General features: G+C 42.7%; 2 protein-coding genes and 1 long non-coding RNA gene across 11 annotated transcripts; 1 reads left to right on the top strand and 2 right to left on the bottom strand.

Annotated features, from left to right (window-relative positions):
* Nucleotides 1-115871: 115871 nt before the first annotated feature.
* DLL1 (delta like canonical Notch ligand 1) lies at nt 115872-124811 on the bottom strand. The gene is made up of 11 exons (XM_039532793.1): nt 124659-124811; nt 124032-124346; nt 123204-123264; nt 122654-122911; nt 119984-120044; nt 119380-119510; nt 119071-119240; nt 118743-118959; nt 117147-117939; nt 116915-117029; nt 115872-116489 (listed from the first exon to the last, which is right to left on the bottom strand). The coding sequence occupies exons 1-11, from the start codon at nt 124716-124718 to the stop codon at nt 116484-116486; spliced, it is 2187 nt and encodes a 728-aa protein (XP_039388727.1). The 5' UTR covers nt 124719-124811; the 3' UTR covers nt 115872-116483.
* A 9714-nt stretch (nt 124812-134525) lies between these two features.
* On the top strand, nt 134526-236433 carry FAM120B (family with sequence similarity 120B). 9 transcript variants are annotated; one of them, XM_039532218.1, is made up of 11 exons: nt 134526-134612; nt 139857-140904; nt 144179-144359; nt 152804-152905; nt 160496-160668; nt 171878-171970; nt 209489-209695; nt 212430-212538; nt 213900-214040; nt 223214-223277; nt 232900-236433. In XM_039532218.1, the coding sequence occupies exons 2-11, from the start codon at nt 139891-139893 to the stop codon at nt 232913-232915; spliced, it is 2100 nt and encodes a 699-aa protein (XP_039388152.1). In that variant the 5' UTR covers nt 134526-134612; nt 139857-139890; the 3' UTR covers nt 232916-236433. The 9 variants fall into 9 exon arrangements, with proteins under 9 accessions (XP_039388152.1, XP_039388153.1, XP_039388148.1 ...); XM_039532219.1 differs by having other exon boundaries at nt 232916-236408; XM_039532214.1 differs by lacking the exon at nt 232900-236433 and adding an exon at nt 223600-223644.
* Nucleotides 236434-249060: 12627 nt separating this feature from the next.
* LOC120402423 lies at nt 249061-279939 on the bottom strand. The gene is made up of 4 exons (XR_005597233.1): nt 279888-279939; nt 256622-256696; nt 249797-249887; nt 249061-249639 (listed from the first exon to the last, which is right to left on the bottom strand). It is a non-coding gene; the product is annotated as an uncharacterized LOC120402423 (long non-coding RNA).
* Nucleotides 279940-288358: the final 8419 nt, after the last annotated feature.

The following is a 288358-nucleotide window of genomic DNA, read 5'->3' as shown; positions in this document are numbered from 1 at the left end:
GCTTTTGGGAAGCTTCCAGCGAATGTCTCAGACACAAGGTTCCAATATTACAGATAAGCACCTACGTTTTGGATGCTTATCTGAACTGAACATCGGCACTTTTTGAATGCCTCATTAAAATCAGCTGGCTAGCTTGAGTATTACAGTTTTTGCAGCACCATTTCCTTTCTTCAGTTCATTTGGGGCCAGCTAGAGGAGATTTTACCTGGAAAGTTGGCTTCAAAGGGACTATTCCCATGAGTAAATGCTCACCAGCATGGACGCTACAATCTGACCCTTGATGTTTCCTGGGTGTTTCTTTAGGACTTGTTAAATCACAGTAGAAACACTAAGTTTGTCAATATTCTAATTTCTGAAAACCAGACACCCCCCCGCCCCGCCTCTTCCTCTAAGGCACCGCCCCTGCCCCTCCTTCCTGAGGCCCTGCCCCTCCTCTTTCCCCAAGGCCCATCCCCCAAAGCCCCACCCCTGCTCTGCCTCTTCCATGGAGGTCACACCCCCTGCTCACTCCTCTTCCCCACTCCTCCCATTGCTCCCTGCTCTCCCCACTTCTTCATCACTCAATCCTTTCCATCTCCCTCCCTGCCAGCTGGGCTCCCTCTGCTCTGGGGCTCGGATGCGAACTGCAGCCTGATGCACAGCCTGCTGCCAGCCTGCCCATAAGATGCAGGTCGTAGGTTGCCCTGGCTGAGCACGGGCTGGCACAGGTTGATGACCCGGCACCTCGCCTCCCCCTCCCCCTGCCTGTGGTAACCAGATTTTTTGTGTCCAGTCAGATGTACTGACCGGACACTGTACAGGTTCCCTTTCTACCAGACTTTCTAGTCGAAAACCAGACCCCTGGCTAAGGGCTAGTCTACACTTACCAGCCGGTTCGACGCGGTGAGTTCGACTTCTCGGAGTTCGAACTATCGCATCTAATGTGGACGCAATAGTTCGAACTCCGGAAGCGCCGCGGTCGACTCCGGAACTCCACCACTGCAAACGGCGGTGGCGGAGTCGACCTTGGAGCCGCGGACTTCGATTCCGCGGCCTCTGGACGGGTGAGTAGTTCGAACTAGGGTACTTCGAATTCAGCTACGCTATTCACGTAGCTGAATTTGCGTACCCTAGTTCGACCCCGCTTCTTAGTGTGGACCAGCCCTTAGAAACACTCAGGGCAAAACAATGTTGGACTAGTCACATACTGTATTTTTTATGAAGAACATTTCCCAGTAAGGGAGACCAAGGATATTCATAACAGTGAGACCCTTAACCTTCTCGTAAGCCTTTAATTTCAGTAGTAGCTTTAAATGTCTTTTCTTGCAACTCCTTACCAATGCTTTGTGGAGCAATAGGAAACTAACAAGCCATAAGGAATGCGCAAGGCCAGTCTTTGGCCCATCCTGTACCCTAAAAATACAGCCTGATTCCTGCAGGGGTTATTTTCGTACCAGACGATGAACTACTTCCTCAAGATGAAAAGACTCAAATACCGGTACCCTCATAAACAGGATCTTGGTATATGGAGAATAATCAGAAAATTTAGACTGCATGAGGCTCATGCAGACACAGACAAAAACTCACACAAACACGTTGGCTAGTGAGATAAACAACACGGTTCTTAAGAGAAATTACCCAATTGAGATTTTTTTTTTCATGAAAAAAAAATGGTGACAATTTCCTCTGGGTTTCTTGCTCTGTATTGTCACCAGCTTTACCAGTTTGAACATGTCCTACCAACCTTCCTAACCTGCTGAGTAAGGGTATATCTACACTGCAATTAAAAACCCATGTCTGGCCCGTGCCAGCTGACTCAGGCTTGTGGGGCTCCAGCTAATGGGCTGTTTAATTGCAATCTGGTGCCAGAACCAAAAATCATCGATGCTGCTTTGAGAGCATGCAAACGGTTAAATGACTTTGCTACTTCGGTCCGCATCCTAGAAGTTGTAAAGGACAAGGCAGGCCCTCACAAGGAAATCTACCCTTATGTTATCCAGGAATTTAGACCAACTTTGAATGAATTGAGAATCTCTGCTCCAGAGAAACTGGGCCTGGACAAAGCATAAACGTAATTGATGGGCTGCACATGCATTTTATTAATGCTCCCTGATTGTATACAGTCGCCTGGAGACCCAGATGTTAAAATATTACCTTATTTGAAATAATTATTATTTATTTGCTCGGGCTGGAGCCCAGGCTCTAGGACTCTGCAAGGTGGGGAGGTCTCAGAGCTCAGGCTGTAGCCCGAGCTGGAACATCTCCACTGCAATTAAACAGCCCCTTAACCTGAGCCTTGCAAGCCCTAGTCAGCGGGCATGGGCCAGCCTTGCAATGTAGACACATCCTAAGAGTGCAAATAAACATGGCAAGAGATTATGTAGCTTCTGACTTCAGCACCTGATGCTTTGCTTGCTTTGTACCTTGAAGGTCGGTCTGCCTTATATAATAAGGAGGGAGGGGAGGACAGAGAGAAGGAGTGTGAGTCACAACAAACAATGTGTATCTCTGACTAACAAGGCCTAAAAAAGTGCAATGATGCATGTTTGAAAAGTGAAAAGGATAAAACGAGTACTTTTTAGGAATCTAGATATTACTTCTTAAACATTCCCTTTGCTGCTGCCTAGAGTCAGTGCTCAACTCTCTTTATTATACCCAGTGATTACTAGAAATATTTGTAGGTATATAGGTCCAGCTCCTCAAAAGTATTTAGTTGCCTAACTGCCACAATAAAAGTTATAAGAGTGCGTCCCAGCTCCCTACATATATTTAGTCTGGATTTTGAATGCAACAGGGACCCAAGCAAATTTGAAATTGGTGGCAAATCACCATCTGAGAGCTCGTTTCACTGATCAGGGTGTCCTGATCCAACAGTAATATCACTGACACCCACTCTTTCAGCAGGCCCTGTGCCTGGCCCTTCAAAACTGACTGCCTCCAGATCTCTGTTAGACGTGCCGCAGTGCCAAAACTGCTTACTAACAGGGCTACTTAAACAGAGATTTGCAAATGACACTTTGGCCATCCCTAGTTCTTGTGGCATGATGTACTCTGCTAGGTTCAACTTTTGAGAACCTAGAAATGACATCAGAAAACATTGAGAATCTTAAATTATACATAAAGATGAGGGAAAATACAGAACTATAGGACTGCACTCTCTGGAGAAGAGACTGTTAAGAGACCTGGTGTTTTTCAAGATACAAAAGGGGACAGTGAGAGTTCCCACATGAACACTCTCTTTTAGCCATTTAAGTTACGCCACCACTCGGGGCCCCCTAGGAAGAAGTCCCAGTTAATAAGAGACTTTGGCAGAGCAGAACCTGCAGTTGTTTTTATTCATAACTAAGGGCAGCAGTAGAGGCAAATAGCAAAGCCGTATTACAAGCAGAAAATGGGGCCAAATCCATCTGTGGTTTAACATCACTGGAGTCATTTGAGATACTTCGAGAATGAATTTGGCCCAAGATTTGTGTCAGAAAGGGAAATTATTACTGATGAGTATAGACATGACTTTGGTGTTGGGTTGCATAATGCTCTTCTCATTAGTTGTGGACAAAGCTCAAAAGCTTTGGAGATTTGGATCAATTTGGATAAGCACCCAAAACCTAGGAACTAGCCACACCACTTCAGTCTGCAGAAGTGGGTTGGAAATCTCCCAGGACCATTCCTTCTTGTGTTTATTTAGATATTTTAGCCTTTCTGCTTCTAGGGCAGAGAAACAATCATGAAAATAACAAAAAAAAAAAAACCAACCAACAAAAGAAGTTTTCAGTGCTTTCTCAAGCCTCAGGAAAGGGTCAGGTCAAGTTTATTTTGTGCTTTGGCTGAAGGTTTGAGTTGGGCAGGGATGGGGACTTATTTCTTATTTTATCCAAACAATTTTTTTCCAGACTTCGTTTTCATGTGCCTGTTGTCTTTAGAATGCTATAATTCCATCCTGGTGTATTGCTCATTGACCAAGGGGTCATCACACCAGACTTCCTCCAAGTTACAATTGCCATTCATGCTACAACCTATCCTCAATGAGAGCTAGCTCGATCAATTATCAGTAATCAACCATTCTTTGAAGCCCTTTTCCCTCCCTCCCAGATCCAAACTAACATGTATGCGAAGCTGGAAAACTAATGGATGTGGTCTAGCTATCGCACTTCTTGGTTGTGTTTTTCCCATAAATGCAAAGCAAAAATTTCATTCTTACGCTATGGAACTTTTTTCAGAAGAAAGCAAGAAAGCAAAAAAGAAAGCAAGAAAGCAAGCAAGAAAGAAAGAAAATTGCATGTCCACATGACACAGAACGGAGACTTACTGTAACAGTCTGCATGTGAATTAAAACATGGAAGGGCAGCTGCCCCTGTAGCAGGCAGAAAGGGCCAGATTCATTGTCGCCCTGTGTTCCTGGCATCCTCCCTCCTATGAACGACACCTGCACAGGGTGCCTTTGTACCACCCCTACAGAAACCCCTAGCACAGCAGGCAATCCATGGTGAGCCAGGAGCATGCAGAGATGTGACTGGAGTGGTCCTGGGCTTTGGCAATTCCCCACTGCCACAGAGGCACATGGGGGCTATAATAGTGGAAGTTGGGGCACAACTAGCCTGCAATGGAGACTGAACTGGCCCATAACAGTCCTGGAACTTAGAGGCACAAGCCATCTCCCCACAGTCCCGGCACCAGCCCTAGCATTGGTTCAGGGAAGAATTCCCATGAGAGACTCTGCATTTAAAGGTTCAGTGCATGCAAAACAAAATGGCATTTCTTTCAGTTACATAACTGCATACACCACAACTATAGGAAATAACTGGGATCTAGTGCCACCCTGGTATCCCAGCAAAAGCTTAGATGCCTTTATCCAGAGACAACCCATACCTGCTGATAGTGGGTGGGCAGAGTAAGGGCAGAGGTTTCAGCAAATGCTACTGATCATGCTCAGTACAAGCAAAGCAGCAAACTGGGGAGGGCATGTGACCCCCGCATTCCCTCTCCCCTCCACATTGCCTCTGCCTTTATCATTCTCCTGAGCTTTATTTCTCACCATGTTGACTAGAAAATGCCTACCATGTTCTAAAGAGTTCATTTGATCCGAATATAGCCTGGCATTGCCAGCGGTATTTGTATGCAAGCTGCTAGCCTACCATATGCAACTTCACTCTGTCATCAATGACGACAGGGGCCCTGTGGATAAAATAGTATGTGATCATGTAATTAAGGACTATATCATAATGCATCACACAAAGGGCCTAAATTAATGTTGCACAGGCAATGTCAATTCTGGCATTTTCTAACTTCTGAGTGCTTGATTTTGCAACCTTAATAGTGTTTGTTACTGTAGCATGTTGTGTATATTATATATAATTTATTATGTCAGAGGAAGCTTCTAACTAGGTTGGTAAAAAATACATTCTTGCATATGCAGTGTCATTTTGTAAGAGCAAGACAGTCAGCTCCCATTCTGCAGAATGTCCTGCAAGCCTCCCGCTGTCTTGTGTTTGTTTGAGCTGGATAGCTTGCCCTTGCCCTTCCCTGCCAGCAAACACTCTGTTCTCCTGCTCCTGTGTTCTCTCACTCTCTGCATCTTCCTGAGTCCTAGCAAATAATTAACAAAGAAAATCAATAAAAACATCGAGAGTGCTTTTCTGATTCTTCCAACAGCCCCTGGCAGCCACACTCCCAGCTTACACACTAGACTCTCCCTACAGTGCCACCCAAACCACTCATCTTGGCTTCCCCAGCTGCTCCCCCACCCACTCTCCATGCACACCTCTGATGAAACAAAGCTAAAGGAAGGAGCACATGCAACTTTCCTCTCCGGCGATATGTGTGGAGCTTACAAAACTGGGTAGTGCTGCATTTCCCTCTTGGCAGAGACAGGAAGTCTGCAAACCGTCCATGGTGTCACGGTGTCTCACAACATAGAATCCTGCCTAGCAGGATTTATGACTTTGTTTGCCCTTTCCAGAAGAGTTGCAAGTCACTGAAGACTGGAAATGTTAATCAATTTATGTTTTCTTCTTTGTGGGTTGTTAGGCAGGGCTTGATGGGGGATTTTGCAGTAAATTTAGTGCTTGTGAATGAAGCAAGTTTAACAACCCTGAAGGTTGAAGGACTTTGGCCACAGAACAGATATGACATGGGCAGTGGCAGTGTAAGCTTCTTCACTGCCCCACTCGTGACCTGGAAGGTCCACTTCTAAAGTTAAGAAGGTAGCTCATTCTCTATCTTCTCTCAGTCCTTTGCCTCTCTGGTGAGACTGACTACAAAGGTGTCAATGGGTGCAATTATAAAGGTGGCTACAAAGATCCTGTCCAAGAAGAACCAGTTGAGACATCAATTCACTGTACATATATTACCAAGCAACAATCAGCTGGTAATGACTTTTGGTTAGTTCTCAACTAAGCCAGATATAAACCAGTGCTCCCAGTTGCCCTATAGAGAAAGGCTCCATACACTATTACCAACCTGCTGAACACTGAGCCCTCTGATTGGCTGGCTTTACTGATGTAATATGCCTCTTGTGTATAATGCCCCATGACATCAGAAGGCAAATATGTGTAAAGCATAAGAAGTCATGATAGGAAAACATATCTAGACATCAAGCCTGCCATCTCATGAGGACAGGATTTCTGGAATCTCCTGGTTATGGACAGGTTAGGAATAATGTGACCACAAGAATAGCTTTTATTAATAATTATTATTATTATTATTATTTTATTATTTGTATTACTGTACAGCCTAGGAGCCCTAGTCATGGACAAGGACCCCATTGTGCTAGGTGCTGTACAAGCTTAGCAGCATTTTATTTCAGCTTCTGGTCCTGGCCAGGGTTTGTGGAGGCATGTGAGCATTGACAGCTCTGTATGGGGGAGGGAAATAGTTATCAAAACTTCCTGGAACTCCAGAAAGATTCAGCTACAGTTTTGCAAGAAGGTTTGGGCCATTCCTTATGTTATCTAAACTGCTTTGCCATCCCCAATGTACAATATAGCATACCTTCACCAAGCTGCTACTCATTTCTCTCATGTTACTGCCATGTCCTTATCAGATTAGCAAGATCAAACTTGCTTGAGAGTTGCATTGCAATTCAGCTACTCTCACCATGAACACTGGTAATATTAACCCCTCAAATGCCATCCACTTGATTCTTCACTTCATTGTTTTGCTTCCATTTGGGGGGAGGCAGGGATAGACCCCTGCTTTGAAATACAGTTTTAAATGATTTGTTCTTTCCTACTTCTTATTTCTGAAACAGAACATTTATCAGTAATAAATGGAAGAATCTGTCCAAGCTATCAGGAAGCTCAGTGTCTCCTGCTAGTTGTTTTTAGGATTTTAAAAACACTCATCTCTATAATCCTTATAATGGTTGTTGCACAATATAACCAAGTATGAACTGAATCCCTAACAAACTAAGGGACAAACCCACATGCCCGTGCTCAACCTGAATACCTGGGTTGGGTAATGGGGGAGGAACTCTTCCCATGCTGCAGAATAGCTGAAGATTGCTTTGGCCTGCTAGCTGACCTAACTCTCTGTGCCCCCATGACATCATGGAAGACAGGAATATCCATGCAGTGATGGATCCTCTGGCATCATGCTCATTCATTCTATTGACTTCTTAAGCACTGCTACAAAGGGAGGCAATGCGGAGTAAGGCTCTGTATTATGCAAGGAGCACGTGTCCCTCCAGCCCACCCTTGGCCACTGAAACCAAACTAGCTCTGCTGCCAGCCAACCCTTCACAGCTCTTTCAGCAGGGACAGAATTTGCCTGGATATGAAGTTTCAAAGACAACTGCCCAGGGACAATGGCTCTCAGACTGTGGGCCGTAGGCCAGTAGGAGTTCACATGGCCTTTTCTAGTAATCGCCAAAACCATGAGAATAAGCACAGACCACCACATGGAAGGTGGAGGACTGGCAGATGGAAGGTGAGCTGTGCAACTAGAGAATCTCTTTCCAATAAATGATCCAGTAAATGCAGTGTCTGAGGACCAGTGACCTGGTCATCATCTGGTGCAAATCAACAAAGCACCAGTGAAGCTACACTGATTTACACCAACTCAAGATTTGGCCTTCAGGTTTACATTCAAATTTTGGACTGTATTACAACTACAGAGGGGAGAATAAACCAGCAGCCATAAGTACCCAGAGGGGGAACAAAGATTTGATAATGGGCTCTTCATTCTAGCAGACAAAGGTATAACAAGATCCAATGGTTAGAAACAAATTCAGACTGGAAATAAGGCACACATTTTTAACAGGGAGGTAATTAACCACTGGAACAATTTGCCAAGGGTAATGGTGGATTGTCTATCACTGGCAATTTTTAAATCAAGATTGAATGTTTTTCTAAAAGTCATGCTGTAGTTCAAACAGGAATGATTGTTGGGAAGTTCTCTGGCCTGTGCTATGCAGGAGATAAGACTGGATGATCACAATGGTCCCTCCTGGCCTTGGAATCTATGAATCTATTAACTGCCTTCCACAAATACACCCCCAGAGGCATCAGTAGGAGTTCAATGCTTGAAGTAGGGAACCTGAACTCAAACTGATACTTTTCTGTGGTCCAAAAACATTCCTTTATTATTTCATTTCAGTATTTTTGTCTTCTCCTGCACTTCCTAGTTTCAATAGGGGCAGGAAATGAAGTATCGAAACATCACAACAGAGGCTATTCTCATGCTCCTGTATTTCCAATCTGGCCAGAACCAGGGACTATTGGCATTCCTGTCCTCACGTGATTTCTGACCTGGTTTCAAGCAGATTCACCTAATACGCTTCAGATGGTTTATTTAAACCCTCCTGAGGTTTGCTCATCACTAGCTGTAAGCTCTAAAGCACCTCAAAGCCAGAAAGGTCGTATTTGCGGTGTACTGTTTAATACAGTCCTGCTTGCTTTCTCATGAGTGTATTCTAAATTGCCAGAATGAAAGAAATCTGGAGTGAAATGAAAGGACATTTTTTTTTTTTTATATTTATGACAGCAATAAATTCCCCTAAGGCGATGCCCTTTGCATTTAATATAGAGAGTACCAAGCGTGGCCGGGTAATGGATATTTTATGAATGCAGCTTGCCTTGAACGATTGATTGCTTAATTATGACGTAAAAGATTGACGCGTATAAAAGAGTCATGGTAAGAAAGTACAGAAATCATTAAGGGTCATGAGTGGTGTATGATTATATATCCGTTTCAATACACTAGTAGCTAAACGATAATGGCTTGCATCTTCTGTGCACAGCCTCTTGCTTAAAAGTACAGTTTTATAAAATTTCTTATTGTATTACATTTTCTGCTTATCCAGGACAAAAGGAGCCCTGTGCTCTACTTTGTAGTTTATCTTTAGGCTGTGGTGGGGGGGGGTGTCTTTGTATATTTCTGTTTCCGTGGATAATATTTTTCTTACTGGAAGAAGGTAAAGGGTGTATGCAGGGAACTGTTTCCTCTAGGTCCTAGTGCACTTCCGATGTTAACCTCCTGTCGGCCTTTAAGCCATGAGAAAAAGTCAGTCGAGCTGCAATTTCACAATGGAAAAGTGCAAACACTGTGTTTTCTTTCTACTGCTATTTTCCAGCCCTGCCTGGCTTTGTCTGATTCAGTGTGGCCATATAGCTTAAATGAAATGAATAAATAAACAAGAAGCAAAAAGAAAAATGAAATAAGATGGGTCAGTTACTATTTAGTGATGTTTCCCTGGGTGTTCATATTTAGCTACTCAGTCCACTGTTATAAATAATAAATGTATACAGCATATCAGTGCTTTAAGGAGAATGTTCTCACACTGGCCTGCTATGTGCCTGATCCTTAAACAGCCAAAACTCCCATGGAGAACTGGGACTAAAAGGCTAAATTCATCCTTGGTGTAAACTGTACTGAAATCAATGAAGTCACATTAGGGATGAATCTGAGCGTAGGAATGAGATCCTCAACTGGTGTAAATAGACATAGCTCCATTTAATTTCTGGGCCTGCATGGTTTTCTCCATGAAGGATACCATGGTTAGCCTCTTCAATCAAGGAAACTAATAATTTACTCATAGATACTATGGGCCTCATTCTCATTTACTTTGAGGCTATTTTACACCCCTCTGGCAATGATAGGAGGCCTCTAAGTGGGTGTAACTGTCATTTGTACCTGCCTTAGGGCCACTTTACACAGCCAAAGAGACATAAAGTGGCCTTAGTGAAAATGAGAATCAGGCTCCATGTGACAGGAAATAATAGTCGGGGGAAATTGTATCCTTGTATTCTTTATATTATAGGGAAATTATCTACCCTTTTGCCCGTACATGCCATGCTTCCGACATGCTTTGCATGGATGGTAGTCGCTAGTATTTGCAGCTTGATTTTAAGATGGCGCTGTTGATACTTAAAGCCCTTATCATAGAGGGACATGATAGTATTGGGGCTGGTTCTCTACTGCCTTGCCCTTTTGTAGCCATTTAAACTAGCATATAGTGGGCATATAATGCCGCCATGATCTGGTAGTATTTTACCCCTACTTTGCACTCCCTTTGCACAGTTGCAAATGACTACACAAGTTCCAGGGTCACAGAATCATAAAATCATAGGACAGGAAGGGACCCCGTTCCGTTTCAACCTGGCAGACATCTACTCGCCAATGCCAGCGAGGGCATCTACTGGGCAGGACTGGGTCATGGACAGATGGGACCAGGAGCGGCAGAAGCTCCCTAAAAGTGTGGGGGGGGGTCACTGGCACCTGGACCGTGGCCCCGCCTCCACACTGCTCCTTCCCCCCAAGGCTCCTCCCTCACGCCACCTCTTCTCCCCAAGGCCTCGCCCTCATGCCACACATTCCCACCAAGGCCCCAGCCCCAGTCACTCCTCTCCACCTCCTCCCCCCATTTCTTGCCCTTACGGCAAGTAAAAAGTGATGGGGCCATGGCCCCCCCATTCCAGTGCACCTGGGCCTGGAGGTGACAGAATGGTCACACTTGAGGGGAATGGTCAGAAGAGTCTGTGACCCCTACAGCACATTCCCCTCCTGAGCCTGGACTGGAACCCAATATTACTGGGTCTCACCATTCTTCTGCTGTCAGCAGATATCACACTAGCAACATGTGTCTCATCCCCCTCTAGTGCTAGTCTACCACTACTGATATGAATTACTCCATTAGGTCAAGTCACAGAGGTCTGTGTGTGGATCTAAAGGTTGACCCCTGTGGGTCTCAGCATGATGCCACATGAGGGAATTTCTGTTTATCTGTTTGCTTTTTAAACCCTTAGGAAATTACATACCAATAAAACTACATGGAAAGAAAATTATTAATGTTGCAAAGTCAAGCCAATAGAAGTAAGGAAATGCCAGAATTAAGGTTGCCTGTGCAACCTTTATCCAGCCCGTTTGTGCTCCTTTAATTACATGATCACATCTTATTTATCTTATTAATTGTTCAGCTCTGCTGCATCATGGCAAATATGATTGTGACAGAGTCCAGAAGATCACCTTGTTTTCCAGCCAGCAAGGAGTCAATTCCCTGCTTAGACCTATGTGGTGGAGTAACAAGTCAGGGCAGAGGATTGATGGCTAGTTGGACTCTCAGAAGAAACTATAATAATCACTCTCTAGCAAGGAAGAAGGGCCTTGAGAAAGGTTTGCTCTGCACGCAGTTAGCACAGGGCTGATCTATATACCAAGCTGGGAATTTCTGTCTGCTTTCTACCTACTCTGTAGAACCATTTTGATTTTCTTACAATCAATGCACTCTACAATCTCAAAAATCCAACCTAGAAGAGGGCAGCTTGCTGAATGGAAAGCTCTTCCTTCGCTATTGAACCAGCTGATCCACTACACCCACTTACACTGTTTGTTTTTATTTTTATATCCCCCTAGTATTTATTTTTCATGAGGCAAGATTTTGGTGGGGCTTTGTTTCATTACACTCCCATTGTAGCAAAGTCACAGTCAACCTCATACCTTTATGGCAGCTAATATTATATTATCAGGTGGTCGGAAATAGATGATACATGTCTCTGTTGACGTTACTGGTGTCCACTCCATTAAGTTGTCTCTTTTCTGCCTAGCTTTTTGCATGACCATACAAGGGAGTAGATGGCAGTGAGTATTCCCCTTTTTGTGGCTATGTCTCATCTTATGGTCTCTTAATACGCAAGGGGGTAGGTGAGTGATGCATGCAGAGACATTGGAAAGTGTAAATGTATGCCTCATCCAGAACCCCTTATCTGGACTAGCACCTCCCAAGAAGATTCATGTTTCCAATCATTTCATTGGCCTCACTGAGATGAGACGAGCATTCATTCAACATAACATAAGAACATAAGCATGGCCATACTGGGTCAGACTAAAGGTCCATCTAGCCCAGTATCCTGACTTCTGAGGGCATGTCTACACTTACCTCTGGCGCGATAGATCTAGCGGGGGTCGATTTATCGCTGTGGAGATTAATGGAAGGCGGAGGCACACATCAGAGCCCTAGGAGGGCTCCTGTTAGGGCCTTAGTGGGGCTCTGGGTGATCGCTACTTCCCACCACCCAACACAGATGTAATGAGGTTGAGTAGTGTCCACAAAAGCGAAACTAACAACTAATTATTCCTCAAGAAAGGCTTTTAATGACTTATAACTATAAAGGCAATACAGACAGAATAAGAAAAACAGAATTAAAGACCAGCACTGAGTGAGGATTGATATAAATGGCAAGTTATACTGGAGGCAAGCACAAGTACAAGTAATATTATGCATTAACTACCTATTCCTATAAGTACATATATAAAAGGCAAATAATATTGAAAACAGTTACAAGAACATGTAACGTTGTTAATTTTGATTGCCCAACAATCCTACATGTACTGTAACCAATTCCAACAAAATACAATTCTACATGTAATACTAATACATTGATTAACTATATTCTACTAACCTTAACCTATCTATAACTTTATATAATCAATCTATAAATTCTTATTGACTTTTATGATAACTTGATGGTAACTTATATTGAAGACAGACACAGTAACTTACAAAACTACTATGATTTATAAAACTTTACCAATGCTGTACCTGTTTCCAGCAAGGCATAAAACATATACTGTTACTATATAATGATTAACTATTGACTACTACTATTTTTAAACAACTTAAAGAATTTACTAATAAACTTAACCTATAGTATTAATACAGATTTAAGATTAACCAGCTCGAGCATAACCAGACCTTTTTAGTTCAAATCTCACCCTGCATTCGTCCAAAGATACGTTACCTTCCGTTGACAATTTCCTACACTGGCCAGGCACAGATAGTCAGTGAAGCACAAGTCCCTTTGGTTCAGGGGGCGTATGAGCCTGACAAAGAGCGATTTCTTTTAGGTCCACACACACACACACACACACACACATGCGCCTTTGCATCTTATTTATACAGTATTTGCTGGCCATGCTTCAAAACAAGTCAACCAATCAAGGTGGCCAAATATTCCAGGGTGGCATTTGCGGTTGTTTTGAACTAATGAACTGTGCACCTGTGCCCAGCTCATCTCTTCTCTATGCGGTTAATTGTGGTCAATTTGCTAGACTCAAAAATGCTCGAATCAGCTCAAAGAGGTGTCTGGTTGCAGAGCATAGTAACCACAAGCCTGTATCAACCTTTACAGAGTTTCCTTCTTAGTCTATAAAGCTTCCTAGATAGATTATGCTTATGCTTGCAGGATTCTACTGTACTCACTTCTTACAACTTCCGGAAGTTTGAGGCCTATCAGCACTTAGCCTGACACTACTTGACAAGGCTTATGCACATTAATCACAATCGCGTCTAGTGAGGACATAATAAATCAACCGCCGAGTGCTCTCCTGTCGACTCCGGTACTCCACCAGAGCAAGAAGCGTAGGCGGAGTCAAACACCATGGTAAGTAGCTCTAAGTAGGTCAACTTCAGCTACACTATTTTCATAGCTGAATTTGCATAACACCTCCCCTTCCCCAAAGTAGACCAGGCCTGACAGTGGCCAGTGCCAGGTGCTTCAGAGGGAATGAACCAAACAGGTGATCATCAAATGATCCATCCTCTGTCAATGCTTCAGCTAGGTCATTCCATGGATGACCTAGATGAAGCTGGAGGACTAAAATCTTTCCAAATATTGCTAGATATATCACACAGACTTCTTTAGGCAACATTTGCCAGAGGTGTTTATATTTGTGACACTGTATTAGATGAGTCTTATGTCTAGGAGGGAGTTCTCCCTGTCCCACTGAATTGCAGTCTGCTCAAGATGTCTAGGATCCCAGGTGCAGCAACATTTCACTAAAGTTGTGACAACTGGACCAAATTTTATTCAGCTAAAGAAGAGACAAAAGCATGCTGTTCCGAGACAAGGGACAGGAGAAATATGGTACTACTGTACTAAGGAATAAATGGTCAGAGGCAGCAATGCGTACATGATTTGTTTTAAAATAATACACAGGACTTACTTGACCTTGTGTCAATTTCTAAAAATGGGTCTGGCTGATGCTGCAGATTTCCGGAGTGGATGTGGAAATAAAGGAACTGTCCTATACACATCATCGGGGTTTCCAAAGGCTCAGGACTGATTTATTTATTTTGGGATAAGCGTTCAATTTTGTAAATCTAGTGGTAATGAAAAAGATCACAGAAATTCCAGTGTTTGCTCCCTGGGTGTAGACAGAGGAGCTGTCAGTTCTGCAGAGGGGAAAAAATAGCTAGACTTTGCAACTTTATCTGAATCCTGTTGCGAGACACTGAGAGGTTAGTTAGATGGGCGGCTATTTAAGGAATGGAAGAGCTTATGGCCACAAATGTTGTATCTAAGGCTAATTTACAGGGACAAGAGACAGGCTGACGGGTCCAGTGAAATATGGGATCCATTTCTAAGAAAGAGGAAGGGTACATAGTATAAAACCATTTAGGAGGACAGAACAGTTTATTTAGGGAAAGTAATCATATGTTAGTAAGAAACAGGCACCATCAAAGACTCAGTCACATTAACTGTGGCCAGCCAAGTTGCGTATAGAAGTAAACCGAATACTGACTTGTTACAAACTTATAACTTGCATTGTGAACAGATCTGAATATAGGGAGCCAATTTCTATTCTTAAGGTACATCTACACTGCAATGTAAGACCAGGGTTAGTGGGTCTTGAGTCAGCTGACCTGTGTTAGAGACCCTGGGGCTTGAGCATCTACACGGATATAACATGGCTGGGCCCTAAAGCTTAGGAGGGCTGAAATATGTGATGGTTTGAAAGCAGGACTGGAGGAAGTGTTGGCAGTTCAAGATATTACTCTACAAGACTCACACGATCCACTTCAGCTACCTTACCACTGTGCTTCAGTACAGAAAGAACTCTCCCGCATGAAGCAGGAGTTGAGGACTGCAGTGTGCCCAAGGACAGCAGATGGAATCTCCAACAGACTACAGAGAATGCTTGGCTCACCAGCAGAGCTCTGCTGATGTTGTGTGCTGATGAATCGCAAGCACCCATGTGAATTTCCTTAACAAACATACGCCCTTTTTTATCAAATGTAGAAGAGATTTCACAGCGATCCAAACAGCAGCCAACACGCTTCTCAGTATCTGCCCAAAGACTGCTCTGCTAAATAGCACTAAATCTAGCTGATTTGACTGAACTCAGGTGCAGGCTGGAATATTAGTTGCCACAAATGTATCATCTTTTACTCATCCCAGATACGGCCAGCCAGTCAGAACACAGCCACTCACCTGGACTGCAGTTTAGCCCATAAACTATGATGTGATTAACCCTTTAATTGCTGCAGCACACACATCTAACAACTTATGTAAGGATTCCCCAATCAGGATTGCACCAAGAAGTTTTAAAAGCTCTCCATTTAGGATACAAAACAGCCTAAACATCAACGATTATATTCTCTCCAGAAGGACATTCTGGCTATTTCTGAATGGCTGCCTTAGCAGCATGAGGTGAAACCATAGTAGAAATGTGGGCACAACTGCCTGATGTTATTGATTCCAGTCAACAAACGGAGCAGTGTAATCTGTCTGCTTTTGTTCCGTTCACTTTGGTGGTGTGTTCTCATTAGCCCCCCATGGATAGTCAACCTGTCAGGAGGTCTGCACTCCAACTGCCTGACCTCTGACTTCAACTCATTCTTCCACAAATTAATTTCCCAAATTGACAAATTAAAGTGCACAGAATGCCCAAGGTCACTAAATCACACTGGGTTCTGGTAAATGTCAACCAGCATTGGAAGAAAAAGAGGAGGGTCCAGGGGAGGAGGGGAGAAAGAAAAACAAAATGCATTAATTGGAAAGAAATGAAAGAAAAATCGACATCTGTATCTCTGATTTGAAGGCATAACTCTTGGTTTGTCTCATTAAAAATAGATTTTGACAAATCAAAGCAAATGGACCAGGACCAAGCTAATTCCTGCTTGGGAAGGATGTCTTGTGAAGGGTGCACGACTGTGTGGTTTAACTTGTCCTTGGAGAATGATGGGCCCTATGCGTAGGGCTGAAGCACTAGGGAAGAAATGCTTCTCCTAGGGCCCCTGCTTCTATGTGGTTGGTTAGGGTTTATAGACTGGAAGAGTTAAGTTAGCCAATTTGGACTAGATTCTTGTACAGTTCCTCACACTGCCTAGTATCTTACTTCTGTGAATACACCATTTGAGATCAATGGGACTACTCATAGAGTGAGGTACTACACAGCCAGAGTGTCAGGTTCTAGTCCAGAAGTCCCACAGCACGCAGCCCACACTATAGGGAGGCATATAGCTGTATCACCCCAGGAGCAACCCAAGGAAGGCATGGTGGCTCTGTGAACCACAGTTCTCTCTCTGCTTCCCCCTTGCTAAACTTAATTGCAGTAGCTGTTCATGATTTCTTTAAAATAAGAGTTTCTATGGAAATAATGAAAAGTGTTTAAATGTAAGTCTGTCATTGAAGCAGCTGTAATCTAAACATTAGTGTAAGAGAATCACAACCTGACATTGACTGAAGGCATTTATCATTTACTTCTGGCCTAGACCAGCAGTAAATTGGTAACTGTGCTCTGGCCAGTGACTGGGGGGAGGTAGATCCAAGGCTCTGCCCATTCTCCAGCTCTCTCCAGTCACCAGCTCTAGGGAAGGTGCTAGCAAATGAGCAGCTCCATGTATTCCTTCAGAGCCAAATGTAGTAGGAAAAGAGCCTGGTACGTATAGCCTTGTATCAGAGGCCTGGTCTGAGGTAGGACCTGTTCACAGAATCTGGCAAGAACGGGGCTGATATTGCAGAAATACACATTCCTAAGAGTACTCTCACAAACACATCCTGATATTAAGTGGTACCAGAACATCCCAATATCACGGATGGTACAAAAACATTCCCCAAGGATAACAGGAACACACTGACCCCTCCTGATAGATAAGGTTAGGATGTCAGTACACAGTACAGATGTTTTGATCTAACCAACATGTACAAGCCACATCAGGGGGCAGTAACTAACTATGTCAGAGGCAGTACATAACTTGTTTGTATCAGGGTATAAAGATGTATCTCAGAGGGAGTATTTTTGTCCAGCCGAGCGGGGAATGGAAAGTCCCGCCATTCACTGAGCATTCCATTGTCATGGGCATATATGTCTTAGCATCCTTGTAGAGTCTTCCAGATGCTATTATCGTGCTTTGTCGACAATAAATCTGGCCTGACGCCTTCGTACCTTAACAGATCTTGTGGTCTTTGGGCAGTTCACTCGAGGTCTGCTGTGCCAGCTGTCGGCACAAAGCTGGGAGCACACAGGGAGAATACACACACACAACCAAACATCTGACCACACCAAGGTGGCACATGTAGGAGCATTAGGAAGTGGGGTTCGTGCTTCCCAGACAGATTTATAATCCAAGTAACAGTGTAGCCCAGGGGACCAAATTCCGCCACCCTTATGCATGTACTCAGCATGAGTAAGGGTCACAGAATCTGGCTCAGAAGTGATGAAAAAAACACAAGCAATTTCCATGCAATTGATTAGTTTTACATAGTGTTAGCTGGCACTATGGGGCCAGACTGGGTTCAATATAATAACAAATATCATTTACCCACTGGCACTTACTGATGTCACAAAATACTCCCACAGGAAATCATGTATCCTGAGTTGCCTGATGTCACAGAAAGTGCAAGGACCTGATTCTGACCTCTGTTATGCTCATATAAATCAGAAGTAAATAGTGTAAGACACAAGTGTACTTCCAGTGCAAGTAAGATCAGATTCAGGTCCCAAAATTCAGAGATGCATAGGTTTTAGGGCCAGAAGAAACAGTTACGATCATCTCCTGAATAACGCAGGCCACGGAATTTCACCCAGTGATTCCTGCATCAAGCCCATAACTTATGGCTCAACAAGTGTGGATGGTGGGCTCGGTATATGGACTAATTCAATAAAAATGACTTATCGAGGTTGGACAGCATGGGTGATGCTCATCCTTCATTTACTCCCATTGGCTTGAACTGAATTGCACCAAGGATTAATTTTGCCCTACATAGCTTATCAATACTCTGCATCAGTAACACTGCGTAAAAGCAAAGCACATCTGGGATATCAGAAAGATGAAGATGAACAAGAGCAATGGGAATTTAAAAATGTACTGAGACAGAACTTGGTTTTATATTGTAATGATGATACACAGGGTATCACAAGGGTATTTTATACAGCACTGAATCATGATGGAAGTGCAGTGACTGCTGACACAAATGTAAGTGCAGTGTTATCTGCTAAGCAGTACCTTTTGCCTGGGCAGCCCCCACAGAGGGAAAATCTTAGTTTATGCCTCTTTGCAGGAGTAGCATAGTACAGTATCACCAGTCTTCCCACACTCCTGCCCCCCAGCCCTCGTGCAATTCTGAAGTGACAGCATTTGACACAATATGGGCCCAAGAATAGTACCTGGTCTTCAACTGACAGGGCTAATAACTACTGGTGTCTACTATTTCTTAATTAAGGGCTAGAATGTGGTGTTGCCACGTGCTCTATGTATGTAGCAATGCCACCCCAGAAGACACACAGGGAAAGTATCTAAGAGGCACAGTTCCCTCTCTGCTTCCCTTTTGCTCCAGGAAAGTAGTAATCTGCAGCTAATCTATATCAACAGCACCTCTGTACGTGCTTAGATGCACTGGCTGGTGCCTAGTGGATGAACCCAAGGGATGATGCCCACATACCTTGTCCAGTGCAGAGCAGCCCATGTACAATGCCCACTTACTCCTGTGCACCCAGATCCAAGGATACAGTGGCCTCCACATTATCATAAATGGGATTCTTCCTGACAGGAGATTGGGTCGTAGGCAGTCAGGCCCAGTGGTTGGAGTGGGAATCATGCCTAGTAGTCGGAATCCAAATGCCAGAGCCAAGAGTTGAGGCAGAGTCTGAGCCAGGAGTCAGAGCTGAAGGTTGGAACCAAAATATGGGGTGGATCTTCAGGGACTTGCGTAATTGCAAGGTTACCATGTTGATCCATTTCTCAGTCTTGAAAGGGCCCAGATATTGGTGGTCCAGTATGGCTCAGGGGTGAGTAGATTTCAGATTACGGGTGGACAGCCAGACTTTGTCTGCTATGGCAAGGTCGAGGGCAGCCTGGCAGTCCTGGTCAGAATGATGTTTATACACTTCCTTGGCTGCTTGTAATGCTCTTTGAGTTCCTGGTGTGGCATTATTGTAAACACATGGGAGCAGACAACCAATTGTCCTGGCAATAGTTCAAGAATCAGTGCAAATATTGTTCAGGAATCTGGTTGACCTGCTCTGCCAGTCTGTTAGTGTGTGGCTGATAGGCAGCTGAGAGGAGGGGCTCAATCTTCAGAAGTTTTACAAATGCCTGCCAGAACCGAGAAATGAACTGAGACCATGGTCCGACATGATGCCTGATGGCAATCCCTGGAGCTGAAAAATGTTTTCCAAGAAGAGACAAGCCATTTCCTGAGCAGTAGAGATGGTACGGCAGGGGGCAAAGTGTGCCATGGTTAAGAGGTCAACCACAACTGGGATTGTTGTATATCCCTGGGAAAGCAGCAGCTCCACAGTAAAGTCAACAGAAATAGAAGCACGTGGTTGAGGTGGAATGGGCATGGGCTGGAGAAGGCTGAACAGTTTTGAGCAGGGACACTTGGTTCAGGCACACAGGTCACAGGATCTTATGTAGCTCTTGACTGAGGTGTGCAAGCCTGACCACCAGAAACTTCTTGTGATTAGACTCCAGGTCTTGAGATGACCAAAGTTCAGCCTTGGTTGCCCTTTTGGGATGTAGATACGGTTCTTATGGTAGAGGACCCCTCTTGGAACCTACATCTGGGGGCATCAGGGTTCTCAAGAATCTGGTGGATCTGAGTAGCGAAGGGGTCATTGGGTAACAAGGTACAAATTGACTCCATTAGGCTGTTGTCTACTGTCCCTGTAGGGGAGTGACCTGTACCTCCAGTGTAATGACCCATATCTCTGGCAGGGGAATATTGGCAGGGGAGGAATCCATACTAACCACTGATCTGGACCCCTTGTTAGCCTAGTTCCCCTTGGTTTACTTTGGGCTGCTCAAACTGTCAGTGGACTGGGTCATAGGCAGTCATGCCTAGTGGCTGGAGCAGGAGTCAGCCTAGTGGCTGGAGCAGGAGTGTAGTGGGGTGGTCACCTGCTCCTGACCTAAAGGGCTTGAAATCAGCCCTGAAGGAGGGCTGCAGCTCTGAAAGCTGGGCTGATTGGGAAGCAGCCACAGCTGTAGCTGGCTTAATAAGGGCCCAGTTGACCCTTATAAGAGGGAAGTGGGCCAGAAGCCCACACAGTCTCTCTTTGCCTTCAGAAAGAGAGGGGCCTGGCTGCTGGGAAGCTCAGGGTGCCTAGAGTGAGGCAGGGCTGGGGAAAGGCCAGAGGGGCTGGGGAGCTCCAGGCTGGCAACTCCCCAGGCTGCAGGGCCTTGTCCAAGGCCCCATAGAGGCACTGGGTTCCAGAGAGGGGAAGCAGGTCCAGACCCAACCTTGCCTATGATGAGTGGCTTATATTGCAGTCTGCCCCAGGGAGCAGGGGCTAATTGGGGACTGGCAGTAGCCTACGACTGAGGTGAGGTGGGGGTGGGGGTTCCCTGGGGAGAGGAGACCCTGAGATTGAGAGGTGTATGGCCAGGGGGAAGCAACAAGGCACTGGGTCCAGGAGGAACATGGGGGCTGAACGGAAGTGGGACACCGGCCTGCAGAGGGTGCTCCGATGGCTGGAGAAGAGCTAATTCCTGATGACAAGCAGGAGATGCCACAGGGGTGAGTCCCACACCTTTACAGGGAGTCACGCCAAGTGGCTGGAGCAGGAGACAGGCCTAGGGGCTGGAGTCCAAGGTTGAGTTAGAGTCAGGAGCCAGAGCCAAGGTTTGGAACTGGATTACTAGGAGTGAGGAAAGACAGAAGTAGGACTGGTTTGGAGGCAGGAGCAAGGCTGGAACAGGATGGGAACAAGGCTGGGTGCAGGGCAGAATCTGGGCTTGGAGCAGGGGAAGAACAGAGCAGGAGCAGGGCTTGGAGAGATGAGCACAGGGAGGTGGAGTCCATGGGCATGTGTATTGAGCAGCCAGCAAGCTATTGCTGCTGTTAGGTTTAAAAACCGGCCTGCTGGTTTCTTCCACCAGTCAGGCAGGGTGGTCCATCAGGCAGCCTCGCTGGCTGCTTAGGGCATCAGAAGTACTGAGCAGGCACAGCTGAAGGCCTTACTCCTGACCAGGGCCAGCTCCAGGCACCAGCATTCCAAGCTGGTGCTTGGGGCGGCATTCTGCAAGGGGCGGCAGAATGCTGTTGTTTTGCCCCCGCAAGTAGCGCATCGAATTGCCGCCCTGGGCGGCAGGGCCAGTCCGTGCGCCTTTAGGGCGGCAGGCGCGTTTTCGCAGCGGCGGCAATTCGGCAGCAGCTTCTATATTTAGCTGTCCTCGGCGGCTTCAGCTAAACATAGAAGCTGCCGCCAAATTGCCTCCGCCGCGAAAATGCGCCTGCCGCCCTAAGGGCACACGGACTGCCTCCCCGCCTGCCAGCGGCGGCAATTCGGCACGCTGCTTGGGGCAGCAAAAACTGTAGAGCCGGCCCTGCTCCTGACACTTCCTTCCCTTTATTCCCTCCTCGCACATAGAGCTCAAGTCAGAATCTAATCCTTGTCTGGGAAGGAGAGAGGTGAGGACTGTGCCATTAGCTTTAATAGGGTATGGCCAGATTCTGTCACTTTTACTCACACTGAGTAGTACCTTACTCTCCCAATACCTCCATTGAAAAGAATGGCATTATTCATGGAGTGAGGTGCAACTCCTGGTTAAAGTGGCAGAATTGGGTTTAGAGTTTGCAATCTGTAGTTGCATTACAGGTCTGAGCTTGTTGTTTTATCAATGTAACATTTCATCACCGTGTAACTCATACATGACAGAGGCCAACAAATAGGAAAAGTTAATCCACCTTTGTTACTTATAAGAACATCCTTCCAGTGAGTTATGTCTTCACTGGATTGCAGTGTAGTGCTATTCTCTAGTCATTGGCAAGCAGGGAATTGAAGGTTAACTCCTTCCTGCATTAAGACAAAAACATACCTTTGTGTAATGTGGGTTTGTATTCCCACTAATCTTCTCAGTCCTGCTGTATCACAGAAAGCTAGGAGAGGTACTTACTGGCTAAGGGGACTAGAAATGGGAGAGAGAGTCTTGTATCTTTAGGTCCCTGGTTTATATTTAACCCAGGTTGGTAGTTACCCAAAAGTTACCATCTGATGGCTGTGATGTGACATTTGTTTGGTGGTCCAGCTCAGCCTGAAGCGAACAAGTGTCTACATCAAGAAAAAGCATAGCACGCTTGGCACCGTTGTCAGCCTCAGCAGGAAGGCCGAAGAGAGTGACTGAGCTGCTTCTCTCTCTCCTCAAGATGCTCTTCACGGGTCAGGGTTCAGGTAGCACACTGGAGAAATTAGCATTGTCCCTCTGCATGCTATACCTCTTTTGTGGCTAAATGCAGGCCTTAGGCCTCCAAGATAGCACCATTCACCAGTGTTAAAATCACTTTGGGCCACCCTCTGTAGCTTTATTCATGCAACTCATGCAGACTAGTACCTTACTCCCCAAATAGCCCCATTGAAGTCAATGGGAGCATTCAAGGAGTGTAGTGCTAAGAAACTGCAGTAAGGGTGTCAGAATGTGGGCCTTTAAATCATAACTGACTAGATTGTCTCATTAAGCCCAGCCCTGAGCAAGAGGTGTGCATCAGCTGTGCCAACCCAAGGGTGGCCAAATGAGTGTCTGTGACCCACAGACACACCTCTGGGTCACCATTCCTCCTTGGCTACCTTCTTGCTCACAGAGGAGTAGTTATTTATTGCTGCCCTGTACCAATAGTAAATTATTACACCCCCCACACCTCCTGTACTGACTCAACTACTCCGGCCAGCGAGTAAAGGGATGGAGCCAAGATGTCACCCATACCCTGCCCATCCCCCCACTCCTGGAAAGTAGTAAAACAGTGAAATAGTCCCTCTTATATGCCTGGACCTAAGCTCTGGGTAGCTCATGTACTCACACAAAGGGAATTCTTACTCCCTTGCACAGGCATGTAGCCAGAGTCACAATCTAGCCCAAAGTAAATATCTAGGTAACCCTTCATGGTAGGATAATTTAGATATGAAATGGTGCGTTTCTCCTTTAAACCATTTGCTTTATTTTCCCTTCCTGTTCCCAATAGGTAGAATACAGCACTACAGCAAAGAATCATTCTGAGTGTTTTCTTATTTTTTTTCCACCTAACATTTCATGTTATACCCTGCATTAATTATCCAGCACCTCCAACATCCAGCATTTCAGCTCACAAAATTTGCTCCTCCAAAATGATCATGTCAACAAAAATGTCTTAATGTTACTTGTAAGACCACTAATTGATTCTGCTGCCCTGATATCTACTTGCAAGGCATTCCAGAGCCTAAGAACATTAACAAGCAAATGCTCTGGCACCAGCTGTCTTAAGCTTAACTCTAGTCTCCACCAAAAGGCTGGCATTAGATGTCTTCTCATTTTACATGTTTTCATTTTTACAGCATTCCATAGTTTTGAAGCTACTATGAGTAAGAAGTGGATCTGGTGACCTAAAAATTGAATCTTACTTCAGTCTCTTCTTTTTGCGAGAGGGAGGAAGGTGACTATGATGGAGAAAAATTCTTTAATATGAAATTATATGCATAAGCTTCTGTAGAGAACAATGGGTACCTGACATGGATTCATCTCACAAGACATATATATGAATCGCTGGGGTAACAAGATTTATTTCCCTCCCCCCAGGACCCCATCTAAACTAGGAAAAAGAGGTATGTTTAGCAAACATGTTCGCTAAAATATATTAATTAACATTTATAAGCACTACTTAGCACCTAATATAGACAAAGACAGAGCTGTTTAAAAACCATGATAGCTAAAGTTGATTAGACCAGCTAACGTTTTTAAGCACCACTCTCTTTGATCATAAATGTTAATCAGTGTCTAAATCATATTAGCTAGCACATTTGCTAAACTCATCTAATTTTCCCAAGCTAGAAGCGCCCAAGAGGGCCTAGAATAGTAGTGCAATTTTTAAAGCATTGCACTGACCATTTTGAAACATGCATACAAAATACTAACCCTTCATTTTAACATGCCTGCGCGCTACCCCATCCGTAGGCACCTCCCCTGCAGCTCCCATTGGAGTTTCCTTGCTGTGCTAGGTTGTAGCGGTATTTTTATGCGTGTACCTGATAGATTTTGGTAAGGATTTCAGATGAGTATTCTGCACCAAATATTTGGTATGTTACCAAAGTTGTTAAACACAACTGAAACTCCCAGTGCCACTACCTAGCACTCCCATTTAATTCCTCATTACATTCAATGACTTCAGATAGAAATTCGGCCCTGCTCTACAACCCTGTTTCTTTCTGTAAAGCATGTAGTTTGCACATTAAGGTAAATACTACAAACCACGAAGAGAAATAAGAAAAATCCACTAGTTCACATTATCGGCTAGATCCCAGATACTGTAATTTATACTGATATAAATCTGGCGTAACCCCATTAGCTTCTGGGGTGCTACTCCAGATTTTATATTGGTGTAAATGAGATCAGAATCACTTTAGAGCAGACTGCTACTCACAATCTCTAATGTATGTTACACATGGGAGATATTGTTTTCAGGGCCATAAACTAAACCCTAAAAATCAAATAAAAAAACAAACACCAGAAAGTTAGAAAAGAAGGAACAATCATTTATAATAATCAAAGATTTGTACTTCAAGTAACCCAGCAAACTTGTCAGTCTTACATGCATAGCCAAGAAAGTCAACCCTAGACCCCAGAAATTATGCTACATATCATATAACTCACTGGCATGTTAATACCCTTTCCTTTTTAAATCTTTGGTCTCCCTTTGGAGTCTACCCTTTAAGTGAGGATCAGACTGACATGTTGCAGGCTCAGCTTTCTTTTTGAGCTGGCAAGTCATCCAGGAAGGAATGGGTAGGATGTCAATCTTAGGGGGATATGCAGAAAATCCCAAACTGGAATCTGCACATCATCACTTTACAGTGAGATATAATAAATGAATATCTCACACTCACAGGGCAAGATCCTCATTGATTTCAGTGGAGATATGCTAAAGAGCTATGTTGATTTATACGAGGGGAGGTTCTGGTCCATAATACTGAAGAATTAGGCCCTGACTAACTCTGGACCAGTTTCTTCTTTCTTCCTCCTTCCACTATCATCATAGTACCTAAGTGCCAAAGTCAATAGTAACAAGGAGTCTGGTGGCACCTTAAAGACTAACAAATTTATTTGGGCATAAGCTTTCGCGATTAAAAAAACCCGCTTCTTCAGATGCACTCCATGCATCCTCATTGTGGATACAGATTAACACAGCCACCCCTCTGATATTTAAAGTCAATAATATTACTCTGGGTTTACACCAGAATAATTGAGATCAGAATCTGCCCTATATGCACAGCAATTAGTACTGAACAACCTCTTCATACTCTTTGCAAAAATGCAAACACAGAGACACTTGCTAAAGGGACAGTCACTTCCAGGCATGACTATTTCTCTGTCCCCTGAGTCCATTGTGTATCTGTTTGTAAATTGTAAGTACGTGAATTTCTTCACATGAATCCTGTAACGGCAAATAGCTTCTTAAAAGAATCTCTACAAAAACCTCACTGTAAAATTCAGTGGAGAAAAATAATCAGAAATCAACAGAACATGGGAAAGGAGGTGGCAGCTTCAATCCCATTGCTGGTAGACAGACATTGACCCAATGAAAACTGCCTCTGAAATTAGCACAGGTTGGCTACTTTCTCTTACTGGAAGTGTTAGGGCTGGTCTACACAGGGAAATTTACCAGCATAATTATACCAGTATAATTATACAACTGTAGTTATAGAGGTATAATTCCCCCTGGGGACACTTATGGGCTTTGGAAATGATATAAGCTAAACTGGAAAAAGGCATTCTTAGTCCAGAATCAGAGTGTCCACACAGGACGCTCTCCCATCTTGAAGTCGTCGGTCTAGCTGAGCTGAGACATACTGGAAGTGCAGTATGGAGAACCTTGCACCATCACTTGACCATGCTGTTGTTGTTCTATAATAAATACAGAGCTTTGATCTTCGGTCCTGTATCACTGACATGCACTAAATTCATTCAAGAAAAATAAGTTAACAGGGTCTGATTCAACTGAATTAGGCTATTAGGAGTTGACCCTGCAGTCCTTCATTACCCAAAACCTCTATCATAACATATCAATTACATTGAGTTTGCCATTAGTCCTAAGCTTAAGCCACTATCATGGCCTGAATAGTCACAGCAGTACTAAAGAGATGTGAAGTGCACAGCAAGAAGGGCAGCGGCTGGAGGCGTTCTGCCTGTGGAAGGAGACAGAATGTCTCCTGCCATGAAGGGGAACATCTTTTGCACCTCTGGAGTTTGAGGTGCAGCATACGCTGCAATCTGGATTGACTGCTTTTCATAAAGTGGTGCAGAAAGGGATGGGGGCATGGCTGTGTCATGCTCCAGAGCCCTCTGGATTTCTTGTCCCACTGATAACACAAGCATGTTAACACCCCTTGTCCTTAACGGCAGCTGCCTCCTGTACAGATGTGGAAGATAGGGGATATTTGAGCTCTCTTCCCACCCTCACACTTCCCCATAAAGCCTGCCACAATATGGATCTTAGTGACTTACACAGCAATGATGTAATTGCAATGGCAAATGCCAGTTTTGCAAGGGGTGGACCTTATAAGGTTTAAAAAAAGTGGAGAATTTGGGAAACTACCTACCTCCTGAGTTTGTCATGATTTGTGTATACGTGCATCCAAGCTCTTTTCACTGTAAACTGGCAGGAAAAGTAGTCTATCGCTGACACTTTGCTGGAAAGGAACACAAGCACTACGAACTGTGGTTAGCTTTAAATTAACAAGGCAGACAAGGGGGTCTGGAAAATTGTGTGGGAGGGGCTCTTCTCCCTTCCCCAAACCTTGGCTCACAAAAATAATATATCTTAAAGAACTGTCTGCATCACTTATTCTAGTTGGCTGTTTTACTAGGACACTGAGGGCCTCGTCCCATTTGGGGAGCAATGCAAATGTGTTCATCACAGTACAAGGGTGCACCCAGCCTTTATGAACAAGGCAGTGGTGGAAGAAAAGGTGTGAAGATCCAGGAGGGGAGTTGTTGACTTTTTTACTCCACAGAAGAAATGGATGACCAAAGACTAACCCCTTCCTCAGTATCCTCCCCTCCAGAAAACAAAGAGCGAGCAGGTTATAACTCTGATAGGTGACTTTAACTTGTACCTTTTCCACTCTAAGCATTGGACCATCCGGTATTTTTCAACAAGCCCAGTCTCTTGCTAAATGATGGCGAGCTCTGCTGCTTCCAATCAACAAGTCCCAAAAGCCCCGTCAACATTAGGTCTAAAAGTGTATTTGCTGAAGAGGGTTGAAACACTTTGTCACATCTATCCTGGCCACCTTGCCAGAGTTGGACCTGTGTTAGCCTGAACCATTTTAAAGCCACATATAAAACCACTTCAGTAACCATAGCGCACAGCTACCATAGTGATTAAAAACATAGATACATAGATAGATTGATTCAAGCAAATGTTGAAATGTCTTCTTCCATTCACTAGAAGTGGGGGAAATTCCTGTCTCTTCATCAAACACACACAACCCCCCTGTACTTGAAATCTCATTAAAGCAGAGGTGGGCAAACTATGGCCCGCAGGCTACATCTGTCCCATGGGACCATCCTGCCCTGTGCTTGAGCTCCTGGCCGGGAAGGCTAGGCCCCAGCCCCTCCCCCACAGCCTCAGGTGTCTGTGCTGCCAGCGCCCTGGGTGGCAGGGGTGTGAGCTCCTGCCAGGCAGCGTGGCGGCGAGAGCCACCAGGTGTAGTGTATTAAATTGCTCCCTGTAGGAATGTGCTACTTATGGAGCACCAGGACTGGCAGCGGTAAGTAGTACCCGTAAGTAGCACATTCCTAGGGGGAGCAATTTAATACACTACACCTGCCCTCCATACAGTTACAGAACCCCAATGTGGCCCTCAGGCCAAAAAGTTTGCCCACTCCTGCAGTAAAGGATTATGTTTACCCAAATAACACATAAATGAATCCTAAAAATGTTTACCTACACCATAATAAACCTCTTCTACTAGTGACTTGGGCTCACATTATCCTTTCCCCTTATAGACACAGAGGGATGCTGACCAGGCAGATTTAACTAGGGGGCACAAAAGGTTGTGAGGAATCCCCACAGCCATAGCATTGTTTCCCCACTCCATCGATCCCATGGAAGATCTTCTGAGGCCTTGTCTACACTACAAGACTATTTCGAATCAACTTAGTTCGAATTTGTGGATTCGACCTTATGAAGTCAAATTTGTGTATCCATACTAAATACACTAATTCGAATTTCTGAGTCCACATTCACGGGGCCAGCGTCGACTTTGGAAGCGGTGCACTGTGGGAAGCTATCCCACAGTTCCCGCAGTCCCCGCTGCCCATTGGAATGCTGGGTAGAGCCTGCTGGGGGGAGAAATGTGTCGAGGGTGGTTTTGGGTAAGTGTCGTCATTGAACCGTCAATCACAACCTCCCTCCCTCCCTCCTTGAAAGCGCCTGCGGGCAATCTGTTCGTGCACTTTTCTGGTCAGTGACAGCGCGGACGCCACAGCACTGCAAGCATGGAGCCCGCTGCGATCATTGCCGTTTTCTCCTCCTCGCACTTTATCGTCCACCTCTTCCACAGTCAGCTGCTGAGAAATTGGGCTACTTTTCAATGGTGCTGCAAGCACTGGGGGACCATAGGGGACGTTTTACAAACATCAGCATTGGGTGGCCGGGCAAGGTTCATGATGCGTGTGTTTTCAGGAACTGTGGGCTGCTCAGACGCCTGCAGGAAGGTAGTTTCTTCCCGGATCACGAAATAACTGTTGTGGATGTGCAGATGCCTATAGTCATCCTCGGGGACCCAGCCTGCCCGCTAATGCACTTGCTCATGAAGCCCTATACAGGCGCCTGGGACAGCAACAAGGAACTCTTCAAATACCAGCGAGCAGCGAGCAGCGTGACCTGTGACTGTTCAGTTTCTTTACAGAGAAGCTGAACCTGCCCCTGTTTCTTTACCCAGTTACTGTTGACTCTCCTCTTCGGTTACATACCCCGTTCACCCCGTTACCCCCACTTCCAGCACATGTGTAAAAATAAAATACATGTCCCATTATTACTTAACAAAGGTTTCTTTATTCATGACTTTTGGTGAAAGGGTTGAAACTGGGACGCAGGCTGTGCTGGGTAGGGTGTGCGGTGATGTAAAGACCGCCTCTAAACTCAAGGAATGACAGGCTCCTGCTCCTAGAGCGGTCCGCAGTGCCGGAATGCTTCTTTCAACGGAGCCTGCCATCCCTCTTTATGGAATTCTGTGTGCGGGCGGATATGTGACCTTGTGGTGGAGGAGGACGGATACAGATTCCTCAGCTGCGTGACTCAGCAGTCCAGGACAAGGACCGCTGTATAAGATCCGTAACCGCCTCCCCGCTGCAAAGTCACATCTCCCCGCCCACACAGATCCTGGAAACCACCTCCAACAACCGACCACCGTCCCAACCGACTGCACCGGGTGTGTGACCCGCCGCGGCTCCTGCCCCCGTGACCGTACCCTCGGAACGGTGACTGTCCTATGCAATTAACCACCCCCTTCCCCACGCCCCCCATTCAAACACAGTCTTCTTTGAAAAAACATAATGGAAACAGTAATTAACAGCAAAGCATTTTTATTAATTAAGTAGACATGTAGGGGATGGGACTGGGATTGGGACTACTGTGAGTCTGGAAGTGAAGGACTTCGCAAATGTAGGGTATGAGAGCTTTGGGTACTTGAGCACTGTGCTGTGGTGCAGTGACAGTATTCATGTCCCCGGCCACCCCTCCTCCTGATTATTTTCGGTGAGGGGGGTATGGGACTTTGTGGCAGGGGAGTGCGGTTGCAGATACACTGCAGGGTGTCTCTGTCCTCCTGCGGTCCTGCAGAACATCCACAAGGCGCCTGAGCGTGTCCGTTTGCTCCCTCACTAGTCCAAGCAGCGTTTCAGTCGCCTGCTTGTCTTCCTCACGCCACCTCTCCTCCCGTTCGCTGTGTGAGCGCTGGCACAGAGAGACGGTCTCCCTCCACTGGCTCTGCTGGTCCGCCTCTGCTAGGTAGCAGCCCATACGTTCCTCGAACATCTTGTCCCTTGTCTTTTTCTTTCGCCGCCTAATCTTTGCCAGCCTCTGCGAGGGGGATGCTGTGGCAGGTCTGGAGACAGTGGAAGCTGTGAGATGGGAAACAGGGAGTGAATTCCTTGCAAAGATACATTTTGGTGAACAATTAACTGAGTCTGTGAATTCTGGGTTGAGACCCCTGTGCCTGCTGGGGCACAAATCATTTTCGCGGTGGATTCAGGGTAAATGTCGCCAGTCATTCCTTCCTCCGGGAAAGCAACGGCAGACAATCATTTCAAGCCCGTTTTCCCTGAATTGCCCTGGCATACACCATAGCGTGGCAACCATGGACACTGTTTTGCCTTTTGTGTATGTCACCGTATGTGTACTAGATGCCGCTGACAGAGGCGGGCCAGCAGCGCTACACAGCAGCATGCTTTTGCTTTTGCATGACAGCAGAGATGGTTACCAGCCATATTGTACCATCAACCATACCATAAATTGGTAATAAGATGGTAATAAGATGGGCATGGCTACCAGTCCTTTTGCACTGCACCATTTGCTGCTGTCATAAGTGCCCCTGGCCGAGCAGCCAGGGGCGCAAAAGCAAAAACTGGGAATGACTCCTGAGTCAATCCTCCTTTTGGTATCTAAAAATAGAATCAGTCCTGCCTAGATTATGGGCAAGTGTACTAGAGAACCACTGTATCATAGAACCAGAGAGCACAGCTGCTCTGTGTCCGATCCTGCATAAATTATGAGCTGTATGCTATTCACAGGGAGTGCTCCTGCAACAACCCCACCTGTTCATTCTGTTCTTACCCCAGCCTTCCTGGGCTACCATACCATTGTCCCCCCACTTGTGTGATGAAGTAATAAAGAATGCAGGAATAAGACACAGTGACTTGTTTGTGAGAAATGACTGGAAGGAAGACTCCAGCTGCAATGATAGTCCAGGCAGGACATTAAGGAGTGTGGATGAAGGAGCCCATCATCCCTCTGCTAGTCCAGGGGCAATTGAATCTTTTATTTACAATGAAGGGTGGTGGCTGATGGAGCTCAGCCCCCTGTTGCAATGATGAGGACGGTTACCATCCATATTGTACCATCAGCCATCAAAAATTAGGGACAGGCGCCCTTGATCGACCTTACTGATACTAGTCGGCATGGTTACCAGCCCTTTTGCACTGCCCCATGTGCCAAGAGGCTGATGATGAGGACGGATTTCCATCTTTTTGTACCATCAGCCATCCATAGCGTGGGGGGAGCAAGGATGTTGGTGTTGAGTGCTGCACCATCGCGTCTATCTGCAGCATTCAGTAAAGATAGGGTGACATGTAAAAGAGTCAACAGAGGATTGTTTTCACTTCTGGTGGTGGGTGGGGTGTGTGCGCAAATTGCCGAACTATGCCCTGACCCAACGCAGACACTGTGTTTGACCCTAGAAGCATTTGGAGCTCATCCAAGAATGCAAATACTTTTCAGAGACAGCAGGAACTGTGGGATACCTTGCGTCCTCATTCCCCCCTCCCTCCATGAGCGTCCATTATATTCTTTGGCTTTCCGTTACGCTCGTCACGCAGCTGCGTGCTGAGTCTGTGCTATGCCGTCTGTCCGTAGATTTTTAAAAATACTTTGGACCAGGCGAAAATTACAGTAATGACCCTAATGAGATGCAGGAGTCTCCGAGCGAGATCACCCTGAGGAGGGTCACTGAAGGAGATAGAGAGCGCATGCTGCGTGAAAGCTAGCACGAACCAGGGCCCGATGCAGCCGTGCTCGGGGAGGCAGTGCTCCCTGAGTTCCTCATGAAAGCCTTGCGCGGAAAACTATGCTACCACGGAGCACCCAATAAGGCAGCTCTCCCCAGGAACCTCCTGCTGATGCTTTTCGATTAACGCAAGGAGAGCTTCGTGGAGATCTCCAAGGATGATTTCTGTTCTATCCCCATATCTAGAGAGACCTCCTTTTCACACAGTTAAGATTCCTGTTATATTAAGAATAAAAGTTAACATGGTTACAGCACTTACCGACTGCTCCTTCCCCTGATTCAGGGTCCGGGTTAATGGCCGGGGAGGGTTGTTGGGGGATCTCCGTGACGGTGATGAATAGATCCTGGCTGTCGGGGAAACCAGCGTTGTAAGCGCTCTCGCCTGCCTCGTCCTCCACAAACTCTTCCTCATCTTCCCCGTCCGTGAACATCGCCGAGGAACCGGCCGTCGACACTGTCCCATTGTCAGAGTCCACGGTCACTGGTGGGGCAGTGGTGGCAGGCTCCGTAGCGTCCGTTTGCCGCTTTGATTTTTTGGTAGCCTTGTCTGGGGTCCTTGATTTTCTCGCGGCGCTGCGTTGCATCCCGCCTGTATCCTCTGTCTCTCATGGCTTTGGAGACCTTCTCGTAGGTCTTCGCATTCCCTGTTTTGGAGCGCAGCTCCGAAAGCACAGACTCCTCGCCCCACACACCGATCAGATCCAAGAGTTCCCAGTCAGTCTATGCTGGGTCCCTCTTTCTATTCACAGATAACATGAACTCCTCTGCTGGAGAGCTCTGCATCGTTGCAGGTGCTGCGGAGCTCGCCCCTATGTGCCTCCAGGACGTCAGATTCAAAGTGCCCAGTCAGGAAAATGAATTCAAATTTTCCCGGGTCATTTCCTCTGTGGCTGGTCAGAGAATCCAAGCTCGGACTGCTGTCCAGAGCGTCAACAGAGTGGTGCACTGTGGGATAGCTCCCGGAGCTACTAAGTTCGATTTGCATCCACACCTAGCCTAATTCGAGCTAGCCATGTCGAATTTAGCGTTACTCCACCTGCCGGGGTGGAGTACCAAATTCGAACTAAAGAGCCCTCCAGTTCGAATTAAATGGCTTCCTGGTGTGGACGGTTGAGCGGTTAGTTCGAATTAACGCTGCTAAATTCGAATTAAAGTCCTAGTGTAGACCAGGCCTGAGGGAGGAAGCTTGTGGGCTTCACTTGTAAAGTGTCAAGTATCAGAGGGGTAGCCGTGTTAGTCTGGATCTGTAAAAGCAGCAAAGAGACTTGTGGCACCTTATAGACTAACGTCTGTTAGTCTATAAGGTGCCACAAGACTCTTTGCTGCTTGTAAAGTGGGGTATCACTTCAGTCCCAGCTTAGATGGCATGGAGCTAGGACTCGCAAGTGGAGCAACAATTGGGTCAGGAGGTGATAAGCCTCTGAAGCAATAGCTCTTGGAACAGCAGCTGCTGTTGTATTTTCTAAGACAGCTGAAACAGCTGGTAAGCTGTGAACTAGGCTTGTTGCTATTAAAGCAGCCGTATCAAGAAGACCCCTATCTTCTCTCTCTTGTACAGAAGGTGGCCACCAGTGATTTCAAATTTTAGCAGAACCAGGGAGGAATGGTAAGAGAGAAAAAGCTTTGAGAAATTGCACCTCTATGGGTTTCAGGGTGGATGGACCAAGAGTGGAGCCATTTTCTGAGGTATACTCTCCCTGAGAAGCATGCTTCAGTTACTGTTGACTGAAAAGCTCTCAAGAGCCATTTTGCCATTGATAAGTCACCCCATGCCTGCAGAAAATCTGCCTGTTTGAAAGGCACACTGTATATATAGTTCTTGCTGGGAAGGCGCTCCTGATGTGAGGGTGTACAGAGAAGTTGCATTGAGGGCTAATCCTGCCATGGATCAGGGGATTCCCTCACAGCAAATTTCACCCTGCTTCTTCCATCCCTCTCCAAATTCCTTCCCCTTGAGACAATTGGCAGGAAACATGAGATCCGCCGGTACTTTTCTGGGCTCCGTGAACCCTTTTTTGGGGTGTTTTCATTGGGGGACAATCTGGTCCATGGTACTTTTTTGTGCTGTGAGACCAATCAATGTTGATTTGTGTTTGGGGAGAGGTTCAGATTTCAGTCAGGAAATCTTTAACCACTAACCAAACATTTTCAGAGTTTACTAGGGATGGCTCTGGTACACATGAATCATCCTAAAAAGAAAAGAAAAGCTTGGTGTGGGATGGAAATGATCCCCCCAGTGCTTTGAAATCTGCACTGTTTTGATTTTTAAAACTCATGTTTAACAAACATAACTGTGATAATTAGGAACATGTCAAATGCTCGTGCTTCCTGTTCAAATTTCCGTTTTTATTTCTGAAGTTCAAGTACATCTTGATCGCAGTAGATAAAAGTGAGAAGTACAAAAGAGGTGTAGGGAGGAGAGATGGGGAGAACACAGAACAGAACTGAAAACTGGCATCACTGCAAAATGTAGTGGGGCTCTGTTAAATAATGGGGCTGATTCGACAGCTTCCCCCTTCCGCAGGAGAAACTGATTACGGTTAAGAACCTGGTTCCCATTTATACTATCAGGCCATTTTCCACTGCTCTGGCAGACCCAGGTTGCAGTCACTTTTTAATGGATTAATTTCTGATTGCTAGGAGGAGGAGGAGTATTTTCATGGCCCTGACTCAACTCTCCACTTTCCTCCCCCTCCCCGGTTGTATTTAACAATGATATTATTTTTATTCACACATTAAATAATACAAAAACTAGAGCTTGCTGTAAGTCACAGCTTGCCAATGTCTGCTCTGCCCCCTGGCCTGGAGGTCTCTGCAGCCACACTCAGCTATGACAACTGCTCCACACAGGGGCTGTGAGAGGCAGTTAATCTGTCCTGCCACTCCCCCATCTTCTATGCACAAAGGAAGAAATTTGTGTTCGGAAGTGAGCTACCCGCATCCAAAGCAGTGTGTGTACAACACCCTAGCACACCAACTTCACCACCACTCACACCAACATAATTACACGTGTAGGAGGATGTCATTCTAACCCCTTCGCACTCTGTCAGAAATGGCACGGCTACAATACAGTTAGTTGCAGCTTGTCAATCCAGGTTTTGTTCAGCTGTTCCCCTGTGTAGCTGAGAGTAACCAGCCGTATGGAATGAAAGGAACATACTGACTAGTTAATCTAATGTTATTGTATTCCCTGGAAAGCAATTGGAGCTTGTGAGTTGGTTCAAAATAACCCAACCTGACTATCCAGGTTTTTTGTGGGTTTTGTGTGGGTTTTTTGTGAGCATGTTTACCCTGAGAGAGACCATCTTTGTGAAATGTAAGTACAGAAATGATGAGACACACAAAAATGCCCCAAAGGAGAAGATAATTATCTAGTGTTACAAGATACCACTTTAGAGGGTTCAGAAATGTGTCTACCTTTCTTTCTGTGATGACTGGTATGTGTGTTGCCTTCCGGCTTATTGCTTCCTGCTCCCTGTTCCTGTTTGGTTCCTGTTCCCTGAACTCAGTGGTCTAGTTCCTGCGTGTATGTGTACACAGTGTTGTGTGTTTGTAGTTACGCAGGGTCTGCTGCTGCATACCTGACTTTGGACTGTTTTGTTCAGTCTGTTGCTGACTTAACCGGTTCATGGTTATTACACATTTTGATTGACCATCTACCTGAATTTCTACCTTTCAATTTCCTTGTGTTTTGGGATTGCTGTTCTGGGGTGCATTGGAGTGTAATGTTATAGCAATGAGTGCTTCTATTCTGTACCCCATGCTGACTGCATACCCTTCAGCTGTTGACTGACGATATTTTATTCAGAATGTTCAGAAACATGTACAGATCATGCAACTCTTTGATGTTGCTAGGTTATCCTTGCTGCTGAACTGCTTGGGCTGTGATGGCATTGATATTTGTGATGGACTTCAGTTGTGCAAGTCCTTCTTTGACGGAGCTGTGCAGCACCTCATCAAGTATTTTGAGACTGAAGTTTCTCTTCTGCTAAAGAGGAAAACATTTTTTCAAGCTCGCCAGCAGCCCAACAAAACCTTCCATGAGTTTGCATGTCATTTTCTGCAGTTGGCCCAAGACTGTGAATTTGGGGATGTTATGATGATCGTGCTCAGGGATATTTTTGTGATTGGCGTAGCCAATGACACCTGGGCGAATGGTTACTGGCTGAAGTTGCTAGAACTCTAACTTTGGATGCCGCGGTTGCTAAGAGTGAGGAGAGGGCTCGGGCTGAAGGGGGTTCTGTGTCTCAGATTGCTGCTACCTTTGTATCTACACTTAAACTGTCAGTTGCTGCTCCTGCTTCCATCACCGAGAGTCATACAACGCTGCATACCCCTGCTCCACAGCCTCAGCAGTAAAAGTTGCCAGCTCCTGTTTCCACTGTGGTAGTATGGTAGTCACTTGGCCAATTTCCCTGCCTGCCCAGCTAGAACTGCAAGGTACCGAGCTTGTGGGAAGGAAGGACACTTGAAATTAGTGGGCCACGGTACACTGGTTCACAATGAGAGGCCTGAATGTTGAGCCTCTAAATGTGGAGCCGCATGAGACTGAGACTACCTTTAGACTCTCATGTTTCCTTTAGTACAATATTCTCATGTGGCAAGGTGCTGGAACTGGTATCTTGTATCATAGACACTAATGGTACACTACTGAAGTGCAGGGTAGATACAGGTGCTGAGGGTAACGTTCTCCCTTCTGGGTTAGTTCATAATTTGGATATTTGCCCAGCTGCAGTGATTATACAAGATTGGAATGTGTAAGCTTTGCAGACAGTGGGTGAAGCTGTATGCTCTTTGTTCTACAAAGGCATAGCCTTGACTACAAAGTTTGACATTGTAAAAGGTGTCACTGCAAATGCTGTTCCTTTATTGTCCTACAATTTGTGCTTACAGTTTGATATTATACATGAATTCACACCAGACACCTCAAGTGTGGTTATGTCAACAGATCATTCAGAGAACCCATTATTTATTTAATGGTGATGGTGTCTTCACATGAAATATGTGTACTCTCTGCAGTTGGATTCAAACACCAAACTCTTTGCACTGCCTGCCCGTTGTGTACCTCCTGCATCAGTGAATAAGATCCAAGCGGAACTGATATCATTTGGGTGTAGGAGGGCCTACATATCGGAGCTCTCCCCCCACCCACTGATCATACACAAGGATGGTGACATTTGACTGTGAACAGATTTTAGGGCACTTAATAAATATGTGAAACATAAACAGTTTCAGTTGCCAACCTTCAAAGAGGTGACATGCCAGGTAAGTGGATCCCAGATTTTCTTTGTGTTGGATTATCGATCTGGTTATTGGCAAATATCTGTGGCTGAAAGTTCTCAGTTTTTACTGACTTTTGGCTAGCCATTTGGGAGGTACTGCTATCAACGACTCCCCTTTGGGTTAGTTTCTTCTTCTGAGGTATTTCAGAAGGTGATCTCTCAGCTCCTTGATAATATCCAGGGTGCATTTCCTTATTGGGTGACATTCTGATCTTTGCAAGGACCCTTCCTGAGCATAATGCTATTCTGGACCAGATGCCAACCCGACTCTAACAAGTTGGCATAAAGTTGAATGCAGTCAAGTGCCATTTTGCAAAAGATGCTGTAGCATTTCTAGGGCATTCTCTGTTGGTTGATGGCAGGGGCGGCTCTACAAATCACGCTGCCCCCCCGGCGCGGCGAGCGCGCGCGCCTTCCCCGGTCCCGCGGTCCCGGTCTCCGCGGCTCCGGTTTCGCCGGCCTGCGGCATGCCTGCGGCGGAGCCCACGGAGAGCCGGCGAACCGAGCGCAGCCGCGCGCGCCGGCGGCGCGAACCGGGGGAAGAAGACGAGAGGGACCTGCGCCGCAGCGGCCCGGGCGGTCCGCCGCCCCGGCTCCTGGACCCGCTCGCAGGCGCATGCCGGCCAGTGCTCCACGAGAGCCAATGCCCCCCAGGAAAAGCGCGCGCCCGCCTGCCTGGCGCCTGGCCCCCCCCCCCTGGTTGATGGTATGAAACTGAAACCTGAATTGCCATGGCCCCTCCATCCTCCACACAGCGATTGGCACACATAGCTCAGAGGGGTTCTATGGTGAACATAGGAACGGGCCTAATGGATCAGACTAATGGTTCCTTTAGCCTTGATTTCACTGGGGCTCTGTGTGCTCTGCACCTCTGAAAATCAGCCCACTTGTATATGTCTAAATATGGATTTAGATACCTAACCCAAGTTTGGAAATTTTCTCCCTTTTCTCTACACTATGAAGAAAGACTCATGGTGCCAAGTCTTGGAGCCCAGGTCAATTGACTCGGGTTCATGGGGCTCAGGCTGTAGGGCTAAAAATAGCAGCGTACACATTCAGGCTCAGGTGGGAGCCTGGGCTCTGAAACTGGGCAAGCGGGGAGGGTCTCGGAGCCCAGGCTTCAGCCCATGCAGGAACATCTACACTGCTATTTAAAGCCCCGCAGCCCAAAACCCAGGAGTCTGACTCTGAGATTCAGTGCTTTGGGTTTGTCAGTGCTGTGTAGACATACGCTAAGATGCAAACATTTAAGCTGTCTAAAAAAACCCCAACAACTTCAGAATAATCTTGTCCCACAAGGCACTACAAACCACGACAAAACATTTTCTCCAGGATATCCTAATGCTATATGGTAAATAACTAAAGTGACCATGCAGGTGTTCCCCAGAGAAGGACTTGAAAAACTAACTCCATATAGAGCTAGAAGAAGGACTAAAGAAAACTGCTAAATCTCAACAATGGGCCATTAAACCTGAAACCAAATTTCATGACTTGAGCCCATCACCATTAAAAATGGATTTTTCCTTGTCAATTCTTTTAAATCTATGATATTACTACTACTGATAACTGATTCATGTATTAATGAAAAGTTTAATAATCTAGCAATTTTTTTCTGAAGGAAAAAAAATGTGTAGGTAGAAAAATATCAGAAAATATCAATTTCCAAGAGTGAGAATAATGCAGATTTGTTATTTATTTTATTCTAGAAAGCTCAATTCAGATGCTGCAGCATTTGGTTTTCAGTGGAGGTGCCTGTTGCTTTTTGCCTAAAATTGAGCTGACAAGAGATCAAATGTCTCGCCCAAGATCACCCAGCAAGCCAATGGCTCAGATGGGATTACAGCAATTCATGATACTTTGTGGCTTATAGTCCATTCTTGTAAGCACCAGACCACATGGCTTCCCATCAAAATATGAGCCGGTGGGATAAAAATATCCACTATTATTTAATTTTAGACCAACTGGAATATGGTCTACTAATAACTAAGGCTGTTTTTGCCATATCCACTTCAATGGGTCATACAGGCCTTCTGTCATGCCAATGATAAATTTCTACACCCTGATTCTAGATAAGATTGGAGCTGTTGCTATACAAAATAGTTAAAGATCAAAACTTGCAGGGTCAGCAAACACTTACATAACCCTGCATCACCATGCAATCAGCACATTCAATAATGTGAAACAGACCAATCATTCCAGCTCTGATCATACAACTAATCTTCTGCTCTACAAACATTATGAGCAAATGTACACAACTCTAACAAGCTTGATGTATTCTGAGATTATATTCCTTAAAAAAAAATTATACAAGTTTAACAAACAATACATGAAATCAACAGTGTGCATTCAGCCGTGTTTTTATTGCAGAACAAAGAAAGTGAGCAAAGTTAAAGTTTGGATAGATGACATAAACTGAGTGAGACTGAAGGAGGATTTTAAGGCATTTGCAAACCAATCAGTTCCTTTAATTCCTTTAGAATTTTTAAATGTGTGTGCACGGGGTGGTCTTTTGTTTTGCCTTTTTTTTCTTAATGGATAGAACTTTAGTAAAGGGATTGTCTTTGCTGTTGTTGAAATAGACTCCACTGACACATACTTTTAGACTGAACTCTTCCATAAAGTCTTTTGTCTGGGACTAAAATATTAAATGCCATGAAGGACTATTCATTAACTTTACAATGCAGTTACTGCAGCTTCAACAAGCATTCTTCATTGTTGATGGGCCATCATTTAATGTCCAGGGTTCAGTATCATTCAGATTTAAAAGAATGCAAAAAAGTCTAGGGACAGACACTGAACTTTGGTGCACCGTAAGTACTGTGTCCTCAAGAGATACTGCATACAGGTCTGTCTCATCTTACGCGGGGGTTCTATTCCGCGGTTAGCGCATAAAGCGAAAACCACGTATAGTCAAAATTACATTGAGCTGAATGGCGGGCAGAATCACCCGCACTACAGAAACAGTATTTAAATTGTTATTTTTCTCTTCTTTTTTTTTGTTTTTGCCAACCGCGTAAAGCTGAAATCACGCATGTTAAATGCGCATAAGATGCAACAGACCTGTATTGACCACAGAAACAATTGATGTCATGATGTTTATAAATATTTCATGAAGATCTTTAAAATGTTCATTGATCATGACTATAATGCGCCCCACACAGCATGGCAGTGACTTTCTGGAAATCAGGGATAGTCATGTCAACAAGAAGGTTAAAAAAATTAAAAAGTATCATCCTGCCCAGAGGGATTTTACAGGAAGTGTGTATTATGGAAGCAGGAATGAGTGAACCTCCTTCACTGGAGCGGAGGATGCTCATGATCTCTGAAAATCAAGCCACTTACTTAGCGGCTCGAATATAGATTTAGGGATGGAATTTTCAAAGATGCCTAAGGGAATTAGGAGCAAACAGCCACTTGACTTTCAGCTTTCTTGCTACCCTAGAAGCCCAACTTTAGGTGTCCCCTTTTCTCTCTGTGCCTCAATTTCCTTGTCCAAAGAGGAATGACAATACTTGCATGCCTCACCGGGGTTGTTGGGAGGGTAGCTTCAAGTTCATAATGCAATTTGAGACCCTCAGATGGAAGGTGATATAGAAGCACAAAGCATTATTATTATTACAAGATGCTGTTTCCTGTGGTGAGGGTATTGTCCATCACATGAATAAAACCCTGCACTTTTCAGGTGTCGCTGCTTGAACATATGCAATTTGGGATTGTCAGTTCTTTCAGATTTAAGTTAAGGTATTATTGATGAGGTTTTCAAAGGCATTCTCATAATGGAAGAGTTACATACAACACCTACACACATTAACAGAAGCTGTGATTGCATATAATGCCCTGCACACCAGTAAGAAAATTTACCTTATTATGTCATCACCTTAGACGTGAAATTAAAGTAGTTTGGTGTTCAAACATGGAAGCAATGGATTTCTTTCTCCCCATTAGAGTTCCACACACTCCAGTGACAGGGAAGGTATGTGATGTGCAAAATGTCATAACTGGGCCTTCATTAGCTTCATTTTGCTGACAGCACTTCCTGGGCTTTCGTGTTCAATGCAGTTTGGAAGTTGCTGTTGCTAACATAACAAAGTGGTATAGGCATATAAACAAAATATATGCACAAACTAAATGTGCACAGAAACAGTGGGGCACATGTACACATAAAGAGAGGACATTGAATGATTCAGACACTAGGGCATTCAAGATAGCGAAATGTAGTGTGTTGGGTGGAGGACACTACTGGGAGCGTTGTTACACAACAATTTCATGTACAGTTACTACCCTTACAGTACCTTTAAACTTTATGATGTTATTCATAGGTGATCTAGCAAAGTTCTTGGTTCCTGGTCCCTGCATGCCTGAAAACATATTGGGGTGCAGTATTGCTAACAGTATGCAGATAGCAATATCTGTTAAAGTGTTGGTGTCTTGGCATTTAGCCACCAATGCTATGAGGTGGTGTGCCTCAGTGTCCCCTTCCACACAGCAGTGTAGGCCTGTTATGCTTTGCTGCTGTGCCAAGCTCTAAGCCTGTTTACAGATATTAACTGAGAAGTACCAGGTTTGTGGTACTGTCTTGTTACCACCCCTAGCATGTACAGAAGTTTTTTTCACAAATCAGAATGTCACACATCTTCAAAGGGTTTGTTATTAACATCAACTCCTTTGTCTTGACCCATAAATGAAGTAGCAAAAGACACCAGATTAACAGCCAATTTAACAGACTTTGTTCACACAGCCTGGCTTGCCCAGTGTCCACTGCATTTCCCAATCCCTTTGTGTACCACGGTAGGTGCTCAGATACAGATTCTTCTGCCTTTTTGGAGAAGGCTCTCAATTCAGGCATGTGTTTGAGGATTTGGCAAGGAAAGGGTGCACTACAACTATGCCTGCCCTCGTCCCCTCCCTCTGGAATCTCTTTGTGTTGGGCCCCACCCACTTGTGAAGCTTCCCAAATAGGAAGTTTTTCTTCCTCCTGCCATAAAGAGACAGTTTTATCTCTTACAAGCATAGCAGGAACAACATCTTTTAATGGAGTCCTTTGGATTGGTAAAATTCCCCTCGTTCACCCTACTCTCTGTTTCCAAAAGGTCAGCTGGGTGGACTCTCCCTTCCAGGAGATCTGATCCCCAGTCTTCCCTTAAAACCTGATCCACAGGTGAGCGTTCTGGCATTTCAGATGCAGATCCTTCACCCTCCTCCTGGGGAAAAGCCTTCCTACAAAAGGTGGGCAGACCCTCCTGTCCCCCCTCACCTTCTGTCTGGACTTCCCTCTCTGGGCTTCCCTCTGAGGCAGACACTCCTGTGTCCCCCAAAAGGGAATGTGACCCTGACCTAGTTCTGGGCTCACAGCTACCAGCTACGACAGACCCTTCACTGGCCAGCAAAATCTCCCTGCTTTCACTCAGGTTGGGCTTGCTTCAAGCTACAGAGTCCTTCGGGTCTGTTCCCATAGCAGCATTACCAGGACCCCAACTTCCACCTTCAAGATAAATGTCTCTGTGCACCTCTTCCACTCCCTTACAGCCAGTTCATGCTTTTGGATCTCAATCTCTGCTTGTCCCTGGGCCTCAATTTCTTTGTCTTTTAAGTCCAGGGTTTGCTGGTTGGCAGCCTTTTTTTTTTTTCCACGGCAGCTTTTTTTTGTGCTTCAATTTGAGCCTGTTTCTGGGCTTCAAGTTCTTTGTTTTTTTAAGTGCAGGGCTTGCTGGCTCCCTCTTCCCTTCTTAGCAATTTGCAGCCTGTGCAGTTCTAGCTTCTTCTGAGCTTCACTCTCACCTATTTTGCTCATTTTCTGCCTCTATTTCCCTTACCCCAAATAAGCAAACAGAAAAATAACAAACCAGTAACCACTTTGTCTGTTCTCCAGCCTCCACACTCAAAACTCACTTAAAATCATTATCAGTGTTTCAAAGCAATCAGCTGTGCACAGATCCCGCTGACTATGCCACTGTGACGGGTTCGGTCACAGATACCCCCTTGGGACTGTTACCTGATGTGTTGGAATTACCTCCGAGCCCATTTTCCCTGCCAGCTTGGGACTCCAGAACCCTGCCTTGTTGAGACAGACATGCTAGCCTGCTGCAATACAGACCCAGGTCTGGTCCACACCCCCAAAGCTGAAGACTTTAACCAAAAACTGCTCAGCAAGTTTCTTATTTCCAGCACCCAGACACCCAACTCCCAATGGGATCCAAACCCCAAATAAATCCGCTTTACTCTTTATAAAGCTTATACAGGGTAAACTCATAAATTGTCCACCCTCTATAACACTGATAGAGAGATTATGCACAGCTGTTTGCTCCCCAGGTGTTAATCACTTACTCTGGGTTTGTTAATAAACAAAAGTAATTTTATTAAGTATAAAAAGTAGGATTTAAGTGGTTTCAAGTGATAACAGACAGAACAAAATAAGTTATCAAGCAAAACAAAACAATCAAGTCTAAGCCTAATACATTTAAGAAACTGAATACAGGTAAATCTCACCCTCAGAGATGTTCCAATAAGCTTCTTTCACAGACTAGACTCCTTCTTTGTCTGGGCCCAATCCTTTCCCCTGGTACAGTCCTTGTTAGTTCCAGCTCAGGTGGTAGCTAGGGGATTTCTTATGACTGGCAGCCCCCTTTGTTCTGTTCCACCCTCTTTTATATCTTTGGCACAAGGCGGGAATCCTTTGTCTCTCTCTGGGTTCCCACCCTTCCTTCTAAATGGAAAAGCACCAGGTTTAAGATGGATTCCAGCATCATATGACATGTTCACATGTCCTGTGAGATTTTATTACTCATTGGCTGGCACCCACGTACACAGGAAGGCTTACAATTAAACAGAACCATTTACAACTAATTGTCCTAGTTAATGGAAGCCATCATTCCAAGCCACCATTAATGGCCCACACTTTGCATAGTTAGAATAGGACTTCAGAATAATACTTAATATTTCTAGTTTCAGATACAATAATGATACATTCATACAAATAGCATGAACACACTCAGTAGATTATAAGCTTTGTAATGATACCTTACAAGAGACCTTTTGCATAAAGCATATTCCAGTTACATTATATTTACACTCATAAGCATATTTCCATAAACATATGGAGTGCAATGTCACAACAGTATTGTTGTATTAAAGCAATTTCCATTAAAGAAAAATCTGGCTCAAAGACTTTAGTGGCAATGAGAACCACCTTAATTCCTAGAGTAGGGCTTGGGAAAGTTGGCACCAGGTATCTTGGCCAGATCCTCAGCTGCTGGAAATCAGTGTCCCTCTCTGGAAGTCAGCTGATTTACACCAGCCAAGGATGCCACCAGGATTTCAAACCATCCTCCTCACTTCAACCACAAAGGGTCAGAATCGGCAGGACCACAGAGAGCCTCCCTCCAGCCCCCATTCTTTCCCTGATGATAAAGTCATCTTTTTTTTTAATGTATTTCAGGAACACGATTAAGTAATTATAGACACGCTCTGATGTTAAACTAAACAAATGGCCATTAACTGCCTTTTCTGAATACCAAGAAAAATAAGGGTTGGGGAACAATTGACGGAAGTGCACCAAACAGAAACTCTTGCATTAATTATCATCATTCATTCTGGGGTAGATGGCGAGAGGGGGCGCAACCTACACTTTAAAAATGGATCCTCCCCCCTGCCCACACACACACACTTTAAGGTCTTATCCTACTGCCATTGTTCTCATTGGGAGCTTTGCCATCGACTTCAGTTGAGCAGGATCGGGCCTTTAATTCCCATTTCCCCTTGGCCGAATGAACTGCAGCGTATGCCGATGACAGCTAAATGAAGGACTGCTGTTTCCAAAGCCCTGGCAGCAGCTCTTAACTCATAAACTTGAGGTAATTGACATTACAACAGGCTTTGCCCACGCGGACACTGAAGTGGTCAATGATTGTGCTTTAATGGGTAGGAAGAGAGAAAAAATCCTTCAAAACTGTTGTAGAACAGTCTAAGAAAAGCTCTTTCCCTTTTCCAGGCAGGCAGTGATTAAAGTCTATGCACGAAAAACAGCAAGGAAGGATGTCTTGCTGAAAATGCTTTTCTTCCTGACTTTGCAGTCAAAAAGATAAGCAGAAAGAAAAACAAAAATGGTAATTGACACCTGCAAAGGATGGCACCAGCCCAATTACCAATTTCCCAATAAAAAGGGAAGCCACTCTTCGATGAAATAGGTTAATTTGTTACGTGTTTATGTACACAAAGAACACATGTATGTGCCAACTGGGGACCTGAGGTCTAGCATTTAATGCAATCGATTGGCAAGGACTGCAGTAAATGTTCTAGCATTAATGTTATATAAGAGAAGATTGATGAGGTTGGGGGTTCATTTGACATATAGTCGCACCCCCCCTACTCCTTCTCCCAGCATACATGAGAGAAGAAATGCAGATTTCCAAAGGGATTCTGATTGGGCAGGTCCTTCTTTTGAAAACTAAATAGAGGGTTGCAGACCCTGAAATCAGTTGGATTTGTGCACATGCATTGGATGGGGAAATGAAGCTCTTAGCCATATATTGCGAGGGGAATAGAGCCATTTAAAAATAAGCTTGTGTTCATTTTTATAAAGAGCTACTTTATTTATTTATGTATTTGTATTGCTGTAGCCTAGAAGCTCCAGGCTTGGACCAGGACCCCATTGTGCGAGGTGCAGTACAAGCACAATAAAAAGACAGTCTCTGTCCCAAAGAGTTTACATTATGAGACAGGAGACAACGGGTGGCTACAGACAGTCAGTCCGTATTGGTCAGGCTGATAAGCTGTGGTCTCAGCACACCTGCAATCTAACTGTTATCACGTTTGTCTATTTAGATCATAAACTCTTTGGTTGGAGACTCTCTTGGTATGTGTTGGTACAGCACCTAACACAATGGGGCCCTGATCTTGTCTGAGACATATGGGTGCTATAATAATAATAAATAATACCACCGAAGAATCATGTGACAGAAGGAGAAGATGAATGGGAGCCTGGAATAAAGCTAGAAAAGGAATGTGTGAGTGTGTGTGTGAGTGAGTGAAAGAGAGAGAAGCAGTGCAATGAATCTCATGTCATAGTTGTAAAGTGCAACACTGCAATGGTATGATATAATGCTACATAGCTATTCATAGCCATTTTATCTTGAATAATCCCTGCCATGTCTCAGTGCATCTCATTCATGGAGAAGGTGACACTGGCTGGGAGAAATACACTTGTATGTGCCTCAGGCACTCTCATAACTGATGCCTGTCTAATGGTGGCTCCTGCTCAATAGCATGCAGGAAGTCAGTGAGGCCAGGATTACATCTAATCTAGCTTTCCTGTCTGGTGGGGTGTAGTGGGGTGCTTACCCGCTCCTGCCCTTCGGGGCTTAAAACAGCCCAGGAGAGGGCTGGGGCTGGGGCAAAAAGCCTGGGCTGATTGGGAGAAAGTAGGCTCAGCTGTGGCCAGGTCCCAATCAGGCCCAGCTGGCCCCTATAAGAGGCAGTGAGCCAGCAGCCCAGACAGTCTCCCTCTGCCTGCAGAGGGAGAAGGGCCTGGTTGCATGGTGCTAGACATAGGTTACCTGGGTGGAGCAGGGCTGGGGAAAGGCAGAGAAGCTGGAGAGCTCCTGCCTGGAAAGCCCCAGGCTGTGGCCTAGCATAAGGCCCAGAGGTACTGGGGGTTGCAGGGGCAGCCCAGGGGTAGGCAAAGGCAGCAGGTCCAGACCCCTTTGCTATGATGAGTGGCTGATACTGCAGTCTGCCCCAGTGAATGGGGGGTAGATGGAGACTAGGTAGTAGCCAAAACTGAGGCATAGTGGGTTGGGGGTTCCCTAGGGAGGGGAGACCCAGATTGGTGGGGGACTGCCAGGGGGCAGCACCCCAGTTAAAAGGGCACTGGGGTCCAGGGTGGGACATGGGGGCTAGTAGCTGGAAGGTGGATCACTGGCCTGAAGAGGGTGATCTGAGCTGGATTGAGCTAATTCCCAGGATAACCAGCAGGAGGTGCCACCTGGGTGAAACTGGCGTGTCTACATGGGGTTTAACAGTTCTTATCACTGAGGGCAAGCCCTGTGGCCAAATCAGGCCAGAGCCAGAAGTCACATCATCAATTTGCATCTCTAATGCTACATAACCTGGCCACACTGGGGGCATGAGAACATTAAAGCATTGTGTCCTAGTGTTCCAAGGTATTGCACAAACTGCCCTGGGATTCACACTGTACGCTGTTCATGGTGAAACAGTGAAAAACATTTAAGCACATGGGGCCCTATCCTGCACTCATTGAAATTAATAGCAAAATTCACATTGACTTCAATAGGAAGAGAATCAGCCCCATCTCCTTTTTAGGGTAGTCGTTGAGCTTGTGAAGTATAGCTATTCTGCAGCATTGGAAACAAAAGGCCTCTATTGTACACACAAGACAGTCACTGAGTGTAGTCAGTCATAGTGCCAACTCTAGACTTCATGGCAGAACTGCCCTGTTAATTTGAGGTAACAGAGACCAATTTAACATCATGTCCTTGGTAGCATTGTTCAGATTCACATGCTGGCATCAGAGTTGCGCTAGTGATCAAGCCACAGACAGAGTTAGAAGCCAAACCAAGAGCTAAACCAAGTCAGAGCCAGAAGCCCCGCCAGAGTCAGAGTTATGCCAAAGGTAAAGCTAGAGTCAATAACTGGAGTTAGGGCATGGGAGCAGGAGCAAGGTATCATAGCAGGAACGAGGAGCAGGCACCTGCTGAGGAGGCAGGAGCTTGGTCTCAAAGGTCTGGCCAGCAACAGGTCTAGTTACTCAGACAGGGAGTGTGGCAAGAACCAAAAGTTTTGTGCTAAAAGGCATCCAATCAACAGTCTGCTGCTAGTCAGCTGATCCCACTGAGTCAGTGGGTGTAGCCCTTGTTTTAGGGATCTCAATAGGTGCAGTTTCCTCGCCTGATTTGGCAGCACAGAAGGTAATGCTCTTGGTTGGCAACTCTGTGGGCCTGAGTTTGGGAGCAGTGGCCTTTGAGGGGTCATACAGTTCTTTCTCTGGAGATTTGTGCATTACCAAAAGGTTACATCAGCAAATTTTTAATAATGAAATGAGCCACCCAGTGAGAAGGAAGGAGGCCACCAGCAGTAGGTAGAAAGGTACAGAACGGTCCAGGGAATGTTGTAAATATCTAGCTAGATAACATGAGAGAAAGAGACTAGTTCAGATCGCGGAGAGTACTATAGTGCTGTTGTGTTTGCATATAATAAATTAGTTTTATATTTATATAGTGCCATTCATCCCAGAGTGCTTGAAAGTTATACACAGTACATCTGGAAATGCAGCTGCCTCCTGCCTCCACACACACACACACCACACAAGGTGGAGAGCTCAGCCAAATTGTGCACACCACACCACACAAGTTCATGGAAAGGGAAATCTGACCAGGAACAAACATCTATTTTTATAAGAAGTGCCATGGGATCTTTTACATCCATGCACTGCAGATAGCATCTGTAGGGTCTCTTCTGAAAAACCTGCAACATTCTCAGAATAATAAATGGCAGCGTCAACTTTGACAGAGTTTGAACCTGTTGCACCATGATACACCAATCTTCCCACAAGAGCCTGAGGCCAAGTCTGAGCCCTAACCAAGCCCCATTTTTTAACCATTACGCACAAATGCTTATAGGAAGACTGAGGGCACTAACTGAAAGGATAGAAAAGTAATCTTTTAGAGACCGTTAAAAGGCAAAACCATTAAGTGGTTAGTGTCATTACTCTAATATTTATAGGTTATGTGAAAATGTAAAGGTCACAAATCTAGGCTAGAATTTCTAAACATGGGAAGCTAAAGTTAGGCACCAAAAGCCATATTTAGTCACCTAAAGAATAGTCTGATTTTTTAGAGCTACTGTGTGTCCTCAGCCCCAGCTGAAGTCAATGGGAGATGTATGGGCTCAACACCTCTGAAAATCAGGCCATTTATTTAGTATGGTTTTAGGCCTGAGTATGGTTTTAGGTGCCTAGCTTTCGACATCCGAGTTTGGAAATGTTAGTTTTCCCCTGGTATTCAGAGAACTAATGGAGGGGCAAATAAAAAGTAAGAGGGAGTTTGAGCGGTTTGGCCCTTGGTGTCTGGCCTGGAGATGGTTTATCAGTAATACAGAGTGTATAAAATTGATACAGACATTAGAGAAAAAGAGCAGTTTAAACAAAGCACCTTGCCAATGTGACCACATTATCCAGCCGTTACATCAGCCAGGACATGCATGTACTGCCTGCTAATAACTACTGTTCTGACAGATGAAATGAATAATTCCTTTGTCCATAACAAAAGGCCAAGTGTCTTTTTTTTTTTTTACACAAAGTGACCTGTTGAGAGTTTAGGATTCACCTCTGAATGCTCCAGTGGGAAGGGACTTGAACTTAACCAAACCAGCTACAGAATAGAATTATCCCTCCCCCAAGGGTTTAGGCTTGTTTTGTCAGACACAGTGGTTTGAATGATCTTTCTTCTTGGCATAAGGACATTGGCAGCTTGGAGAGCACTGGTGTAACCCACGTACCTCCTGCGTGTGTGGTGTTCTGTCCCCTCTAGTAGCACTGAGACCACTTTCAGATTAATGAATCTGCTATTGCCTTAGCTAAGAGTCGGGTGTTTTTTTAGCTCATGCAGTAGAGGCGTGCATTTAGCTCCAGAGGTTCCCAGGTTCAATCCTGCCCGCCGCCAACCAGTGTCTGGTATAACACCAGCTTTTCATTGGTACTACACAAAGTAAACAATACAAATTGTGTTTCAGGAACTTGACAGTATCAAGTTGCTATTTTACACTGGGATCAAACTTTGGTTAGTTAATTAATTACTCATATTTATTTGCAATGTCCAAGGTGGTGCAGGAGACAGACATACATGTACAAGCAATCCTATATCTGAGAGCATTGTTCACTTTCTAATTTTCACTCTGTGCCTCACTAAACACAATCTGTATGAAACATGCTATACAAAAAAGGGGGCCAGTCTTGCAGCTCTTACACATGGGAGCAGATTATGTGTAATAGTTAGGGCTACAGGAACTATATATTTATATCTAAGGATACTTTATTAGTTTGTTGTTATCTACTTGTATTATGGTAGCACCTAGATCAGCGGTGGGTAAACTTTTTGGCCCGAGGGCCACACTGGGGTTGCAAAATTGTATGGAGGGTCAGATAGGGAAAGCTGTGCCTCCCCAAACAGCCTGGCCCCCACCCCCATCTGACCCCTCGCACTTCCCGCCCCCTTAGAACCCCCACCCATCCAACCCCCCCTGCTCCTTGTCCCCTAATTACCCCCTCCCAGGACTCCCCACCCCAACCAGCCCTGCGACCCCACCCCCTATCCAACCCCACTGCTCCCAGTCCCCTGACCCCTATTCACACCCCTGCCCCCTGACAGGCCCCCCTAGGACTCCCACACTTATCTCACCCCTCTGACCACTCCCCAGAACCTCCCCCACATCCAACCACCCCCTGATCCCTGTCCCCTGACTGCCCCCCAGAACTCCAGCCCCCGGCCCCCTTGCCATGCCGCTCAGAGCAGCATGTCTGGCAGCCACACCGTCCGGCTGGAGCCAAACACACTGCCGTGCTGCTCGGCAGGAGCACACAACCCTGCCGTCCACAGCGCTGCCTGCGTGGCGGCATGGCTGCAGGGGAGGGAGACAGCGGGGGAGGGGCTGGGGCAGGCCTCCCCAGCCAGGAGCTCAAGGGCCAGGCAGGACGGTCCCGTGGGCTGGATGTGGCCCACGGGCCATAGTTTGCCCACCTCTGACTTAGAGACTTCAAGCAAGTTCAAAGTCCCATTGTGCTAGACACTGTACAAACATAGTAAGAGACCATCCTAACCCCAGAGCACAAGCTAAGCAGATGAAGTAAGCATTACTATCATTTTACAGATAGAGACCTGATGCCCAGGGCTAGTATGTGACTTACCCAAGGTTGCATAGGAAGTCTGTGGCAGAGCCAGGAAGTGATCCAGGATATCTTGACTCCCAGTCCAGTGCCTTAATTACAAGACCATCCTTCCTTTTACGAGGACTCTTCTAATGTTGCCCAGACAATATTGTGCTGAGTGCCTTCCACTCCTGTGACTTCTGTGGGAGTTGGTGGGTGCTCAGAACCCCACAGGATTGGGCCCCTGGATTTAATCCTCCTCTTCCTCCACCCAGGGCAAACACACACATTTCTGTCTGAAGGCATTCAAGCCAGAAAGCTTTGGAGTGTTCTCTTTTAATCCGTTTCAGTTTTAGTTCTGCTCTAGGACAGCACAAGCAGCATCTTTCCCAGTAACCGTCAGTGGGAGAGGCAGGATTGATGCAGTGTGACACTGAACACTTCCAGTAGCAGCATACCTTCATCTTGTCTCAGAAAGAAGTAATCCCTCACACACTGACAAGCCATTAAGATTTCTTTTACTTTCAACTCTTTTTCTTACTCCAAAAATATTAGAGTGAGAAAAGGAGCCTTGTAATTAATTGTTCTACATGTTACTATGATCTGAGATTTTCAAAAGAGCCTAAGGGAGTTAGATACCTAAATACCTTTGAAATTGAAGGGAAAGTAGGAACCTATCTCCCTTTGGAGCCTTTGTGAATCCCAGCCATTGGGCTTGTGATGTAAAAAGCTGAATGAAAATGTGGGTAGATCAATCACCTCACTGATTTCTACACTCAGTAAAGCTAGAGCAGACACAAGGGATTTGCTTTTAAGTGTTTGGACATTTGTTTGGTAGGGTTTAGGGAAGATTTCTAGGGTCCATGGATATTAGATTTCCCTAGATTTTCCCATATACTTTTACAGCATAAATCCCATGCCCTCAGCTGTAGCTCTGGCCCAGGGCAGACTGCCATGCTGCCTTTGGTGTTCCTCTCCTGCCACTGGGAAAGTTACAATTTTGCACTATTTAGGAGGCTGTCCTTGGGTTGGGGTCACAGCAGTTCTGAGGGGAGAATGGTGACCAGTTCTGGAGGAGGTTTCTACCAGCATGACCAGTGCTGAGCCAGTCTTCCTATTGGGGATGCTGGGCTGTTATCTTTACTAGTGGTTCTTCTTGTCAGAAGCCCTGGCTGCCATTTAGCAGAGGCTTGTTGTCATGGCCTCAGGAACTGTTGTTCAGAATTTGACTGGTGCTGATACTTTAATTTGTGACATTCTGTCTGTGTAGGAGTTTCAGTTTCTCCCCCAAATTCCCTACTGGGACACTGCTCTTCAGAGGTGTTCCCATGTTTTCCTGAGGTAGGGAATTGGTCTCAGGGAAATGGTGAAGAAATTATTTCTAACTCATGGCACTTGTTTCTGCCTCGACCATCCAACTCTGAGTGGATGTAGAAGAGCAGAGCCCAGTAGCACAAATCATCCCACACAGTATATATCTGTGACACTGGAGAAGATGGAACAGGGAACCACTTCAGTGTCCAAAGCTTTCAAAGTAAAATGATTTTCTTCTTCCCTGATTCTCATGTTTAGCAGTGAACATTAAGGGGTATTCACCTTAAAGCATAGGTACTGGTTGTTCACGGAGAGCAGATACCAGAGTTACCAGATTGCATGGACTAATGATCTCAGGCAGCATGGCAAATGCTGTTTTCCCCCATGACAGTAACAAAAGCTAAGGCTGGGTGGTTGTTCTAAGGTCAGGGAAAGGTCACATATGGTCTGACCCTACCAGGTGCCAAGCATCCTCCACTCCCATTGAAGTTCAGTACTTTGCCACTTGAGACCACACTGAGCCAGCACCACTTTTCACCAGGCAAAGTGAAACTTTTCTAAAATGAAATGTTTCATAGCATCTTCTCCAATATAATATTGCACCTTATGGTTCCTACAGTGCTACACCTGCTTCTTATTTACATGATTTAATCTTTTTAAAACTTCTGATTTACTATGATCACATGATGTTCAGTTCATAATTTGTTGCTTCATCATGCCTGTCTTTTTGTGTTTTCTCGTGCCTTTGCCCTTGCAGCCCCTCTCGGGTGGAATGGTGCCTCTCCAGATGGATAGTCACGTGGCCAGCTCTGTGCATGTTGTTTTAAATTCAAACTGAAGACCTAGCCCTTTGATCGTTAAATTTGTTTTGCCTTTGTTACCCTGCCACCTGATTTTAGACTCAGCTCTCCTTGCACAGTGCTGGGCTAAGTAAGGAATCGAGCTCTGTACATGACTACATTAAAAATGAGAATCGTGCATGTCATTTAAAGTTTTGAAACAGAGATAATTCAGAGAAATAAATAATTAGAAGGGAAAAAAATCAATCCAGACGTAATGCCAAAGGGAAAAGACACAAAAATAATTGTCCTTCGAGCTGAGCTGGAATTTGGCAAACGTCATCATTCAAGCCGGCTGCGCTTTGTCTTCTCTTAAGATCTCTGTTGAGGTCTGATTGTCAACTTCCTAATTCCCTTGTTATTTCTCATAATTTATTATGACAAGCTGGGGGAGTTAAACTGGACATCAAGCTAGGATGAATTAAGTTTGCATCTTTCAAGCCTTAGTGGAAGAAAATAGTGACTAATTGGTGCTCCTTCCAATCTCTTAGAGCTAGAAGGGACCTTGAAAGGTTACTGAGTCCAGCCCCCTGCCTTCACTAGCAGGACCAAGTACTGATTTTTGCCCCAGATCCCTAAGTGGCCCCCTCAAGGATTGAACTCACAACCCTGGGTTTAGTAGGCCAGTGCTCAAACCACTGCACTATCCCTCCTCCCTAGGGAGCTATGCAATACATGCTGTAGCTCCCAGCAGTCTAAGTATGATATAACACACTAACCCACCCACCCGCCCCCCCGCAATGCATGTCTGTGCAATATCAATACTATAACTCCGTTTTAACAGCTGCTTGGCTATGCTGAACAACAGCCCTCCAAAGATTATACTGTGTATGGTAACATCAGACTTTCAAAAATTAAAGTAGAAACTATTCATAGCAGAAGTCATTTTTTCATTGAGTTCCAAAGTATTGTCTATTGTAGCTTGCCCTCTTGAATGGTCGGAATGGCAAAGGAAAAGCAAGTATCATGACCGTTTGGTGCAGTAGTTTACTGAGTGTGCCCAAGTTGGTCAGATTTTCAAAAGTGTTCAGTACTCACCAGCTCCCACTGAGAACAATGGGAACTGGTGGGTGCTAAGCATTTTTTGAAAATCCTATTATATTTATACAGAACGAATCACTGTAGTATCAAGGCACTGAGATATGTACTACTTTCTTAGCTATAAGGCTTCTTAACTCTCAGGTCAGGTACTTGAAACCTCTCTACAAAATATCCACGCAAAGGGTTGGCTTAATTGATTGGGAACTCTGTTTCCTCTTTGTAGAAAAGACAGGTGCGTCTATGCAGTAGAATGGTGAATAGGACCATTCAAGGGTTCCACTGTCAGTTTGAGTCAGTAGGGAGTTATTTTAAATACTAATTAAATGAAATATTTATTTTGGTGGAAAGAATGTAAAGAATAAAAAAAAAGAGAAGAGGCTTTCTATTACACCACATGGCATGTGTACCAACTGCACCAATCTCTGGATGGCTGATCATCACGCAGAGATAAAAAGTTTTACAAACTAATTTCCTCCAGTGAGAAACCAGCTGGTTATCAAAATATGATATGGGCTAAATTATACGGTGCACTCAATCCGACCCCCACTGAAGCCAATGGCAAAACTCTGTTCACTTAGGGATAGATTTTTAAAGGTATTTAGTCACCTACTGTCATAGGTTTCACCCCCGCTTAGAGCTGTTGGGTTCCAATATGGGGACCTGCATGGACTCCTCTAAACTAAAATCCTAGTTTAGATCTGGTAAAAGCTGCCACCACCCAATAATGTACGTGTATTGGGACACAGTCCTTCCCCAAAATCCTTGGGGATCCCAAGAGCCCCAAATCCATGGAGTTCTTACACCTAGGAGAAGTAAACCATTCCCCCCTGCTTCCTCCCCCCTCCCTTTTCCTAGGAGAGATACCGGGATTCAACTACAGAGGGATGCCTTCCTCCTCCCTCCTCCCCTTTCCCTGAGAATTCACCCAAGGAAAGATCAACCAAGTCCTTAACAGAAAAGATTTATTAAAGAATAAAAAGAAAGTAACTGTCTCTGTAATACCAAGATGGAACAATACACAGGGTCTAAACTTATCAATCTCTGGAGAGAATTCCCCCTCCCTTCTTTCTCAGTAAAAGCAATAACAGTACAGAATTAAAGAGATTCTATAGCAAAACACACAATTGCAAATACAGAAATAACAATATAAAAAATACTAGTTCCCTTTCTAATACTCGCTAGCTTGAATAGAAGAAATTATTGCAGAACTCTGAGAGGACTTGATTAAGACATCTGGACTCCTTTAATTCCAACGAGCGAGTCACTCAAACAAAGGACACAGGAAAAAAAACTTCCCTCCACAGGGATTTTAAATTATCTTGTCCCTGATTGGTCCTCTGGTCAGGTGTTCACAGGTACTGCTTGTTAACCCTTTACAGGTAAAAAACAAACCTTAACCCTTAACTAACTGTTTATGACACCTACAAACCCAGATACATTCCTAATGGGATTTTCAAAAGCACTGACATGCTTAATTCCTATTGAAACCAATGGGAATTATGTACTTAGGTGCCTAGTGGGATTTTCAAAAGCCTCTATCTGCATCTTCAGATGCCTAAATACCTTTAAAAATCTGGTCCCTAGGGCCTGATGTAAAGCCCAAGGAAGTCAGTGGAACGAACTCCCATTGACTTCCATGTGCTTTGGATCGGGACCTTAATGAAAGCTCTACTGATCCTGGTTAAGAATAACTATAGATCAAAATACAACCTTCATTACTCTTGTGCACCCCTTTGAAGTCAGTGTGGTTGCAGAACTGTAACTGAGCACCAGGCCCTCCAATGGGGGGGGAGGGAAGAAGGAGGCAATTGCCCAGGGACCCAGGCAATTTAAAAGGGCCCAGGGGCCCCCAAATACTGTTGCAGTAGTGGTGGTGGCAGCCAGGAGCCCCAGGACCTTTTAAATCGCCCAGGTGGGCACCGGCCCTGCGGGCTGCTGTGATTGGCCAGCACGGTAGGTCAAGTGACAGCGTCCCAGATGTGACAATTCGTCATTTCCACCCCGAGGGATGGCCCCGGCTATGATCCTGGGGCCCAGAATTGCTGTTGGCGGGCCTGCTGAGGACAGAATGTGCCCATTGATAAGTACATCTGCTAGACTTTGATTAGATGAAGTACATCACAAATCTATCTTCTAAATGAGTCAGAATACAGCCAGTCAGTAATGATTGGAAATCCAGTTTTCAGATTTGGATAACTAGAGTGTCCTCAAACCAACTCTTAAATTAGTAAAATGCATATTTAGTTACTGAATTGCCCAAGTGTCCAAATATAGCATTTGGGCATCTGACACAGTACCCACAATTGAAAATTTGGCCCACAATGAGCAACTGTGATTCTCTTGAACCAGAATCCCTCAGTTTACTTTGCACCTATTATAGTCTATTATAACTACTTTAAAATCCACTATAATCTTCCACAAAGTGATGCGACAGAACTTTGCCACAGGGTTAATGTCTTGTGGAGCAAAAAATACACAGGACCTCTCTAATTGAAAAGCCAGTCCCAAACTGCAGGTTTTCAGCAGCATTTATGGACATATACTGATTGGCTGGAAGATTTTTCTAGTAAAGAGAACTCATGTCTCTTTATGTGTTGAAGAATTCCCATGTCCAGTAGCTGAATGATGCTGTGGCAGGGTGCACCAGCATTACTTGGTCCCCAGTACACAAGGAATTAACATCTTAATTCTATCTTCATGTACAACTTCACTTCCACAGGTACTCAGGAGAAATATTATATGAAGGGCTGCTGGACAGACATATGGAGGTGAGAGCAATACCTATGGGAAGGCAGGGCTTAGCACTCAAGTGCTCAGGGCTGGGTGAATATATTTTTATATCAGTTCTGCTTATGGTCACTCATTTTAATTTATGCTGGTTAGGACTTGCTCTTGCGGATTGCTGTTCTGTTATCTCGGATGAGTTACCCCAGCATCTTATAGACTTGCCCTCATTCTACAAAAATGTATATTTTTTATTTATTTAGATTCATAAACCACAGAAAACAGAAGCTCAGACCCCAAGCTCCGAGTGTCCTTTATAAAAACTGAAATTCACAAAAATCACATTAACTTGCTTGGATCTCCTGCCCAGGCAATCATCCTCAGATCTGGCCCCGAAAAAGTTATATTATACCATGCCAATAAATAACTACTGCCAAGCCTCATCTCAATCCTCTCCCAAAGGCCTGAGAAAAAGGATGAGATTTTCAGCCGGTGTCCAGAAGGTTAAAAAAATCTAGACTCTGTGGGTACATCTACACAGCAAAAAGAACCCCATGGCTGCAAATCTAAGAACCTGGGTCAACTGACTCAGGCTTGCAGGGTACAAGCTGCAGGGCTGAAAATAGCAGTGCAAATGCTCAGGCTGGAGCCCAGGGTCTGAAACTTGGGAAGATCTTGGAGCCTGGAGTCCAGCCCTGGCCTAAATGTCTACACTGATATTTTTAGCCCTGCAGCTCAAGCTGTGCAAGCCCAAGTCAGTTGACCAGGGCTCTGAGACTTGCTGTCACAGGGTTTTTGTTTTTGTTTTTTTGCTGTGTAGACATACCCTGGCAGATCAAGATGAGGTAAGCAAATTTCAGAGTCAAGGGACCTTCATGGGAAACACTCTGAACTAGGTTAGGCTTCTGAATGGTCTCAAGGCATATTGCCAAGTTAGGCCATTGCAGGGATTTACCCTGGGGATGACAGAGACCTGAATAAACAAAGCAAAGGCCACATCTGACACAAAAGGGCACAGTCTCCTAACTGAGCACAAATGGCAAAGAGTGCTCTTCAACATAGTTGCTCCCTGGGAATTCAATAGTGCCCTGGTGTCTAATAACACCTTTCAAACATCATTCACATGGCTGCACACACACCATCACTGGTGGAAGTGATATAATTCTATCCGATTCCTCTGATTGTGACCTGCAACCTATTGTCATCATCTCTGTTTTGTCTAGAGTGAGCCCCAGCCAGACAGCCCTTATCCAAGCCCAAGTCTCCTGAAAACATTAGGTCATCTATTCTACTGCACTAGTGGTCAGGGAATGGGTTGTAGCTCCTTGACTCTCAGGATCTATTCCATTCTAAGCCTCATCGCTGGTTACAGTAGCCTGGGAACTTCTCTAAGTTACAACAGCAAACTTTGGTACCTAAAGAGCTATACACCAGCTGAGCACAGGATGCTCCACCCATGCCCCTACCTACCCTGATATGCCCCATATACCAGGGCCTAGTGGGGGTGGCATAGAGCCCAGTTATGCCTGAGGAATTCTCATCTGGTCAGATCAGGATGTTTTCCAGCTCACCATGTAAATTTCTAATGAATACTGGAAAATAGAAATGAATAAATACCCCTTAACTGGTCACAAAGAGAGGCGGCTAAGAGGGGAGTTTTGAAGCTGAATAAATGTTAACAGTGAGGGTAATTAACCAGTGCAACAACTGCCAAGGGTTGTGGTAGAGTCTCCATCATTGGCAACTTTTAAATCAAGATGGGATGTTTTTCTAAAAGATCTGCTCTAGCTCAATACAGGAATTATTCTGGGGATGTTCTCTGGCCTGTGTAATACAGAAGGTCAGACTAGATCAGAGGTGGGCAAACTATGGCCCACGGGCCACATCCCACTAGCCCCCGCTGTCCCTCTTCCCCCGCAGCCTCAGCTCGCTGTGCCACCAGCGCTCTGCCCCACTGCTCCTGCCGGGCAGTGCGGCAGCATGGCTGGCTCTGGCCAGATGGCGGGGCTGCGAGCTCCTGCTGCTCTGAGTGGCATAGTAAGGGGGAGGGTTGGATAAGCGGAAGAGGGTCCCACGAGCAGTCAGGGGACAGGGAGAAGGGGGCAGTTGGATGGGGCAGAGGTTCGGGGGGGGCGGTCAGGGGATGGGGAGCCGGGGGTTGGATAGGAATGGTAGTCCCAGGGGCCTGTCAGCGGGCAGGGTGTGTGAATAGGAGTCAGGGGACAGAGAGAAGGGGGTGTTGTATAGGGGATGGGGTCATGGAGGGCGGTTAGGGGCAGGGGTCCTCGGAGGGGGAGGTCAGCGGACAAGGAGCAGGGGGGATTGGATGGGTCAGGGTTTCTGAGGGGGGCAGTCCGGGGGCGGGAAGTGGGAGGGGTCAGATGGGGGCAGGGACCAGGCTGTTTGGGGAGGCACAGCCTGCCCTACCCAGCCCTCCATAAAGTTTCTCAACCCCAATGTGGCCCTCAGGCCAAAAAGTTTGCCCACCCCTGGATTACACTGGTCCCTTCTGGCCTTGAACTCTATGAATCAATGAACTGTATAGAACATGTAATACTTAGTCCTCAATGTTTTTTAACCTTATGCCTCCATATATAAAATGTTATTGCCCACCTATTTCCTTTTCCTTTTTTTCTTCTTTTTTAATTTTTTTTTATTTTTTTTAAATTTTTGCTATTGCATTCACTTCTCCCTTAAAAAAAACCTCTGGAACCCAACCAAACTCCTTCAAAGTATTTGTAGCAATAGAAACCAGGAGGCCTAGTTCAATTTCAGAATTCATGTGCTCAAAGCAGGGTGTGTGTGTGTGTGTGTGTGTGTGTGTGAGAGAGAGAGAGAGAGAGAGAGAGAGAGCGGGAATGTGTGTGTCCTTAGTTTAATTAGAAAATTTAATTGGATGGAGGTTGGGTCATTTTCTTCCCCTTTAGAGCTTGCTGCAATAAACAGACTTTTCTCTTTCCCTTTCATCCTTCACTGGTTTGTAGTTCTGCATCTGCTCTGCTGGCATTGTCTCCACTAACGGCCATACTGATCAAGAAGCCAGAGCCAGGAGGCAAATGAAGGGACTGCATTGATACCACTGATCACTCAGCCCCGCACAACTGGCAACTGTTTCTTTCTTTTACCTCTGGAGATGAGTTGAACAGATTGTGTAAAATTTGGTTGCTTCCAATAAACAAGGATACTGTACCATTGTGAGCCTTTCGCTACCTGGTACCAATGGGGTAGATTAGGATTGTATATTTACCACACCAAACAAAGGCAAAATTTCCATGGAAGCCAACAAATTCATTTATTTCAAGGAACATTTGTGTGAGAGAACTAGAGATTAAATACACGATTCCCTTCTCTTTTTCTCTCCCTCTCTCTCTCTCTGAAGTTGGGGATAGCAGGCATACGTACCACTACTGTACATCTCCCAACCTATTGTTCAGTGTTACAGGTGGCAAGAGAGTGGCCAAGTCTATGTAAATTGCACAATTCCCCAAGGAAAATCCTTACATTGGAAGCTCCTCAGCACAGAGACCATTCTGCTTCAGTGTTTGTAAAGTGGGCACTACTGTTAAGAATAAGAAGTCAGACATTCCAAAGACTGGGAGACGGGATGCTTCTCCTGTGCATGTTGCCCGAAGCCCAGTGCTGTGTTTCAGATGCTCCCAGCACACAAGCCAGTGTTATGAAGAAGACATGGACACCCACATCCAGGAGGAGTGGCCAGGGGGAAACTGACGTCAATTGGGTACTCCCCTCCAAACAGCATGAGTGCTGAGTGAGCATAAGTTAAAGCATCTCCCAGCAGTTTTAACTTAAAGAGCACAACAGTGCACTGTGACCAGACCCCTTATCAAGGATGTGGTACATTCCACTGGGGTGGGGAGGTGCATGTGTGTGTATCTATGTGCATGCACTTACAGGGGATGGGTGTAGGGGAGAGTATCTGCAGAATACCTCTGCACATCATTCCACCTTGCTGATAATTTATTATTCTCCTGAGATGTGCCAGTCACCTACTGGTGACATTTGTGTATCCACAATACACTGTTATACATCTTTTCCTTTCTGGATTAGCACAGGGTGCTGTGGTGCCTTCCTCAACAGGTGTTGTTACTGAGTTCTGTACTATTTCCTACTGTAACCACTGAGTCTGCCATGTTTGCATAGCCTTTTAGAATGTTTCTGATATCATCCATACACTCCTATATAGGTGAGCTACACACTGGGGATGATGAAAAAGTGAACGCTACATCCCTGCAAATTCTGATATAAATGATTTCCCTATGTGGATTTTTAAGGTGAAGGGGACAATTTGGCCCCCAACATATAATTTTTCTTGCACCCCAGGTGGATCAGATACAGGCACAAGCATTTCATGCTCAGCATATCCTTCAATCTCTCTCTCTCTTACAACATTACAGAAACAGCATGAGATCAAGTTCAGTTAACTTGAATGTATATCATTTCCAAGTTGAAGTCTAATCCGCAGCCTTGTCCCCAGTGAGATGCTCAGTTTACCAATCCTGTAACTAAAGCTCATTGTTATGGCCATAATAATCAAATGTATCATTTTTCTAACTGATACTTTTGGTCAACATTTCCCATTTTTTTAAAAGCTCTTCCTAAACCAGGGCTTAAATGCAGCTGGAGCTGCCTGGAGCAAAGCTCCAGTAAATATTTTCAAACCCACAGGGCAGAATGCCCAAGCTCCGGTGCCACCCATGGGGCTGAAGCCCCAAGCCCTGGCACCAGCTGGGGGCTGAAGCCCTGAGCCTTGGTGCCTCCTGCAGGGCAGAAACCCCGAGCCCCAGCACTCTGCAAAATACTCTGTGAGAATTTAAGCCCTGCCTTAAGCCATCTGTTAGGTTACAAGCAGGCTTCCTATGCCATTCAGCCTTCTTTAGTGCTTTTTGGGTTCCATACAAATGTGGGGGCAATTAAGTTATATTTTGCCTGGCAAGATTCAAAACTTGTGCATGTCTATGAAAGAGTAATATCCTGAATGGTGGACTAAAGATCAATGTTATCCAGATCAGCACTTACATGGAAAATGCTTCACAGGAAAAATCTACTGTCCTTTCTACAGATAATGGGAACATTCCGTTACATTAGATAGAACAATTACATTAGATAGAACAATCCTTGAGGGGGCCACTTAGGGATCTGGGGCAAAAATTGGTCCTGCTAGTGAAGGCAGGGGGCTGGACTTGATGACCTTTCAAGGTCCCTTCCAGTTCTAGGAGATTGGCATCTCTCCAATTATTAATTATTAATTTAATTAATTTATGTAGATAGATATATAGTTATATAGGTAAATATACACATGGGATATAAACCTTCATGCTTCAGGCATAAGACAGCTACTGACTAACATGATTTAAGAAGCTTCCCCTATGGATAGTTATTCCATAATTGTCCATTATGAGGTTTCTAACATCTTCCTGTGAAGCACTGGATACTGGTTTAGATGCACCACAAGTCTGAGCCAGTCTGGCAACTCCTATGTTCTTTTAGTAACAGTTTTAACCTAATTGTTTAGTAATAATAAAAGGAATACTGTCCCATACCGTCCTGTGTCCTCATCATTCTCTTCATTCCCTTAGTTTTAGCCCTGATTGAAATGTTGGGTCTGATTCTCCATTGCCCTGCGCCTCGTGGAGTCAGTTACACCAGTGCAAAGTGAGTACAAAACACTACCATTCTGATCCAGTAGCATTTCATACTCAATAGGTGCTCACTTTGCAGTGATGTAAAATGACTCCACAAGGTTCAGGGCAATGGAGAGAATCAGGCCCACTGTTTCTGTCTCTTCAGCCACATTTATTTAATTGGCATTATAGAGATTTTTCTATAATGAGGGACACATACAGTCTTCAAAGCCACGGCAGACTCAGCTCCCATTAACGTCAATAATAATACTTTTCCACTTGCCTTATGTACCTGCACAGGGAAGCAAGCTTCTGGGGATACTGAACACAGTTGTAATTCCTGTGCCAGCCCCATCAATCTTTCCAGAAGTGGACCAAATGGGGAGATAACTTGTCACCCAACCTCCCCTCCTGGCACCTGGGGGGCCTGTCCTCCATTTAGTTCTTGAAATTCCACCAGAATTTTCCACATAGTGAAAGAAGGTCTAAGTCACTGGACGTGGACTCAGGAGACATATGGCTTAATACTTGGCTAAGCCACAGCTTCTAAGTGACTTTGACTGAGTCGTTTAATCTCTCTGTGCCTCAGCTTCCAATTTTGTAAAATGGGAATAACAACATTTCTGTCCATGTCACCCATCATTATAGCATCTGAGCACCTCACAGTCTTTAAGGGATTTACTTTCACAACACCCAGGAGAGGTAGGGAAGTGCTATTATCCCCATTGTATAGATAGGGAAATTGAGCCCTGATCCCTTGAGGCCCAGGCTAGTGCCCAAACTACTGCATGGTGCTTCCAGGCTTCCCAAGCTCACAGGCATGTAGTGAGACTGAATTCATAAATGTGCATCTGGTGCTAAAATACTGTGGTTCTGGGTGCCACAGAAGCAGGGGCTTCATTTGCTATGGGGCAAGGTGGGCAGTTGACCCCCGCCCCGACCTTGGTTCCCTTCACCAGCCTTTTCATAGGTCTATATGCTCCACTTCTACCCCACCCCAGACTTTGCAGGATATAACATGATCACATATAATGTTCTATATGCCAACACAACTTGCCCTCCCCCTCCCCCAGAATTTTTCTGAAATAATGCCCCCGCATAGATGTACGCAGCATTTGTATCACTGTCAGATTTTGTACACGAGGATGTTCCTCACAAGACCATTTATTTAACAGCCAGTGTGGCATCATCACTGCATGTGCACTCATTAAATTTTCAAAAAGGATACTATGTTACTTGCAGGTCACCGGCATAATTGCAGTAAATGCTTTCCCCTGGACTCTGCTCACAAATAGTTCTGCTTCATTTGTCACTGCTCCATAGACAGAATGAGCCCTCTGTTTCAACCTACAGGATGATAACCAGCCGCATCCGTGTATTACAGTTGGAGGATTCTCTCCTTCCCGCCTCAAAGGGCCTACATGGTAACTTTCACTCCGGTTAGCAGGAGTGGCTGTGGGTGCCTCTCCTGTTCCTTCAGTGAGTCAAAATAATGACAATGCATAACTGTTCTAGGGTCTGAGGCTGCACTGCTGATTTGGATCAAGCCCTTAAAAGATTTGGTATATAGATCTCAAAGCACTTTACAAATAATGTATGTTTTACAGAGGGAGAAAAGATCACACAGCAACACAGTAGTAGAACACTGGTCTCCTGATTCTCTGTCCACTGCTTCATTCACTGCACCACATTTCCCACTTCCAATTATGCTTACAGCAGTAAGACAATGTGGTAGCAAATCCAGCTGAGTTCTGTCTACACTACTGCTTCTCAGTTGCTACCACAGGTGGGAGGGGCCCTCAATAGGTGCTACCACAGATGGCAAATTGCAGGTTCTCATTCTGCACCTGAAGAGGCAGGTATGTAGTGCTCTCCAAGATCCCAAAGCAAGATCAGGAGTTCAGGTGCAATGCCTGAGAGCTGAAGCTTTTGGGGGGTTGATCCAAAGCCTGTTGAAGTCAATGGGAATCTTTCCATTGACTTCAATGGGCTTTGGATTGGGTCCTTGGAAGATAAATAGGGAACTTCTATCTCTGAAGCTGTCAATCCAACACCTTTCATAGGCACTAAATTAATTTAAACCTAATTTAATAAGGAAACATTGATCTAACCTTGTACCGATTATTTAGTTTACACAACACTGTATATATGGTGTCATGTTAGTTAGCATTTACAGGCACTCTGTATAAGTGCTAGAATGAACATGGTAATTGTTACACACATAACAGGTCACACTTTATATTAAGGTTCGCATTTATAAATACACCTCTACCTCAATATAACGCGGCATGATATAACACAAATTTGGATATAACTCGGTAAAGCGGTGCTCCGGGGGGCAGAGCTGCGGACTCCAGTGGATCAAAGCAAGTTCGATATAACACAGTTTCACCTATAAGATTTTTTGGCTCCCGAGGACAGTGTTATATTGAGGTAGAGGTGTAGTTAATAAATAACTAGAAGATATACTGATAAATGGTTAATCAATTGTTATAGATTAGCACAGAGTCCAATGGTTCAACAAGTTGCTTATAACCATAGGTTATAAACATCAATCACATCTCTACTGATGTGCTTATAACTCCTGCTATTCATGTGTGGCACATACACATAACATTTCTTAACTATTTATAAAGCTTTCATAAATGGAACCTTAATATACATAGTGTAACTCCTTAAAATCCATATCTGCTTTCCTCTTTCATTTAATCTAGTCAAGGCAGTCTTGATTCTGTCACTGTACCCATGATTTTGATGGGTTTTTTTTATAGCTATTAAAATGCCATCTAGAATTTGGAGTCATTAATTGATTTAGCTCTGCAACCTGAGGCTCCTATTGGTCCATGTTTTTTCTTTTTTAAACTGTTGTTTGGATGTAAGATTTGTTAACATCACACACTGCCAAAAGAGTGGCATCACATGGCTGATTGATTTATTTTCCTAGACTTCTTGAGCAGGTCTTTAATAGCTACTCATGATTCAGAATGCAGCTAGCAGAGGACTTGCTTTCTGCAGATGTTTCTAAAGTCAGCCAAAATGGCAACGCAGGGCCTGATCCTAGGTAGCTGAAGTCAGTGTGAGTCTTTTCTTTTATGTCAACAGGCTTTGGATCAAGTCCATGGTTGCCTGACTCCACTGGTTGGGGAGCTCACTACCAATTGCAATGAAGAATAGTCCAGTATTTGAATCTCTATAATGCAGAATTAAAAGTTGTTTATTCTGTTAAGCAATTTTTAAATTTCATTTAGAAACTTGCTAGTTTTGATTTGTAACAATGGTAAAACAGTCTGGGTTGCTTGCAAGAAAAGTGCTATAGAAAATAAAGATTATATTGCATTGCTCCTCTGACATATTTACCCTCATTACAAGTGTGAAATGCTCATTATCACAATTATTTTAGGTTTGAATGAAAGATGTGCCAAAATGCTTGGCAGACAGTAAGCTAAAGTGTATATGAGCATAGGCCACCTGTTAACTCAAAGGGAAGCAGGTATTTGGAACCTGAATGTTAATTAAGTGCAACATTTCAGGTACTTAACCTTCAAGTTTTTGTGAGTCAGTCAGTTTCCTCAATATCTTTTGTTCTTTAAGGAAAGTAGGGCAACTTTGCCATGTTATGTTGCAGGCCTGAGTTTAAAAAGGACCTCTCAGAAACTCCTGCTTCCTAAGACAAAGACCAAAGGAAAGATGTAGAAATAAAAATGCAGCAAAGAGTTCTGTGGCACCTTATAGATTAACAGACGTATTGGAGCATGAGCTTTCGTGGGTGGATATCCACTTTGTCAGATGCTCCGACGAAGTGGGTATTCACCCATGAAAGCTCATGCTCCAATACATCTGTTAGTCTATAAGGTGCCACAGGACTCTTTGCTGCTTTTACAGATCCAGACTAACACGGCTACCCCTCTGATATGGGAAATAAAAATGTTAGTCTCCAGAAAGGAGAATGCCAGCATGCCAGTATTTTAGGAAGGGCCCAGAGAAATAAGATACAGCATATGTTGCTGCTAACAATGGGGCATGAGGTGGTGGGTGAAGATAAGGGCTGAAGATGGAGAAACGGTGATAAACTGTTGGCGGGTAATGCATCCCAAGTCTTCAGTGCAAATTAATCATTAAACACGCCTGCTTTTAAACCATGTACAATATTTACAAAGGTACACCAGCGGTCCCTTCTCCACCTTCTAGGTCCAGGAGCCTGCCTTCAGACCTAGAAGAAAGAAAGGACTTATGAAAGTTTTTTAGATATGCATCAGACATTTTGCAAATGGACAGGTATCGGCGTTATAGATTGGACACCAAAACTGTCTTATTACCTAGAAACATAAATGAACAGAAGATATTAAAACTCAGCAATCCATAAACAGAAATGGATAAAACTTGAGGTTTTATTTCTCTCTGAAGCTTAGGAAAAAATTGAACAGCTCAGTGGTATTGTATTTAAATTATTCAAATTATTGAAATTTTCTCTCATTTTTTTATTATATTATTATTATTATTTATTTAAAGGCTTGGATGAAAACTGAGAACAAATTAACTGAGAAATATTTATCAGAACTATTTTATTAATGTTTCTGATCAGATTACTTGGCCACTTTACCTATGTTTCAGTTAATATTAATTGATGTTTAAGTGAATTTATCTTCAGTACTTTGCATTAAAAGTAATTGTGGCACCAGAGTTTAATGTAATTTCCATTTTCAACACAGACCTTAACCTTTTTGGATCCACTGAGTCCTTTAATCTTTGTAGTCTCAAAAGTAATTACTATCTATTCTATCAAACTAGAGTCCTTGCTATTGTTTACCTAAAGCAAAGGGACATTTTATATGTAAGCGTATGAAATCTTTCCCCATCTCACACACAATTTTAAACACTCAAATAAGGAAATTAAATCTTGAGTGGTATAGAATAGATTTAACCTTATTAATCTAACAGCAATTGAAACACAGGACTTCCCCTGAGGCCCTGGATTAATGACATGCTAGGTGGAGCTGGTGACATAAAGCACAGCCAAGTGCCATTAACCCCAGCCAGTCATTATTTAATCCCGTAGGAAATGCCCTGTGCAAAATTCGTTACTGCTTTTACAAAATGAAAAGAAATAATAGACATATGGAGTTGGTGCATGGATGACACCATGTCAGCTGGTATGTGTAGGGCATTTTTAAAGAATTAATGCCCTGCATATTAGCCAATCAGATTGCCTGCATCACCTCACAACATTCCACTCATCTTACAACCTCTCCTACAATCGAAGCTGACCGATGGACACATAATTAAAATGAATTAATGATCTGAAGCAGAAACTGTGTTTAATGAAGCCCCTCTCAGGCTTCTGAGCTGATGCCAAGGCTGTTTGCCTACAAATATTTACCAACCCTTTGTGCATAAAAGGCTTGGCCACCTGTTCTGTCCTCTCTTTAATTTCCCCTTCGCCCCCCGCCCCAAGCCTGAAGGTAGCAATATCAGGTTAGACCTGCAGTTTCTGAACTGCTCAGACTTCTTGGAAGGATTGCATAGTTCTAACAGAGATTAGGCCGATCTGCCAGTTAGTATTTGTTTCAACCTCTCTCTTTTTTAACTTCAGCAATTTTCACTTCCTAGATGTAAACTCATAACTAAACCCTGCTGACCTTTTTATCATGAGAAGTAATGTCCCAGTTAACGTTTCCCGCCAAAACCCTTTCCATTTGTTCAGTCAAAAACTGTAGATCCTATAAGCCACCTATATTGCTTTCAGCTACAAATAGATGCTCAAAAAAAACCCAGGAATAATAATAATAATAAATAAAGTAAGGGACTTCTTGTGCTCTCATTGATGTCAGTGGGAGTTTTTTTATTTACTTCAGTGGAGGCAGGGTAAGACCTTAAAAGGACAAGGGTTAGCATAAATAAAAGAGAGAAAATAAAGGAAAATAGGGAAAGATTGCAAAGCTATAATGGAAATCAACAGGCAAAGGTTAAAAAGCAAACAAACACATGCACACACAAATATAGCACCAGTTAGTGGAGCCCTTACTCAGACTGGTAGTTCCAATGCATCTACTCCTATGAGTAAGTGCTCGCCAATGTGAGTAAGGGCTCCACAATCTGGCTCTTTGGAAAGAATGAAGAAAATGCCTCACGTTTCATCTCTCTCCACTTCTTTGTTTGTACTTTATCTAATACTGAGCCTAGTCCCATGAGGTGCTAAGGATCCCATGCTAGGTTCCTCTCCCTTCCCAGCCCTATATGCCCGTTCCCCAGGAATGAATCTTGGACCCTCTGGGATTCTGGGAAGAAAAGGATGGTGCTATGTAGGTGAGTGACTCCTCTCCTTCTCCACAAAGGCCGGTGCAGTTATGCATGGAGAACCACTCAGTGGGCAAATTTGGGAGAACTACTGTGGCTTAAACATGTGATACTCTAATTTGTAGTAGGTGGAGTTTAAGTTAATGGAATATATAGTTGTAACATTTGATATGTCATGAAAGTTCGTATATAAGGACCCAGTTCCGCAATCTGTGGGATATATTTGCACTACAGAGACTATACTGGCATAGGTATATTGCCATAGCTATGCCAGCATAACCCCATAGCGAAGACACAGCCTATACTCACAGAAGGGATTTTTCCATCACTGTAGGAATGCCACCTCCCCAAGCAATGGTTGCTATGTCAACAGAAGCATTCTTCCATTGACTCAGCTGCATCTACACAAGGGGTTAGGATGGGATAGCTACATCTGTCAAGGGTGAGGGTTTTTCACTTTTCACTGCCAACTTAACTTTTAAGCATAGACCAGGCCTTACACTGAGTAGCACTTGGTACTTGATATGCAAGTAAAGACTGCTGGAGCAGGTCCTGTAACTGAGATACATGAATTCTGCATTGCTGGTGATGGAGGAGGGTCTAAAACAGGCCCAATTGCTCTTTTCTATCTCTGCCTTCTATGATTCTACAGACAGCTGTAAAGCATTTAGTCGTACTTTTCTGGGAATGGCACAACACAAAGCAAAACTGCATGGTATTACAAGGTCAAAACATGCCCATCTAACCATACCCAAACATTCACAACTGATTGTTCTTTTGTAGATAGACAGCTTCTTCTAACTCTGACATGTACAATGTTTTTTGGCCTCCCACCCCATGAAGCACAGGGTGAGAGGATGTACATCTGTAAGCTAGAATACATTTGAAAACCTCAGTCACAGGCTGTAATGTAACTGAACTGAATATCAACAACATGTACAGGAAAGAATAATGTGCAACTGAACTAAGGGAAAGGTGGGTGGGTAACAAACATTCATGCGTGAACATATTAGATGACTCTTATTTCACAGTGACTTGAATGCAAAGTATTTATACGGTCATTTCCATTTATTTTCCCAAGAGGGTGCTGGGACTGGCATGGTTGTCAGAGGAGTGTGAGAAGATGCCAGCACAGGCAAGCAGTTTCCAAGGCAGAACTACAGCAATGCTTGATATTGTATTAATGGGAGTGCTGGCCATCTGGCCATTAGGGACAAGCTGCTGCCAGGGTGTCTCTCTTTTTCCATCTCATTTCAGGAGCTCTGGAGCCTAGGACAGAGACCCCCAGGGAGATTCTGGCTAAAGATCATTCCAGCATCCACTCAGATGTTTTAGAGAAAAGGACACAGAACTGATAAGGAAGGAGAATGTGCTCACACCCACACAGAGAAAAACAACAGAGAGCATAACACTCAAACGGGGGGTTAGAGACAGAAAGAAAATGAGAGCAGCTGAACAAGGGAATGGTTTAATAAATAAGGGGGAGGAAATGGGCAAAGAAAAAGGAAAACAAGAGCCACAGCACGTGATTCAAAGAAATAAAGAGGCTGAATTGAGAAGGAACAGAGAAAAAAAGGAGAAACAATAAAGGCTTCAGTGGGAATAAACTATAAAAATTAAGGATGAGAATCAAAGACAAGAGGCTGAATTCGTTAATAGAGGATTCTGGTAGACTGTGAACCTATTACTCACGTTGAATAGTACCTTACACCATGAGTCCACTGAAGTCAATAGGTCTACATATGGAGTCAGGTACTACTCAATGTGAGTAAGGGTGCCACACTCCGACCCTTGCTAAATAAATGCCATTCCTTTTTCATTATTTATAAAGGATGTTTAGCATAATCCCTGGGATTTTTTAAAAAAATCTATAGAAAATTCATAGAAGGTACAAAAATAGAATCACAATTTTGTGTAGTTATGAGCTTTCCAGAAATACCATCAAATGTAAAAGTTCACTGCTCTATTTGAAAATTGGAAAAAAGACAGAGGGTTCTCAATTTTTCTGTAAAATAAATAGACACTATCTACCTATTATCCTGTTCCTAAATCTAGTCTAATGAGGAAGGAAATCTCATAGGAAAGAGAGAGCTTTAACAAAATTGCAGCTCTTGTGATCTCATTCCCTGTGTAAACTGCTCAAGAACTGGCACAACTTAATACACTGCAAAAACATTATTATTTTCCCATATTCTGACTACAATGCTTCCCTGCACAGCCCAGCTTCCCGCTGGTGCAAATTATTTCAACTGCCTCAGGAAGCCTTGCCATGGGCTTAGGAAAAATCAGAATCAGGTCAGAAAACAGACTCCACGGCAGAGTGAGTATGTTGGTAGTTTGGGTGTACATCTATATACATTGGGCATCCAGAATTTGGAGCATTATCTAAATTATGACTGGTGATAGGTGAACCTCAAAAGGTTAAGAGTCTCATTTCAGTTTAGATAAAGTTCCAATACTTACATATAGCTTATCTGGACTTGGATGAACCTTTTTTGATCTGCAAACTGATCTGGAAGTCTAATGAGAATAGACTTTCTCTGTATATTTCTCAGACTTCCTGGTTTTACTGATTATAGTTGAGTATTGTTTTAGAAAGAGATGGTTCTGAAACAAAACACTGGACATTAACCTCAAACTTAACAGCTCAGACCCATCTCTGTACCAGGCCAAACTGGAAGTCCAAGCCTGAATACCAGTGAAATTTGGGGAATTTCAGATTTGGACAGCGAATCTTGTCTGAACTCCATAGGTTGCACACATCTCTATCTTCAAACCACGTGGATTCCAAAACTCTTTCCATAAACTGATCTGTGCAGCCACATATTTTATAATACCAAATGGCAGACTAATGGGAAATCTCAGCATTCATCTTTATACAATGATACTTACTAAAACAGGCAATACGTGTACAGAAGGCCAAATGACCAGAATATATGGAGGAACCTTTAAGCAATAGTGCCAGAGAAACCAATTATTCTAAGCTTTATCAGCGGGTGGAGGTGGGGAGAATTCTGTTTATACCCCAAGTACCCAATTAAATTAGGACAGCAGAAATGTCTAATATCCATAATTAATTACATCCAACTGCTAATTTAAGAAATGTCATAGACTTAGTCTGGATATACTCCATTGTAACCAAGATCAGAAGCTAGGGTTGCATCCTGCATTTGTCACACAAGTAGACCTTATTCACTCTAGTAGTCTCATTGAAGTCAATGGGGTTGCTTGCACAAATAAGAGCGACTTCCCTGGGCAAGGGTCTGTAGGATTGTGTCCCTAATGATGTTCTTAGCGGTTTTTTAGAAACGATTTTAGCTATTCCTAGAAAAGTGGCAGTCATAGCTTTCCGTAACAGTGACGTTGTCTTCATATAGCACCTACTATATTATGCAAAAGAATGCTGAAGCATTACAACGACTGGGGCAGGCAGCAGGACGGATCATCTCTCAGAAATATTCAAGAGTTACTGAACCTAGGGAGATGGTATTGCAAGAAAGTCTGACAAATCCCAAACTATGTGGGGGAGGAGAGCTGTGATGGTGAGTAACCCACTGGTGTACATGAAGTGCAGACATGTGCTTTATCACACTTTTTTTTCCCTTGCATTTAAATGAGATTGTGTTACACTTTGCTTCCAAGAATCAGTGTGCACATTCTTTAAAAATGCCCAGTCAAGTAGTAAAACTGAGGTTTCACTGAGAAAAAAATACCAAAACATTACAATACCTATATTAATATGGTTATGATCTTATTAATTTCAGTAGAAAGAGGTTTATTTGTATTTAAAAAGTCCTCTTGTGCTGGTGCTTGAGAATACGAGAGTGAAACACTCATAGGCATTCAGATACTACAGAGATGAGTGTGCCATGAAATCATAGACAGATAAGAGAGAGCGAGAAACTGACAAAGGCAAAATTAATCAGTCTGGTTTCACTGTGCTGGAATAATAATTTTTTTAATGATGAAAAGGAAATTAGAAATTTTCAAGCTTTAATAATCTAAAGTGGAATTGGTAACATTGGTAAACATTTGTATTAAATCTATATGATTTCTGTTATGAAAGAGTTTCTATAAGACTGGCTAGGCAAAGCAAGTGAGAAAATACTGTAGGAAGGGGAACAATCCTGCATTCTCTCCTCAGGGAAGAACAAGATTACCTAAAATGTATTTTCAATTTCCAATTTCTAAGATTCATCCTCTCTTTCTTACATTTTTCAAGCAAAGCTGGCCCCAAAATTGAATAGAAATGTGTATTGAATTTTTTTTTAATAATTGTAGAAAGCTTGTGTTTACCAAAAAAATTGTTATAAGTAATAAACATAGGTTTTGGTAAACAAAAAAAATTCAAAAACAATTTGGGTAAAAATATTAGAGAACATTTGGCAAAATAATAGAAAATTTGAATAGTAATAATTTTTTGCAAAAAAATGTTCCCTCATGGTGCCCCCATGTGTGCTAGCTCTTCAAAAAGGGAATGGAGTGGGCAGAGTCATGACCCTATCCCCCCACCTCCATATTGCACCCCAGAGTTGGCCAGGCCTGGAGCAGAGAGCACACTGCACTGCACCCTCTCCTTGAGTTGCAGACTACTTAGGGTAGCCAGATGTCCCGATTTTATAGGGACAGTCCCGATTTTGGGGTCTTTTTCTTGTATAGGCTTCTATTACTCCCCACCCCCTGTCCCCATTTTTCACATTTGCTATCTGGTCCCCCTAAGAGTACTGCTCTGGGGTGCACACTCCAGGAGGAATTCTCATTACTCAGTCAGAATTCTTCCCGAGGACTCCAGCCACAATACAGTCCCCACTGCATTTTCTCCAGTGCATCTGAGGGCACCACGGAGAGAATGTGGCTCATGAAATGTAAGAACTCAATCACACAGCTGTCTCCAACATATAGTTACTTTCTTCACACAGCAGCTTGTGTTCTCTTAGATTAGATGGGTAGATACATCTCTTACAATACTTGAAGTTTAGCGTAAAGAAAAAAGGCATTGAGGTGGGAGCACAAGAAGTAGAACAGAGAGAAGGAAGCAGGGGGGTTCTGTAGAAATGGGAGGTTTGCAACTGACTTCTGTGTAGGTTTCTTGACACAGAAGTTAAAACAAAAGAACTTCCTATTGGGTGGAAAGATTGATCCCAGACCTAGCAGGAAAACAAATATAGGGGATTCAAAAGTCACCTTCTCCAGCTGGAAGTTACTGGCCTTCCCCGAAGACATTAATCAGGAGGACAGTGAAGTCAATAGGACTTTTCCGTGAATAAGCACTGTAGCATTTGGCCCCAAATAGAAACCATGGGTCCAGTTCTGCACCCAGTGAAATCAGTGGCAAAGCTCCCTTTGATTTCAGTGATGCCAGGTCAGGCTCACAACTTCTAGGACAATTCTGGATAATTTTTGCAGTAAATTTTTACATTGCAATCCATACCAAGGCTACCACTCTCTAGATTCACTATGTATACTCTGTGATTCTGATTTCCACTGTTCAGAAAAAGAAAAAAAGAGGAGAGATGGACAATAGAGGCAGACACATCATTTTGTGCCCTCTTGTTAAGGAGGAAAGGTATTGTTGTTGGATTTAGTGTCCATAATATGTTTTGTAGCAAAAAAATCAATCCAAGATTTAAACATAAGTAAGACCTTATATGTAAAATGCACTTTGACAGTGGGGGCCCAATTTTGTCATGTGATGAGTGTTTCCTGAGAGTCTGAGTTCAATGGGAGCTGAAGGTTCTTGCTAGATCAGCCTGTAGCCTAGGTTTCTGCTTAAAGTTACTATGGAGCTTTACCCCTTTTAGGTTTGTTTTTGTTTTTTAACCGAGTGCCAATTAGACGGGTTTTAAGTGAGGCTGGAGTACTTTTTGTTCAAATGAGAAATTTTTAGTCCTTTGAAGTGTAATGGATTTTAAACAGAAATTCTCTCCTGCTGTGCATTGATCAGCTATTGATTAGTGAGGGTTTGAACTGAATTATCGCTGCCAAATAAAAGGCCTTCAGGATGAAGGAACTGAGCTGAGCGCAGTGTTATATAAAAAGTAAGCCAACCTTTTGTGGTGGGATCGAAAGGCCCTGGTCACTCTTGAGAGGAAAAAATGTTAATTGAAAAATTCCTTAAATAGGTAACAGCTCTGGAAGTCTGCTTTACATAAAAGGTATGAAATCCCAATCAGCCGATAGGAGAGAAAAGGAACCTACAGTTCAAGTGGGAGTTTTCTCTCTCTAATGGTGCTGATTAATTTCCCATTCATGGATGACATAGAGTGATGGAAACGAGTCCTTTCAAAAGAAAGGACTAATGACAACTGGACCTGTGTAACCTGAGGGAAGTTTGAATTAATTGGCTTCTTGACACAGAAAGTTAAAACAAAAGAACTTCCTATTGGGTGGAAAGATTTATCCCAGATCTAGCAGGAAAACAAATATATTGGCTTGATTCAGCTTCAAAAGCCTGGCTCATTTTTTATTTTACACTTTCAGATCACTGCTCCAAAACTTTACAAAATGGGCAGTGCAAGATAACTGAAATATGTTGACCACGTTCCAAAAGCTATTAATAAAAATATAACTGTTCTGAAACAATTCTGTTTCTTTCCAACCTGGAAGTGAAAACTATGGTTGATGTTTTATTTTCAGAGGAGTGCCTAATACAGGTGCCCCAATCCATATTTAAGAATTTAAATCAATGGCCTGATTTGTGGAGGTGCTGAGCACCTGCAGGTACCATTGACTTCAATGTGAGTTGCAGTTGCTTAGTACCTCTGAAAATCAGGCCAGAGCTTTTAGGTGCCTAACTTTAGACAACCACGTTTGAGTTTGGCCCATGTCTAATACAAATAGTGATTAAATGCCCAGGAAATAAACTTGAAAATGAGATGATTTAAGTGTATAAGTACTTTCATGGGGAGAAAATACTGGGTACTAAAGGACTCTTTAATCTAGCATAAAAAGGCCTAGTAAGAATTAATGGCTGGAAGTTACAGACAGACAAATTCAAATTCGAAATAAGGCACACATTTTTATCAGTGAGGGTGATTAACCATTGGAACAAATTACTAAGGGAAGTGCTGAATTATCCATCTCTTGATGTCTTCAGATCAAGGCTGGATGCCTTTCTGGAAGACATGCTCTAGTCAAACACAAATTATTGATCTCAACACGGGATAACTGGGTGCAATTTAATGGCCTGTATTATAGAGGAGATTAGATTAGATGATTGAATGGTCCCTTCTGGTCTTAAATGCTAAGACTCTATGTTGTTTAAAGAAGCATGTCCTTTCATTTATTTTAGGCTTTTTGCCTATAAATTTAGAGTATCCCGTCTTTAATGTATTATGAGCAGGGTAAATCTTTAGGAGCATTAAACTGGTGTATTCTGCTTTTGAAGCACATGCATTATCCCTATTTCTGTTAGATAATTACGTACAAGAATAAACTGGAGAAGAGCAGTCCAGTCTTGCTCCCACTGAAGTCAATAGGAATCAATCAGGTTGTATCAGGCCCTGGACCCTGAAAACTATGACTTTGCAGTGCAGAAGATGACAATCTGGAAAAAAGAAAAACACACTCAAAAAAGGTCTGACAATCCTTTTCACCCACTCCCAAAATATCTGCTTCATTTCTGCCTATCAGGGTTTATTTCTCCAACGAGCAGATTAACAACTTAACTACTGTATTTCTAATCTCTAGTTTACTCTTGGGGTATAAGAATCAAAAGAAAAAGCTCCTAAAGTTAGTTTAAAACTCTACCAGCCACACAGCAAATGCCCTAGAGTCAAGAAACTACTATCTGAGATCATGTCTACTGCTGTGATTATAGAACCTGGTTTTAAAGATAAAAATTGGACTAGCGTGTGGGATTTCCTGCCAGCTCTCTGGCCATCCAGGGTTTTGTGGGGACAGAGAGGTCTACTTCTCCTCTCTGCCCATCCCCTAACCAGTCAGGACTCTGGAGCAGTGCTGGCCTTCACATCACTGCTGATGACATGAGGACTGGGGCTCCATACAAGTCTAAGAGCAGAATCTGAAGAAAGACTGAGTACAAAGTAGAGGGGCTGGTCTGAGTCCACGACTAGAGGGTGAGAAGCAGGAGATGCTGTCCGTAGAGGGCTGTCTTCTGGGTAGTGGATGAGCAACAATGGCATCTTCTGCAAAGAGGTGCAAACAACCTCACAAACGTTTCCTCAGGATCTTCCCCAGGACACAAAATAAGAAGTTGCATTATAAACAGGGGTGGCTCCAGGCCCCAGCACGCCAAGCGCGTGCTTGGGGCAGCAAGCTGTGGGGGGCGCTCTGCTGGCGCCGCGGGGGTGGCAGGCAGGGTGCCTTCAGTGGCTTGCCTGCAGGAGGTCCGCTGGTCCTGCAGCTTCGGTGGACCTCCCACAGGCAAGCCGCCAAACGCAGCCTGCCTGCCGTGCTGGGGGGGCCAAATGCCTAGAGCCGCCCCGATTATAAATATTGTTGTGTGTTAGCTAATGATAACTTAGGTACCAAGCCACTCTTACATCATTTATGAGGACATATGAGAAGTGCCTATAGGGGCATGAGTTGATCAGGAGAGCAGCCACCAAACAATTGATTTATGAGAAGAAGAAAGGATGCAAGAAGTTGCCCCATGCAAAGGCATATGTTTAATAGGGATTTGGCCAGCTTTACTTAGTTATTTTAAATGGCCCCCAAGACACTTGTACAGAATATTTTTTCCCCTTGAGGAGAGGGGAAGTCCTCTGTGTCCTTTTCAGAGCCCTGATGGTCCCTACATCTTATATATCAAAGCCTACATCGTGACCACATCCCTTCAAGCTTTGGAGCCTGTCAACTTCACTCCTCACTGCTCAACTAGTGGAGAGATTCAAAGCACTTTCCAAACAAGCAGAGCACAATTTCACCCTGCTGTTTATGCCTCACAACACCCATATGAGGTAGGTATGGTAACACTATCTCTATTTTACAGGTGAGGAACCTAAGGCACAAAGAGGGTAAATAACCTGCCCAAGGCCAGCAAGTCAGTGTCAGACTCAAGACTAGAAGCCAGGCCCCCAATTCCAATTCCATTGTCCAACCCAACAGACAATGCTGCCTCTCTAGGATCAGTATTATTGCACTTTGATGATGAGCCCTTCTATCAAATATGCTGGCATTTTAGAAATGGCAATGAGAACGTCTTTTTCATTTTTGAAAAATGAGCGTGAGAATATTGAAGTGTCCTCCCACAAAAGGATCTTTGTCTAACTGGAGCCAAAGATATGGACCCACTCAAGACAAAATGAAGGACCCAAACACACACAAAACACACGTCTGAAAAGGAGTAGTCTATGTCACTCTTTAAAACGTATTGTTCATTTACATTCCTTAATGGTTTTATTGAATTAGACCAAATTCACTGTGTAATGTATATAAGAGAGCTCATTCTAACTTTTTTTTTTTTTTTAAATCCAGGGTAGCTATATTATTCACATCAGTATTTCCTTCTGGGCCCTTAAGATGGCATAAAGATGGGAACTATAAGATAAATGTCCGAAGCAATAGATGGAAGATGAAAGGTGACAAAATATATTCAAGCCAATAATAAACAGAGAGCATTTGTCTAGCAAGTGAAAACAACCGACTGGGCACAATCGTGTGATAGAGTCTGCAATCATTTTCAACTGAGACTTTAAATTTCCTGTTCAGGATTGGCTGGCTTATTAATTATTTAAACATAAATTGAATTAACAAAATATTCAACATATGTCCTTTTAAAGTCTCTTAAATCTGACAGCATCACACGGGAGATCTGTGCAGCCATGTTCTTTGAAGTGGGAAGGGGAGGGGAGGTATTGGGGATGACTGGGTAAGTAAAACATAACCTGAAGGTGGTCGATTTAAAGCTGTGTTAGTGGCCTGAACTTTCAATTCCCAAAGGGAAAGGATGATTAATGCCACTACCAAATGTATACCCATACCTGACCCTGATCTCATCAAATCCTGCTGCCACCATCTGCTGTTTTTAATTCCTCTGCAATATTTGTATTTGCTACCTCCCTCCTACAAAGAAAGGGAGAAAAATGTCCCCTTCTTATGAATGGTGTGATCTGGTTGTACTGGCTGAACACGGGCCAGGAGGCATCTGTTGCTTATAGTCCTGACAGCATCTGCTACTATTTCTCACTTTTCCCAGCATGCTGTGAGATATGGTTTCTCCCAAAGGTGGCCTTTGTATGCACCATTGTCAATTCCATCATTGTCTGCCACAGCCTGTTCCCACGATGCAGTGGTAGTTATTACCACACTGCAAAACCTTTCTTGCTGGCTATCTGTAATCTAAGATATTGTGTGATTGAGTTATGCAGTTAACCCTTTGCCTATGCATCAAGCCACTAAAATTAAAAAAGAAATGGGACAGACCATTTTGGAAAAAAAAATTGGGGGCTGACAATTGATAGAAACCTGAAACAGATTTTGTTTTTAAAATAATGATGGTTTGGCCATGTTTTAAAATACATAAATAAATAAATAAATAAATAAAGCAAAAATGTTCTAACTAGCCATTTTAATTCACTTTTTAAAAAATCCTATAAAGGATGCATTGTTTTTTTTTACTGATTCCTGATACGGCTATTAAGCATTGTAACAAAATGTGTGTGGATGCTATTATTTATGTGTCTGATCTTTAAATACCCTCTGCTAGTGGGACACAGACTGAGGCTTCTGATGGACATAGGCGTCCCAAGCTGTCATCTTGCCTTGTCCTTCTGTCAAACAGTTAGTGTGTCAAGCGCTTCTCCTGGGAACTTTTAGACTAAGAGACTGTAAGTGCAGAAAGGCCCAGTCTCCAGAGAGCTACTTTTAACTCATGACAATATCCTTGGTGTCAGCTCAGAATAGCCCACTATGGGGCAGGAAGAAAGAAGGCACAACAGATGTTACTAGTAAAACCACATTCATAATTCTGTAAAGTTATTGCCCCTATGCACCTACTGACCAAAAAGCTACTGAAAAGATGACCAGATTCCTAGAACTTCAATTTTAGTCAATTTTGTTCACATAAATCTCATTACATAGAATCAGTACAATTAAAATTGACATCACATCTTTCACATGGGTATGCCCCTCCCACTCCTTCTGGTTCAGTTGTTTTAGTTTGTCCTTTGAAGAGATATATCGTTCCCTTTAAAAATATTTATTCCTAAAATAGGAAGTGAGATTTGACCTCCCCAAACTCTATCTTTTGCCCTCTCTCCTTTTTTAAAAAAGTAATTACACAGGGCCAGACTGTGAGCCACTTATAGACTAATACCTTCCTTCACAAAAACTCCCAGAGATTTCAGTTAAAACTACTTGTGCAATAAAAAATACTACTTAGAGTGAGCAAGGGGTTGATGCTATGGTGCATAATAATTATTGGGTGACTTTCTCCACTCTATAAAATCCTTAAACAGGAAATATCATGGGGCATGTCTAAAATGCTGCAGAACCAACAAAAAGAAATACAAGAGATGTGAGAAATGTTACAAAATTAACTCCTCCATGAATTTGCACTGGGACCCAGTTCATCCCTTCTCATGCTTGATTTCTGATTGTCACACTAAGGAGCATCAAAAGGTGCAAGCAGGGCACACTCTGAAAGGGGGCAAATTCACCACAGGATTCAAAATACCTCATCTTGCTACAATATACATAGCACAGGACCATGGGTATTTCCACTGCTGGTCTCATCTGAGGTATATGTTTTTGGTTCCTTGGGAAAGGACCTGAGGTTTTTGGTCGCAACTTGCTTCATGTCTTGTGATTCCTGTTTTAAGCAGGAACCTGTATTTTTTTTACTGTGTTTTCATCCCCACATGACAACAGCAGTGCAACCACTCTGCACAGCTGATGAGGAGCAGGGGCAAGAATGCATGAGACCTGCAGCCAAACTTAGGGTGACATAAACAGGATAGGAAAGAGTTGGGGGTGGGAGTAGGCTTCCCTCACTCTCATAATGGCTGCACTGATGTCACAATAAAATGTGTATGTGTGGGCAAAGATTATAAAGGAGAGTTACTGTAGAGACACACTATACTCTTTGGTTCTGATTCTTTATTACCTCACATCTTGGACAGCCATTTACACCTGTGCAAAGTGAGTAAAACATTACCACCAATGTAAGCGAGTGGGGAATTCTGATCTGATACCATTTTACACTCAAGCTGCACGGCTGTAAGGCTGTGGAGAATCAGGCCCTTCATAGACTGAATTGAATATACAGAGACAAGCTCCTCTCATGATGTTAGATAAAAATTCTTCTACTGAGCTGCTATTGGGTCAGGCCAGTAATGCTAAATTGCTAAATCTCAGTGTGGGTTCCCTCTCTGTTCTCCGAAACCCTGCCTGAGGTGTTTCCAGAGACAGTGGCGCATAGGAGGGAAACCTATAGTAGTATGGCTCAGTTGAAGCCATGCTACCATGGAGGAATGGGAAAATTAGGATGCAGCACAGAGTCCAAGGAATCAGTCCTCTGTACAGGAGACCCTCAGCCTCTTGTAGATACCTAAGATCCATGTAGAGATCTAGTGGGATCCACAGATTCCAAGAAACTGAGCACCTTGGCAAGGATGTAAACAGACCGTGTTTCTAGTGCCTCGGGTAGAATTGTAGAAACATGATAACGTAACTCACTTTTTTAAAACACCTAAAGATCCACTGGTGAAAAGTGGATCCACTGACAAAAAGGTGCTGGGTGCTAAGATTAACCCACCCAGGGGTCAAACTGACCCTTGACGGATCTCTTGAGGTGGGTGAGGCTGTCCAAATGACCCAAGCTGTTGGGCTGAAGCTGAAGATTTCTCTGGAGTTTGGTGTGCAGATCCAATTGCTAACAAGCTGTCTGCTTTTTCTGAGATGACTGCTCATTGATGCAATGCAGAGTGCACTGAATCAATTTCCACTGTAGCATGGAATAGTATTCCTGGGTTTTTATACTGACAGCTTTTCTTCATAGACGATACTCAGCTTTTTCTATCCATTTTGTATGCAGTAAGGCAAAGGCCATATAAATGAATGCTACATGAAAGAGTTTGTTCAGTTATTGAACTCTCATTGAGGATACAATTGATGGGCCAAATTCAGACCTGGAGTAAGGCGGCACAACTGCACTGACTTCAATAGAGAGATGTATGCTCACCCCAGGTCTGAATTTTTCCCTTTGAGTGGTGACAGCCTCTACTAGACAGTTTTTCCTTAGTCCATCTCAGACTAATATTCTAAGCATTATGGGCCAGATTCTGCTACCCCTCCTCACTTTGAATAGCACTAATTTCCACATGTAGTCCTACTGAAATCAATGGAACAGCTCGTGGAGTACCTAGTAGGTAGGATTTGGCCCTATGAAGATAACAGGCCCAATCCACAAAAGCATTTAAGCACATACCGTAATTCACTTTCAGCATATGAGTAGCCTCACTGAAATCAATGGAACTATTCACATGCTCAATGTTTAAGCACATGCACAAATGTTTTGCTAGATCAGGGCCTATAAGAGTATATTTCGCAGCAAGAGGCAATGTAATATTTTTATGTTTTGTTTGGCAGTAGAAACATATATAGACAAGATACTGTTGACACAGGTTACACCTTTGTTTCAATGCAATTTGGACTGAGGTCTGCTGTGTCTTCCTCTCACTCTGACATTGTTTTCAACAGCTCCATGCTCTAGCCAGACAAAAATCCTACAAACATGTGCATGTAGCGTTCAGTTACAAATGTGACCGGGGGCTGTTTTAGATCAAGCATTGCACTGAAAAGAAAAGGATGTACAAAGAGCTTTTCGCAAAATTGTTAAGGCTCCCATTGTACAAAAGTGAAATTACCATAAAACTACATTGAGGCATGAGTGGCATTTATTTCCATCAGAAAGCTAGTTCAGCCACACACACAAGAGAAGGCTGACCATGATGGCTAAAGGCAAAGTGTTACGTTTTACCCAGGGTCAGGCCAGAGGAAAGAGTCTGTATGAAGGACAGTGAAACATCACCAGACTAATTCAACAGCATTATCTTCTTTTTTTGCTGCAGAAGTCGACCATTGCTAAGTATGCTCTCTCTCTCACTCTCTCTCTCTCTTGTTAACAGGAGACTTTAACCTCGTCGTGTGCCATGACGGTTTTCCCCCAACTGGGGAATTTTCACAAGACAATGCTGGGTGTCAGACATTGTTAGCAAGCCAAGCACTGTTTGCGGAACAAAAACAGACTCTTTGGGGTTTAGTGAATTTTTGTCCTTTGGCAGTTTTCTTTACCCTCTTAGAACTTTTTATTATTATATTCTGTTTCCTGCTAAGGATGCAGCATGTGGTCTTCATCAGACCTGGCCTCAGGTCCTTAGCACTGCAGTGATCCTCCTTTGTCATTCCTTTGCATTTTTAATTGTGCTGATTTTCTCTCCCTCCCCACACACACTTCCCCCACCATCCCCTTTCAGGGGTGGAGGTGCTGGGGGAGGGTGGGGGAGAGAGAGAGTTTTGCTAGGTTGTTGTTTTTCCCAGGGCTTCCCCGGCAACAACTCAAACATGGTCTCAGCCAATCAGAAAGGTTTTCAAAGGTCAGGTTAAATCAGGAAAGGAGGGGGTGGGGCTCATGTATTGTGCTCTATGGCAGGTGACCACTATGTGAGAACAAAGAGTGGGTCAGGGCTGGAGCCAGATCCCTTTTCTCAGGCCCATGTTCTCCACTCCTCACAATCTGTCTAAATTTAACTTGCCATTGAGGGCCTCGGCTGCAGAAAACAGCTTTATGTCGACTAATCCAGGCAGAAGTAAGAGTAGACACAGAGACAGGTTTGAAGGCGGGGAAACTGCTATTCTGCTCCTTTTTTTTTTTCTTCCCCTCTGCCTCCAATGAAAAGTTTTCTGAACAAAAAAAAATTGGTGACAAGATTAATCAGCCCGTGGAGCTGAAACACATGCTTGACTTAAACAACCTCTTTGCTGTTATTAACAACTGTTCTAGCATTTCTCTTGTTATGCTAATGTTACAGATTAGAGTAAAATCTATTCCTTCTTTGCTGAACAGGCCAATTGATAGAGGCTGATCTATTTTTTTCTCCCCTTTTAATTATTTTTTTTTCTCCAGGCGCAAGTGTTTTCGGCAGCAAGAACAACAGAACGTGTAAAAACAAAACTGCACACAAAAGTGACTAGCCCTCACGTATGCTAAAATCATTAATACATACAAATATATATCAGGCTCAGCTATCACCTTGAAATAACGTTCTGGATGTTGTAACACAGTCTGACAACAAAAGACAGGAAATTCAGAGTAGCGGCCAATGTCCTACTCATTTATTTAACCTGCAGACACACAACAGTAAATGAGTTAAAGGAAACCTGCCATGATTTGCTTTAATAACTCAGCTGAATGAAAATGTGTTGAAGAATTCAGCATTGTTTTAGGGCTCTAGCTAGTGCAATGGACTAGAGACCAACATATGTTTCCAGGCTCTTAAGAGTTAGGGATGAAGGAGCTGATCCGGCTCCCAATTAAGTCAATAGGACTTTCTGCTCACTGGGAGCAGGATTGGTCCCAAAGTGTCAGCCAGGGCTTTGAATTCTGTCTTTTGTTAGTTTCTGTCGCAACCCTAATGTTATTTAAATGTTTCTTTTTTATTTAGCTTCCTCTGTCTTTTTCTTCAACCAAAAAGAAAAGGAAAGAGAGAAATCTTTTATGGATAGCTATGAAACTTGGATATTTTTTTAACCTAAGAGACCATAACATTGAGTAGTATTTTGTAGGGTTGCCAACCCTCCAGGATTAGCCTGGAGTCTCCAGGAATTAAAGATTAATCTTTAATTAAAGATTATGTCATGTGATGAAATCTCCAGAATACATCCAACCAAAATTGGCAACCCTCATATTTTGGCTTTTTCAAAACCATGATGTGTGTGACATGTTTATTAATTTACATGTACAGCATGCACACATTTGCACTATCACATACCCTGCACACCAGAATTGCTGTGACAGAAATAAGTGGAAACATAAAGGGCCCAATCCTACAAACCCTTCCTTACATAAGTAGCCCATAATCAAACACATTCTCAGCCTGCTCCTATTGACATCTAAGTGAATTTGTCCAGTAGAGCTGGAGCAGGTCCAGTAAAATAATCTCAATGACATCAGTGGGACTGAATAAGAATACTACTCATAAAAGGGTTGCACTTATCTAGCCCTGTATTACAAAGCATACCATACCATTAAAAATCCTATAATGTACTGCAAGTCTAATCGGTTATATTATACGTATTATATTATTCAGCTATGTGACTGTCAATATAACATTAATTGATTGATGTCAATGGACTTTAAGCACATATTTCAATTTAACCATATGCGCGCGTGCGCACACACACACATACGAGCTTTGAAAGTCAGAAAGGTCATGATCAGGTTGTACAAACAGTCTTAATCCTGAGCCTATGATAATGCCCACTGATATACCTATAATTCCTTTCCATCCAATTACTGTATCGTCAAACTACCTTTCCTCACCCATCATCCAGATGAGGCTATAGAACCTCAGCTACCAAACCCAACATAAAGAACCATAGCTGTTGGGATTACCTCTATGTCATAGGTACATTGTTTTGGCTTTCGATGATCCTGAAAATACCATCAAACTACCATATGCAACTCTATAAATCTCATGTCCATCACATATGGGCCATGAATCCCAGCACAGAGTCTCCTGTTGATTGCAAAAATAAATCAACAGTTAGTCTTATGACCCTGCACGCACCGACTGAAATAGACCTATAGCAAGTTAAGCATCTCGACATGGCACTCCTTAAGAAAAATTGCATTTATTAGTTAAAATATCATAGTTGGCTAAATAAATAGTTATCAGATAGCATAGCTCTCAACATCCTAAACAGCCACGGTGTGACACAATGCAGAAAAAATGTCTAAAATACACATTTTGTGTATAAAATGAAGCCTTATTTGTCAATCAAACTATCTGGGTTCTTATAACTGTTGTAGCAGAGTGCCTACCAAAGTGATTAACTTCCCATGTCTCCTGGTTTTTCTTCTGTATTTCCCCTACTCTTTTTCCTTGTATATTTGTATATAGGAACATAGGACTTGCCAGACTGGATCAAACCCAAGATCCATCTAGCCCAAAAACCTGTCTCTGATATTGGCTTCCACCATATGTTTCAGAGGATGGTGCACAAGACCCTGAAGCAGGCAGTCATGATACAATTTGACCCACAAGACATCTCCTAACCCCCAATAATTGGAAATTAGTTTAAGACATGACACATGGTGGTTTATATCCCTCCAAAAGTTTTATTTTACTATTATACCTATTGGGTATCCTTGTTATCCATATAACAGACAAGCATCTGTGAGGGATGGTCTAGATATACTTAATCCTGCTTTAGCATGGAGCGATGGATAATTAGATGATCTCGTGAGGTCCCTTCCGGACCTACATTTCTATGATTATATTGTTTTGAGGTGAGTGAAACCTTGATATAGGTTGAGTTAAAAACCTCGTTCAAACTGAGATGTGAATGTGCCCTTCATTTAAGATAGTTGTCAGAGACAGCTAAGGGGTCACATGTAAAACAAAGCCTAATAGTCTGCCTAGATATTAACTCCATATGAGTATTGTGACCAGGTGGGTGAGTGGGTGAGAGAACACATCAAAACTGAGAACACACAAGACCAGAGAGAGAGGCAGAGGTAAAAAGGAAGAAAGGCAAGCAATTGCTTGCAAAAAACAAGAGAGAGAGATTTGGGGTCTGGTGTTGTCTAAAGCAGTGGTTCTCAAAGCCAGGAAGGGTGGCCAGCACATCCCTTGGATGCAGCAGGTAAACAAACCAGCCCAGCCCGCCAGGGGATTTCCCTGAACAAGCGGCAGACCGGCTTTGAGAACCACTGGTCTAAAGAGACTGGGAGTTGTAAGCAAAGAAGCTCTTGCTTCCTCCTACATTTGGAGAAGCAGGACTTTGTACATTCATTGTAAATAAACAAGTCTGCATCAAAGAAAATACCAGACTCTATCCATTTCTACTTCCAACTGGAACATACTTACAGGGTGACCAGATGTCCCGATTTTATAGGGACAGTCCCGATTTTGGGGTCTTTTTCTTATATTGGCTCCTATTATCCCCCACCCCATCCTGATTTTTCACACTTCCTGTCTGGTCACTCTACATACTTAGCAGGGCCACCCAGAGGATTCAGGGGGCCTGGGGCAAAGCAATTTTGGGGGCCCCTTCCATAACAAAAAGTTGCAATACTATAGAATGCTATATTCTCTTGGGGACCCCTGCGGGGCCTGGGGCAAATTGCCCCACTTGCACCCCCCCCAGGCAGCCCTGATATTTAGGACCTTGAATTTTATCTCAAGTCAAAAAGGGCAACAGTATGAGTCCATAAATTTCCAAATCCTCTTTGAATCTGGCAAAGTTCTTGGCCTCAATTATATCATGTGGCTGTGAGTTTCACAAACTAATTATGTGATGTGTGAAAAAATATTTCCTTTTACCAGTTTCTGTTCAGCTTTCTCCACTCTCCTACCCCTGCATTTTATTCTTCTGTCTTTTTATTTCAGCATTTTCATTTTATTTCTTTATTTGCTATTGTTTCTTTTGCCTTATGCCTCTTTGCTCCCCTCTGCTAAACCTCTTCTTGCAAGCATGTGCTTTCTTTAGTCACAACAAGGAAAAAGTTTAGAGAAAATGCTGCAGCTGGACCTATGCTTAAAACTGGATTCAGTTACAAATTTAAAGGCTTATTGTTATTTTAATTACTATTTATTATTTGCATTTTCCTATTGTCAAGAAGCCCTTGGTCAACATTGTGCTAGGTGCTGTACAAACAGCTATCAAAAAGACGGTTCCTGCCCCAAAGATCTTGTGATCTATGTATAAGGCTATAAACAACAGGTGGATACACCAGACAGACTGGGAGCACAAGGTTACCCAGGAGTCAATCCATACATGGTTATGGTTGTGGATGGTGCACGGACTAGGCAAAAACATTCCAACCCCAATGTATAAAGATGTCCATGTGCCTCTCTGAGCCAGATCTCCTATGCTTCGCTGACCTCGATTTTAAAAGGGGGAATTCGACTACATTTTCTCCCAAGTGAAAATATTCATGCCCTGAGCTCTGTAGTTAGGTCAACTTAACCCCTGGTGTAGATGTGGCTAGGTCAATGAAGAATTCTTCCGTCAACCTAGCTACCACCTCTTGGAGAGATGGATTAACTACAACCATGGAAAAACCCCTTCTGTCAATGCAGGAGGCATCTACACTACAGGTTCTACAAATAAATTGGTTGCCCAAAAATGATTGGGAGCCAGTCTTCCACAACACCTATCTGACTCCATTAATGAGCAGTGGGAGTGCTGTCACATTGTAGACTGATCAGTTGCTCAGATGCCACTCCCATGCACAGACACAAGAGTACTCCAAACATCAATGGACTCCATCAGATGTCATCAGCATAGGCCTCTTTCCCTACATGGCACATGTAAGATGGCATTAGTTCTTGCTCCAGTTTAGCCATGGGGATGGAGGATGTTGGAAGATGTTGCTAAATCTCTTAGTCTAAACTCTGTGAGAACAGTGCCCCAAGATCAGGATTAGGTGTTGCGGGAACAAATATTGGTAAAGCCCTACAGAGACTTGGTGCCAGAAGATTTAGTGAAAATACTGCCCAAACAGATGAACCAGTGAGCTTTTAAAGAGAGCCACCACATTATCTGATAGTCACTAATGTTGACAATTAATCCAATAACTATAATACCTAATGGAGTGTGGTACAAAGGGCAGAAGCCAACTATTCTCATAAGCCAAGGACGATAGAACAAAACATGGGTTTACAACGCATCAGAGAATATCAAAGACTATTTAGACAAAATATTAAGAAAATCTTTATGGACCTGACCTACTGCAATTAACTGGTGTGTTACTCCAGTGTTATGTGGTGTAACTCTACTGAACTGAATGAGATTACATCATCATACAACTGGAATAGTGCAGTGGTGAATCAGGGCCATTCGGCATCGGAACATTTAAGCAACAGAACAGATTATTAAAGGAGATAATGAAATCATTTAATTAGTGATATACAAGCTGGCTGAATGAGACTCTGTTGTTTCAGTTCCCAAGGATTAAGAAGATTTTGGGGGGGGTTCATATAATGTTTTGACATCATGGAGTGTCTTTGTTTTGTGTAGGTATAGCCTTAGTCAGCAGTTACACCTAGGAAATGACTCAGTCAGAGAGACTTAACGCAACCATAAACCGATTTTGCTGATGATATAAGCAGTTTCTGAGAAGAATTGCACCACATCTAACAATAAGCCTTTCTCCAAGATTTAACTAACAACACACTGGCCTTACTGTCATGCTGTGCCTCTGCTGTCACCCCTCTACTAAGTGTTAGTAGATATTCGGGTCCTTCCAAGTCAATTTCCTGTTGGAGGAGAAATCAATGACACAGAGTCTGGATATATTTGTAGTGTAGCTTGTTTCATTTACACTACATACACCAGTCCTTAAAAAGAGGTGGTCAAGCAGCATGGAGGCAAACCCTCTTTCAAGATTCTCAGCAAAAACATCACTGCCCAGTTCTCAAGTGTTGACTCTAGTTAGGGAGATTAAAGCAGAGAACAAATTCTCTTGATGCTTGCAGTAGCTCTCCCCAGTAAGATATGCATCATAAAAATAACACTGCAGTATTTCTTCAAAGACTAAATAGTGCTCACATACTAAGAAAAAGAACTTGTAATACTATGTCTAAGATAGAGTGACCAGACAGGAAATGTGAAAAATCGGGACAGGGGATGGGGGGTAATAGGAGCCTATATAAGAAAATGACCCCAAAATCAGGACTGTCCCTATAAAATTGGGACATCTGGTCACCCTAGTCTAAGAACACCTCCTGGAAACCCTGACCATAACCATATTAAAGAATCTAACCTATGAGAGAAAACGGTATGAGCTAGCAGTCCCAGAACAGAGTGGGAGTCAGGAACTCCTAATTTCTGATACCAGTTGTAACAAGGACTTCCTTCATGGTATCAGGCACCCATACCCAACTAATTTCCCCTCTCTCACAGCATTGTTGTAATGATTGTTTAGATAGGACTAGATCATGACTGTTTCTGCCTGGAAGCACAAGGAGGTGGTCAACCGCAACACCGGAGCAGGCCTGTGAAATATTGTTTGTCAGAAAGGCCAATTATTGTTCACCACCCTTGTGCATGGGGCCTGCCTAAGGATCTGGGGGAAGGTTAGTGAGATGATTTTATGGGATACACCCCAAGCTTAATTGACTTATTCTCCATAAAGGGTGTGGAAGCGGAGTTGAGCCGCTTGTCCCTTTCAACCCTAATGTATGCTGATTTGGGTTATCGAGGATATCAACACAAGGAAAAGAGCTAAAAGCCTATTTCCTTTTAAAATGAAAGCTGAGCTTCTCCCTCATAGGGCCCAAAGGCTGGCTCTGATAGCAATGGGCCCGCACTAGCCTGTTCCAGCTCTTCTGTGGTAAGAGCTGTAGGATCAGGCCTTGTATCTGCAGTCTTTGAAGGGTTAAATGAAAGAATTATATTGTTACGATGCACTGTATATAGATCAGCTTGCAGATTTGGTTCCTCCCACTGGCTGCTTCTGATCTTCCACCGTAGCCCATGTATTGGCAGTGCAACTCTGGCTGACATTACAAAGAAGCAATTATCTCAAAGAAATTAGTTATTACCAGCAATTCATATGGTAATGATTGTGGTGAGGATGATGATGATACCCAAGTGCATTACCGTTCTAACTCTAGTAATAATGATATTAATCTATGTTTCAGGGGAAGCATTATGGGTTTAATCATAATGAATTGTTTATCACAGATAATGGATTTCCAAAATTGTGTCTGAAGGAGAATACAGTCCTTTGGAAAATGCATTATTCTGAATGCTTGACAATTACATTGATTTAAGTGGCTGAGCACCATATTTGCACTATTCATCTAGGAGCAGGGGGAAATGTACCACTTTTATTTAGATATTCTTTAATACCTTTAAAAAAATTGGGGTGGATTTAGCAGTCCTGAAAGTGAGAGACATCACAGAGTCCTCAATAGTTATTAACCTGTGAAAGGACATAAAAGGTTACTCCTGGGTTTAATTAGTTTAATTTTAGTTTTATTGGTGAGAGAGAAAGGGAAAATGTCCTGTTACTAAAGAGGAACTAATGGAACTAAAGTCATCTTGGCAAACTGATTCAGGATAACACTTAAACACATGCTTAACTTTAACCTTATGTTTAAGTCCCATTGACTTCCATTAGACTTAACCACAAATGTAAATGCTGTGCGGAATAGAGAGGCTTCAATGACCAAAAGCCCAAATGAAGATGACCTGGTACAGTATGTTATCACTAAAATGTTCATGAAACGGTACATTTTTCTAAGCAAGAGTTAAAGGTTTAATTTAATTCTCATAGAGACAGGCTGGAAAAAAAGAGAAGGGATGTGATGAGGGAGAGGAAATAGAAGAGCTGCCCAGATGGGCATAGAAATTTAATATTTCAAAGTCTGAAGAATATAGCGTCCCCAAAAGAAGAAATAGATAAGTGCTACAAATATATCTCTACTACTATGCTTAAAACTTTTTCTTCTGTTCATTGAGTGTTTAAATCCCAGTGAGACATTCCTGGTCTTGTCGATGGTCATATGCTTTTGGGATTGATTTAAAAGCAGACTCTGCTTTGCTTCACAAAGTCCCCTCCAAAATCTATCAGGCTGCAGAAAGGCTGAAGTCAATACATGCCCTTGAAAGATAAATCTTTTGTAACACAAAGGAGAGAGTGACTAATAGATTACTGGGGCCATAACAAAAACTCAACTGATCCCCATATGGTCATTGCAATTAAAAGAGCAGGGGATGGATTGATATTTTTTTTGGGAGGAGGGTGAAAGAACAAGAGCTTTAGACAAGGAAACGAGTGAAGTGGAGACAGAAGTGATGTGTGACCATACACAAAACAGAACCCATTCCCTCTGAGCTATTCATCTCTGGGTCACTATTTCCAGTAACCCAGGTAAACTGTGAACAAAGATCATTTTCACCTGATAGCTGTTTGCTGGCCTATGTGAAATACACTGGTCATATTAGTCCACTTCCCAGTTAACAACTGTTCCCATCATCCAAACCATCACCTACAAGTGGCAATTACCAAACTACTGTCTCATCCTCTTGAACTGATACCTCTAGTTACGTATTGAGGGACCAATGTAAGGACACTATGGGGAATCTTGCACTGTCATTGCCCATGCTATATCTGCTCTGTGGACAAGCAGAGAACTTCAGAGGTCCAAAGAAGTCAGTCTAGCACCTCTCATGAGCAAAATGCTGGCAAATGTCTTGCAGAAAAAATAAAACCTAAGACCTCAATCCTGCCATTGGCTTGTTGAGGGTGGACTCTTATGTCTGTTTGTACCCCCATTGGTCAGTGGGGCTCTATGTAAGCACAGAAGTCTGTCCATATAAAGTAACTTGTGGGATCAGGGCCTACCTTTATAATTCTGCCTATAAAAGATGATCAAAGAGGACCAAATCCAACTTCTATTAAAGTCAATGGAATGACTCCCATCCAAGCTCAAAAAAAAAAAGCATTTAATAATATTTTCAGCCAGTTTCATTTTCAATGAAACAGGCTCATGGGGGATGGGCGGGAGGCCATTGCCGAGAAACCAAGTGGAGTCCTAGATGTTCATATAATAGAGGAAGAAATAAAAGATGGGTTTGGAGAGGTTAATAAAGGCTGATGCCCTGGAGAGGACAGCTTTAATTATGAATTTTATCAAAGTTTCCAGAAGCAGCTGATACCTTCCCTATTAGAGACTCTCCATTATTTGTTAAGAGTCAGGCACCCTGCCCCCATCAACAGACGGACACATAGAAGTGTAGATATTGCCATGCCGGGTCAAGCCAAAGGTTCATCTAGCCTAGTATCCTGTCTTAGACAGTAGTCAGTACCAGATGCCTCAGCCAAAGGTGCAAGAACCTAGGCTCAGTCTTAACCCTATAGCTGAAAACAACAAGGAAAAAGCCACTGTTGGGTGAAGCTATAGGCTCCAGATGGGTAACTGTGGAGTGGCATCTCACAAGCTGGGAAATATCAGCCATTCTGGGATGCACCTGGAAATGCAACTGAGTAACATCCTATCAAGGAGTCACAAAACTGAGAAACCTATGCAGCAAGTGGATCTCCTGACACTGGGTGGGTGCAGAAAGCTCCAGCACTTACGTGAAAAAGCCTCTTTCCACAGCCCAACCCAAGTAAACCTAATGTTTGGGAGATGGGGTGTTATGGGCTACAGCTTGAGCCCCTCCCTTCTCGTTGGGGCTGAGAGGCAGAGGCAAGGAAAAGACAAGAGGTTCTGTGAAACGGCAGATCCTTTGGTCCCACCCACAGTGCTTAAATTGGCCTGAAAAAAGATGGGGTGGGGGAGACTATAATAATCTGAGAACAGATGCTTTGGTAAGACAGTGCTTAAAGTGCACCCCTCAATGACCCAGCTCAGTTTTGGGGGGCCAGGTCTGCAACCCCACCACCACCACTACCACCACACTTTAAGCACTGCCCACCCGTTCCTTTCATTATTATTATTATTAGTCTTATGATAACACCTAGTAGCCCCAGCTGAGCTCAGGGGCCCTGTGTGCTAGGCACCATACAAAGATACAGTGAAAGGCAGTCACTTACAATCTAAATAGACAAGACAGACTAATAGTAAGAGGGGAAACAGAAGCACAGAGAGGGGAAATGACTTAACAAGGTCACACAACAGGTCAAGAACCAAGGACAGAACCCTAATTACCTTAGTCCCAGCTCGGTGCCTAGCCACTGGACCACAGACCCTCTCTCTTGGTCCATTTCTCTAGGCTACTAAATTTGGGGGGGAAATCTGATATTTCTGTATAGAAGAAACATTGTTTAGACTTCCTTTGACAAGGGTGATCACCCAGCTCATTGTCAGGGGAAGGATTTGTGTATCTACTTGGAAACCTCGAGTAGCTTTTATACAGATCTTAACTAGTACCAAGTGTTAGATACGTGCTTTGTGGAGACAAGATTACACTTTAGCCCAGTATCTGGAGGGACAATAAATATTCAGAATATATTCAAATCTCTAAATCTGGAGGGGAGTTGCCATGTTCCCGCTGGCTAAAAAGTTCAGTAGACAGATACAAAGATATATACTATAGCAAGTAAGGTTCCAGCCTAGACCTCAGTTTAAGTATTCACGTGAGAGGACAGAACTGTATAGAAGAGCAGTTTGAAAACTGCTAGTGAGAAACTTTATGACCAATAGACTGGTTAGGCTTTTGTTTGTCTTTTTCACTCTTCAAAGTCTTCCTTCTATATTTAATCAGAGGGAAGTATTTTAGGGCGCTCCAAATGGGTACTTGCTTGCAATTCTTCAGTACACAGCACTCCTAAGGAAGTGAATGTAAAATGCATATCCTCTCCCTCCATTTATGTGTGGCTCTCTTAAAAGTTTCAAACAAAGCTATCTGACCCAATATTTAGGGCTAACTAATATTCCTGTTCTTCTGTAGGTGACTGTGCTGCTTACTGTGATTCCTTCTTGGTCAGAAAGATACTTTGATTCAGTATCATATCTAACACCAATATGAAACACAGGCCAGTTAATGATCAGTAGACAGAAAGTCACAATCAGGAAAACCCACTGAAACTAAAATGCCACAAATTTAAAAGTGATAAAAAGAAAAGCTTTTTATACCAATATGAAACTGATCTGTGGAACTCACTGCTACAAGATGTTATGGAACAAAAATCTTAGGAGTCAGGAAAGGATTAGAAATTCTATTAATAATAGGAATAGCATTCATGTGAATAATAAGAATATTATCTGTGATTACAGTAACTAAGATACAGATTTATAAGATATATCAACCTTCATCCTTTAGGATACAAGTCAAAAACTGATTGCCCAGATCAGGCAGAAACCTTCACCAGATGAGGGTAAATGTCCATTATAACAGTATTATTATCATTGTTGTTGTAGTAGTGCCTAGGAGCCCTAGTCAAGGACCAAGACCTTATTGTGCTGGGAGCTGTACAAACACAGAACAAAAAGACAGTCCCTGCCCCTGCTTACAAGCATTTTGGAGATTTTACACCATCTTATGAAGCATTGGTATTGGCCCCTGTCAGTGATGGGATACTGAATTAGATGGACCACTGGCAAAAGTGCCCAATCTCAGTTAGAAACAGAAGAATTTCCATACTGGATCAGACTGATGGTCCATCTAATTCAGTATCCCATCTCCAATAGGGTCACTATCAGATGATTTAGAGGAAGGTGTGAAGCCCTCATAAAGGATAATTATGCAATAACATGTCTAGAGAGGATTTTTTTTCCACAACCACTGATAATCACTGTGACACTTTGAACTGTACAGAATTTGAGTGAGGCACAATAAATTTTTGTGACTTTTAAGTTACAGCTTTTTTCTAATTAGGATTTACATGAGACCACCTAGTTCATTAAAACAAAATGAAACCCAGATTCAAACCCAGGCCTTCAGAGGTAAACAATGCATGAATTCACTGCCTCTATACTTAAAGTCTTCAAAGACTTCTACTTAAAATCCTTTTCCGCTCTGGAGCTCAGCATGAGTCTGGCTGCAGGGAGGTTTTGTGTGGTGGCCTGTCAGCTTACATCTCAAACAGTGAAATTCAACTAATTGTAAGTGTGCATTGCTCCAGCTGTATGCTATGCCGTGCTACTCAGGCAATGCACATTTCACACTGGCTGCATGATTCCACCCACCTATTACAAAATACAATATCTATTTTTGGTTACTTGCAATTTTTGAAAAATGACAGACCAGGGCAAGGAGGCTTAGCTCTATTCCTGATGCATCTAGGAGGACTTTGGTACAAAAAGTTTTAGTTCACCCTCACCTACTGCATATGTGCCAGAAATAGCAGAAATCATTTGACTGTACCGCCTTTAATAAAGAGAACTAGTCTGAGAGAGCAGTATGAGGAATATATTTGCCTTCTGACTTTGATTTTATCAGCTGTAGATAACTATGTCATCAAGCCATATTATGTGCATCTGAATATCAGAATCAGCTAGAAAAAAAGGAATAGGAACAAAAAAGAGGAATAACTCATATTTAAAGGCCCTATCTGACCCAAAATAGCCTCTGTTAGTGATAATCCTCAGAAGCTTGTTGTGCTTTGAAAGGTCAATAGCCAGGGATGCTTAATTTATTCATTATGCAAAACTATTTGACTTACACTTTTCATCATCATATTTGAGCTACAGATTGTTGTTCATAGCAAATATTCAGCCAATTATTCAGATACACAAGCTGAGCTTTATGACTGTTCAACATCACATGATTTGCCTTCTGTTCCCTGATTGGATGAGCCAAGCCTTATCAATTACTTCTGTTTCTACCCAAAATGAATTTTGTTTTGTCAATAAATTGAATTACCGTATATAGTATCAGGGGGTAGCCATGTTAGTCTGTATCCACAAAAGCAACAAGGAGTCCGGTGGCACCTTAAAGACTACTGAAGAAGTGAGGTTTTCTACCCATGAAAGCTTATGCCCAAATAAATCTATTTGTCTTTAAGGTGCCACCAGACTCCTTGTTGTTTTTACCGTATATACTCGATCACAAGCTGATTCATTTATAAGCCGACATCCCCAAGATGGGTAAGTAAAAATGGAAAATTTTTATGACCCATTCATAAGCCGACCCTATAATTCAGGGGTCAGCAAACTTTGGCTCCCGGGCCATCAGGATAAGCCGCTGGCGGGCTGAGATGGTTTGTTTACCTCGAGTGTCCGCAGGCACGGAGGTAAACCGAAGTAAACAAAGTGTCCTGGCGCGCCAGTTGCTTACCCTGATGGGCAGGGACAGCAACTGGTGGGGAAATGTTTTGGGTGGGGGAAATCTGGGGGTCAGGGAGTAAGCCCTGTGACCACCCCCCACATGACCCCACCCCTAGCCCGGGACCCCCACACTCTCCCCATCCCATCCCTTCTCATCTTATCTGGGGAGGGCCGGGGGGGATGTCTCTGGCCTGGCTGGAGCTGGTCCGGCAGGTTGGGCATCACAGCTGCAGCCTTCTCCGGCGGGCCAGACCGGGCGGTGCAGCCGCAGCACGTTCCAGTGGGCTGGGCCTGGCGGCACAGTCACAGCCTGCTCCAGTGGGCCAGGCAGCACGGCCACAGCCTGCTCTGGGGTGCGGGCCCAAGCGGCACGGCCGCAGCCTGCCAGTGCCGGAGCTGCAGCTGCTTCGGAGGCTGGGAGGAGAGCAGCGTGGCCAGAAGCAAAGAGACTCTGGCCCCAGCTCTTCCCTTCTGGCCCTTCTGGCTGTGCTGCCTCTCTTTGCTCCCTCTGTTGGGGGGAGGGGCTGTGTCCCACCTCTCCCTCTCTATACCCGTTCATAAGCTGACCCCCTTCTCTGGTGCTTCTCATTTTTACTAAAAAAAATTGGCTTATGAACGAGTATATACGGTAGTTTCTTTGTTAAACTAACATTGATTAAGCTCAACTGTCTGTCCATGCAAACATTTGTATGAACAAAATATTGGTTGCATGAATGTTTGCAAGCATGCCGAATCAAAAACCATATTCTAATTCAGTAAACTGTTCATGAACATGCTTTTCAAATAGCATTGATGCAAAGCACTGCAGCTCTAGAGTTGCAGTACAAATGCACCACAGGTTGTAATGCTTGAAATCATTGCCACCTGAAAGCGGTTTGGTGGCCTATGTGACAAGGGACCATAACCCAATCAATCTTCAAAAACAGCATCTCTGTTGGCTATTTAAACAGAGAGACTAATGATTTGCTAGCTATAAAGGCTGAACTGCCCTCTTTTGGAGGTAATCCCTCCAATACAGGGTTAGCCTCTACTTAGATCACCAACAAGGATTCAAATTGTGAAGGTAGTGAGGGAGAAGACTTCAGTCTTCAGGGCTGTAATTCTGTCATGCTTAAAAATTCAGAGAAAAAAAAACCCCAGAATTTATCAGTTTATGATTTTGTATTGATCCCTTTGAACTTCAAATCCCTCCTTAAGACTCACCTCTACCATAATACCTACAAAACAATTACATCAGAAGATGTCTAGGCAGGTGGTGATCTGAGACATCTATTATAATTCAGAAAAAACATGCTCATTCTATCATCTGCCCACACCCACCTCCCAGCATTTGTCATTCACCTGTTGTGTCTTGTCACAATTGTAGATTGAAAGCTCTTCGCAGCAGAGACTAACTCACCACTGCTTGCAGTCTGGGGTTTTCTCTCTCCTTTCAGGACTCACAATAAGGCCAGCCCCACAAAGTCAAAATCATGAGTCAGACCTCAAAAAATCATGAAACTGGCTTAAAAATCACAAGATTTTTTAAAATAAAAAAATCTTCTCTTTTTATTTGCCTTCTGACTTCTGAACCTTTAGGATTTATGTTTTCAACTTTTATCTGTAACCATAAGGGCTAGAAATTAATTCTTTTTTTTAATGGAAGCTGAGATTCTCACATAATCACATGACTCCAAGAACTGGAACTTTGTAAAAACCATCAAATATAACAAATCTTGCAATAAAATTGTAACACTTGGCCACACTAGATTTTCCCACTGTTGTGTGACCAGAAACTCAACATACTCCATGTGCTTAAGCAGAGAACTGAACTAGAGACTGACCTCCTACTTAGTAGTCACTCATTGTTACTCCTATAACATGTCCTGGTCCACTCTGGGAACTGGCTGATCAAGAACACTATTTAACTTGTCTCCCAAGAGGCTGTGTTTTTACTGTGTATTTGTACAGTGCTTTGCACAGTGTGGCCCTGATCCTTGATGGGGGGTTGTAGGTGCTACCGTTATATAAATAATATCAATGAAAATAATAATTGGTAAATCACTAGCACATCTGTCAGACTGGTATTCACCTACAGAGTCTGCACTCTGCAGCTAACTAGATGGATATTGAATAACCTTCTAGTGGCAACCAACTTGTTTTTAAGAACTCCCATGCAGGCAGAAATGTTTCTGTTCCTTCAGATCCACTCCTGGCCCTCCTCTCAGATTCAGCCAATATCACCCAGTATATCAACAGTGCTTCAATAAGGTGGACATAATATTGGAAGAGAACAACAATTTAAATAAACAGTTCTGCCTGCTCACAAAGAATTCATTGTCCAAAGGCTTTTAAGCTCCCTGAAAACCCTGCAACTTACTCTGCCTTGATCATGCAATATTTTTTTTCAAAGCCACTTCATTTGAAGTTGCTGATCATGCTGTATGTTGTAGATTGTGTGATCCCTTAAGTGGTGTGAGTAATATATATTAAGTTTCCACTCTCAAGAGCTCAGTGTAATCGTGATCCTGCTACTATAGCCGTATACGAGGTTTTAGAGGCAGGGGTGTTTGGGATTCAAAAGCAGAAACAGTTCCAGGAATAAATGCGGTCCTCATTCTTGGGCCTCATTCTGACCCCCATCTGAAGTCCACTGAAGTCAATAGAAAGACTCACCTTGATTCCAATGGACTTTGGATCAGGTCTTCTCTGTGGGAGGAAAGTGTTACCTGAATTGCTATCCTTCACTCCATAATTCTGCCTTGCCAATCCATGGTGGTAGTATCCAAACTATACTTGCAGGAGAATTTGATGGAAGGAGGCCCAGTTGCCCCTGTTAAATTATATATATATATATTTGAGAGAGGGTGAGTATTGAAAGAGCACAGAATGGAAGTATTGTTAAGAATACTTTGCACTTACATGGTACCTTTCATCAAAGGATCTGAAAGCAATATACAGATATTGATTAATTAAGCATAATAACAGCCCACGAGGTAAGAAAGAGTTATTATACCTATTTTACAGATGGGGAAACTGCAGTTAAGTAAGATACCCAAAATCTCATAGTCATCCATTGATAGGGTGACCAGATGTCCCGATTTTATAGGGACAGTCCCAATTTTGGGGGCTTTTTCTTATTAGGCACCTATTACCCCTCACCCCCATCCTGATTTTTTACACTTGCTGTCTGGTCACCCTATCCATTGACAATACTGGGGAAGGAATCCAGGAGTCTCAGCTCCCAGTAGGGTGACCAGACAGCAAGTGTGAAAAATCGGGACCGGGTGGAGGGTAATAGGAACCTATATAAGAAAAAGACCCCAAGATCAGGACTGTCCCTATAAAATCAGGACATCTGGACACCCTAGCTCCCAGTCCCTTACTCTAACTACTAGACCACATTTCCCTGTTGGTAAATGTTTACAGTTTGTACCCAGGGTAGACTTTTACTGTAGCTATTTTAGGTATTGATATGATACAAGTAAGAGTAGTCCTTACAACCATCTATAGAAATAATCATAGAATAGAAATTCTATTTCACTGAATGAAACAGTATCATCCATCTTCAGCCTAGTTGATTAAGGAGGGAAGGGACAGAAAGATGCTATATCCTCTGTCCTTTCATAGTAGCCGTGTAACAGTCTCATGAGTTTTGCTGCTACATTAAATTATATACTTTATTGTATGGTGTTTTTATAAATTAAGGGATTGATCCAAAGCCCATTGAAGACAAGGAGATCATGGGTAGGCCCTTTTGATGTTGTTTCAAAGTGTATTGAACTTTTCTAATCAGGTGAATATCACCTTTGTGCAGAGGGCCAGCACAATCTCAATGCACCACTTCAGTGCCAATGAAGCCCTGTTTTGAGAGCTCAAATGGTACATAGACCTTGTGCTGGTCTTCTGCAAGGGGTGAATACCCCAGTTTACAAAGTAATATGCGATGCTATAGCAAATTGAAGATGAACAGAGCAAAAACATCTTCAACTCTCCTACATTTGCCTTGAACAGCTCACACTTTTTTACATTCCCATTTCCTAGTAAAGATTATTAAAATTAGCTAATGCTAGATTACACAGAATCAGATGGATCCTGACCCTATGTTCTGAAGAGGGTTTGTGTTTCTGAAAATGGCATCTTCAGGAAAGTTAGGGGCCCCTTGCTTCAGCGGAGACTCTAGGTTTATTCTATCTTATGTGGTGATCACATATCACCCTGTGCATTAAGAAGCCTCATGTGAATGCAGCCAGTCTCTAATAGCATTGCCACATGGACCATGCAAGTTTGGTGGGAGGGCAATTACAAGTGGAGAAGGAACTGAACAGGGTCAGTCCTGAGTGATAAGGGAAATGAATGGGTTCTCACATCTTTTTGTATATAGGGTCTCATGAAACCTAAGGCAAGCCTGCAGTTCTTCCAGATTTCTAGCAACTGCCATACCTTAGTCCCATTCCAATGCATAGGAAGGCCCAAGTTTCAGACCACTGCCATCACACAGAGCTCTACTTCAGTGCAAAGGGACACCAAATTTCCGACTGCCAACAACTTCTGGCATGAAAGGCTCTCCAATCTTCTGGCTACCTGCAGCTGTACTGATGCTTTGAAAAGAAGGACTCCCCAAATTTCTGACTTTAACCATTACTACCATCTATCTCCATAACCAAAGACCTGCATTTCTCCTTGATCAAAGCCACAACAAGCTTCAAAACATTCTTGATAATAGGACAAAATAATATCTCCAAGAAAGCTATTTACCTTGTCTTTACCCCCCTGCAGTAATTGAAATCTACTGTAAGTGCACAGTAGAAAACAGTCATATTCTATGTAAGTTCACAACATCAAGGGACTGATTTTGCTGTCATTTATACCTGTTTGTCTCAGGAGTTGAGTTACATGGTGTAAACCTAGCATGACTAGAGAATCATGTTCCAAATATCTACCTGTGCACTCAAACTCTGCATGCTTAAGTAACATGCTCTGTAGGCCAGATTCTCAGATGGGGCAAACTGGCATAACTCCATGAGTTATAACAATTTAAGAACAAAAAATTGCCATTCTGGGTCAGACCAATGGTTCATCCAGCCCAGTATCCTGTCTCCAACAGTGGCCAATACCAGAGCTTCATAGGAAGTGTACAGAACAGGGAAATTTTGGAAAGATCCACCCTTGTCTTCCCCTCCCAGGTTCTGGCAGTCAGAAGTTTAGGATCACCCCAAGCGTGGAGTTATATCCCTGACCACTAATAGCCGTTGATGAACCTATCCTCCATCACAGGTTAAATGTGCATTGTGTGACAAAGTACTTCCTCTTGTTTGTATTAAACTGCTGCCTACTAATTTCATTGGGTGACCCCTTGTTCTTGTATTCTGAGAAAGAGTAGATAACTCTTCTCTATTCACTTTTTCCACACCATTCATGTTTTCATAGAGCTCTATCATATCCCCCCTTAAACATCTCTTTTCTAAGATGAACAATCCTAACAGTTTAGTCCTCTCATATGGAAGCCATTCCATGCCCTTGATCACCGTCGTTCCCCTTCTTTGAACTTTTTCCAGTTCCACTCTATCCTTTTTGAGATGGGGTGATCAGAACTGAACAGTTTTCAAGGTGTAGGTGCAGCATGGAGTTGCATAGTGGCATTATAATATTTTCTGCTTTATTTTCTATCCCTTTCCTAATAGTTCCTAACATTCTGTTAGCCTTTCTGAATACTGCTGCACATTGAGGTAAAGTTTTCAGAGAACTATCCACGAAGACTCCAAGATCTCTTTCTTGAGTGGTAACAGCTAATTTAGACCCCATCATTTTATATGGTTTTTAATATATTTTATGTTTTATTATATATTGGTTTTTCCAATGTGCATTATTTTGCACTTATCAATGTTGAATTTCATCTGCCTTTTGGTTGCTCAGTTACCAAGTTTTGTGAGATCCCTCTATAACTTTTAGCAGGCAGCTTTGGACTTATCTATCTTAAATCATTTTGTACATCTGCAAACTTTGTCACTTCATTGTTCACTCCCTTTTCCAGATCATTAATGAAGATGTTGAACAGCACTGGTTCCAGTACAGATCCTTACCTTTACTCCTGTATAGCTTCACTGTACCAAAAATTACCCCGTGAACTTCCATCTACCTTTGTATATTTGATGGAAATATAAATAATAATTACTAAAATTTTAATTCCATTTTGTATCTGTAAAGCATGCTTCCTCACCACCCTTGTCTCCCTCGCTGCAGTACTTCAGGCACTGCACAAGCACATTAAAACACAGTACAGTTAAAAACAACAGCGATTAATAAAGCAATGCAGTATTATTAGCAAATGCACAAAAGGTACAATAAAGATGGGAAAAGTTGAAAATATAAAATATAAAATAGGGAGATAAAACAGAGATGTATAATTCAAAAAAAGAAAAAAAATGGCAAAAGGGCGTAGGTAGGCATCACACATTTTAGCAATTTAACAGCCTCAGGGTCAGCAGTGTGGAGTCTGAAAAGTCCTCCTGACTGATGATCACAAGATGAGCAGCCATTTCAGTAGGTGTGCAGCATCCTTATCCACACTGCAGCTACACAGAGGGCTGCAGGAGCTATTAGTCTGAGGTGCAACTCAAGGTCATTAAACCTCAGCCTCTCCTTAATCTCCAGGAAATGCCCTCGCTGAGGGTGAAAAGTGTTGTATAAGAGCTAAGTATTATTATGAGAGAAGAACTAAAAGGGGGAAAGTGTGAAGATTTTTTGGTTGTAAATAGGTGACTCTCTTTGATCTGTTTCTTAAAGATGCCACATTCCAGGTGAATGAACATTGAGTTGTTTTAAACCACTTCTTCCCCCACTACAATCAGAACTCACTGATTTTGCAACTTGATTTGCACAGAGATTTTTTTTTTTCTGAATACTGTTTATTTAAGTAATTGTTGGTTCTTTTCCTGTCCTTTTTTGACCCCAGGAAACAACTTTTTTTATATATATGTTTCCATTCTGAGACTTCTATTATCTACTGAATAGAGCTGCATGTACTTCCGTGGAAAGACCCAGAAAAGAGAGTTGAACTTACTCTTGAACTAAAGTCAACTTATCTTCCATTATAAACCCCAACAAGTCAGCTCTTAAAGCAACGCATTTAAAAGACTGTTAAAAAAAACTTCCCTTAAACCATCAGAATAAAACCAGAATGGAACTAATTAAATTAAAGGAAGGGATTTTACAGTTTGGAGGAAAGAATTCAGGCCATTATTTTGTGACATTTACTCAACATGATTTACCCAAAAAAGGAAGGAAGGGGAAAGGAGGAGAGGAGGGCAAACCAGAGCAGAAGGGAAAAAAATCTTTAGGGGTAGTAAAACACTGCTGCGCAGGATAAAGGAACAAAAGGAGGGCTTTATGCCTGTCTTTTGATATTTTCCAACTCAGCAAAAAAATCCATTGTGTGGCATGAAAGAAAATAAGTTAGGGGCTTAGTGTGTGAAAGCAACTGCTTATCCATTGTTTAATAGGGGCTAATGTAATGTCACCATTTCCCCATTATGTAAGTTGTAATTTTTATACAGTCGCCTTGGTCAAAGTTCTCACTTTCACTTTTCAAAAGAGAGGAATACTTGTAGATGGTGTTTCTTGTTACCCGCACTGTCTACCCATACCGAAACAAATACTTCTGTTAGGAAATATCAGTGCCGACCAGATGTCACTGACTTTTTTTTTTCCTGCATGTGTCCCTTAACAGCTGGCAGGAATATCAGCTCAAATTATTCACCACAAGCACAGTCTTTCTGTTTGTCTCCAGATAAAGGGATTTGAAATCCTCCTTGTCAGAAAGGGATGCTGAAAACTGTGGAATGGATTTCCGCTGACAGAAGAAATACTTCTTTAATATAATTAACAAATCTGCAATAATTGCCACAGTGATCAGAAGTAATTAATGGCAAAACCAGCCATCCAATGTCCCAAGGAAATTTCTTAGCCAAGAACATTCTCTTAGAGCCACTGTTGAGTGGCTCACTAATAGAGCTAACAAATCCTCGATCATACAAATACTTTTGATTTTGGTCATGTCACCTGAAAAGAAAAATCTTGGATGCACTCACAGATAAGGGATGTTGTGGAAGGGGTGGTGAGGATAGAATGCATTGGCATGAATCATGCTCTTCAGCTGCTATGGTGCTTACCCATATGTTTATACCCCCTTGTGCTGTAATCCCTTTAGATCTCACAGGTGAAGCAAGGTCAGGCCTACTCTATATTTGAATAGAAGTCCTCCAAGGAAAGCCCAGGTGTTACTGGCTGCATGAAGTGACACTGGTGATTGAATATGTGGCACTGTTCGCACTGAGTCAATGTTGGAACTGAGCTGCTGGAGATACCACCTTATGCATTATGCATATTAGAATCCCTGGCTGCTTGTGGTTATTAAACATCTTATAGTACTTGTCACAAATTTCAGCCTGAGTCATTAAAATCTGCCTACCTATATTCCCACTCTGCTTACAATTATATATGTTGGTCTCCACTTCCTCTCCTCAGAACTGTTGTGTAATACTAGTGGTGCAGAATGACAGCTGTGTTCTTCCCCAGAGACAGCTGCATTTCAATGATGGGTACGTTGTCCTTCTACAGACAAAGAGTTTTGGGAGGTCTCTTTGGTTATTACTACTATTATTATCATATTAATGAAAAATTAAGATTCAGCTAGAGATTCGGCTTGGATCTGAAAACTCCCAGTCTTTGGGGAAGTCACTCTGAAGTCTTCTGCTCAGTCCTATTTCGGAGTGGGATCAGATCAGTGGTTCATCTAGTACAATATCCTGTCTTTGACAATGGTCAGTATCAGATGCTTCAGAGAAAGGTGCAAGGAACTCCATTATGAATGACTATATAATAACCTACCCATGGTATATAACTTAACACATATAACATGCTCCATCTAGTCAGTGGTTGGTTTATGCCCTGACATAGGAAGGTTTATATTCCTTTATATTTTTTTTATCCTCGCTAATGTAACTGTAGCCATCCTCATTATTAATATAAACATCTAATCCTTTTATAAATCCTGCTAAGGTCTTGGAATTATATCCGTGATATTATGAGACAATAAATTGCCCAGGTTAATAACGCATTGTCTAAAGAACTATTTCCACTTTAAAAGTATTGCCCTTCAATTTTATTTAATGTCCCCTTATTTTTTGTATTATGAGATAGTAACTAGGAGCACCCTATTCTCTGTACCATTCATTGTTTAACATACCATTACCATGTTCTCTCTTATTTGTGACCTCTCAGTACAAAACAGCCCCAGTCTTTTCAATTTCATACAGAAGTCTTTCCATACCTGTGTTCATTTCCATTGCCCACCTCTCTTCAGCTATATATTTTTTGAACTGCAGAGAGCAGAACTGACAATGGTATGCCACCAATTTAGAGAGGTAAAACCGGGTAGTGGATAAGGCTGGACTAAAAGCTGGGAGACCTCAGCTCTGTGTGACTTTGAGCAAGTTACTTAATCTCTCTGGGTATGGCTAGATTACAGTCAGAAGTGTGATTGCAGCTTGGCTAGGCATACCAGTGCTAGCTTTAATCCAGCCAGCATGGCTAAAAAAAACTCAGTGAAGACAGTGGTGCGAGCTAGCAACATGAATACCTATCCAGGGTGGGTTGGTGCAGTCCGTGCTAAAGCTTGTACCACTGCATCTTCACTGCTATTTTTAGCCACGTTACCTAAACCAAAGCTTGATCACACTTTCAATTGTAGTGTAGACATGCCCTCTGGATGAATTCCTGGCCCCAATGAAGTCAATCAGATTTTTGCCATGGACTTCAGTGGGGCTAGGTTTTCACCCTCAGCATCTCAATTTCCCCATTGGTAAAAAATGGGTGTGGTGATACTTGCCCTCTTTTGTAAAGTAGTTTGAGCTTTATATATAGATGAAAATGCTATATAAAAATTAATTTGAACTATTACCCTATTTTCTGTATTATTTTCTATTCCGTTCTTTATACACACCACCATTTTGTTTGCTTCTTTGCCATCTTCTGGACACTAAGTAGATATTTTCACTGAGCTGTCCTCGATGACTTAAAAATTAATAAATCATTGAAAAATGGCACTGCTTCACTGCATTGCCAGCTTTTTACTGTGATATTTAATCTTGTATTTTATGCACCTACATCTGCATGTTGGGTTACTAGTTGTATCACAACCAATATATCATAATAGAACCTGCAAAGGAGGTGAAATAGAATAATGTTTCTTCAAAATCCAAAGAAACATGGACACGTGCATGAGATCTGAGTTCAGAACATTGGGATTTTCCTAAAGTTTTGCTGCCCTGAACACCAAATGTTAATTCGGTGTGGCTATTTTGACTTAGAAATAATAACTGATTTCTTCATTAAAAAAATAGTAAAACACATTCCCTGAATATCTGACAATGGAATACTACTGAAAACTTTTGATTCCCCCAACAGAAAACCTATTTAAAAAAAGAAGAGTCATAAATCAGCAACAGCTGCTCCCAGCACCTGTTATTTATTCCCGTCACTAACACTTCCTATAACATTTCTGAAAGAAATGGGCATCTTTCCCATATGAATGTGCCAAGTTCTTTGGTACATCAATGGCATTTGGTGGTTATATTTGATCTACAAGGTGCATTTACAGACTGACACTTGATGGAATTTTGCAGTTATCTTGCAAATAAGATTCCTTCCCTCTCATCCCTGGATTATTTTTCTCTTAATCTAAAGACACCTTTAAAACAAATAGACACCATACCTCTTGTTAAATACACCTCTACCTCGATATAACGCTGTCCTCAGGAGCCAAAAATCTTACCGTGTTATAGGTGAAACCACGTTATATTGAACTTGCTTTGATCCACCGGGGTGTGCAGCCCCGCCCCCCACCCCACCCCCCGGAGCACTGCTTTACCGCGTTATATCCGAATTCATATTCTATCGGGTCTCATTATATCGAGGTAGAGGTGTATACTGTACCTATTTCTGAATGTGTACTTGCAACTAAGTCTCAAAGACATACACACTAATTGTATATAGAAAATACATAACAGTATCAAAATTCTTGCAATTTGTCGGATTAAGAGAAGAAGGGTGGATCAGTGGTTAGAGAACTGTGCTGGGACATGGAACACCCACATATAATTACTGGCTCTGCCACAGACCCAGTGTTGGGCCATAAGTAATTCATTTAGGGCCAGATTTTGTAATCTATTTATTTATTTAGGAAGTGTTAGCAGATCATTAAAACAGGGAGTTTTTGTTTAGGGAAACATTCTACATTAATATATCCTCAGATCTGGCTATTTAACAGAGTGTCACCATATTGCAGAGGGAGCCTCCTTACACTACCCAGAATATGTTGAAAGGTTTTTAGGCACCTCACCTCCACGAGGTAGCAAAGTGCTATTATCTCCATTGTACAGATAGGAATTTGAAGCACAGAGAGACTAAGGAACAGATTTTTAAAGGAATTTGAGGCACAGAGAGACTCGAGTATGTCTTCACTACCCGCCGATCGATCCAGCGGGGATCGATTTATCACATCTAGTCTAGAAGAGATAAATCGACCCCCAAGCACACTCCCGTCGACTCCTGTACTCCAGTGCCGCGAGAGGCACAAGCAGAGTCAACGGGGGAGCGGCAGCAGTCAACTCACCGCGGTGAAAACACCACGGTAAGTCAATCTAAGTACATCGACTTCAGCTACATTATTCACGTACCTGAAGTTGCGTAACTTGGCTACACTTGCACTTCAAAGCGCTGCCGCGGCAGCGCTTTGAAGCGCTAAGTGTAGTCAAAGCGCCAGCGCTGGGAGAGAGCTCTCCCAGCACTGTCCGTACTCCACCTCCCTGTGGGGAATAACGCTTGGGCTTTGACCACACTGGCGCTTTGCAGAGCCGCAATTTGCAGCCCTGGAGAGGGTGTGTTTTCACACCCTGCTGCAGCGCTGCAAATTTGCAAGTGTAGCCAAGGCCACAGATCGATTCCTCCCCCCCGCCCCCAGCGTAGACCAGGGCTAAAGGATGCAGAGAGTTGCCTAGTGGGATTTTCAAAAGTTCCTAGCATCTAAGATTCTTCTGGAAATCTCACTAGGCACCTCTCTGTGCCTTTAGGCACAAAGGACCTTTAAAAATCTGGCCCTTAGTTTCACTACGCCTCAATTCCCTAACTGTAAAATGAACATAATAGCACTTTGCTACCTCACAGGGGATTTGTGAGGATAAATACATTAAAGATATTGAGGTGCTCAGATACTATAGTGATAGTGGCCATAAAATTACCTTGTATATATAGATATCACATGCTGATAAGCATGTGGGTATGGTTATGTCCATGTGATAAATTGCAGGGCCATCAGCTAAATGTATAATGTGTCATTGATTGCCTCAGCAACACTAATTCATCACTCCCCACCCTGCTCCTCCTGAGAAATATTCTAATTTTCCAAACCTATTAGCAGCTTCTGATAGCCACCAGCTTTTATATTCAGCCTGTCACAAAAATGTTTCATACTTTTGTCCCAATGAGGAATTCCACCCCCTCCAAAATAATTATTATTATGCTGGTCAGAGGCATAGGGAGATAACATTCAGTCCTGGACCAGCGCCAGGTCTGATAGCTTATCACCAGGATGGGTCAGAAATGGAAGCTTTATACCCTTAAGAAAGAGAGACTCATGGCTTTCAATGGTGCACAAAGTATTTTCTTCTAGCCCCGGAAGGTCATGAGATATAAGACTTAAAAGCTGTGATATAAAATCATAGAACTCGAAGGAACCTCAAGAGGTCATATAGTCCAGTCCCCTGCACTCATGGCAGGACCAAGTATTATCTAGACCATTCCTAACAGGTGTTTGTCTAACCTGCTCTTAATGTTCATGTCTAGAAAAGCTGTAGGTCATTTCTAGAAGTGTTTTTAATGTGCTTGTTATTTTGCCTTCACTCTGACACCTGTACTGTTCAGTTCATGCTAACTACCTATACAACTCAAGGTTAAACAAAGAAATCTGGAAACCTTGGGAATACTTTAAAGTGATTGCCTATTGGAGATGGTCCTTGTTCAAGTTTCACTGTATATATATCATTTTTATATGTAAGCCTACATTTCAGAAACACATGAATCTGCTCAACTCTTAACAATCTTGTGTCTGTCATTTGGTTTAATTCTCATTTGATTAAAGGGATGCGTGTCAATTTAAAAATTGTATGTCGCAAACAAATATCTTTACATATATTACTAATGAAATGCTAGATTATTAAAAGTGAGGGAATTTTAAACAATCAGTATGCTTGTCACTATTTATGCTCTTCATTTACTTTTTCTGTTTCTCTGAGCTTGGATAACAAGAATGGAGTAAGTCTGTGTTTATAGTCAGTTTCGCTTCCAGATCTGAAAGGTAATGTTTGTTTATTTTAAAAATACTGTTTTCATTTATTTATTTTTTAAGCTTAAGGAAACATTTCCACTGGTCTTAGGTTTTATTAAAACTTGTTTTTATGAAATATTTATGTCAGGCCAAATTTAAGAGGAGGTTGTGCCTATAATATAGACAGTTAAAGAATGGTATATAGTGCATTTATCAAAAGAAAATGTCAGCAAAACTTGATAGTCTGGTAATTAGATAACCCAGATAAATCTGCCCAGTTCTTTATGCTCACAACTGCTAGCCTAGATAACACTTCCTGAAGAGAATTAGAAGGACCCTACACACCATGATACATTTTGTATAATTCAAGTTCCATTGCTTTTGCTTTCCTTGGACTTGCAGAGGGAAGGGAAACTAAGATCCAGCCTAGCACAAGCCTTCTGTGAAGTGTTTCCCCATTGCTTGCTGCTCTGAACAGAGCAGCTAATTTTCACTGACAACATCAGCTATCCACTTTTTTCAAAGAAGCTCAGAATCAGATCAGCAGCTGTGCCAAATCGTCACAATTACTGGACAATGAAGAATTCCACAATCACTTTGATTTAAAATAAATTAAGGTAAAAGCAGTCTGTAACAAAAAGTCTGAAGGGATAACATCTGTCAGTCAGGTGACCTTTATAAACAGATGTATTGTATATAGGAACCATCTCTTAAAGGAGTCTTGAAAAGGAAAACACTGAAGTGAGAGCTAGGTTATATTGTGATAAATACCTTTAAGGTCTCATTCTCAGTTGGACTAAAGCTCCTCTACACAATTCGGGCAAGAGGCTTAGTGTAAATGAGAATCAGGCCCTTTGACTTTCATGGTTGCTGAAGAAGACCTGATGGGATTATTAATAATAAACATGGGCCTGGTTCAAGGAGTCTGATTCTCTATGGCCTTGGTAATCATTTATACCAGTGCAAAGTGGTTATAAAACATTACCAGTCAGTTGCACCCATTTTGTACAAGTATAAATAGAGCTGGTCAAAACAAGAAACACATTTTTCATGAAATTTGTGTGAAAAAATATGTCCTTTTTTTCATCAAAATTTTTTGAAACGGAAATGTTTTGACCAATTTTAGGTGTAAATGATTGCACAAGGTGCAAGGTAGGGGAGAATCAGAACCGAGGACAACTCTGCTGCTAGGGAAGAACAAAAAACATGGCATTATTGGCCACACTGTTTGGCTCAAATGGCAGCCTATGCTAGAGGGTGGCCCATGCCACTTGGGTTTGAGGAAAAATTGGCTAGAAAGTTCATATTACCGGTGCTCACTAAGCATGATCTACGGGTAAAGTGAAGGCAATTCAGTATTGCCAGCTTTCGTGATTTTATCATGAGTCTCACAAGATTGGTGAGGGTCAGGGGAAGATTAATGTTTCATGATGACCTCCCTATTCCTGGCTTCAAAACTCATGAAATGTCTCTTATTCAAAGTGGCCACCATCTCTCATTACTTTCAATATGTCTGAAACCAACCTGCCCTCAGCCAATATGATCACCATTCCCTACAAGTTTTGCATGTAGATCTGAGACTGCCCCTAGCAAAGAGGGTGCAAGTGGCTAGGAGATGATAAAGGAAGTCACCTTCCAAGCAGCCAGTGAGGATGCCCTCATTTTTGCAGGTGCATTTCAGGTTGAACTTGGAACCTGAAATGCTCACACACAATGAAAGTAGGCAGCTTCCCCCAAGGCTCAAAAAACAAAAGGCAATTTATTAGATAGATAGATAGATAGATCAGTACAATTTGTACCAATATAACTGCCTCCACAGTTATACCAGCATAACTATGTCAGTAAAAACTCACACCTCTAACCAACACTTATGCTGGTACAAAAACTGCATAAACCACACCTTCATGTAGACAATAACGTGTTTTGCATAGTTCCTCCCAGCTGGCACTATGATAAATATTATATGCCTTGCCTACACTAGGTTGTGTCTAAATTGTGCTAGTTAAGGCATTGTGACAATACAAGATTTGCTAATACAAACAAACAACCAATGGGATTGCCATTGTCTTTCAGTCTAGAATTCATTTGTGTACTTTCTGATTCTTTTACTTTTTCTTTCACTTTTTGTCCCATACCATGCTCAGTCTGTATCTCTGCCTGCAGGATGCATTCTAAATAGAACAACAGTATTCTTGGAGGGGAGTCTGCTATAATCACATTGTTTGTGCACTTATTTTACAGTATATTGTATGTATATCCTCTGCAGAATGATGTATGCTTCCACTTTGTCATGGAATGTTATTCCATCCAAGAACCATAAAGTGATTTGCAAAGGCAGGTTGTCATCCTGCAGATGGGCAAATTGAAATACAGGGCTTTTTTTATGTTCCCCCACACCATAGCATCAGAGCACCTCCCAAACATTCCTACAACTAACCTCATAACACTACTATGAAGTAGAGAAGTATTATTATCCCCCATTTTACTGAGGCAGAGCGAGATTAATTGACACAGGTCCAAGGTCCCTCAGGAAGTCTGAGGGGAGAGCTGGAAATAGAATGCAGTTCTTCTGAATCCCACAGCAGTGCCTTAACCACATGACCATCCTTCCCCTCCCAAGGTTACACATGAAGTCTGTGGGAGAGCCAGGAATAGAACCCCAATTTCCTGACACCCAGACCATCCTCCCTCCCTGTGTGCAATGTAAACACAATACCTCTTTAAAACAACTTTTAAAACTATTTTTGCAATTAAAATTAGGACATACTCTCCATGCCCAAGACTAAATATAATTTCTATTGCTGTTGATGCTCACTGTTTACAAAATCCCTTAAACTAACAAGGTGGTGCATACTTCTCTGCTAATTATTTCATATTGTGTCAGTGCCCTTCACTTTTGAACAGTACTTATTAGAACTAACCCTGTTAAACATGTAGGTGGGTGAGGCCCCTGAATATCACCATGTCTCATAAAGAAATTGCATCTAGAGTCACCCAAGCTGGTACATAAAGTAAAATATACCTTCCTGCACTAACTAATCCCCCAGGGGAGATTAACCCTGAGAGAGGGCAGTTAACCTTGCTTCCACTGATCTCTTCTTTAGGCTTTGTCACCTGGTGGGAGCAGCTTTATGTTGTTGTGGTCCATAGGCGCCATGCAGATGGAGGCAGATCAGCCGATTAAGGAGTGTCCTGATTCAATGCCATATTAAAATCAATTTCTATCAATTTCAATGGGCATTGGATCAGGCCCTGAATTCTCAGCTGTTCTAGCTACATAGCGCCCTTGAGCCTGTGTCTCTCACCTTGCAGGCAGAAGTGGGCCCTTTGAATCCCTAGTGAAGAGGAGGTTTCTTCCACTTTCTGGAAAAGGAGAGTTATGTTTTATCAATAGGGCACATAAAGATACATTAAAATAAAATTCTCATCAGCCTCCCGTTATCTTTAAGGACGTACGGTTCATCACTCCACCAGCAATGATGGTAAGAAATGATTACACTTCTTTTTGTGAGCATTCATTCATTATTACTATTGGTATTAAGGCAGCACCTAGAGGCCCCCCACAGTTTGGGGCTCCTGCCCTCAGTGTGTTCGGTGCTGTACAAACCCACAGTGAGAGACAATTCCCATCCCAAAGATCTTAGGGTGGGAAGGGAAACAGAGGCACAGAGAGGTGAAGTGACTGGCCCAAGGTCATACAGCAGGACAGCTGTGACTACAGCCCAGGTTTTCTAATTGCCAGTTCAGTGTCTGAGCCAGGAGACTACACTGCCTCGAGCCAGCCTCTCTCCATACAGTCAGTCAATGGTGGGTCAAATTAATAACAGACTAATTTTGTCATTAGCAGAGTTCCATGTATGTTATTGCTTATGTAGAAGCCATGTTCCTCACATACTGACATTTGCAGACCGCTTTTGCGTTGTGGTATATTACTCATCTCAGGAAAATCTCCAATTAAAGGGATTATATGTGGGAATCAATCCACTTAAAGTTAAATCAAAGTATCTCATTTAATGATAGGTTTGGGGAGAAGGCTTCATAATTTACTGTTACAGATCAACACTTGCAATGATACTTTGACTATTTGTGTTCTGGACATGTTCTTCTTTGCTAATAGGGCCTGATCCGATCCCATTGAAGTGAATGGGAGTATTTCCATTGTCTTCAGTGGACTTTGAATCAGGCCAGTAATGATCAGCCACAGTCTGTTATAAAAGATCAGAATGGAAATGATTTCTTAGAGTTTTCAAAAGTGCATTGCAGCTTGCAGGCATTCCAGTTAGTACAAACTGTAATGCAGTTAAGCTGCCTTGGCATTAAAGGCCAAATTCACCACTGGCACAATGGGGGTTTGACTCCATTGTGCTCAGATATCATGGTGATAAGTATAGTGCATGTATTTTGAAACAATAATAGATTTGATAGACAGACAGACAGACAGACATTAAAGTCATTGGAGTTGCAATCACTTATACCAACAATCAATTTAGTTTCATATGCCTAATAGAACTCCCTCTTCTTCTAAGATGGAAGTTTTGCTTTTATTCGGTTTAATTTGTGAAGCTCACTTTTTATGGCTACACATGAAGGATTTGGCCACAGATGCCAATTCTGGCATGCCTGGTGCACCCAAAATTCCCATTTACTCCAACGAGAATTTGAGGATGTAAGAAATAACCGCCTGAGTCCTTAAAGGTTCCATGTATCAAACAGGAGGATGCTTGAATTGATCCTTCTAAGAGAATTATATGGTATTTGTTTATATACACTACAAAATGACTGTACAGATATTACTCAGACTTTCCACAGAAGTTCACTTTTGAGGTAAGAAGCATATGCTGTGTCAATCTCAAAGGTCAATCATTCAGAAAGGTAAGAGGGAATGAAAAGTGTAAGGAGGGATTTACATCAGAGAAATTATTTTCCATCCTTTCTTGCAACTTTGAGTTCTATCCCTGGTCCCCCTAATCACCTACAGAAGCATGTCAGCTCTTTGATTGGCCTTTGATGGCAGAATTGGATCATATTATTTTGGAAAGTAAAGATCTTTTTCGTTATCATTAATAATATTTATTTTGGAAAAATATTTTAAAAATGAATTTCTTCATTAACAAAACAGTAAAAAAAACCTCAAATAACATTTGCACAATATTCCATAAATACATATATATACAAAAAAATATAGTCACATAGACCCGAAGTGCCTTTGTACATATTTACCAAAAAACTTAAATTATAAAAAAATGAACATCACAAAATACTCAAGCTTTACAATTATCATGAAAATATTTTTACAGATTCAAAAAAATAACACACTTTTTTTCACCTAGTAAAAACACATTTTAGTATCAAAAAAGACATTAAAGGCAGTGTTTGTGTCTCTAATTCAAGAAAAGACTGGCTCGTAAGAATCCAAAATATACACTTCACGCAGTGCATGCTTCTTATGTAGTAATTAAGTCCCTTCATTTAAATATATATAGAAAAGCAACTGACCATAGTGCAATGATAAAATTCATAAAGGCAGTGCAACAGTTATTCTTGAACACAGATCCTTGCCTAGTGTCCATCTTGTTTTTTTGCAGTCACTTTGCTAACTTCAGTAGAGAACCAGCTCAGCCTGAATTTAGTTTCTCAGCAGCAGTCAGTGAAGGAATCTATCTCCCTTTCCTCTTTCAGCAGCATTCATTGGGGCATATCTCCTTTGAAATTGTTTGAACAACAACTTTGCCATATCACTTCCGTTTTACACCTGTAGAGAGTTGAAAGAAGCCAAGAACAGAGAGAAGCAGAGTTTAGTAAAACATATAGAGGATCTCAGTGATTAAGAGATGGACAGAGATCAAGGAGTCCATCGGTGTGCTAGGGCAGAAGAGACTCCACAAATAAGGGATAACTCATAAATTAAAATGATACTACAGCTGTGTCCCAATCCTGCAAGCTCTCTGTGTGTGGAACTCCCACTGAAGCAAATCATTTGCAGGATTGGGCTTTATCTTAAAAAAAGTTATCAGTTTTACAACCTTCACACAAAAATAAACCCATAGGGCCAGATCTCACCGAGTGTAAATTGGTATAGCTCCATTAAAGGCAACGGAGCTGTGCTGATCTACACTAGCTCAAGATCTGGCTCAATTATTTTTATTTTCTTTTACAACCATTAGGCACTGTACTAACCTCAGTTGCTATGATGCATTCATCTTTCTCTTCTGATATGACATACACCGACTGGTACTTTGTGTCCTTTGAAGTGGAATATACTGATTCTGGTCGTTTTCTTTCAGAAGTATCACTATTGAAGATAAAACCACCAACAACAAAAATCAGATGGCTGCTACTAGTACTAACTAGGAAACATATACACCCTTTACAGTAAACTGTTGCCCCAGAGCTATTATCTGAACCGTACCTCTTTAGTGGTACTGCACTTTTCTCCTCTGCCTCTGAATCGTATGTTTCACACTTGGCTTCACATTTGCTGTGTTCCTCTTTAACAGAGTCCTCATTCTTAAATTCATGCACCAAATTGTAATCCACTGATGGGTATCTAACTTTGTAGCCATTTTTATCAGAGTTATCACTGTGAAAGTCTACTTTCTTATTTGTGTTTTTAATCTGAGTGGCACCAATGACACTTATTGAAATGTCCTTTTCACGTTGGCAGTTGGCCAAGTTGTTCATGGTCTCTGTTTCACTCCTGCATGCATCAGGCTGATGGTGCCTCTTTTGCATTTTGAGTCTGACACAGACAACAATAGCAGCGCACCCCAGCAATAGCATCAGGACCAGAATAATCCCAGCACATACTGCAATCCAAGGAAACTGTGCATTCTGACCTTCAGTGTACTTCTCAGTGAAGTCAACAATTACAGGTCCCTGAGGCTGTTCAGGGAGCAAAAACTGGCAGTTGAGTCCACCATATCCCCGAGCACACTCACACACATAACGGTTGTTTCTTTCATGGCAAGTAGCCCCATTGTGACAAGGGTTGTGTTCACATTTGCTGACTGGAGCACTACAGTTCTTTCCATTGTATCCTGGGGGGCAGGTGCAAGAATAGTCATTAATTCCATCTTGGCAGGTTCCACCATTCAAACAAGGAAAGGAGGCACAGTCATCCACATTATCATCACAGTGTCTTCCAGTAAAACCAGCCTGGCATTGGCATATGTAGGAATTTCCGAGATCAACACACTGGGCTCCTGCAATATTAAATACGACAAATAATAAGGAAGTGTTTTTATAATATCAAGTAACAACACTTCAGCTTCACAGTGTACTTAAAATGATGAAAATCAAGGCCAAGACTTTTAAAAAATGGACACCTAGAGACAAATACGGAATTAGGACCCCATTTCTGAACATCCTAGCCCACTATTACAGTTTTTACCTCTATTACCAGTAGCAAAACTTTTATTAATTTTCTAAACCTTATTTACTTTTCTCACCACTTATTCTGTTTACTTTTTTGTGTTTTACTCAGCTTCATCGGTGAAACTAGACTGAATCAATTTCACACCTTGGTTTTCATGAATTGGCACAATGTTGCAGAGTTTGGATTGCAACCAATGTGGAGGAATATTTTTTAAAAACACTTTTTTAAAAATGAAAACAGCTTTACAACTGTTAAATAATAAAAATATTTAGCATTTTGATAGCACATTTCATCCATAGAGCTCAAAGCAATTTTACAAAGGCATTTTTAAAGTATTGCTATCCTCATTTTACAAATGTGGACAGGGAGACCAAATGCCAGACCCAAGGTCATATTGAAAGACAATACTATTTATACTGTGGAGCCATATCATGCCATCAACTTTTAAGCAGAACTCCTCAGTTTAGTCAATGGGGAAGTTCTAGATAAAAACTAATGGCACAACTCGGCGGGGAGTTCTGATTAAAAACAATGGATTGACCACCTATGATTTGTAATTTTATTTTTATACAAACCCTCAACTACATGACAGTGTTCCTTTAAGAGACAACGGTATATAGATTGCCTTACCATTAGCACAAGGATTGGAGCTGCAATAATCAATTTTCTTTTCACAGTTAAACCCAGAGTAACCCAATGGGCAGCGACAGCTGTATCCACCATCAGGGTTGTCTGTGCATCGCCCTCCATTGAAGCATGGGCCATCAGCGCAAGTCATAGCACTCAGCTCACAGTTTTTACCATAGAAGCCAGGTGGACAGGTACAGGAATAGCTGTTTTCAAGATCCTGTTGAAAAGAAAAGATTTATTCAATTTAAATAATATAAAAATCAAAATGACTGTAAAACTGTCTTTAGTTGATCAGATGTTTAAAATATCATTAACTCCTCTAACTTACGGTGCAGCTTCCACCATTCTTGCAGGGGTTGGCATCACATTCGTTGATTTCAATCTCACAGTTGGAACCAGTGTACCCAGGACGGCAAGAACAAGTGTAGCTTCCTTGGCCAGTATTGGTACAAGTGGCACCATTCTTGCAAGGCTTATGATGGGTACAGTAATTAAGATCTGAAAAAGATTTAAAAGGAGAGACAGATCCATTAAGATATGTGCTAGTTTGCAATTGTTGCATGGCTTGAATGAGGGGTACTCTAGAAAATGCTGTTATTTTCTAAAAGACAATCGTACGCAATGATCAAGAACTTACCTTGGTTACAGAAAAGGCCACCCCAGCCTTCCTGACAGTTGCATTGCCACGGTTGTTGGCAAGTACCATGAAGGCAGCCTGGGTATCGGATGCACTCATCACAATAACGCCCTTGCCACCCAACCCTACATCTGAAAAACAAACAAAGGATTGTTAGATTTGTACTTCCAACAGTTAGAAACCCTATCTCAAACTCTGCAAACACACTGAAGCAAAAACCAGGAATCAAGTTTCCTAAAAAGCCTTCCGTGATCCTTCATGTGGGAAAGTCACTGAGTCATCAGTTTTCATCAGTCCCAGCTACCTCTTTCATTACCTTAAACAGAGCTATTGTTCTAGGTACTTATTTTGTTTACTATCATAACAAACAGCTAACCTTATATACACTACTGTAAACTCATTAAGTTAATATTAATGACACTGATGTCTGATTTCTAGATTAATACTTTGATCTGGTATTATCTGGATTTCTCAGGTTACCATCTCCTGTGAAGAAAAACACTTAAACTAACCCTCAAATGACAAATGTCTTATCTAAGTCTAGAGCATCAATTTGACATTACAGACCAGAAAAAAAAAAAAGGAAAAACCTCTGAAAACTTACTTGCATTCTCCAGGTTTGTCACAAAACCCATGTTGTTCATCACATCCAGGCAAGCAAATTGCTGCAGACAAATAAAATATATAGATATATAAGCTCCAGGGTCAAATACATCCCTTCTGAAAATACAGTTTTGAAGTGTCTTCTGGGTTGGGACAAACCCTCTTTCACTAGTTCAGTCAGTTAATAGCAGCTGAGTTAATCTCTGAAGGCTGGTGGAGTATTGATCTTGCTTAGTAACTGGGTACTTTACTTATCACTAGGGATGAGCATTCTTCTTAATACAGTTGCACACAGACAAAAGAGGACTCACAATTGCTCTGTTCCCTACAGCCCCTCACCCCCCTTTCCTTCCCAGTGAGGGTCAGAAGTCCTTTTTTCCAATTCTATGCACACAGCTCCACCTCTTAATATCCCCAGAAAGTGTGTGTGTAGATAAGAGTGGACAGCTGGTGTGCAGGGTGCCAGTGCAGGACAGCTGCTCTATTGTCTATTCTCTCCCAGCAGCTGCCCCACTGCAACAATACCCCCAACCCCTTGCAGCCAATCGGGGCTAAGACATGCTTCCCCAGCAGCCTATCCCTGCCCAGATCTAATCTATGGCACGCGCGTGATTTCTCTGCAAAAACTTTTTTTCTTATTCAAATAAATAAGTCTAAAGTTCTTCCTCCCCCCTGCAAAAAAAGGGGCGGGTGGGCACAAACATAGTAAAGAGGTAAGCAGGCCAGAAGGAGGGAGGGTGGGGGAAAAAGAGACTTCTGCTCATTATTTCGCCTGGTTATGGAACTCATTAAGCAGGCACTGCAAAGTTTTAATTCAACAAAGCTAGCTGGAGACAATGGCATGCGAAAGAAAGAAAGAAAGAAAGAAAGAAAGAAAGAAAGAAAGAAAGAAAGAAAGAAAGAAAGCTGATAATCAGATTGTCTCAAGACTGGAATGAAAGGAGATGAAAAAGGGTATAAGGGAAGCAATCTGGAGCCTGGAAACCTCACTTGCTAACCAGAAAACATTATTTTTGCACAAGCACATACACCCTACTGCCTAATAAATATGTTATTTCATATATTTTAGCTGATTTTTCATAAGACACAGAGTAGACTGTACTGCATGCACACACAATGATTCAAAAAAGAGGGGAAATATTCTGCTTGGTTACTGAAGAAGCAGCAATATACAAATATCAAAAAGTGCTGACATCCCTAAACAGTTCATCAAAGAAATGTTTCCTCTCCCTCCACCCCCTAACACTTCTGCAACAGAAACCTTTAATCCAGGGGCACTACAACCATTTAAAGCCTAACCAGGGGAAATTCAAGCCCCCAGTCTACATGCATCCGACGAAGTGGGTATTCACCCACGAAAGCTCATGCTCCAAAACGTCTGTTAGTCTATAAGGTGCCACAGGACTCTTTGCTGCTTTTACAGGTTACTATGCAAAATTGTGCCACATAGGGCTGTAATCACCTTACTAGTCCCTAACAATAAGAATAAACTGAGGCTGTTTAATATCAGTCCATCTGAATTCACAATTTAGCTCTTTTTTTTTTTTACCAAGGCAAACAGATAGGCTGTCTTGCACACTACCACATCCAAATTGTTTTCTTCCTGTTACTCATCCTGATTTGTGAGGTTTGGAGGGGGGGATTCAGATGGTGAGTTATCTGCCAATATATTATTATAGACATACACACAAATTAGAATATTAGTATATACTAGAGTGTAGTCGAGTGGGGATGTGCACTAAATTTATCTTCAGTTTATCTAACTTCTTTGACCACCTCAGCTGCAATCTGCTCCATCTCTGCCAGGGCTACTTCTAACATTCCAAACCTGCCAGCAGGGTCAAGCTTAGCCCTCATTTAAAGCTTTCAGTCCTTCATGTAACACAAAACAAAAACACAACCTGCCTCCATGATGTTTCCTTGTTTTCCATAAATGTGTTTTCTCCTCCTCCCAAATTACATTGATCTGGGGTACAGGGAGGGCAATGTTCAGCCCTCAACCAGCCCTCAGGTTTATGATCCAGTATGTCATGATCTGACAGGATTAGAAATATGTTCTTTATATCACTAGAGAGTATCTTGGACTCCTCCTTTCCAGTGGGTGACAGCACTTGTTTCGAGCCCTGTTAGGTTACAAGGTTGCAAGATATCAAACCATACAGTCTTGACTTTATGATTGATGGAAAGCTACTTCAGCATTGTAGAAGTTCTATTAGTTATAATTCCTCTTTCTAAAGCCTGTAACTCTTGACTCATGGCTTGAAGATACCCTGGCTTCCTGGTAGAAGGATACCATAAATAGCCCACATATGTTTTCTTTTAAATTTCCCAAACCACTTCTAGAATAATTTTTCTGTACAATTTTTTGTATAAACCAAATGTGTGATAGTGTAATATGCCATCAAGATGTCATTGGTGTAATATTGGATCATTTCAGATAACTCACTTATGGTTTTGGTACTTCTGAGTAATGAGCTCATGCCAATAAAACCTTTACACAGCAGCACCATACCATCATATATTCCTTCTACCTTGGTTTTTATTCTCATCTGGGACCTGAATCAATGCACAGTGAAATCAATGGAATGTCTTCCATTGACTTCAGTGGGCATCATAATTCATGTGACTGTAGCCAGGAAAGATTCAATAGTCTTTCTTTGTAGACACTCACGTTCGGTGCAGTACTGGCCCTTCCAGCCTGGGTTGCAGACCTTCTCTCCACGCTCTCCGCAAGTGAAGTGGCCAAAGGCATCATCCCTGGGCCGGCAGAAGACAGAGCAGCCTTCTCCATAGTAGTGTTCATCACACACAAAGCGGTAGGAGTACTTGAGGTCCGTGCGGCCACTGCTGTGCAGGTCCTGGGACCACTCTTCCCCCACTGTCAAATGCCTCTGTGTGGCCAGCCGACTGATAAGGCGCTCTGGGTTCTCTGCAAGGAAAGGGAAGGAAGAAATGCAATTAACTAACTGTGAGTCATGAGGGTGCAATGGGAATAACTACAATAGATTACCTAGAGGAGTTCACAGGTGGGGAGAATTGTAAGTGCAGAAATGTTAAAGCCATGTGCTGACAGGGCTCTCTTTCTTATAACATTCTTATGAAGAACAGTAGAGTGAGAGGGCAGGGAGTGGCTATGTTAATTGAGAAAGTAAGGAAAGTGAGCCTGAGAAGTAGCAGGTTTGGATTTAATCCTGGAAAAGGATTTGCACCAGGGTATTTACCTGTGTTGAGGTCATCGGGAGAATCTGTATGAAGAGCTTCAATGATGAGAGAGAAAGTGCCCTGGAAAATTCAAATTAAAAAAGGCGCACAAAATGAGAATCAAAATCTAAAGTCAGCAAAAAATGTGATCACAGGCAGCAGCAGCAGAAATATATATGCCCAGTCAGTGCAATCCTCTAAACCTGTTTTCACTTTTCTCAAGGGATTGGAAGAGTTTTTTGAAGAGTTGTTTCCTGGCCTGTTTTTTCAGCCTGTTAGTACAGGATATGGTGTAAAAAAGGGGGGGGGAGGGGAGAAAGGGAGGCAGTGGGTAGGATGTGAGGGCAGTTGCCATTAATCTTCACGCTTAATTTCCCCAGTTTCACACATTGGGAGGATGACTGGAAGGTCCTTTGGGAATTTCACGCAGGGCTGACAATTTCTGCAGCCTGCTCCGGGCACAGAAGTGGGCAAGGGGAGCGAATCAGGACTTCCCCACACTGGTGGGACCACACTTGTGTTGGCCAGAGACTGGAGCGGGGGAACCGCACACAATCAAACACAGCCCACCCCCGTCCATTCATCGGAGCGGCTCGCCGGTTCCAAAGCGAGACAGAGCAGCATGTCCCCCTCCGACCGGCCGTCCAGAGGCGGTCAGTACATCCTGCCCCCCAGCCCGCCCCTGAGCGCCCCCCGTGCTGCTGTGACGCACCCAGCCCGGCCCGTCCTTTGGCCACAGACCCTTAGCCTCCCTCCCCGCTCCGCGCGCGCGCTGCTCCGCGCTCCCCTGGTCCCTGGCGCTCGCGCAGCCCCTGGTCCGTGGCGGGGCCGCCCGGGGTGGAACTTACGGGCCAGGTGAAGCCGAAGGGGAAGCGGATGGGGTTGCTGAAGGCGGGCTCGGCGCCGCCGGCGCTGTCGGGCACGCTGAAGGAGTTGGCGCCCAGCACCGGGGTGATGGCGCTGCCGTAGGTGCAGGGCGGCTCGGGGGATACGCTGGCCTGATAGTGCTTGAGGCACACGCGGAAGAAGGTCTTGCAGTCGCACTGCTGCAGCCCGGCGCCGGGGCCGCCGCTCCCCGCGCGGCAGCAGTTGCGGTTCCCCAGCAGCCCCTTCTTATTGACAAACTCCTGCAGCTTCAGCTCGAACACCCCGGAGCAGCGCACCTGCGGGGGACAAGGGGAGCCGTTCAAAAGGCGCCCGCCAACCGGGGCGGAGGGGGCAGCAAAGCGGTCTGCAAGCCCGCAGACCCCACACGCTCCGGATCCGCTCCCTTAGGAGCCACGCGCCCCGAGCCAGGGCCAGCTCCCCCTGGGGCTGGGGGAGAAGGAGGCTCAACAGTTTGCCAGTCTTTGCAGCATCCCTCCCAGCGTTTACCTTTGCAACAGAGGGGCCCCCACCTCCCCTCGTTAGCGTGGCAGTTGTTATTAGCAGTTGCACTGAACAGCGCCTGGAATACAGACCCCAGATCCACTTACCTGGCAATGGCAAAGCAGCACAGAGAGGATGGCAAGAGTCAGCATGGACTGACCTCCCATTTTGGAGAGTCGGGTTTTTCTTCTTGCCCCTTTTCTTTCCTTTCTTTCTTTCACAGGCAAAAAAAAAGTGTCTCTCAAGAAGCCTGAGCAGGAGAAGCCTCTTGTCCCAGTGGCGTTAGTGTTAAAGTTTACCTCTTTCAAGAGTCTCTCTCTCTCTCTCTCTTTTCTGGTGATGCTTTTAGGGACGCCCTTCGGGGGACTGACAGCTCTTCTGGGTGGCAAAAAAGGGGACAGACTGTTTTTAAGACTGATATTCTAAACAACTTTTTCCTCTCTTTCTCTTCCAGTCCACGACTTTTCTCCTTTCGCCAAAACCTTCTTCCCCCACCAGCCAAAACCGAAAAGGAAAAAAAAAGCCACTTAATTCCCAAAGGAGGCAGAGAAAAGGCTTCCTGTGGAAGATTAAAAATCAGCGATCTGGAAATCCCTGTAGACTAGGAGGAGGGAGCGATAATTCCCGTTGCCTTCAAATGAGCAGAACGAGAGAGGGGGTTTGTGTGTTATCTGCGTGTGTATCGAGCTGGCCCCTCGCAGATCAGGGGCTGGGAAGTGTCAAACAGCAGCAGCAATTTGCAGATCACGTTGGACTCTTATCCTCTTCTTGCAAGATGCAAAGATCGGTCTCGTTATTTCTTGTGGTCTTTTTTTAAGGGATCCAAGCCAAAAACAACAATAATAATAATCAGATAATGTCTTAATGGAAACGAACTGAGAGCGCCCGTGTGTGCTCCTGGGTCTCTCCTTGCGTGTGTATGATCTTTGCTGTGCCTCTCTCCGAATGTAAAGCACTATGGATCTGCCTCTCATGAGGCGCCTGCCTCCCTTATATCCCGCCGGCCGCCTGCATGGCTAATGAGATGCAAATGAGCAGCCCCCCAATCTGGCTAGAGCTGTCACAAAGGAGCCACTTTTCCAAACCCTCCTCTCAATGGATCGCCAAATGGTCAGTGAGCTGTAAAATGTGCAATCCTCCTCCTCCTCCTTTCCCCCTTTCCCCTCCTGCTCTCACCAAACGCGCTCATTTACATTCCTGCAAATTTGGTAACCGCAAGAATCCCCCTTCTGCTCTGGGGAGATGGTAACACCCTCTCGCAACATGCACAGAAAGAGAGAGAGCAACACACCCCTTCCAGAAAACGAGCTCCAAGCACTGAGATCTATAATTACCTCTTGAAATGTGTAAAGCACCACTGTGCCCCCAAAAAGTAAATTGTTGGTGATAATGTACATTTCCAGAGATATCCTTTAGCTTAAATGGGGAGGACGGGGGTCAGTTTGACACACAGGAGAAATCTGATCCCTTTAAATTCACACCATCTTCCCCATGGTATAATCTGGATCGTTAAAAAAAAAATCACGAATATATTTGTGGGACCAGAGAAGGGCTTTGGTGTTCTCCTTCCGGATTCTTAAAACCAGGCTACATTCGGGGAGTATGCTAAAGGTGCTAAAATAATCCTACCGGGGCAGAGGGAGAGAATCTGGTGTTTCAAAGTTTGCAAGCTGGAAGGGGCAGGATGCTTACGGACTGATCATTATTCTGGATACACTACAGATATTTTCGTAGCGAAGAAAAACTGGGAAGAGCCATGTGTTAAGTTTCAGGGGGTGGGCAAACATTTGGGCTTTTAAATATATAATATAAATATATACATATATCCTCGCTGAGAATGGTTTGCGAAGGGCTGAAGGAAGCAGTTAGCAAAGCCCATTTGAGTCCCATATCCCTATATTATTATTATCAGACTCCTCATCAACCTCTCTCCCTTTTTCCCCTCCTTCAGCTTAGTAAAAAGTGAGTTTGGTGTGTGTCGTTCGCGTGGCTGTCATTAAGGCAGTTTGTTATTGTGTGAGGGCTGAATCAGTTGGCTCTTTGTGCTCTCAGCTGTATGGTAATGTAGACAGCACCTGCTCCCTGCACAATGCAAGGGAGAGAAAGAGCTCCCCTCGGCGCACGCTACTGCCTCTACAACAATGTCCGCACATTTTTTTTAAAGAAATCCCGTCCAGCACACACCTCCCATTAAAAAAAAACAACAACAACTTTACACCAACAGCCAACTTTTTATTCTTTTTACACGTCCATCGGACACTAGAACTTTTGTTTCGATTTTAAAAACAATGCCAGGAGTTTACTGGTGGGGGGAGGGCCTCTCACTGCGAAATTTCTTAATTATGGCTGAAAGTGTAAGATAAAAAGTTTGCAGGCGACTTTGGGATATAACTTGGAGATGGGTTTTCACTTTGTTTTGGGCCCTTTTCAAGCACCTAGATAGGCGCAGGCGGATTCATTAGGATGCAAGGTGTAACTGTCTGTGTAAATGTCATTTTAATTGTAACACAGCATTTCAGCACAGATTAAGCTTGTGTGCAAAGGAGAGGATTTGGCTACAATAACCTCACTGTAGGTATGCCGTGCTAAAAGCCTTATTATGGCTACTTTATTGGGTTGAAACGTGCATTTGCATGGCAAAATGTGACTTTCATTGAAGCAGATGTCTTGATCACAAATTATCTTACAATGCCCTGGAAAAAATTCTCAAACACTTCTTAAAGTAAAATCACTGGTTAATACCAATTAAAAGAAAATCACTAATGAATGCATTCAGCCTAGCACATCCTGGCTATTACACGACTGTAACTGTATACTTCCCAGTGCAGCATAGCCTTTTTTCCCTCTGCTGGCACCAAAACTTTCCAAGTATCTGTGTCTTTTAAACAAGTATCAAAATAGTCGCAACCTTTCACCTTTTAAATCTCCTTTGTTTAAATATAACTTTGGTCAAAAGTATAATTTATACCCAAATATCCCCCCCAATAAAATCTTACGTGCACAGGAATGTTTGCTTTTAAACTACAGGTACTTCTGGGATAACCAGTTTTAAACGTAGGATCTCATCCTGCAGTCTCTTATTAACACCAGTGGGAATTTTGCCTGAGTAAAGACGGCCGGATCGGAGCCATTAAGCATGTTCATGCCTAAAGAGTAAAAATCCACCTACACTTTCACTTCCTTTAAGTAAGGAACATGTGGATATGTTAACAGAAGACATTGAGGAGCAGCGCTAGATTTAACTTGTAAATTACTCTTGCCACCTAGCGTCAACATCTTTTTTAATGGCTTGCCACTGCTTCTGAAACTTTGCTGCAGCCTCTTTTCCCTAGGAAAGCAAATCTGGTTCATATAGGTTTTCTGGGCACGTGGGAGGAGAAAATATGTTTAAAGTTGAGGTCGTCTGTAGACTGAGGTTAGAAGTGATATATCACCACAAATCTTTTAATCTGGGAGAGATAGAAAGTTCTTTCATTTGCACCGCTGTTTAAAAAACTGTAAATAAAAAGTTACACGCGCAAGGGCTTAAACCTACAAAAAAAAAAACTTGCCCCAAATCTTTAACATCACCCTTCAGTATCAAGTATTTGTTAAATTGACGTGGCACAGATTTCTCGATTACTGCTGCAAAGCGTAACTGAAAGGCGTCGTAAAATCCATCAGAATCCTGCCCAATGCACTTATTCTTTTCCAACTTAATTTATGCCACGCGATTCTGTGTTGGGGAAATCAAGCAGAAAGCTCCTTTTTTGCTCCCCCCCCCCCTTTCAGATGCTGGGCTAACGGGGAGACTGTTTAACTTAAGTGTTTCTATAGGAGGCTGTTGTAGTTTAACTCCTGCCCACCAGTAGCTGGGACGAACAAAGGAGGGACTCGAGGTCTAACTATTCATCCTTTCTCTGCACTTTAATTTTCATTGAATTTAAAGACAAGGGGAGCCCTTAGGGATTCGAGCTGAAGGGGATGACACGCCTTTAGACGCGATCAACCCCCTAGCCAGCCATCTGCTCCTAACCAAATGGCGTTTTTTCACTCCCAACTGCATGTCTCTATACTCTCACACTTACATACCCAAACCAGAGCCCCCCAAATGCAGAGGCAGCTTACGTTGAAGTATGTTAAACAGACTATCGGTGGCATGGCCACAGCAGCCAAAGTCCTGAGGTTGGAGGGAGGTAATAAATCCTCACCTTCCTCGTTAAGAAAATGGTGAAACCCGCTTTTAAATACTTTTTGATAACTCAGCAAATATACAGTACAAAGTCGGGCTCATTAAGGAGCGGAAGACATCCCAGACATTGGCAATGGGGATGGAAGGGAAAATTTCCCTGCGAATGGGATTTTGGTAATTCATGAGAATCTCCTGTAGGCATCTTGCTTTTTCGAATGACGTATTAGAAAACGAGTTCAATAAGGTAGAGAACAGAATACATTTACGCGGTTTAAACATGTAGGACTAAAAGGTTGAGCCTTATAGTTAAACAATTCTCTAGAGCTGAAATCTTGCATTGTCTCAGGCAGACTGAATACTGTATATTTTAATTTATAGCATCCTGTAATGACAGGCTCCCTCTTCCCTTGAAAGAATTACAGCCCAACCACAGAACAACAAAGCTGGAAACTTCCAATCAGTCAAATAATCTTTTATTTATAACCATGCCAGATTATAGACGTAGTCATTGCATGGTGTCTATTAATTAGGCTTAGTAACACGCATCAGTTTCTACAGGATACTGCTTATTCACCCGCTATTGGCTTGTATTTTTCTAGAAATGTATAACGCATAGCCATATGGTGCATGTCGACATATTCATGCATACGTGTATGTGTGTAGTTATGTGAAGCTGGTTGGGTATACTATTTTAATTGGGTATATATTATTTACCTAAGTGTGTGTAGATGATATGTATACTACATATCAGCTGACATGCTAATACACATAAATATTTAACATCCAAGTATATTTATAATGCATCTGAAGGTCCAGAATGGTTAGATGCGGTGAAGCAGATGCAATACAACATAAGATCGTCTTCATACTTAATGGCAACGGAGATAAGGGTAAGTGGATGTGATTGAAAATAGTCCCACGTAAAACACTGGCCTCAACGCAGTTCGATGGTGCCTTTTCTGATATTGTAATCAGGACGTAATGAGTATTATATCTATCCTTCTACACTTTTCTGATCTGATCTGAAACTCAGCCGCCTCCACACAAGCGCTGGTGTGGGAAAATATTGTTTTCCCCCTGAGTGTTACGCAATGTAAGCTTTTCCTGTAACCCAGTCCTGTGTAAAAAATAGGGGGGGGGGGAGAGGAGAAGAAGAAGAAGAAGAAGGGAATGTATTACAATAAAACAATTATGGGGGTAATATGATTGCTCTGTATTTTCTGTTGGATATTCGCATGTTTTTATGTGTGAGGGGGATTAAGAAGTTTAGCATGAAGGTTTGTAGAAAGTTGCAAAGGCATGTGCAGATTAGAATAAGAAAGGGCAGTCGCGTGGCTCAGCTGGCACACAGAGAGGCCAGATGATAGATAAGCAGCTCGGTGGCTTCTCCCCCTCCTCCCCCATCCCCCCTTTTCAAATCGCAAATCATCTGCTCTAGCCCTATCCTAGCCCCTCATTTTCATAACAAAGGTTGTGTGTTTACCTGTGATCCTAGAACCGACGGGGCATTCCTTTGTCTCCAGATCAGATTACTGCAGCCAGCTGCTCTTCAGCCCTTTCCTGTGAAAATCCGAAAGTGGCCCCTATATATGTTTTACTGACTGAACATGGGGGAAAACCTTTTTCCTTGGCTCTGTCTGGTTGTTGGCTTGTGTCCGACTCTATTTTGGTTGTGGGAAACTGTGATGAGGAAAGTTGGTGACTATTCTTTGTGCGTGTGTCTGTGTGTGTGTGTGTGTGTGCGCGCTGTTGCTGTTATTTCAAAATGGCAAGGATTATTGGTTGAATATTCTTGCAAGGGTTGAGGTCAGTCGCGTGCCGATGTCTGCCAGGGGAACATCTGCCGGTTCCTTAGGGCAAATTTAGCAAATGTGGTGTGCTCAGGATTACACATACCTCCGGGCCATAGAAGGAACAAAACCAAACATACACAAAAAGGCACGACAATAGACTGGCCCATCTCCCCCACCAACAGATTGCATCGATCCCCCAAAAGAGAAGCCAGTGTGACCAGCTCCGAACATCTCTCTCTCTCTCTCTCTCTCTCCCCCCCCACACACACACACAGAGCGCATAGCTGCACATTCAACATCTTCTAAGGCTAAACTCCAGAGTCTCATCATTGTTCTTGGATGTCAGATTGCCTTTCTAAATTAAAAATAAAATGTAAAATGTACCCAAAGGCGTCTGTGTATATTATATGTGCTTCCCAACATAATTATATAAAACACTCATGATCTTATAGAATACATCTCTTACATTTTCCTTTGTGTCCATGTATTTTATGCAATTTTAGTAACAATTTTAGTTGTTAAGGATAACTCAATATAGATGGGAAAGACAAATATGGACACAGGTTCTTTCTGGAAATTCCATTAGATGTTTGTTTTATTTTGTTTTTGCTTAGCGCCTTTTATTTTGATTTATTTTTTAAACGACTAGGTCAATGGTTAGACATTATGTAAAAGGATTCTACAAACAAGTTTGATAACTTCCGTCATTATATGTGACCTATAATACTTATCAATAATGGCCCAAGTTTTACAGTCCTTACTCAGGAAATCATAGGGAGTTTTGACAAAGTAAAAGACTCTAAAATAGTTCTCCAATTCTTCTTTCTTGAGAATACAAGAAAGAGGAAAGGGTTAAACGTTTCTCCTCCCCCTCCCTACTTCTTTTTAATTGACTCTAAAAACCTCATCTATTTTACTCTCTAAAGTTTACTTTAAATAAAAAAATATGGAAGTGGTTTCATCTTGTTGGAAGAACTGCGGATAGGCTCATTTTATTCTGATTATACCAATGGCGAGCTGTATGCATCAAAATCTCCAGCTATAGCTCAAGTAGTGTACAAGAAACACTTGGTAATTACAAATGTAATCGCTTTAGCGCTATTTTTGGGTGGACTCAAACCATTAAAATAATTTAATTTATATTTTTCCTTTCCATTTTAGCTCCGCATTTGACTTCATGAGCACGATCATTACTTAACAAATTCTGATAGAAATAACCTCTGTGCTGGAACAAATCTTGCTCTCCTTACTCATGCGACACTCTCATTCACTTGAAAGGGAGTTCTGCGTGAATAAAAGGAGCAAAGTTAGGATTCCTATCAATGACTTATTTGCCATAGATTTCAGTGTGAAGTCACGGAATGTGTTAAATCCTAAAGTGGTCATGATTATGGACCAGATACTGAATGTCCAGTGGCATCGACTTCAGTAGGTACATGAATGTGGTTCTAGACATTTTAGTTATTTAAGACCATTCTCTTCTTCTATCACAGTGGCTGGATCTATGGAGGGGAAGTCAGGAAAAGCTTCTGTTCTTGTTTGTTTGTTTTTTGCTTGAGCAAAGAATGCAAAATCCAGCCCATACTTACTTCAATCTAATCTGTCTACTTGACACATGAAGAAATCCAGAGATTGTGGCTCCTGGTTAGTTTCAATATGTGCTAGAAAAATATGATTTATTCACTGGTTATGAATTTTCAGAGAGTAGATCTAAATATTCCCATCACTGTAGCCCAAATTTTAGTAACAATGTCATCTGTGTTCACTCACTACTATAGGGAAAATGACTTCTTCCATGTTCCAAGTTTAATTATTCACTGTCATAAGCCCTAACATTTTAAACTCCAAATATTAGCTTCATACATTATTTATTTATTACTATACTATACTATACTATACTATACTATACTATACTATACTATACTATACTATACTGAGGTTGAGAATAGTCTTTTCCTGTTATACGTATGGCCTGGTAATACAGCCAGGTTTACGCTGTAGTTTCAAATCCTGGAAGTAATCATGCTTTGGGGTTGTTAATGCTTTGGGTTTTTTTGGTTGGTTTGTTTTCTTTGCACTTGGCCTTTCAAAACGTCCTCCAGTTTCCATGAGGTTATTTTTATTTTCTTTGTGGATCTCTCTACCTGTCTCTCTCTCACACACACACGCACACAGCAACTACTTTGCAGAAGGTGATTGTGAAAAGAGGATGGGTTTGGACGGGGCGGATCGGAGCTTTTGGAAATGCTCTCCCCTTTTCTGTGAGCATCTGCCTGGAGAAGAACAGATGTGGGCACCTGCGGTGACAGGCTGCATATGTTCCATCCTATTCACAGGCATTCAGACGTGGCCACAATGGTAAGCCTTTGTGTATGCAGAGTCACTAAATATATTAATCTGTACTCCCTCGAGCACTGCTCTGTTTAATTTTTCACTGGCAATAACATCTGATCTAATCCTGAAATCGGTTCCCCAAAGTCCTTTCTCCCGTGAAAAATATGTGAAGTTATTTAAGCTTCCACCTGTTGCCTACGGGTTGGAGTAGGTTATGTGAGCATCTTGTGGATTGAGAAAGGAGAGCTTCACTGTTAGTATGCTGTTTGCACACACAGAGAGGGCCCTGGCATTTTTATAACGATGATATTATGTGTGGTCCACTGCTAGGATAATAACCTGATAGAAACAAATGATATATGGAACGTATATGTAAAATGTATGCAAGCACAAAACAATAATTATTAAATAAAACAACCAACACCTCCACTATTTCTACTCAGTGCCTTTAAAAATGGCACATAAAGTTCCCATGTATCGCTTTGTTTATTAAACTCTAGTGGTTATTATAAACATCGGTCAATAGGCCACGCAGCCAAAAGGTAACATAAATCTCAGATGTAAGACTTAGATTTTTTGAACAATTTTGTTGCATGACTCTTTTATCTTATCATCTCTTATTCTATTTTGATTTGTTTTCGACCACAATGAGTCCTTTAGTCCCATTGTAGCCAGCACAATACGCATGGATATCAGGCTGTGAATGAAGACAGAAGCAGTTTAAACAAACCAGGCTCTTTCTTTCCTCTCTGCCCATTGTAATATGAATGGGCCTTCTGCATTCTGCTGCTAGGAAACGCTTTTTTTAAAGTCCAAGTCCAATAAATGGACATAGAGAAAGAGACCCCAATAAAAAACCTAAAGTATTAGAAAAGGGTGAAGGCATATTTAAGCAAGTCCTTTTCACGTCAGGAAATTCTGAAATCCTAAAATGTCCAAGAAAACAAATACATCTTTTATAACGTTACCCCTTCCCTCTGCCCCACACATGTGAGGGGCAGAGCAAGCAAACAGGATCACTAGTAAGACCTGTTTTGAAACACAGTGCTGCCTTTCAAAAGAGAGGCGTGCACACTGGGGTTTTATAATTTGGGGATAATAGTAAGGCATATTTAGGGGGTACAGTTGGGGATAACAGCGGGACAACAGAAAAATAATAAAATACATCTTTATGCTAGGGTTACCACGAGAAGGTAATGTACCGATCTGGGGTAATAGACCGTGGCACGCAGTATATATACCACTGGGGAGGATATAGCGAGATGTAACAGATTACAGCTAAGAGGTATACTGTATCGGAGTACCATGTGTGTATGAAATAACACAGAGACTGCCATGTACCGTAAGCTCCCCAGGGCAGGGTGCTCTGGCATGTCTGAACAGCACCAGGTGTAACGCTGCTATAGATGCATAAATAGTGGTGTCACACGATAGCAATAGTTGGGATTTACACTGCGGGAGGAGGTGCCTGGCAGTTTACAGTGTGTGTCTGGGTGTTTCTCCGCATGCGTGTGGGAGCCCTCGCCCGTCCCCGCGCCGCGTCCGCGGGGCCCTGACTATCTGCGGCTCTGGGAGGCGGGGGCCGAGCGTCCGGCTGGTGGGAGAGTCACGTGCTCCTCCGCCGCACTTTCCTCTGTCAATCAGCGGCGAGGCACGTGCAAGCTGCGCGGCGGGGGCAGTGCGCGTGCGCAGTCCCGCCCTTTGGGCGGAAGCGGAAGCGGAAGCGAGGGTGGTGCGCGGCGGGGTCGCCGGTGTGTTGCTAGGTAGGGTCTGGGCGCAGGTGTCCCGCCTCCTCCGCCCTGCCACCCCCCCTGTCCCTGCGGGCCTCTCCACAGCCGGCGGAAGAGTCCGTTCTGCAGCCATAGGGGGCAGGGCCCCACCCCCTTGAGCGGGCAGAGCGGTCCCTGGCGGGGTCTCCCGCCGCCCCCGGGGCCAGCCAGAGCCAGGACAGCCCCCCCCCAACACACACACACACACACACACACACACACCCCTGTGCCCTCGCCGCGGGGAGGGCAGGCAGCGCTTCCACACCGCCCCCGGCTGCCCGCCAGCCCCGCCCGCAGGGAGCAGCCCGGGGGGGTGGGACAGAGAAGCGCTCGCCACCTGGTCTGTGTTTCCCGGCAGTTGTGCCCCGGGACCATCCCCAGGAACAGGCCTGTACCGGGCCGTGCGGGCTTGGCGACAGGTGTGTTTAGATACAGTGGTGTGGGTCCCTGTGTGGAGACTCTCATTTCAGGGGTTCATCGTGGTTTGGCTTCAGCTGGAACAAGACTGTCTAGGTACAGACTCACGCCTTAGTGAAACCAGTGCCAGTGTAAGCACTGCTGATCCCACAGAGTTCAGGGAACAGCAAGAAACAGTTGGGGCCCGAGTCTCTGTTTTGCTGCACCTGAGTCGTTATTAACTAAGTGCAAACTGAGTGTAAGTGATTACCATTCTGCTGTGGTCATGGTTTACACCTGTTTTTTGCTAGTGTAAATGATCACACAATATGCAGGAGAGTGTAGACTGGCTGCCTATTCCCTCAGGCCTGATCTGCACTTAAAATGTAGATGACATAAGTGTGTCACTCCAGATTCATGCCCCCAAGTGCTGTAGCTATCCCAACCTAACCCCTGGTGTCAGTGTGGCTAGGTTGTTGGAAGACCACTCAGGGACCTGGATTACCTGTAGCAGTGGTTCTCATACTGTATCCCTTTCAGGAGTCTGATTTGTCTTCCATACCTCACTTCACTTAAAAACTTGGGCTTTGGCTTCAGACCCATGCAGCAAGGCTCAGGCTTCAGGTTTATGTCCTGGGCTCTAGTGAGTCTAACACTGACCTGTATTAAAACAAACTTGCCCACAGTTTGAGAACTGCTAATGTGGTATATAGAACAGTATAAACAAATAATTGTCTATATGAAATTTTAGTTTGTACTTAGTTTGGTGCTTTTTATGTAGCTTGTTGTAAAACCAGGCAAATATCTAGGTGAGCTGATGTATCCCCTGGAAGACCTCTGCAAACTTCCAGGGGCACATATACCCCTGGTTCAGAACCACTGACCTACAGTGGTGGAAACCCCCCTTCCGTCACTGTAAGAAGAGTCTATACTGTGATGCAATAGAGGCATAGCTGCCATATTGCCCATAGTGTAGACAAGGCCTCATTCTGTGTGTCTTGGATGGAGGTGTCTGATGCGGGCTGGAAATACTTATTTTAAATATTTTTGCTACCTAGTAGCACAGTGATTAGTTGTTGAATGGCAGGCTTTTTGGAGAGCTTCCATGCAGATGTACACTCCTGATATTTTGGTAATCAGGACACCATGATAGGCTGAAAATTGTATTTTTGTTAGCCGTTAACTTGTTAGTTACCCAAGGAAATAATGTTAAAAATAAATGTTTAGCTTTATTTTGTGTTAGATGTAAACAAATAATAATTGTGTATTTATTTTCTGTTGTTAAGGATGGAAAGGCTGTTAGAAATCTACCCAGAATTTTAGAACAGAGCATTTGTGGCCCAATTCTGCTACATTTATTCAGGTTACATAGTCTTGAAATCAGTGGGTCTGCTTGTGTAATAATCTGCTAATGAACCTGAATAACCGACAGAATCAGGATCCGTTTTCTTGTTTTTTAGGGGGACTAGTGGCTCACAAAATTAATGTTTCTATAGTCTAAGTTAGCCTAGGTCATTAATGTTCAAAAAGTAGTTAAAAGCAAGAGCTATCTGAACTACATAAAATAATTTTGTGGTCTCAGCCCAGATCCCAGAATCCTAAAAAAAATCATATTTATCACTATGTTTTTTGTCTACATTGCAAAACGTTACATTTAAACATGACTGTAAATGATTGAGTTAGATTTTGACTATAATTTAGTGATTAGGGTAGCCCAGGAAAAAACAGGTTCAGTATCCTGTTGTTTGATGTGAAGCTGAGCATGATTTGTCCTGGTCTACACTGATGACTTAGTCATGGTCATAATCATATCTTGTTTTATTGTTCACAGTTATGTTCAAACATGATCAAAGTTTATGTAGACCAGCGGTTCTCAACCAGGGGTGTACAAGGCCCCATGACTGAAGCCTGGAGCTCTGATGCTCCCCATGGGGCTGAAGCCCAGAATTCTGGGGCCTTGGTGGGGCTAGAGCCCAGAGCTGTGGGGCTGAAGCCCCGGAATCCCCCTCCCCCGGACTGAAAGCCAGAAGCTCTGAGCCTCACTGCCTCCCATGGGGCTGAAATCCAGAGCCAGAAGCCCTGGTGACTGGAGCCCCCAGCCCTGCCTGACTAAAGGCCCTCCTCCCCCCAGTTGAGCCCCATGTTTTGGTGGCTGAAGCCCAGCGGGTCTCTCTCCCCCCGCCCCCGCTCACTGGGCCCTGGAGTTTATATAGCATGTTGGGGCGGGGGGCTCAGAAAGAAAAAGGTTGAGAATCTCTGATGTAGACAACCCCAAATTGGTAGCCTTGTCAGTCTCAGCAGGGAGTTTGAGGACTGAATGCACCTGGAGACTGAACTGTCTCACCTTTTAGAGGTGGTCTGTCAGGTCATGGCTAAGGCCCATTGGAGAGGTGGGGCAATGCAGGAAGCTTGCACTGCTGCTGTTGCTCAGGCTGTAGCTGTTCTGTGGTTAAAAAGACTTAAACCTCCAATACTGTCTGTTATCTTTCACCAGCACTAAAATTAATGTGCAAAAAGTAGCATTGTGTTGATTACATCTGAGTATGGTTAAATGATAGTGCTGAAAATACTTATGGCAGCCAGCAGTCTGTCTACGCTAGGTTCCGCAGCATTGCTGTTACTGAACTAGTACTGGCAATGGCGGGAAGTTTGCTGAAAATGTCCCTAGTATAGCTTGGCCTTAGTTAAGTGAGAGAATATTTCAGATATTGATATAGCCATGAAGGCTGGAGAGTATTTGCATCCCCTTTAGACAATGCTGCTTCTAGATTATTTAGTGCAGCTTCTTCCTTCAGCACCTGGATGGGGAAAGAGTGGCTCCTTTTCCTGGATCTTCATAGCTAAAACTGTTGCTTGGACCCAGTGCATTTCTGCAGAAACCACGTGGGTTCCTTTCAAAAACCCAGGGGCAGACCTCACCACATCACTTGGTGTAACTGCAAACAACAGTACCTGGGTGATGGAGGGGTTCTCTCAGTTCACAGGTCCAACTGTTGCTGGGTCTCTGTGGAAATGTGATAACTTCCTTTTAAGGAACTCTTTATGGTGCAATTGTATACACCAGTACGCAAACTAAAGAGATGTGTAACTCCTCTAGTGATCACAGGTGCAGCTGTGAGTGAAAAGCTCTGTTTTATGACAAACAGCTGGAATTTGAAGGACACCCACATGGCCCTAGAAAAAGTGCTTGGGAAAGCAACACTATACTTTATATACCTGTGCGGTAGTGATGGGGATAAATATTTCTATTTTTCAAAAGGTAATATCCACAGTGTAGTTCTAGATTGCTTTAAACATTTAATCTCACTTCACACTGAAGAGGGTGTTTGAAAACTGCATGTGAAGGATGTTACAACTCTGAGGAGGAAGAAAGGCTCATAGGCACCTTTCAGAGTTGTAAATTCATGTTACTTTTTGTATTCAATTTCTTCTTTTTTTTTTTAAACACTCCTGAGGTAGTTTGTAAGTCAAAATGTGAGAAATGAGTAGTGTGAAAGACAGGAATACTTGTACTTGCTTAATTAAAACCTGCAGTGAATTTCCTCACTGTTTGTGTGAGAAAGGAGGGGACAACTTTGAATAAAGTCAAAGTAAAAAGAAAAATGAGCTTGTCTTGCTGCATAAAAAATTCAGTATTGTCACCAGCAGGTTTCGGTAGAAAATCCTTTGAAATAAAAAGCCTTTGTATTAGTAGAAAAAGACAGCTGTCATTAAAGCTATGTAAATCATTTACTATGAGCAGGGGTTTCTATAAACAAAATTGGAGGTGGTTGTAGGTTTTAATTTTAACCCTTCTCCCATACTTATTTTCACAGTATATAACTTGGGTTCCTTTGCATGTTTTTAAACACAGAAAATGATGGGGGAATCCATATTTTTATTATTGTTGGCAGTTTTTAATACAGAAAAATCTGATTTCATCCCTTTCTTGTATTAAGATTGTAGTCAGTATGTATATTTTTTCCATTTAGATTAATTGATTCAAAATGAACACGCATTATAGTGACCACTTTAAAGTGTTAATCCTTTTAACAGTCAAGTTATTATAAACTTACTACATATAAATAGGGACATAATTATTTAAATGTATTCTGAAATTTAGCTTTTGAGTCTTGAAAATACATGATAGTAAAATGCATACGATTTTAAAATCAAAATACAACTGAAGCAACTAAAACAGCATGCAGAAATATGGGTCTCAGTCTTGCAGTTGGATTCATGAGGATGAACCATTGACTATACTGAAGCTTCAAGTAGGCATGGAGGTTTGCCTGTGTGGATCCAATTGCTGGATCAAGGCTGTGGGCTGCTTTTCATAGTTGTAGAGCCCCTGTTTCCACTGACTTCAGTTAGAGCTGTGGGTACTGAGGGCCTCTGAAAGTCAAGGTAGTAATCTCTATGTTGTAAACCCCCTTGGCAAAGGAAAAGTTACACACTTTTTACTCTCAATATCTATTTGAGTCCCTGTAAACAAACGCACTGAATTTTTAAAGTAGATTTTGTGTTTTTTGTATTAAAAATAAATCTGTTTATTTGAGCTTTGTTCATCTTGATTTTTCAAAGTAATACTTTTAGCATAGTTATAATGTTTTGTGCTGATATAGTGAGAACTAAAGATGGAAGACAAAGTGCATCACAAGATGGATAGGTTTTATCCCCCAGTTTAGAGATGGAAAAACAGGTTTAGAGAGTTAAGGTCTAAGATAACACAAGGAATCATTAGCAAAACTAGAAACAGAACCCCATTCATTGAACTCCCAGTTCCCTTGTCTAACCATTGAACGTTACTTCTCTCTTAATATTGTGGTTTAGAACATTTTTGTTTTTTGTTTCCTTTTTCAGATTGCTCAGAGAATTCGGCTTAAAAAGAGCAACTATGGGCATTAAAGGTTTGCAGTGGTTTGTGGCAAACGCTTGCCCTGATGCATGTACAATGGTAAATCTGAAGGAAATGGCAGAAAAATATCACATCAGTCATCCTGACTCCCCTCCTGTAATTGTGGTAGATGCCATGGGTTGTATTCGACACTGGTACACACCAGAATCCTGGGTCTGTGGTGGCCAGTGGCAAGAGTACCTTGCTAATTTGCAGGATTTTATTAAAGCTTTTATGGCAGTTGATATCAAGCTGGTGTTCTGCTTTGATGGTGTGATAGAGCAGAAGAAGAGAGACGAATGGGTCAAACGAAGATTGAAGAACAACAAAGAAATAGCCAGAATCTTTCAGTTCCTCAAGTCCTATAGACAACAACCAGGGAGAGGGATGTTCTTTATTCCTTCAGGGTTGGCAACTTTTACACGCTTTGCCTTAAAGTCTCTTGGTCAAGAAACAATATGTTCATTGCAAGAAGCAGACTATGAGGTGGCCTCTTATGGGCTGCAAAATAATTGCATGGGAATTCTTGGACAAGATACCGACTACCTCATCTATAACACCTCTCCCTATTTTTCTATTAATAATCTCTGCTTGGACAGGATGGTCACTGTTATGTACTCTAGAGAGAACCTCTGTCATGCACTGGGCCTCAACATAACAGACCTCCCTCTTTTTGCTTGCCTGCTTGGGAATGATATAGTTCCAGAAGACATTTTGGAGGGTTTCTGGCGGAAATGTGTAGCTTCATGTCCTCCAAAGAGCCAGAGCTATGACAAAAGGGCTAACATAATTCTAGCTGTAGCAAGCTACATATCAAGAATTCCATGCTCATATGGTAGCCTGAAAGACTTGGAAGAAATGCTACCTTTGGCATCAGACAAGAAATTACTTTACAGGGGAGTGGAGTCCTATCTCTTGCCTGGCCAACAGTCTCCATGGCTTCCCCCCATTGTATCAAATTCTCAAATTCTCAAGCAAGAAACAGCCATATGTCCAGATCAGGAGATCTTTCAGGTATCTCATCTCTTAAAGCTTTGCCATCACCCTTTTGCTGTAAACGTTTACTGATGTGATAATGAATGAACTCAAATATATCTTTTTTTTTCTGAGCAAAATATTTTTTTCCTTACTGAATGCTAAGGCTGATCCTGAAATGGTCGCGAGTTTTACAGGCAATGGTACTTCAAGATCAAGCTAGGAGTAGTCTTTTTCCTTGAATGTACCGAGTCTCTTTTTTGGTAACCAGAAACACAGAGATTTTTAATTCTCTAATATATTTTGTGAGACTTTTTGTTTACATGACTGTTAAATCTATGAAAGTTTATTAAGAGAAAACTTTGAGACTTCAAGAAAATGCCTTTTTAGAAATTGTGTGTAGGATGTAATTTAAGAGCCAAATTTTGTTAGGTGCCCATAGGCTTTGAACATAGGATCTCTCTGTCTACCTCTCTTGGTTAACTTAAAAAAAAAATCTCTGAGTATAATTTGAAAGTATATTTTATATTTATATTATGATTTCCATCCCAAAAGATTCCAAAGCACTTACAAACTGAAATAAAAACTATACAGTATTCACTTAGTACACTTTTAAAATGCAGCCATCACTCAGATAAAATGTAGCAACTGTTTAAAGATACACATCCACATATAATTGATTGTAATCACTCCTGTTAGAGTGGTAAGGCCAAAATGAAGAAGAATATTGTTTCTGATTGAAAGTGTGAAGGGAGTTTAGGTAGGTAAAATGTAAGTATCTAGAGCTATGTCTACACTACAGCCTATGTCAACAACACTTATGTTGCTCAGGGATGTGAATATTCCATCCCTCTGAGCGACATAAGTTACACCGACATAAGCATTCGTGTGTACAGCGCTATGTTGGTGGGAGAAGCTCTCCCACCGCTTGCTGAGGTGATTTTTTTTATGCCAGTGGGAGAGCTCTCTCTGGTCAGCATAGAGCGTCTTCACCAGATGCGCTGCAGTGGTGCAGCTGCATTGGTACAGCTGTGCTGCTGTAGTGCTGTACATATAGACATACCCGAAGTTGGAATATGGCCAGGACACCAGAGTTAACATCCCTTCTCTTACGGAACATATCATGAATCATAGAAGTGTACGGCTAGAAGGGACCTTGAGATGTCATCATGGTCATTACCTCGGTTTGATCTTTAATCTGAAAGGATGCAGTTTCCTAAGATGATGAGGTAGTGTAATAAAATCAGTTAATAAATGATAATATCTGGATGCTCCACTCAGGGGCAGCACCAATGCACCAAGCGCATGCCTGGGGCGGCAAGATGCGGGGGGGTGGTCTGCTGGTCGCTGTGAGGGCAGCAGTCAGGCAGCCTTCGCTGGCATGCCTGCGAGAGGTCCGCTGGTCCTGCGGCTTCGGTGGCAATTCAACGGTGGGCACGCCAAAGGCATGGGACCGGCAGAACTCCCGCAGGCATGCTGCCGAATCTGCGTTACCAGCGGACTTCCCGCAGGGAAGCTGTCGAAGGCTGCCTGACTGCCGTGCTTGGGGCAGCAAAATACATAGAGCCGCCCCTGGCTCCACTTAAGATTGTGGCCCTGTTGTACTTGTTTCTTTATAAACCCTAAGTAAAGAAGTCCCTGCCCCAAAGAACTTACAGTCTAATTTGTAGATAGATGGTTAGTTTTTCCATGCTTAAACACTGACAAAGCAAATACAAGTGCTCACATTTTGGAACGAACACAACTCTGCTATCTTAAATGCAAACAAGTCCACATATATACCTCAATTCCAGCCTTGTGTACATTGGCTCTCAATGCTGCTTGTCTTGAAAAGTTTGCACCTCTTGTGTCTGCCTATTTATATACAGTAGAAACATTTTTCAAGATGCAGTGTCAATTACGCTTGTATCCATGGTTAGTATGGAGCCCAGCTTGTGTTTTTACTTTTCACTGTATTGTAAATCATGGATTTCTGGTACATTGTGGCAACCAAACTTGCAATTCACAAAATTTGTGAACTCATGTCTATGCAAGCTATATGCCTAAAATAAAATGAAATGAAGTGTATTATTAGTATAGCATATTTTGTATCAAGTCCTAATCCAATTTTGTAGCATCTAAAATGGGCTACTGGAATAAAATTTATTACATCATTGAGATATAAATTGGTAAAATAGCTATAAACACCTCTTCTGGAGTAGCCATCAGCACTATGCTAATGGGTGCTGCAGATAACTGCTGAAGCAATGAGTGCTATAAAAAACCTGATGCAAGTCCTTCATTTATTGACTTAATATAGAGTTGATTTAGTAAACTGAAACCCTGTTTACTTTGTTTGGACAGTAAAGATTTTGATGTCTTTTATGCTTATCCAAAAATTTTCCTCCCCCGCTCCCTGCTGTTGTGCGGTGTGCTGTGCACTGATTGATTGCCAGTGTGTTCCTTTTAGATAGCTGCATCTCAGTGGTGGTATGTGGATCCTTTGGGATGAGAGATGCTATATAAATGTGAAATATTGCTATTGATAGGTTTCACTGTGCCTTTTATGGCCTTGTAATTTACATAGCTATTTTCTGAGTGTACAAATCGGGAAAATCATGAAAACCTGAAATGATTTTTGTAAAACAAGCTATGCTGGTCCCCTAGTCTAGCATCAGCAAAGCTTGCTTCCAAATGTGGGCCCCTGAGCTCCTAGGTAGAGACTGGAAGTGTTGCAGAAATAATGAGCGTGTCCCCTTGTTGTATGTTGCTTTCCAGTGACAGTCTTTAGGCCTTGTCTTCTGTGCTAAAAAAGGTGAGGTCAGTACTGTGTCACTGTCTGGGATTGACCTCACCCAGTTTACTGCACAGTAAAACTAAAGTACTTTGTCTTTGCTGTGTTTTCACCTTGGGATAGCTCACACGTTAATTACCCCACATTTAAAAAATACACCTTTTTTAGCAGTGAAGACAAGGCCTCAGCTGACTGAAAGAGTAGCACTGATTTTCTCTGATGGGAGTTACTGGTAGCAAAGACATTGCCACTAATTGCCATTGAGGATGGAGAGTAGGGGAATAATAGGAAGAGAATGACGGGAATCCTGGGGACTCCTCCTCTTCACAAAAAAATTACACACCAATGAGATTATATTATTTCCCTTGTCCTTAAGGCAAAATGTAGGACTCTGATAGTTTGAAATATCAGTTGTTTTCTTCCTGGGCATAATTTCACCAAGATCAGAGGAAATGTTTATTTTAAAAATAAGTTAATTTTGCCGTTTTGTTTTTTTAATTTTAAAGTAGAAAATAAATGACTTCTTCACCATTTGAACAGCTAGCTAAAGAACAACACGTCAGAGCTGAAAATTATATGGTGTACAATGTCCTCAGTAAAGGAGAAGTTGAATGCAGCAATACATTGGAAGATGAACTTGACACAGAACTTCCTGGACAGGCACTTATCTACCGTCCAGTTCGACAACATATTTATTCTGTTCTGCTGGAGTCCAGAAAAGGTAAGGGTTATCCCTGTATTCACTGCACAGTGTCAGAGACACGTAGTCTTAGGGCATGCAGATTGGACCACATACTTAATTATTTAAGAGACATGGTGAGTGAGGTAATATCTTTTATTAGACCAACTTCCGTTGGTGAGAGGGACAAGCTTTTGGCCACAGAGAGCTCTTCTTCAGGTCTGGGAAAGGTGCTCCCAGCCTCACAGCAAAATGCAAGGTGGAACAGAATGTTTAGAATAAGTAGTTAGCATATATTGTAAGGGTCTATTCAAGGTAGAGTGGCCCGTTAACACCTCTGCAGTCATAGGACAAAAAGAGTGGTTTAGTGGGTTACAGATTGTTGTAATAAGCTATAAATCTAGTGTCACTGTTCAGTCCATGATTTTTAGTGTATAGCAGAGTGATGAATTTAAGCTTCCAGGCAGGTCTTTTGAAAATGTTGTGCAGATTTCCTTTGAGGATAGGTCAGATACAGCATGATTGCTTTGTGAGAAGTGTTCACCCACAGATGATAGGGTGTTTCTGTCTTTTATAATTTTCCTGTATATGTTCATTTGAGAGCATAGTGATAGTTATTATTGGGGCATTTAGTGCACTGGATGATGTGTACCACATGTTGTGATAGGCATGTGTAGGATCCGTGGATCTTGAAAGGTGGGTGTTGATCATTGTAGCAGTAGAGATATGTCTGCAGGTTTTGCATCTTTGTTCTGGCAGGGTCTGGTATTACTTTGATGTGTCCTGGTCTGTGGGGAGCTTGCTTCTGATGACGATCTTGGAGAGGTTGGGGGGTTGTCTAAAGGCCAGAAGTGCGGGGTTCAAGAAAGATTTCTTTCTGGATGGGGATCCCATCAAGTATGGGTTGTAGTTGTTTGATGATACTCTATACGGGTTCCAGTGTCAGGTGGTATGTGACAATTAGGGCTTGTGGTCAGAGGGGGTTTCATTTTTGTATTGAAGGAGGTTCTCTTGGGGTATTTGGTTGCCCATTCCATGATGTGATCTACTTCTTTAGTGAAGTGTCCTTGTTTGGTGAAGGCAGTTTTGAGTGTGTTAAGGTGTATATCCCGGACTTTCATCTTGGAGCATATTCTTTGGTGTGTGAGTGCCTGGCTGTAGATAACAGATTTCTTGATGTGTTTGGGGAGATTACTGGATCTACGAAGGTAGGTATGGTGATCTGTGGGTTTCTTTTGTATGGTTGCATGTAGGGTTCCATTGTTGAAGCTGATTGTGGTGTCTAGGAAGTTGATGCTAGTGTGGGAGTGTTCCAGAGAGAGTTTAATGGGCAGGTGGTAGTTGTTGAAGTTGTGGTAGAAATCTATGAGGAATGTTAAGCCATCTGTCCGGAGAACGAAAATATCATCCATGTACCTTGGGTTTTGTGATGCGTTAGTCCAGCAGTTCTTCTTCAGGATGGCCCACGAAGAGGTTTGTATACTGGGGAGCCAATTGATTAATGAAATTAAATTAACAAGCAGCAGATTTAAAGCAAAAAAAGTACTTCTTCACACAAAGTACAGTCAACCTGTGGAACCTGTTACCGGGGATGTCGTGAAGGCCAAAGCAATAATGGGTTTCAAAAAGAATAGATAAGTTCATGGGGGATAGGTCCACCAATGACTATTAATCAAGATGGACTGTGATGCAACCTCATTCTCTGAGTGTCCCTAAACTCAGATTGCCAGAAGCTGGGAGTGGGTGACAGAGGATCACTCAATGATTGCCTGCTCTGTTCATTCCTTCTGAAGTACCTGGCATTGGCCACTGTCGGAAGACAGGATACAGGGCTAGATGGACCACTGGTCTGACCTAGTATGGTCGTTCTTATGTTCTTATGAATACCTTTCCCACACCTGAAGAAGAGCTCTGTGTGGCTTGAATGCTTATCTCTCCCACCAACAGAAGTTGGTCCAATAAAAGATGTTACCTCACCCACTTGGTCTTTCTAATGTCCTGGGACCAACATTGCTACAACTACACTTTGAGGACATTTTAAACTATATTTTTGAAATCTAAATTCTTTAATTCCAAATTTCAGTGGCTCACATCTGCATCACATTTAGGATAAATGCTGTGGGCAATACACATGTAATTAGTAAGGAATCAGAAATCATGAAAATTAGACTGTTGTAATGTTTCTACATACTGTTGAATTTTAGTACCTTTTAAGTTTTTCAAGTTAAAAAAATAACTCCAAGTTTTTTCGTTTATTGTTAAAAGAATACATGTGAAAGTTATTAATGATCAGAAGACTGAGCAAAACCATTTAAGTTTAGAATGTTCTAATAGGTTAAGAAATATGGGAACATTCTTTTGCTTCCATGATCATCCTAAGTCTTAATACAAGGCTTCTTCAGAGGTTAAAGTAACTATCATTTACGTACTTTAAAAAAAATAGTTATAAAATTTAATAATTTTACTCTAATTCTTTGTTTGCAAATAAAAGGAGGTTTTAGGCAATTCTTGTTATTGAGCTAACTATAAATAAAAATAAATGGAACCACTTTTGAGAATTGTATTTCTTTTATCCAGTTGTGAGTGAGAAAATATTATTTCTTTCCCTGCTGATTTAGACCCAATTCTGTAACTGGATCTGCCTATGTGGAATCCCATTGAACTCAGTGAGACTCTGCATGAGTGCAAGAGTCTACTTGTACAGATCCGAGTGGAAAATTCATGATCTTAAGTTTTCTGTTTCATAACTGTTCTATTTTTACGTGTCTTTTGCCTCAAGCTTCCAAAGGTTTTTAGACAATGGATTGAAAATGAAAAACTGTTGTTGCACTTTTATTGTGTTTTGTAATATGTTTTCTCATACTATTTACTTTGTATGGTTAGCCATGAAAGTTCAATATCAGTTAAACTAATGTTTTTATTACAGACTGAGAAATCACGTAATTGGGCACCTTACTTCCTTTGTCTACTGAAGATTGAAGTCTTACAGTAAAAGGAAAAAAATAGGAAAAAGTGACTCAGAGTTTAAAAGGCACATGGAGAGAACAACATAGGTTTCAGCAAAAATAATGCGCAACAGCCATTTTTCATTTTTCAGCCCATCGTGTCTCAGTTTTTGAGGACAATTACAGCCTGGTTGGCTTTTATTTACTCCTATGAGCAGCAGGACTTCAGTGATGTCTGCAGGAACACACACAACTAAGGGCCTGTCTACATTGGCACTTTACAGTGCTGCAGCTTTCTCGCTCAGGGGTGTGAAAAAACACCACCCCGAGCGCTGCAAGTTTCAGTGCTGTAAAGTGCCAGTGTAGACAGTGCACCAGTGCTAGGAGCCGCGCCGCTCATGGAGGTAGGTTTTTAGAGCGCTGAGAGAGAGCTGTACTGTGACTACACAAGCCATGTTAAAGCGCTTTAACAGTGTAGACAAGCCCTAAGACTAGTGTCTTTAGTTAACAGTTGCAGCTGCAGAATGGCAGACTGTTATCATACAGATTTTTGTGTGTCAAGCCAAGACAAATTTGGGGCTAATCTACACTAGAAGCACTACACTGGCACAGCTGCCCTGTGCTGCCGCAGTGTGTCTGGTGAAGACTGTCTATGCTGATGGGAGAGAGTTCTCCTGCCTGTGTAATAAATCCATCTCCCACTGACATACCACTGTCCACACCAGTGCTTAGGTCGCCGGTGTAACTTACGTTGCTCAGGGGGTGGCTTATTCACACCCCTTATTGACATAAGTTTTACCGATATAAGTGGTAGTGTGTACAACAGTGTTTCTCCAACTGGGGTCGCCACTTGCGTAGAGAGAGCCCCTGGCGGGCTGGGCCAGTTTGTTTACCTGCCCCGTCTGCAGGTCTGGCCGATCACAGCTCCCACTGGCCACGCTTCGCTGCTCCAGGCCAATGGGAGCTGCTGGAAGCGGCGCGGGCCGAGGGACTTACTGGCCGCTGCTTTCGGCAGCCCCCATTGGCCTGCAGTGGTGAACCGCGGCCAGTGGGAGCCGCGATCGGCCGGCCCTACAGACGGGGCAGGTAAACAAACCGGCCCGGCCCACCAGGGGCTTTCCCTACACAAGCAGCGACCCCAGTTTCAGAAACACTGGTGTAAAAGCTGTTGGTGTGGCAATTCATAATTTAAAATAAGAACATTAGAACGGCCAATACTGGGTCAGACCAAAGGTCCATCTAGCCCAGTATCCTGTCTTCCAACAATGGCCAATGCCAGGTGCCCCAGAGGGAATGAACAGAACAAGTAATCACCAAGTGATCCATCCCCTGTCACCCATTCCCAGCTTCTGGCAAACAGAGGCTAGGGACACCATCCCTGTCCATCCAAGCTAATAGCTATTGATGAACTTGTCTTCCATGAATTTATCTAGTCCTTTTTTAAACCCTGTTATAGACAATACAGCATTGTTTTTCCAGAAATTATTTTAGAGCTTTAAGGAAAGATTGTTGGTGTTCATCACTTACCAATTTCTCCCTCAAACAATGCCATCAGATGGCCTGTTCTGTTCTGTAAATGTGATTTTTCTTAAAATCTCTCAGTTTAAAAAGAGAAGTGGGAAGGGAGCAAATAAAATCATTTAGCTAGTATTATATTGTTTTATTAAATATTGTACTTAATTTTTTTGAATCCTTAAAATCCATCAGGTTGACATTCCTGTCATAGAAATTGGCCTTTTCTTTTTGCAGTCATCTGACATTCGTTGGTTTCTTTTAATTGCTAGATATTTTTGAAAAATAGCTCAGAATAGATGAAAATGTCACACAAACTGCTGCCTCAGGGCTCCTTTCCTTCCCGTCCCCCCGAAGCTCCTCAGGATTGAGAAAGGTGCCTAAGGGAATTGAGAGTTCAGTAGGAGTTGGGGGCCTAGCTACCTTTAGATCCTTTAATCCCCACTTTAATAGACCATGACGTTTTCCCCTCAGGCTCTGATCTTGCAAACACTTAAGCCCGTGCGCACCTTTACTAATGTGGCTGCTCATGAGTAAAGTCAGTCACACAAATCCTGACGCGTTTGCAAGATAGAGGCCATATTTTGAGACTCATTAAAAAGTACGGGCTTGATTGTGGTCTTGCCCATGACAGCAGGTATTGGCTAAAGTTTTAAAAGAAAGGTATTTCATTTGGCTACATTAGTTCCTTAAATATAATTTAGCAGACATACTCCCTATACAGCATTGAGCTTTTATCATCTTTCTTTTAATAATATCTTAATAATACTACTGAAAAAAGTATTTTAGACAGAGGAAAAGTTAATAGTGGATAATGCTTCTGTTAACCCCATCTTGATCACCCAATTTGATTATTTTTTTTAATAATTCTGAACAAAGCTGGAAGTTATGTTTTAGAATTCGCTCATTACATGGAAACATCTGCACCTGTATTGCTATTGCTAATTTTAAAAGTATGTAATGTGTCATAAATACTTGGCTGACTCCTAGAGATCATGGAATTACTCCCAGTTCTAAGCTTAGCCTGCCAAACTGACCCTCACTTTGACACTGCCAAAAGACATCTGTGTGGAGGATTCTGTGCTTGTTGTCACCAATATGCACTCAGTAGGGCTGAAGTGTTCACAGATGTGAAGGAGTATATGTAACATAACATAATTTATAGAAGTCTAAAGTTATGCATGTTGCACACGGGTCCTATCCAATTTGGAATTTTGTTTATACTAATAGACAAAAGTAATTCACAGATCATTCACAAAAATGTTTATTTTTTTTTAAATAGCTGCCATTTTCCACTCCAGATGTGTCTGGTTTTCAGAGGTGATTTCTGTATATCATGCAGAACTACTTTGGAAATGTAGTCTGGGATTATCAAAAGTTTCTAAGGGAGTTGGGAATTTAATGGGATCCCTCAGGATCGAAGGAGCAATCATTTTAGATTATGGTATAAGATTTGAGGTGAATATGAGGTCACCCAATATTCACATTGAGTTCTTCCATGAAAATCTCTCTTTATTAATTCTTAACTTGCTGTATTTTGGAATCATACTCAAAAGAGAAGCACTAATGCACAATTTCAGTGAACGTTTTACTTGATCAAAGAGAAATCAGCAGGGTGTTTTTTTTTCTTCAAATGTCACTCAGGTGTTACATTTTGATCTTTGAGTGGTAAAGAATTTAAAATATATTCCTTTGAATGGCTCACTTCCTGGCACACTGGGAGCCATGCTGCTTAAAAAGATTTGTCATCAGTGTTTTGCCAGGATATGTAGTAGATGTGAACAAAGGTAATATGAATGTCTTGTTGGCAGGCAGAGGCTTTCTGTCTTGTGGCATTTAAGGAGTTTGTCTAATTAGTGCAGCAGGTTTTATTATGCCACCTGAGCTGTAGCCAGGATGGACCCTTGTTTCCAGTATTGGGGAGAGACTGAATTCGACATTCACAGCCCTGTCCTGTTCCTGTTGCATTGCTATGTTGTCAGTTGTATAGAATCATGCTTTTAACAGTCATTGTTTGTTTGACTACCTCACTTGAATAATCGTGTATTTATATAATTGATGCATTGTCATCACCAAGATGTTGTGATGTTTTGTAAATATATATATACACATGTATATACAGATACAAACTTATACATAAATATAATAATAATAAAGCTTTACTATGACTACTCTCTCCTTTTTGGTATGTTAATGCTTGAGCAGCGTAAGTACCAGAAAAATGTTCAGTGTAAAAATAGTTTATTTCACCCAAATTTAGAACCGAATGACACTTTATAATCTCAATTATAACACTTTTGTAATCCAGCATCTCAATTTTTATTAAAGCATCCTGACTTGCTCAGAACTTTTTTTTTTAAAAAGACAAATACAAATTTCAGAACTCTTTTCAAAAAGTGACACTAGAATACTAAGTTGACATTCCGGTTAATGAAAGATTATTATTAACATTATTATTCCAAAACATTATTATTCCAAAACAGGATATTAGACTGTTCAGCAATTCAATTGCTATACAATTTCAGGGTATCTTTCATGTAGGATTTTTTTTATCCTCTAACATCTGCCCAGAGATTGACTAATTTGTCGTCTTCATATTGGAACACAGAAATGAAAATTCAGAGCATGCTCCACTGAGCTGTATGAGATGGTTGTGATGCAAGCAAATTCTGGACCAAAAGGGAGAGCACCATGTACAGGGGGAATAATACTAATTTTAGTATTTGTTCACAATGATGGGAGGTGATCCGGAAAAGTTTCTATAAATCAAATTACAACATGAAGATGATAGAATTAGGATACTTTTCAAAATAATTATTGTATTGTTTAAAAAAAAAAGCTTCAAGTAGTTAGAGCATGAAAATAGCAAATGTAACATTTAAATGCTTTTAGGGGAAAATGGATATAACTATTTCCATATCAGAAAAAAAGGGCAAGTCCTGCCAGGTAATAACTAACAAATCTAGTAAAATATGTAGGAATGTGTGCTGGGCAAAAGAGGCTTCTGGGACCTCCAGCAACATCAGGAAGCATGGACATGCCCAATACTACTAAGGTAAAAAATAAGCAAGAAAAAAAACTTTATTTTATTTTGGGGGGGACCAAGAGACTTTTCAGACCTTCTTTATACAACATAACTCAAAAAGGACAAATGGCCATTTCCCCTCTCCTCACAAATGATTTGCCTTTAAACTGGGATTTTCAAAGGGTCCTGAGAGAGTTAGGCACCCAGCTCCCATCAGATTTCAATGGTAGGTGGGCATGAAAGTCAATGGGAAATGGGGGTCCTAATTCCCTTAGGCCCTTTTTGAAAATCTCAGCCTCAGTTGCTAGCTACCTCAATCATTACATCAAGCATTTTTGAAAAATATACTTTGGGATGAGATCCTCAACCCCCATTCTGGTCCCTTTACAGCAGGTGAGAGGACTGGAGTGGTATAAAGGGGCCCTAAAAGCCGTGGTCCTAGCCATAGGAGGATTCCCCTGGTGCAGATAGCTGTATAGGCTGCCCTGTAATGACCCCTTGCAAGACTGACATAGCATGTGTGCCAGAGTCAGGTCTGGGAGCCGGCAGGGAATGTTAGGGGCAGGACTGGAGCATGCAGCATAGTGGAGAGTCTGGGCTGCATAGTGGTCTGTCAGGCAGCCTCGGGAGGCTGACATAACATAGGTTTCCAAGACTTGCTAAGTTACACTGAAGGGCAGCCCAGGATGAGAAGGGCACAAAAAGCTAACTTAGCCCCTCTTCCTCATTGCCACATACACAGCTCAAAATTTTGCCTTGAGTTTTCAGTTGCGGTTCCAGCGCTGAACTCTTGCCATAATGTATAACTAAACCTATAGCCATTTGTTCTGATCACTTGTGAAAAGATGCTCTAAACTGTTTCTTGTATTTTTAAAGTATATGAGCAACCAGCTGTAATGTGGTACTTACTAATGCTTTGCAATCCCCTCCCACCACTCTTCTCAACCCTTATGTGAACATCAGTACTCGTACTTGGTTTATTGATCAAATTGTCTATTCTTTAGACACCTGTGGAGCCTATCCTATAGTAAAGGAGTGGTTTGTGTACTTTGGGAATCCAATGGAGCAACCAGACCTTGTACAACCTATACAGCTTGACATCCCAGGTAAAATAAAATATCATCTTTATATTTAACTCTGAACTGATTAATGATATTATTTGAATATTTGGTTACAAATCTGTTTAGAAAATCTTTCATCAGATATTTGGTTGTGCAGTCAAAGAGGACTATGAAAGACCAGTTGTTAAAATGTTAGTGCTGTATCTCCATAACTGCTTGGAATTGCACTGTGTTTAACAGTTTTAATCTCAGAATTTCATATTATACTGTATTAAATTAAAATGTTACACAGTACTTGAGAAATTGACATTTGAAACAGATGTGAACAATTATTTAAAGAGTTTCAAAGGTATATTGCATTTGAGGACAAGGAAGCGAAAAGAGGCTGTTATACCAAACATCTAAACATTGTCCCATTTTCAAAAAAATGTAATTGGACCTCCTATGTGGTGCCTGTGAGTTTTTTTTCTACTATTTGTGGCCCATACACTGTCTGCTTTCAGTGTTTGCACTGCTTTGTTTCTTCTCTGTCTTTATTTTGCTTTTTAAGAAAAGGGACACATGCACTACCAGCATTTCAGCTATTTCATTGTGATTGTAATATTAAGAGGACCGTTTTACATTTATAAAACATTTTTCATCCAAATGTTTTACACTTTATTGGTAACTACATGATTGAATATATACTAATTCATATACTACTGTATATGAATTGCCTGTCTACCACCGCAGTGCAGTTACACCTGGGATTGAATGTGACATCTTTTTAGCAGCACACAGCTGCACTGTAATAGTTTAGGATAGGAAGGTAACAATACCATATCCAGTTGCACTCTCAGAGGGAATTCAGATTGGCCAAAAACAGTTACACTAAAAATATTTTGGGATAAATTTCAGCTAGGTAACACCTTTACCCATATAACAAGTGTGTCAGGAGCTCAGGTTTATCCCACTCAAAATGTGGCATCCCCTAATAAAATACCAAACTTTGGTCCCAACCCCCAATCCTTTGGCAGTGAGCTATGTACAAAGGGACCCCTGCAGAGCTTATTACATGACTGGGGCCTATATTGTAATAATAAAGCTGTGATGAAAATGACCAAATGCTAGTAAGTTGGCCCTTTGGTCCGGTTTCAGACCTGAAATGAGCAGGTGCAATTCCCATTGACTTTAATGGGTGTTGTGTCTGCTTACCTCATGGATAATTTGGTCCTTAATTCTTAGTTCACATAATGGAGGGGAAAAATGCACAGCCATCATGAGTTAAGGAGGGGATTATGAGTCATTGACTAATGTGCCATTTTTTTTCTATTTGTGTCATTATTTTAAAACACAGAATATTTATGATAGCTTGCCTCTTTCTGGAATTAGCAAGTGCTCCCATGAGCTGTTTGGTACCACAAACTGCTGTTACTTTTCTGATTGCATGTGTGTAATTGGTTGTGTTTATTTTTTCTATTTTGGTTCTTTTTAAAATAAATAGTATATAGGAATGTGCCTCTGAGCTAGCTTGACTATCACACAATCCAGTAAAGGAAATAACTGGTAAGACCTACCTTTTTCCCTCAAGTCCTTTTAAGATGATATAAGAAGATGCCCATTAAATCTGGTGACCTTTCTATTTGTTCCAGGACCCCTAATCCCAAATTCACATTTTCTGTGCTGCCACTGCACTCCTAAACATGTAGAATTTGAAAAGCATGTACTACTTATATGCCCTTCTTCACAGTATCTGAGCACCTCAAAATCATGAATGTATTTTATTCTTACAACACAGCTGTGAGGTAGGAAAGTATCCCTATTTTACAGGTGGGTAACTAAGGCAAAGGATATTAAATTACTTGCCCAAGGACACAAAGGAAGTTTGTAGCTGAGCTATCAACTGAACCGAGGTTTCCTGAGTCCAAATCCAGTATTCTGTCCTGGAGACTGTCCTTCCTACTCTAGGAATCTAGTGATGTAATGATTGCATATTCAAATACAGATGATAGGGGAATTCAGGAGAAGGGCAGCTGGCTGGGGTATGAGATGGATCCGGAGATGCCTAGGATAATATGAAGCCATGGTATAAAAAATCAGTTGGTCTGTCTTATACCGCTTTCACTTTATTTCCTTTGCGTTTGCATTTACAGAGCACCACATCTTCACGTATTGGTTTTAAAAAATTGTTTTTAAAATGCAGTGCGGGAGTAAAATCTTAGACCCAAATCTGTCCCGAACACTCAGTCTGAGTACTATGGTTAAATCTTCCCTTCCAGGTGGTAGAGTGAGGGAAGAACTTACATAAAATGGCAGGTGCTCTGGATACAACCTTCACCTTTGTGTTGAGAATAAGCATGAATAATTTAATTCCAAAATATAGTTTTAAAAGTATGTGCAACCTAAAAGTGGAAGTTTATTCATCCCTAATAACTACTGACTTACAGAGCAGACTATTACAGAAAAGGTGGATGACTTCTGGTGTTTATTTTTAGTGCTGTGTTTTCATTCCTTCCAAGAACAAATATTTTTCTAAATTTTTTGAAGTCCATATTTGTATGACTTAAATTCTCTCATGCAGTTTTTATTTTCCACTGCATGACTGATTCACCAAATAAGGATGTCAGCAGCACATCACAGTTTTCAAATGGGAATCTTATTTGGAGATAAATGTAAGGATGTTGTTATAGGAAGTTAGAATTCAAATCTGAAAATCAAAGTCAGACCAACAAAAAAGAAGAAATCTTGATAGAAGCTATTATTTGAACCACAGGCATTTGTAATATGTGTGATGGGTTTTGGTTTTTTGTTTGTTTGGTTTTGGTTTTCTGCTGCAGATTCTGATAAAAATATGTATCTTTCTGGAAAATTTTATATTATGTAAACATTTCATCACTTTCTCTAAAAGAAGAGAAGTGCTATACTGGCACTAGAAAAGGTTCAGAGAAGGGAAACTAAAATGATTAGGGGATTGGGGCACCAAATCCCTTGCTGCCAACCCAAAGCACCCTCCTACACCCCAAACCCCTCATCCCCAGCCCCACCCCAGAGTCTGCACCCCCGGACAGAACCGTCACCCCCTCATACCCCTGCCCCAGCCCAGAGCCCCCTTCTGCACTCCGAACTCCTCAGCCCGAGCCTGGAGACCCCTCCTGCAGCCCAAACCCCTCATCCCTGATCCCACCCCAGAGCCCGCACTGTCATCTGGAGCCCTCACCCCCTCTCACATCCCAACCCACTGCCTCAGCCTGGAGCCCTTTCCCACACTCTGAACTCCTCGTTTCTGCCCACTTCCCCCACCACACCCCGGAGCCCACACCCTCAGCTGGAGCCATCACCCCCTCCTGCACCTCAGCCCCCTGAGCCAGCCTGCTGAAAATGAGTGAGTGAGGGTGGGGAGAGTGAGTGATGGGGGTGGGGGGATGCGGTGAGCGGAGGACGGGGCCCTGGATCAGGGGTGGGGCAAGGGTGTTTGGTTTTGTATGACTAGAAAGTTGGCAATCCTAGGATATACAAATCTATTTAAAGAAAATGCAGGTATATTTAATGTATATGTTCTGGCTTCCAGAAATAATCTAACAAACAAGATGCTGATAAAACATTTATAACAGAGGTTAGATTTGATAACAGAGAAGTGAAGTGCATTAGGAATGAGTTTGAAAATATCCTTATCTCCTGAAGATGGCTGATCCATTTGATGTATTCAGGGTCTGTAGTTTATTGTCACAGACATATTCTGATGCTGCTTTTCATTTTGTTGCCAAAAATATCTCAGATACTGCAGATGAATTTAAATATAAGTCATTTCATATTGGACGAGCCTGGATGTACTTTCATTGTTCCAATCATTGGTTACTACAGGAATATGTAATGGATATACTTGGTTTCAGAAGAGGGTAATTCAAAGATTTATTTTAAAGAGTCAGATTTAACAAATTTTCTAGCTTGCAGTAGTAAACCTTTAAAAGTGGCAAAGATGATTGACAGGTTAATGTTAAGCATTCCTGATAAGCAGTCTTCTAAATCTCTTCTTATAGTTGTTTCTTCATATACATGTAAAATAGCTAAAATGTTTGTTTTATTGTATTTTTATAATTATATTTATATCATTCTTTACTATAAAGCCACGTCTCAACTCACATTATTTATTTCTTCAGGTTGAGAAGCTGCATTTTTTAATTTTAAACTGTGCAGCTCGTATATTACACATACAGTGCTTGTACCATGTGGTGATGTGACGTAGGTTGGTGTAAATTTATACAGCAGCTTCATGTAAACCTAGAGTTTAATGACACTGAAGTGTTAATGCATTCCACCAGTTTGTGTCTGAATGCATTACTTGCTTCTTATAAATCAATTATTGAAGCTCAGCCAACCAAAATAAAGACTTACTACGCATGTGAGGTTTTCTTGTTTTTTATTCATACGTGATCATATTTAAATACAACATTTATTCTAGCACATGAATTAAAAGGGAAAATTAATTTGATCAATGATCTTTTCACATGCTGACTAAAAAGTATCTTTCTTGTTAGAAAAGTATCAATTCATAACCCTGTGGTGACCAGGCCACTCATCTTGGTGATATTCTCACTCTAGGAATGCACAAGGAGTATAAGCATGAGTACTCCTAAATTTAGTTCTTCACACAATTTTATTGCATAATAAAAGAAGACTGAAAATGACAAAAATCTTGTAGACTTATAGGGCATCTTTCTTTGAGGTACATAAACTTGTAATTGTTAAATCTCAGATAGGACAGTTAATTTTCCCCTGAAGAATCCAGCTAGTAGCAACTGCCCAAGCAGCAATTCTGATTTTTTTTTCCATTTTGTTTCTTAAATAATTTTTCCAAAAGTGAATCAGAGGATTTGTCCATGGCACCACAGTCCGAATTACAGGAGTGTGAATTGTAGAGCTCTCTAATATGTTGAATTCTAACTGTCCAATCTGGATTTCGCTGGCACAAACTAAAAGGTACCTGGTTTGTGTTGCTGTAGTCCCATTTCTAACATGTTGTGCTCTAAGTGCCCCATGTAGATCCTGCTGGGACAGACTAAAAGGTACTTCGTGCACATTAATGTCATCCTTTTTCAAATGGGACTATGTCAACACAAACTAGGTATCTTTTAGTTCACACTAACAGAGTATACATGGGGCAGTTAGAGCGTGGTACGTTCACGTGCACTACAATTCACACTCTTGTAATTCAGATTGTGGCGCTGTGTAGATAAGCCCTTAATAAGAATATCCAGAAGTATTAGAAGAAAAATACATTTTTCTTCCATATCCAAGTAAACCTCTCTCTTTCCTTAGGAATGTATTATAGTTATTGTTAAATAGTCAGCGTAGTCTAGTGGCAGCATAGTCTAGTGGTTAGAACAAAGAACTGGAAATCATTATTTCGATGTACTAATCTTGGCTTTGCCATAAACTGTTGGTGAGACCTTAGGCAAGTCATTAAACTTTGCTGCATTTCAATTTACTTGTCTGTCAAATGAGGGTTATATAATAGCTAACGCCTAAGAGCATCGTGAGTTTAATTACGTGTAAAATGCTTGGAGATCCTTGGATGGAAGTATTATTATAGGGTGGTAGGTTCAATTAGAAGATAGAATTATGTTTCCTTTACAAGTACAAATAACTTATAATTCACAAGTCCCTCTTCTTCCCACTGCACATGTGGATTTTAAATTAATGATGGAATCAGCAATCTTTTACAGAGGAGATATATTGATTTTTGTGCTGAGATTTTTTATTATTTTATTATTTATTTATTTCATTTATTTATTAAAATAAATTTATTATTTTATTATCTACGCTCTTGAAATAAAATTCACTTATAAAATCTTAGAAATTAGAGATGAAAGAGATTACTTTCTATTAACTGACTCTTGGAGTATGTCTGCCTGTCCAGAGGGCAGTTGCATAACTATTTCATCTTTATTTCTTCCCCGCCTCCCCCAAGTTACTCTCTCTGGTTGCTCTTCTGAACTCTCTCCGGTTTGTCAACTTTTTTTCTGACGCAGCGATTCCCAGAATTGGACTCAATATTCTAGGTCTCATCAATACTGTATAAAGTGACACGATCACTTCTGTTGTCTGTGATGCTAATTAATTATTCTTTTTGCTAATTAATATCAAACTATTAATGTTTTCCTGAAGTGTATACATATTTTTCCTACAAAGTGATTTGAAAACTGAAAAATCACCATTTATTTGGTACGGTAAAAGCAAAGAACTTTGTCAAGGTTGCATGAACAGTTTTTTTTTCCTGTGATTGACTTCTGTTGATGGGAACCATAGTCTTGAGAATATTAAAGTAAACATTCTGGAGAGTGAGGGAGGAAAATATTTAAGGATTTGCTTTTTAACTTCTCTTTCTCTAGGCACAGTACCATTTGGTTAATGGCTTTCTTTGCTAAATAAACACATCAGCCATCTAGATCTCAGCACCTTGACACTTTAATCACTTGTTGCCAAGTGGCCCTAATTGTAGAATGCAGCTGCTGCTCATCATAAAGGAAGATGTGTTACCAAATGTAGCTTTGTCTGTCCAGTCTTAAAACTAGCACCTCTCTGTTTATTCAACAACAAAAGCAACATTGCTTTACAGTAGGTGTGTATCATTAATTGGGATTTTTCGGTGCAGCTGTCTAGATATCCACCTGGCATTTCACCCACAATATTATTTATTTTGACAGTGGATTAAATGTAATGTAAGTGGAGCGCTCCAAAGTTCCATTGAAAATAATAGGAGTTAGGAGCCTTTGTGGATCTCCCTAGTTACCATACTGAAGAGTCCACTAAAAATGCCTAGATTGGTATAACATGATATATAATTAGTCTCATAACGCGTGTGTGTTTAGTAGTAGTGATATTATCATACTGTACTCTAGGAGAATAAATAAGCCCTGGTGGGTTTGATTTAGCTCTGGACTATGCCACTGGACCTAATGCAGGGGGCTGACAGTAGTGGAGTGCTCAAGAGGAGTGGCTGTGGCAGAAGTTACCTACAACCACTACTCTGCCAGGGGAATACCAGTGTCATTCCTAAAAGTAGGTGCTGGCCCAGAGAGCGGCATGACCACGGTTCCTAAGGACACACTGATTTACCACCTGGGGGACATGCTGATTTCTATCAAACCCCTGTTTCAGGTTAATACTGACCTCTCCTTGTACACTGGAGCTCTTACGGGAAGGGCAGTAGTGCAGACAAAGCCTGCTGTCCCAAGGGATAAATCCCCTTTGGCTCAGAGTTGCCTACACTACCCGGGTATAAAAGTGTAACTCTCTTCAATGAAACTTGTTTAGATTGCAACCCTCCCCTCCCCCCTTTTTTTCCCCCACAAAACCAAACTTTGTTCCTTGCAAACTTAAAGAGAAGAACAAGTGTTTCCTCTTAATGTTTAATTCAGTGGTTCTCAGCCCATGGGTCACTTGCGGCACAATCAGCACACAGCTGAGGCCCATATGACATCGTCAGGTTTCATACGGTTAGTATATATATTGTGTGGATGTGGCCCACATAATACACAGAGAGCTGCATGTGTCCCCCACAGTGATAAATAGATTGAGAACCACTGGTTTAATTTAATAAGCAAAGCTTGTCCTATCTTCCTATTGCAAAGATAAAATAGTGGATTTCTTTTGTAGGTGGAACACCTAGTTTGAGAACATTGTGGCTCACTAAAGGACCAGAGGTGCAAACACTACGGTATAGCATGTTTCTGGCATGCTTTCACCTTCAGGACATGGTGGAGGAGTTCCAGTTGCTGGATGCACCTGTTGCGGCTGTCTGCTGTCTGCTGATTTACCTTACCCTGCAGGTAAAGTGAATGGTTACTATATAACCAGCACTTGCTGCTCACACTTGTGTCAATTTATCACTCCATCTTTAGCTCAAGCATCGTTGATTACATTAATAGTACTAAATTACAGTAGTTTTTATTACTCCAGTTAACTCGTGTCATCCTGTCTGAGAAAATAGTGTTTCCTAAATTATACATCTTAATTTTTGAATGCCTCTGGCAAAAGACCTTTGTGCATCCTCATGAAAAATAACTAACTAAAAATGTAATCTTAGGATTTTCCCCCTATACCTGGCTCTGTTTGTAAATTATGGCTGTTCTTTTTGTGTTTCTTTCATGTCATGATATTTTAAAAAAGGAAAAGAAAAAAAAACAAACTTTAACAGCGACTGACTGTTCTTATGGCTACTCTAGGCCTTCTCATCAGCTCCCATGACTTCTTCACACCACCCGTTGTCAGCTCCCCCAGTTCAAAGCCAGGATGAGTGGGCATAGCAATTCTCACATGCAAATACAAATTCTTATCTGACTGTAATAAGAAGTCAGGTACATATTTCTGCTTTTACTCTAAAATATTCGCTGCATATGTACCTAAAAGAATGAAAACCAAAAGAAACTTAGAACTGAATATATTAATTCATTGTTTCCATTTCCAAGAGATTTTTAACACATTCTTCACAATTTTAGTCACCTTTTAAAATAGTGAACTCACAAATATATCTTGCTTTATTAGTGCAACAAGAAAATATTGGATTCATCTAATTTGATTAGATTTTCTGTTATTTCCTGTTACTGTGAACTCTCTTTTGATTAAAATATAATTTGTTTTCTCAGACTTCCGTTTTCTCAGCAGTGGGCTTTTATTTGTATGTGAAAATAGGATCTTCCTAATTTTCTCATACTCTCCTCAGCCACATGAATTAACCCAAACTAAGATTTCTTCTTTTGGAAAGAACATGTGGGAATTGTACAAATGTGTGCCATAACCACTTTTTCCCTTCCTTTAACTAGTTGCATTTACAGCACAGATTCTTAATGAGAAAGTATAAAGGCACATGCTTAAGTGCTTTGCTGAATTGGGGCTGACATGATTTTGACTGTGTTAACTATGTATCACTCTATCCTGGATACCCTTCATACATTGCATACTAATATCTGTAGGGGTTTTTTAGGGTAGGACTAAAGGATGAGATAGCAAAATAATCTCTGAAGAAATTTGGGCTCCCCTTCCTCTTGGTCAGGAAACACAATTTAAAAAAAAAAAAATCAGGTGTCACAGTTTGTGTTAACTGCACCTTTGACCCCCCACCTCCGGGTCTTCTTTGAGGGCAGCCTCTTTAGGTTTCCAGGTCCCAGCTGTTCCCCTATTTTGGGCAGATACCTGTGTCTCCTTGCCTCAGACTGAAGGTTTAGGCTTATAGTCCCTCTGCACCTCACTGTAGTTTCCCCACCAGGTCAAACTGAGGCCTGGCACCTCTGGTTAACCTCTCTCTAGGGGCTATAACAGTATATACAGTTTATCAAAAAACCTTAATGAAGCAAGCACATTATTCTTAAAATAAAAGTATTACAGAGAAAACATATAAAAAAATGTTCCCATGCACATGCTAAAAGCTTATGAGAGGTCATCCGTCATTTATGGGGCCCTACTAGACCAAAGTCTTTCCAACCCTTCTCTAAGGGTTGGGGCCCTTGGTTAGGAGGTCCTGTCCGTTTGTTGGATCAGAAAGAAGCCCTGAGCCAGTGTTAACCCAGCTTTTTATCCAAAAGTCTTTTCTTTGTCTGATGATCTCTAGGCAGTTCAGTTTGAACCAGTATATGTGAACCTCCCCAGGTGGTGGTATCTCTCTGGAGGTGTTACAACCTGAGTGATTTGTCTTAATCACATCCCGGTGTTTTTGGTTTCTGGAGAAGTTGTAACGTTCTCCTCATAGTTGTATACACAAACAATCCCTAACTCACAGTGATACGTAAACTTAATATAATATTCTGTCCCCCTGGGTTTGCAATATCTGTCACATCTCCCTTATAAAGAGGTTTGTGTAACAGGGCTGCTTGACCAGCATCCTAGGGAAACACATGGACTTATTCCTTCAATGGCGTTTCTGCCATTACCTTGCCTAATTTGATTTTTCAACTATTCATGTAATAAACATTTTGCTGACAAGCCAGTATACATCATTCATAAATCTGTACAGTCATTTCACAACCATACCATATATTTTCTTTCTTTGGAACCTATGGGGCAGTACTATAGGTAGAACTCTCTTACACACCTTTTTATCTCTGTCACCCCAGAACCTGGTCCTCCCACTCCCACCTCCTATCTGGTTTCTAGGGAGTGTGTGTCGTGTCCCTTTGTCCCTCAAGGGTGGGACAAAGATGGGTGTCCTGGTGGTGAGTGGGCGTTCTCCACCCCCCCTTTGGAATATTCCAGGAAGCAACTCTTTCGCCAGAAGGGAGAAATAAAGCAGGGCTGGCTCCCTGTGAAGCAGCTCTCAACAATGCACTATTTTTAACGGCTGAGGGGTCAGGCAAGGGAGATTTTTCAAACCTCCCTCGTTCTCTGCCCCACCTCCTTGGAGGTCAGGACCTGGGGATCCCTTTGGCCTGGCTTCAACTTCTATGAGGAGAGGGGAAAGAGTATTGATGCTGCGTTGGCCTTTTGATCCCTACACACTGAGTCAAGGTGAACAGCAATTCTTCTCCCCTCCTCTTCCCCACCCCCCAACCAGGCTCAGTGTCATTTACATTTTCACAAACCATCAGGCAGTCATAGACTGGGGAGGGAGGGGAGACTTCCCCTTTTCCTGGCTGTAGTTACTTCCATCATCCCCCACATACCCTTCACTTGGGCATTTCCCACCTCTGGATGGGTGTCATAGATTAGCCAGTGTATTGCAGCTGGCTCAGTGGTATCACTTTTGGCTGGAGACCCTGCGCATGCTGTGTACTGCCTCTGGTTCACTGATAAGGGTGGGCAGAGAGCGTATTTCCCTGGCCTGGGCATCAGGACTCAGTTTCCCTTCAGGTCAGTAGGACTCCTTGCTCCCCTGGAGCAAGAGGTTGTCTCAATTCCCCCCCTTCTTTCAGCCCCAGGTATTTAAGTTGCATGTGCTGGGGAGGTATCTTGATCTTCACAGTGTTTCCTCTCTGATACTGGCAGGAGGGATACAAACCCCTTCTCCCTGTCAGCTACTCCATTTGCATTTTGGCTCACACAGTCTCTGGGATGTTTGGAGCTAACTGAGTGGGTCTGAGTCATCCTTTCTGCTTTTATATCCAAAATATCATTCCCCCCCCCCAAAAAAAGAAATGGAATGTCTACTAAGACACCTACAGCCAACACCCAGACCCTTCCGGGTCTGTATAGAACTCTGTGCTGTAGGTAGAGTGAAGGCTTTTACACTGGGAAGGCAACTTTCACCCAGATTTGGCACCTTGCAAGCATTTGATTGAGTTTCACAATGTGGGGTTTATCTGTAGCAGGGGTGGACAAACCTTTTGGGCCGAGGGCCACATCTGGATGGGGAAATTGTATGCAGGGCCGGGGCAGGGGGTTGGCGTGCGGGAGGGAATGTGGGATGCGGGAGGAGGTGTGGTGTGCAGGAAGGGCTTCAGGGCAAGGGATTGGGGCAGAGGAGGGGTGCAGGGTGTATGAGTGAGCTCAGGGTAGGGGGTTGAGGTGCAGGAGAGGTGCGGGGCATATGAGGGGGCTCAGGGCAGGGAGTTGGAGTGCAGGAGAGGTGCAGGCAGGGGGCTTAAGACAGGGAGTTGGGGGGTGGGGTGCAGGCAGGGTTCGGGCTCCGGCCCGGCGCCGCTTACCTAAAGCGGCTCTGGGGTGGCAGCGGCACGCACCGGGGCAGCTCCCTGCCTGCCTGCCCTGTCTCCGGCCCTGCGCCGCTCCAGGAAGCGCTGTGGCCTCTGGGGGAGGGGGGACGGAGGGCTCCTCGTGTGCTACTCTTGCCATGCCTCCAGGTACCTCCCCTGAAGCTCCCATTGGCTGTGGTTCCCCATTCACAGCCAATGGGAGCTGCAGGGGACAGTGCCTGGAGGCAAGGGCAACACAAGAAGCCCTCTGCCCCTCCGCCCGGGGGCCTCAGGGACGTGGAGCCGGCCACTTCTGAGAGTGGCGCGGGGTCCATGGCACCACGGGGGACAATCCTGCAAGCTGGATCCAAAGCCCTGATGGGCCAGATGCGGCCCGTGGAACGTAGTTTGCCCACCCCGATCTATAGTCTTCACCGTCCCAGTATCTCCATCAACTGAATGTTTTGCCATGGATCTGCACCCATGAGGGTTCAGTATAACACCTTGATCAATATGTTTTAAGGCATGTACAGCTTAGGGCTTGGCTACACTTGCAAGTTGCAGCGCTGGTAGTTTGCAGCGCTGGTCGTCCAGCTGTGCAGGGCCAGCGCTGCAGTGTGGCCACACTTGCAGCATTTGCAGCGCTGTATTGAGAGGTGCATTGTGGGCAGCTATCCCACAGAGCACCTCGTCCCATTTTTGCGCTGTGGGTTGTGGGAAGGGGACGGAAGGGTGCGGGTCATTCCGCTTCCTGTCCCAACGCCCCATGGTGCATCGCTTCGCATCCCAGCATTCACAGTTTTTCCGGCCACGTTTGGCGACATTGTGAGTTGCTTGATGTTTTTTACTCTCTGTCTGTGAATCGCGATTTCTGTGGGAAATGGAGCTCGAGCTGCTGAGGACTGTGATGATGAGTGTCGTCAGCACAACACGTTTGGCAGTTGAGCTATTCCTTCAGCTCCAAAGTGACAGTGCGGAGTCCGACGATGATATCGATGATATCGAGTTGCCTGCCGCGTGTGACACTACAGTGCTTGTGGCATTCACGGAAATGCTCAACACCGTTGAACGCCGCTTTTGGGCTCGGGAAACAAGCACTGAGTGGTGGGATCACATCGTCATGGAAGTCTGGGATGACGAGCAGTGGCCGCAGAACTTTCATATGAGAAAAGCCACTTTCATGGGACTGTGTGCTGAGCTCGCCCCCACCCTGCGGCGCAAGGACACAAGATTGAGAGCTGCCCTGACGGTGGAAAAGTGGGTGGCTATTGCAATCTGGAAGCTGGCAACTCCAGACAGCTACCGGTCGGTCGGGAATCAGTTTGGAGTGGGAAAGTCGACCGTTGGAATCGTGTTGATGCAAGTTTGCAGGGCAATTAATCGCATCCTGCTAAGAAGGACCGTGATTCTGGGGAACGTGCAGGACATTGTGGATGGCTTTGCACAAATGGGTTTCCCTAACTGTGGAGGGGCGATAGATGGGACGCATATTCCTATTCTGGCACCCCCCCCGCACCTAGCATCAGAGTACGTTAATCGGAAGGGGTATTTCTCTATGGTTCTCCAGGTGCTTGTGGATCACCGTGGGCGTTTCATTGACATTTACACAGGCTGGCCTGGAAAGGTGCATGATGCACGCATCTTTCGGAACAGTGGCCTGTTCAGGAAGATGCAGGCAGGGACTTTTTTCCCAGACAGGAAGATCACAGTAGGGGACGTCGAAATGCCCATTGTGATCCTTGGAGACCCCGCTTACACGTTACTGCCTTGGCTCATGAAACCCTATACAGGGAAGCTTGACAGGAGCAAGGACCGGTTCAACTACAGGCTGAGCCGGTGCCGAATGACTGTGGAGTGTGCTTTTGGCCGTTTAAAAGCCCGCTGGCGGTCCCTGTATGGGAAGCTAGACTTGGGGGAAAGCAGCATCCCCGCGGTTATATCCGCATGCTGTACCCTCCATAATATTTGTGAAGGGAAGGGTGAAACATTCAGTCAGGCATGGACCACCGAGGTTCAAGTCCTGGAGGCTGAATTTGCACAGCCAGAGAGCAGGGCTACTAGAGAGGCCCACCACAGGGCTACAAGGATTAGGGATGCCTTGAGGGAACAATTTGACGCTGAAAGCCAACAGTAATGTTTGCTGCCTTGCATGGGAGTGAAGTGCAGTGGTTACACTGTTAGGATTCTACTATCCCTAACATGATTTGCAGTGCCTGTTTCTTTACTGGGCTAAGGTATCTTTCACTATCTGCAATAATAAAGACTGTTTTCAAAGCCAAGATTTATTTTATTGAAAAGAAAAATACTTCATTGACAGACACACAACATTTCAGGAACCTAGGGCAGGGGGGTGGGTTGGTGAACTGTAAAGTCACAAGTTTGCATATGTCCTGTCTGCAGTGCTGTGCAATGGCTGCTGCACTTCAGGGTGCATATACTGCATGGTGATGGGGGTTGAGTGCAGAGGGTAAGGGTCGTAGTTCTCAGGGCTGGTTGGTGAACGAACAGGTGTTGGAGGCAGCTGGTGGTGGTAAGAACCTGGATGTTGGGGAAGGGGGTTTGGAGCTAACATTGGGGCAGAAGAGAATAAAATTTGGGACGGGGGGTCTGTGGGGCAGCACGGGACTGCTCTGCCTGCATGGCTACGAGTGCCTGGAGAGAGTCTGCTTGGCGCGCCAGGATGCCTAGCAGCTGGTCTGTGCTTTTCCTCTTTGTCACAGCGTTTCTCCGCCAATGTCTCTGGCGGATCCTGCTTTCCCTCTGGCGGATCCTGCTTTCCCTTTCTCTCCACTCCTGCAGCTGTTTACTCTCTCGAGCAGAGTGATCAATAACTGTTTTCAGCATGTCTTCCTTGGTTTTTCGCAGCTTTTTCCTCAGATTTTGTAGTCTCTGTGCTGTGGTAGTTCTGGGCAGTCCAGCAGTCAAGGTCACTTCTTGAAGGCAAAAATGGCAACATTTAACAGGGTAGCATTGTTAATTATCTCATCCAAGCAGTAATTCCCACACACTGAAGGAGTTTTCAGTGTTCACTTTAGCATTCTTTTCCCATACCAAATAAGACCACACATAACACAACAGGAGACACGAAATGGTGAGTAAGGGGTACTGAGATTGCTTCAGGGCTGTGCAGGGGTTTCTGTGCGTTGGGGACAGCAAGCAGCTACAGGGGGGATCTGCACTAAACAGTCTCCCAACATTTTCCACAGGAGTTACTCCTGGAAAATATCTCCCTGCTGCGGGTCACCAGGGAGGGGAGGGAAGGTCTTCTACAGCAATGCGGATTCCGCCCTTGCCCCTATGCAGCTTGCCTGTGTGCAGCAATGGTCCCCCCACCCCTCGCGGCACAGTGGCGCGGACGTGTTAGCCTGACTGGGACAAGGACCACAGTGGCTCTCCTTATAAACCTGCGCAGGCACATTGCCCACGCTCTGGCTGAAACTTTTGAGGAGATTACTGCAGCCGATTACTGCGACGTGATAGACCACATCAATGGGCTATTCCACATCTAGGCATGCATGTATGCAGCCCTAACCCCCACTCCTCTCCCGAAACATTTCCACCCTGAAAATAAAAGCCGTTTACCGGTAACTCGCTCCTCTGCTTGTCCTTCAGCAACTGCTGGCTGCTGCGATTGGCTTCCTTCCTCCTGGCTTGAGAAGAGCTCCTGGCTGCATGCCTCCTGGGACTCTGGGGTGTCTTCCCCCATCCCAGTAGCTTCACTCGCGGTTTCCACACCCCCTGCCGCCGCCGTCTCCTCCTCCTCCTCCTCCTGCTGCTCCTGTCCCCCACCCTGCTCAGAAGCGTCCATCGTGGTCCTTGGATTGGCAGTGGGGTCACCCCCAAGTATCGCGTCCATCTCCCTGTAAAAACGGCAGGTCGTGGGGGCAGCACCGGACCGGCGGTTCCCCTCGCGGGCTTTGTAATAGGCACTCCGCAGCTCCTTTACTTTAACCCTGCATTGCAGCGCGTCCCTATCATGGCCCCTATCCAGCATGGACCTTGATACCTGCTCAAAGATATCGTAATTCCTACGGCTGGAGCGCAGCTGGGACTGCACAGCTTCCTCCCCCCAAACACTAATGAGGTCCAGCAACTCGCCATTGCTCCATGCTGGGGCTCGTTTGCCACGTGGAGGCATGGTCACCTGGAAAGATTAACTGATTGCACTCCACACCTGGCTGCAGCAAACAGGAAGGGGATTTTTAAAATTCCCGGGGCACTTAAAGGGCGGGTCACCTGAGGCCAGAGCAGTAGAGTGCAAACTGATGAGCAGAGTGGCTGAACAGGAATTATGGGATATCTCCTTATTCCCTGGAGGCCAATTAAAGCGCTGGTGTGTGTCCACACCTGATGAGCAGCGCTGGATCACCAGCGCTGCATTCCTTATACCCCAACCCGAACGGGTGCACAGCCAGCGCTGCAGCCAGGGAGTTGCAGCGCTGGATGTGCCTTGCAAGTGTGGACGGAGAATAATTGCAGCGCTGGAAAGCCTCCACCAGCGCTGCAACTTGCAAGTGTAGCCAAGCCCTTAGAAGTTGTTTTTAGTTATGTTTGAAAGTTAATTTTAAAGAGACAAAAAAAGACACCAGTTTCCCAACTGTATTTCCCCAATGCCTGCAGCAAGAAAGGCAACAGAAGGAAATTGCTTACTGTCACCTGTGCCTTTGTTCATGCTTGTAATTTTAACTTTTTTAAGCACCAGCATATGGATTGACTGACTGGCTTTCTCAATATTTATTTTTCATGTATTTAATGAAAACTTTAAGAAGACTGTTTTAAGCAAGAGCAAAAAGAATTTGTCAAAGATTGAAGCTTCACTGCATAAATCAACAGTGTAATGGTCCACTCAAATACCCCGAGACAACTTTCTTCAATATTGCGGGGGGGAGGAACCCTCCGATTGCATGCCCCTCATTTTCACCTACCACCCCACCTTGGAACTCATATGGGGTATTATTAAACAATTAATACCTATGCTCTATGGGCACCACATACTGAAATAAATCTTTCTCAAACCTCCTCTTCTGGCCTTCAAACAATCCCCTAACATGTTGACATGTTCATCATCAGAAGCAAGCTTTGCACAGACCAGGCCACACCAACTCAAAGTGGCCCAGACCCTGCCAGAACAATGGTCTGTAGGTTTTGTATCTATCTCCGCTGCTGTGGTGATCTGTACCCCTCACCACATACCTTTCAAGATCCATGGGTCCTATCATAACGTGTGGTGTATGTCATCCAGTGCACTTAACGCCCTAATAACAACAGTGTGCGTGAAATGAGATGACCATTACACTCTCAAATGAAGTCACACACAAAAATGATAAAGACTGTCAAGGCTGGTTCCCCACTTCAAGTGCAGAAGGTGGGAGCCCGCAAGGATTCTAAAAATTAATACTGGCCACTCCAGCCTTGTATTAAACTCCCAAGGTTACAGCTTTTCTCTGACCTTTGATGGGTAGATGCTGCCACCACCCAAGTGCAGAACCCCTTTGAGCGCACAGGAAGGTGCACTTGGGAATTCCTTCCTGTGGGGTACCCTCAAGCCCTTTCACCCCCCCCCCCCAGGGAAGAGCTGAGAAGGGCGGGGAGGGAAAGGAAAGCAGCTATTGCCACCAGCTAATTAAACAACATGTGCACCAACCTCTTAAGAGACAAAAATCCAATTCCGTTCTTTAAAAAGGTAAATTTTATTAATAAAAAAAAAAAGGAAAGAAAATACACCTGGGAATTTAGGCTTTTGCTAGATTAAAAAAAAAACAAAAAACTACAGGGATTAAGCATCAAGAAGAGCTTTCTTGAGGTCCATCTTAAAGGTTACAAGCAAAACAAAAGCACCGGGGGTTAGCACAGAGGAGTCCAGAAGCCATAAAGAAATAAAAAGAGATAAACCTAATAGCGTCTTCCTAGACATTTCCTGATCTACTTACATATCTGAGGTTTCAAATGAGTAGTTTCTAGGTATGATACTGAGGATTTTTCATACCTGGCCCCAAGCTTCTTACAACAATGATGTTGCCCTGTTCATGTCTCCCCGGGGAACAACAAGAGACATATACAAGGGGAGTCTTGTTTCAATTTTTTAAAGTTCTAGCCTTCCCATTAACTTTTTTGGCCATGTGCCCACTCACTTTCTTTTACCTATGCATAGCAGAGAGACTTTTTAATCCTTTACAGGTAGAGCAATTAGAGAACAGCTACTAAGAGGGATTTTAGCGGCTGGCTAGCTGGATGTCCCTAACTTCACCTGAACCTCTAAACAGCATGTTTGCACTGACAATGCAGGTTCCATATATTCACAAAAAACTTCCTTCCATTTGCAGCTGATAAGGAAAAACATTGTACATACCACATGGATCTCCTTCACGGTATAATCAAAACTTTATTATAACCTCAACAATGTTAGCAAATATTCAGCATTGACATATATACACAGGTTAAGTCTTTTTGGGGGAGAAGTAGGAGATCATAACTTAGTTGGATCCATGCTGCAGAAAGAGCACAAGGGGTGTGGGGGAGCAGTTGCTGGTGCAAAACCATAGGGCTTCCACACAGATGGCCCTTTGCCTCTGTCAGATCCCAGAGACCCATGGATTTCAGGGAGTCAGACCGTCTGCTTCTTCCAGAGGGGGCAGACCTTACCTCTCCTTCCCTTATAGAAACATCTGAAGAAAACAACTAGGTGAAACTCAGAGTTTTCCTCTATTGTTTGGGTTGTTTTTCATAAGAGGGTGATTTTCCCCAATTTTCTTCAAAAATGTAAATTCCTTCCACAAAAAAAATCCAACTCTGCCCCTCCTTCCCCACCAAAAAACCAACCAAGGATTAATCTAACCTGGAAATTTACTTTGAAGTAAGAAATTTTTGTTCTAAATTATCTTGTCATTTTTACTGACACACCCATTTTTAAATGATGTAGCTAATTTTTTATATCTTTCTACTGATGGTCAGTAGAGCATTTGTACTGGAGATAAATCTTCATAGCCATCAACTATGGTTGGTTCAATTAGTCTTCATTTTGGGACCCTAGTAGTAGAGTGATTTTGCACTGTAAAGATATTTTATACCTCTGAAGTAGCATCATTATTGGAACACTCTTGGTATTGTGGTTACTGGTAGATATCCTGTTGGTACTACTTATAAAGGTTCTAAAAGAAAAAGAAGAGGGAGAATGTGAAAGTTAGCTTTTGGGTAGAGTTGTGGAGAGTGGAGATAATACAAAGCTACACAAATGGGGTTGTGAAAGTAAGTACCGTGTTCTTTTTCTTTATCTAAATTCTGGTTGTTGGAATGTCACTCCTTCACCACCACCCTACTCATTTTGTGTGTATGTGTTTACACAGTGATAAAGACCAATTTGCAGAATGGTTTTTCTTCCATAGCTCACAGCTCAGATTTTTTTTATCTCTTGTTTCAGGTGGACAGTCTCTCTCTGGAGGACTTGAATGCATTTGTGGCTCACACTCTGTGCCTTCAGGGGAAGTCAGCTGCTCAGCTAGCAGGTTTGCAGGTAAAGACATGACTGATCTGCTAACATAATGCTGATAACCAGGGTAAACAAAGTGTGGTTTTCTTTTTGAGCATTCTTCTCTTACAGTTACTCGCTCAAAGGTTGGGAATTGAGCGTCTTAGTGTAACATTTACAGGCATTTCATTTTCTATAATTTGTCTGGTTCATTTTTGTTAATGACATGCAGTGTTAAATGTAAAAGGGGGCATTTTCTAGAGATTTGAAACTAGGACTGGGCATCTGCAGATCTAGATTTTGTTCCTAGCTCTGCCACTGATTTGCCATGTGATCTTAGGCAAATGACTTAACCTCTTTTAGTTTACCCATCTTAGGCCTTGTCTACACTACAGAGTTTTGTCAACAAAAATTATATCGACACTCCAAAAGCGCTGTAATAAAAATCTGAAATGCACGTTCACACTCACGCCATCTGTCAGCAGACCATTTCCACACTTAGGGCACTAGCATCCACAGTGTGAGCAGTTCACTGTGGGTATCTATCCCACAGTCCTGCTCAACACCTTCTGTCGCTAGGTGTTGTGGGAAGGCAGAGCAGATTGTGGCGCATCTTGGGACAGGGCTCAATGTCCCATGATGCATTGCTTTCTGTCTCAACATTCCATGGGCTTCTGGCTTTCTTTCATGGCGTTTTTGACATTCCTTCTTTGCTGTGCATGCCAGCATCTTTGTGAAAAGGGATGGATCTTGCACTGCTCTCCTGTGCTCTGATAACTCTCATGAAGACATTGTGGATGACAGCACAGTTAATCACAAAGTCCCTAACTGAAGAAGACTCCCAGTTGCCTGACAGGCTGTGTGGTATGGATAGGAGCAACTTTAAATTGCTTTTGGCATTCACAGAACAGCTGCAGAGAGTGGACCGTCGTTTTTGGGCTCGGGAAACAAGCACTGAATGGTGGGATCATATCGTCATGCAGGTTACAGGAATACATCAATAGGAAGGGGTACTTCTCCACGGTGTTGCAGGCGCTTATGGATCACCGTAGGCATTTCACTGACATCAACGCAGGATGGTCCAGGAAGGTGCATGATGCACGAATCTTCAGGAACACTGGCCTATATAGAAAGCTACAAGCGGGGACTTTCTTTCCGGACCAGAAGATTACAGTGGGGGATGTTGAAATGCACATAGTGATCCTGGGAGACCCAGCATACCCATTATAGCCAGGGCTCATGAAACCTTACGTGGGAAACCTGAACAGCACTAAGGAGCTGTTCAACAACAGGCTGAGTAGGTGCTGGATGACAGTGGAAAATGCCTTTGGCAGATTAAAGGCGCGCTGGTGATGCCTTTATGGCAGGTTAGACCTCAGTGAGGATAATATCCCCATGGTCATAGGCACAGTGTTGTACATTGCATAATCTTTGTGAAGCTACGGTGAAAGGTTTGCTCAGGATGGAGTGTTGAGGCAGAGCATTTGGCTGCTGATTTTGAGCAGCCAGATACCAGGGCTAATAGAGGGGCACCCAGAGAGGGATAATTCAAATCAGGAGGCTTTAAGGCAACACTTTGAAAATGAGAACAAGTAATGTATTACTATGATTGGTCCTGCAATGTTAATTACATGTAGTTTTCCTAGGAAGCAATGGTGACATTTGGGGCCTTATATTCCAGTAAAGGAATGATTAAACTGCCTGTGTATATATTGGTAATGCCTGCTATCTCAATTTGTAGGAAATAAATAAATATGGGTTACTGTTCAAAAACTTTGCTTTTATTGCACAAGAAACCACACACACAAACACACACACATATGCTTGGTGGGAAAGGAGGTACCAGGGAAGGGCAGACTTTCAGAGATCTGTGTAGGTCCAGCTATCATTTTGAAAGTTGTCCGAGGGAGTGGAGTGAAGGGGAAACTGAGAAGTCCCGGAAAGGACTGTGTGGGCAGAGTTTGGTGGGGGGAATGGAAAAGAGTTCTGAATGTGCTGCAGGAGAGGGCGGGCACACATTTGCTCAGTCTGCAGCGTTAAGGACTTTGGTATCTACGTTTGTTCCTCCATGACTTTAATCATCCATTCAATAGCATCTTTAACAAACTCCTGATTTTCTTTTCTGTCCTGCCTTTCAGCTTCCCTCCACTCCTTGCATTCCCTTTTCTCTGCATTGGAGAAATGCAGTACCTCCCCGAACATGTCTTCTTTTCTCCATCTTGGGTGCTTTTTTATCTTGTGGAAATTCTTGGCTGGTGTGTGGGGGGTGTTCCTGAAGGCCACATCTGCCAAAGCAGAAGGAACAATTCACAAAAGCATGATTTTTAAATTAATGCACAGCATTGAAACATTTCAGTAAAATACACCTCTGGTAACACAACAATCACTTTCTCACTGAGCCTTGGCAAGCACACATCTCTGCGAACACCCAAAGCATGGTGAGTGTTGGCTGGGGTGAGGGGTGCTCTACATGGGGAAAAGAGCACTCTGCAAAGGTTGCGGTGCAACCAACTAGGGAAAAAAATTCTAAAATTCTCTCACACTTTTCCACAGGTAAGGGTCATTGTAGCAGATATCTCACTTCTGAGGTAAACAGGGAAGCAAGGGTACATCTACTACATGCTTGTTGTTTCTGCTCTGGTCCCTATGTTACTCACCTCTGTGCCACTTTGGTACCTACACAAGTGATTGCTGAATGGTGCGGGAAAGTTTCTTACAATGGGGAGAGGAACAAGGCAGCTCTGCCAATGCACGGGAGGATTCCCATGAGATCTCGGTGTTCATCAACACCTTGTTCTGCTGTACAGATTAGCTGCACAGGGAAATGTCCAGCACACAGAAACACAGCCAACCTTGTACCTTTCTATACGCTGAACCCACCTCCTCACTACACAAACCGCAGCCAGGCATCTCCTCTCCTGCTTCTTGCTCACTGGAGAGCAACTGCTGAGACTGGCTAGACACCTCTGAAGTGGTGAACAGTTCCTGGATGCCTACGCCACCGGATGACCCCGCTGGGAGCTCCACATCGTCATCTAACTCCACTTGTGTACGCATCCACTGTTTTAACAACAAAAAACTTTGTAGTGTAAACAAGGCCTAAAAGATAGTGCTAATACGTATCTGTTTCACATGGATGTTGCAAGGGTACTGTAATTAAATAACAGTGGTAAAATAGTTGGAGATTATTGGATGGAAAGGTATTAGATAAGGGCAAGTACCATCATAGCCAGTGCTGCAGTTAAGATTGAATTGTTTCTGTAATAGTCCCACGTTTCCAGTTGCTCATAGCTTTCTCAAAAAAGTTCCTTTCAGGTTGAAATTTTCCATGCTGGGTCTAAATATAAAGATGAATTTGGTTGACTAGTGCAGGAGGAGGGGTGAACATGTGCAGTCAGTTGCAGGATTGGGGGCCTTTGTATGGAATTTTGAAAAAAATCAGCTGAGCTTTGATGAGATACCTGAGATGAAAAATAAAATCACTATTCCTATAAGTTCCAGTCAGAAATAGCTACGTTCTCCTTTCTATATTTTGAATTGGGGATGGTAGCGTCTAGTCTATTTCAGATCATGTTAGACAGAAAATTGTTCCATTCCACATGCCATGTTAAAAATTTATTTTCTTAATCTCTAAAGGAAATGTTAGAATGCACATTCCTGTCTAATGAGAGTCTATTTTTCTGAGAACTATAACACATTTGCGAATACAAATCGTATGAAAGACGCAGTACAAAATAATAAATTGTTACACCATTTGTACTAAAGTGTTAGCCTACTTGTAAAGAATCACATGTTGTTTTACATTTTCCAGTGTTGTAAAGACCCTCATTTAGGATCCAGTAGTGCAGTATCTAGGGAAACAGGACAGTGTTTGAGGTGTTGTGGAATCCTTTAGACACAAGTTCTATTTTTGTGATTTGTGGGCAAGGCTTTTACTGTAATCAGAAAGATCCACAGAAGTGGTTTACAGTACTTGTTTGACTTTATTAGTTAAAATTTGGAAGAGAGAATGAAAGTATAAACTAAATAACACTGAAAATATGTCCTGCAATGATTGATTTTTTTATTCAAATCAGCCTGAGATGTGGAGTGTGTCTGTATGGAACAATTAACCAATGGTAGATGAAGTACTGAGGTCAAATGAAAAAAGAACCGGAGTACTTGTGGCACCTTAAAGACTAACAAATTTATTTTAGCATGAGCTTTCGTGAGCTGCAGCTCACTTCTTCGGATGCATAGAATGGAACACACAGACGGGAAATTTATACATACAGAGAACATGAAAAGGTGGAAGTATGCGTAACAACAGGCAGAGTCTAATCAATTGAGATGAGCTATCGTTAGCAGGAGGAAAAAAAACTTTTTGAAATGAGGTCAAATGGTCTATTATTAGCAGAGCAATAGCAGTTCCTATAGTTAAGATTTCCTAATATTTATAGAGGTGACCATCAGGATCAGGGTCCTGTTATGCTAAGCACTACAAACATATGAAGTATGGATTATAGTCTAGAATTTTGTGTTGAAATATTGGTTTGATATTCTATGGGAGGGTGATCACATAGGAAAAACAGTCAGTCATATACAGTATATATTGCAAGGAACTGGGTGGTAAACATATGGGTTTTCAGGTTCCTTTCTCAGCTGTGCCACTGATTACTTGTGCCATTTCTGTATCGTATCAACCATGGCTTGTCTTCACTTTCAAGGCCCTTCATAGCCTGTCCCCACTCTGCCTATCATCTCTCATTTAGTAGTGAAAGGTTGAGACCTGCCTCCAGTTGGTCAGTTGGCCTGTGATGCCAGCCTCTATCACCCTCTTGTTAAATTTTCAAACAAGCATCTTTGTGCTCTCTACAATGCTGTCCCTTAGGCTTGGGAGGGTATTCCCTGTAAACATCTGCAAAGCCAGTTCATTGTTCTCCTTCAGATCCCTCCTTTAAACTCCTTTGCAGTGATGTCTACAAAAAAATTGACAGAAGTTAGACTGCTGCTTTGTTAAGACCACAACTTATCTTGCTGACCAATATTATCTCATTGTTTCCTTGTACTAATCTGTTTGTCTATCCATCTGTTGTTCCTCATACTGTACTTAAACTGTAAGCTTTTTGGTGCAGGGACCATCCTTTTGTTCTTTGTTTGTACAGCACCTTGCACATGGTGGTGTCCTGGTTCACAGCTGGGGCTTATAGACCCTATGGTAACAGAAATAGTAAATAATAATTTTGTGCAAGTCATTTAATCTCTCCATGCCTCAGCTTCCCTATTTGCAAAATGATTGTCACAATATTTATTTAACTCACATGGGTATTGTTGAATTTAATTAATTAATGTTTGTAAAGTGCTTTGAGACGTGCAAAGTATTATTAATACTTATATTTATGGCAAAAGACCTTAATAATAACTGAGGTTTGGTGACTCAAGTGAACTGTTAAGAATCAAATCAATAACACTTATGAAACCTGTAACCTGGATTCACTGAGACATTCTTTATAAAAGCAAATAGGTAACTTTTTTATTTTTTCTCATATTTTTCAATCAACGTGTATAAAAGCAATTTACCAGACATTAACCTTTGATATATTGTAATGGAGTAACGTGCCTCTTTCATATGTGAGATACAAGGTGGGTGAGGTAATATCTTTTATGGGACCAACTTCTACTGGTGAAAGAGACATGCATTTGAGCTACACAGAGCTCTTCTTCAGGTCTCTTTCATATGTGATAATGTCAGAACTTTAAAGCTAATTACAAAGAATTTTAAAGATACTTGATGTTGTAACATGCCCGGTGGCACAGTCAGAGTTATTTTCTAATCACTCTGGAGTTTGGGTAAACAGGGTGTGTCTTGGGTCTTCCTATTTAGGAGGTTTGGATACAGATAAAATGCAAGGGGAGGAGGCATGGGAGTGGGTGGAGTCTTATTCCAGATCCTGATAATCTGTTCACACACCTGTGGAATGCTTTGTTACTTTGAACAGGCCAGGGCACACTTCTCTTGATAAGGAAGTAAATGAGCCACTTGTGTGTAGTGTGCCTTGTGTCATTGCCCATTGATCACTGGTGTATTTGAGTTGGAATTCCAAAAATGCTCAGTTTGCCCTGTATCCTGTCATCATTTGTCTTGTCCTAACTGCTGAAATCCAAACTTTAAAAAATGTATTTCTGCTGAGTTCATCAAGGAATTGTTGTATTGTAGAGCAAACATTAAATCTGCATAACATAAGAGAGGAAGCATACATTGTGTTAAAAGCAGTGTGGCTCCTAGCAAAAATAAAGCATTTATTCCCATGTAGAAATCCTGTTATATATAGTATAGTACTTAACATTTGGAATTTTCATGTACTCTGAAGCCTAATATTATCCATCACAGTCATTCAATAAAAACATAAAGCAAATAGAGCATGAACATAAAGTGTTGACTTTATGTTTATAGGGATGCTTAGCAGTACTTTTATGTACTTTTGTAAACTGCTCTCACATTACTTCTGTTTGAATTAGATGTTACTTTCTGTGAGCAGTTTAATCTTTTGGGACAAATACTGCTCTTGGATGTTGTACATGGCTCCCATTGTGGTCAGGACACAGGGAAGAATTTTGTCATTTTGCTATGGAACCTCAAAGTGCAGCTGCACAGTTCTATTCTGATGTTTGGAGCCATGACTGAGACCATCTTAATTCCTACAGAGACTGACCATGGGGCGAGTTTATAAATGTATTGTCTTGTGCTCCTCCAAGTGTACTTAAAAATATATACCTGATCAGTAACAAGTCAGCACTATGTCCCAATTCTTTCTTTTCTTTCCCTTCCCCCCTCTTCATACAGCAGAGGTTCTCAAACTGGGGGTCAGGACCCCTCAGGGGGTCCTGACGTTTTACATGGGGGGGTTGTGAGCTATCAGCCTCCACCCCAAACCCCACTTTGTCTCCAGCATTTATAATGGTGTTAAATATATAAACAAGTGTTTTTAATTTAAAAGGGGGAGGTCACTCTCAGAGGCTTGCTATGTGAAAGGGGTCACCAGTACAATAGTTTGAGACCATTGTCATATAGAGAATGGTCTGTTGTTACAAACATTGTTCCACTGTGAAAGGCACCCTCTGCTCAGAATAAGAGGGGTCTGGAATTTTCATCTGGAACTTGATTATGGAAGAGTTTTCTCTTCCCTTGGGAACTGCAGAGCCGAACAGAAACTGCGAAACCCGGCCAACTCTGAGGCCTGGTCTACACTAGGAAATTAGATCAGTATAACTACATTGCTCAGGGTGTGAAAAATCCACACCCCTGAGCGACTCAAATAAACTGACCTAACTCCCAGTGTAAACAGAGCTAAATCTACAGGACAGTTCTCCTATTAACCTAACTACCACCTCTCGGGGAGGTGGATTATCTATGCCAACAGGAGAACCCCTCCCATCAGCATCAGTAGCATCTTCACTGAAGCACTACAGCAGCACAGCTATAGTGGTGCTGCTGTGCCACTGCAGCATTTAAGTGTAGACAGGCCCTGAGCATTGTGACATTGAAATTAATTTTTTCTCCTACGTATGAGAGTCCTTAACCAGTAGCCTTGCTGTTAGACAAATGGCTGAAGTCTTCAGCACTAATGATATACAGTCCTCCTTTATAAGCAGCTACCATATACAGATATGTTGCCTTGCATGTTTAAATCCTTGCTAGACTAACGGCCAATTAATAGTTCTCATGTAGCATTTTAAAACAATGTCATTTTTCCCTAATCTTGTGCTGGACTTGGTCTTTTCCTAAATTGGAAGCTGCTAAAATGTTCCTCTATTTCTTACAGCATCCTCAGGCTCTGCATATTCCTGCTTGTGGGATGCACCAGCCATTGCAGCTCAAATGATGTGACCTTCTCATAGTAGTGCCTATTAGAGTATTTATTTATCCCTCCTACCTCTGCCCTCTGTGTTCCTGAATGTTCTGAGGGTGAGGGTATAAAAGGAGACAAGGTGATGCCACTGCTGTCTCAAATCCTTGTTCTAACCACAGCAGCAGCTGGCTGTAAATCTCTCTCTCTCTCCCTGGTCCTTCCTTGATAATCCTGCCATCCTTTTTTTCCTTTAATACAGTCCCTCCTCACAGACTGCAACTCTCTCCATCAATCACAAACCTCTTATAGAAAAAACCCTCATGTTATGTATGATTGGGTCACATTTTACTGGATGAATGTGGTCTTGGTCTTTGTGTGTTTAGATGTCAGAACTGCTTAGCCCTGCTTCACTAAATCTTCCATTTAAAATACTCATGAAATAACATTCTTTTTCACTCAGGTGGACCACAGCCATAGTGTAATTGTTAAAAGTGGTACTTCTGACATAAAGTCCTAATCTGTGGATTGACCTATGAGGGAAGAAGAGCAGTCTTGTGCACTGTATTGTGACTCAGGTAATCTGGGTTCAGTTCCTGACTATCACAAATTTCCTGTGTGAATTTAGGAATGTCACTTAATTTTCATGTGCCTCAATTCTCTATCTGTAAAATGAGACTACAAATACAAAGCTGGTGTGAAGATAGACTCATTAATGTTTGTGAATTGCTCAAATACTGTTGTGATGGAGGCCATGTTCCTACCTAGATAGATAGAGTATCAGAGAGGTAGCCGTGTTAGTCTGGTTCTGTTAAAGCAGCAAAGAATCCTGTGGCACCTTATAGACTAACAGACGTTTTGCAGCATGAGCTTGCAGTGAATGCCCACGCCGGATGCAACTCTTGCATCCGACGAAGTGGGCATTCACCCACGAAAGCTCATGCTGCAAAACGTCTGTTAGTCTATAAGGTGCCACAGGATTCTTTGCTGCTTTTAGATAGATAGAATAACTTAGAATTATTTTTAAAGTATTCATAATTGTCAGTAACATGAGCATTCTGGGAATTGTAGTTCAAGTGACTTTCATGTTAAAGCACTTTACTTTGAGAGTAACTGCAGTTGCTTTTCTAGTATATTAATGTAATAGTTTAAATACATTTTAATGTAGCTCCTGCACTAATAAATATGTTAATTTTAAAGATCTTATCAATTAAAATCAGGTGGTGGCTTCAAAAGCAATGAATATACCACAGTGTCTAACATGGAAGTAGTTTGAATGTAATGTTTTGGTAACGAGATACACCATGGGAGCAGAGCTCAGGTGGTTTATCATAGTGACATAACTTCAGTGGAAAAGCAAAAGTTAAATGTGGACTTTAAAACACAACAAAGAGCCTTCTAAGAACGGAAGCCAAACTTCCTTCCTTCAGCTCATAGGAAATTTTATGAGAATGCTATAGAATCATTTAGTACAGTGTTTCTCAAACTGGGATCCGTGGATCCCTGGGAGTCTGCGAGGGTACTCCCTGGGGCCTGCAGGCCCTGCTGATCAACTCCTTCCTCTCCCTCACAGTGCATCTTGCACTCTGGGGAACATCTTCCCCAGTGTGCAGGAGGTGCTGGGAGGGAGGGACTAAGGAGAGGAACGGGGACGAGATGTGCTCAGGGGATGGGGGTGGAATCATGTGCGGGACCACTGGCCCCACTAATCAACTCTTTCCCCTCCTTCCTAGTGCCTCCTGCACACTGTTCAGCGGCGTGCAGGAGATGCTGGGAGGGAGGAGGAGCTGGAGCGGGGATGGGGTGTGCTTGGGAGAGGGGGCAGAAAGAGAAGGGGCAGGGGTAGGGTGGGGGTAGGGGAGGGGTAGGGTGGGGGTAGGGGAGGAGCGGGGTTGGGGCCTGCACTGAGCGGCGGGGGGGGGGGCAGCTTGGGGATCCAGGAAAATTTTAAAATCAATGGGGGTCCTCGGGTTGCTAAAGTTTGAGAACCACTGATTATGGGCTTGCTTACATTGGCAATTTACTGCACTGAAACTTTCTCGCTCAGGGGTGTGAAAAAAGCAGCGCAGCAAAGAGCCAGTGTAAGCAGTGCACCAGCACTGGGATCTACGCCCCTTGTGAAGGTAGTTTTTTTAGAGTGCTGAGAGAGCTCTCTCCCAGTGCTCTGCCTTGTGCTCTGCACAAGCCACGTTAAAGCGCTGCCAGTGTAGACTAGCGCTAAGTATGTGAAAGATTTATATCTATGATGCCAGTATTCTACTATAAAATTTTGTGACTAATCACATGTATTTAATTTATTAAAATCATTTACCTGGGGATTAGTTTATGAACAACTTGTATCTTCTGGACTGAACAAAATCATTTGACCCAATTCTGAAGGCTGTGCAAGAGTCTCAGTCCATTATTTTTAGTAGAAGAAAACCCTTTGTTAAGCACAGGAGTAAGTAAGCAGGCTGCATCATTGATATGGTAAATATATGTTCGCAACTCCTACCCTGAATTTGCTTATTATTCTAATCGGTTATCTATATTTAATATTTAATTAGAGAAATAACTCTATAAGTTTATGTAACATATCCGTCATTTGAATAAAATAAGTTAAATCCAGTCAAAATATAGTTTGTCTGAAGTTGAGAGTAACCAGGCTGTGGATACGGAACTAACAAACACGTTGAATTGTTACTTTCTTAGAACTAATGGAATGTTTATCAGTGCTGATTTGATTATTTATCGTGATTCATGGCTTCAAAATACTGAAAAGTGCACTTCATTTACAGGATTTTTTGATTCATTCTTTTTCCATAAGATTGTTCCAGCTTCCCCATTTCCCCATATATGGTATATAAACATTATGTTTTGTGCGGGCCTCCCATGGAGCTGTACATAAGGTCAGAATTAAGATTTTGGACCCCAGGTTGCCTGTTTCCATTCTTTCTATTTTAATCTGGTGTGTGGTTTTGGCAAAGAGCCCAGAGAGCCAACATTACAAGTTTGCAGGCATTGCAGAGAAAGAGAGGCACCAGCAGTCATGTTTGCAGTGTCCTTTCTAACACTGTGCCATTCACAGTTGTTTTGCAGTAAGTGCAGCCATAATTTATCTTTCACACAATGTATGTAGAATACTATCCAAACAATGGTGGCTGTAATAAGTTGTAAAAAGGGGCACCCTATAATACTGTTCCTTCAAGCTGAAAGGCCGTTCTTGTAAGATTTCTGTAAAGTTATAGGAGGGGAAAGAGTCTCACTGGAGACAAAAAGCTTCTTAAAGTTGAGGTTAAAAATCAGTAGAGGAAATCTGGTACTATGTTCAAAGTAAATATACTTGGGCTGACATTTGAGTCCTATGCAATGTGCAGAGTGTGTTTTAAAGTGAACTGCATGCAAGCATGAATCAGATTTGACAGACTCTCAGCACTCTCTTCTGTTCTGTTTTTTTTCTCACTTTTAGAGCAAGTTTGTTTTAGTACAATGTCTCTGACTTCATGCAGAAATATACAGTTGGGATGAATTTAAGTTTTATAACAGGAGCGGATGGCATATGTAGAAATACCCACTACTTATAGTGGCACCATTTCCAGCATTAATATTTTTCAGAGCTTTATAACTCTTGTTAATTTGATGGGACTTTTTATTTTTTTAATCTGTTTTGGAACGATATACCTTTTTTGACCAATGTTAAACTGATCAGTTTGGCTATTTGGAATGTACAAGAAAGTCAAACACTGAAATGTACTTGTTTGAATATACTTTTGTTTTGAGTGCTCTTGTTGAAAACAATTACATATTGACATGAAATAATTATATTTGATACAATTATTTTAGAATATTATGCTAAAAAGTTTGAAAAAATAAATACAACAAATGGAATTATAAAAGTTGCTTTCAGCTCAACTCCATAGGTATTCAGATAAAAACTCTTTTTTAGTAAATAATTGCTTTATCACCCCTTGGAAGAGAATATTTTCTTCCCATGTAAGAAAATGTAATCGTAACAACAGTTGCAATTTACCTGGGTGTTCCCAGAATTCTGTGCCATACAGAGCCATGGATGCTGTTAAATGAATTTGTGTACTTGTGATAGGTTGGTGATACCATAAAATCGACACAAAACAGGGCATTTTTTTCTGTGGATATATTTCTAGGACATGCCTTGTTGATCCTACCAATATCCACATAAACCAAGTGATATGTCTTAAAACAGCTTGTAGTGTGTGTGTTTGTAGATGGGAAAAGTGGCCTGAGTTAAGTGATTGGCTTCAAATATCAGGCAAGGCAAAATACCATAGAGTACAGAATACTCTCCTTTTGAGCGCCACTAGATTCCCCCCCCTACATTCAACCAGAAAAGGAAGGGGAAAATAGCTAATTCTGAACATACCAGAACTTTAGAGTCCTTTGACCCATTTGGCAAGTCAAAACTTCATCTGTCAACACTCTTAGACTTAATGTTTTTCTGACAGATTCCAAGCAGCCTCTGTGAACTAGCTACATTATTCAAAATAAAATTAATTGCTGTTCAAAAATTCACTCTCCACCCATGGAAAATAAACAAAGCTCTTTGTTGACTGTGCCTATGTGACTTTTCTTGTTACTAATAACATTTTGCCTGAAGCCTGAACAAAATTAAAAAAAAACCATAAAGTGCAAATAAAAATGTAAAATTTCCTGGTTAAGCTTCTATTGCTCGCTTAGGACCTGATTCAGTAAAGCATTTAAGCATTGACTGCAGTGGGATTTAACCGTATTCTTATGCTCCGGATAGGTTTGGTTCTGCCAGAAGTCTTCTAAAACCTGTGAGCAGGACTGCAAATATGAGGGAGTAAGAAGGATTTAGTGGTCTTGTGATCCTTGCCCCTCAGCCTGTTCTCTCATCTGTGGTCTTTAGTCTTTCTCAAAGCTTTGGACTAACTGGACCAAAAGTGGTGATAACACCCTATGGGGGTGAGATAGCGTCAAGCCCCTCCATGTCCTCAGAAGCTTAGATGTATTTTACCTTTTCTTTAGATGGTCCAAAGTGAATTATCCCCCAAATCAGTGGTCCCCACCCTTTTCGTCTTGCGGGTGCCAGACGAAGGACCGTTGCGGCGGTGGAGCACCCACCGAAATGCCACCAAATTTCTGCGGCGACGCCTCTTGATGACATCGCTTGTTGGCGGCAAGTGGCGTCATCGAGAGGCGTCGCCGCCAAATTTCTGCAGCGTTTCGGCGGCGACGCCTCTCAATAATGTCACTTGGCGGCAAGTGGCGTCATCGAGAGGCGTCACCGCCGAATTTCTGCGGCGTTTCAGGGACGACGCCTCTCGATAACGTCACTTGTTGGCAAGTGGCGTAATCGAGAGACGTCGCTGCCGAATTTCTGCGGCGTTTCGGCGGCGACACCTCTCGATGACGTCACTTGCCGCTGACAAGTGACGTCATCGAGAGGCGTCGCCGCCGAAACGCTGCAGAAATTCGGTGGCATTTTGGAGGATGCACCACCGCTGGCCAGGACACGGGCGCATTTAGATGCCCCCGCGGGCGCCACGGCGCCCGCGGGCACCATGTTGGGGACTCCTGCCCCAAATAGTCCAAGTCCTAATGGATCTAAAGTAAGAATAAAAAATTGAGTCAAACCAATGATAAATTATTTATGAAGAATAAATTCTATCAAACACATTTAGTTCTGAGGGCATTTGGTCTTGCCAAAGTAGGTCAGAACCTTTGGAGTTACACTACAGAAAACCAGAGAATTAAAAGGATTCTCGTTAGGTATCCTAATTAATAGCCTGGTAGATTTAATATAAATAATGTCAGTTTCTGTCTCTCTGACCAGCCGTGTTTCAGCCTCTCAATTCAGCATGCCCACTTGCATGTGTCTCTCTTGTACTGCAGGACTATTTGTTTATATTCTAGTGTAGGGACTTTTAAGTGGTCAGATATGATGTCCCGATGTCATTATTAGCCATTGAATTCTCTGTTGTACTCACATAGATAAAATGATGTTTGCACAGGTTCCATAGCTTAGGAACTGAAATTACCCATTGTTTACTATATTTAACAGAAAAAAAAACCACTTCTAGAACTGTAGCCATTTTTCTGATTTTATCTTTTGCTCCCTATTATTTAAAAATCTCCTTTGATCCTGTTGCTTAGACAATCACTTGCCTTCCCCAAACAGCACCTTCCCCAGCTGACAATGGCCCATTAACATGTAAATATTCATTAGCCCAATCTGATACATTAATCTTTAAAGGTACATTAGCATTCTCTCTCTCCTCCTTGTTGCTTTCTGTCAGATGCCTCTGCTTTTTCTGATTTAATTATTAGTGTAATCAGAGTATGCCATCCCCACACATTCTTATAATTTATTTACAGATATAAAATAATTTCTTGATGGACAGAATCCAGTCTGTCATAGGTCCAGATATCAGCAGGAAATATTTATATTCCCTGGAAGCACAGGTACAAATTTTAGCAGGGTGGACTCAGTGCTTCATCATTTTGAGGTAGATGCATTTAGTTCTGTGCAATGTACTAGTGTGCACATTTTTTGAGCAAGTCCTTTAAAGTGAGGATTTGTCTTCCCTTTGTGGACCTTAAGTATATTTTTGTATTTTTCATAGGGGAATGAGTTTTCCCTGAAATCGTGGGCCAAAATATTTTCTTCCTCTACTATGGTTTAGCTGCTTGTTTACTGGTTGTTCACCTGGCTAATAGTCGCAGCATTTCAGTTGTGAAGTATTTCCATTCTGTGAATAATTTGGTAAATGCTTTTTAGAATCTTTCAGGATAAAGTACATGGAAATGTTAGATAGGATCATTATTGCTACTTCCATGTGGATGCAAGCCATACTCTGTAACAGTATGGAACGTTATATATAGGAAAATCCTTCCTGATTCCTGCTGGCAAAGCACCAGAGAAAGGAGAATAAAACCCCTCCCAAAGGTTGATTAACAGAAACTGACAACTATAGAAGTGACAAAGTGGGTGAAGTATTATTTTTTTATTGGACCAGCTTCTGTTGGTGAGAGACAGGGCAGGCACTTCCATTTAGGCGACCTAGGCGGTCGCCTAGGGCGCCAGGATTTGTGGGGGCGGCAATTTGGCAGCGGGGGTTCCTTCCGCACTCCGGGTCTTCGGCGGCAATTCTGCGGCGGGTCCTTCACTCGCTCCAAGACCCGCCGCCGAAGTGCCCCGAAGACCGGGAGGGCGGAAGGACCCCCTCGCTGCAGAATTGCCTCCAACGACCGGGAGCGTGGAAGGACCCCCGCCTAGGGCGCCAAAAACCCTGGCGCCGCTCCTGGTGAGAGAGATTAGCTTTCAAGCTTACACAGAGCTGCTCTTGTCTTAAAAGAAGAGCTCTGTATCAGCTTGAAAGCTTGTCTCTCTTACCAGCAAAAGTTGGTCCAATAAAATATATTACTTCACCCAGCTTGAGTCTCTAATATCATGCACCAACATGGCTACAACATCATTGAATACAACTATAAAAGAATCAGGGGTAACTTTTCACATGAAAGGGAAATACTAATTTCTGGTGTGGACTGACATCATCCAGCCAGTTTTATATTGATCTTAGTCTACATTTGTTCATAATAAGAAAGAGTTCTCCTTTCTTTTGTTGTCTTGAAAGGTGATTGCTAAAGGAGAAGAGAAATGTATGAAGGTTGGAGATAACGTGTTTGCCTGGCTCAGGTGTGGCTGCACTCCATCATGTATAAGAGCTGACCTGTGTCCTTAAGTGGCACGTGTTGCCCAGAGGGCGGGGCCTCTGAAGGAGAAGGGAGCCTGTATTAAGTAAGCAGTGGCACGCGCAACTGCCTGTCATCTGCTTTTCCTTGCACCGGTCAGCATGTCCATTGTTTTGCATGACCAGGAATGCTAGTTTCACATCTGCCCAGGATTTCACTGCAAAAGCAGATGGTTGTGTGAAGCTGAGGAGAACCAAAAATGTTTTGCGTAACATCCTAACAAGTCATTTGTAGGTGGATGGCAAAGATAAAATAAACCTTCAGGCATACAGTTGCAGTGCTTTGTAGGATGTGCCGGAATGTGTTGCATGGAATTGTTACCTTTAAAGATGTCAAAGACAGCCAGGATAACCATGAACATCTTTGCTCAACTTCTCTCTGTGAAATATGTTGCTAGTTGGGAGTTTTATTTGCTAGGTAATAGTACAGAGCGGGGAGACAAAACTTTTGTGTTTTCTTCCTGTTTCTGACTTGATTTGTGACTTTGGGGAAGTCATTTAACTTGTCTTTTCCTCTGTTGGCCCATTTGAAATGGTTAAAATATTTATTTGTATTATTAATTAATAATAATGTGAACTTGGACTTGAAAAATGCCATTAAGTGCAAAGTATTATTAATATTAAATAACTTTAAAAGGGGTTTTCTTTACATTGCTGTTTCCCCCCTCTTTATTTTGTGACTGTTTTATTTGATGTTTGCCTGTACTATGAGACTTTGGATTTGCAAGAAGAGTGCAATGGCTCTTTCCGTATATGAGGGAAAAAACTGAAATTATCTATTTATTTTAGGTACTTATATGCCCCCATCCCTTGCCATAGTATCTGAGTCCCTGACAATCTTTAATGTATTTATCCCCACAAAACTCCTGGGAGACAGGGAAATGGTATTATGAGGCACAGAGAGACTAAGTTACTTGTCCAAGATCACACAAAAAATCCGTGTCAGAGAAGGGATTCAAACCTAGGTCTCCAAACCTAGGTCTCCCAAGTCTTAAGGTTTGGCTACACTTGCAGCTATACAGCGCTGGGCGTTAAAGCTGTCTTCATACAGCTGTGTAGGGAAAGTGCTGCAGTGTGGCCACACTGACAGCTACCAGTGCTGCAGTGTGGCCACATTTGCAGCATTTGCAGCGGTGTTGGGAGTGGTGCATTATGGGCTGCTATCCCAGAGTTCAAGTGGCTGCAACGTGCTTTTCAAAAGAGGGGAGTGGGGTGGAGTGTGACAGGGAGCGTGGAGGAGAGAGAGAGAGTGGATTTTTGGAGCTGACACTGTATCAGCTCCCTGCTTTGCAAATTCCGACCACTTCCCCCACCCCTCATTCACTCTTAAATGCAAATAGCCTGCAGACCAGATAAGCAGCTGCTCCGACGGACTCCCTCCCCACCGCCCCACCGCCATGTTGTTTCTCTCCTCAAGCAAACAGTAGCCGTGGACATTCATCCCCCTGCCTGCCTCATTCACAGCAAACAGTAGCTGTGCTTGTTTTTTAGATAAGCAGCTCCAGGAGCCCCGAGTTCACAACAAAACAAAGAGAGGCATCACAACAAAACAAAGAGAGTTCTTTAGTTAAAAGCATTATGGGAAAATTTTGGAGGTCAGTTACAGTGTAGTAAGATTAATCACTGTTTACACTGGCACTCCAGCGCTGCAGCACCAGCGCTGCAGTCGTTATTCCCCAGGCAGAGGTGGAGTACAGCCAGCGCTGTAGCCAGGGAGATACAGCGCTGTATGTGCCTTGCAAGTGTGGACGGGGAGTAAGTTGCAGCGCTGTAAAGCCACTACCAGCGCTGTAACTCTCCAGTGTAGCCAAGGCCTCTGGCTAGTGCTCTAACCACTGGGAAATCCTTTTTAGGGGGTGTCATCTCTTCCAACGATCCATGGCCACATCTACATTACAGTTAACAGCTTAATTGAGCTTGACATTGTTTTTTTTTAATCTGACAACATTACAGTGAACACAATTCAGCACCTCCACATGATGCATTTTTAAGTTATAGCAAGGTCACCTAATGTGTGGATAGGCATTCTTTCTAGAATATGTTATAAATATATAACAGTTTCCCCAGGACATCTGTGTGTAATCAGTCAAGCAATTCCTTAGACTTGAATGTAGGTGAGACACTTAGATGTTAGGTGTAGACCAGGCCTAGGTCAACCTAGCTAAGTCACTCAGTTAAGCCAACCCTGTACCCCAGTATTGACACGGCTGCAGCGATGAAATAATTCTTCCATCAACTTGGCTAAAAATGAGGTAGATTTTACTACGGGGACAGAAAAACCCCTTTGGTTGCTATAGCAAGTGTCTACACTACAGTGCTTGAGTGGTATTGCTGCAGCACTGCAGTAGTGTGTCTGTAGTGCTTGTAGTGTGGACATAGCCTTATTTCCTCAGCAAAGCTCCGAAGGAGCCAAACTCTGTCTCAGAGTTCCTCCCATTGCAATGTGGTTTTGCTTTGAAGAGTCATACCAGTCCATGTTAAGGTAAGTCTTTAAAATTATGAATGAGGAAGAAGTCCAAATTAACCTCTTTCCTATTTGCACTTGTATTTTCAACTCGTACTAACATACTGGTGACACTGCAGAACATAAAAAAAAAGCCATATTTAAATCACAGCATTAATTTCCTTGCATTTTCTGTTTATGGTCACTCCTTTGAGAACTGATGTAGTCTTTCTTACTCCAAACATCCTATGTGGAGTTTTTTCCTCCAGTTCCTTGCCGGAAACAGGTGAGGGTTCGCCAATATGGTTGTTTTAGATGTTTAATAAAAATATATAAAACACACACACAGAGACCAATATTAATTCATAAATTTGCTACTTTTCCATTCAGTATTGGTCCGTGTAGCGCATGTATCATACATTCAGTATAATTCATTTTTGTAGAAGGCACATATGAATCATTTTACACTGAGAGTAAACTAGAGCGTGAACTCTGTATTGAGTAAGGTACAGCAATTTATACATGCACAAAAGGACAATAAGTACAGAGACAGAAAAAGAAGAGACATTTTAAAAAGGCAGTATTATAAGTAAGCAATAGTGCATTCTATTTCCAGGAAGAAAAGAATGAATGGAAGCAGTAAATATTTACTTCTAGATTTGCATAGAGAGAGTGATTCATGGGGTAGCAGAGAGTTCATTATGAGCAACACAAGTGATGTAACAATTTCTACCTATAGAAAACATCTGAGGAGAAGAGGTTGTAGAGTCCAAGGTCGAAGAAGTGGTTTAGTAGAGGAGAAAGTGGTATATGAGGTCAGCAATGTAGGTGGAAGCAAGCCTGTGGAGAAATAATAAAAACTAAGATGCAGTTATGAATTGAATTCAGCGGCAGGAATTCAGAGCATAGAAGTGCTGTAGCTCCTTTGCCAAAAGGTAGGAGATTTTGCAAGTAGGTTTCCCGTTGGAGGAGAAATTGATGATATGGAGTCAGGTGTTTTCTGTTGTAATTTATTTACAAAATGTACACAAGTCTTGATTTCTTGAACAGAGGTGGTCAAAAGCTGTACACAGGCAACTGCCTTTTGCAGATACCTCATCTAAGGCACCACTGCCCTGTCCCAAGGAGCAGTTGTCTTAGGCCTATAGACTCTCCTGGAATCTGGGATCTCACAGCATGAACAGTTTCCTTTTCCTCCTTCAACTCATGGACATGTCTTCTGGGAAATCAACTAGCCCAAAGCTGCTAATTTTGGACAACGTAGCCTAGAAAGGTGAGCCTGGGTGTGAACCCTCCTTTTGTGTAGGTGCTTTGCAATACAAACAAACTTCAGAAAAAGTTTGACATCCTAGGCAAGGGGTGCTTTACCTCATGCAATCCCCTTCACAACAGGTTGGGTGCAAGGAGAGTTTCATCTTGACAGCTTAAACATCAGCTATTTCATAACACACATGACATTAGCACCAGTTGCCAAAACAATATGGTTCAGTTTTCTGGAGCTGTAGCTCTTCCTGGATGTCCAGTTAGTGTTTTGATCCAGCTCACTTTGAAGTCAAGGGGTGTTGGAGCCTTAGCAAGTAGATTTTTAAAAGCATAGAAAAGAGAATTGTAATATGTTGAGACACTTAATCATAAGCATAGGTAGGCATGAGAGAAACCATAGCTTGCTAGGTTCCAATCTTGGTTATATATTACCTGGTCTAAACTGGAAAGTTTTATCAGCAAATCCCAAATTCCCACAATTCCCTGAAAGCACTGATGGCATCCCACAATACATGGCAGCAGCCCTGCACTGCAAAAATTTCCCACAACTAAGTGCATCAGATAGTGATGCTGGGGGACACTGGGATGCATACCCACAGGGCCATGTCTTTTACCAATACGATGATGTAAGGTCATACTGTACCATTAAAAACAGCCACATGTGAACATCCAAATAGCTATGCCAGTAGAACTGCTGCTGGTAAAATATTCTAGTGTAGACAAGGCCTATGATTGAGCAAGATAAAAACTGTTAAAATAAGGCATGAAAAAGAATTTCAGAAGGAGAGGAAGGGTCAAGATACAATACTGGCACATGCAGCCTCTAGTTTTAGAAGTGATGAGATACAGTCTTGAATACAAGAGAGATGCTGAAGAAAACAAAATTTTCAATATAAAAGAAGACTGCAGGGTCTCCAAGGCCTTATGATGAAAGTTATGGTTTGAATTAAGGAGTGCAATACCTGTGTTTGGAAGGTATAGCAAAGAAAATACTTTACTTTGAGGGGAGAATGTTAGTCTTTGAAGCATGTAGTAGAAAGTTATTGGAGCTGAAAAAAAGAGGAGATAGTGAATGTTTTTATAGTGGGAAAAGGGGTGTAGTGTTTTGTTTTTGTTTCTCCCATGTTTTCATGACTCGGAAAGGGACAAATGAATTTTTTGCAGTTAAAACAAAACAGCACCAAGCTTTAGGCTGAGACCAAGCATTGAAAAAGGGGGGAAAAAACCATAACACATAGATCATGGGGCAGGGAAGGTTATAATGAAAGCCCCAGTAAAATATTAACTGTAATTTTTGTTAGCAAGCAGGTGCAATAAGGTGTGTATAGTGGGTGAGGGTGTTCCACGATAAGCTTTCAGAAGGTACAGATGAGTGCCCATTGAGAGTGAGTGTAAAATACACTAAATACGGAGTGAATCTGCTCTTTTTTATGGGTATGGCTGCTGGGTGTGTGACAGTTAAACAGATGGTTTGCCTATTTAAGTTATCTGTGAAAGTTTATGCAAATATTATATAGATGTGTTTTGTATTATCACTAACCCAATACAAATTCTGGATCAGAGCTGAGCAAGATTTGATTCTACAATTATAATACAAGTGGAAAAGGAAAAGAACCCATACTTATATCTTTTCTGATATAAGCTCTGAAAGCCCTGATATTGTCCATTACATAACTGTATTATCACTTTGAGTTTCTAGAGTTGAACTGGGTTCTAGCAAACATCTTCCTTTTTCAACTGCAGTAAATCCTATTTATAAGTATTGTACTTATGGTATATCTGAGAGGGAGCTCTCTGAGGAAGACGTATTTTTGAGTATGAAATCAGAAACTAAAAGCAACGTTTTTATGAACTCTAGAAGTAATTTTAACTGGTTGTTTTTAATAAACAGTACCATATTTGTAGTGTGTTTGTTGCTTTGTTTTGGTATTCATTTTTTATAGAACACCCAAAGGTAAAGCAATATTTGAAGCTTTGTTTAGGTTCACTTCTGTGTTTTTAAATAGCAGTTTTGTTCAACAGAAGTATCCATTTACACCAATCTGCCAGTAAAACCCAGTAAATAAACCTTCCTTAGCATATAAACACCAAACAGTTGGGCTGTTTACTGTTAAATATTTACTGGGAAGTATTAGGAACATGTAAGAACTGGTTTTTCTAGTTTTCTGCCCCACCAGATGCCTGCACAGGGACCTCGTTCTCTTTTCAGTCACACTGCCTTTGCACCCCCCTTGTCTAAGCAGGAAGAGCTTAGCTTAAGCTGTAGTCTTTTATCAGAACACACCATAAGCGTGTTTCCAAAATACTGGCTTTTTTCACTCAGCCAAGCCAAGGAAGCAGGTAAAATATAACTCTTTCAACAATCTGTTGCATAAAGCTGATTGATGCCAGCTAAAGTTACCACCTTGACTAGGTTGTGTCTACACTAAAATTTCCCACCATTGCCATCCCTAGTTCAGTTTTATCAGTCCTCCCACTGGTATAGACAAGGCTCCAGGCAGCCATTGGTGTTTAAAGTGCCATGGGCCAGATTCTCAGATGGTATAAATTGGCATCATTCCATTGACTTCAATGGAGTTACATCAGTTTTTGTCAGTTGAGGACCTGGCCATGGGTCATCAGACTCTGCTCAGACCAGCTTTACATGTCATGGTACCGTTCTGGTGGCCACCAGTCTTGTCTGCTTCTACTGCGGCGCTGATGCAATGGAAACAACAGTAGGATATCTTAACCAAAAATAAATAAAATAAACAACCTTGTGTAGATAAGGCCGTAGATACTCAGATCTGAAGTTTCCTTGTGCCATCTTTATCTCCGTTGCCAAGTGATTTTCAATTTGCAGTAGAATTTTTTCAGGTGGAGGGTGTCTACTTGACTCTCTCATACCTGTCTACATGGAATTTCAGCCCTGGGTTGCCAGCCAGTATTGTAACACAGCACTGATGTAAACCCCTAGTATAGATGGGGCAAACCACCATGCACACCATTGTAGCTTATCTCTGCTTGAAAACAAGGCAAGTTGCCCCACTACAGGTGTTGGTTATTTCAGCTATGCTAGGGATTTGCGCTGATGGAAACTAGGATGAATTCCAAGTGCAAATAAAGCTTCTGTCAGGGGAAGATTAACTTCATATTGACACTCATAAAATTTGTTCTCTGTGGTGTTTTCCAGTGTTGAGACTTTAACTATAGTAAGGGTTGTCTCTTTGGTATCAGTTGGTAGAGTTTGTTTATCTGTATTTTAAACACGATTTGTGTTTATACCTCCCAGCAATTTCCATGAAGAGCAAAGCTAAGTTTTGCTTTTCTTTAATGCAAGTTTTAAGATACGATCTACTTCACTGTATTTGTTGCCTGAGCATATTTTCAGTACAGCTAAATATAGAATGACTTATGTTAGAGATGGGCTGGAAACGTTGGATATGAGGTAATCTTTCATAAGTGGCAAAATAGAACAGAAACTCTAGTACAGTGCTTTTCAGTCTTGCTTCATTTGTGGACCTCTCAAAAATTTTGAATGGAAGTTCAGACCCCTTCGGAAGTCTTGGACATAGTCTGTGGATCCCCAGGGGTCCGCAGACCACAGGCTGAAAATCACTGCTCTAAGGGCTTGGCTACACTTACAAGTTGCAGCGCTGGGAGTTACAGCGCTGGTCATGCAGCTGTGTAGGGCCAGCGCTGCAGTGTGGCCACACTGACAGCTACCAGCGCTGCAGTGTGGCCACACTTGCAGCACTTTCCAGCGCTGTATTGAGAGGTGCATTGTGGGCAGCTATCCCACAGAGCACCTCGTCCCATTTTGGCGCTGAGTATTGTGGGAAGGGGAAGGAAGTGTGTGGGACATTCCGCTTCCTGTGCCAACGCCCCGTGGTGCATCACTTCACATCCCAGCATTCAGTCTTTCCGGCAATGTTTGGCGCCATTGTGAGTCTCTTTCTGTTTTACTCTCTGTGTGTGAATCACGATTTCTGTGGGAAATGGAGCCCGAGCTGCTCAGGACTGTGCTGATGAGTGTCGCCAGCACAACACGTTTGGCAGTCGAGCTATTCCTTCAGCTCCAAAGTGACAGTGAGGAGTCCGACGATGATATCGATATGGATTTGCCTGCCGCATGTGACACTACAGTGCTTGTGGCATTCACGGAAATGCTCAGCACCACTGAACGCCGCTTTTGGGCTCGGGAAACAAGCACTGACTGGTGGGATCACATCGTCATGGAAGTCTGGGATGACGAGCAGTGGCTACAGAACTTTCGTATGAGAAAAGCCACTTTCATGGGACTGTGTGCTGAACTCGCCCCCACTCTGCGGCGCAAGGACACAAGATTGAGAGCTGCCCTGACGGTGGAAAAGTGGGTGGCTATTGCAATCTGGAAGCTGGCAACTCCAGACAGCTACCGGTCGGTCGGGAACCAGTTTGGAGTGGGAAAGTCGACCGTTGGAATTGTGTTGATGCAAGTTTGCAAGGCAATTAATCGCATCCTGCTAAGAAAGACCGTGACTCTGGGGAACGTGCAGGACATTGTGGATGGCTTTGCACAAATGGGTTTCCCTAACTGTGGAGGGGCAATAGATGGGACGCATATTCCTATTCTGGCCCCCCTCCACCTGGCATCAGAGTACGTTAATCGTAAGGGGTATTTCTCTATGGTTCTCCAGGCGCTTGTGGATCACCGTGGGCATTTCATTGACATTTACACAGGCTGGCCTGGAAAGGTGCATGATGCACGCATCTTTCGGAACAGTGGCCTGTTCAGGAAGATGCAGGCAGGGACTTTTTTCCCAGACAGGAAGATCACAGTAGGGGACGTCGAAATGCCCATTGTGATCCTTGGAGACCCCGCTTACCCGTTACTGCCTTGGCTCATGAAACCCTATACAGGGAAGCTTGACAGGAGCAAGGACCGGTTCAACTACAGGCTGAGCCGGTGCCGAATGACTGTGGAGTGTGCTTTTGGCCGTTTAAAAGCGCGCTGGAGATCCTTGTATGGGAAGCTAGACTTGGGGGAAAGCAGCATCCCCGCGGTTATATCCGCTTGCTGTACCCTCCATAATATTTGTGAAGGGAAGGGTGAAACATTCAGTCAGGCATGGACCACCGAGGTTCAAGTCCTGGAGGCTGAATATGCACAGCCAGAGAGCAGGGCTAATAGAGAGGCCCAGCACAGGGCTTCAAGGATTAGGGATGCCTTGAGGGAAGAATTTGAGGCTGAAAGCCAACAGTAATGTTTGGTGCCTTGCATGGGAGTGAAGTGGAGTTTTTACACTGTTATTCTATTATCCCTAAAATGATTTGCAGTGCCTGTTTCTTTACTGGGCTAAGGTATCTTTCACTATCTGCTATAATAAAGACTGTTTTCAAAGCCAAGAATTGTTTTATTGAAAAGAAAAAAACTTCCTTGACAGACAGACAGACACACACAACATTTCATGAACACAAGAGGGCAGGGGTGTGGGTTGGTGAACTGCACAGTCACAAGTTTGCATATGTCCTGTCTGGAGTGCTGTGCAATGAATCCTGCACTTCAGGGTACATAAACTGCATGGTGATGGGGGTTGAGTGCAGAGGGTAAGGGTTGTAGTTATCAGGGCTGGTTGGTGAACGTACAGGTGTTGGAGGCAGCTGGTGGTGGTAAGAACCTGGATGCTGGGGAAGGGGGGGTTGAGCTGACATTGGGGCACAAGGCAAAAAGCTTTGGGACGGGGGGGTGGGGGAGTAGCACAGTAGTGCTCTGCTTGCATGGCAACGAGTGACTCGATAGAGTCCGCTTGGCGCGACAGGATGCTTAGCAGCTGCTCTGTGCTTTTCCTCTTGGCCACTGCATTTCTCTTGTGGATCCTGCTTTCCTTTTCTCTCCACTCCTGCAAGTTTTTACTCTCTCTTGCAGAGTGAGCAATAACAGTTTTTAGCATGTCCTCCTTGCTCTTTCATGGATCTTTCCTCAAATTCTGCAGTTTCTGTGCTGTGGTACATCTGGTCAGTCCAGCAGTCAAGGTCACTTTAGAAAGGCAGAAATGACAACATTTAACAGGGTAGCATTGTTTTCATTATCTCATCCAGCCAGTAATGCCCACACACTGAAGGAGTTCTTAGTCCTCACTTTAGCATTCTTTTACCACACACATAACACAACAGAAGACACGAAATGGTGAGTGAGGGGTGCTGCATAGAGGGAGAAGTGGGGCTTGAGCGATAGAGGGGTGCTGGTTGCTTCGGGGAAGTGCACCGAACAGCTGCAGTGATGGAGGGGTTGAATGAAGATGCAGCTGCAGGGGTGATCTTCACTATCTCCCTATCTCTATCACTATCTTCACTAAAGAGTCTCCCAACATTTTTCACAGGAGTTACTCCTGGAAGATATCTCCCTGCTGCGGGTCACTAGGGAAGAGCGGGAGGCTCTTCTACAGCAATGTGGATTCCGCCCTGGACCCTATGCAGCTTGCCTGTGTTCAGCAATGGTCCCCCCACCCCTCGCGGCACAGTGGCACGGACGCGTTAGCCTGACTGGGACAAGGACCACAGTGGCTCTGCCTATAAACCTGCGCAGGCATATTGCCCACGCTCTGGCTGAAACTTTTGAGGAGATTACTGCAGCCGATTACTGCGACGTGATAGACCACATCAATGGGCTATTCCACATCTAGGCTGGCATGCATGCAGCCCTAACCCCCCTTCCTCTCCAGAAACATTTCCACCCAGAAAATAAAAGCCGTTTACTGGTAACCCGCTGCTCTGCTTGTCCTTCTGCAACTGCTGGCTGCTGCGATTGGGTACTTTCCTCCTGGCTTGAGAAGAGCTCCTGGCTGCATGCCTCCTGGAAGTCTGGGGTGTCTTCCCCCATCCCAGTAGCTTCACTCGCGTTTTCCTCCCCTCCCCCGCCTCCGCCTCCACCTCCTCCTCCTCCTCCTGTCCACCACCCTGCTCAGAAGTGTCCATCGTGGTCCTGGGATTGGCAGTGGGGTCACCCCCAAGTATCGCGTCCATCTCCCTGTAAAAACGGCAGGTCGTGGGGGCAGCTCCGGATCGGCGATTGCCCTCGCGGGCTTTGTAATAGGCACTCCGCAGCTCTTTAACTTTAACCCTGCATTGTAGTGCGTCCCGATCATGGCCCTTATCCAGCATGGACCTTGATACCTGCTCAAAGATATCGTAATTCCTACGGCTGGAGCGCAGCTGGGACTGCACAGTTTCCTCCCCCCAAACACTAATGAGGTCCTGCAATTCGCCAGTGCTCCATGCTGGGGCTCGTTTGCCGCGTGGAGGCATGGTCACCTGTAAAGATTAACTGATTGCACTCCACACACACCTGGCTGCAGCAAACAGGAAGGAGATTTTTAAATTTCCCGGGGCATTTAAAGGGCGGGTCACCTGAGGCCAGAGCAGTAGAGTGCAAACTGATGAGCAGAGTGGCTGAACAGGAATTCTGGGATAACTCCTTATTCCCTGGAGGACAATTAAAGCGCTGGTGAGTGTCCACATCTGATGAGCAGCGCTGGATCACCAGCGTTGCATTCCTTATACCCCAACCCAAACGGGTTTTCAGCCAGCGCTGCAACCAGGGACTTGCAGCGCTGGTTGTGCCCTGCAAGTGTGGATGGGGTGTAATTGCAGCGCTGGAAAGCCTCCACCAGCGCTGCAACTTGTAAGTGTAGCCAAGCCCTAATAGTCTACTGGTCGAGCACAGATTAATTTAAAAGAACCAGTTTGTTTAGAAAAGTGATAGCTTCAGATTCTGATCACCATCATTTGGTTTGAGTTCCAGCAGTTTAAGTTACTTGGATCAGATTTCATTTGTTTTAATTACTGCTCTTGCATTGATTGATTTAATCAGGTATTAGCAAGTACTAACCTGTCCTGGAATCTGTTTGAATGTTGTCTTTTGTTTAATTTTCTTTTGTATATAGACAGAAGCATGCTGCTTTATGGGCAATGCTTTCATGTCCGTAAAAATATGAATAAAAGCTACAGACTATTCAGGTAATTTTATAATCTCTTGTTTATTTAAGTGTATATTTAATTTAAAAAATAGTGTATAGGCCACATGTGGCCTATACCCTACCAAGCCAAGAGGAAGAAAACACAAGATAAGGAAAAGATAAATGCACAAAATCAAATACTAGACCTCTGCTTGTTTCACTGTAGAAAATAAACCAGAATATATTTTTATACCACCATGATGGGTATAGTATAAACCTGAATAGAATAAAATGTTAAAATCCCATTAAAGTAGCCAATCAATATGCACAATTACATAATATTAATATGTATGCAATGAAGTTCTGTTAAACAGTTAATTAAGTCAGGTAAATGAGTGTAAAATAATTAAATATTCCCATCATATCTTCTTGGTCTCAGCCAGGACTCTTTCCAGCCTCACTTGCGTGATCATGCATGCATCCACATTGTGCATGTTCAAACGCTTGCCCTTTAAAAATGCTAAAATCTGCACGCGCATGTGTTACAATTTGCATCAACAGAACCCATTAAAGTAAATGCATTTTGTGAGTTCATATTCTATAACTTGTATGCACACACATAGTACAGTTTTTGAAGTGCATGGGCAAGAATTTGCACCTGCAGAATATGGTTGCATATGTCCATGTAAGAAGAAGCTGAGAGCTGAAAATCTGGCCCCAAAAATCTAAAGCCATGTTTGCCTCCTCAAAATCTGAACAAGAAAATACTGACCACCATCTAAAAACTACTTTTAACTTGGCTGGATGAAAATATTGCTATGTCTGCACTAAATTTAATAAACTAATTCTGTTTTGCTTCCTTAATTGAGTTGATCTAGACATGTCAGTCACGTATGGATGAATTTCCCTACTCATGTGACTATTTTTTCTGAGCTAGAACTCGAAAAGTAATGAGCTCCACATTGATCATCAGATTTCTGTCCCCTCCTCCAGACAATCTCCTTATCAGTAGTTACCTCTGTGACACTAGCACTTGGTTCAGGAATTCAATAGGCTGATACAGTTTGAATTGGAAGTATACATTCCAAATCAAAGACTCTCCCCTCCTCCCCAAACAGGTTGGGCAAATCAGCCAAAAAATCTTTAGAATAACTTCAGAAAGATCTACCATCTGTGGCTCTCATCCCACAACCTGCTCAATCTGAGCACCCCTGCTCCTGTGCAGATCCCAATTCTGAAGTCTGTGGTGCTCCAGGTGGACATAGGTATCTGCCCACGCTAACAATTTGCAGGATCAAGGCTTGTGTCTGTAGATCAGAAAAATATCTGAGATGGAGACAGAGATCAGATTTCTCAAGTTGACCAAATGAGTGTTCCATCTTATTGATTCTGGGTATCATAATATTTTCATATCTCTTTTAAAAGTTAGATTATATATACAGCATGGCTCAGGAATAGGCCCCCTAAGAGCAGTGACAACAACCTCAATTACAGTGATAAAAAAAGTGAATGAACTCTAAGTTAACTTTTAAATCAATTAATGTTGGTAAATTGGGAAAATAATCTTTTCCCAAAAATGTTATGGGATGGGAAGCTGCTGTTGGTAAGAGCAATGGCAAGAGTACAGCACAAGCAGCTGGGGCAGGAGGAGCAGTTCTCACACACTTCCCCTGTCCTTCCTACAAATGTTATCAGTTGGTGGTAGGCGCAGCAGCAGAATCCTAGTACTCTATCTCACATCATGCATGGGAGTCCTGTGTTTATAAAAAATAAAAAGGACAAATGCAGTTTCCAATAAGAAGTAATCTGTAGGGTGTAATGCCCTCAAAGGCAAGTCTGTCTTTTCTTTTGGAATTTTCCATTTATCCTCGTTGTGACATCTTTGCATTGCTGACACCAAGCAGCTGTATACATCCCCATGGGTTTGCCATGTGTGTCGACTCATTGCAGGCTCACTGTGCTTTCATTTTATTTGTTAGTTTCCAGACATGGGGGAAAAAACTCTACTCTTGAGTGACTGCATTTCCTGCTTATTAAAATAAAGAACTCACTGTGCTAACTGTAGTCCTCATTCTTGTCAATATTGATTTCCATTTGTAATTTAAAAAAAAAGCCCCAAACAATTATTTTTAACATGCAAGAAAGGTGCTGGATTGACATCCTTTGAGAGTGAAGTCCTCTACCTTCAAAACAGGTCCACCAGCATCAACAGCAGCATGAACTTCCTTTAACCTTTCCAACAGTGTGTCTGAGCCATGGTGAGGACAGGTTCAGCTAGGGTTACAAGGTCGTTCTCTCATTAATAGATTCCAAGGCCAGGAGGGACCATTGTGATAATCTAATCTGACGTCTTGTGTAACATAAGCCATAGAACTTCCCCAAAATAATTTCTAGAGCAGATCTTTTAGAAAAATGTCCAATCTTGATTTTAAAATTGCTGGTGATGGAGAATCCACCAACTCCGTTGATAAGTTGTTCCAACGATTAATTACTTTAACTGTTAAAAATTTATGCCTTATTTCCAGTCTAAATTTGCCTAACTTCAACTTCCAGCCACTGTATGATGTTATAGCTATACTGAAGAGCCCATTATTAAATATTTGTTTCTCATGTAGTACATATAGACTGTAATCAAATCACCCCTTAACCTTCTCTCTTTGCTAAGCTAAATAGATTGAGCTAATTAAGTCTATCACTCTAAGACATGTTTTCTAATCCTTTAATCATTCTCATCGCGTTTGCTTGACACTTTCCAGTTTATCAACATCCTTCTTGAATTTTGGACACCCGAACTGGACACAGTATTCCAGCAGCGGTCACAGCAGTGCCAAATACAAAGGTAAAATAACCTCTCTACTCCTACTTGAGATTCATCTGTTCGTGTATCTAAAGATTGCATTAACCCTTTTGGCCACAGCCTCACGCTGGGAGCTCATGTCCAGCTGATTATCCACCAGACCCCCAAATCTTTTTCAGTCCCTACTTCCCAGGATAGAGTCCCCCATCTTATGAGTATGGCCTACTTTCTTTGTTCCTACATACATACATTTACTTGTATCCATATTAAAACACGTATGATTTGCTTGAGCCCATCTTGTGAAGCAATGCAGATTGCTTTGTATCAATGATCTGTCCTCTTTGCTGTTAACCACTACTCCAATTTTCTGTCATCTGCAAACTTGATACTTGTGCAGTCCTTGGTGTCTCTTTGAGACTGTCAACACTGCTATCAGTAATGATGATGGTTCTCTGTTCCCAAACTGCTGAGACAATAAGTCTCTTTACTTGTTGTCCTCTATGTACAGTGACATGCAAGATTTATACTATTGAAAAATACATTTAAAACCGAAGGGGTTTTTTTCCTGACATAATCTGTGGGTCTGCTTTTTACCTTGACTATGAGATCCAAACTCTTAGTTATTAGTTATTAAGCTTTTAAATATTGAAAGCCAATCTGTAGTTTTATCAAATAGGTAATATTGCAGCACTATTAATTCAGGGATCTCAAAGCATTTTGCAGACACTGATTCTCACAACATTCTTCTGAGAAGGATGGGTAGTATTTGTACTAGGAGCCAACAAACAGAGCTGAAAACAGAGGAGTTTGGGTGGAGAGCTGTTGGAGGAGAAGGGAGCAAGCCCCTGTTCCTTAGAGACAGTGAACAGGAGCTTAGGAGAGAAGGCTATGACAGCTACAGAGGCAGCAGTGGTAGAGACCTGAGGAATGGAAGAGACAATGAAGATGACTGGATGCAGAAGCTGCAGGATGTACATTATTCTGGAGAGGATGCCTAACAAGCACTTCATTTGTCTGAAGTGTTGCCTGATAGATCTGATGGAAGAGAAGATCCAAGGTTTGGAGAGGCAGCTACAAATTACGGTTGAGTTATGAAGGGGATTTGAGTGGATGATAGCAGGGGAGGAGAGAGGAAGCTGAAGGGAAACCTCAAGACTTGCAGAAACATGACTTAAAGTAATTCCAGGTTTCTGTCACATTCATATCCTTAAGTTCTTCAGTTCAGTCACTTCCCTAACTAATTCCCTTAATTTCTTAAAGTTTGACCTTTTGAAGTTAAGGACTTCAGTTGCAGGCCTATTTTTGTTTATCCTTCCACTTACAACCCGATATTCTAGGAGGTCCTTGCTGTTTACCAATATTAAATCTAAAATGACATCACCTCTTGCTGGTTTGGTGACTATTTGGTAAAGAAATTTATTGGCTATCACATCCAGAAATATCTGGGCTCTACCATTATTAGTTGTCTTCCAATCTATAGCTAGGAAATGAAAGTCCACCACAAATCACACAATTCCCAGTAATATTTATTTCATTAAAATATTAAAAAGAGGACTTTAGCCATTTGCAGATCAGACTGGGGGGGTCTGTAAGCAGACCCCAACACTATCCCAGTGGAGCCTTTGTAACCTTTCTTCCCAGAAGTGATTTTGACTGAAACAGATTTCCTTGTATCCATTCCATCACTTCTCATTTGCAGTCAAACTTGTTGTTAATATACAGTGCTACTCCACTACCTTTACCTTTATTTCTGTCTTTCCTGAAAGCAAATACCATTCAATATCTGTACTTCAGTCATGACTACTATTCCACCATGTTTCTGTTATCCCTATAATATCTGGTTTCACTTCCTGCACCAGTAGTTCTAGTGCCTCCAATTTGTTCCCCAGGTACCTTACACTGGTATACAAAGATCTTTGCCCAGATTCCTCGCCGAATTAGGTACTATCATTTTACTGCCATTATCACATATCTGACTGTGTCATTAGTTTTGGCACTACCTTTCCTCTTGATGTCCATTCTTCTATCCTTTGTTGTTTCTTTTTCCATTGTTGTATCTTCTCTTACTTGATTTTCCTCCCACCCAATGTTAGAATCAGGCATGGAGATTACAAGAGAATCTCCCCACCATCTCCCCTGAATTCCTAGTTTAAAGTTCTTTCAATCAGTTGTGCCATCCTCTATCTCAGAAATCTATTTCCCTGCCCACTCAGGTGGAGTCCATCCCGTGACAACAGTGCTCTGTCTGTGAATGCCTCCCAAAGCCCTACTTATAGCACCATAGCCTGACCCACCTGTTGATCATTATAAGCTTGTCTCACTTTCACTCTCCTCCTATAGAGAGGTATAGAATCCCACTGAAGATCATCTGTGCTTACAATCTGTGCAGAAACAATCTGAAGCCTACATCCCAAGGAAGGGGGGGAAATTGTAGGGAAAGTATGCAGAGCAAACTGAATGAACAAGCATCTCAACCAGGTTATTAAGAGAAAGGAGAAGGCCTAAAAGGAGTGGAAAAAGGGATGGATCAGCAAGGAATGCTACCCCTTTGAGGTCAGAAGGTGTAGGGAAGAAGTGAGAATTGCCAAAAGCAAAGCAGAGTTGGATCTTCCAAAGGAAATTGAAACTAACAGTAAAAAGTTCTTTAGCCATATAAATAAAAAGAAGACGAAGAAGAAGTGGGCCCGCTAAGCATTGAGGATGGATGGAGATTAAAGATAATCTAAGTTTGGCCCAACATGTAAATGAATGCTTTGCCTCAGTTGTTAAGAAGGGTAATGATGAGCCTGGGGTCATTGGTAGTGTGGCTAATGGGAAGAAGGATATGGAAGTAGAAATTACCACATCCAAGGTGGAAGCCAAACTCAAACAGCTTAATGGGACCAAATCAACAGTCCTAGATAATCTCCATCTAAAAATCTTAAAGGAACTGATACATGAAATTTCAAGCCCAATAGCAAGGATTTTTAATGAATCCATAAACTCGAGGGTTGTACCCTCTGAACTGGAGGATTTTAAATATAGTACCTATATTTAAGAATGGGGGTGGGGGGAAGTGATCCAAGAAACTACAGTTTGACTTACAGTTTGAATCCATTAATTTGACCTCAACTATATTCAAGGTTTTAGAACAAGTTTTGAAAGAGAGAGTAGTTGAGGACATAGAGGTAAACAATAATTAGGATAAAATACAATATGGTTTTACAAAAGGCAGTTTGTGCCACGTGATCTTTCTTTAAGAAGATAACCGATTTTCTAGAAAAAAGAAATGCAGTCAATGTAATCTACCTGGATTTCAGTAAAGAATTTGATACACTTCCACATGGAAAATTATTAGTTAAATTGGAGAAATGAGGATTAATAAATTAACTGAAAGGTGGGTAAGGAACTGGTTAAAGGGGAGACTACAGTGGGTCATGTTGGAGGATGAGCTGTCAGGATGAAGGGAGATTACTAGTAGAATTCCTTAAGAATCAGTCTTGGGACCAGTCTTATTTAACATTTTCATTAATAATCTTGGTACAAAAAGTGGGAGTGTGCTAATAAAATTTGTGTATGGCATAAAGTTGGGAGGTACTGCTACTGTGGAGAAAGACTGGAATATTATACAAGAAGATTTGTACAACCTTAAAAACTAGTTATAGAAATGGGATGAAATTTAATAGTGCCAAGTGCAAGGTCATGCACTAACAAGAAGAATTTTTCTTATAAACTGGGAACGTATCAGTTGGAAGTGACAGAAGAGAAGAAAGATCTAAGTGTGTTGGTTGATCACAAGATGACTGTGAGCTGCCAATGTGATGTGGCCATGTAAAAGGCTAATGCAATCCTAGGATGCATCAGCTGAGGTATTTCCAGTAGAGATATGGAAGTTTTATTACCATTATACAAGCACTGGGGATATCTCATTTGGAATACTGAGTGCAGTTATGGTCCTCCATATTTAAGAAAGATTAATTCAAACTAGAATGGGAGAAGGGCTATGAGGATGATCAGAGGACTAGAGGGGGGAGGAATAGCTCAGTGGTTTGAGCAGTGGCTTGCTAAACCCAAGGTTATGAGTTCAGTCCTTGAGGAGGCCACTTAGGAATCTGGGGCAAAATCACTACTTGGTCCTGCTAGTGAAGGCAAGGGCTGGACTTGATGGCCTTTCAAGGTCCCTTCCAGTTCTATTAAAAAAAAAAAAAAAAAAAAAACCAACCTACCCTACAAGAGGAGACACAAGGAACTTGGCTTATTTCACCTAACAAAATGAAGGATGGGGAGAAAGATGATTGCTTTCTATAAGCACATCAGGGAGGGAGAGGAGTTACTTAAGTTAAGGACAGTGTAGGCACAAGAAGAAATGGATACAAACTGGTCATCAGTAAGTTTAGACTTGAAATTAGATGAAGGTTTCTAACCATCAGAGGAGTGAAGTTCTGGAACAGCGCCCCAAGAGGAGTAGTGGGGGCAAAAAACCTAACTTATTTTTGTGACTGAGCTTGATAAGGTTACGGAGGGGATGGTATGATGAGATAGGCCATATGCCATAGTAGGCAGTCGGTCACTTAGCAAATCTATCCAATGGCCAGAGATGGGACAGTAACTGGGGAGGGCTCTGAGTTTCCCAGGTGTCTAGCTGGTGGGTCTTGCCCACGTGCTCAGGATCTAACTGACTGCCGTATTTGGGGTCAAGAAGGAATTTTTCCCCAGGTCAGATTGGCAGAGGTCCTAGTGGTTTTTCACCTTCCTCTGCCGCATAAGGCATTGGTCACTTGCTGATTTGAACGTGAATAAATGGTGGATTCTGTGTAATGTAAAGTTTTTAAATCATGATTTGAGGACTTCAGTAACTCAGCCAGAGGTTAGAGGTCTATTACAGGATTGGGTAGGTGAGGTTCTGTGGCCTGCAATGTACAGGTCAGACTAGATGATTATGCTGGTCCCTTCTGACCTTAAAGTCCCTGAGTCTATCTACCCTAATTACTAGATTTAGATTGTAAGCATTTTGGGGCAAGGACTGTCTTTTAGTTATCCACAATGGGGTCCTGGTCCATGACTGAGGTAATACAAATAACTAATAACATTAATTATTATTAATAATTAGTGATTCCCTGCTTCTGGTGTAATAAATACATTATGAACATTTACTTAGTCTTCAGGTTAGTCAACTTCTCATTTTATTCTCCTCTCCATGTTTGTGAAACAGACAAAATAGGAGGGTTGGATTAGGAAGGGAAAAGATGAGCTCTCTGAGAGCAATGGATGTGAATGAATCACACGAGAAAAACAATAAGTATGCTGCAGGTACCCCACTTTAGTTCAGAAAATGAATGAAGAAAATCTCAGATGTAAAATCCTCATACAATAAAAATCACATTTAATATAGGATACTTTCTTATTACTAAGATTGTAAACTGCTGGTTTAGAGTGAGAACCATGGACAGGTATTGAAGGCTATTTTTATTGTGCTTTGTGAAAATTTTTGTGTTCTACAATTAAATTCCTGAACATTAGTACTGGGAAGTCTTCTAGGGAAGATGGCATTTCAGAATCTGTCTGAAATATACTGAATCTTTTTTTTTTTTTTTTGCATTAATCTAAAATTAATAGAACAACTGTGAAGGGCATGTGTCATTATAAATTTTGGTAATGTTATTGTAGTTGGTTGGAGTATAGTGTATTACAATATTAGCCTTTGGGATTCGGCTAATTTGGTTCAATATTCCCATTCTGTTTATAACTCAGTTCTAGGAACTTGATTTATGCTCACATTTAGCCTCCTGTAATACAAAATAATCATATTTAAGGGGCTTAAAAGCTTGTTGAAGGATGATAGAATTCTGGGAGGTTCCCCCAGCAGGAATTACATTGACCTCAGAGGGAGTCCTAAAGATTCCCATCAGTGTTTTTCCTCTGTTTGTACTCCCTCTTACTAAATCTTATTTCATAATCACACACCAAGCAAGTTTCATTTTGAAGATGACAAGGTGCATCTCATTAAGTACAATTATATATAATTCAAAAAAATTACAAGGAGCTATACTCATTTCCTTGGCATGTCACCGAGACAACTTTAGTTCTAAATGATCCAGGTTTGTATGTTTTTTTTCCCTCTTAATCTTGAATATGGGATTAGAATGGGATAAACTTCTATTTCATCTAATTGAATTACACAACATCCTTCAGTTTAGTGAATAATAATAGGGATTACTTAGAAATCCTTTGCTCTAGGGAGCTAGATACATTATGTTCCTTATACTTTACTGTGTGTTGATCCTTTGAATGAGACCTTAAAATCTGAGGCCCGGTTTACTCCAAGTGACCAGTAAAGAGTCCATGCCTCTTTGGTTTTGCTATGCTGTCCCTTATCAAAAATCGAATGCACTTCCGTGTTCTGTATACTGTTATCTTCATTCTGTAGGTACTTTTCAGAGGTGCTGTATGTACATAGTTTCTGAATCTCTTTGGGATCCTTCAAGCTGTAAGCTGCTGTTGTTATAAGTGAAAATGGCTGAGATTCTGTGTTGCACCTTAAGCAGAGAACTCGCAGCCCTGTGGAATAGAGGGTGGACAAAGGAGGCTTTAAGCCACGTTTCTGCCCTCCCAAATATGGGCTACTCTCAGAGCCAGTGCAGCCCCTGATGTAACTTATGCAGCCGGGGCACTTGCTTTAAGTCATGGCAACCTCCATGGGCTGTTCTATCAATGGTGGCATTGCCAAGAATGAAGCCCTCCTGCCCCTGGCAGACTCCTGTGCCAGGGCCTGTGGAAGTGGCATTGCTCAGAAGGCAGCCTCGACCTGCCCATGCAATGCCTACATCAGAGGAATTGTCTCCTTGCTGGTTCCAGAGCTTTTATGGCTTTTGTACTCTGGCACAGCAGCCGGTTAAATCCCTTGCCTGGCTGCAAGGTTTTAGGTTCATTTTGTATTTTTTAGATGTCGCTACCATTCCAGTATTTCTTCTGAAGAAATCCACATTGAAGAGAAATTATTTGACCTTTGGACTGCTGGCAGAGGAAGTCTTACAGTGTTTAACATATTTCTACAGTTTGAACACAATTAACCCTGCTCCTTTAAATCTTATAGCTTGTATGGTCTCCATCAAGTGTGGTAACATTTCTCATTTGACCTAGTTATGAAAAGTCTATGAATCAATTAATCATTTCAGTTAAAGTTTTAAATTACACTAAAAGAATCTCTATAAGGAACTGCTAATATTTAAGGAGTATTGTAGAGATTATAATTAACTTTACTCGTTTCTTTGGTCTTTCACTGAGCCCATTTTTAGTTTTAAGTGTATCAATTTTTTAAACTCAAGTGCTTTATTGAACTCTTATTTCTTGTAAACAAATTTCACAAATTCCTTTACTTCAATGAATTAAAACCGCAATATACGAATAAACATGATGATGCTGCAAAGCTCTTTTGCACCTGTGGGGGTAGAGGACAGCAATATCAGAGTTCCCTTGGCCTAAAGTCATCATCAAGAATCATTCTTATTGTTTGGTGTAGAGGTATGCTTGGTATAGTTTGTGTTATGGTGGAATTATCACTCAGAAGTTCACTTAGATCCTCTGGTGTCTGTGTTTTTAATTTCAACAGCTTGCCCAGGTTGATTCCAGAGCTGTACAGCTTGGTTCTCTCTTCATTCGTGGGCTTACAACTTTGATTATGGCCAATAGTGCCTGTGGCTTTCCAATTAATATGGATGATTTGATGCCCTGGAAGGTGTTTGATGGAAAACTTTTTCAAGAGAAATATCAGCAGTCACACAGAGGGTGTTCTTTGGAGGAGCTCTTGGAGGGCAATGTGAGTATATACACATCCCTTTCAAAAGTCGTACATTCTTACTTGAAAAACTGTACCCATCAATATTTTTTATTTTAAAATGGAGGCTTTCATTGGTCTCATTTCATCCTTTTCCCCTCCCCGCCCTTCCCCAGCTGACCTCCCCTGCCTGTGGCCCCCATACAAGTAAAATTAATGTTGAGGCTATTGGGGAGGTTACAGTTTTACTTTTATTATTGGTCGTGTGTTTAAAAAATGAGAATTACAAAATGTGTTGCAGTTTCTGATATTAAAGTGTTTCTGAGGGCTTGGCTACACTTACAAATTTGCAGCGCTGCAGCAGGGTGTGAAAACACACCCTCTGCAGCGCTGCAAATTGCGGCGCTACAAAGCACCAGTGTAGTCAAAGCCCCAGCGCTGGGAGCCGCGCTCCCAGTGCTGTCCGTTATTCCCCACAGGGAGGTGGAGTACGGACAGCGCTGGGAGAGTTTTCTCCCAGCGCTGGAGCTTTGACTACACTTAGCGCTTCAAAGCGCTGCCGCGGCAGCGCTTTGAAATGCAAGTGTAGCCAAAGCCTGAGTACTTCTGCCATAAAGATTTCAGAGGAATCATAAAGGTTCCTTAATAAAGATATTAGAGAAATTATTTTACTGCTTTTTCAGTTTGCTTACTTCATACATTTGACAGCATTTTGTGTATAGTCAGTTTAACTGTTTTTCCTTTGTAGCCAATTAGGCCTCAATCCTGGAACTGATTATGTGGGTGGACCCCTCCTGTCTTAAGCATGATCCCATACAGGCGTAGGAATTTTACTAAGCTGAGTCAATTGCAGGATTGGTCTACACAGCCTTATCCAAATTGGCCATTGAAGTCAATGAGAATCTTTCTTTTTATTTCAGTGGGTTTTGGATTAGGCTGATAGTTTCTCCTGTTGTTTGTGTGCAACTTTCCCACAGCAACAGGGGAGATTAAAAAAAAATTATATTTTCCTATTTACCGGTAATTTAAAACCACAAAAGATTGGCAGGTCACAGACATGTGGTGGACTAACTAACATATCTACAGAAGGTTTTTTAAAAAAAAAGACACCTTTTATTGTAGTCTAAACATTCCCTAAGCGAACAGTTCTGTTGTGGAAAAATAGTCAGTCTAGACTCTTGAATATTTAGAGTAGTTTGAATATCTTTTTCTTTTTTTAGTTGTGCTACATATATGGCAGAGAGAGCTCCCAGACTAATAAAATAGTTTTCCAACTTTTCATTTTGAAAGGCAAGGATTCGGACTCATTCCCTAGAGATGCCAGTTTAGCTGTAGACATTGGCAACCCAACAAACTTATGTGATTGGTTGTTGCTGCTATTATAAAGTTAGTTTTATAGATACAATTAGTACTTATTTCCTGGCACAACTTGATGTAGTGCTGGGAGCCAAGATCTTTCAGTATTTATTTCTTAGCAGTCTTCCCATAAGCATCATAAATCTGATCTACTAAAAGCTACAGCATTGCATTCAGAAAATTACTCTATGGGTGATAGTCCGCTATTGAAAAGGTGAAAAAATTGCTCCTTTCTTCATAAGCACTTTCTGAGCTGCTTCTCCCAAAAATGCATGGGGAGGATTTTAGCATTAATGGGATCTAGCCATAGAAATTTGTCAGCATAGATAGAAAAATAAAGCTACAAATTGTGAACAAAATTGTATCAATAATCAGGTTTGTCAACTTAGAAACTTTGTTAGGAAAATTCACTGAAGCTTTGGGTGAGTTGAACTCCACCAGGACCTAGTTAAACCTCTCTAGTTAGTCAGTGGCCATCTTGTCAGCCTTTCAACCTTATCAAGTAGCCGTTTGGGTCTTCTCTTAGTTAGTGAAGGAATTGTTGTCCCAATGAAAATCAGTTCAGATTTGTGAGAATCAGGAGACTAGCTTGTAGGCAGAGAATCCCCACCCTTGCACACTCTCCTAACCTCTACCAGCATTCCAAAAAATTTAAAAAATGGGTAAGTTTTATTAGGACCTGATCATTTCAAGGTAATTAGTGTCTGCAAATCCCATTTGAATCAGTGGTAGTTCAGGAAATGCAGCACCTTGCTGTATTGGGACCTTAGTTAAATGACTTCTATTTGTCCTCTGGACAACTGGACTTTTCCATCAAAACAGGATTCCATAGGATCAAAACAAATCAAGTTTTTTAGCTTATATTTCTCCTTTTATCTTTAGTCTGGGTTATATTCTATCAATCAACAAATATCTAAAATATGGCTGAAGATATTCTGCCAAGTGTTTCTTGGGGTGTATGCAGTAAAATGCACAGACTTGATTCTCACTGATTCAGTTTCCATCACTGTAATAAACACAGGCATCTATGCATCAGTCCTTATCAAGTGGTCTTAGCCATCGGTGCCTAAGGTAATGGTTAGGTAGGTCTAGTCAGGTCTGTCTGCAGAGGCAAGACAATGTAATAGAAAGCCAGGAATGCAAAGCAATTTACAGAGATGAGTGGAGCAAGAAAAGCAAACTTTATCAAGAAAAGGGGGGAAACAAATGCCTCCTCTCCTCCCCCCCCCCCCCCAAGAATCCTCTTTCATTATGGAATATTTTTAGCTTGCTTTGGTTCGTGAAGAAGACAGACCAAAAGATACTATGAGGCAGAACTAGTCAAATTCTTTTGATTGCTAATTAGGTGTTATAGTGGTGCTACTCTTGAAAAGAGAAAAAGAACCTACCAAAGTCATTGATTTAAGCCCACTGTCTGCAGGGATCTTTGCACACGCAGTTCCAGAATCTGAAGTCATTCATTTGCAAGGCTTGTGTGGTAAAGAAAAGAACAATTCAGAGCAGACGGCGAGGGAATGGATTTATCACAGGTTGGCATCATGTTAATTTTACCAGTAAAGCCGCTGTATTGATGATATCTATTACCTTTCAACAATTCCCCCAGGCAATTTGTCAATTAAGTAAATCCTGGGAGAACTTGCTGACACTAACTGAAGGAAGAATTTGAGTCAAAGCTTCTTGATTTTAGAAAATTTCATGATTTCCCATGGTGAAATAATATTTCCATCCAGTTACACAGCTAATAAAATGTATGTATGCAGTAAATTCAATAAGGATTACTGTCAGAATAATGACTGTTCTTGTACTTACTGACTAAAGCTATTTTGGTTCTGTAGCAATTAGATGACTCAGGATTTCCCATTCTGCTTTCAGGAAGTGTTCTTCAGGGTTAACAGCATTGAAGGATTTTGAACACACATATTTTTTCACAGCTCAGTCTGTGAATGCTGATGCTTCAAAATACTTTGTAATTATTCTCAATTTAAAGCTTGAGTCAGCATCAGTTCTAATGACAATTGATGCATTTTAAAAAACTGTTACTGCACAATTACTTAGCCTTTGTACCTATTTGTTGATGAAATGCAGATAATAGAAATGGGCATGGTTCTCTTGATTTCATATGTTATCCACACAACAAGAGGAAAGATTTAATCAAGTCTCAGGCATTTGATCGTATTTATACACAGATGTAAGAAGAATCCTTTCTTTCCCTCCCCACCCTTTGTTTTGTGTTGTTTATGTAAGTGGATGGAAGCGTCTTGATAGCCTTGATAGGTGTATGGAGTCTTAACATATGTCATGTCCTCTGTACTGGGTGCTTTGGGTTTTTTATCGGTACATCTCTTTTTTCCATTGCCACATTGTTTGGCATTTGGGGGTACATGCTTTTCGAAGACCTGATACTGGATATGCAAAAAAGGATGCATGAAAATGGATTAAGGTGTCCCTATAAGATCCTCTCATCAATGGCGCATCAAACCACATTAGCATCTACCATGACTTGTGGATTCATGTTTAACTGTTTCCAGTATGATTTAAAGGCTCCAATGTGGACAAAGATTTTTTTTAGACATAGCTGTATTAACCAAAACTGTGCTATTGACTACCACCATAATAGAGTTTCAGCATGGTTTCTAAACACTCTTGTACGGCTTGTAACTATGATGAGTGTGGATAGAAATTGACTATGAGCACATGAACAGAACCGTAGTTAATTATGTCAACTGTGAAAGGGAGGGTGCTAATTAGTTTGGAGAAATTAAAATCACACATGAATATTGTGGCACTTCTCTTATAAAATGTTATTTCCAAAAAATGCAGAATATGATTTATCTTTTGTTCATAAAATTGTGTATATAATCAACATCAACTGATAAATATTGTTCCTTAGAAATGCAAGAAGGAGGAAGGGATTGTAGCTTCCAGCAAGCACACACAACTTCTTTTGTTCCACCATATCATAGTCAGAACAGGGGATTCCAGTGGAGAGGCCCTCAACCTTACTTTTATGGGTCTGAGGCCCAACCTTCAGGTAAAAAATCAATATAAAAATAAATAGAATTGGCACTGCCAAAGGTATATGACTGTGTCTGTGACTAAACTTACATCATGTATTTGTAATTATGGTTATGATCTTGCACCCATAGTAATAAATGGCAAAACTCCATTGCATCAATGAGATTTGTGTATTAGTATTAGCTGAAGCTAAACCTACAAGTTACATATAGAATTTCGTTATGACCCAGTGTTTTCACTCATTTGTAACTTTTGGAAAAATTCTTCTGTGGGGCTGAAAATTCTCATATTTGGTCTCAGTTGAATTGTTTTAGTAATTTTCAATTACCACAGTAACATAGAAGTGTCTAGCTTGTGCCTTTAGTTTCAAATCCTAACTCATACCACAATCGAGAAAAGCCCTTGACCACATGCTTAATGTTAAGATTTAAAGGCAAGCTGTGCTCTTTCTTGGTAAGAGTTGACCATAAATCACTCACCAACACCTGTTGGTTGAACACAAGAGGCCTTTAAAAGAAGCTAAGGTCAATGCCTCTGGTAGGAAACAGGTTGTGGTGACATTACAAGAAGAAGGGAAAAAGTTGTCAGGGTCAGGAGGCATCTGTGTGGAGTTTGGAGAAACCAAGCATAGGAAGAAAGAAAATCATCCAAAACAGACTAAATATTTTCTTTGGGCTGCAGTATAGCAATGTAACCCTGAGTTTCTTCTACATTTTTAGTTTTGCTTTCTAAAGAAGTTTGGTGAAGTGATTGGTAAAAAAATAAATACATTTAAATGCATTTGGTCTCCTGTGAGCACAGGATAGATAATGTGATACCTATTATTAAACCCACAAACAAAATGGTTTGGCATGGCCTGTATGGGTGAGGCCAAAACATATGACCTTGCTGAGTAACTTGGTTATAAACAGAATCAAAACTGACCCCCTGTCTTAATGATTCTGTTCTAAGAGGCATGTAATTCAGGGTCCAGCCACACAGGGATTTTATTGCAAAATGTATTCCATAATAACAGCACTGGGTCATGTAAAAACATGATGAAGTAGCGTTATTAAAACCCAGTTTGGCCTTTTCTACAGAGGTGAAACCAAACCATGTTATAACACTGTCAGGAGACTATTATAACATGATTCTCCAATGTGATCAAATTTCCTATGTATATGTAAAATAGGTTTACTAGAGAAATGAGTGAGGGATTCTGTGGAAAAAATAGTATGAGATCATGTAAATAAAGACTCAAAATGCATGTTCAAAAGTGAAGGGTGGGAGCAGAATTAAGGTTGCCTGTTTCCTAACTTTTCAGTTTGCAAATTGATAATGTTCTTTTAGCATTGTGTGCGTGTGTGTGTGTAATGTCATAGTTTTAAAAAAAACTGCAGACAACAAAAATTCCATCATGTGGCATCATATAGACACCACCCACATGGGTCATCAGCAGAGTTGGAACCATTAGTCCCACCACTCATACCTTTGCCTCTTGAGCTAATGGCATATCTGATAGCAAGAATCATAGAATATCAGGGTTGGAAGGAACCTCAGGAGATCATCTAGTCCAATCCCCAGTTAAATCATCCCAGCCCAGGGTTTGTCAAGCCTGACCTGAAAAACCTCTAAGGAAGGAGATTCCACCAGCTCCCTAGGTAACCCATTCCAGTGCTTCACCACCCTCATAGTGAAAAAGTTTTTCCTAATATCCAACCTAAACTTCCCCCACTGCAACTTGAGACCAATACTCCTTTTTCTGTCATCTGGTACCACTGAGAACAGTCTAGATCCATCCTCCATGGAACCCCCTTTCAGGTAGTTGAAAGCAGCTATCAAATCCCCCCTCAGTCTTCTCTTCTGCAGACTAAACAATCCCAGTTCCCTCAGCCTCTCCTCATAAGTCATGTACTCCAGCCCCCTAATCATTTTTGTTGCCCTCCGCTGGATTCTTTCCAATTTTTCCACATCCTTGTAGTGAGGGGCCCAAAACTGGACACAGTACTCCAGATGAGGCCTCACCAATGCTGAATAGAGGGGAATGATCACATCCCTCGATCTGCTGGCAATGCTCCTACTTATACAGCCCAAAATGCCATTAGCTTTCTTGGCAATAAGGGCATACTGTCGACTCATATCCAGCTTCTCATCCACTGTAACCCCTAGGTCCTTTTCTGCAGAACTGCTGGCTAGCCACTTGTTCCTTAGTCTGTAGCAGTGCATGGGATTCTTCCATCCTAAGTGCAGGACTCTGCACTTGTCCTTGTTGAACCTCATCAGATTTCTTTTGGCCCAATCCTCTAATTTGTCTAGGTCCCTCTGTATCCTATCCCTACCCTCCAGCATATCTACCACTCCTCCCAGTTTAGTGTCATCTGCAAACTTGCTGAGGGTGCAATCCACACCATCCTGCAGATCATTAATGAAGATATTCCGGCCCCAGGACCAACCCTTGGGGCACTCTGCTTGATACCGGCTGCCAACTAGACATCGAGCTGTTGATCACTACCCGTTGAGCTTGACAATCTAGCCAGTTTTCTATCCACCTTATAGTCCATTAATCCAATCCATAATTTTTTTTAACTTCCTAGCAAGAATACTGTGGGAGACCATATCAAAAGCTTTGCTAAAGTCAAAGTACATCACGTCCACTGCCTTCCCCATATTCACAGAGCCAGTTTTCTCATCATAGAAGGCAATTAGGTTAGTCAGGCATGACTTGCCCTTGGTGAATCCATGCTGACTTTTCCCGATCACTTTCCTCTCCTCTAAGTGCTTCAAAATTGATTCCTTGAGGACCTACTCCATGATTTTTCCAGGGACTGAGGTGAGGCTGACTGGTCTGCAGCAGGGGTGAGCTGGAGCCGGTTCGCACCGGCTCGCGCGAACCCGTTGTTAAATTTAGAAGCGGTTTTAGAACCGCTTGTTAACTAGCTTCCCTGCGAGGGAAGCTTTGATGGGCTCTGCCTGGGAAGCCTGTAATTCCTCCTCCTGGCCGCCGGGGGGCGCTGCGCTGTGCTGCGAGAGCCATGTGAGCTGCCTCCTGGCCCTGTTGCTGCTCCTGCTCTTTGGACCTCTGGCCCTGGGACTCCTGCTGCTGCCTGGTGAGTCCCCGGCTGCGTCCTGCTGCTCCCAGCCCCCCCCATGTGAGTGTCTGCGCCCCTCCCCCGCCCAGAGCCCCCTGCCTGCCCCCCCGCCTTCCCTGCCCCCAGCCACCCACAGCCCCTGCCCCCAGCCACCCCTGCCCCCAGCCAGCCCCTGCCCACCCCCAGCCAGCCCCTGCCCACAGCCACCCGCAGCCAGCCCCTGCCCACAGCCGCCTTCTGCCCCACCCCCTGCCCACAGCCACCTGCAGCCAGCCCCTGCCCACAGCCGCCCTCTGCCCGCAGCCAGCCCTTGCCACAGCCACCCTCTGCCCGCAGCCAGCCTCTGCCTGCAGCCCCTGCCACAGCCACCCCCTGCCTGCAGCCAGCCTCTGCCCGCAGCCACCCCCTGCCCGCAGCCACCCGCAGCCTGCCCGTCTGCATCACCTGCCCACAGCCAGCCCGTTTCACTCCCTGCCTCCAGCTAGCCCTGCCCCACGCCCCTATCTGCAGCCAGCCCCACATCCACTGGTGCCCTGCAGTTCCCAGGGCAGTAACCCTGCACACCTGCTTTAATGAGGTGGGGGGGCAGGGAGCAGCTGGGACCCACACATGTGCACACCCTAGAGTGACCAGACAGCAAGTGTGAAAAATCGGGACGGGGGTGAGGAGTAATAGGAGCCTATATAAGAAAAAGACCCAAAAATTGAGACTGTCCCTGATCACCACCCACACATGTGAAACGGAGCTCATTTCTAGTTCAGCCTCATCTTTTTAAAAAAAAACTTTAGGTAGGGTTAAAATACATCTGTATTTTCCTGGACATGTCAGGCTTTTCGGTTCTTAATCACCTCCTGGGAAAATATGGACGTATGGTAACCCTATTGGTACAAAAAATACATGCTGTCGCACATCCCTTAAATCAGAACTTTTTATAGGGAACCCGTTGTTAAATCAGAACTTTTTATAGGGAACCTGTTGTTAAGATTTTGGCAGCTCATCACTGGTCTGCAGTTCTCTGGATCCTCCTCTTTCCCTTTTTTAAAGAGCAGGTAGTCATCCTCTGTGTGGAACAGCACTAGAGGGATGAGATATACATTTTGCCAGTGGGTTTCACAGATATTTGCTGACAACAGAGAAATGGTGAGACTCAAGAATGTTGGGTGCCATTCCAGGCTCTGGAGGGAGGGAAGAGTGCTCCTGTTCCTTCCCCATCCAGGCTTCTTGTCCCATTCTCCTTACCTACCCTGTCTCAGTCCTCGGGCTTCTTTTCCCTGTCTTTTTGTCTAGCCAGTTCTAGTCTTCCTCTCCAAACTCACTGAGTCCGAATCTCCCTCTCACTTCCAGTCTTTTCTCTTCCCCACACCCAGTCCCGGTCTCCTTGCCCAATCAATCCCAATCTCCCTTCCCCTGATATTCCTAGCCTTTCCTCCCAGCCTTCAAGCTAAGACAGTCACAGTTCTCACCCTTTCATGCCCCCCAAATCCCAGGCTCACCAGACTCCTTATCTCAATCTACTCCCGTCCATCCCTCCGTCTGACTTTTGTCTACTCTGAGTTTGAATAATCATCTGCATTCCCTCTCCACGGTGTCTGGGTGGCAACAGGGGGGTGACTGTTAGAACAAGAGAGACAGACTCCCTGCTCTCAGTTCTAGTGTCCCACTCCTGGCCCAGGGCAGCCATTACAGGGAAAGTCAAGCTGTGCCCCTGCAGTCCTAGGCTGGAGGAAGCATGCTCAGTTGCTCTGTGGGGATGGCACATGCATGGTATGGTCAACCTTAATTCAGCTCCCTTGTGTGTGTGCATTATAGTACAATCTTTAATTACATAATCACATTAGAAATTAGAGATGGAGAAAGTAGCTTTTTCCATACAGCCCTTGTGCATGGAACACCCATTTTTAGCTAATAGACTATTATTGTCTCTTCATTCACACCCTCCGGAAGACCCATTTCTGCCTACAGTAAGTCAATAAAGTTATTAAGCATAGCATAGAAGTGCCTCATAGTCTTTAATCTCAAAACACCTCTGTGTTATCCCACCTATAAAATGAACTAAGGCACAGAGAGACTAAGTGGCTTGTCCAAGGTTACACAGGGAGTCTGTAATGGAGCATGGATTTGAACCCAGGTCTCCCAAAGGCACAGGCTAGCACCCAAACCACAGCACCATCTTTCCTCTATATCAGGGGTTGGCAGCCTTTCAGAAGTAGTGTGCCGAGTCTTCATTTATTACCTCTAATTTAAGGTTTCACGTGCCAGTAATACATTTTAATGTTTTTAGAAGGTCTCTTTCTATAAGTCTATAATATATAACTAAACTATTGTTGCATGTAAAATAAATAAGATTTTTAAAATGTTTAAGAAGCTTGATTTAAAATTAAATTAAAATGCAGAGCCCCCTGGACTGGTGGCCAGGACTCAGGCAGTGTGAGTGCCACTGAAAAACAGCTCGCGTGCCACCTTTGGCACCCGTGCCATAGGTTGCCTACCCATGTTCTATATAATACCTATTGAATCCATTCAGTCTCTCTTCCTACACGTAGGGATTTTCCCTGCAGTACATGTTCTATTGTATTGTCCAGTCTAGTTTTAAATCCCATATTTGCAGATTTATGTTGACTATACAGTTGTACAATAAGTATAATTCAGGTGCTAAAATTGCAGCTCACAGGATATGTCTACACAGCAATTAAACATCCGCAGCTGGTCTGTGCCAGCTGACTCAGGCTCACGGGACTCGGTCTCCAGGGATGTTTCATTGCTGTGTAGACTTCTGTGCCTGCGCTGGAGCCTGAGCTCTGGGACCCTCCCACCTCAAAGGGTCCTAGAGCCTGGGCTCCAGTCCGAGCCCAAAGGCTACACAGCAATGAAATAGCCCCGCAGTCTGAGCCCCACGAGGCATAGGTACCAACTTCTGCTGGCGCTGGTGGGTGCTCGACCCCCCTCTGTCCCCAGCGTTGCCCTGACTCCACCCCTGCCTCGCCCCCATTCCAACCCCTTCCTCAAAGTCCCCACCCCAACTCTGCCACCTCCTTGCCCCTATTCCAACCCCTTCCCCAAATCCCTGCCCCAGCCCTGCCTCTTCCCCGCCTCCTCCCTTGAGTGCTCCACATTCCCGCTTCTCCCCGCTTTCTCCCGGAGCTTGTCACGCCATGAAACAGCTGTTTTGCGGGGACAAGCACTGGGAGGTAGGCAGAGAAGCGGGGACGCGGAGCACTCAGGGGAGGAGGCAGAGGCGGGGAGGGGAGCTTGGCTGCCGGTGGGTGCAGAGCACCCACTAATTTTTCCCCATGAGTGCTCCAGCCCCAGAGCACCCACGGAGTCAGCACCTATGACACAGGCCCGAGTCAGCGGGCACGGACCAGTAGCTGGTGTCTAATTGCTGTGTAGACATACTCATAGAGTCCTGAACTGAAGGTAGCTAACTGCCCTCCTCTTGAATTTAGAGATGTAGCTAACGGAGACTATGGGTCCCAGCAAGCAATGCACCATCCTGATCTGAGGGCAATCACTCAGTTTAAGAGAGAATGTTGCATGATGATAGTAATAGTCTCAGTGGATCACACCTTCATACTAAAGTCAGCCACAAGCTACTCTGTTTTTCACATATTTGGTGTGAGCTGCAGGCTCCCAAGGGGTACACAAAGAAGTATTTAGTTGAACAAATCTTGGGCGCCCTAGGTCTCCATCTACTCTGGGTTGGGAATTGTGCTACCTGTATTGTTTTGTTGTTGTTGAGTTTACTATTTAAAAAACACACAGTTTAAAACTGAAGCTGTTGCTAAATTTGCTTTAAAGATAGTTTGACCCCATTTAACTAAGTTAGCCTAAACCAGTTTTAAACTATGTATAAAACCAGTTTAGGTAAAAGAGTTTCTAGCTTCATGTAGACAAAGCCACATGGCATATTTCCAAACAAAACTTCATTAATTGTTAAGATTGCAAATGTGATTCAAAACAGGACACACTGTACCTTTCCACGCATCACTAAAAATAAACAAAGCACTGAGAACTATAGAAATCACAAGCGAAGGATACGTAAACAATTCTGTCACTAACCTCAGTACTCTTACAATAAACAGAAAAATTCTCATTGATCAGTATGCAAACCACTATTCAAACAACCTTAATTCTATTCCTGTGCAAAACACAATTAACAAAATCTAAATTAAACTTATCCATCCATTACTCAACTGTTTCATAACAGCATATAAAATCTTCATAGCTTCCTTTTATTCATACAAGGGTTATACACAGTCTGACCTTTTATGCATTCACAACAGTTTTCTGTCTTATTTGTGTCTGGCCCTGGCTATACAATTTTATTATGCATAGTGACTCTTGCACTGGTATTGGGAAGCTTGTCTAAAGAAACAGAAAAGGCCATTGCCTTAGGGCTGGTCCACACTAAGAAGTGGGGTCGAACTAGGGTACGCAAATTCAGCTACGTGAATAGCGTAGCTGAATTCGAAGTACCCTAGTTCGAACTACTCACCCGTCCAGACGCCGCGGAATCGAAGTCCGCGGCTCCAAGGTCGACTCCGCCACCGCCGTTTGCAGTGGTGGAGTACCGGAGTCAACCGCGGCGCTTCCGGAGTTCGAACTATTGCGTCCAGATTAGACGCGATGGTTTGAACTCCAAGAAGTCGAACTCACCGCGTCGACCCGGCTGGTAAGTGTAGACTAGCCCTCAGTGAGCCAAAGATGTGGGAAAGGGAATTGGGAGTAGAGCTGGGCAACATTTTTTGCCTCAATAGTTTATTCACTGAAAAATGCAGTTTCAGGTCAACCAAAGGAGTTCTTTGCAAATTTGTGTCAAGTTTGTCAAATAGTTTTGACCTAACCAAAATCATCAAAACTTTTTGTTAATGTTGAAAAATTTTGCTGTGACTGTCAGACATTTTGACAAAAGTAAGCCAAGGATCACAAAATGAGGAAGTGCCCACTTCTCTCATAAGCTTTAGTCCAGTGGTTATTAACCAGCACTCACTTGGGATGTGGGAGACCCAGGTACAGTTCCCCCCTCTGCCTGCTGTGGAAAAGGAATTTCAACTTGGGTCTTTCCTCATTGTAGGAGAGTGTGCTAGCCACTAGACTATGGGATATTCTGGCATGGACCTTTCTTATTCTCTTAAAGCTGTTCCATTTTTTATAAATAATTAAGTAGTCTTTGGAGCAGGGACTTGAACTTGGGTCTGCCACATCCTAGGTGAATGACTGAATTGCCACTATGAATGGCAGTGGATCGTCATTGGGCCAGGGAAAGAGAGTGAGAATGAGTCTATAGCCTGGTAGTAGTTAAGACACTCACCTGCGCAAACTCAACAAATCACATTCCAGAACATGCAACAGCTGTATTGCAGGGCCTTAGTTTATAGCATGATTTTGTAAAATGTTTTATGACATAGTTAGATCTTGTCAACACTAGCCAAGGCTACCACCATGGTAATGTCTTGCTCACAAGAATTGTTTAAACATTCTTCCGGCTTACACAGTTTCAACTGTAGTGACAACGAGATCTGATTGTACTTCATTACTGAAGTAAGGGCTGGTCTTCACACAGTTTTTATACTGTTTTGCCTATAGAAGCCTATATAGTTTAAGTAGTACAATCCCCTACAGTTGGTGCAGTTGTACTGACATAAAGGTGCTTATTATGTCAGTATTACTCACATTTAGGATAAAATTGAGATGTAGATTAAAGGAATACAAAATCTGTAGATAAGTCCTAAGTATCACATTGTCCTTTCCTTAACTGGTACAACCTAGTCTGCGGACCATACTGTATGTCCATCTACAGTTCCAAGTAATTGGCTGTATTAGTATTAAAAGTGAAGATTTATGCAGATAGCTGGCATAGTGTCTTTAAGAAGAGCAAGTCCACCATTAACTTTAGCCACCTAAATTTAAAAAATGTTGGCCTTCATTGAATACCAACTGAACTATTTTGAAATGGATGTAGAATAAGAAATAGTGAGGGGTTGTGGCAGTAACAGAGGGGAAAATGTTCTTTTTTCAAAATACACCTCAGTGGGTTGTTTCTTAAATACTATCATCAGTAAGTTATTTTCCTGCTTGAACGTTAAGAGGAAAATATTTTATTTCCCCTTTCACACTTCAGGTAGAGGACATCGAGACCAGAGGAGACTTCGAGGCCAGAGGAGAAGGTTCCAGCTTGCTCCCCGGTAAATAATAGAACTACAGTGATTGCAGAAGGTCTACAATGGGTTTGAATGAGAGGATAATATTCCTCCCATGGATAGCATCTTTACCTACAAAAGCCAAGATTCAAGGGGCTTTACAGAGTGGCTGAGCACCTGCAGCTTCCAATGATTTCACCCGAAGCTGTGGGTACTCAGCCCATTATGTCCTTTCCACACTAAGATTGAGCTAACTTTATTTGGAGAATGGTTTCACTAAGTACTGTAAAATCAGTGTCGGGGGATCTGGTTACTGCTTGGCACTATCCAATTATGGTTATAAAAACACCCATTCCTATTTATACAGGAAAGTCCAAATCGAGTTTTAACAGTGCTAGACCACTCATATAATGTAAGTAGATCTTTCCAATATAGTTTTACATTGCAGACGAGAATGTAGTGTGATGTCCCCATTAAGAACAGTGTACAGTACATATGTTGTATCAGTTCTTGAATTAGGAGGCTACTGTTGGTTATGCCATACTCTTCTTACTGTAGCCTGCTGAAAAAGATGGAACATGACATCACTTTTTTTAAACTTCACTTACCAGTGAAATGCTGGTACTTACTTCCCTGCTGGAATGCATTGCTGACTCATAAGTGCCAGCAGCACTTCATCGCAGCTTAGGAGGGGAACAACTCTGCACATCCAGGCTATTTCTACATCTTATCATGTCTACCTCCTAAGTATTTCTGAGATCATCCTTTTCTGTCTGTCTAGACCACTAAAACTCTCATCCAGGCCCTTATTAACTTCAGAATTAGAGTTCTTCAAGTGATGGTACTTCTGTATTCCACTGAGGGGTTACACACATGCACCATGTGCCCAGAGCTGGAGAATTTGAAAGTAGCGTCTGTTGGTCTGGGCTTGCACCCTGGTTCACCTCTTGACTCAGTCTGAAGGTATAGAGGGCTGGATGGACCAACCATCTCTCCATTTCCTTCTCACAACCACATGGTCCGGGTCGGAACCTCCAGTGTCCGTAGCTTTGGCTTCGTCCTCCAAAATAAGAATTAGATTTAGCTTTGTAAATAGTTCTTAACAGTTTTTATAGTTTAGCATTTTATAGATCTCTTAGGGCAGGTCCATACTCACCGCGCGGGTCGACGCGGGGAGTTCGACTTCCCCAGCTAATCAAGATGCGATAGTTCGAACTCCCCGCGCGCTCCAGTCGACTCCGGAACTCCACCACCGCGAAAGGCGGTGGCGGAGTCGACCTTGGAGCCGCGGAGTTTGACCCCGCCGCGTCTGGACGGGTAAGTAAGTCAAACTAGGGTACTTCGAGTTCAGCTACGGTACCCTAGTTTGACCCCTGCCCTTAATGTAGACCAGGCCTTAGTGTTTAGATGTAGTCTCTTTGGGGAAACCTCCCCACCCCCGTTGTACCCCATTCGGGTACTGGACCATGCCCAGGAATCCAGGCTTCAAACCCTGCGCTTCTGCCTGCGATCCTTCTCGGTGAGTAATGGCGACCAGCACAGCCTCTACTGCCTTGGGGAATCCCACATTGCAGCGAGGTGCAGTATCTGCCAATCGTTCCCCAGCCATACCCAAGAAGGGCGGAACTTCGTCTCTGCAAATGCAGATATATTTCATTTTATTTTACAGCACAGTTTCAGTGACGGAAATGTAAGCCATGCATGCTCAGTGTGGCACTCTGTCCCCCTTGGGTGGTGGCCCTGCACAACTACATGCAGGGTGCCAAGTCATCACATTAGACAGCACTAAATCCCCATTGTTTTGTTTTTTGCTTGACAAGTTTGTTTGTTGTTTTTGTTTTGATTTTTGCTTGTCTTTGGGACAGGGAGGGAGGACCAAAAGCATTTTCTATCCTAGGTGACAAAACACATAGGACCGGCTCTGGTTAAGACAGCTGAGGTTTTTTTAGACCAGTAGAGGCTGATGCATGAAGATCCAGAGGCCCACCCAAGGACATCAGTGTTACATAAATATTTATTTTAACAACCTAATGAATTAATTTTGGACAGAGAAATTACAGTTATTACTAAATAACTATATAATGACGGAGCACATAAGTGTTACCAACACCATAAGGTTGTATACTGGTTAACTGATATTACAGGTACTATCCTGAAGCTTTTTTTTCACTTATTTATGGAAGAAAATGTTTGTTTTCGAATTCACATAAACATATTTTCTTAAATTTTCCACTTGCCTACCCAGTCAGTGTAAAACAGTCAGAGGTACTTTACTTAACTGCTGCCTTCAGGGAAAAACATTAGGTAGTAACCATAAAAATTCTTCATTAAAAATGAAGCATACAAATTGTATCCCGAAGCAAAAATGCCTTAAGTGTCAACAACACTGTGGTCATACAGAAAATGGGTGAAGAGTTAAAAACTGGTTATCTCATTGCTGGTCTGTAGCCCAATAACTTAACTGAAAATTGTCTTCATCCATGTCATCTTCAACTGCTTGATATTTTCCTTAGCTTTCTCATAATCTTTGGATTGAATTGGCTCAAGAGGATGTTTATTAAACTAACTGATAATCACTCTTCTCCATTTATATATTTTGGAGCCGCTCTGTCTTTATTTTTGTATTGGAACATTTTTAGTACATTAAGATGTATAGTAATCTCCTTTTGCGTTAATGAAGAGGCTGTTGCAGTTACTGGGATATTCCTTGATGATCCATATCACAAATTTTGTTGAGAAGTTTTCCACCCATCATGCAAAGGAGTTCCCTTCCTATGCTTTAGGTCTGATAAGAATTAATAATTTAGTGACTGACCATATTAAACACAGCTGTCCTTGACCTGACTCTTGATAGACAGCCATTGATTCGGAGACCGAGAATGCATAGCTCAAGGTTCTGTCCTGTTTTCAATCCCTATCTAGGATTGAAATAAGAACAATATTTTTTCCAAATTGTTTATCACTGGTATCTTCCCAAATTCTATGAAGCAGCATGAAAATATCTCGCTTACAGTTCTGACAGTTTTGTATTTTGTCATATGTATATTTAGCTACTGCCACAGCTTCCATGTATTATTTTAGGCCCCAATCCAGCAGTAGAGTTTGCAGGGTCAGACTTCCAATGTTCCCAGTGGGATACCCCATGGGCAGACCCTTGCACCTGCACGGAGTCAATTGCAAGACCAGAGTCTTAATGTTAATCATTTGTATGGAAAGCTCTGAACCCAGATTATTTTCTCTTTAATTTTTGTTAGGTTTTTAGTATCTTGTTCTTATCTCCTTTGATGCCAGTATTTTCTTACTATCATCATCAACACTGATTTTACTAGCAAAGCTACTGCATCTGATATGTGTTTCTTGTTTTAAGTATAGTTTTGCAGATAGTTTTTATATCCAGGATCTGTTTTGCAGATTATGATAAAAATAAATGTTTAGTTAACCTAAGCTCCCAAAGCAGGGACCAGATTCTATAGTATTTACTCTGGCACTGAAGCCAAGAGAAGTTTTGCCTGGGTAAGGATTGGATGACAGATAGTTAACTGGATTAATGATACATAGATTTTTTTAAGGCCAGAAGCGACCATTATGATCATTTAGTCTAACCCCTTCATAACATAGACCATAAAATTTCATTCTGCATTAAAAGCATAATTTCTGTCTGAGCTAGGGCATTTTTTTTTAAATGATGTCCAGTCTTGATTTAAAGCTAACTACAACGAGTCAGGAAAATTAGCTACAACGAGTCAGGAAAAAGATCTTGGCGTCATTGTGGATAGTTCTCTAAAGATGTCCATGCAGTGTGCAGAGGTGGTGAAAAAAGCAAACAGGATGTTAGGAATCATTAAAAAGGGGATAGAGAATAAGACTGAGAATATATTGTTGCCCTTATATAAATCCATGGTACGCTCACATCTCGAATACTGTGTACAGATGTGGTCTCCTCACCTCAAAAAAGATATTCTAGCACTAGAAAAGGTTCAGAAAAGGGCAACTAAAATGATTAGGGGTTTAGAGAGGGTGCCATACGAGGAAAGATTAAAGAGGCTAGGACTCTTCAGCTTGGAAAAGAGAAGACTAAGGGGGGACATGATAGAGGTATATAAAATCATGAGTGATGTTGAGAAAGTGGATAAGGAAAAGTTATTTACTTATTCCCATAATACAAGAACTAGGGGTCACCAAATGAAATTAATAGGCAGCAGGTTTAAAACAAATAAAAGGAAGTTCTTCTTCACGCAGCGCACAGTCAACTTGTGGAACTCCTTACCTGAGGAGGTTGTGAAGGCTAGGACTATAACAATGTTTAAAAGGGGACTGGATAAATTCATGGAGGCTAAGTCCATAAATGGCTATTAGCCAGGATGGGTAAGAATGGTGTCCCTAGCCTCTGTTCGTCAGAGGATGGAGATGGATGGCAGGAGAGAGATCACTTGATCATTGCCTGTTAGGTTCACTCCCTCTGGGGCACCTGGCATTGGCCACTGTCGGTAGACAGATACTGGGCTAGATGGACCTTTGGTCTGACCCGGTACAGCCTTTCTTATGTTCTTATGTTAAAGACTTCAAGAGATGGAGAATCTACCATGTTCCTAGGTAAATTGCTCTACTGATTAATTATCTTCATTGTTAAAAATGTTTGCTTTTTTCCCAGTCTGAATTTGTCTAGTTTCAGCTAGAACTTAAGCCTTTTTCTGCTAGAATAAAGATCCCCCTACTATCAGTAATCTTTCCATGTATTTACTTATAAACTGTGATCAAGTTACCTCTTCATCTTTTTGCTAAGCTAAATAAAGCTAATGATCCTGTTGATACTCTTAATATCATCATATCTTTATTCATCTAATCCCTGAGGGAATACAGTTTCTCCTTTAAGCAGTAATGGTATAGCCATAGAATCATGGAAATGTAGGTCTGAAAGGAACCTCAAGAGGTCATCTAGTCAATCCTCCCGACGCTGAGGCAGGATCACGTATACCTAGACCAGTGTTTCTCAAACTGGGGTTGCCGCTTGTGTAGGGAAAGCCCCTGGCAGGCTGGGCCAGTTTGTTTACCTGCCCCGTCCGCAGGTCCAGCTGATCATGGCTCCCACTGGCCGCAGTTTGCTGCTCCAGGCCAATGGGGTCTGCTGGAAGCGGCGGCCAGTAAGTCCCTCGGCCTGCACCACTTCCAGCAGCTCCCATTGGCCTGGAGCAGCAAACCGCGGCCGGTGGGAGCCGTGATTGGCCAGACCTGTGGACGGGGCAGGTAAACAAACCAGCCCGCCCGCGTGGGTCTTTCCCTACACAAGCGGCAACCCCAGTTTGAGAAACACTGACCTAGACCATCTCTGATAGGTGTTTGTCGAACCTGTTCTTAAAAACCTCCAATGATGGGGATTCCACAACCTGCCTTGGTAAACTATTCCAGTATTTAAATATCCTTATAATTAGAAAGGTTTTCCTAATATCTAACCTAAATCTCCCTTGCTGCAGATTAAGCCCATTACTTCTTGTCTTACCTTCAGTGAACGTGGAGAACAATCGATCACCATCTTCTTTATAACAGTCCTTAACATATTTGAAGACTGTTATCAGGTCCCTGCTCTGTCATCTTTTCTCAAGATTAAACATACCCAGTTTTTTAATGCCTCATAGCTCAGGTTTTCTAAATCTTTTATCATTTTGTTGCTCTCCTCTGGACATATTTCCTAAAGTGCAGCACCTGAAACTGGACAAAGAACTCCAGCTGAGGCCTCTCCAGTACCAAGGGGAGCAGAATTACCTCCTTTGTCTTACTGCCATACTCCTGTTAATGCATCCCAGAATGATACTAACCTTTTTCATAACCGCATCACATTGCTGTCTCCTGTTCAATTTGTGCTCCACTATGACCCCCAGATCCTGTTCAGCAGTACTACCACCTAGTCAGTTATTCCCTGTTTTGTATTTGTGCATTTGTTTTTTCCTTCCGGAGTGTAGTACTTTGCACTTGACTTTATTGAATGTTGTCTTGTTGATTTCAGACCAATTCTCCAATTTATCAAGGTTGATTTGAATTCTAATCCTGTCCTTCAAAGTGCTAGCAACCCTTCCTTGCTTGATGTCATCCACAGATTTTAGAAGCATAATCTCCACTCCATTATCCACGTTATTTTTAATCAAAGTATTGAATAGTACCAAACACAGGACAGATGCCTGTGGATCCCATCATCCCAGTTTGACAGCGAATCATTGATAGTTACTCTTTGAATTTTCCAAACAGTTGTGCGCTCACTATATAGTAATTTCATCTAGACCACATTTCCGTAGTTGAGAACATCATGTGGCACTGTGTCAGAAGCCTTACTAAATTCAAGATAAATCATGTCTACTGCTCCCCTGCGTCCACTAGGCCAGTAACTCTGGCAAAGAAGGAAATTAAGGTGATTTGGCATGATTTCCTCTTGACAAATCTATGTTATCTGTTGCTTTTCACCCTATTATACTCTAGGGGCTTACAAATTGATTGATAATTTGTCCCAGTATCATCCCAGGTATGGAAGTTAGTCTTACGCTGGTCTGCACTTAATATTTGGATTGAGATACCTACGGCATCAGGAGGTGTGAAAAATCCATACTCCTGAGCACTGAAGCTGTGCTGACCTAACCTGCAGTGTAAATGCAGCAAGGTCAATGGAAGAATGCTTCCGTTGACCTTGCTACTGTCGCTCGCAGCGGCGTATTATCACCTAGGCCGACAAGACCTAGGCCCAGGGCGGCAAATTTGAAGGGGCGGCAAATTTGAGCACCCACGGAGAAGCTCCCCTGCTCCAGCTCGCCTCCTCTGCGAGCGTGTCTCCGAGTCCTGTTTCTCTCCCCTCCCTCCCAGTGCTTGCGCCACGAAACAGCTGTTTCATGGGGAAGGGAGGGAGGGAGGAGGAGGGGGAACGCGGCGCGCTGGGGGAAGAGGTGGGGCTGGGGCGGGGATTTGGGGAAGGGATCCAATAGGGGCAGGGAGGGGGCGGAGTTGGGGCGGGACTTTGGGGAAGGGGTTGGAATGGAGGCGGGGAAAGGGTGGGGTTGGGGCAGGGCCAGGGGTAGGCGGGGCGACAATTATTTCAGAGCCTAGGGGCGGCAAAATCATTAATCCGCCACTGTTCGCTCGGGGAGGTGGTTTTCCCACCGTGACAGAAAACCCCCTTCTATTGCAGTAGGCTGCCTCTACCCTACAGGATTATGCTGGCCTAGCTATGCCACTATAATCCCCATAGTGTAGGCATGACCTGACTAGTCTATTATTCCCTAGCATCTCTTTGTTCCCCTTTTTAAAGATAGCTACTATGTTTGCCCTTCTCCAGTCCTCTGGGACCTCATCCTTCCTCCATGAGGTCTTGAAGATAATTGGTTCTGAGATTGCTTCAGTTAGTTCCTTAAGTTTCCTTGTGTTGATTTGGTCAGGCCTTGATGACTTGAATACAACTAATTTATTAAAATATTCTCTAAAGTGTTCTTTCCCTGTTCTGGCTTGTGTTCCTTCCCCATTGTTGTTGTTAATTGTGTTAGGTGTTTGGTCACGATTAACCTTTTTAGTAAACACTGAAGCAAAATAGGCATTAAACACCTCAACCTCCTTGGATTTATCTGTTATTAGCTCTCCTTCCACTAAATAGTGGTCCTTCACTTTCCTTTGTCTTTTTTGTTCCTTATGTATTTATAGAACCTCTTCATATTGCCTTTTATGTCTCTTGCCAGGTGTAACTTTCTGTTCTGTTGTTCTCATCCTTAGCAATTTGTCCATGTCTTCAATTTTTATAGGATTCCTTTTTCATTTTCAGGTCATTAAAGAGCTCCTGATAGAGCTATATTGGCTTCTTCTTCCCGTCTTTCCTTTGCTTTGGGATAGTTTGCTGTTCTGCCTTTAATAATGTCTCTTGAGAAGCTGCCTGAACTCCTTTTTGCCCTTAGATTTTCTTCCCATGGGACCTTACCTACCAGTTCTCTGAATTTGTTAAAGACTGTTTTTTTAAGTTCATTGTACTTATTCTAATGCTCTCATTCCTTCATTTCTTTAGAATAATAAAATCTGTTGTTTCATAACCACTTTCAGCCAAATAGCCTTCAACCATCAGATTCTCAACCAATTCCTCTGTTAGTCAGAATAAACTCTAAAATGGCTGCCCCCCAGTTACTTCCTCCTTTCTCTAAAATATGACATTGTCCTCAGCACATGCCAAGAAATTAATGTATTGCTGTATGTTTTCCAACAGAACTCTGGTTAGTCAAAATCCTCCATTACTACCAGATCTTGTGTTTTGGATATTTCTGTTACTTGTTCTAGAAATGCCTCGGCTACCTCCTCCTGATTTGATGGTCTATGGTAAACCCCCCATACCGGGACATCACCCCCGTTATTTCCCCCTTTTATCTTGACCCAGAGACTTTCAACTGGTCTGTTTTAAACCAAAATAAATGATAATATCCAGCAAGTACGATAACAATGAGAGCAACATTTTCCTATGGATGTTTGAAAAATCTTTGGGAAGTTATAGAACATCCTGAATCCTTTGTTGTTGTTGTTAATAATAATATTTATATTTTAAGTCCCATAGACTGTCACTAAAATCCAGGCAATAATTCCATAAAACTGATTACCTAACATGACTTTTACATTAGCCATATAATGCTTGTTGGTATTGGAGAGACTTATGCTTCTCTTTTCCTTTCTCCAAATATACTATAGTTTATTTAAAACAGTTTGAGAGAATCAAGGTAAATGCGAATCAGCCATTAGATGCTTTTCTGATTACATATGGCCTAGTCATCTTCTTTTATGAAAACCTCTCTATATAATGTCATCACTGAAGGATGAGTAAAAATATTAAACTCATAGTCAGACTAATGATTCTACCATAGATGTCAGTAAAAACTGCCACAAGGAATCTTACATTAATCCACTCTAGTCTGAATACTGTAGATTGTGTTTTAAGGAAATGGCCCAGCTGTGTGTTAAAGGCAGCCCAGTACCCCACCCAGAGGTCTGCTCCGGGCCCCGTTCTGTGGAAGGGTTTCTGGGTGGGAGGTGTTGGGTAAAGGGGTCTGTTGTGGGGAGGAGAGGGTTAGAGGGGAATGTGCTGTGGTTTTCAACCTGTGGCCCAGGTAACACAGTTGAGAACCACTGCACTAGTGGTATTTTTAAATCCTAGCTGCTTCTTTAAACACCTAAGTACCTTTGAAATTCTGGGTCCAAAACCCTTTTGAAAAAGAGACTAAGGGCTTGTCTACATTTAAAACGCTCCAATGGTACAGCTGTGCCACTGTAGCACTACAGTGTAGATACTACCTATGCCAACAGGAGGGATTCTCCCATTGACAGAGAGGTGATAGGTAGGTTGGTGAAAGAAGTCTTCAGTCAACCTAGCACTGTCTACATGGGGATTTAGGTCGGCTTAACAACGCCACTCAGTGGAGTAGATTTTTCATAACCCTGACTGACTTAGTTAAACCAACCTAATTTTCTTGTATAGACCAGGCCTTAAGCTCCTAAGCATTTTTGAAAAAATTACCCTAAATGCTCTTTGGAATTTTAAACACACTTTTATTCATTTTGTATGGCCACAGGAGCAGTTTTTCTATGTCTTTTCACAGGGGATTTTTATTATTTGAAATTGTTTACATGTTGATACTTGTGTGTCTTGCTTAGTCCATCACAGGCTGTTTGTATTTTAGATGGCCCAGATGACTTTGTCCTTGACTGGAACTGAATGAAAAGTGATAAGAAGACAAGATATGTTTTTATAAAGTACTATACATTGAATATAATAAAAATTATTTCAGTATTGCTATTGTACCATCAAGAAAATGATGTCAAATTGAATACACATTTTAAAATTGGTGGTGGGAAAGATTTAGTTACAAACACATTACCCTGCCTTCATTCAGTATTTCCAATCTCATTTCATTTTGTACCTCTGATACTTCTTTTTTCATTGCTAATTTAATGTTTATAAGAGTATGTGTTTGTGTTCTGAGGCAAATTGTGAATTATTTAATTCCCAGTTCCACAGTGATGGGCACTTTACAAAAGCCTAAGGTAGACAGTTATGAAGTCTAATAGTAAAGGAAATGTGTACAGAAACAGAGGCCACCTTTATGTGGTGAAGGAGATAGAGGAAATCTAAAGTAGTAAAGATGTGAGTGAGCTTAAGAGTATGTCTACACTGCAATTAGACACCTGCGGCTGGCCTGTGCCAGCTGGCTTGGGCTTGGACTAAGGACTGTTTAACTGTGCTGTAGACATGTGGCCTCAGGTTGCAGCCCAAGTTCTGGGGCCCTCCCACCTCACAGGCTCAAGCCCAAACCCGATCGTCTCCACTGCTATTAAACAGCCCTTAGCCCAAGCCTCACGAGCCCACATCAACTGGCATGGGCCAGCTGTGGGCTTTTAATTGCAGAGTAGACATACTCTAAGAAGTCATCCCAACCGAGTGCAGATAAACCTTTATGCCACATATACACACATTCTATGTATGCCACATCTTTTACAGAAAAAGTATTTTAGAAGTATTTCAGATAGCTTTAAATACAAAAAATGTGTTTTTTAAAGTATCTATCTGCCTGTAAAGTCAAGTGGCTCAAAGGAAGAGGAAAATTATAGCTAATACATTTTAGAAATCTTTAAAAATACCTTTAAGCTCACTCATGTCTTTTCTAGACACAAAACTGTTCACAGCTTTAAAGTCTCATTCTTAGATCTTCCAGAGCAAAAATGAGTGCTGTGTCCCCTATTGGGAAACCTAGTATTTCCCTTTTCAGTTGTGTAATGGTCCTATTTCTAGCTCTTTGCAGTATTATACAGAAAACCTTAAACCAGTCATTGACCAAGAAGAAAATATTGCTCATCCTAGGCCTGGGGCCTCCGTAGTTTTGGAGGACATTCCAAATGTGGGGAAGGGGACAAAACAAATACTTCTCATATAAATTCATTTTTTGTCAGCTATTTGAAGCACAACAGTTGAAATGATTTTACCACGTGTATGTAGAATGCTCAAAATGGTCCAACCAGATATAGATTAGTGGACAGTGCACAGGTGTGGCAACCAATCATGTACCATAAATTAATTTCTCACAGGCCTACAATTTGTCATATGGATTTCCCTATTACATATAGTAGTGCATATAGAATGTGTGGGCGTATATTGTAAATTAAATGTGTGTGTACAAATATTTGACATGAAGAAAAACATACATTCTTCTTGTATCTCAAAGAATAGGTTTATTTCTAATGTTAAGGATTATTAACAAATGAATTCCATAGCCACTGTAGAAGTTTGATTTATCCTTATGGTACAATGATTACAGATTAGTAGTTGCTAGTGTTTAGTTAATTCTAGTACTAGTTAGCTCTGTTGCTGTCACGCCTTAGCTCTTGTGCGGATGTCTACTTTTGAGCCAACTATCCACTGAGTTTTTCCCATCTAATCTCTGAATTTTCTAAACATAAACATGCTGTCATTTGTACATAATGTGGTACTATGATTTTCTCATATGTATTTTATTGTCTGAAATACAATATGTACTGTAACATAAATACAAAGCTACAACTCAGCTAAATAAATAATTGACAATGGCCCAGCATTTTTAATTCTATAAAAAAAACCTGATGCTGATTTCACTTTCTTTAAATGACGCTATTTTTGTCCAATTTGCTTTCTGAGGATGATATGATTATGGGTGGGGCAGTCCTGCTATATTTTCCTACCAGCTATTCACTTTATTTTTAAATGTACTACCTACTATTTATTCAAACCTTTTGGGAGAATGTAGAAATGTGGGTATATTCAAAGATCACTAGTTTCAGGAACCTCATTATATGCATTGGTGCTTTTAAAAAAATCTAATTGTGCACCAGTATTTTGTAGCTATTCTTACATCAGGATCTTCCAGGACTTCTAGTGGCCTCAATAAATGAAGTGGTAGTAAACTAAAATTAAACATGAATTTAGTGGGAGCTTTTGCTGTGCTAGGATTGGGCACTTTTTAAGAATTGCCAATGAGATGTAAAGGCACTCTCTGTTGACATTTTTCTTCTTATGCTGGACCATAGCCAGAAGCTGCTAATTATCCAGACTTCTAAGCAAAAGATTATTTTCTCCTTAGAAATCATGGGTTTGGATCAGGAGTTCCATGCAGGTGCTGTGCTCCTGTCCAAAGAGGATTAGCTTGTGTTAGAGTGCTTTGTTTCTGCCCTCCTAGCCAAGGCTAGTCATAGCTATGTGAGGCCCGTGGGCAAGAAAAGGTAATCACACAAGAAAAAAATGGCCTTCCTGAAGAGGCACATTTGACTGGGCCCCTCAGTGTCTGGACGACAGATTTTGTAACCTGACAGTGTTGCCCCACCTGGGATGCCTTGAGCCTTGGGAGGAAGAAGGAGCTGTACCACAGGTGAAAGACATAGAATTGTAGAAATGTAGGACTGGAAGGGACCTCAGTAGGTCATCTAATCCAGTGCCCTGCACTGATGCAAGACTAAGTATTATCTAGACCATCCCTGACACAGCAGTTTAGAACTGGAATTGAAGAGGCGTAATTCTGGAGGTGAAAAATACAAGGGAAAAAATTCTTATTCCACAAACTGTTAAATTGCTAGTTACAGTACTTCAACAAATCTAAAATATGCAGCTGTATTTTAAGAAATAAACAAATCATTCACTGATATTGTTTGCTTACATGTCTGTTGTCCTTTTTGTGGTAAATGGGAGAAGAATATACCACTGATCATCAGTGACTGAGTCAGATTGTACCAGTGTAGTCTTTAATAGAGAGGAGATCTTGTCATTGATAGTGACAGACAGATAGACTGGCATGAATTCATTGGCCATAGCTCACTTTACCTAGGTGATTTCTATTTTATTACAGTACTTGGAATCTGAGTGTTGTAAAACACTGAGTTAGCCCTCACCCCACCATTGTCCAATAGGTGTGCATTATTCCCATTTTACAAATTGTGAAACTCCCACTCAGAGATATGAAGCACCTGCAGTCACACTGAAAAAGAGCTACGAATAGACCTAGATCTGATTCCTAGTCACGCAATTCAGCACCAAGTTCATCTTAACTTGAAGTCACTCAACTTATTAACATTACTGCTTTTAAGAAGGTAAATAACTGAACAGTTACCATAATTTACCTTCACTCAAAATACAAGCATTTTAAAAGCTTTTGTTTGTTGATGGCCCATCATAAACTATGTGGCATTTGAACACTCTTAAGCACCAGCAGATGGCACCCAGTTTATTTATGTGTCAGGGGTTCTCAAACTTCATTGCACTGTGACCCCCTTTTGACAACAAAAATTACTACATGATCCCAGGATGGGGGATTGAAGCTTGAGTCCTGCTACCCTGGGCCAGAGGGGTACCAAAGCCCAAGCCCCACTGCCCTGGGCAGTGGGGGAAGCTGAATCCCAAGGGCTTCAGCCCCAGGCAAGGGGCCTGTAACCTGAGCCCTGGCATCCAGGTCTGAAGCCCTTGGGCTTTGGCCCTGGGCAGTGCTCAGGTTTCGGCTTTGGCCCCAGGTGCCAGCAAGTCTAACACCAGCCCTGGCAACATGTTATTGAGAAGCATCCATTTTTTAAATTAATTTTTCATCTTGACTTCAAGAAGTTTAAGAATTTTTTGTCATCATAATGGAGATTGTGTGATCTGTAAGGCTTCCTACTCCTCTCTCTCACTCCTCTGCGTAGCAAATTGGATAGATTGGGCCTGATTCACCAAAGCTTTTCTTCACTTTTATGCCAGTTCAGTGGAGTTATACCAGCATAAAAATGGTCTAACACAGTGGTGAATTGGGTCCATTAGGTATAAGGAGAGTAGGCACTTAGGACCCAATTCTGCAACTGATAGCACATGTGTGAACTGCTGCACCAGTGCTGTATCAATTGCACAGTAAGAGCCCTGGTTTGTTTTGCTGGGTAGGTTTGCTTTCTTTAAGGCAGTGTTGCCTAGTAGATAGGCACCAGGCTGTGACTCAGGAGATTTGGGTTCAATTCCTGGCTCTGCCACTACTTTGCTGGACGACCTTAGGCAAGTCACTTTCCTCCTGGTGCCTGTTTCCCCATCTGTAAAATGGGGATAATGAATCTGGCCACCTTTGTAAAGCACTTTGAGATTGATGGATGAAAAGCACTATAGAAGAGCTAGATACTACTGTCATGCTGTCGCCGTATATATTCATCAACATTTTCTGCTGCCTCCAAAACGGTGGAAGGTTTTTTGTCACAGGTGGCCACTTGTACCTCATCAGTGACTATCCACAGCAATTAAAATAAAAATAAAAATATAATTGGAGATATACCAATCTCCTAGAACTGGAAGGGACCTTGAAGGGTCATTGAGTCCAGCCCCCTGCCTTCACTAGCAGGACCAATTGTTCTTGCACCTTCATATCAAACAGTTTTTCATTGTTACCTTCAGCCCCACGCCTATTAGTCATTTACTCATAAAATTATGCATGTTATGCACATATTCAACATGAGTGATTTTGTCAAACATCTTAAGATTTTTATACTTCAATCAATAGGACTCGGGGGTAATCTTAAACCTTTTCAATACATTTCCTTTAACTGTCTTATACACCTTAGCATCACTCTCCTCCATATCATTAAAAACTTGTCTTGCCTTCCCAGTTAATTTGGTCAGAAGGATTGGCATGCACTTATCCTCTGGAATCTTGTGGCCCCCACATGGTCTCTCAAAGGTCTCTTACAATATGATCAGTCTCTTGATAAATGGGGCAAGCTTTCTCCCACTCCCTGGTGCTGGGTGGAGATGGACTAACTGGTTGAGGCTGCTGCTTTTGCTGCTCCAGTATTTGAGCTGCAATGTGTGAGTTCTCTCCTCAGCCACTAGTTGTTCCATGCATCTTTGGTGCTGTGGGCTTTCTCCTCCATTTCAGCCTTGGCTTTGACTGCTGCCATATGTTCCAGGTGTCATTGGTTGGCTTTCTCCTCAGCCTCAGTTCCCAGATCCACAGCTCTGCCATCATTATTTCATGTTCACATTCTTTCTAGGCTTGCAGGTGTTCGTCTGGCCAGTTTCCTTCCAATGTCTGGGGCTGCAGGGCCTTTGGATGCTTGGTCAAAGCTTATGAGCAATCTCTCAGTTCCTGATCTGGGTTTGCCTTTTAAAGGACAGTCCTCTGTGCGAGCACAAATGCTCCAGGTGTTTTGTATCAAGACCCTCATATGACTGTGATTCACTCATTGGGACTAACCTTTAACCCTTAAAAACTTTCACTATCAAATCTATACTTTTAACAGCTCTGGGGTTATGCACTATAAACCCAACTGACCCTGAGGCATGTGAATCCTGCCAAGACTATGCCAATTGTCTGAAATGGCTTATGACAGTGAGTGCCTACCTCAGGGCAGACTGTCAAAAACTTGCCAGACACCCCAAACTGGGGGTATGTACTGTAATTAGATTTTACCAAGCCAGTAACAATGTGAACTCCTGGATCACTATAACAGTCTTACCATGGACTCAGACAGTTCTCTTAGATTCTCCAGTCTATCTTGCTACCCAGGCAAGCTGTATTTAGTGACAAATGGTCCCTCACACCAAAAATCACAAAATATTCAGGTTGCTTCCAGTCCCGAGAGATCAGTTTATTTACCCCAGATTGACTGTGTACCCTAGTTCTTACACCAAAGACAATGCCTCTAGCCAATCCTGGCTAAACAGTCATATGCCCCTTCATGCTTCAGCCACCATTCCAAAGGACATGCTTCCATGCTGATGACGCTCGTTAAAAAATGTTAATTAAATTTGTGACTGAACTCCTTGGGGGAGAATTGTATGTCTTCTGCTCTGTGGTTTTACTCGCATTCTGCCATGTATTTCGTGTTAGGACAGTCTCAGATGACGATCCAGCAAATGTTGTTTAATTTAAGAACATTTTTCACTGCAGATTTGACAAAATGCAAAGAAGGAACCAATATGAGATTTCTAAAGATAGCTACAGCACTTGACCCAAGTTTTAAGAATCTGAAGTGCCTTCCAAAATCTGAGAGGGACAAGGTATGAAACATGCTCTCAGAAGTCTTAAAAGACACTCCAATGCAGAAACTACAGAATCTGAACCATCCAAAAAAAATAAAAATAAAAATCAACATTCTGTTGGTGGCATCTGACTCAGATGTTGAAAATGAACATGCATCTGTCCGCACTGCTTTGGATCATTATCAAACAGAACCCGTCATCAGCATGGATGCATATCCTCTGGAATGGTGGTTGAAGCATGAAGGGACGTACAAATGTTTAGCATATCTGGTACGTAAACATCTTGCAACCCCAGCTACAACAGTGCCATGCAAACACCTGTTTTCACTTTCAGGTGACGTAAATAAGAAGAGGGCAGCATTATCTCCCATAAATGTAAACAAACTTGTTTGTTTTAGTGATTGGCTGAACGAGAAGTAGGACTGAGTGGGCTTGTAGGCTCTTTCAATGCAGTTATATAAAATTTTTTAATAATTTTACATTTGTAAGATGCACTTTCACGATAAAGAGATTGCACTACAGTACTTGTATGAGGTGAATTGGAAAATACTATTTCTTTTGTCTTTTTTTACAATGAAAATATTTGTAATAAATAACAGTGAGCACTATATACTTTGTATTCTGTGTTGTAATTGAAATCAATATATTTAAAAATGGAAAAAACATTCAAAAATAGTTAAATAAATGGCATTCTATTATTGTTTAACAATGCGATTAAAATGACCATTAATCATGATTATTTTTATCTTGCGACGAATTGTGATTTTTTTTTAATCCTTTGACAGCCCTAATTTCAAAAATTAGGTTTAGAAAAATACATCCAGTGCTGCTGGCTTACTGCTAATACTTCATCCAGCTCTGTTCCTCAGACCCTGAAAACGGTCCATTGCATCTAAATCTCACTGCATGTGAACCTGTTAACTATGACTGCCTCTAAACTCTTGGATTTATTCAATTTTATATAAACAAGATTCCTTTGAATAAGACAAATTTTTCTCTTGCTCTCTGATATCACTCCCTGTGTTTGGAGTGAGCTCCCCTGCCATTTGTGGAGCAGGTGTGCAATCTAAGAGATTGGTTGGACTCCCAGCTACTATTAGAAGATCAGGTAGCAGCAGCTACAGATAGATCAGATTTTTTTCATCTCTGTATGGCCAGGAGATTGCATTCATTTTTTTCAGATATGAAATGTGCAATTGTCATCCACACCTTTCTCACATCCAGATTAGGCTACTGAAGTGCACTGTATGTGGGGTTAAATTTTAAATCTATTGAGAAACTGAAGTAACTGAAATGTTACAGGTTACATCTTTTGGGGATACCATTAAACTAGTGCTTTTGCATCTGTACTGGCTGCCTATTAATTCTCAGGCCTGCTCTACACCTAAAACTTAGGTCAACCCTAACTATGTCAAACCCCCCTCCTCCGCCCCCCCATCCAGTGTACTGCCTTTTTGGAAGTTTTGGCAATGTGTGATGGGCCAGAAATGAGTTGTGCTCGGACTGTGAGGTCAAGTTCCCATCATGCAACTTTCTCCACCCCGTAATGCCATTCCTATGCCATAATTTTTGCACCTATTTTTAAAATCCCATGAATTCATGCGGGACTTGTCGCTGTCTGCCATCTCTGACAAAAGCATGGAACCCAGACAGCTATGCACTATTGTCATGAGTATTGCAAGCACAGGACACACAATCCTGTAGTATGTGCAGAGCTGCAAGAAGAGCCGTGGAATACGACGATTTCCTGGAGGGAGATTGCTGTGGGACCTAGGGAGGAACAATTCAAGTTGTTGGTGGTATTTCCGGAGCAGCTGCAAATGATAGAGCTCTGCTTCTGGGCCTGAGAAATGACCACTGAGTGGTGGGATTGCATTGTAATGCAAGGTTGGGATGACAAGCTGTGTATGCAGAACTTTTGGATGCATAAGGCCACGTTCCTGGATCTGTGTACTTAGCTCGCCCCAGCCCGCCAGCACAGGGACAACAAAATGATTGCTGCACTGACAGTGGAAAAGCAAATGGCGATTATACTGTGGAAACTTGCAACACCAGATTGCTACTGGTTATTTTGGAGTTGGAAAATCCACTGTGGGAGCCATTGTCATGCAAGTGTGCAGGGCCAGTAATCATCTCCTGCTATGCAGGACTGTGACTCTCAGCAATTTGCAGAACATAATGGATAGATTTGCAGCAATGGGGTTCCTAAGATATGGTGGAGCAGTAGATAGCACACACATCTCTATTTTGGCACCAGACCACCTTGCCACAGAGTACGTCAACAGAACTATTTTTCTGTATTTATGAAGCACTCAGCAGGAACGCTGACCAACATCAGTGTTGGCTGCTCAGGGGAGGTGCACAACACTTGCATCTTTAAGAAACAGGACTGATTAGAAAGCTGCAAGCAGGGACTTTCTTTCCCAACCGGTGGATTACTTTGGCAATTTTGAAATGCCAGTAGTGATCCTGGGGCACCCAGCCTACCCCTTGTTCCCTTGGCTCATGAAGCCGTACAACAACCAACCACCTCGACAGCACCAAGGAAAGAGTCAACTACTGTCTGAGCAGGTGCAGAATGACAGTTGAATGTGCTTTTGGTAGATTGAAGGGATGCTGGCGTTGTTTACTCACAAGATTGGAGTTCTGAACCAAAGCTGCCCACACCCATATCCTGCTAGCCTATGTACTATAATGGTACCTGCTGAAGTTATTGCTGACTGGCATGGGAAATTGTCTTACCACAGAGGAAGAAATAAGGCTGCCATCCATAGAAACCTTTGGGAGGGGATTGCAGAGTACTTCCATGAAAGTTTCATCGAGATCTCTCAAAAGCATTCAAGGGACATCCCTGTGTACATAAACAAACTGCTTCATATGCCCCCCACCCCTTGCCTAACTCTACAGCGGAATGAAAAGCAGATAACACTACCTCTCTTTGTTGTACAGCTACTTCTTCTAGTACAAGTAAATTAATAAAAAGTGTCCAGCAGGCATCATCAATACATCATTGTAATGGGAAATACAATAACACACTTACAAGAGTGTCCTTCCCCTGCATCAGGTTCTCCCATACTCGACAGCCGGAACTGACTGGACTGCACTGGAATCTAAACAGGTCCTGGCTCACAGCACAGCTGCAGTCCACAGTCGCATGTCCCCCATCCTCCTTTTCCTCCTCCTTGCTGTTCACGGCAGGGATCTGTGACTCGGGCTCCTCAGAGGTATTGATGGTGGTCTGTGGGGTCTCTGCCAAGTATGGTTTGCAGCTCTTTGTAACAGCAGCAGGTCTGTGGCTTGGCGGTGGATTGACTGTTGGCCTCCCTGGCCTCCTTCACTTTTACGCGGCACTGCTGCTGATCCCTGTCATACCCCTTCTCCTGCATACCCTGTGCAATCTGCTCATAGATGCCTATGTTGCTATGGCTGTTCCATAGCTGCGCTTGCACTGCCTCTTCTCCCTCAGGCCCAGGAGAGCCAATATCTCCTGTCCAGTTTGGAAAGCATCTGGAACATGTAGCCAGCATGGTGAGGTGCGTAGTTGCACACAACAGTGGAGAGCTGCTAGGTGTGCTCCCCAACATGAACAATCGGGAAAAAGCATTTCAAAAATTCACAGAGGGGTTTAAAATGGGGGGTTGCTTCCTGTCTCCATGACCTATGGGCAGTGGAATTCACAATTGTGACCAGAACAGTCACTGTCAGGCATTGTGGGGACAGCTGCTGGAGGACTGTTAAGGTTGACATAGGTAGGATCTTCTACATTCGCACCTCAGTGTTGACCTCAGTACATCAACCAGGGCTCAACGCTGTTCTGGGAAGTGATGTTACTATGTCAGTGTAGTGGAGAGCTTACGTCAGTGGCAGACAAATTTAAGTGTAGTCCAGGAGTCAGCAGCCTTTCAGAAGTGGTGTGCCGAGTCTTCATTTAGTCACTCTAATTTAAGGTTTTGCGTGCCAGTGATACATTTTAACGTTTTTAGAAGGTCTCTTTCTATGTCTATAATATATAACTAAACTATTGCTGTATGTAAAGTAAATAAGGTTTTAAAATGTTTAAAGAGAGTCATTTAAAATTAAATTAAAATGCAGAGCCCCTAGACTGGTGGCCAGGACCCAGGCAGTGTGAGTGCCACTGAAAATCAGCTCATGTGCCACCTTTGGCATGCATGGCATATGTTGCCTACCCCTGGTGTAGACACATACACAACTAGGTCAATGCAAGACAGCTTACATTGACCTAAGTTGGTAGTGTAGACCAGGCCCCAGGTAGAACATACGGTGTTGGTTTTGACCTGTGAAGCCCTAAACAGCCTGGAACCTACTTATCTAGAAGACCAGCTCTCTTCCTGGACCATACTGCCACAATTATGATCAGCAGGGGGATGTGTGCTGGAGCCCCACTTGTATAAGAGAGAGTGGCCGCTAGCAAGACATTCTCTGTGAGCTTTGTAACTCACTCCGTACTGGTGTGAAATAGTCCTGCCTTACTAACTTTCAGGGCATATTCAAGGCCTGTTTGTTTTCCCTAGTTGTGTGGGGTTATGAGGACTCTGGTGAGAGATCATAAAGATCTTCAGTATGCATTCAGCTGCTGGGTTTTGCTCTATGTAGATAATTGAGCAAAGTGCTGTTATTGAAGTAGTTTGTTTTTATAACTGTATTTTTTAATGAGTGAAGGAATACCCAGAGTAAAGGACAGGTGGTTCCATTTTATGAAATGAGTATATACATCAAAGTAAATGAATGAGTAATAAATATATCTTTGTCTAGTTTACACAGGTAAAACCAGATGCTGCTCTGATCCTGCAACAAGCTCCACATGAGTGCAGGGATCTGCCTGCACAGAACTCATTGCGAGAGCAGAGTCTGTGTTATAACATGGTTAGGGCACAACAGTGTTATAACTAGGTACTCTAACATGATTGCAGTTGTAGTGTGGAGAGGACCTCAACTGTAGTAATCTCAACTTCTGTTTTATGCTTTGTTTATGTCAATATGCTACAAACATTGCAGGAAATGAGAAGATAGTGTTTTCCCCTGTACAGGATTGAGTATCTCTGATGGTAAAGCTTGAACCTAACAGACTATAGGTTTGGTGTTAGTCACATTTCACTAGTCGGTAAGGGGTGTTTTGTATAACCATCATCAATAAAATCTCATCTCCTCTTTTACTGTTTTACTGGGGGGAGACGGTTGGGAGAGGTCCAGGTGCTCTCCACGCCAAATTTATACATTGGGAGTGAGAACAACAGGATAACAACAGATAGAGCCAGAGGGGGACGTTTAGGTGTAAGGAAGAGGGGGGGGACGGATACTAGATCGACAGGTCATACTGGTAGTACTGTGTCCCTACCAAGTTGGGTGAAAAGGGTGAGAGGAGCCAAACAGCAAAAGTTAGGATGTTTGTTCACCAATGCGAGAAGCTTAGGTAACAAAATGGAGGAACTGGAGCTCCTGGTCCGGGAATTGAAACAGGATATCGTAGGAATAACCGAAACATGGTGGAACGGTAGCCATGACTGGAGTACAGGTATGGAAGGATATGTGCTGTTTAGGAAAGACCGATGCAAAGGTAAAGGTGGGGGAGTAGCATTGTATATCAATAATGAGGTGAAATGTAACGAAATAACTAGCAATGCAATGGATAATACGGAGTCTGTTTGGGCAATGGTCACATTGGGGAAGAAAACTACTAGAGCCTCCCCTGGGATAGTGATTGGGGTGTGCTATAGACCGCCGGGATCTAGCCTGGATATGGATAGAGAGCTCTTTAATGTTTTTAAGGAGGTAAATACTAATAGGAACTGTTTGATCATGGGGGACTTTAACTTCCCGGATATAGATTGGGAAACAAATGCTAGTAAAAATAATAGGGCTCAGCTTTTCCTAGACGTGATAGCTGATGAATTCCTTCATCAAGTAGTTGCTGAACCGACGAGGGGGGATGCCATTTTAGATCTGATTTTGGTGAGTAATGAGGACCTTGTTGAGGAAATAGTTGTAGGGGACAACCTTGGCTCGAGTGATCATGAGCTAATTCGTTTCAAAATAAATGGGAGGATAATCAAAATTGCATCTGAGACTAAGGTATACAATTTCAAAAGGGCTAACTTTACTAAATTAAGGCGACTAGTTAGGGAAGTGGATTGGACTAACATATTTAGGGATCTAAAGGCAGATGATGCCTGGGGTTATTTCAGGTTGAAGTTGCAGGAGTTGTCAGAGGCATGTATCCCGAGAAAGGGAAAACAGCTCGTAGGTAGCAGTTTTAGACCGAGCTGGATGAGCAAGCATCTTAGAGGGGTAATTAAGAAAAAACAGAAAGCGTACAAGGAGTGGAAAATGGGAGGGATCAGCAAAGAAACCTACCTTATTGAGGTCAGAGGGTGTAGGGAAGCAGTGAGAAAGGCAAAGAGCCGGGTGGAGATGGACCTAGCGAAGGGGATTAAAACCAATAGCAAAAGGTTTTTTAGCCATATAAATAGGAAGAAAACCAAGAATGAAGAAGTAGGACCGCTTAAAACTTTAAACGGAGTGGAGATTAGGGATAATCTTGGAATGGCACAATATCTGAACGAATATTTTGCCTCGGTCTTTAATGAGGCTAATGAAGGGCTAAGGAATAGTGATAGAGGGACTGAAGAGAATGAAGATATGGGGGTAGACATTACGGTATCTGAGGTAGAAGCCAAACTTGAACAGCTAAACGGAAGTAAATCGGGGGGCCCGGATAATCTACATCCTAGAATATTAAGGGAATTGGCGAGTGAAATTGCAAGCCCGTTAGCGATGATTTTTAATAAATCTCTAAACTCGGGGGTTGTACCGTTTGACTGGAGATTAGCTAATATAGTTCCTATATTCAAGAAGGGGAAAAAAAGTGACCCGGGTAACTACAGGCCTGTTAGTTTAACATCTGTAGTATGCAAAGTCATGGAAAAATTTTAAAGGAGAGAGTGGTTACGGAGCATGAGGCCGATGGCAACTGGGACAAATTACAGCATGGATTTACGAAAGGTAGATCGTGCCAAACCAACCTGATCTCCTTCTTTGAGAAAGTAACAGATTTTTTAGACAAGGGAAATGCGGTGGATCTAATATATCTTGATTTCAGTAAGGCGTTTGATACGGTACCGCATGAGGAATTACTGGTTAAATTGGAAAAGATGGGGATCGAAATGAAAATCCAGAGGTGGATAAGGAGCTGGTTAAAGGGGAGACTGCAGAGGGTCGTATTGAAGGGGGAACTGTCGGATTGGAGGTGGGTTACCAGTGGAGTTCCTCAAGGTTCGGTTTTGGGTCCGATTTTATTCAATCTATTTATTGCTGACCTGGGAACCAAGAGTAGGAGTGGGCTGATAAAGTTTGCGGATGACACCAAGTTGGGAGGTATTGCAAATTCGGAAAAGGATCGGGATATCCTCCAGGGAGATTTGGATGACCTTGTAAACTGGAGTATTAGTAACAGGATGAAATTCAATAGTGAGAAGTGTAAGGTGTTATGCATTTAGGGATGACTAACAAGAACTTTAGTTATAAGCTGGGGACGCACCAGTTGGAAGTAACGGAGGAGGAGAAGGACCTAGGAGTCCTGGTTGATCGTAGGATGACTATGAGTAGGCAATGTGATGTGGCCGTTAAAAAAGCTAATGCGGTCTTGGGATGTATTAGGCGAGGTATTTCTAGTAGGGATAAGGAGGTGCTAGTCCCGTTATATAAGGCGTTGGTAAGACCTCATTTGGAGTATTGTGTGCAGTTTTGGTCTCCCATGTTTAAGAAGGATGAATTCAAACTGGAACGGGTACAAAGAAGGGCCACTAGAATGATCCGAGGAATGGAAAGCCTGTCGTATGAAATGAGACTTGAGGAGCTCGGTTTGTTTTCCTTAACCAAAAGAAGGATAAGAGGAGATATGATTGCACTCTTTAAATATATCAGAGGGATAAATACCAGGGAAGGAGAGGAATTATTTCAGCTCAGTGCTAATGTGGACATGAGGACAAACGGATATAAATTGTCAGTCAGGAAATTTAGGCTTGAAATTAGACGAAGGTTTCTAACCATCAGAGGAGTGCAATTCTGGAACAGCCTTCCGAAGGAAACAGTGGGGACAAAGGACCTCCATGACTTTAAGATTAAGCTAGATAAGTTTATGGAGGAGATAGTATGATAGGATAACGGGCTTAGTCAATAGGTCAATTAAGTGCCACACTGGTAATTAGTACAATGGGTCAATGATAGGATATTGTTAGCCTTTTTCCAGAGGGTATGGCTGGAGAGTCTTGCCCGCATGCTCGGGGTTCAGCTGACCGCCATATTTGGGGTCGGGAAGGAATTGTCCTCCAGGGTAGATTGGCAGTGGCCCTGGAGGTTTTTCGCCTTCCTCCGAAGCATGGGGTAGGGGTCACTTGCTTAAGGAGTGGGTGGATCGGCTTATGTGGCCTGCATCTTGCAGGAGGTCAGACTAGATGATCATAATGGTCCCTTCTGATCTTGAATTCTATGATTCTATGATATAATACTTGTTTGCAGTAGCACCTAAAGGTGCCATCAGGGGTGGGAGCTCATTGTGCTAGGCCTGTACACATATAGAAAGATATGGTTCCTGACCTGAAGAGCATACAGTTTAAAGAGAAAAGAGGAAATCAAAGGGGATGAGGGTAGGGATACATACAATTTTTATGTACATTTCCTCTTTTGTATTGTTGTGTCAGTTATTCCCATCTGTCCCTAATTAGCCATTATGCCATTAATTGGCTGATTTTATATGAAAGCTATTAGTACTAGTGTTCACAAAGGAGCAGAGCAAATAAAACACCATTTTAAGGGAGTCTGATTCAGTATATTACTACTGAATGGCTGTGAATCATCATATAAAATACATTTGGTTTCATTTCCAAGCCAGCCATTTTAACTTCTATCAAAGCTGATATTTAAAATGTATGGATCTTCATTTCTCTCTGCTAGGTTACACAGGAAACGCCCCTCTGGCTTGTGAAAAATGTAAAACACAAAAAGCAGCTTGGATACATGCCATTTGGCAATGCCCAGTGATCAAACGCTTTTGGAAGACTATGGAGGCAGCACCCAGCATCCAACTGCTGACTGACCTTTTGACTCTTTTACTAGGAGATCAAAACTGGAATGTAAAAGCTGCATTGCCCCCATTTGTGACTTTAAGATATTACATGATTGGTGGCTCAGCACTGCATAATATCTTAATGTTTTGGTAAAAATCATTCCTCATTTTTAAAACTCTGCTATGAAATGTTGCTACTCTTTATCCCCTTTTGAACACTGATGGTTGAACTCAAAGTAACCACAGAGGAGTTAAGTTTATCAGATCCGAACTCCTTTTATTCAAGAGTCCCAGCTGGCTCTCTATTTACATTGAGGACATTTAATTTTCATTTGTGTTTAAGATGCAGCTCATCTAGTAGGATTTAAATGTAGATGATGATGTCTTTTGATATTCATCGTTGCCTTCTGGTTTAATTGCCCGTTGATTCCTTTCTTTATCATCTGATCTACATTCCACTCTGAGGGTGGGAGGGGGTGTTATTTTTTGTAAAGTTTATTCAGTGTTTGAGGTATCCCTGTATTAAAACTATACCTACATTGTATATTTATACAGAAAAACATCACATATAATTATACAGCTTGCTGAATACAATAATAAGACCGACACAGTCTGACCATCTTGAGGAAATGTTGCACAGCCTTCCTCTCTGAGAAAGCCTTTCCACCCTGAGTGACACTTGCAATTCAAACACTCCTTTTACTCCCAACCTGCCTTATCAAAAATCCCCCCCTAGCCTACACAGAGTTTTCACCCCATAAAGCAATGCCAGAGACTCTTTGAAGTCCACTAGGAACTTTGTTGTTATATTTATTTTATATGGAAGGCACTCGGATAGTATGGTGATGAGCAGCAGTAAACAACTTTAAGACAGATAAATAATAAGCTTAAACCAGGTTTCCATACTTCAAAAATAATTCAGGAATCTTTCAAGATCTGCTGACTATCAGAAGTTTTACAATATATTCGCTCCAATCATTCTTTCTGCGTTGACCTTAGGTTTATTAAATATGATTTCACAAGTAAAACTAGCACATTAAGTGATATTATATGTTTAATTCCTTTGCTAAGTTTTGCTTGCTTTCGTAAAGTGGCTGCTTTTAGTTTATACTTTTCATTGAAGTTACATTTTGATTATTTCTACAGATGGCCAAACAAAAAAACTATTAGAGCGTTTTTAGAACACGAGGGAAATAAAATCCTCCAAATTCTCCAGGCTTAACAAGACTCAGGCAGGCTTCTATTGCTTTCCACCATTGAGTGACGCATCAGTTCTTGGCATTGGATACGGTGGTGCGAAACTATTGTTTCTGGTAAGTTAAAAAAAAATCAAAGAGAAAAAATATTAAGTACTTATAAGAGCCATCGTAAGTCTCATAAAACTGGCTAAGTGAGAACAGAATAATATTCACCAATTTGTGGTCATGGATTTATAGATATGAATATTTTACTGCTCTATCAATGTACCTCTCTCTCTCCCTGTCTGGTGATCATCTTCATCTCCATCTTCTCTGTTATTTTATGGTCCCATCCGAAGGGAGTCTTTGACTTCAGTGGCCTTTGGGAAAGGAAAAAAGGCAACTTGAGCTTCAGTAAATTTGTGCTGAATAGAAATCAGTTGAAAAAAGTTTCAATTGTTATGCAAGAAAAGGAATGAGAGGACATAGGGCTATGGTCATATAAAAAATAGAGATCAGGCGCTATATGTTTTGCATGATGGTAGGGGAGTTATCTGCAAAACTCTGATTTAATGTTAACCACTTCCTTCATACTAGCAATGAAGAGCTGGAAAATGAACCTAGGCCTCCTGACTTCCACTCAGTTCCGTACCTGCTGGACCACAGATATCCTGACACAATGTATCTAGCAGACTAGGCAGCAGAAAATGATTAATGGAAAATCTTTTGCTTGACCGCTGATGTTCACCCCCTCTGCTCCTTTACTTCCTGCACTGGCCGAACACCTACGACTTCCGTATACGGTTGCCAACAGTCCCTTACTACAAGGAACGTCCCTTATTTTTTCATCTCTGTACATAGGTACTGGAACTGGGGGTGCTACCGCACCCCCTGGCTTGAAGTGGTTTTCATCAAAAACAGGGTTTACAGTTGAGTTCAATGACTCTCAGCACCCCCACTATAAAAATTCTTCCAGCGTCCCTGTGACTCTGTACAACAAGATCGGGAGTTGTTGAGTGCTGCAAAAAGCAGCAAGAAATACCCCTGGCAACTGTAGGTCAGTACTGTGTATTATTATTAATATTAATAATGATAATAATGGGAGGCAGGTGGGGTGGGAGTTCTAAGAAAAGAGTCCCTTATATTTTAAATACAGTATTGGCAACCCTAGGAGTTTCCCTTTCTAAAGACTTTTGAGAGATTCCTATATTTCTACACTTGTTTTCTGAAACTTATGTTGCTTCATGCCTACAGTCAACATAAATATCTTTGAAGTGACACCAAGCCGAGCTTTTCAAAGTGAGTTGTGATTTTGGGTACCTAAACTGATATGCCTTAAAAGGGGGCCATATTTCTTAAATTGCTGAGCATGTGCCCTCTGAAAATCAGGCACCTTTAAAGCATTTCAAAGTTGGGCACCCAAAAATTGAGTAACCCAAAATTACTAGTGCCTTTTGAAAACCTCAGCCCCAGTTTTCAGGGAGGTGTTGAAGCAGTGCACCTTAGAAAGCAGCCTTTGAAAATCAGCACATACAGTAACATAATCAGCTGTGATTAGAAATCTTAACAATGACCTGTTAATTTCTGACTGCTTAAAAGCAGGCCTGGGGAAATGCTCTGCTTAGAAATTCTGAAATCCCTTTTGCAGCCCTGGAAAGTGCAGCTGGCCCATGGGCTTTATTTTGAAAAGCAAAGGATCATTCCCATTTTGCAGTAACACTGCCATTTACTGGGCCGTACCAGCAGCAATTTGCAACAATGGGGGGAGGGGCTACCATTTGACCTAGAATGCAATTTTCAGCTAATTAATAAAGTGACCATTAGTGCCTGAGGGGATAATAACAGGAATAAGAACAAATTGCTGTGGGGTGCAAAGGAGACACAGGCATTGTATTGCAAATTTCTTATGCCACTATTCTTTTTCTCTCTGATACTTTTAAAGTACCCCCACTCAACACTTGCTTCTTCTAGGATCCTTGCAAACCACATAAGAATTAGCCCTTCAAAGATCAATCAGGATCTGATTGTTGTTAACAAAGTGCCACCTGGAGAGAAATGTTACAATATACCTTCATTACAAAGCATTCAATCTCTCTCATGCTCGCAAGCCCTGCCTACACTAGAGGGAAAAAAGCAGTTGTCAGCACTGGGCCAGGCACCTGCAATTGCTTATAAAACTCTCCATCTCCATGCACAAATGTGCTCCTAATACTTTCAGGGGACAACAAATGAAAAACAGGGACGGGAGTGAGGGTCACAGGCATAAAGTCAAGGGATTCAGAGGGGGACACTGAGCAGAGAATCCTGGACAGTGCCCACTGCCCTTGAAAGTGTCCAGGGAAGCAGTGGACATGGCCCAGAGGAACTCTGCCCGGAGATGTAACTTGAGGGAGGATTGGAAATAGGCCCTGCAGTTGCAGAGCACTTCCCCCGTCCAGCTTACTCCTCTTGGTATGGTGGAAGGACACCTTGTGCTCATAGCGTTGCATGAGCATCACTAGTTCCATTACGATTGTGTTTCAGAGTAGCAGCCGTGTTAGTCTGTATCCCCAGAAAGAACAGGAGGACTTGTGGCACCTTAGAGACTAACACATTTATTTGAGCATAAGCTTTCATGCAGCCCGCTTCTTCAGATGCTGTCTCCAAACACATCTTGACAGTGCCCCCGCTCACTAGGGGCGGCTCTACGAATTCCGCCGCCCCAAGCAGGGCGGTGCGCCGCTCGCGCTGCCGGGCGCCGGTCCCGCGCCTCCGCGGGACCTCCCGCAGACTTGCCGCAGGTCCCGCACCTACGGTGGAGCTTCCGCAGGCATGCCTGTGGGAGGTCCACACGAGCCACGGGACCAGCGCACCCGCCGCAGTCATGCCTGCGAGAGGTCCGGTCGTCCCGCGGCTCTGTTGGACCTCCCACAGGCATGACTGCGGAAGGTCCGCCGGACCCGCCTGCCGCCCTCCAGTTAAAATGCCGCCCCACGCGCGAGCTTGGCGCGCTGGGGTCTGGAGCCGGCCCTGCCACTCACAGGAGTTTGATTAACACCATTGCAGCTGTAATAGTGATAGGGACTGCAGGCAAGGCAGCTGCACCAATGCAGTGATCTCTCCCAGCTCAGTCCTGTCGTGCTTCAGGAACTGCTCTGAACAAGGATCCCACTCTGTTTTCTACCCCCGGCCCTGAGCAGCCCATGGGGCAAATGCTCAGGAAGTCCCTTAATTGTCTTTGCTAACTATGGCTGTATCTGTGCTGGGATTTTTATCCCCTGGTGTAGCTGCACTGGTGTAAATCGTTCTGTCTGATGTAAATCATGTCTACATAAGGTCTGAACATCAGTTCACCTGCATTGGCTACAATCCCTCTGCAAACAAGGCCTGTGTCTCCCAGCCACCAACATCAATTTCCATGAGATCATTGAGATAACCCTCCAAAAGTGAACAAAGCATTTGCCAGCATACAGAGTCAATCGGCGGGGTCATCGTTGTCAGCATTGCCATTCCCAGCTGCATCATTGGCAAAGTAATAGCAGAGGGCATGCTGTTAATCAGGGGCGGCTCTACGTTTTTAGCCGCCCCAAGCAGTCATGCGCGGGAGGCGCCCCGGAGCCGCGGGAGCAGCGGACCTCCCGCGGGCATGACTGCGCGGCTCGGCTGGACCTCCCGCGGCTCCGGACGGGTCGCGGGTCCGGCGGCTCCGCTTGAGCTGCCGCAGTCATGCCTGCGGGAGGTCCAGCCGAGCCGCGGGACGAGCGCCCCCTCCGCAGTCATGCCTGCGGCAGGTCCGCTCCTCCCGGGGCTCCGGTGGACCTCCCGCAGGCATGACTGCGGCAGGTCCGCTGGCCCAGCCTAACGCCCCCCCCCGGCGGCAGGGGACGCCCCCTAGATTTTGCCGCCCTAGGCACCAGCTTGTTTTGCTGGTGCCTAGAGCCGCCCCTGCTGTTAATGCTAGCTTACCCAGTAGTAGCAGCAGCTGAGATATACTGGACCTCGAGGGTTTCTGTTTGCTAATATGTGCCCTTCTGCACTCACTCTGCCTACCATGAAACACTTCCTCTTTGCCTGTGCAAATGTGCAGAATGCAGCATGCCAACATAATATAGAGGATAGAAGCAACAGCAGGATCATTCCCCTTCAGAAGGCATCTCCATCTTGCTTCAAGGCACAGTCAACCACCAGTCTGCTCCAGCTTAGGTGATCATTGAAGTGATGTTCATCACTGTTGGTGTATAGACATAGCCTCTGGGGCAGATGAGGGAGGTGTTTCCTGTTCAATGATTTCCAGAGTCTCAGTGGGGACAGACACCCCTTTAATACATATTGAACTTTGTCCATTCCCTTCACTGATTCGGTGAGGCCAGGGATTCAGTCAGATATTTGGTTTCATTAGTAGATCTCAGAGTGCTTTACAAAGCAATGCAGTATCGTTATCACCATTTTACAGATGGGCAAACTGAGGGACAGCAGTGACGTGACCTGCCCAAGGTCATGTAAAATGGCAGCAATTCCTGGGGGATTCTAGAATATTCACAGCCATCTCACAGAACACTCTTCTAATCCCACAATACTGTGCAAAATTTCCTGTAAGCGCCACATTGAATAGATGTGCTGGGAAATGTAGGATCAGTGCCTCAGTCACATGTCCCACAACATGCTAGCACAGCAGCAGCTGGTGGAAGTGTACGAATATTGGTCAGATTTACAGAACTGGAAAAGATGGTGTGCCAGCTATACTGGCTCCGTTCAAACTCTGCTAATATGAATAGTTAATATATACTTAAGGTGGGCCCAAGAAAAAGTGTTGTGGGAACTATAACTTTGAATTTCCTGACATTTTAGTATGTCAGATATAACATATCATGAAGTAGCTTATTGCATTTTGGGGGGATAAATCTTAGTTTCTCAGAGTTGGAACCATAGGAAAGAGTTCTTTCCCCCTCTCCCCTCCGCCCCGACCTGGTAGCTCATGATACCCCCATGGTGAACAGACATGGACCTAAGATACAAAACAGTTCAGGATCACTGCAGCCAATGGGAGCTGCAGGGGTGGTGCCTGCAGGCAGGGGCAGCGCACGGAGCCCCCTGCCATGCCCCAGGGGCCACAGGGATGTGCTGGCTGCTTCTGGGAGTGGCATGGGGCCAGGGAAGGCAGGGAGTCTGCCTTAGCCCAGCTGCACCACCACCCGAGGTAAGTGTCACCCGGCCAGAGCCCGCACCCCTTACCCCCTCCTGCACCCCCACCCCCTGCCCCAGCCTGGAGCCCCCTCCTGCTCCCAAACTCCCTCCCAGAGCCCTCACCCTCTCCCACACCCCAATCCCCTGCTCCAGCCCTGAGCCCACACCCCAACCCTATGTCCCAGCCCTGGGTCCCCTCCAGCACCCATACTCCCTCTCAGAGTTTGCACCCCACACCCCCTCCTGCACCCCTGCCCCACACTCAGCCTGGAGCCCCCTCCCACACTCCAAACACCTCAACCCCAGCCCAGAGCCCACACCCCCTCCCACACCCCAACCCCCTGCCCCAGTCCAGTGAAAGTGAGTGAGGGTGTGGGGATGGAGTGAGTGGGACAGGGCCTCAGAAAAGGGACAGGACAGAGGCGGGGCAAAGGTGTATGGGTTTGTGTGATTAGAGCAGGGGTAGGCAACGTATGGCACGGGTGCCGAAGGCGGCACACTAGCTTATTTTCAGTGGCACTCTCACTGCCTGGGTCCTGGCCACTGGTCCGGGGGGCTCTGCATTTTAATTTAATTTTAAATGAATCTCCTTAAACATTTTAAAAACCTTATTTACTTTACATACAACAATAGTTTAGTTATATATTATAGACTTATAGAAAGAGACCTTCTAAAAACGTTAAAATGTATTACTGGCATGCAAAACCTTAAATTAGAGTGACTAAATGAAGACTCGGCACACCACTTCTGAAAGGTTGCTGACCCCTGGATTAGACAGTTGACAATCCTAGCCGTGCGCCACTTCCCTCCCTCCTCTAGCACCAGCCGCAGTCCTGGGCCATGCGCCACTGCCACCCCCCCCCCCCCCCAGTACCAGTGGTGTTCCCAGGCTGCCCCCTGCCTCACAGCACCTGTCGTGCCCTCAGAGCCCCCCCTCCAGAGCACCTGTGGTGCCCCCGGAACCCCCCCCCTTCAGAGCACCCAAGATTTAGGGGTATATAGTACAAGTCATGGACAGGTCATGGCTGTGAATTTTTGTTTACTGCCCATGACCTGTCCATGACTTCTACTATAAATATCCATGGCTAAATCTTAACCTTACCCATCAGTTCCTGCTAGACTAGTGGTTTTCAACCTTTTTTCATTTGTGGACCCCTAAAAAATTTCAAATGGAAGTGCAGGACCCTTTGGAAATCTCAGACATAGTCTGCGGATCCCCAGAGATCTGTGGACCACAGGTTGAAAACTGCTACGCTAGACCACGAAAGCAATATGTGTGTGGCTGAACATGAAGCTGTGGAGTGTGAGGAAGGCTGGTGTTTAAAAGATAAATGTTTATTGGAACCTTCAAACTCCCCTGTGGTTTAAACAAAGCTTGGGAAATTGTCATAAAAATGTATCAGCCTGGACACAAATCTCCTTGCCTGTTCTTTACTATGAATGATGATGATTAAAGTACCATTTTGCAGGGCTGCTTTATAACATTTATCCCAAATCCATGTGTACCATGGGCAAGAAGATTAATTTTTGTTAATGGGGTGACTTGTGCTAAGAGCCAGAGGGATGACTGTAAAAAACAAAAACAAGCAAACCATCCGTGACTAGTATGAGGAGAGAATCAGATAAATCATTTTGGCTTTTGGCAAAGATGCATGTGCTTGTTTTCTGCTTTCGCACTGAGGAACTGGAAGTCAGGATTGGGGTTTTGAGGGGTAGGGAAGGGAGAGGAGGAGGAAGATTGCTTGGATAGATCATAGCATGTGGCTGATCTGGGGAGGGAATGGGGGGAGAAAGAAAGAGAGAAAGAGAAGAAATAATTTATTCTGCCCCCTACGAAATGAAGGAAATATTGAAATTAGGCTAGTTGAAGTAATTAGTACTGCACATAATACTGTTAAGTATGGATATGATAATCTGATGGAAAACCATGCACCAGCTTCAAGATACCTACTGTAGATTCCACTGAAGAAGTCCATCTCTGTTCAGATTTAAGGCTCACTGCTTGTCCCGTTGGCTAGCTTGTCTCCTATGAAAATAAACATTTGGTACACAAATTGTGCAAATACGCACACAAAAGGTATTTTTCAGATACAGAGTACGTTATACAGCTAGACCAGTTCTCTTGGACGCTAAGGAGTCTGCATAGTAGACATCACTATGAAATGTGTTTGACTGAAAGATGCCTACTTCATATACACGGCAGCTGTTTTATAGGCAAATTCACTTTGTTGTTCTGGTAATCCAGCCCTTCAGTTTTTAATTTCAAATCGTTATAGCTGAGCTTGAAATGCCTGAAAACAAAAGGGTCCAGATCTTCAGCTGGTGTCTACCAACACAGCTACATTGATGGCAATGGAGCAACACTGATTTACATCAGGTGATCATTTGGCCCACAGGGTTTAATGTGATGCAGCTTTAAGCATATACCAATCAGCATAATTGGTGCAGCTACAATGCATGTTCTGTATAGAAAGCGTATTTCCACAGAGGGTTTGCTCATAACTGTTCATTGATTGTTACATTGACGTTGGAGGAAAGCAGTAAGACACCTCTAATGATTGGAGGAAAGACTTGAATTCTAAAGCCCCAAAGATTAACACTGAAGGAGGCAGTTCCTGTCATGTGTCCCCATGTTCACTTTGAGTTTCTGGGTAAAATTCAAGGTATTGGTTTTAACCTTTTGTGTCTACATTGTAGCTGGGAGCGGCCCTCCCAGCCTGGGTAGACAGACTCGTGCTAGCTTTCCTCAAACTAGGATGCTAAAAATAGTGTGGACAGTGTGGCTCTGCCTACCCACCTGAGCTCAGGCCCAGGGGTTTGCATGGGCCTGAGAATCTGAGCTGCCGACCGAGCCACAATGTCCACTCTGCTATTTTTAGCATGCCAACTCCAGCGGAACTAGCGCAAGTCTGTCTCCTCGGGCTGGAAGGCTCACTCACAGCTGCAGTGTAGACATCCCCTTCAAGCCCTAAATGGTTCAAGCCATAGTTTCTTGTTCCCTAAATGTTTGAAGAGGAGAATGCAATGTCAAAAATTGTAGAAAAGCCCAGAGCATGGAATGGGCACTTTTTAAGTGATTGACATAATTTTCTAAGTCAAAATAAATCATAAATAATTGAGCCACTCGCAACCAGTCCTCTGCCACTGTGTCCCCCGAAGCCTTTCCTCTCATTCTAATGTTTGCATGTGAGGCCTAGCGGTTAGAGCAATGGCATGGGAGTCCTGGGATTCAGGCTGTGCCACTGATTTGAAGTTAACCTCAGACAAGTCCCAGAGGGCAAAGTTTTCAAACTTGAATGCCTAAAGTTGGGCACATAATGCCCCAAAATTATAAAATGTCCACAGATTTGGGTTGGCCCAGTGATTAGATGCTCAACTTGAGACACCTGGGGGGTCTCATTTTCAATGAGCACCCATAACTCCACTTGGAGTCCAGAGGGACTCCAGGAACTCAGCACTTCTAAAAATAAGGCCCCCTGGGTATAGGGCCGGATTTCCAATTAGGCACAGTAGGCACGCGCCTAGGGGCGCGGACATTCTAGGGGTGCCTAAAAGTTAAAAGTGGGTTAAAAGTTAAAAAGTTAATACATACAGCTGCCCTGCGGGTGGCTGGGCTCCTGGTCCGGGTAGGTGGCCACCCAGCTTGTGGGACTGAAGCAGGATGAGCGTCCAAGTCAGCCTGGGGGTGCTGTGAACTGTGGCTGGGCGGGGCAGCTGCTGAACATGCTGGGAGCATCCCTTTCCCAATCTCGGCTGTCCTGCTGCCTATGGCCCGTGCCGGGGAGGGAGAAGAAGGGGTGTGGCTGGCACCCCATTCACTTCCCCAGGCAGAGCTGGAGCGCAGCTGCCGCACTAGGCTGCAGTAGGGATGGAAGACACCCGGGGACAGCTCTCTGTGCGGAGAGGTACAGTCCCCCTTTTGTGCCTCTCCTGGGGCTGGTGGGTTGTGCCCCGGCTCGGGCTGGGCGCGCCGTGCGTGGCAGAGGGTCTCGTGCCTTCCAGGGGAAGCTGTGTTTATATTTATTTTTGTTTCATTTTTTATGCAAAACACGAAGGTCAGCTGCAGGCAGGCAGGGTGCTGAAGATGCTGTGCGTAGGGGCGCATAAGGTGTAAATCTGGCCCTGCCTGGGCAGTGGTCTTGTGAGTAGGACACTGGACTAGAAGTCATGAAATCTGAGTTTTATTCCCAGCTGTGTCAGTGACCTGCTGTGTGACCTTGGGGAAGTCGCTTCACTTCCTTGGGCTTCAGCTTCCTCTCACACCCTTTGCCATTCTTGTCTATTTAGACTGTAAGCTCTTCGGGGCAGGGACTGTTTCTCACTAGGTGTTTGTACAGTTCCTGGGACAACAGGCTCCTGCTCTCAGCTTGGGCCTCTAGTTGCTACTGTAACATACAGAATAACAATAGCTGTCTAAAGCTGAGATTAAAATATTGAGACAACAAAATTAGAGGCCACTTGCAAATGTGGGCCTTAGACTCCCTGAGCTGCTCTCTCCTTATCTGTAAAATGGGGTTCAACAATGTCTACCTCGGAGAGGTGATGTGAGAATTAATTAATGTTGAAAAAGAGGCTTGAGGAGCCTCAGATGAAAAGTGCTGTAGAAGTGCTAAGTATTTACTTCCGTAAAGCTTCAAAGGAGCTGCCACCGGAATTGGTGTTGGGGTTTCTGGGGCTGTCTTGGCATCTGAGGGGGCGAGTTACCAGTGTCTGAGCAAATGTACTTCAGCAAAAGACCTGCAACTGAGAACAGGCTGTGGGGACATGACATCCCTAAAACAGCTTGGCAGCCCACTCGGGGTTTGCCATCCACAGGTGGAGAATGGCTGCGCTGAAGGGTCTATTCACCTATTTACACAAGAGATGGATGTACAGACAAGTCCTATTAGCATTAAAGGGAGGCACCTGTGAAAATCTCATACACATCAGTGGAAGAAGGGCGCCCTAAAGCTATTATGACATATCAGAAGGCTTCTGTGCATGATCAATTTGTGTATTTATTATTTGTACACATTTTAGCCATGTGTATACAAAACTCTCCTCTTCATGAGGACAATCTAGTCACTACCTTGCCATCTGTCATGCAAAGGTGTTTGGGAGCTAAGGATGAAGACAGAAGGGGCATCCTCACACAACCTGCCAGCTGACCCAGGCATAAGTACATAAATATAAAATGGGATCCCTGCCTATAACTTCTTTACTTACTGATTCCTGAGTCCTTTAGTCCCACTTGAAGCCCAGCTTTGCCTGAGTTCCCACCAGCAGGGATAGGTGCCTGATTTTCTTCTGTGACTATAGGCTTTTTATCGTTTGTAGCAATCTTTAAACTTTATTTGTGTGGTGAGTAAAGGTATATCCTTCTCACAATGTATTTGTGGGGTTTTGTTTAATCCTGTGCGGGTTTTGGTTGCAGTGTTTTGTTTTGTTTTTTAAAGCTGAAATAATCAGTAGAACTGAAGATCTAGACACCTAGAAGGTGGCAATCCCTGTTAATTAGTGTTCTTGGGAAAACCTGCCTGTGATGAAAATAAAGCCCCTGTCGTTAAAACCCACTGCATTTTCCTTTGTGCCACTGAATGTTGTTAACAATGTTGCACTCTGGTTAAGTAAAAATCTAAAACTGCAGTGAAGTGTTAGTAATCGGTTCTTGAGCAGATTCCCTAATGCTATTCACTTTTCCCTGCTAATCTTCCTGTGTGAGCTATAACAATGCAGCACCAAATGAGAAGGAAATGTCAGGTTATGTTTCAGGGCCAGCCTCCTGCCCACCCTCCATCTGTGCTGATGTCAGTGCTTATTGGAACATATGCTGCCTGTTGCTCACTAGCCATCTGTTAGCTGAGCTGATGAAGTGTTCCTGTTACTGTGGCAACGGAAACCTTGATTGCCAGTGGCACCGCAAACATTTTCTGCTCAAGTTTCACTTTTATCTGTGCTCTGGAATGGCAGCCCAGGGGTGGTGTGGGTTAGGCTGCCAGAGCCTTTCTTTGAGCTTTCAGGTCAAAGTGGTTATGGTGGAAATTCATGTTACAAATCTTAGGCCAAATCTAAAAGACTGTAGCCTTGTTAATGGGAGCGTGATACCCATGTTAAACTGTCCAAATTAAAAGGTTGGCTTCTAAGATCTAAGGATGGGCACTCTGAGTCATAGGCAGGAGTTCAGATTATCAATGGTGGCAGTGGGGTTGCAGTGCCACAAAGCTAGAGGGACATTTTTGAAGTTGGGGTAGGGATTAGAAGAGGGCAGCCTTCCCTGTAGAAGAGATTAATTTTTTCTGTAGTCACTGTATCTTGGGGAAGGAAGATCTGGTCAATCACAAACATTTCAGGGACAGCTAAATTATTTATTTAATTAAATTATCTCTACCTTTTTATATTCACTTGCGGAATGATGGCGATTTCAAGCAATAGTAACAATAATAGTGAATCTCTTATGCAAAACTTTCTCTCCTTAAAACTCTCAACAAACATTAATCAGCCAGATTCCCTGTCAGGTTGGCAGGTGTTATTTCCATTTTACAGGCTGAGAAACTGAGGTGGTTACATCTGCCCATGACTGCAGAGAGAGTCAATGTCAGAGCTTGGATTAGAACCCAAAAGTTCCTTTCTTCCCCATCTGCAAAGACCTGTGCTGAAATCACAAGACTGCATCTCCCCCTCCTCACCTGGAGAGCCCCCACTGTCACCAACAAGAGTTGCACACACAGAATGACGTAGATTAGACTATGTCCTGTAGTTACTTTATTATTATTTATTGCATGTTTGTATTACCGTAGTGCCTAGGAGCCTCAGTCATGGACCTGGAATCCGTTGTGCTGGGTGCCGCACAAACACAGAACAAAAATCAGAGGGGTAGCCGTGTTAGTCTGGTTCTGTAGAAGCAGCAAAGAATCCTGTGGCACCTTATAGACTAACAGATGTTTTGCAGCATGAGCTTTCGTGGGTGAATACCCACTTCTTCGGATGCAAGCAGTCAAACAGAACAAAAAGACAGTCCATGTGAGAAGAGAGATATGTGTCTGATTAATGAGCCTTAGCTGTTAATGTGGGATGGCTGTTGTGCTCAATACATGGGTAACTGAGTGAAATGTAAGGGCCTGTGATATACAAGTGGTCACACTACATGATCTAATGGTCCCATCTGGCCTTACACTCCATGAATCTCTGAGTTATCCAGGGCCTTCTGTGAGAAGCAGATACTCAAAATTCACCCTCTGTGTTGGTGTTCCTCAGGGCCTTCAGTCCCTTCCCTTTCCACCCTTGCTCTTTTGCCCATGGCTGACTTCATCTGCTCTCATGATCTCATACCATCTTTATGCTGATGCCTCTCAATGTATCTCTCCACCCCTGGCCTCTCCCCCTGTGTCCAGACTTGCATCTCTTTCTGTTTTTCCATTATCTCCTCTTGGATGTCCCCTAACTTTTTTAATCTACAGATTGCTACAGGTGAACTTCTGTCCTTCCTATTTCCTCCACCACAGCTGACAGCTCCACTATCCTCCCTGTCAGATGTACTCACAACCTTGGGCTTAACTCTCACGGGCGCCTTTTCTTCTCTCCTCACTTCCAGGTTCCCACCAAATCTTGTCACTTCTCCCTGTAACACATTTCTAAACTTCAACTCTTCCATTTATTTCTACCACTAAAACCCTGGTTCAAGCTACAGTTCTCTCTCTCTCAAACCATGATTTCAGCCTTCCTTGTGTTTGTCTAACTTAGGGCCCTTGGACTGTAAATTCTTCAGGATAGGGACTGTCCCTTTTTTACCCTGGGAAAGTGCCATGCAAATGTATGGTGTTAAATAAATATTAAATAGTAGTAGTGTGTGCTCAGAGGCTGATAATGTGTGTGGTTGGATTGGTTTAGATTAGATATGATGCATATTGGCATTATCCTAGGTAGTAATAATAATTTAAGACTTCAGCGCATAGATATGAACTTTTTATTCCTAGACTTTGACACAATGAGCCTGATTTTCAGTTACACTAAGGCCTTTTATGCCCACATTAAGCCCCTTCACACTGCCAGAGTGGTAAAGGGTACCTAGTATAAAATGAGAATCAGGCCCAGTGTCTATTTTTTTCCACGTGTGTTGCGCGATTACACACCTTAAACATGGCAACTCTTATCTAAATGTTTTCAGAACCACAGTGCACTTCTCTAAAGGATCCCATGAACAAAGCTCCCCCTGATAGCCCTTGGAATTTCGTAAGGAAGTCCATGTTCTTACATCCCACTCTATTCCAGATTCTTCTAAATGCAAGGATCTGCTACATCCTACCCAGTAAACTAATCAGGGGTTAATGACCAGATTTCTTTTTCATCCATTATTTTTCTCCTTGAAACTAATACTTCACCATCTCCTCCACTTCCAGCTCTATAGGCACAAAAGATAGAAAGTCAAATTCAGCCCCAGCAAACAAGTACAGTGGAGTTATGCCTGCAATACTGAGGCTGAATTTGGTGCATATTTCCTAACTGCGCTACTTGAAGATAGTGCTAGTAAACTTACTTTGTTTCACTACAAACTTTACATTCAGCCTGGGTTCAGACAAGATTTTGCAGACTTGGGCCAATTTATGGTTTCAAGTCACAAGTGTGCAAAACTCAACATTTTGCTTTGAGAGTTAGGGTTCAGTTGGATCAAAAAAATGAAATAAAAACTTAGTGTGAGAATCAACTTGTATCCAAACCAAAGGAAAGATTTGCAGGACAGAATTGAAAACACTGAATTTTGCACACAGGTCTCTTTGCACGAGACCTAAATTAAACACTTGTGCTGACCTCTTCATTTGGTTGAAATGTTCAATTATCCAAAGTCATTGAAAGAAAACACAGAATGGAATTAACGAATGGAATTTGAACTAAAGGAATTGTTGATTAGAAGTTTTGGTGAGACTACAAAACTTTCTTAACATTAGATGAAGCCTCTATATGTGGATTATCAGAAACTTGTTTTGATTGGACATTTCTGGGAGCATCTGGCAGTTTATGCAGGGTAGCATCAAAGCTTTGCACGGCATTATCCTCCCTGCATTGATCAGCATCATTAGAATGGTTGTCATTGCCACCATATGCTGGTGTTGCTCTCTATCCATGTCCTCTGGGCATGGTGGCCCTCTGAAGAACTGTAGGTTAAGCTGCACAGATTTTCTCAGAACGTACTCATACAAACGTGATGTGGGAGGGGTGGAAACAGACTTAGCTGATGGTTGTATAAAGCTGCTGGGTGGACATAAATCAATGATGTTCATTGTTAACTGGATCAGATGAGAGTGTCACAACCTGGTTACAAAAATACACTTGTACTCGTGGGGCCAGATCCTTAGCTTTGTAAGTCAGCATTGCTGTATTAGCTCCATTGGGGAACTACTGATTTACACTAGCTAAGGATCTGGTCTCTAGTGAAGGTGGGGTCTTTGAGGCTTGTTAGTTGGAGCTATATTTAAATGTAGTTTTAACACAATTCCTGAACTGGTATAGTTGGATCCTTTAAAAAATACACAATTAATCCACAAGAAGCATAAGAGCAAATAAGCAATATCTATAAAGTATGGCTATTGTGTATGCTTTTGTGGAATAATCCTGACCTCCCTGAAGTCCATGGGAATTTTACCACTAACTTCAATGAAACCAGGGTTTGCCCCATACTGCCTATATACTGGAGCTCCCCCCACCATACAAATGAATTAAAAGGTACTTTGGGTAGGTGTACAGGAGGCATAAAAGAACCCAGCTCTCTTTTACATTTTTCAGTCCCCAGTTTTCCAGCTGTCACGATGTAATACGGTCTTCCCTCATGTAATTCCTTCCTATGTGCCAATAAAAGTCCCTTAAAAAAAAAAAAAAAAAAAAAGAGGAGCAACAAGCAAGTAATCCTGTCATACGATCTGCACCAGTAGTTTGGGGCCTGTTTCTCTTTCAGGGGCTGTGAGCATGCTTTGAGGTGCACAATAGAGATGCCTTCTCCATTGACTATAGAGCCCATTGAGCTAGACTCAGCAACAGTCCCAATAGCAGCAGCACAGTAATGGGCCCAACTGTTAACTGATTTAACACTCTGCCAGCTGCAGTCCCTGAGTTCAGAGAGGAGCAGCGGGCCTGTGTCTCTTTTGAATATTACCTTTCAGCCAATTAGACATATGTCACTTTCATAAAATGTTTCACATTCACTCACATCAGGGAGAGGGTTCTCGTGGGGGAATAAGGAGGATTATGTTACCTGCCTTGCTCCCTAATAAGAGTAAAGTTTAGTTTTGGTGGTGTCAGTAGCATTATTATGTGTTCACATGAAAAATGTTGATGAATCTGCTTGTAGAAAATACAGAGCACCTTCCAAGCTCCAGAGGGCTTTCAATCAGCATAACAAAGGGTGCAGTTTGGCATTTACTGTTTGGGATGGTTTTGCTTTTGTTTAGTTTTTTAACTAAAGATGGGACAGAAACACAAGCACCCATCAAAACGTGCTCCCTCTCCTCTCCTGACTTTGGGCAGGTTTAGATTCAGATCTGAATTGCCTTGAGCTGGAATCCCACATTTCAACACCCCCAAACTGTAGGAGAGTTTGGACTTGGATCCAAATCCAGATCTGAGACCACATTGTCAGTTGGTGTAAATCAGCATCACTTCATTGACGTCAGTAGAGCGATACTGGCTTACACCATCAGAGGATGTAGTTCCAGATCTGGATTTCAATACAAGTCCAAACACTGAATTTGCCCTCACAGTTTAAAAACTTGGGCCCATCATTAGGTTTTATAAGGAAGGGAAAATTAAAATCTATATAAAAGGAACACGAGTCCAGATAAACCCTTTGGAAGGTTTAGTTCATCTGGTGGATCAGCAGCAGCCTGATATAATCTGACTGAGTCTTATCAGGTCTGAAGTATCACTGAGTTGGTCCAGAGCCAATTTTTAGAGGCGGTACTAGAGCTGGTCTAAAAATGGAATTTCCATTCTGCAGGAAATTCCATAAATTTGAATTGGAACAACAACAACAACAACAACAAAAGACATTTTGAAATTTCCCGCAGAATGGAAATTCTCAAAAACTTTCATTCTGAGCTATCAAATCATTAATTGTGATAATGTCAACATGTTTCATTTAAAGTCAATTAATTTTGTTTCAGTTTGTATACCGTATTAAAATATTAAATAGCATATACATAACATTAAATATAATATATAAATATAATGCAGTGTTAAATTATTAATATATTGTATTATATTAATATAAATATAAATATTATATGTAATATAAACGTTGAATTGAAATTAATCAAAATGATAATATTGAAACAAAACATTTTACCTTATCAAAATGAAACAAGAAAAATAAAATAAAACTTTTTCCTGTCAAAAATATTATTGGAATCAACATGATCCTGTGAAATGTTTAGATTTCAATCAAACTGTATTTTCCATTGGAAAACTTTCAACCAGCTCTAGGCAGCAATGACAAGGCTATGGAGTGATAATATTCAAGCTGAAATGAGGAAGATCAGTGAGGAGATCTTGCTTGAGACGATGAAGCTGCCTTTAGTAATGAGACAGAACATCAGCAAAAGATGGGGCACTCAGGCAGTCCCTGCACAGTACAAATGAGTGCTGTTGTTCAGCCAGAGGGAAAATATTCTGCATCCCTTCTTTAGCAAGTGCCCAAAAAGTCATGGGAGAGGAAGGGCAGGTATTTCTCATGCTACCCCAGCCTCCCTGTTAGCCAAGAGGAAGCTGAAAGAACATGGGTCAGGTGAACAAGGTCACCTGAAGAAGAGCTCTATGTAAACTTGAATGCTTTTCTCTTTCACAAATAGAAATTGGGTCAATAAAAAATATTACCTCTCCACCTTGTCTCTCTAAGGATCAGGTGAGCAATTTGAGATGGAGGGCAGAAATAAACAGCTCAGTAGGACACAGAGATGGCAGGGAAACACCAGTTGTAAGACTGCTGATATAAGAATGGGGCAGGTTTCAGTGTAGTAAAGAAGGACTCCTCTATAGACAAGTAGAATTCAAAAAAACAATTTGTGTAACCATTGATTTACCAATAATTACATGAGCACCTTGCTCCCTTCGGGCCCAAATGGACATTTCATTTGGCACAAAAGAGATTCTGTTGGCTGCAAATGAAGGAAGAAAATGATCCTTCTCTCAGGAACGAAGCTGGCTGGAAGACGACATTTGGTTTCACAGCAACTTTCAAGCTTTCAAAATTTGTTTTCGTTTCTTGGAACAAAACCAAAACCTTTCAAATGTTTTCAGTAAATGGGAATTGTGTCAAAGCATTTATTTTCAGATTTAAAAACTTGAGATTTTTTATTCATAACACACACTCACTCACTAATCAGAACTGACCAGAGAGCCCTGAACCAATAAGAACCTTTGCAATGAAGATTTTGTCAAAATCGATATGTCTCAGTGAAACATTTCAGCTTTGACAAAATGGCATATTTAAGTGAAATTTCATTTCCACTCCAGTCAGCAGTGTTTGTCTCTGTGTTAAATGAAATAGACCTACTATTCAGAAATTAATTACCCTTGTAGAACATTACTACCATGATCCCCTTCCCAGGCATCTGTGTGATCACTTGCTTTTAGACAGTGGCAGGGAAGGGCTGTGAATATGTTTTAGTAGTGGAAATAGACCACTTCACTAGCTTTTCACAGCTCTACCCAACAACCAGTAAAACAGGCAGAACAGCTGCTGATAAAATATTCAGAGACTTTATTCTTTGCTTTGGATTTTCTAAAACGATCCATCATGACCAGGGTAGGGAATTTGAGAATCAACTGCTCAAGAGAATTTGTCCAAGATTTTTTTTAAATGGGTGCCTAAAGTAAGGGTCTTAAGTCCAAGTACTAAGTATTCAGGAACTCTCATTGACTTTAGGGCGAGATCTTTGTCTTCAGTGCTTTTGAAAATCTGGCTACTAATTTATATTCCTAAATATTAATTTAGGAACCTAATTTTTAGATACCCATTTTTTTGACATCTTGGCCTTTGTGAATATATTGAGATGCGGAGTTCCTGTACTAATCCCTACCATCTGCAAGGAAACCCATCTGAAAAATTCAGCAGACCAAGATCAGCTATGTTATGAACATTGACTGAGGAACAAAAGTCAAATTGAAGAGACTATTTAATCCATGTAGTGCATACACTGCACCAACTAGGAAACCACTAGTTAGTCTCCATTTTTCCTGCTGCGTAGACCATCTCCAAATTCACGCACAGATAACCTTTTTTTCACTTTGTACAGAACAACCAGGGTAATTAATGAAGCTGAGTACACAGGCCAGTGAAAAGGAGAGCTAAAAGAACCCTAGAAATTGCTGTGGAAAATTGCTAGGTGTAAGTAAATACTTGAAGTAATCACCTAACTCTTAGTGGTTGCCTTGCAACTGATAATTTAGTTGGAATACCAACCCAAAGGGACAAAGCTTAAGCACAGGGACAAGGACAAAAAAGTATTAGGACCATGGAATCCAGTATAGTGATCAGATGAAGACCCCTGTACCTGGATACAGACACAGGCTTTAGGAGATTGTCCTGTAAATAAATTACAATTGCCATCAGAGAGCAGAACTGCCTAGCACACAGGTTAATAGTAATTCTAAAGCCCGGGAGATGGAACTACACTTACAGAGGACTGAACAATCTATCAGTGATGAGTCATCAGAGAAAGAAGAAAGGACATTCAGAGACAAACACCACCCCGTGTTTGGATCCATCAATCACAGTGAGTGAAATGACCAAGGGAGATATTCACCTGTGGCTATGTAGATTATCAGCCATGATGCTCCCAAATGGGGACAGCAGCTATAGGACATTTGCCACTAGTGACTTACACATCCGCCTATGAGATTTTGTCTGCCAATGGAGAATACAAACACGGCACTGAAAACGAGTTGCCTTGAGTGTTTAAAAATAAGTGGATAAAGTGCCTGAGATATTTAACTTTGAAAAGAGGCTATGGCAACAGTAAAGAATAACTAAGGCAAAGATAAAAACCCCAGGTCAGTATAGTTGCTCTGCCAAACTGTCTCTCCTAGTCCTGTGTTTAATGTATTTATTATTAATTATTTTTATTTATTTATCTGTTTGTTTGTATTGTAGTAGCATCTAGAGGCCCCAATCTGGGATCAGGGTCCCACTGTGCTTGATGTTGTTCACACACATTTTATTGTCCTTCGATTTAAGGAACATTGAAAATTCCACTTTGCACTTAGGTTGTAAACCATTCAAGGTATTCACATTTGCTGTCCCATACTCTGGCTTCTGGGACTCACTGGAATTGTCACTGATGTGCTGCTAATATCTTATGAAGGGTCCCAACCTGTGAGAATCCCCTTGTTCTAGAGGTGCATGTGCTTGCAGGTGGGGAGAGGGGAGAAGTAGTAATTGTTTTCCCATTGGAACACAAATAAGAACAGAAGCATGGCCATACTGGGTCAGACCAAAGGTCCATCTAACCCAATACCCTGTCTTCTGACAGTGGCCAGGGCCGGCTCCAGGCATCAGCTCAGCAAGCAAGTGCTTGGGGCGGCCAAGTGGAAGGGGCTGCACATCGGGCTCTTCAGCAGCAATTCGGCCGTGGGTCCCTCGGTCCCTCTTGGAGGGAAGGACCTGCTGCCAAATTGCTGCTGAAGAAGAAAGCGGCGCGGTGGAGCTGCCGCCGATCGCGGCTTCTTCTTCTTCTTCTTTTATTTTTTTTTGCCGCTTGGGGCGGCAAAAACCCTGGAGCTGGCCCTGACAGTGGCCAATGTCAGGTGCCCCAGAGGGAATGAACAGAACAAGTAATCATCGAGTGATCCATTCCCTGTCACTCATTCCCAGCTTCTGGTTATGCCTTCTCATAACCACAGTCAAGGGGAGGAGGTAACACACCTGTATGAAGCCCTTTGCTGGAAAATGTGTACGCTTTGGTCCCGAAAAATATACTGATATATTGGTAATGTAGCACGGTGGCCAGTTTATGTAATCTGAAAAAGCGGGGTTGGAATGAAGACCCTGGAGGGAGGGATTGACAAGACATACTCTATTCCTGGGAATTTTTTGAAAATATCTGCCATTCAGTGCAATCTGGCCCATTTGATAGGCAAAACAGGGCTCTTCTGTAACTCATCTGATGTTCAGATGATTTCATATTATTTGGGAGGGTGGCTGATATCATCAGAACTAGATGATCCCAAACTTCCCTTCAGCTGGGGGGCAGATTTTTTTTTTAAACAACTATTTATTTAGGAAGTTTTAACAAGTTTACAAATCCTTGCCCTGTAAATATCAGAAACAAAACAATCATTACAACAATTACCTTTTGTTTAAAGAGATATTATACAGAATTATAGTTATCAGAGCTTTCTATTTCACAGGCCGTTACCATATTATAGAATAAGCATCATTACAACACTTATGTAATTTCTAGTGATTTTATTAAATTGAGGGAAATCTTGATATACACATTTAACAGACCAGGTATGTCTTTCAAATGGTATTATTTTAAAAAATTGGACAGGTCTGCTGATTTTGTTGTGGGTGAATGTACTGTGAGTATTGCATAAAAGGTAGCCAAATATCTAAGTATCTATCCGTCCTCTGTCTATTTTGCTGGGTAAGTAATTGGTGTGTCAATTTTTCCATAACCACAACCTCCCACAATTTTTTGAACCTATGGTTGGGCTGTTTTCCTTTTTCTAACGAGTGGCTACCAATAGCCAAGAAGCTACTAGCAGATGAGAGATTGATTTTTCATCTCCTTTTGTGAGACCATTTCCACTAGGAAACAGTGGGAGGATTACCAAAGGATGATTTGGTAATAAATATCCATCCACTTGTGATATTCGGTTATGGACTGCAGCCCAATACCATCTAATGTCCATCAGATGTGCATAAAATCTCCTCTTTCTCCACAATTTCACCAACATTTATTGGGGGGCAAAATTTTAACAGGGGACTCCTGGGAGCCCCTTGTATCAAACCAGTGCATGCTCTGTACCTTCTCACTCATCTGTGCACATGCACTCAGGAACAGGGTGACCAGATGTCCCAATTTTATAGAGACAGTCCCGATATGCGGGGCTTTTTCTTATATAGGCACCTATTACCTCCCACCCCTTGTCCCGATTTTTCACATTTGCTATCTGGTTACCCTACTTAGGAAGCAGAGGAGGTCTAGACTTTTGATTCCCATAACTTGTTTCTTCCCTGATAACTGTGCATGTGTTTCAGCTTAGGAATGGTTATTATTGATCCTCAGTGTGCCTCTCTGACTAATTCTTCAGGTGAAATGGAAAGCAAAGATCCTGACCATTTGATGTTATTAAAGACTGCATGGCACTTTTCACAACTGTCAAGGTGTTAGCTCTGGTGTCATAGTCAAATTTCAACTTTAGGTCATTAGAATTTACTCCCCTATATTCCCCCAGCAGTTTAAATTCCTCCTTCACTTCCTGTTCTAAACTGTGAGTAATATTGCTATTGAATTGCTACCCTGTGTCATTCTTGCCAGAGACGGCCACATCTCAATGGGGAGTGTAGCATACACAGATTGACTGTCAGTTTATGGGCCAAATCCTTCAGTTGGTATGCAGGCCATAACTCCCCTTTGGCTCAATGGGAGTTTTGCCTAGGAAGACTTGAGTAAAGACTGCAGAATTTGGCCCAAGGGCCTCGATCCTGGAACTGGATCCATGGAGTGAATGCTTGTGCCAGTACAGAACTTTATTGACTTTCGTTAGCCTCCATGTGGGTGAAAGTGTCTGTCTGTGTCGAGCTATATGCAGAATTGGGGTTTGAGTTTGTAAATCTTTCAGGGTAAAAGGGGCTATATAATGGACCCTTTTCAAGGATTCCATTTATTATCATCATCATATTCTGTCTGCAAAAATGACCCTGTGTGTCACTGCTGGATACAACTTTAATAGGCTAGTAACAACACCAGTGAGATAAATGCTGTGATTATTAATGACCAATAAATCAATTTTTTAAATTCTTTCTTGTGTTTGAGAGACATCAGTAAAAGTCCCAAAAGACACTGGAGACAGAGAAACTTCTGAGGATTCCTAGGCATCAAGCCCATAAGATTTTAATATGCTGAAGAAGAATCTTACACACTTGAGAATTTGTCTCTTATGAAGCTACCTTGCAAATGTCATTGCAAATGGAACAGGAGTTGAAAAAAGCCAACAGGTCAGCACTGTCTGTCTTTGTGTAGTTTTTTGGTTAATAACATACTCTAAATGCAGATTTATTATTTACCTAGTGAAAGTCTCATATAATAAGAATGCATAAAACATACACAAGAGAGCTATTTGAAATGCTCAGAGGTCACTTGGCAGAGTTTAATATCTTAATAGTCTTTCCTACCAATACATCTCAAATTATCTTGGGGAACATCAAAAATATCTGCCTAAATGAGGTTTGGGTAATTAAAGAAGTTACTAAGTAAAGTTGTTATTATGAGTCATGACAGAGGACACAACTGAGATTTAGGTAAGAAAAAGTTTCCAGTGAAAAGTGATAATCTGAATGAAAATTTAAATAATTTGATTAGGAAATTTCTTTTTGTTCTTAAAAATCAGTCATGTATTAACCGTATGAGAAAGGGAAAGCAGTCCAAACTGGTGTTTTGACTAACACATTTTATTAGTTTGGTTAGTAACTTTTTGAAAAATATATTTTCACAAATTGTATTACCATTTTGCCATAAGATGTTATGTCATGTACAACATTTATTAAACTTAATAAATATCGTACATGATGTAACATCTTATGGACAATTCAGCTGATGTGATTTATGGACACTATCATACAAAAGGTGATAGGGGATGTGGATATATGTAAATGAACATGGGGATAATAAGGTCTCTGCATCAAAGAGTTGGGGATCTAAGATGATGAGCAACAAACAGAGTGTGTGAGAGAGAAGGCACCTATCTCTGAAAAAGGGGCAGGGCATAGAATATACCCCTTGCCTTGGCATGTTCCATTGGCTAACTTAGGCCAGGCCTACACTACCCCTTACTTCAGTATAACTTACGTCACTCAGAAGTGTGAATAAGCCACCCCCCTGAGCGACATAAGTTACACCGGCCTAAGCACCAGTGTCGATAGCGCTGTGTCTCGCAGAGGTGGATTTATTATGCCAATGGGGGCACTCTAGTGGCACAGCTACATCAGCGTAGCTGTGCCGATGTAGCACTTCTAGTGTAGACTAGCCCCTAGGCAGGAAGCCGCTTAACATGCTGGCTTTTGTGAATCCCATTGTGAGATACCCGTCTCTCTCCATTCACTGTGTAGAGAGCCTAAATTCCTAACCCAGATTTTGTGAATTCCACTGATTCTCTTGGCACCTAAAAGTTGAGCGTGGTGAGAATCAGTGTTGACACACTTAAGTTTCTTTGTGAATCTATCCTTTGGTCTTTTTCGGTATATCAGCCCACTCCCAAGTTCCAAAATCAAATGGAGCCTGAAACCTTCAAATGCATTGAAATCATCTCACAGTGCCACCACAAAGCAGCAAGCAGTCCAGCACTGCCTTTCCCTGCAAAACCAATCAAATAAAACAGAGCTGTTACTGACTACCTTCTTCTCTAATCTTTTAGCAGTGTGAGATATCTTTTCTTGGGGCAGTAGCTCAGATTGCAATGAGCCAATCATTTAATTACAGCCCCAGACTCTGGAGAATGTGGGCTCAACCATCACAGGGCTGCTTTTCAAGAAGGCATCTGTGCTTAGCATATGGCAACTATTTATTATAGCTGTTGCACTGCGAAACAACAATTCCCATGATAATTATTTCTCGTATAGCAAGATGCTTCAATCTCTGTTTCCCACAACATTCTGCTTGTCTGGTATGTGTGTGCCAATGTCACCACAGTCCTAGCAGACAGTTGTCTACATTTTGTCATTACCGAGCGTAAACAGACATGACTTGCGTCGGGGGAGGGGAGCTGCTAATTTAGCCTGTCTTTAATACTGAAGCGTGAAAGGAGTATTGAATAATTTGTGGGCAATATTTACAATTCTCCCTCCTCCTGCAATCCTTTTCTTCAAACACACATTGTTTCAGACCATTAATGCCTATTTGCCAAATGTGGTACAGACCATCCTCTGTTTTGCTGGAGAGAACCTTTCATTCTTGTTATTTAGGCAGTTAATTTTGCATTGATTTTTCCAAAGGGAAATATATGTATTTATTTACAGAATGATACTGATCTCCTTTGGAAAGTGCTTTGAGACCTATAGTTGAAAAGCACTATATAAGAGCTAGGTATTATCTATATCTATAGATTCCCCCCTCCCACCCCGCATATATTTTGATATAGATAGCAGTCTAGGATTCTAGCAATAATTTTATATCGTAAAATGAAACCTTAAAATACCCATGTGTAGTTTCACACAGATTGAGAAATGTAAGGGCTGCCAGACCTTTGATAAAGAAAACCCCAATAGCAAGAACATTCCTAAAGACAAAACAAATGAAAAACCAAATAAAAAAAAATCAGCCCACTCCCCAATGCAGCTTCCAACTCTACTGCAAGAAATCCTGTAAAATGAAATTAGCTCTGGCAGGAAATCCGCTTTATTCTGTTTTATTTGAGTGATGCTCAGTTGCTTGATTCCAAATTTTAGAGAATATTTTGGATCTGTTTTCTTTACCATAATAGTGTTTACATAAAAAGGCTAGATTCTCAGCTGATTAAATCAATGTAGCTCCACTGACTTCAGTGGAACAACTTTGGTTTACACCAGCAGGGGATCAGGCTCACAATGTCAAATGGTGTCTTTTCCCAAGCCATTCCCATGAGAGCCTGTGTACTCTTCTTTTTGGCCACCTTTAATATAATAAGTGGAGGCAGGTGACATCTGAAAGTGAAAAGGAAAACCATCCCGTAAAGGGTGATGCTCAGAGCAGGGTGTAAAGATCACACTCTTTGATTCAAGGAGTCAAAGCTTCTCCTGAAAAGCTATAGGAATTAAAAATTAATAGGATTTAATCAAAATGCAGCAACCAAAGCTGAAATTGGGAAGGTGTTAGCCTTTTACCATGGTCAGTATCGTTGTTGAGGCTGTGCTAGTAAAAATGTACTTAGGCAAAAGCAAGAATTGCTCTTACCGCCTCTCTTGCAGCTCACTCTGTAGGCACTAAGTGGGTTTTCACTTTCCAAGGCAGAGGGGAAAATCTATTACTCTTTGAAAAATTAGATTCATTTTGAAATATAAGGCCAGATCCTCTACTGGTATAAATTGGGAGAGCTCCCAGTGGAGCTTTGCTGATTTATACCAGTTGAGGATCTGGCCCTTATGGGCTTTTGTTTAGCACATTTGTTTGTACATCTATAAACACACAGAGCACCATAGTATCTTAGCTGATCTTAGCTATATAGCTAATATTGTACTAATTTAATACTGCATATGGGCCAAATTCAGCCCTTGAGCAAGCAGGCACAACTCCCATTGACTTCATGGGAAGCAACACCTCCTTTACTCCGTGGCTGAATTTGGTCCCATATTTGCACTTAAAAGTTGGGTTTCATAATACTGCTTTTATATTTGGCTTTATGCAAACAGTTTCCAGTTGAATCAGTAGTAAAACTGCTCTTTAAGGCAAATGAATATGTAATTAGTAGAAATAATGGAGCAGTAGTCAGTCAGCTGCAAAGCTGATGCTTCATCTAAATGTGTGTGAGGCACTTTATTTAGCTGGCATGTTGCTAAAGTCTATTAAGTTAAATTATGAGAAGTGTTTTGAGGCCTTTCACACAGAATGCAAAGCTTTTTATTCCTTATTTACATATGAGAATGTATATGCATGAAAGATTTTCAACCCATGAATTAACTCCAGAGGAAAACAAACCACCAGATATACACAAAACCTGGGTTTGTGTTTGTGTTTATGTTTTTTGAAAGCAAAGAAACATCCTTACAAAATTTTCTGATTAATTTATTCAAAGAACTTAATTGATGTATCACAACACAGTGGTATAATTTACATGGCATTAGACGATGGAAGTGCTGAGTTTTTCACGCTGACAGGCAGCCAGCTGAGAGAGCATCAAACAAGTCAGCCCTGCTGGTCATTTTTGTGAAGTAGAAACGTGTTGTTATTTAAATCTCACTCCATACTGTTATTTTTAATAGTATAAAGTAAACATGAAGCAGTGTTTGAATAGAATATAATGTTTCATTATGTATATCTCACTCTAGAGAGAGATAAATATCTCCAAATCCTGTCACCAATCACAAAACACCTTGATGGGGCAAATTGTTACTAGTCAGAAACTAGTTTTGTTTTTAAATCCATTTCACTTTTGGGGGACAAGTGTGGAAAGAAGCACTTTATCCCAAGATCAAAAATCCCAACTGAATAAGTAGTGCCGGGTGCTATATGTATGAACAGTGTCACTAGTAGACATTCTATGTGGATGTTTTCAACATGAGCCCAGTTGGCTAGCAAGGTTTTTTAAACAGGACAGTGAGATTTATAAGTTCTTAGGGCTATGTGTTACGTTGTCCATTCACAACAAGCAAAACAAGCACATTCAACCTGGATGTGACTTTTAGGAAAACAACAAAACCAAAAGTGAATGAACATAAAATCTCCATGAAAGAGAAATCAGAATGTGCCTTTCACCCTGTAAGAGCCTCCCTCCTGAGTCCTCTCACAGCCCTGCTGTCTACCAGAGAGGTACAAAGACTTCTTATGTACCTAGAAAACAAGAGTCACACTGCTGATTCTGGGGGTTATAATATTGGTCCTCAAGCAAAACCAACAGAGGCAAGCTGAAAGATTTTAAAAGTGTCAACTGGAATTTCCCCTAGCCATACCATGTAAGTTCAGTGAAACCCATTTATAATGAACTCAGGTACAGTGGAACGCCATTTATCAGTGATTCTCAAACTTTTGTACTGGTGACCCCTTTCACATAGGAAGCCTCTGAGTGCGACCCCCCCCTTATACATTAAAATCACTTTTTAATATATTTAACACCATTATAAATGCTGGAGGCAAAGAAGGGTTTGGGGTGGAGGTTGAAAGCTCACAACCTCCCATGTAATAACCTCACAACCCCCTGAGGGGTCCTGACCCCCAGTTTGAGAACCCCTTGATTTAGATAATGAAGGAAAATAAAATCCCCAGGTTGTTTCATTGCATTTCAATGTGCAAACTGTAATTCCAGTTATAGTGAAACTCTGCTTCACCCCTCACCTCCCCCCACCACCCACAAAGCTAGTCTTACAAAGCTTGAACAGGGCATGGGAGAACTATCTCCGAGTGGACTCCTCCCACTCCAAACCCATAGGAGAGCTCATGGTTACAGGACTAGCTCCATCTCAGTCCCATTTCTGGCCTCTCTGAGTGCATCCATCTGGTATCAGGCCTCATGCCTTTGCAAGGCAGAAGTCTGTATTCTCCCACTCCTAGACTGGGCTCTGGGCTACAACACCCTGTATATCAACTGTGCTTATCCAAGAGGTCCAAATGGGTTCAACCTCTGCGGTCCTTTCCTTCAGCAATCTGTGACCCAGGATCAGACAGCCTTCTTAAACCAAAGTATTGGTTATTTTGCAGTGGGAACAAAGCTTTGATAGAAAAAGGGATTTTAAAACAGTCTACATACATGTCTATATTACCTAAAGGCATCTTACCCGGACGATAATCTGTCTCCTTCAGCCCACCCAGTGGGTGCCTGCATTTTATTCTGATTCCCCTGAACAACTCCCATCTCTCTTGACAGAAAGTCCCTTTTAAATCCACTATAGTCCCTTTGATCTTCTGTTTCCCAGGCCTTTTCCTTTCCTGGCATTGTCTCTTAACAACCCTCAAGTGGTTGGTCCTTCAAACTGTAGATACAGTGGCCACATATTCTTAACCCTACCATCTCTGGGGCATTGACACAGAGCAATGTTCTGACGCACAAAGGAGTTGTGAAGTCACACCTTCCCTCCAACAGCAGATCCACCAGGTTCCACAGCCTGGAAGCCTATACTGATGGGTAAACTTTACCTACTGTGAAGTTGCTCTTTGAGGGGAAAAAACTGCATCATGTATAAGAGTATTCCTCTGCTTGTTAGCATAAAAACACAACCGTCAGAGATGGAAAAGGTGTTAGATTATATGGTCTCTCTCACCCTACAAATGTAAAGTACCTTGTCATAGACTCTTATAAAGATTCATTCTTGATTTTCATACTTCAAATCTTCTTTGTTCTTAAAAGACAGATAGTGGGAATGCCCTTAGCCAAGTATTGTATTTTTAGTTCATTTTAGAAAACCACAGACTCTGAAATGGACACGGGGTTATGTGAATGTTCTCTTTAAGTATTTATTTTTTTAACAAGAAGTAATCAAATAAAGCATTGTTTGGCCAGCAGACTTTTTACTTTATGTCCAGAATTCCTGGAACCTGGTTGTATTTTGATGAAGAATCTTATTCTGTGTGCTCCATTAGAAGTGACTACTTAATACAAGATGGCAAAGTAGAGTCTGGTTTTGTTCTAGGGAATTAAATTGGGCTCCATTTGATTCTTGGTTGGCATCAATTCCTTTGCAGTGTTGCCAAAGATGCTCATGAAATCTGGTTATGTCTGGTATATGTGAGGCAATCAGATTTCCATTTTTACAATTATGTATTAAAAATTGAGTTGATCGGGTAGTAGACCATTTAGTGCACTACCTCATGTTAGCATTTCCCAGTCCCACCTGGGTAACTATCTGATTTTGACCTTTTTCCAATTTTGACTTTGTTTTTATGATGATTATTTCAGGCTAAAATGAAACAGATGCCTCTCACTAAATGTCTGAGAATCCTCCATCCTATTGCAAATGATTATCTGGCTAAACATGCTGCTGTAACAGAAAAAACAGATGCAGTGATAATTATCCCAGTGTCATGCATATCAAACACTAACCAGTGGCGCTGAAAAAAAGGGGATGAAATCAAGATTAAGTAGGATTGGCTGTACCAGATCAGACCACCAGATAATGGAGTCTGATGTTCTGCCTTCAGCCATGGCCCCTGCTTTGTGCTTCAGAGGAAGTAAAGAAGCCTTCTTAAAAGTGTTGCAAGTAGGATGCATTCCTGAGACCCAGTTATCCCATCAGTTTTACACATGTGACTCTTGCTGACTATAGTGAAACTTGAATGCATGTAATTAATGGAAGCAGCAAAGAATCCTGTGGCACCTTATAGACTAACAGATGAAATCTGTGCCCTGAATGTTTTTTTTAAATCAGCTACCTGAGTTATCTGGACAGTGTTACTCCCATTGAAATCAATAGCAAAACAACTGCTGACCTCTGATTGTGTGGTCCAGCCTGGATTCTCAGCACTTTCATTAGGACCCCTGTTTCTCAGGAATTTGTGCAGAACTGTGACCATTATAATTGGCTCCACTCTGTTACTATCATGGAACATTAGCTACTCCCCATACAGCCACAAGCCCAGTAGCTGATGTTCCAAGACCCTCATGAGCTGTATCAGGTAGGGTGGAGTGACTCGTATTTGCAAGATCTTAGACTAGAGTTGGGGATGAATCCTTTGGCCAAAATCACTCAGCTGTTTCTGACTGCTCCTGTTTTGCCCTTGTGTAACTCTGCAGATGATTAAATTTAAAAAATGCAATTTTGCCAAATAATTAGCCCTTAATATGGTCTAATCTCTTCTGCTGTTTTACTTTAATTCATTTAAAAAGGGTTGAGATGCTGAAGTTTTAAAAATCATCTACTGGACTTACACAGAATGTTATCCAGCAAACTTTTTTGGAGGAAAGAGAGGGTGCACCTGAGCCCTGAGAGATTAGTTATTGCCCCCCAATTACTCTTCACCTTCAGAATGCCCTCTTTTGTGCCAGCCACTCCTCTTGCTGAGGAAGGCTGTAAGTTGTACCCACTGCATCACATAAACACTATTCCTGACTTGGCCAGAGGGTTTCCTTATGGAGTTGCGGTAAATGCTTCACTGTTGGGCTAGGCAGCCTGCTGTAAAATCAAGGCAGAGGATATTCATATGCAGGAAGCAAAAAAGCAGGCACATGTTTGTTTTGAAAATTAAAAGGAAGGTATAACATTCTGCATATACCCACATATTTCCCCTTCCCCTGGCCTCCCCACAACAGCCCTAGCACATTTATGCTACTCTTTATAGTATGGTTTTGTGCAGAGACGATGACCCTACCCACCAGTAGTGGGGGAGGAAGCAGAATGAAGACAGTACCTTCAGCAGATGTTTCAGAGCATGCTCAGTACAAGCCAGGTGCATTCTCTCCCTCCCCCGGCATTGCCTCTGGTTTTGTAGCTAACACACTGAATTGGCACTCAGAAAATGTGGGCTCAACTCCCAGCTCTGCTACATGCTTCCTGTGTGACCTTGGGCAAGTCACTTAGGCCCTCATCCTCAAAGTTATTTAGCTGCCTAACTCCAATTGAAATCAATGTGCCTCCGTCCCCCCATCTGTAAAACAGAGATCCTAAGCCTTCCTTCTCACACCTTTGTCTGTCTGGTCTATTTAGACTGTAACCTGTATGAGGATGGGACTGTCTGTCTTTCTGTGTTTGTATAGCACCTGGCACAATGGGGCTCTGATCTCAGTGGTGGTCTCTCAGTACTACCATAATACAAATAGTAGTAGTAATAGGGTAACTTATAGAGCTGCAGTTCTATGAGCAAAATTGTAGTCACTCATCAGCCTGTTCGTCTCTTTTGTCTTCCCAAAATGCTGAGCATTTATACTGGACAAAATATTTGGAAATATACTCCAGGCAACAATTTATCCTCTCTAATTTCTCTCTGCTGTATGATGCCATTCAGGAGGAGGTGAGGGGAAGGATCCTGCCAAGAAGCATATTAAGATGCACTAGCAGAAATAACTGCACAGCAGTCCTGGTGACGCATGTGAAAAGCAATGCCATATCCACAAGAGGGCATGATGAAAAGAACAAGATGGCAGAACCCCAAATCTGCACAAATCCTGACAGAACAGATGCCTGGAGGTGTATAAGGTGCTGTGACTCTTGTGTCTACCACAGGAGAAGGGAACCAGGTCTGAACATGGTGTAACCCATGATGAGCCCCACACAGCTAGACCAAGTCTAGATAGTTCCTATGTAGTCCCAAAGTGCATTGGTGGACCAGTGATGTGCACTGCACAGTGAGATATCGATTTATTGCTCTTCAGGGCGATCATATTTTCCTTCCCTTTCTGGAGCTTTGTGGCTTAACTGGATGCACTCTTGACTCCTCCCACTTTTGAAAACCATGGCTCCTAATGAGGAACAAAATGGTCTCCCTTCTGATCACCATAAGAAATGTTGCCCCCAGAAAATTCAAAAATTGGAAACCATGTGTGATAGGGTGTATAAACCCCACACTGGCAGTGACAGGGTTAAGGAGAGTCAGCGAGCCCAATTAGCTCAATCTGTGGCACCTGGAGGAGAGATAGGTAATTATGAATTAGACCCAGCTGGGGAGAACCAGCCTGGGTGGTTCCTATGAAAGAAGGACTGCCAGGCTAGTTAGGAAGGACTGAGAGAGGAAATCTGTAGTAGGGATCTTAGACCCTGGGAATAGCCTTGAAGTGAGAGATTAGCAGCTGTGAAGAGGTTCTTCTAGTTCTAGGTAGTTACTAGAGAGAATAGGAGCTATCCTGAGACACCTCTTCAGTAACTGTGAAAATCTGTGGTAAGAGGAAACTCTAGGGAGGGAGGCTGGAAGCCTGCAAACAGACAAAGGTAGGACACAGGGAGGATTCATAAGGAATAGACCTGAGCTACTTATTACAAGGGCTCTGGGCCAGAACCCAGAGGACTTGGGTTCCCCTACAGGTGAATGAAAGCCTTAGGAGTAAAGGGGTGAGGACAGTCTAGGTTGAAAGCCTGGTATGTGGTTATCAAGGCTTTAGGTTAGGTTATTGCCTTTTTTTATTACCCTACAAATAGAGGTCTGCTCAGGCATAACTTTAAAACCTCACCTAGACTTAAACCTGCCCTAAGAGTGTTAAGATGTTTGCAGACCCAACCGAAACCCAGTGCTTCCCCTCCCCCCCCCCGCCCCAAACCTGTGTCAGTGCTCCTGCCTTGTTGTTGGAGCTTTATTTGGGGACTTCTTGCTCTCTGTGCATGGGATCTGTCTCCAGCTGCCTCCTGCTAATGGGGTTGGCATGGCAGTGGTTGTGTGCCCTGCTTCTGCCAGCTGCTGCTGCCGCCTCACTGTGCTGTGTGTGCTGAGGTGAGAGGCACTGTGATTCAAGAAGTGAGCTGTAGCTCACGAAAGCTCATGCTAAAATAAATTTGTTAGTCTTTAAGGTGCCACAAGTACTCCTGTTCTTTTTGTGATTCATTAGTATCCTCACTCTATAGCACATGCACAGCATAGCCAAGTGGTGGTGAGGGGGAACAGGGTGTATAGGCAGCCACTGCCTTGCATCAACACCATGGGCAGGAGATCAGAGACAATATCACTGAAACACAAGAGGGTTGGATTGTTTTCAGACCTGAACCCAATACTTGTAGCTAATCCCTTCAGGTCAGGTTGCATGGCTCTGCATAGAAGGGGTGAGGCTTTAAGTGTCCTGGTAGGAGGTCTGAGTCATGAGCAGTAACAGGCCACTGAGTGACAGAGACAGGCTATTATGGCACACCAGACAGTGACTGAACCTTCTAGAAGATCCTGGTGTGTATGGCATGTGCCGCATACACCCATGTTCATTATAGTGCTAAACCTCTCTTGCCATAGACACTAGAGATGAGGGAAAATTTGTTTAGCTTATCTCATGGCCAATAAAGAAATGTTCTCTACAATTTATTGCAATGAATCTGCTGGCTTCTTACTAGGTGCTCTATTAATACCAAGTGCAACATTCAGCCCAGCACAGGAAAGGGGTGCACTGCTTGAGGTTAGAGGGTCTTGGCTCAGGATGGGGAGAGGGGATGTCCTGGGTTGGAGATGTAGGTCAAAAAGTAATGGGCTTAAGTTTCAGCAAGGGTAGTTTAGGTTGGACATTAGGAAAAACTTCCTGTCAGTACTGGAACAAATTGCCTAGGGAGGTTATGGAATCTCCATCACTGGAGCTTTTTAAGGGCAGGTTAGACAAACACCTGTCAGGGATGGTATAGAAGATAACACTTAGCCCTTCCACGAGTGCAGGGGACAGCACTAGATGACCTCTCAAGGTCCCCTCCAGTCCTATGATTTTATGGAGAGGTAGGTGGCTGGGCAGTTTGGGAGCTGAGCTGGGAAGCAGCTGGCAAGGACACCAGTGTCAGCCACAAGCAGCACATACCTGAGTGGCCTTCAAACAAGGGGGCTGTTTGGATCGGTCTGAACAAGACTGAGTGCTAATGGGAACTCACTGAGGGCTAGAGCCTAGTTCTTGGAGTGCCTATGGCACTTGACTCTGAGCACATCTGACTCGTACACCCAGCATATTACCAATCTAGGGCACTGGGGTGTACCCCAGCATTCACAGCAACTCCTGGCTGGGGTTTGGTTAAAATATTTCCCTGTGTTTTGCCCAGTTGTAAATAGGACAGATCTCCTTCTAAATGACATAAGAAATCCCCTTGCCAGTTGTGGGCCAAGCCGTCTGATGGTAATGTGTTAATGTAGTAGTTTTATGGGGGTTGGGGGACTGGACCACTTTGAAACATGGTAATGAGAAAGAGAGAGAGCACTTCATATTGAGGGTCACCTGTTCATATCCAGCCCCAGAGAGCTATTATAAACATTTGTGTGGTTCATTTCCCCATTCCCCAGTAGCTTATGTGAAAGAGATTAGTTAGTTTTCCCATTGGACAGAGGCCCATATCACCAAACCCACCACCACAACTGAAATTAATCAGCAGTCTCTCTAGCTGCCTCAGCACAAACACCAATAACTGAATGAACCACAGAAACCATTTCTCTCTTGCCCCTCTGGGTGAAGGCTGTGGCAGCTGCCTAGGAAAGCTTGTGTAGCCCAACACTGTGGTGTTGTCTTTGTTTTCCCCTGGGTGTAACAGCCCTGGGGGCTATTGTAGCATTGAAGGGGCAACCTCGTTGCTACAGTTATAGCTGCAGAGTGGCCTGGGGTGGACCTCAACCCTGGCACAACTGAGACAGACCATCAGGGGACAGGGTATGAGACTAAGAAACTTCTCTGCATTCTTCTACACAGCAGTAATAGTAGCAGGGTTGCTTCAGCAGTAATTGCCTTCCTAGCCTTTTATTATCATTTGACACTAATTAATATGCCATGTGTTCTTTTAAGAACACAAGATAAGCACATGCAGCTTTCACTAGCCAGATGGTAACTTATATTACTTAGGCCACATTTACTGATCTCATGTTAGATATTTTTCTCTCTTGCACAGCTCTGTGATGAAGCAGCCTGATAAGGCATTATATTCTCTGCTATTAAAAACAAAACAAAAAATCCTGCTTGAATGTAATAAATTTCTCAAGAGCCACCGCTTGAGTGAAATTCTCCTGTCCTCAGGCTAAACTTCCACTGACCTCAACAGGAGTCTGACCTGAGTAAGGACAGAGAAAAGCCTGCAGGATTAGGCTCATTGTAAGCAGCTAATTCTCTCCATCATAAAAAGGTTTTGTTTTTCCAGGACTCAGCTGCATCTTATTCTTAGTCAGGAGAAGAATGCAGGCTGTAAACTTTTTTACATGTCCTCCTTTCACACGTCTAGGAGTGAAAATAATATAGTGGCCAGCTAGGCCAGTCTCTGAATAAACACTTGTGCTGTTGACTCCCATTACTGCAAAGGTGTTAGGATAACATTCTCATGCTGATGCCTCTCTGTCCTTCAGCATCTCAGTGCTGGAGGTTCACTTCCGAGCCTTTGAAATGCTCATGCTCTCACCTCCTCTCATACACATGGAAATCAAATCACTGAAGGTGGAAAGGGAGAGACAGTGAATCACGAGAAATTGATAGGGCAGAAGAGGGAATTACACTTCTAAATAAATTATGAGTTAATTGTGTAGTTCTATGCTGCCAAACAAGCAGCAATACAAGTTTAGGGGGTTTGGAGTCTGGATAGGTCAGGGGATGGGGTTTGAGACTGATCCTGCTCCCAGTGAAATCCATGGGACCCTTTAACTCCATGGAAGCAGGTTCTTGCCACATAGGGTGTATCTGTGTTGCAAGTCCAGTATTCCATGTATATGAGCTTCCCAGACTGGGCTGACAGGTTAATAGGGTTCACACTAGTGCTCCAAAAATAGCTATGTAGATGACAGATTGGATCCAGAGTTTTGATTTGACCTGAGATAGGATCAGCTGCAAAGCTCAGGTCCAGATCTAGATTTGAACTTCCCCAGAGTTCGAGGGGGCATTTGGATCTGGGACTTTGTTTCAGGTCCATCTCTAATGTAATGCAATAAATCTGTATTATCAGTCATTCATGGGACCAATAAAAATCATATGTCTGAGAGGTGGATTTTAACCAAAGTTCCTGCAAAGTTGTGCTGAAAACCTTAGGATGACTTTAATGTGATCTCTCAAAATGGTGAGAAGCCTCTTGGAGATGGTTCTTAGTGCACGTGTCTCTGTAGATATTAGAAAGAAACAGAAGAACAAGCCCTGCAGTTCTGCACAAACCATCTGCCCTTTTAAACCAGTATACTATTCGGAATTCTCCCTTCACCAGTCAACTTGCACCCTGTGTTCCAAGACATGCATATGGAGTCTAGCAAAGTGTTTTATTACTGTTTACTAGTTATATTAGAGTGGCACCCATAGATCCCAATCAGGGCCCCCTTGTCCTAGAAATTATACAAACACACCGTGCTTAATTTGTGTCAGTGCTTGCCAGAGCTGAGCCCCATGGCACCTCTAGGCTTGCGGCATCAATTATGAAAATAAAAATATTGTGTGAGCCCTGGCACCTCTTTCAATCCAAATTAAGTACTGCAAACCCATAGTAAGACACTTCCCAGAGCAGTGAAAATGGAGTAGGGGTGGTCATTTTAGGTCTCCTAATGTACTCATTCCAAAGGGCATCAGATCTATACTGAAGGTTGGAGTGTTTTTAGTATTTTTAGAGCTGTGTAGCATCAGAAAGACTGTAACACAAAGAAAAGGAAACAAGGCCCTGAAAACACTTCCTCATTAGGCTGGTGGTGGAGATGGCATGTTCGCTACAGTGCATGGTGAGAACTGTTGAATGTTGGCACATAAATGCCATTGTAAGGATCATCTGGGCATTCCAGTGGTTCTGAAGTTTGATAGGTTGTCTGAATAGAATAGTCTGACAGATAGATAACTCTCGCCATGTATGCAGAAGAGGATAGCAGAGAAATAGGAAGGCAGGCAAATGGAGGGAGTGGAGCTAAGAGGAAAAGAAACTGAGGGGACTTAGGAACAAGGTAAGAGGGTCTGGACATTTTTAATGTCTTCTGGGTCCACACAACATTTTGTTGGTTTCATCTGAATCAGGGCTAGAGCGTAGTTCCTTGACGTAGCTAATAAATGGCCATGCAGGCCAGACTAAACCCTGTTATAGCATAGTTGGGCGGGTCCTGTGATTAGCATCATGCTTATCCAAAACTGACTTTGTAATGTAGAATAGAGGATTATTTTCACTGCTGAGCATTGTGGTAGGGGTCTGTATCTGGTGCTTAAACCCTGCTGTTTTTGCAGTGTAGGTGGGGACCGTAGATGGAATTTACTATGTCCCACTAGGATTCATAAGAGCCCAGATATGTTATTGTCTTAGGGTTACCAGACAGCAAGTGTGAAAAATCAGGATGGGGTGAGGGATAATAGGAGCCTATATAAGAAAAAGACCCAAAAATCGGGACTGTCCCTATAAAATCGGGACATCTGGTCACCCTATATTGTCAGGTATTTATAGCAGACAAGAGAAACAGGAATCCTGGATTCTGTCCCCAGTTTTGCAACAGACTCATTGAGATTGTCACTGGAACAATCTGTTCCTCCTATCCCCCATCTGTACAATAGGGATGATAATGCCCACCTACTACACAAAGGATTTACGAGAACTAATGTTTGTAAATTGCTTGGATGGTGAATCAGACAACTATCAGCATGTGGATACCGAGGCAATAAGCACCTGAGATATCTCTACACTAAATAGAGAGAAAAGATGGACTTGTTAAGACATTATTGGACTGGCACTATGTAGACTTGGTTTCTGTTCCTGGCTCTGTCACACATTTCATGTGTGACTTGGAGCAAGTTACTTTCTCTGTAGCTCTGTCCATCTGTAAAATAGAGATAACAATAGTTCCCTGCCTCATGGAGGTATTGTGCTGGTAAATTCATTAGTGTGAGAGGTACTCAAGGTGCTCTAGTGATGGGTAATATAAGTACTCAGAACTAGATGACAGGTGTTAAGTTTAGGTTTTTAATAGGTAAAAAGCTGGTCCTATGGGAGAACCCAGTATATCTTTGTGTGCATCATATTTTGTAAAGCATGCAGATTCCACCACAAAGAATGCTGCATGCGAGCTGAGATAGATGATAGTAAAACGGCCCTGAAACACTGAATACTGCAGTGCTATAGAATAGTGAAGTGTGAAGCAAAGTAAATTTAAAGGAAGCAGAACTATGTTGGCATCATAAGGGCAGCCCAGCTGCAGCCCCATCAATATGTAATGAGGCTAACATAGGTTAATCACGCCTTGTTTAAGTGAAATTAGAGGCTGGGAAGGAGGGTGTTGGTGCATTATAACTTTATCACACATTTCTAAAGAGGTCTGAAAGAAGCTGACTCCCTGCTGTGGGGTTCTTCTCATATCGGTGTGAATAAGCATCACTCTATCACCTGCAAAGCCTTTAAGTGAGAGACTGACACTTTACTATTCACAGCCTGCCTTTGAAAACCCAAAGGGAAGGAAAAGAAGGCTGAACACCATGCAAGTCAAAAGGGTGCTGTTTCCATTGTTCTGTTTTCTTGACTCATCATGGGTTGCTCTCGGAGGCTCATCTGAGAAATTTTCAGTGATGCACAAATTCCCAGATCAGATGTTTCAGATCTTGTTAATAAAATACACCATGAAATCTCATGTTAGTTAATCCCTCTGACGCATCTTTGGAGGAAATGGATGAAAAACATGATTTAAAAAAAAAAAAAAGAGTCTTCCTCTACACCAGAGGAAATCTTTTCTGTGTGTGGATTCTTAGGGCCTATCTACACTAGAAAATGGAACCACGTTTTAAAAGTGTCTGGGGAACAAGCAAGTAGTGTGGTCCCTTTTGCAGAGTAGACAGGCCGTAAACTATTAGTTGCAGTGTTTGCTTGAAATGAATGTACCACTCAGACATTATCCCTACATGAGACTGGCCCTGGTTCCACAATGAGTGGCTAGCGACAGTAAAATCAACTGCTGCAAAGTGTAGCTTTTGTTGAGTCTGAACTCTTTATGAACTGAAACTTAACTCAGACTACATGTCTGTGTCTGATTGTCTTCTCTAATTTACATTTTAACTGTTTTTTCCTGTAGAATCTTGATTGATTATGCATGACCATTATGATCTGTTAATCACTTTTTTTACTCTGTGTATGATCAACGAATTGTTGTCTGGTCTCTGACAGATCTCTGAGACAGGCTGCCTTAAGAGGAGTAAGGAGCCAGAAAAAAAAGACCATCCGACAGTTATATGTTACTGGTTTTGTTGACACACAGCAGCAGAGCTGTAAATCTTTAAAAAAAAGCAGTCAGGGTTCGTTATT

The sequence above is a fragment of the Mauremys reevesii genome, linkage group 3 (genome assembly GCF_016161935.1).
Source record: "Mauremys reevesii isolate NIE-2019 linkage group 3, ASM1616193v1, whole genome shotgun sequence".
Classification (NCBI taxonomy): domain Eukaryota; kingdom Metazoa; phylum Chordata; order Testudines; family Geoemydidae; genus Mauremys; species Mauremys reevesii.
The sequence above is the reverse complement of the archived record's forward strand: the minus strand, read 5'-3'. Positions and strand labels throughout refer to the sequence as shown.

Coding starts and splice junctions, on each gene's coding strand:
- DLL1 (XM_039532793.1), bottom strand. CDS start 124,718: ATGGGAGGTCAGTCCATGCTGACTCTTGCCATCCTCTCTGTGCTGCTT. Junction 120,045..122,653: donor GGGCCAGTACTGCACCGAAC/GTGAGTGTCTAC, acceptor ATTTGTCTGCAG/CAATTTGCTTGCCTGGATGT. Junction 117,940..118,742: donor CTCCAATCCTTGTGCTAATG/GTAAGGCAATCT, acceptor TTAATATTGCAG/GAGCCCAGTGTGTTGATCTC.
- FAM120B (XM_039532214.1), top strand. CDS start 139,891: ATGGGCATTAAAGGTTTGCAGTGGTTTGTGGCAAACGCTTGCCCTGAT. Junction 144,360..152,803: donor TCTGCTGGAGTCCAGAAAAG/GTAAGGGTTATC, acceptor TCTATTCTTTAG/ACACCTGTGGAGCCTATCCT. Junction 214,041..223,213: donor GTCTGAGGCCCAACCTTCAG/GTAAAAAATCAA, acceptor TTCACACTTCAG/GTAGAGGACATCGAGACCAG.